Source organism: Zophobas morio, unplaced genomic scaffold (assembly GCF_036711695.1).
Source record: "Zophobas morio isolate AGI-343-1 ecotype UQ-CSIRO unplaced genomic scaffold, CSIRO_AGI_Zmor_V1 ptg000008l, whole genome shotgun sequence".
NCBI classification, from domain to species: Eukaryota; Metazoa; Arthropoda; class Insecta; order Coleoptera; family Tenebrionidae; genus Zophobas; species Zophobas morio.
The window spans coordinates 15,258,247-15,543,220 of NW_026972113.1; the positions used below are offsets into that span (position 1 = coordinate 15,258,247).

Sequence of the window (284,974 nt, forward strand, 5' to 3'; positions counted from 1 at the left end):
TCGTCGCGTCGTTTTGCCGTAAAAGTGGGGCGTTTTAGCGAATTTCTACTTTATTATTACTAAATATAGCGGAAAATATGTTGTGTTAGTGCTGTGAACGCGAACGAAAATGGATATTTTTCCGAAAACGACCGAAAACAGGGTAAGTTGCATTTCAGTTTTAATTTATCGGATTCCGCGATTCGTTCACTCGACAATGTTTACAATTTGGGAAAATTTTCGAAACGATTGAAATCTGTTGATCAAGACTATACATTTTCACTATAAAAAAATAAATAAATTTTAAACATAATTAATATCATTTATAATGTTTAAATATGATCAGCATCAATATATGATAATTAAACCGAAACTCGTTTTCCTACAAACCCGAAATTATTAAAAACAAATCAATTTGTTTAAACAATGTTAAATTATCCCCGAAAATGTGCATTTTCCCGGCCAAAATATGAAAAATAATTTTTGCAGTCTCATCGTGACGTACATACGGTGACATCAATTTCACGTATGCTACCTGTATAAAGGTCACGTTTTGCGGTCCCTTGTGTTCAGTATTAACTTCTGTTTGATGGCGGCAAGACCGTCGCTTCATTTTGGCGTAAAAGTGGAGGGTTTTAGTGAATTTCTAGTTTATTATTAATACATATTACGGAAAATATGTTGTGTTAGTGCTGTGAACACGAACGAAAATGGATATTTTTCCGAAAAGGACCGAAAACAAGGTAAGTACGACTTCAGTTTTAATTTATCGGATTCCGTGATTCGTTTATTCGACAATGTTTAAATTTTGGAAAAATTTTCGAAACGATTGAAGTTGGTGGGTCAAAGCTATACATTTTCGCGATATAATTAAATAAAATTTAAACATAATTAATATAATTCATAATGTTTAAATATGATAACTATTAATATATGATAATTAAACCGAAAACCATTTTCCTAAGAAAACGAGGTTAGCAAAAAATTAGTTTGTTTAAACATTGTTAAATTAACCCCGAAAATGTTAAATTTCTGAGCTAAAATATAAAAAATAATTTTTGCAATCTCATCGTGACGTACGATGACGTCACTGTCACGTGAGCTACCTGATAAAAAGGTCAATTTTTCCGTCCTCTGTGTTTAGTTTTGATTCCGGTCTGGTAGCAACAACACTGGAGCTCCGTTTTGGGTTAAAAGTAGCACGTGTTCGCGAATTTCTAATTTATTGTGAATAAATATTAGCGAAAATGTTTTGTGTTAAGTGCTGTGAACACGAAGGATAGTGGATATTTTTCCGAAAAGGCCTAAAATCATGGTAAGTACGATTTGAGTTTTAATTTATTGGGTTCCGTGAATTGTTTACTCCACAATGTTTAACTTTTGGGAAGATTTTCGAAACGATTGAAGTTGGTTGATCAAAGCTATACATTTTCGCGACATAAATAAATAAATTTTAAACATAATTAATATCATTTATAACGTTTAAATATAATAAGCATCAATATATGATAATCAAACCGAAACTCGTTTTCCTACAAACCAGAAATTATTAAAAACAAATCAATTTGTTTAAACAATGTTAAGTTATCCCCGAAAATGTGCATTTTCCCGGCCAAAATATGAAAAATAATTTTGGCAGTCTCATCGTGACGTACGGTGACGTCAATGTCACGTGAGCTACCTGTATAAAGGTCACGTTTTGCGGTCCTTTGTGTTCAGTATTAATTTCTGTTTGATGGCGGCAAAATCGTCGCTTCATTTTGGCGTAAAAGTGGAGCGTTAATTAGCGAATTTCTAGTTTATTATTAATACATATTACGGAAAATATGTTGTGTTAGTGCTGTGAACACGAACGAAAATGGATATTTTTCCGAAAAGGACCGAAAACAGCGTAAGTACGACTTCAGTTTTAATTTATCGGATTCCGTGATTCGTTTATTCGACAATGTTTAAATTTTGGAAAAATTTTCGAATCGATAGAAGTTGGTGGGTCAAAGCTATACATTTTCGCGATATAATTAAATACAATTTAAACATAATTAATACAATTAATAATGTTCAAATATGATAACTATCAATATATGATAGAGATGTACCGACTGTAGGTCTGACCGACTAACCGACTAGCCGATTGTTCGGCCAGTAAAAGCCGACTAGTCGGCCGACTGTTCGGCTTTGCTAAAACCGGTTTATAAATGCGACAGACAGTATGTTTTTTTTTCTATTTCTCTGACTACCTTAAAAATTTGTTTTATTTTGTGGGTATTGTTGGTGATTTAAAAGCGACGGTACGGTTTTCAGATTTTATTTCGTTCTTTACTGTTCGAGAGTGCCAGGGAGAAGAAGGAAGGGTGTTTAAAATGGTACACAGGTAAGCTCGGTTTCGAAGAGGTGGAAGTAGGTAAAGAAGAAGTTTAGAAAATTCTAGCAGGGAAAAGAGAAAGTATGTAGGAGCGTAGGGCAGGTAGACGAAAGATAGGAAGTATTTACATTTATACAATTATTATGAATGCGCTCAGGTTGAACACCTGATTTTGTGGGAACTGTTGTTCCTACAATTTTAATAAAAGGAATAACTAAAGTTCCTTTGTTTTCCAAAAAATGTATTAAATTTGTTTCGATAATTTTAACATTTAATTTTTTTTAGTAACTCAGTATAAAAATAAAGAATAACACAATTTAGGGCCAGTTTATACAATATTTTAACTGCGATTAAGTTGATCGCGCATTTAAGGCCATTAGCGACGTCTGATTGGCGTAGAGTCGGTCACATGGTACTTTAAAGCGGGGTTAAAAATTAAATCGCAATTAAATATTCAATTGAGGTTCTGTAAACCTGGTTTAATTGTTTTATATACTATTTTAATGTTAATAAAAAAAGCCGATCGATCGGCTGTTTAGCCGACCAGTCGCCGACTGTAGCCGACGATGAAAAATGGCCGAATAGTCGGCTTATCCGACCGGTCGGCCACTAGTCGGTACATCCCTAATATATGATAATTAAACCGAAATCCATTTTCCTAAGAACACGAGGTTAGCAAAAACAAATTAGTTTATTTAAACATTGTTAAATTAACCCCGAAAATGTACAATTTCTGATCTAAAATATGAAAATTAATTTTTGCAATCTCATCGTGACGTACGATGATGTCACTGTCACGTGAGCTACCTGATAAAAGGTCACATTTTCGATCCTTTCTGTTCAGTTTTGATTCCGGTCTGGTAGCAGCAACACTGGGCTCCGTTTTGGGTTAAAAGTAGCACGTGTTCGCGAATTTCTAATTTATTGTTAATAAATATTAGCGAAAATGTTTTGTGTTAAGTGTTGTGAACACGAAGGAAAGTGGATATTTTTCCAAAAATGCCCGATTTTTTTTTTGAAATATGTTAATAACATGCATTCATGGCTGATAAAGTACGGCTTTAGAGTATACAAAGTACAGCGTTCATAATTCACAAAATACCGTATGCAACATTTTTAAATTACGGCGTCCAAATTTACAAAATACGGTGTCCTTCACCCATGCTATCAAACCTTAGTCCTCTCTTTTAATGGCAAGACGCACTCCAGACCTCCTCGTATTGTTTGGTTCTTGCTGGGCAACAGCAACGAGCGAGCAAAGTCATCGCTCTTTGTTGGCAAACGTGGAGAAATTTGTATATTGTAACTTTTGTAATTGAAGCATTTTGTACTGTATATTGTATGTGTTACTAACTTAACGTGGGTCTTGCAAATTTAGCTCCAGTGGTGCAAATGCTTTGTTTTCACGGTGCACTCGCTTGCGTTTTAATTTTGCACAGTGCATTCTTTGGTTCCGAAACTGAATTCTTCATGTCGTCAGACGCTCTGGCCTGGGGGGGGGGTTCTGTTGGCCCTTAGACGCTGGGTCATCATCCTAAACGGATGAGGTTCATCATCCTAAATGGATGAGGTCAGTCGGCCCTGTATCTATGCGGCTGCATTCTCCCTTGGGCGTGTGAGTGCTGCGACCTATAGATTTCGTTCCGAGTTCCATCGGTGTGCTTGTTTGGGTATTCATTTTGCAACAGTGCATTCTTTGGTTCAGAGTCTGAATTCTCCATGTCGTCAGACGCTTTGGCCTGGGGGGGTTCTGTTGGCCCTTAGACGCTGGGTCGCATCATCCTATAAGGATGAGGTCAGTCGGCCTTGGATTTATGTGGCTGCATTCTCCTTTGGGCGTGTGAGCGCTGCGACCAATAGATTTCGTTCCGAGTTCCATCGGTGTGCTTGCTTGAGTTTTCATTTTGCAACACTCTCAATTTTTGGTGCAATTTCTTCCGGTGGTGTATTGGGTACTAACTTTGCATTTGTATTGTATCTGAACTTTATCTGTATCTGTAGTGTATTGTGTATTGTAGCTAGATTGTAGGTACCTGTATTGTATTTCCATTGTATTGTACTGTATAACGTTTTATCCCTCATTAACAAATCCTAGTCCTCTCCTTTCCTAGCGAGATCTGCTCCAGACCTTCCCGTGGTTCTTACTGAGCATCAACTATCGAGGACAGAAAACTCAAATTCAAATACCAGCAAAGTTTCACGAAAATCTTGAAAATCGCTCGTTGGTGGCCAACGTGGAGCAAAAGAGACTTTTGTAACTCAACTAACTTTGTTAACTTTGTATTCTTAAGAAAACACAAATTATTTTCCATTTTAGATTTCTCAGTTTTTCAATTATTCCTTATTTTAATTTTTTGACTATGTAATCTTTACAGTTTTGGATTTTCCGGTATTTAAGTTTTGATCTTTAAATTTTTCGATTAATACTTATTTAGCAATTTAATTTTTGTTTTTTAAATTATTACTGATTTTCCATTTTAGATTTTTCCGTTTCCGTTTTTTTACCTTTTCAATAAAAATAGGTTCAATTGAGTGACAACTGGTGTCAAATTGTCGATAATCTTCCGCCAATTACAAATCTGAAATCGCCTTCATGACATCAACTGACATAAAAGTAAAATATGATTCCAAAATTTTCAAAAATTTTCCAAAAAAAAAATTGTTAAATGGTTCAATTAACCGAAAATTGGTGTCAAAATTCAGCTAATCTTCTGCAAGTTATAATTCTGAAATTGTCACGATATCTGTTCCAATAAACACGAAAACTGAACTCAAAATTTCCCAAAAAATTGCTGAAATGGGTTCAATCGACTGAGAATTGGTGTCAAATTGTACATAATCTTCCGCCAGTTACAAATTTGAAGTCGCCGTTACGATCGATATCTATCCAATAAACACGAAAAGTGAATTCAAAATTTCCAAAAAAATGGCCAAAATTAGTTCAATTGACCGAAAATTGGTGTCGAATTGTAGATAATCTGGTTTTGAGAAAAATGTGGAATTTTTTTCCTTATAAACATATTTTTGTCCGTTATTTGAAAAGATATTGCCAAAAGGACAGATTCGTGATACTGAGAAAATTTCTGAAGAGAATGATAACATTGTGAGCTCATTTCGTCAACTTTAAATTTTTTTGATAAAAATGGTGGAGGCGCCGGGGTTAAAATTTATTTTAAAATTATTTATTACAAAAATCTGTAGGAACTCCTTTCAGAAATAGTGTATATTAAAAGAAATGATGATTTTCTTTGGATGTTTTGATATCTAAATTAAATAGCGGGACTACCACAGACTTGAAGGAAAATTAATGAACGGTTTTGAGAAACATTTGGATTTTTTTCCTTATAAACATATTTTTATCCGTTATTTGAAAAGACATTGCGAAAAGAAGGACAGATTCGTGATCCTGAGAAAATTTCTGAAGAGAATGATAACATTGTGAACTCATTTCGTCAACTTTAAATTTTTGATAAAAATGGTGGAGGCGCCGGGATTAAAATTTATTTTAAAATTATTTATTCAAAAAAATCTGTAGGAACTCCTTCCAGAAATAGTGTATACTAAAAGAAATGATGATTTTCTTTATATGTTTTGATATCTAAATTAAATAGCGGGGAAAACACAGACTTGAAGGAAAATTAATGAACGGTTTTGAGAAAAATACGGATTTTTTTTCCTTATAAACATATTTTACTCCGTTATTTGAAAGGACATTTCATCAACTTTAAATTTTGGAAAAAATGGTGGAGGCGCCGGGATTAAAATTTATTTTAAAATTATTTATTACAAAAATCTGTAGGAACTCCTTTCAGAAATAGTGTATATTAAAAGAAATGATGATTTTCTTTAGATGTTTTGATATCTAAATTAAATAGCGGGGCAAACACAGACTTGAAGGAAAATTAATGAACGGTTTTGAGAAAAATATGGAATTTTTTTCCTTATAAACACATTTTTCTTCGTTATTTGAAAAGACATTGTGAAAAGGACAGATTCGTGATCCTGAGAAAATTTCTGAAAAGAATGATAACATTGTGACCTCATCATTTTGTCAAGTTTAAATTTTTGGTAAAAATGTTGGAGGCACCGGGATTAAAACTTATTTTAAAACTATGTATTAGAAAAATCTGTAGGAACTCCTTTCAGAAATGGTGTATACTAAAAAAAATGATTTTTTTTTAGAAGTTTTGATATCTAAATTAAATAGCGGGACAAACACAGACTTGAAAGAAAATTAATGAATGATTTTGAGAAAAATATGGAATTTTTTTCCTTATAAACATATTTTTCTCCGTTAATCGAAAAGATATTGCGAAAAGAAGGACAGATTCGTGATCCTGAGAAAATTTCTGAAGAGAATGATAACATTGTGAGCTCATTTCGTCAACTTTAAATTTTTTTGATAAAAATGGTGGAGGCGGCGGGCTTAAAATTTATTTCAAAATTATTTATTACAAAAATCTGTAGGAACTCCTTTCAGAAATAGTGTATACTAAAAGAAATGATGATTTTCTTTGGATGTTTTGATATCTGAATTAAATAGCGGGACTAACACAGGCTTGAAGGAAAATTAATGAACGGTTTTGAGAAATATGTGGCATTTTTTTCCTTATAAACATATTTTTCTCCGTTATTTGAAAAGGCATTGCGAAAAGAAGGACAGATTCGTGAAAATTTCTGAAAAGAATGATAACATTGTGACCTAATTTTGTCAAGTTTAAATTTTTGGTAAAAATGGTGGAGGCGCCGAGATTAAAATTTATTTTAAAATTATTTATTACAAAAATCTGTAGGAACTCCTTTCAGAAATAGTGTATATTACAAGAAATTTAGATATTTTGATATTTAAGATAGATAACGGAAGAACAGACTTGAAATAATTTTTTTTTCTATTATTTAATTTTTACAATTTTCAATTTTTTCATTTTTCCGTTTTTAGTCTTTTCAAATTTTAATTTTTGAATTTTTTGGATGCTGAGTCTTTCAGTTACTCCTTACTTTAGTTTTTTAATTCTTCAAGTTTTGGATTTTTCAGTTTTTACGATTTTGAAATTTTCATTTTTCAATTGTTCGATTTTTTAATGTTTTTTATTTTAATCTTTCATTTCCTAATTAATTTTCGAAATTTTCAATGCTTGGATTTTTATGTATATTGTAGTGACTTTTGCATTTTTCAATTTTTTTTTTTTCATTAATTTTTCCATTATTTAATTTGTACAAATTTCACTTTTTCAATTCTTCAATTTTTGATTTTTCGGGTAGTTATTTTCCATTTTAGATTTCTCAGTTTTTCAAATTATTCCTTATTTTCATTTTTTGACTATTTAATTTTTACAGTTTTGGATTTTCCGGTATTTAATTTTTGATCTTTCAATTTTTCCATTAATTACTTATTTTACAATTTAGACTTTTGGGATTTTCGATTATTCCTTATTTTACAATTTTGTGGTTTTTTATTTTTCTTCTTAATCTTTCGGTTTTTAATTTTTGTTTTTTAAATTATTACTGATTTTCCGTTTTAGACTTTTCCATTTCCGTTTTTTTTTACATTTTCAATAGAAATAGGTTCAATCGAGCGACAACTGGTGCCAAATTGTCGATAATCTTCCGCCAATTACAAATCCGAAATCGCCTTCAAGACATCTACTGACATAAAAGTAAAATATGATTCCAATATTTTCAAAAATTTTTCAAAAAAACATGTTAAATGGTTCAATCGACTGAAAATTGGTGTCAAATTCTAGATCATCTATCTCTAATTACAACTCAGAAATCGCCGTCACGATATCTGTTCCAATAAACTCGAAAAGTGAATTTAAAAAATTCCAAAAATGTTCCAAAAAATGTCTAAAATTGGTTAAATTAACCGTAAATTGGGGTCAAATTGTAAATGATCTTCTGTTAATTACAAATCCTAAATCGCCTTCACGATATCTATTGAAAAAAAAAGTAAAACTTTTGGAAAATTTCCAAAAATTAAAAAAAAAAATTACCAAAATGGGTTTAATTGACCGAAAATTGCTGTCAAAATTCAGTAAGTTATAATTCTGAAATTGTCGTAACGATATCTGTTCCAATAAACACGAAAACTGAATTCAAAGTTTCCCAAAAAATTGCTGAAATGGGTTCAATCGACTGAGAATTGGTGTCAAATTGTACAAAATCTTCCGCAAGGTACAAATTTGAAGTCGCCGTTACGATCGATATCTATCCAAGAAACACGAAAAGTGAATTCAAAATTTTCAAAGTTTCCAAAAAAATGGCCAAAATTAGTTCAATTGATCGAAAATTGGTGTCGAATTGTAGATAATCTGGTTTTGAGAAAAATGTGGACTTTTTTCCTTATAAACATATTTTTGTCCGTTATTTGAAAAGACATTGCGAAAAGAAGGACAGATTCGTGATCCTGAGAAAATTTCTGAAGAGAATGATGACAATGTGAGCTCATTTCGTCAACTTTAAATTTTTTGATAAAAAAGGTGGAGGCGCCGGGATTAAAATTTATTTTAAAATTATTTATTACAAAAATCTGTAAAAACTCCTTTCAGAAATAGTGTATACTAAAAGAAATGATGATTTTCTTTAGATGTTTTGATATCTAAATTAAATAGCGGGACAAACACAGACTTGAAGGAAAATTAATTAACGGTTTTGAGAAAAATACGGATTTTTTTCCTTATAAACATATTTTTCTCCGTTATTTGAAAGGACATTTCATCAACTTTAAATTTTGGAAAAAATGGTGGAGGCGCCGGGATTAAAATTTATTTTAAAATTATTTATTACAAAAATCTGTAGGAACTCCTTTCAGAAATAGTGTATATTAAAAGAAATGATGATTTTCTTTAGATGTTTTGATATCTAAATTAAATAGCGGGGCAAACACAGACTTGAAGGAAAATTAATGAACGGTTTTGAGAAAAATATGGAATTTTTTCCTTATAAACATATTTTTTTCCGTTATTTGAAGACATTGCGAAAAGAAGCACAGATTCGTGATCCTGAGAAAATTTCTGAAGAGTTGATAACATTGTAAGCTCATTTCATAAACTTTAAATTTTGGAAAACATGGTGGAGGCGCCGGGATTAAAATTTATTTTAAAATTATTTATTACAAAAATCTGTAGGAACTTCTTTAAGAAAAAGTGTATATTAAAAGAAATTATAATTTTCTTTAGATATTTTGATATTTAAAATACATAACGGAACAAACACAGACTTGAAAGACATTTTTTTTCTATTATTTAATTTTTACAATTTTCAATTTTTTCATTTTTCCGTTTTTAGTCTTCAAATTTTAATTTTTGAATTTTTCGGATGTTGAGTCTTTCAATTACTCCTTACTTTAGTTTTTTGATTCTTCAAGTTTTGGATTTTTCAGTTTTACGTTTTTGTAATTTTCATTTTTTAATTAATTTTCGACATTTTCAATGCTTGGATTTTCATGTATACTGTAGTGATTTTCCACTTTTTTGAAATTTTGATTTTTTAATTTTTCAAATTTTTTTTTTAATTTAATTTTTCCATTATTTAATCTGTATAAATTCACTTTTTCAATTAAATTTTTTATTTTTCGGGTAATTATTTTCCATTTTAGATCTCTCAGTTTTTTGTTTTTTAAATTATTACTGATTTTCCATTTTAGACTTTTCCGTTTCCGTTTTTTTACCTTTTCAATAAAAATAGGTTCAATCGAGTGACAACTGGTGTCAAATTGTCGATAATCTTCCGCCAATTACAACTCCTAAATCGCCTTCATGACATCTGCTGACATAAAAGTAAAATATGATTCCAAAATTTTCAAAAATTTTCCAAAAAAAAATTGTTAAATGGTTCAATCGACTGAAAATTGGTGTCAAATTGTAGATCATCTATTTCTAACTACAACTCAAAAATGGCCATCACGATATCTGTTCCAATAAACACGAAAAGTGAATTAAAAAATGTCCAAAAAATGTCTAAAATTGGTTAATTTAACCGAAAATTGGTGTCAAATTGTAAATGATCTTCTATTAATTACCAATCCTAAATCGCCTTCACGACATCTATTGAAAAAAAAATGTAAAATTTTTGGAAAATTTCCAAAAAATTAAAAAAAAAATACTAAAATGGGTTCAATTGAAAATTGGTGTCAAAATTCAGCTAATCTTCTGCAAGTTATAATTCTGAAATTGTCACGATATTGGGTTCAATCGACTGAGAATTGGTGCCAAATTGTAGTCAATCTGGTTTTGAAAAAAATGTGGAATTTTTTTCCTTATAAACATATTTTTTCCGTTATTTGAACATTATTGACATCGCGAAACGGACAGATTCGTGTCTTGACAAAAATTACAACATTATGATCCTAATTTCGTCAAGTTTTCAATGTTTAAAATTTTCCATTTTTAAACTTTCGTTTAAGCTAATTTGTTTTCCGATCTCTTCACATTTCGATTTCTCAACATCTCGGTTTTCCAGCTTTAAAATTTGTCGATTTTGCCGTCTCGATTTTTCTATTTCTTAAATTTTACATTTTTCGATTACCCACCATTACAATATTTCAGTTTTCGGAATTTTTCGATTTCTGGATTTTTAAAATTTTTCCATTTTTTGATGTTTCAATTGCTCGATCTTTGGTTTTTTTTTGGTTTATTAATTTTTAAAATGTTGGAAATTTCTCCATATTTTGAAAACATTAAATATTTTTTTCGTTGGTTATTTGCTTTAAATGCCCGTATTAACTACGCCACTGGTCTTCACTTTATAAGGGCCATTACAAAACAAAAATTAAAATTTTTCAAAGAAGCAATTTATACCAATTTTTGTCTAGTAATCATAAGTAGGTGCAAAATTTCTATAGTTATTGAAATGCGTAATTTTAATAAAATTTCATTATTTCTTCTTGGAATTGCTAATTTTGCTACCTTTGACACGTTTGTAAACCAAACTTTTTTCTTCCACCAATCACAATTCTTCAAAATGCGTTGGCCATGTCACCACAGTCAAACACATAAACAATACTCATTTATTAAACATACATTTAAGATAACAAATTATCTCCATTTAATATTTCTAGAATAAAATATACTTTTCCTTTTAACAACAGATACTCTAAAACGGGGAGTAGTAACTGTCAATTCGTTGATTTTGTGACGGACAGAAAAGTGTACAGAGAGCGTTTCACAGTAAAATTGCGTGATAGATCCATCGGCCAATCAGGCGCTAGCTCCTCCCCACCGGAATGCGCGTGCGCTGAGTTTGACACATCATAATACTAGACAATCGCAGGATTGATACAAAATGGCACAAATACACTTGCCATACATCCATAAACACTTAAAAAAGTAACACTGGCAAGTAATGCACGACTCGGGCACCCGACTACTGCGCGAAATGCCGACTAGTGTTGAACCGGGCCTCCCCCTCCACCCGCACGAACACGCTCGGGAAAAAGCCGCTCTGGAGGTGCTCGTTGCGCCCCTTCCACCACCCCTCCCGGTACCCCTCTTTGCCGATGACGTACACCGTCTGACCCTCCTTGAGTGGCAAGTGGCAGTGGTCGGTGGGGTCGAAGCTCCGGATCGCGGTGGCGAGAAGCTGTCGATAAGGCCACAGCAATTTCGTGTTCTCTTCCAGTCTAAAACATCGTTTTACAGTGCGGACTAGACCGAACCCAAACACCTACTTTTCGAAGTTTTCCCGTAGACTGTTGATTTGGTAGTTGAGCACTAGTTCCTCTATGTTACTAAAGAATTTCGATAAGGATAGATAGTACTTGCGTTCTTGTTCGTCTGTGTTGCAGATTTTCATGTGTTTGACGGTGTCGTTGGTTCTGAAAGATCAATATGCGGCAGGTGTTTTAAGAAGTGTCGAGCTTACTTGAGCGTGAGCGCGTACTTGTCCTTTTCTTCACTCTGGGGTCTTATCCTCACTAGAAAAGTCCCGTTTTCTCTGGTTTCTAGCTCGTTTTGGGCTCGGGCTCTATCCATTTCGCCTACGAACCATAACTTGTCTCGAAGTCCGGCGTCCACTCCGTTCGTCACCGACTCCACTGACGACGTTGAGTGGTGGTGACTGTGAGTCCCGCACCGACCCGACTGTGCTATACACTGCTTATGCACCCCTATGTTACACACCGAACATCTATACCCTTGATAGATCAACCCTTTTAAATACTTTGAGCAATGGAAACACTGAACGGGTTCGTCGAACGTCGTCAGTTCGAACGAGTGGTTCGTGCGCTTGATGGCCTGAGGATGGATGTTGTCCCTATCGAAACACCTTGACTCACTATATCGAACCAAGCAAACACTTACAGTGCGTCTTTGATCGCTTTGATCATCTGCTGCTTCAACTCTATAGACCGGACGAAGACGGTATACACCATCACGTTGTCGTTCTTCACCAAGTGGAAACTGTACCCGAATCGGGCGTCCCGACCCAGGATGGCCCTATTATGGGTCTCGTCCACGTGATATTCACTTATGTTGATTATGTTACGGAAAGCGAACTGTTGACCCTTGAGCTGTTTACAAATTAAAATACATTTATCAAAGATGAACACGTATCGGTTTCTGATTTTTTGATCGTCGTGAGCTTTGATTTTGAGTTCGCCGTCTTTGATCAGTCTACCGTAGTTGGTTAAGCGGTGATAGGGCGACCTATCCCATTCACCGATGTTTTCTTGGAGGTTATGTATGACTTCCAAGTGCTCGCTATCGCGAGCGGCTTCGTTTATAAATCCGGCCACGTCCAACATGGCTTCTCGGGCCCGCGTCAGGTCATTATACTCATCATGGTTCTACACAACACATACAGAAATCCGAAATGTAAAACAACGTCAGCGACGAATCGACTACTTACATGGTCAGTATTTTCGATAAGCTTCTGTAGAAGAAGATGATACTTTAAAATTCTTTGCATAGGGACTGATAAGACGTCCCTGAGTTTAAACCTCCCATTATTGTCCTCTTTTTCATAAGCCTAGGTTTTTATTATCATTTTAGACCCTTCAAGACTAAGAACAACTTACCACCACGGTTGCATTAAAATTCTCATCGTTATCACACAACTCTTGTAACAAATTTGTCGCCCGAGTCAAATTAGCACAATAGCCTCCATAAACCAAAAACCTCTCCCTCCACCTCATAAAAATCAAACTCAGCTTATTCATCGGATCCCTAAACCTTTTAAGCTCCCGATGAAACTCGGAATGAATTTCGTGCAGTTCCTAAAACCCTCCACGTCACTCTAGCCACCAAAAAAAACAAACCCACACACATTTATTTTATAAAAAACCCTCTCATGATCTTGTTGCTTCATCTGATTACTCAACGGCTGCATAAAATTCCTCTTCAACTTAGCCAACACCTCCACGTAATTCTTCTCCGTGTCCAACAACTCCTTAATCACGAAATCCCTCTTTTCGAACGTGGGTTGCAGCTAAAAACCACCCTCCTTAGTCACCACAATTCACACCCCCAACACACCAAAAAAGCTAAAAGTGTGCAACTCAAAAAAAAAAAAAATATGGTACCTCGAACGGTATGCGCACGACGCACAAATCCTGATAAATCTCCTCGCTCGCGGTGTCATAAATCGGGTCACTCATTCCTCTATCATTGGATGGTGGTTCGCTACAGAAATAAAAAAACAAAGCCATGCATAAGTGATTCTACTAACTCAAAGAAATCAAAAACGGGTGAGAAAAGTCTACGCCTGGAGTTGGATTTTATGCGAACCTCTGGCAGGCAGGTCGAGAAGGTGACGTAACACAGATCGTCGTAAATCTCCTCTTCGTGGTCCTCGGGTCTTGGACAGGGGATCGTGAATTGCAACCAGCTGGGTTCGCAAACGCTGGAGCGGACGTCTCTGTTTTGGGGTAGGTGGTTATTTACAGGGATAGAGGGGGATTGGTGGTAGTCGGACCTTTCTCGGGTGCCTACTTTGGTCGTTATGTATTTGTGGATTGAAATCCGAAATGTAAAAAAATGTAACGAGCTCAACTGTGTATTATACAGTTATATGATGTAGAATTTGACTGGTTTAATACCATATGATCGAAAACATTCCTCAAAAAATAATAATTAATAAGAATGTATACTACTTTTCTTTTTTTTTGAAATTTTGATTTTTGAATTTTTCGATTTCTTAGTTTTTCAAAGATTTCTTATTTCAATTTTTCGCTTTTTTAATTTTTGCAAGTTTCAATTTTACCGGTTTTTAATTTTTCGATGATTTAAATTGTACAAATTTGGCTTTTTCAACTTTTTAGCTTTTGATTTTTCGGTTAATTGCTTTTTTCCGGTTTAGATTTTCAGTTTTTCGTTTTTTCAAACTGTGTTTTTTGAATGTCTCAGTTTCTTAGTTTTATAATTATTATTTATTTCAATTTGTCGATTATTTAATTTTTAAGTTTTACATTTTCCGATTTTTCGGTTTTTAATCTTTTGATTATTACTGATTTTCCATTTTGGATTTTTCAGTTTTACGTTTTTCAAATTTTTATTTTTCAATTTTTCGACTTTTTTCTAAATTTTCAATGCTTGGATTTTTAAATACATTAGTGATTTTCTGATTTTCCATTTTTTGGTTTATATCGTTTTTTTGAAATTTTGAAATTTTTTTTTAATTCAATTTTTCCATGATTTAATCTGTACAAATTTCACTTTTTCAACTCTTCAATTTTTGATTTTTCGGGTAATTATTTTCCATTTTAGATTTCTAAGTTGTTCAATTATTCCTTATTTCAACTGTTTGATTATTTAATTTTTACAGTTTTCGATTTTTCGGTATTTAATTTTTGAGGTTTCAATTATTTTTTAATGATCCGATTTTTTTATTTCAATGTCTACAAATTTCAATTTTTGGATTAATTGCTTATTTTGCAATTTAGATTTTTTTGTTTTTCGATTATTCCTTATTTTACATTTTTTCGGTTTTTTATTTCTCTTCTTATGTTTCGGCTTTTAATTTTTGTTTTTTAAACTATTACTGATTTTCCATTTTATATTTTTCCGTTTCCCTTTTTTTACCTTTTCAAAAAAAATATTGACATAAAAGTAAAATATGATTCCAAAATTTTTCCAAAAAAAAATGTTAAAATGATTTAATCGACTAAAAATTGGTGTCAAATTGTAGATCATCTATCCCTAATTACAACTCACAAATCGCCGTCACGACATCTGTTCCAATAAACACGAATTAAAAAATTTCCAAAAAATGTCTAAAATTGGTTCAATTAACCGAAAATTGGTGTCAAATTGAAAATGATCTTCTGTTAATTACAAATCCTAAATCCTAAAAATATCCAAAAATGTTCAAAAAAAAAAAATGGCTAAAATGGGTTCAATTGACCGAAAATTGGTATCAAAATATAAATCTGAAATCGTCTGTTCCAATAAACACGAAAACTGAATTCCAAATTTCCAAAAATTTTCCAAAAAAATTGCTAAAATGGGTTCAATCGACTGAAAATTTGTATCAAAATGTACATAATCTTCCCCCAGTTACAAATTTAAAGTCGCGGTCACGATATCTGTTCTAGAAAACACATAAAGTGAGTTCAAAATTTTCAAAAATTTTCCAAAAAAATTGGTACAATTGGTTCAATCGACTGACAATTGGTGTCAATTGTAGATAAACTTCCGTCAGTTACAAATCTGAAATCGTAACGATATCTTTTCCAATAACCACGAAAGGTGATTTCAAAATTTTCAAATTTTTTTTTTTTATTTCAATTTTCTGAATACTTAATTTTCAGAATTTTCAATTCTTGGATTATTAAAAATCTGTTTTTTCAGTAAATTACTGATTTTCTATTTTTGATTTTTCAGTATTTCATTTGACTTTTGAATTTTTGTTTTTTAAATTATTACTGATTTTCCATTTTAAACTTTCCAGTTTCCGTTTGCGCTTTTTAAATTTTTCAATTTTTTCTAATTTCAATTTTTCCATTTTATTTAATTTTTAGAATTTTCATTCCTAAATTATTAAATTTTTTATTCTTCAGTTAATTATTGAAAAATTTTATTTTGGATTTTTCGATTATATTTAATTTTTAGAAATTTCAGTTTTTCAATTTTCAATTAGTCGATTTTTCAATTATCAAAATTTTTGGATTTTCGGTTAATTATTTTCCATTTAAAATTCTTCAGTTTTTCGTTTTTTCAAACTTTGATTTCCGAGTTTTTCAATTATTCCTCATTTTAATTGTTTGATTATTTAATTTTTACATTTTTGGATTTTTCGGTTTTTAATTTTTACAAATTTCAATTTTTCAATTTTTGATTTTTCGATTCCAATTTAGATTTTTTAGTTTTTGATTCTTTAAATTTTGCTATTAGAACTTTATTTCTTAGTTTTTCAATTATTTTACAATTTTTCGTTTTTTTAATTTTTTGATTTTCAATTTAGACTTGTCAGTTTTTCAATTATTTAATTTTTGAGTTTTCAAATTTTCGATTTTTCAATTTCTCAAATTCTCAATCTCTTAATTTCTGTTTTTTTTTATTAAAAATATTTCACTGCTCTCCTTGAGAGACTAAATTATTAACAAAAAAAAATATATTTATACTCTACAAAAAAAAAAAAAAAAGAAACTTGAACGTGCTCGCTGCGCTCGTATTGTAGGGGTGTTTTTTCTAACCTACACTTTCGTTCCGTTTTTATTAAAAAAACTGGCCTAAAGCAATAAAATTTACTTTTGTTGACGCAGACGACAGACGGAAACGGGGGACCTATTTTGTCAACCTCTAGAGGCCGTGACACGTCCAGGAAACACGAAAGTAGTAAAAACAAATTCCATGGCCTACTAGAGGCTTTTTTTCGATCATATGGTACATATTTATAGTAAAAAATTACTTAAATCAAATGTTATCAAAAAAAGACTTACATTAGATCAACTGATTACTAGTACAAAAGCAGCACATTTTCACAATTTTTTTCACGTTATGTTTGAGGAATTTACGTTATTTCTCCCGTTATTGCGCGCGTTTTAAAGACACTTAAAAATTTATTGAGTTAACCTTGAATAAACCCAAATAAACCCATTTATGTTAGTTTGAAAAAATCAAAACTAAAAATGAAAATTTACTTACACTGATTTGAGGCTCTGGTAGATGAGGTCATCTGCTTGAGTTTTAACCTTGTGAGCTTGAAACCCCCTGAGATAACACATGAAAACAAAACGCTTAAATATAAACGTAAATATTTACATTATGCCCCCTTGTTGTGCTTTGGTACAAAGGGAGAACCTTGAGAGTGTACATAATACTTTGTGGAAATTGGTTAACTCAAAAAGCACCAAAGGATCGAAAAGTTCGTGCTCCTTCAGCCCGAATGAAATCACGCAGGCTTTTAAAAACAGCTGGATGTTGTGAAGGCTCAAGAACTGGAAAGATTAATTTAGAATGATGGGTTATGTGGTGATTGACCGTACTTGAGCCATTGTTGGCTTTAAGTTGACATCCTTCATGTCGATGCATCCTGGATCCACTTTATTGAGCAATTTGCACAGGAGCACCCCATCTCTGAGTATGTTTGCTAGGTCTGCGATACACGCGTCCGGCCAGTTGGCCCGGTGGTCGCTCCGCAGCATCCCCCACCTCGTGAGCCACTTGGCGCACTCCTTCCATAGCTCGTCTGAGGTGTCTTTATCATTGTACAGAGCTGTGGCCATCTACAACAGGAAAACACACACTTGAGGAAAACCCGAATCCGGGCACCCACCTCGCTGGAGGGAATCGTTGGGGTCCTGGCACATCGAAAATTGGCACTCGCTAATCAGGCGTTCTCTTTTAACAAATTAAGCGATAAATACAATCAGCAAATAAAACAAATTTACTTTGTGTCAAAATGACATCTCACTAGTTCCGTTGCTATGGCGGAGTTGTAAATAACGCCGGTGTCGCCATCTGCGTGTCCGACGTCGGCGCGAATGACAGTCCGCGCTGATTTTCGGCGTCTCAGGTAGGATTTTCCCTGCCTGGAAAATCGGCTTCGCTTTCCCGGTGTGAAAATTCTCGTTTTGCGGCGAATTTCGGGTTTTCCAGCCGGCGCGCTGCCAACCGCCGCTGTCTCGAACGCGAAATGTCCCCAAAATCCACTTGTCATTGCTCAGTGAATTACAAATGGCAGACACAATGGCCGCTAGCAGTGGCGGAGTGGAGTGGTCTTCGGTGTTAAAACCATTTTTATCTTTGCATTATGAGACTTCAAACCGCACGGAAATAATCGAACTGTGCTCTACAATTATCAAATGGTGAGTCCGGCGGAGTTTGATTGCGAGGGGGTGAGCGGCGGGTGCTAGTGATAATACGCAATTTTGTCTATGACCCAGCGACATGAAGGAGATAATGGAATTGGGCCGTTTTATGTTTATACGGGTTTTTGTTGCAGCGAGGCTGAAATACTACGCCACAAAGAGAATAACAAGAAGTTCTATGACAACTTTGTTGTCTTGTCAGCGGATTATATCAGTTCTTGTACTAGCAAATGTGAGTAAAGGGGTCCATTTTTTCTTCTTGGTTAGGTCCAACTCCGGTCTAATTGCGTTTTTGCGCCGCGGTGATAAAAACAAGGGCTGAAGCGGCCACGGTGAGGGTTCATTGTGGAACGAATTTCCGCCACGGGTTATATAAAACACCATTCCCATCTAAGGTGGTAATTATTTTCACATTGAACCCACATTTAGAAGAGTGGAGAAAGTCACTCTTGAGTTTTTTACGCATTTGCGATTGTTTGTTGTATTAATATTTATGGCTCTTGTTTTTTTCCTCTTGTATAACCTTTCTGTATTTATAGAAAAAGGAGCAGACTAGAAGTGTTTCTAATTTTTTTTTTGTCCAGTGCCTGTGAGCCAGATAGACACTGTGAGTGCGGCATGCCGGGTGTTGCTCAAGTATTTAATCAATTGCCTTCAGTCCCATGCTAGTGATTCAAACCAGAACAGTGCTCAAATCGAGATTTACTTAAATGCAGTGAAAGTGTTGTGTATAGGAACTAGTCCGTTATCGACAGCCGAAGTCTCAGTTCTGGTCAACACTATGAAAGGAGAAAATCTACCTCAGCACACCAACACGACACCTCCAGGTGAGTGGCAAGACGGTACAGAGGCGTGCACAAGAATTTTTTTATTCACATTTTAAATCATTTTCTAAACGTCCATCACCTGTGCATGAAGTATTATAAAACAATAACAAGTCTTATTTGACATTCATACCGTCACTGAACAAATTTATTTACTCTTCCGCTCTAGAAAGTTGATGACGTCACCTCAAAGTTATTGAATTGTTTATTGTCCCAAAATAGAACGGACAAATCGGTTATTTCAGAAAAAGTTCGTCGTACTTCCTGGAATCCTGTATATAGGGTGCCAATAAGCGCGCAGTTGCCACGTTATTCCAAATTTTAATAGAGACGTAAGCGAATCTACACACTTTGTCTTAATATAATGTTAAAAAACACGCTGTATATTAGGATTCTAATTTATTGTTACTGCAACAAAGCACGTGCCTCTGTGTATCTTTCCATAAGATATTGTAACTCTGGTGTCAAAAATAACACTATTGTGATTTTTTGTGAATACTTGTCTTGCTAAAAATTGTCAAGAAAATTGGAATAACGTGGCAACATCGCATCGGAATTTATGGTTTCAAACCAATAGAGTATCTAAAAATATTTAGGGCGTTTCTTAAAAAAAACTAAGCAACGTTGCCAAGTTATTCCAATTTTCGCAGCAAGGTTATTTTTAAAATCTGCATTACAATCTCCATAAAATATTGTAACACAGGTGTTAAAAATAACACTATTGTGATTTTTTCTTTGTGAATCTTTGAAAATTGTCAAGAAAATTGGAACGTGGCAACATCGCATCGGAATTAAAAACAATTGTTCTAATCCCAAGGAAGACCAATCGAATAATCTAAAAGTATATATGGAGTTTTATGCAAAAGAAACTGAACGACGTTGCCAAATTATTCCAATGTTCTTGACATTTTTTTGGCATTTTAATGGGTCACAAAAAAAATCGCAGCAGGGTTATTTTTAAAATCTGGATTACAATATTTTGTAGGAAGATAAATAAAGATCCGCACTTTACTACGGTATAAATAAAATTAGCTCTTAATATACAATACAGTGTTTATAAAAATAAAAATTTAGTATTAGTTTTTTCACACCGAATCATGCGGCTTTTTATTATTTCTGAATCTTTGAAAAATGTCAAGAAAATTGAAGCAACGTCGCAACATTGCAAGGGAATACAAAAAAATCCTTTTAAGCCCAAGGAAGCCCAATAGAGTATCAAAAATGTATAGTTTGTTTCATAAAAAAAAAAACTAAGCGACTTGGCAAGTTATTACAATTTTCTTGTATTATAATAGCTCACAAAAAAAATCGCCCTTTTTTTGTTTCTTTTTGTGAATGAAATACAGGCTGTTCTGTTTGAAAAAATTGAAATATGGACATTGGATTTTTCGAATTTTCGATTTGACCTTTACGATATTTTTTTGGCGTTTCTAAATTTTACATATTTAGATTTCTCGATTAATCGATTTTTCTGTTTTACAAGTTTTCGATTTTTTGATTTTAGTAATTTCTCGATTCCTCGATTTTTCAGTTTTTCAATTCTTCAATTTTTCGATTTTTAAGATTTTTGATTTTCAAATTCTTAAAATTTCGTTTTTTCGATTTGTCAGTTTTTCGATTTTTCGGTTTTTCAAATTTCCAATTTTTAGATTTCTCGATTTTTCTGCTTTGATTTTCGGATTTTTGAATTCCTCCATTTCTGGATTTTTCGACTTCTTGATTTCTCGATTTTGCAGTTTTTCAATTTTTCGATTTTTCAGTTTTGGAAATTTTCGGTTTTCCGATTTGTCAATTTTTGGATTTTTAGATGTTGCGATTTCTCATTTTTCAATTTTTTGATTTTTTAAATTCTCAATTTTTAGATCTCGATTTTCCCGCTTAGATTTTCCGATTTTTTAATTTTTCAATTTCTGGATTTTTCCACTTCTTAATTTATTGATTTGTCAGTTTTTCAATGCTTCAAATTCCGATTTTTCAGGTTTTTGTTTTTCAAATTTTTCAATTTTCGGGTTTTCGATTTTTTGATGTTTTGATTTCTCGATTTTTCAGTTTTTGAAATTTTCGATTTTTTAATATTTCCAATTATTGGTTTTTCAATTTTTCCAATTCTCGGTTTTTCGACTTCTGGATTTCTCGATTTTTCAATTTTTCAGTTTTTTAAATTTTTGGTGTTTCAAAATTTTTTATTTGTAGATTTTTCGATTATTAATTTATTTATTAATTTAATCATTTAAAATAAAAAAATTGATTAATTGATTTTTCGATTTTTGATATATTTGATTTTTCTATTTTTTGGCTTTTAGATTTTCGGATTTTGCGACGTTTTGAATTCTCGATTTTTCAATTTTTCAATTTAAAATTTTCGGTTTTTCGATTTTTCGCCTTGACGATTTTTCAATTTCTAGATTTTTTGATTTTTCCGATGACTCCATTTTTCGATTCCTCGATTTTTTAGTTTTTCAATTCCCTCCCTTTTTCAGTTCTTCAATTTTTCTATTTTTGGATTTTTGGCACTTCTATATTAATTTCGATTTCTCGATCAATCAATTTTTCGATTTCTCGATTTGTTTTTCAGTTTTTACAATTTTTCGATTTTCAGGTTTCTATTTTTTCATTTTTCAATTTTTCGGTTTTCGATTTTTCGGCAGTTGGATTTCTAGGTTTTCTAATTTTCCGATATTTCAGTTTTACGATTTTTCGAATCTTCAATTTTTCAACTTTTCGATTTTTTACTTTTCCAATTTTCAAATTCTTAAATTTTCGGTTTTTCGAATTGTCAGTTTTTCGATTTTTCGGTTTTTCAAATTTCCAATTTTTAGATTTCTCGATTTTTCTGCTTTTAGATTTTCCGATTTTTGAATTCTTCCATTTCTGGATTTTTCGACTTCTTGATTTCTCGATTTTTCAGTTTTGGAAATTTTCGGTTTTCCGATTTGTCAATTTTTGGATTTTTAGATGTTGCGATTTCTCATTTTTTCAATTTTTTGATTTTTTAAATTCCCAATTTTTAGATCTCTCGATTTTCCGGCTTAGATTTTCCGATTTTTTAATTTTTCAATTTCTGGATTTTTCCACTTCTTAATTTATTGATTTGTCAGTTTTTCAATTATTCAATTCTCCGATTTTTCAGGTTTTTGTTTTTCAAATTTTTCAATTTTCGGGTTTTCGATTTTTTGATGTTTTGATTTCTCGATATTTCGGTTTTTAGATTTTCCCCTTTTTAAATGTTTCCTTTTTCTGGATTTTTAGACTTCTTGATTTCTCGATCTTTCAGTTTTTCTATTTTTGGTTTTTGAAATTTTCGATTTTTCAATTTTTCCAATTATTGGTTTTTCCACTTCTGGATTTCTCGATTTTTCAATTCTTCAATTTTTCGATTTTTCAGTTTTTAAAAGTTTTTTATGTTTTTAAAATCGGTTTTTCGATTTTTCAATTTTTCAATTCTTGGATTGTTCTGTTTTTCAATTTTTGGTATTTCTAAATTTTACAATTTATTTATAAACACTCTGTATATGAAGATCATTTGTTGATATTGCAAAATATTCTAACACGGGTGTTTAAAAATTGCGATTTTTTCTTTGTGAATTTTTGAAAATTGTCAAGAAAATTGAAACAACGTGGCAATATTGCAAGGGATTAAAAAAAAATGTTTCTAAGCCTAAGGAAGCCCAATAGAGTATCAAAAATATATAGGGTGTTTCATAAAAAAAAAAACTAAACGACTTGGCAAGTTATTCCATTTTTCTTGAAATTTTGTAGCATTATAAAGGTTCACAAAAAAATCGTAGATTATTTTAAAAATTGGACTACAATATTTTGTGGGAACATAAATAAAGATTCGCACTTGATTGTTGTATAAATATGTATAAAAAAAATCAAATTTTTTCCCCATCTAGAAGAGCCTGTATTTTACTAGAATCGTCCTGTTGTTTTATTCTTTTTGTGAATGAAATTCACAATTCTGTGTGACAAAATAATATCGACATTTGAAAATGATATTATTGTCCTTTTTTATGAACACTCTGTATATGTAGTTCAAATTTATTGATACCAGAACATATAATTTTTCCAAAAAATTCTAAATTACAGATGTTAAAAATAATACTATTGGGTATTTTTGTGGTCTTTTGCATTCCAAGAAATTGACAAGAAAATTTCGAAAATTTCAATACTATGGCAATATGGTTTTAAGTCCAAGGGAGGCCAATAGAGAGTCTAAAAATATAGAGTGCGTTTCATTAAAAAAAAAACAAATTTGTGTATTGTTTCTCAAAATTAGAACACCCTATATAACGTTACACTTTTTTTATCTCTAGCTCTACTGATTAATGAAATGTCATAATTAATATGTAAATAAAATTAAGTTTTGAAAATTGGCAAGAAAATTGGAAAAACGTGGCAACATCGCTTCGGAATTTCAAAAATAAAATATGGTTCTAAGTCCAAGAAGAGCCAACAGAATGTCTAAAAATATATAGGGCGTTTCATTAAATAAAAAACGAGTGTTATGCCTCAAAAGCAGAATACTCTGTATAACTTTGATCTATCTCTAGTAGTTAATGAGATGTCAAGGACTGTGTGCTTACTTTAGTTATTTTTTTAATTTTAAGTAATATTTTTCAAATATTATAGCGAAATTCACATAAAATGACACGAAATATACAGGGTGAGTCACTAAGAGCGGGTCTCTATATGTCAATTATTATTAAAAATAGAAAAAAAAGTCCAAGACAAACGTTGTACAATTCTTTGAGGACCCGACGTCAAAAATAAAAATTCTAATAGATTACGGACTCTCGATTCAGGCTTAGCAGTCGCCAAACGCCGAGCAGACCCGTATTCGGGCGTTTAATAAAACATTTTGTTTTAGGTGCTGAAAAAGATGCACCAAATAAGCAAGAATCCCCAAAGACGCGGACCGATCTCTCGATGGACATCTTCGAGCAACTAACTCTACCGCTACGCGATGGTCACACCACAACGTCGGACCACAGCGTGTCTGCTGTATCGACCGCGACTGAAGTCCCTTCCGGCAGCGATCCCACTTCTGAAATAAACGTAAACCGTCTTTTTTTAATTTTTTTTCCATACACAGCTATCTTCTTTGTAGAAACTCTTTTTAAAAACAAACACCGAAAGCTTGCAAGCTTTACGAGCCGGCGACACCCTCGTCGAGCTGTGCCTGAGTTTGCAATCGATAAAGAAAGCGCGTACCAAAGTAGAAGAGGCTCTAGCGGGGAAACCGTTCAGCATCCCCACTAACCAATCAGAAGCTGCGGTTTTAAAGAACAGGTAGGTAATCGGAAAACGACTTATAGTGTAAACGTGCACGATCGTTTCCATAGTGTTTCGACTAACATCTCCGAAATCAAGTTGGCCCTCTCCGCCATCAATCTGCCCGTTCTTGAACCGCTCACACCCAGCAAACTAGATAAGTTATCCACGTTGAGTATGGCTGTGTTACACTGCGCTGTGAGTCAAGCCGCCGCCAGCGCCATCTTGGCGGCGGCGGCTGTCATTTCTCCGAAATGTTCAGCCCAGCAGTCGCAAACCGGGATCAAAGAAGACGATTTTGAGACCCAAGCTGTGACTCTCGTAGAAGAAGCTTTAAACATGTATTGTTATATAGGGGGCGTTATTAGAAATTCGACGCGAGCGGGGGGTTACGTAAGTATACAATTTTTTTGTTGGGCACCCTGTATAGCGATCGTTGTAGGTGTATCAAAACCACCTGCTGGCCGGTGCCTGGGTACTCGTGTCCGGCTTACAAGCACACTTAACTGTGAGCACTGCGGCCGAAAAAAGTACTCACATTAGGGATAGGGAAGACAAGGGGAGGAGTCCGTGCAAGTCACGTGACTGCAGTTCGGCTCGATCGGGACTGCAGAAATTCCAGCAGTCGTTCGGGGTTTTGTCGGTCGCCATAGCAACCAAAGCACTCTCGTTGTTGACCGAGCTTTTCGAAGATCTCCATCTGGAGGCCTGTGCAGGCTCGGGAAGCATCGGACAGGTGACTGTTTTTCGTTTAAGTGGGTGGCTCGTGGTGATTGGTGTTTTCTAGATTGAACCCGCCCCGTTGGCCATAATGGGCCAATTCACGGCTTTGCAACGAGCGGCGCGCGTTTTAGGCGCCGCCCCTTTGAACAACTTCCTTTTTTATCTTGCCATCGTCAGTTACGGGAAGGCGTGTGCCTTGAAGCGGTTGGACCCGCCCGAGGGGGACACGTTCAGCCAATCGGATTCGACTACGTATTACGAGGACATGATTTTGGTATCGGATGAGAGCTCGATCGATGACGGTAGGTTGTTAATAATAGCATTGTTCAAGTGTCTTATAGTCGGACAACCTGTTTTTGAGAAAAAATTCAAAATTATAGGTATAGTAACATTTCGCAGTTTAAATAAAAAAATCTTGCAAACGTTTTAAGTTATTAGATACATATTAAATCGTTAATAAAATTTACCCGTGCCATTTTTCAGATTTTTGAGTTTTCAGTTTTTCGATTTTTTCGATTTGACCATTTTGTTTTATTTTTCGAAATTCAGGTTTTATGATTTTTATTATTTTTGGCGTTTCTAAATTTTACATGTTTAGAGTTCTTGATCAATCGTTTTTTCGATTACTCCATTTTTCAACTTCTCGATTCCTCGATTTTTCAGTTTTTTAATTCTTCAATTTTCCTATTTTTAGATTTTTGGTTTTCATATTCTTAAAGTTTCGGTTTTTCGATTCGTCAGTTTTTCGATTTTTTGATGTTATTTTTCGGTTTTTCTAATTTCCAATTTTTAGATTTTTCGGCTTTTAGATTTTCCGATTTTTGAATTCTTCCATTTCTGGATTTTTCGATTTCTTGATTTCTCGATTTTATAGTTTTTTCAATTCTTTAATTTTTCGATTTGTCAATTTTTGGATTTTTAGATGTTTCAATTTCTCGATTTTTCTATTTTTTGATGTTATTTTATGGTTTTTTAAATTTCCAATTTTTAGATCTCTCGATTTTGCGGCTTAGGTTTTCCGATTTTTTAATTTTTCAATTTCTGGATTTTTCCACTTTTTAATTTCTCGATTTGTCAGTTTTTCAATGCTTCATTTTTTCGATATTTCGGTTTTTAGATTTTCCCCTTTTTTAATGTTTCCGTTTTCTGGATTTTTAGACGTCTTGATTTCTCGATTTTTCAGTTTTTGAAATTTTCGATTTTACAATTTTTCCAATTATTGGTTTTTCAATTTTTCCAATTCTCGGTTTTTCGACTTCTGGATTTCTCGATTTTTCAATTTTTCAGTTTTTAAAATTTTCGGTTTTTCGATTTGTCAATTTTTCTATTTTTCGATTACTCAAGTTTTGAATTTATCGATTTTTCAAATTTTTATCTTATTTTTCGGTTATTTCAATGATAGATTTATTAGTTTTTGATTTTTCAATTTTTAACGTTTCAAAATTTTTTATTTTTAGATTTCTCGATTTTTCAGTTTTTCAATTCTTCGATTGAAAATTTTAAAATTTTTGGCACATCAATATTTTAGATTTCTCGATTTTACGGCTTTTAGACTTTCTGATTTTTTAATTTTTCCATTTCTGGATTTTTCGACTCCTTGATTTCTCGATTTTTCAGTGTTTCAATCTTTCGATTTTTCAACTTTTCCAATTCTCGGTTTTTCGACTTTTAGATTTTTCCATTTTTTGACTTCTCGATTTCTCAATTTTCCAGTTCTACAATTCTTCAGTGTTTGATTTTTCAGCTTTCTGATTTTTCAATTTTTAAAATTTTCGGTTTTTCGATTTGTCAGTTTTTCTATTTTTCGATTACTCGTGTTTTCAATTTATGGTTGTTTAATTTTTTTATGTTATTTTTCGGTTTTTTAATTTATATTTATTCAATTTTTCAATTTTTGGCGTTTCAAAATTTTTTATTGGTAGATTTTTCGATTATTGATTTACTTATTTATTAATTTAATCATAATTTAAAATAAAAAAAACGATTAATTGGTTTTTCGATTTTTTAGATTTTCGATTTCTCTATTTTTTGTCTTTTAGATTTTCGGATTTTGCCACGTTTTGAGTTCTCGATTTTTAAATTTTCGGTTTGACGATTTTTCAATTTCCTCATTTTTTGATTTTCCGATTACTCCATTTTTCGATTCCTCAGTTTTTCAGTTTTTTCAATTCCCTCCCTTTTTCAATTTTTCTATTTTTGAATTTTTGGCACTTCTATATTTCGATTTCTCGACCAATCGATTTTTCAGGTTTCTATTTTTTGATTTTTCAAATTTTTCGGCAGTTCGATTTCTAGGTGTTGTAATTTTCCGATATTCCAGTTTTCCGATTTTTCGATATTTCGAATCTTCAATTTTTCAACTTTTCGATTTTGTATTTTTTGTGATTTTTTAAATTTTAGATTTTGATTCCTCAGATTTTTCAGTTTTTCAATGTTTCTATTTTTCAGTTTTTGGCGTTCCTAAAGTTTTAATTTTAAAATTTCTCGATTAATTGGTTTTTCTATTTTTCGACTTCGATTTCTCGATTTTTCGGCTTTTAGATTTTTCGATTTTTTGATCCTTCTATTTTTCCATTTCTTGATTTCTCGATTTTTCAGTTTTTCAATTTTTAAATTTTGTAAATTTTCGATTTTTCGATTTGACGATTTTTCAACTTCCATTTCCCTCTTTTTCAATTCTTTGATTTTCTATTTTTCAATTTCTCTGTTTTTCGACTTTTAGATTTTTCGATTTTTAGTTTTCTATTTTTTCAGTTTTTCAGTATTTCGATTCTTCAATTTTTACTTTTTCAGTTTTCTAAATTTTAGATTTTTCTCTTTTTTGATGTTTCGGTTTATCGATTTTCTAAGTATTTAATTTTTCGAAATTTTGATTTTTCGGGTTTTTAAATTTTGAGATTTTTCAATTTCTCAGTTTTTCAGTTCCCCGATTTTTCTTTTATGTAATCTTCCGAATTTTTAAATTTTCAATGTGTTTTGATATTTTGATTTTTCTATATTTCGGTTTTTAGATTGTTCGATTTTTCATTTTTTTTTAATTATTCAGAAATTTTTCAATTTTTGGCGTTTCAAAATTTTTTATTTGTAGATTTTTCGATTATTTAGTTATTTATTAATTTAATAATTTAAAATAAAAAAAAATCGACTAATTGATTTTTCGATTTTTTAGATTTTCAATTTCTCTATTTTTTGTCTTTTAGATTTTCGGATTTTGCCACGTTTTGAGTTCTCGATTTTTCAATTTTTCAGTTTTAAATTTTCGGTTTGACGATTTTTCAATTTCCAGATTTTTTGATTTTCCGATGACTCCATTTTTCGATTCCTCGGTTTTTCAGTTTTTCAATTCCCTCCCTTTTTCAATTCTTCAATTTTCCTATTTTTAGATTTTTGGTTTTTCAAATTTCCAATTTTTAGATTTCTCGATTTTTCGGCCTTTAGATTTTCCGATTTTTGAATTCTTCCATTTCTGGATTTTTCGACTTCTTGATTTCTCGATTTTATAGTTTTTTCAATTCTTCAATTTTCCGATTTGTCAATTTTTGGATTTTTAGATGTTTCAATTTCTCGATTTTTCAATTTTTTGATGTTATTTTATGGTTTTTTAAATTCCCAATTTTTAGATCTCTCGATTTCCGGCTTAGGTTTTCCGATTTTTTAGATGTTTCAATTTCTCGATTTTTCAATTTTTTGATGTTATTGTATGGTTTTTTAAATTCCCAATTTTTAGATCTCTCGATTTCCGGCTTAGGTTTTCCGATTTTTTAATTTTTCAATTTCTCGATTTGTCAAGTTTTTCAATGCTTCAATTTTTCGATTTTTCAGGTTTTTGATTTTTTGATGTTTTGATTTCTCGATATTTCGGTTTTTAGATTTTCCCCCTTTTTAATGTTTCCTTTTTCTAGATTTTTAGACGTCTTGATTTCTCGATTTTTCAGTTTCTCTATTTTTCAGTTTTTGAAATTTTCGATTTTTCAATTTTTCCGATTCTCGGTTTTTCGACTTCTGGATTTCTCGATTTTTCAATTTTTCAGTTTTTTAAATTTTCGGTTTTTCGATTTTTCGCCTTGACGATTTTTCAATTTCTAGATTTTTTGATTTTTCCGATGACTCCATTTTTCGATTCCTCGATTTTTTAGTTTTTCAATTCTTCAATTTTTGAATTTTTGGCACTTCTATATTAATTTCGATTTCTCGATCAATAAATTTTTCGATTTCTCGATTTCTGTTTTCAGTTTTTACAATTTTTCGATTTTCAGGTTTCTATTTTTTCATTTTTCAAATTTTCGGTTTTCGATTTTTCGGCAGTTCGATTTCTAGGTTTTCTAATTTTCCGATATTTCAGTTTTCTCATTTTTCGATATTTCGAATCTTCAATTTTTCAACTTTTCGATTTTTTGCTTTTTCAATTTTTTAAATTTAGATTTTTAGATTCCTCAGTTTTTTCTATTTTTCCGTTTTTGGCGTTCCTAAAGTTTAAATTTTTAGATTTCTCAATTAATTGATTTTCCGATTTTTATGTTTTTTAAATTTTCAATTTTTCAATATGCGAATTTTTCAATTTTTCTATTTTTGTCGTTACTAAAGTTCTAATTTTAAAATTTCTCGAGCAATTGGTTTTTCTATTTTTCCACTCCCTGATTTCTCGATTTTTCAATTTTTAAATTTTGTAAGTTTTCGATTTGACGATTTTTCGACTTCCATTTCTCTTTTTTTCAATTCTTTGATTCTTCTCTTTTTCAATTTCTCTGTTTTTCGACTTTTAGATTTTTAGTTTTTGCGATTCTTCAATTTTTCGGTTTTTAGTTTTCTATTTTTTCAATATTTCCATTCTTCAATTTTTTACTTTTTCAATTTTCTAAATTTTAGATTTTTCTCTTTTTTGATGTTTCAGTTTATTGATTTTCTAAGTTTTCAATTTTTCGAAATTTTGATTTTTCGGGTTTTTAAATTTTTGTGATTTTTCGATTTCTCACTTTTTCAATTCCCAGATTTTTCTTTTTTGTAATCTTCCGAATTTTTAAATTTTCAATGTGTTTTGATATTTTGATTTCTCTATCGTTCGGTTTTTTTTTATTATTCAGAAATGAATAAAAAATTTAAGCAAAGTAAAATTTGTATTAGGTTGTCCAACACTTAAACAATGATAATAATAATAATAATGATAGTAATAAAATAATAATTGTGTGTACAGACGACGACAGCGAGCCCATCCTCGGCCAGTGGTTCGAAGAAACCCTCGCCCCTCCGGAAACCACCGAATCAAAAACCCCCTCGACTTCGGAGAACGTCGAATCTAAGTCGGCCCCGGCCGAAGGTTCGTCGATCGTCCCTGAAAAGGGGGAAGCCCACGGCTACATCACCCTAGCCACCAACATCTTCATCTTCCTTAACAAGCACTTCCTGTGCACGAAAAGCGCCTACGTCGCGCGTTACGTCAAGAACGGCTTGACGGAACAACAGATGATCATCCTGGCGGCGATCATCCGCGATCTCGATCGGGAGACCTCGCGGACCGAGGTGGGGGCGATCTCGGCTTACTTCGGCGCCACCTTGGGCCAATTGTATTGTGATTTTTCGGGGGCGTTGACCAAATTCACGCACAATCTGGTCACTAATAACAACCTGAATTCGTTGCAAGCGTGTTTGTTAAACCATCTCGGGGTTTCCCCGTGGAATACGGACGTCCCGCACGGGTGGCCTCTGCAGGTTTACCCTAGAACGTTGAGTGTGTTGGCTCAGGTGTTGTTGTTAAGGCCCCAGAATGAGAAAGAGGCGTCTGTGATCAGTATTTGGCATAGGTTGGTTAATACGTTGATTGAAAACGTGTTGAATACGTCGCAAGGACCGACGGATGAAGGTAAGAGTGGTTTGGTTGAGGTTAGTTGTAACGGTCGTCGGTTGTAGATTTAAATGTGGAGCATGCGCAGGTGTTGTTGTATTTGTTCCATTCCTTGAACTTGATGCAGAAAAAATCGGTACTTTTGTTGTTGGCTGGGGGGCTGCTGAGGTGCTCGGAAGTAGCAAGAGGGTCTTTAAAAGACTCACAGTTGTTGCATCTGTCGCGTCTACTTCTATTGTTCGACTACATCATGAAACACCTATATGACGCCCCGTCGTCCCTTTTAGAGCAAGTACGTATTTAAATAAATCGTTTGATTTGTGTGTTTTGATTTTTTATTTCGGGCTAGATCCAGTGGAATTTATTCTACTCCACCAATCTTAACACAGACAAAGAAAAAGAAAACGTTAATCGAAAATACACAGCGTGGCAAGATATAGAAGATAATTATCGGAAAGTGTCTACCATGAGCGAATTTTCCATGAAACCACGCTTCTACGTCCTCACTTCGCTCGAAATCAACAACCAAGACGCCCCAAAGCTGGACGGTTTAGCGTGCAATTTCATACTAGGGACACCCGATAAACTGCGGTATCCACTCCTGCTAGACGCTCTAATCGAGATCCTCAATGTCACTCACATCACGTCGGGCCCCACCGCCTCCAAAATGAGTTTTCTCGGACTTTGCTCCACCCAATACTGTTTCACAATTTGCTGGAGACTACTCCAGCTCCTCCCACCGTCGGTGTCCTACATGGAGAGGTTGGCGTCCGTCGAGAGTCTGACCCCGGGCCCGCTCATGCTCCATTCGCTGATTTGGGGGCCGCGGACCGCCCATAAGAACTTCAGTCGCTGGCTGAAGGATTGTCTAGTCAAGCAAGGGTTGTATACTCAGAATACCGATAAACTGTTGAAGGCTGTGTCCGATAGCATTAATAATTTGAAGAATGATGTGAATAATGCGAAGAGTTGTATTATTGCGTTGACGCCGGAGGTGAAGAAGGAGGTGGTGCTTAAGGAGCATTTGCCGCCGTTGTGGCATTTGTGTCTGTTGGATTGTTTGCTGGCGAAGGTGGGGGTGGGGCTGGAGGAGGCGGAAGGGTCGGAGGGCGGGGCGGAGCCGACGTCGACGTATGTTCAGGATTTGTTCCCGCATGTTTTGAAGCTGACGCAGGCGATTCTGCATTGCGCGAGGTGAGTGGGTAAATTTTGTCTGTCTGTCGTCTGTGTCGATTTTTATTATAAAGCCGTGTTGAGTTTTTACCCAAAATTTTGTCGAATAAATATTATTAAATGTTAAAATTAGTCATATTTTGGTTTATGAATCCGTGTTGAATTTTTGGAAAAAAAATTTATAATTATTCGATTTTTCGATTTTTTTTTTCTCTCGATTTTTCAAGTTTTCGTGTTTCAGTTTTGAAATTTTTTGATTTGTTGAATTTTAGATTTTTCGATTTCCCATTTTTTAATTTTTCGGTTTTTTGATTGATTTCTTGATTTTTCAATATTTCGGTTTTTAAATTTTTTCGACTTTCATTTTTTCGCTTTTACAATTTTTCAGTTTTTCGATTTCCCAGTTTATTGAAATATCGTAGTTCCGTTTTTTCAATTTTTTTAATTAACGTTTTGTATTAGGTTTAAATTTTTCAATTTTGAATTTTTCGATTTTCGACTTCTTGACGGTTTTCCAATTTCTCGATTTTTCGGTTTATCAGTTTTTCGATTTTTCAATTTGTGGATATTTCAATTTTGGAATTTTTCAGATTCCTCAATTTTTAGATTTTCGGCGTTTTTAAATTGTCGATTTTTCCTATTTTCGTCTTTCTGATTTTCCGATTTTTTTATTTTTGATTCTTCGGTTTTTTGTTGTTTTGATTTCTCGTTCAATCAATTTGAAATCTTTTCAACACTTCATTCTTGAGGTTTTTCGATTTCTCCAATTTTCCATGTTTCAGTGTTGGGACTTTTCAGTTTTAAGATTTTTTGTTTATTCGATTTTACGATTTTTTTAATTATTACACATTTGGTTTTTTTTTAATTTCCCCGTTTTAAAAATTTTAGATTTTTCAGTTTTTCAATATTTTAATTTTTTTATGTTTTGATTTCTCGATTTTTCAGCTTTTCGTTTTTCCCGATTTTTCAAAATTTTGCGATTTAACAAATTTTTGCGCGATTTTTAAATTTTTTGTCATTTCATTTTTGTTTTTTTTTTTCAGTTTCTCGATTTTTCATTTTCTCAATTTTTCGATTTTTGGGGTTTCTAAATTTTCGATTTTTCGATTTCTCAATTCCTCTATTAATCGATTTTTTAATTTTTCGGTTTTTCGATTAATCAGTATTTTCATTTTTCGACTTTTCCAGTTTTCGTCTTTCCGATTTTTTTTTGTTTTAAATTTTTCGGTTTTTTGTTGTTTTCATTTCTCAATTTTTCAGTTTTTCGAATCATCGGTTCTTTAGGTTTAAATTTTTTCAACTTTGAATTTTAGGATTTTTCGATTTCTCGAGTTATCGATTTCTCAATCTTGTTTCCATTTCTCGGTTTTCTGATTTTTCGATTTTCCAATTTTACAATTTTTCATTTTTTGGACATTTAATTTTTGAGATTTTTCGATTTTTCCAATTTTCGATCTGTCCGTTTTGGGATTTTTTGATTCGATTTTTTGAGTTATTACATGTGTGGTTCTTTTAAATTTTGCCGTCTCTAAACTGTTAAATTTTTCAAGTTTTCAAATTTTCGATGTCTTGATTTCTCGACTTTTCAGTTTCTCGATTTCCAAATTTGGGATTTTTAAAATATGTCTCGATCATTCGATTTTTCACCTTCTCGCTTCTAAATTCGTCGGTTTTTCAATTTTTCGACTTTTACAATTTTTGATTTTTCGATTATTCATTTTTTTGGTTTTTAAATTTTTCGATTTATTGATGTTTCCTTTTTTCAATTTTGCGGTTTCCTGATCCTTTGATGTTTCAATTTCGCGATTTTTTTCATTTTTCGTCATTTTAGTGTTGGGATTTTATAGTTTCTTGGTTTTTCGATTTTCCAATTACTCAGTTTTTCGATATTTCAAATTTGGGATTTTTCAGATTCCACAATTTTTCTTTTTTTGCCGTTTCTAAATTTTCGGATTTCTCAATTTCTCGATTAATCGATTTTTTGATTTCTTGGCCTTTCGATTTTTTGTTTTTCCGAATTCTCAATTTTTCAATTTATTCTGTTTCTTAAGTTTTCGATGTATTAGTTAAGGATCTTTAAATTTTGGGATTTTTCAAGATTCAATTTTTCGACTTTTTCATTTTTTGCTTTTTCGATTTTCCAAAATTTTGCGATTTTTTAAATTTAAAATATGTCAATGTTTTCTTGTCTCGATTTCCTCCATTTTCAATTTTTCGATTTCTCAATTTTTCGAAGTTTGGATTTTTTTATTATTCGATTTCTCATTTCCCGTACATTTCAGTTTTACTATTTTGTAATTTTTCTATTGTTCAATTTTTCAATTTTTGACTTTTTTTTTCGATTAATCGATTTTTTGTCTTTCTAATTTCTCGATTTCTCAATTTATTCTATTTCTCATGTTTTCGATGTTTCCGTTTAGGGATTTTTAAATTTGTGATTTTTCAAGATTTAAATTTTTCGACTTTTCGATTTTTTACCTTTTCAGTTTTCTAAAATTTTGGGATTTTTAAAATTTTTCAATATTTTGATGTTTTCATCTCTCGATTGTTTAATTATTTACTTTTTCGATTTTTCCAAAATTTTCTGTTTTTTTAAATTTAAATTCTAAATATTCCGATTTCTCGCTTTTTCAGTTCTTCGATTTTCGAATTTTTAAATTTAGATTTTTAATTTTTTGGTTTTTCAATTTTATGATTTTTTAAAATTTTAATGTTTCGATTTGTCGACTCTTCAATTGCTCGATTTTTAGAATTTTCCAATTCTCAAGTTTTTTATTTTTCCATTTCTCAATTTTTCGATTTGTGACTTTTTTAATTTTCGATTAATCGATTTTTTTTACGATTTGTCGGTTTTTCGTCTTCGATTTCCCAATTTTTCGATCTCTCAAGTTTTTCATGTTTCGTTTCGAGTTTTTACTTTTTCGATTTTTCAAAATTGTGCGATTTTTAAAACTTGGATTTTTCTGATTCAATATCTTAATTTTTCGTTTTTTGTTGCTTCCTTGCTTTGGGATTTTTCGATTTCTAAAATTTTTTTTTTGATTTTTCGATTTCTAAAATTTTTTTTGATTTTTCAATTTCAAAAAAGTCAAAATTTTTCAGTTTTGATTTTTTCGATTTCGGACCATTTCGATTTGTCAATTTTTCGACTTCTCCAGTTCTCAATTTCTCGATCTTTCAATTTTAAATTTTTCTATTTTTAAATTTATTAATTTTTCCATTTATCGGGAGATTTCGATGTTTCGATTTTTTTCAATTTTCCGAATTTTCGATTTTTCGACTCCTTCACTTCTCGTTTACTTGATATTTTGATGTTTTGATTTCTAGATCTTTGGATTTTTTATCTTATTGGTTTTAGATTTTTCAATTTTTTAGTTTTTTATTTTTTCGAATTTTCGATTTCTCCATTTTTTTTTTCAATTTTTCGATTTCTATTTTTCCTATATTTCGTGCGATTTTTAAAACTTGGATTTTTGTTTCAATATCTTGATTTTTAGTTTTTTTTGTTGCTTCCTTGCTTTGGGATTTTTCGATTTCTTGAAAAAAAATTTCTGATTTTTCGATTTCTAAAATTTTTTTTGATTTTTCAATTTCAAAAAAGTCAAAATTTCTCAGTTTTGATTTTTTCGATTTCGGGCCATTTCGATTTCTCAATTTTTCGACTTTTCCACTTCTCAATTTCTCGATCTTTCAATTTTAAATTTTTCTATTTTTAAATTTTTTAATTTTTCCATTTATCGGGAGATTTCGATATTTCAATTTTTTTCAATTTTGAATTTTTGGATTTTGGGCCATTTTAATTTTTCAATTTTTCGATTTCTCCATTTTTTTTTTTTCAATTTTTCGATTTCTATTTTTCCTATATTTCAGTTTTACTATCTTGCAATTTTTCCATTCTTCAATTTTTCAATTTTTGGTGTTTTTTTTTATTTTTCGCCTTTTCGGTTTTTCGTCTCTTCGAGTTCCTAATTTTTCGATCTCTCAAGTGTTCCATGTTTCAGTTTTGAGATTTTCCAATTCTGGCAATTCTGATATTTCAATTTTTTGACTTTTCGAAGTTTTGAGTTTTTACTTTTCCGATTTTTCAAAATTGTGCGATTTTTATAACTTGGATTTTTATTTTTTTCAATTTTTTTAATTTTTCTTTTTTTTGATTATTCGGTTTTTCAATTTTTCGATTTTCAAAATTTTTGATTTTTAATTTTTCGACTTCTTCACTAGTTTTCTCAGTTCAATTTTAGTATTTCTCGATTTTACATTCTTCAGTTTCCCGATTTTTCGAAAAGGACTTTTTCCCATTGGTTATCTAGTTTAAATATATTATATATTGACTGTACTTGTACGAACCGCGTCCCCCTGGAATTAGAGGTAGGCGAAAAATATTTATAATTTTTCAAAGAAACACTTTATGCACGAGGGAAGTTCTGTCAAAATTCTAGGAAATGGGTTAATTAAAACACAATTGTCCTTAAAGTGCGTGTATTAAAAATGCGATCCGTTCGTTTTAAAAGCTTATTACGAACTAACTTTTAAGATCACAAATACGCATATATAAAATATAAACTGAAGTACTCAGCGTTTCTCGGGCGCCTTACATTTATCGCCCTTTATAAACAAATACTTAACAGTAAGCTAAACAGAGAATGTATGGGATATAGTCGTAATAATTTTTGCCTTAATTAATATATTGAATTACAACACTCCCACTCAAAAATTGAAACGACGAAGTAAATACAGGTATCTTGATTTTGTTACCAAGTATATAGCTGAAGATAATTATTCTTAACTACAAAAGCGTCCCTATTGTAAGCCAATGTTATTTCTCATTGCTTTAAATTTTGCAACAGGTACCGCTTTGGTGAAGATGTCAGCTTGTTGTTCACCTGTGGAGACATATTTAATGGTTATGTTGCCTTTTTCAAGTTGCTCTCTCGTAAAATGATATTTAATATTTATATGTTTTGACCTTTTGTGATTTGTGGGGTTATTTGCAATGTTTATGCACCCGATGTTGTCTTCAAAAATGACAACTGGATTTAGAGCCCTTATACCGATACTAGTTAACAAAGACTTAAGCCACATAGCTTCTTTTACACTTTCAAATAATGCTATGTATTCAGCTTCAGTTGATGAAACTGCAACTGTTTGTTGTTTTCTAGTATTCCAGGTTATAGTACAAGTAGTGAATAATTTGTAAAGATAGCCACTTGTACTTTTCCGGTCAATGTCATTGCTTCCCCAATCTGAATCCACATAGCCAATTAAAATATTATTAATGTCACCTTTTGTATATATTAATTCTAAATCAAGAGTTCCTTTGACATATCGTAATACCCTCTTTAAATATTGCCATAAAGTTTGATTATTTTGTTTGATATCGACTTAAGATGTTTACTACATATGACAAATCAGGACGTGTGCAAACCATTGCGTACATTAAACACCCAATCAGATTTTACAAGGTGCATTGTAACCTTCCTCTGAATTTAAGCCCACATAATCAATTTTTTCCGGCAAGGGCGTTTTAGTAGACTTGCAGTCACTCATATTAAATTTTTGTGACACAGCGTTCTAGTAGGACTTTTGGTTTAAAGACATTCTAGTGTTTTCCCTTTTAATTTCTATTCCTTAAAAAGAATCGAACCTCATTTAGATCTCTCATTTCAAAACATGTCATGAGATATTTTTTACAGGCGAACATTGTGTATTTATCCTGTGTGGCAATTATTAAATCATCTACATATAATACAATATAAATATTTTTACTAACGTGTCCTTTATTTGAGTAGTAAAGGCAATGATCGACTGCTGAATTTTGAAAACCTTTTGCTTTAATTATGGAGTCAAAATGTTCAAACCACCGTCTTGACGCCTGTTTTAGACCATATAACGCTTTATTTAATTTGCACACCTGATTGTTTGCAGTTTTAACACCGTCCGGAACTTGCATATAAATTTCTTCATTTAATGTTCCGTTTAAGAAAGCCGTTTTTACGTCCATGTGATGGACTAACAAATTAAACTGATTGGCAATTGCTAACAGTAGCCTGAAAGTGGAAATCCTTGCAACTGGTGCAAAAGTCTCTGTATAATCAGCTGGATAAGTTTGACCGAAACCCCGTGCTACCAGTCGCGCTTTGTACCTTTGTGGATTTCCCTGAACATCTGTTTTAATAGTAAAAATCCTTTTACAGCTAACTATGTTTTTATTTAGAGGTTTAGGTACGATTGTCCAGGTATTATTTGCTCGAAGTGAACCCAATTCGTCTTTAATAGCAAGCTCCCACTGCTTCTTATCTGGCCTTGTTTTAATGTCGTCATATGTTAAGGGTAACGACCCTACTTCAGCTTGAGCTGATGCAGCGTAATTTAGGAGTTCATTATGATGACTTTCATCATATGATAGTGGTGGACGAATTTTTAACCGTTCACTTCTGCGTAATGAAATCTCTTGTTTTGGTTCCTCAGTTGATTTTATGACTTTTGGTGACTCACCTTTATTGATGGGAAGTTCATTGTGATTAGGAGATTTAAAACTTTCAAGATCTCCTTCTAGTTCTCTTGGTCTTAAGACTTTAAAATTTATTTCGTCCGCGACCACATCGCGAGCAATTATAAATTTTTTACCATGAACATCCCATATTTATTTTATGGTTCATAGCCTACAAGAATTCCTTTTATTGATTTATTATCAAATTTATGTTTTCTTGTTTTTAAATGCTTATTTGCTGTTGAACCAAACACCTTTAAATGATTTAATTGTGGCTTTCGATTGTGCCACATTTCATATGGCGTTTTATTTGTGTTGAGCGCTTTTGTCGGGGTTCTGTTGATAAGATATGTAGCAGTTGGAACTGCTTCACCCCAAAATGACTTATCAAGATCTGCAGAACTTAACATTGATCGTACTTTTTCGGTTATTGTACGATTCATACGTTCTGCTACGCCATTTTGTTGTGGTGTATGAGGAACCGTTAAATGGAATGCTATTCCTTTTTCTAAACAAAATTCCTTTACTTCATTAGATAAATATTCACCTCCATTGTCACAGTAGAGGTTTTCTAATTTGAGAGAGAAATGTGTCTCACTTTTAGCTACAAAGTCTTTAAAAACTTTACATAATTCTGATTTGTACGTTAATAAATATGTAACTGTATAGTGAGTGTAATCATCAATAAAGGAAGCAAAATAATTTTGACAACTTAATGTTGATGGTGTAATTGGGCCGCATATATCCGTATGGACAATATATAGGGGCCTTTTCACATGACTTTTATTTTTGTTTTTGTTAAATGGAAGTCTTGCTTGTTTTCCATATAGACAAGCTTCACAAAGGTCATTAATGGGCATGATTTTATTTAAATCAGACATATTATCAGCCATTTGACAACGTTTTAATTGTTGAAATTTGCCGTTGCTAATATGGCCTAAACGTTCATGCCATAAACGAAAATTGTCGCTATTTCTGACCATTAATGTACTTCCACTCTCGGTCATGTTTTTACTAATTCTAAACTTCACACCAAATAAACCATTATATGTCTTACCTTTTAATATTGTTTTACCCGTCTTATCCTGTACTTGAACACCCTGATCAAATACCACTTTCATACCACTCTCTTGAATTCGACGAATGGATAGTAAGTTGGTTGTAGCCTGGGGTGTAAATAACACGTCTTGCAAGGTTCCAGTAAAACCTAACGTGGTGGTAACCTGGATTAGACCACGCTTTGTCGCCGTCATGAATTCGCCGGTTTTCTCAACAGCAACCTGTAGTGGCGGTGACAAAACAGACCAGGAGGTAAAAACGTCATCTCTGTTGACTATATGGTCCGTGGCTCCCGAATCGAGAATGAAAACGACGCTGGTAGGGGTGTCGTTTTGTAGATTTTCATCACAGCCAGTCATCATGAAGGCAAAGTGGTCGGTGTTCGCAAGCTTTGATTGTGGTGGTTGTTTATCACCTGGATTTTGTTCTTGCTTTGTCAACACCTGTTTATAATAATAACAGTCACCCTTTTGATGATTGCGTCGGCCACAGTGTTCACATTTCATATGTGATAATTTATAGTAAGATTTCGAAGAGGATGTTTGTCAAAATTTTTGTGCCCTTCTTTTGAAAAATTTCTTCGTATTTCGTACGCTTTTGAAGTTATTTTGACTCCCACTGGGTCTCTGCGATGAATAAGAACTGCTCGTTCTTAAGGCCAGGCTTAAATTGTTCGCTCCCAGGGTTTCTAATGCAGTTATTACTCCGTCGTAAGAGGACGGTAACGTCAAGAGTAGATAGGGCACTTTGTCCATCTCTTCTAACACGGCTCCGACTGCAACTAAATCTGCAATGATGACATCGAAGCGGGTGAAGTGTTGGAATAAGGTGTTATCGCCTTGGAGTTTTAGGCTTAATAGTTGTTTTCTTAACGCCAACTGAGTTGCCAAACTTCTTCTTGCGTAGATATTGTCTAGTTTGGATAGTATCTCTCGTGCTTGTTCATTCTCTTTCGCAAAATCAAGAAACGAGTCGTGGAGATATTCTACGATGACATTTTTCGCTGTTAAATCTTGTTTCTTCCACTCATTTGCAATCACTGGTGGTACGGCACTGTCTATGACATGTAGCACTTCCAACTCAGCCAACAATGCCCGAATTCTAAATTTCCACACACTATACTTTTCACCCTTAAACGATTGTTTATTTCGCTTTACACGTGTGTTATCCATTTTCAGTTTATTTCGTTTGTCGCGCCGGCACGTAACACGATATACACACACTTTACGCGTAGACTGGGCCCATAACCTCTAGGAAATGGGTTAATTAAAACACAATTGTCCTTAAAGTGCGTGTATTAAAAATGCGATCCGTTCGTTTTAAAAGCTTATTACGAACTAACTTTTAAGATCACAAATACGCATATATAAAATATAAACTGAAGTACTCAGCGTTTCTCGGGCGCCTTACATTTATCGCCCTTTATAAACAAATACTTAACAGTAAGCTAAACAGAGAATGTATGGGATATAGTCGTAATAATTTTTGCCTTAATTAATATATTGAATTACAACAAAAATAACCTTCAACCAATACCATTTTCCTCAAAGTTAAATATGTCACATTCAAACCTCAAAAAATTAGTTAGAACGTCGTTGTTTAGGTGGTCCCTGCTGCATACAATCGTCGAACAAGGCGAAGGCGGAGTCACCAAAAGCACCGAACACAACTACGACAGCTTACAGGACGTACTATCAATAGCATCAAACCGCAACCCTTTAACCAACACCCTCTCATCCGAACTCATCTCGCTCCTACCACCGACTGTAACCACCGTCCAACAACAATGGAACAACTCAACCCTAGAAGACTTCTCATCGGTGAGTAGTTCCCCCATTTACACACTTTTCCAACCAACAAAACGCGTTTCATTTGCAGTCCGCCTACCAAAACGACATAATCCCTTCAGAAAGCTACATCCTAAAAATCGTCGACACTCACATCTCCACACTATCAATGAACAGCCCTTTCACCATCAACCTATCTCTGCGTCGCTTCCTTCAAAGCTATGTCAAATTCATCTGTGACCACGCCCCGAAAATAGAGAACACCGACACGAAAAACAAAGCGATAGAGATGTTGGTGAGCATCACGCTGGATTTGAGGACCGAATACTTGCACGATGCTGTGTCGAAGACGCTCGACAAGATGATCGGGGATACGGAAACCGACGAACACCAGAAACGAGTCTACTTGCAAGTGCTACATCATACGTATCGTTTGATTATTAATCACACCGCTGACACCGATTCGAGTTTGAACGAACAAGTCCTCCACAATTGTCTCAAGTTTTACGAGAAGATTATAGAAAAGTCGTCGGGGAGACAAGCTTTGGAGAGCTTCTTCACGAGCGATAAAGACTTGGTGAAGGTTTTGATGAGTGTGTCGAGTCCGCAAATGTCGCAACAGTACAGCACTAGAGTGTTGCAATTTTTCAACAAACTATTTCAAGCGGCGGAGAAGAGCTCGACCGACCCGAGTTTGAACTATCTTTGTAGTAGTATGAATAAGTTGGCTAATGTTGAGTTAAGTAAGCTCCAGACGTGGCTGAGGCAAATTATCATCGGTTCGAGTAAGCCGCCGGCGGCTACTACGGTCACGATCACCAAAGGCCAGAGTTCGAAGGACAGCAAGTGGAAGATAACGCAAGTGAGTGAGGCGCCGTCCGAAGAACAGAGGTCGCTGATCCAAGAAAACAGTCAACTACTACAAGCTTTGACTTCGTTCATTGTTAAACAGAATAGTAATGTGTGTGAGGACGTCGCTTTGACTATTTTAAAAGCGCTGATTCCTTTGGGGTCGCATATTTTGACACCCACGATCGAAGGTGTGGGGTTCACCGACTTGATGGTGGTCATGACGATGTTGGCGGACGCCGGCAGCGGCAAAGGTCACACTTGTCTGTTCCCGGCCACCTCCGACTGGGTGGAGTTGTGCAACAAGTACGTATCCCAGAAAGAAATCCAGGTGGAAAGTGTGAAAACTAGTGTCATGTTGGACGCGGCTTGCTGTATCTTGGACTATATTAGTGACGTGGTCAACGGAATCGTCAACCAGAACGCGGGTACCAGTTTTCGTCCGCTGAGTCCACCATGGGAAGGGGAAACCCCGCTCGACTTAGACTCGGAGTGGCAAGAAGACAACAACGACGAGGAAGATAGTGGCGAGGACTCAGACGAAGACTCACTCAGTAACAAGTTGTGTACTTTCACGATAACTCAGAAGGAGTTCATGAACCAGCACTGGTACCACTGTCACACGTGTCGCATGCTGGATGGAGTCGGAGTCTGTTCGGTCTGCGCAAGGGTATGTCATAAAGGTCACGATTTGAGCTACGCCAAATACGGGAACTTTTTTTGCGATTGTGGTGCGAAGGAGGATAGTTCGTGTCAAGCGCTCGTGAAGAGGTCCCAAACCACCGACAGTCAAGTACCACCTCAGACGGAATCCACCACGAACTTCTCCTCGGACCAACTAACAAGTTCGTTGCGCAGACGCGCCTCAAGTCCAGTCCTCGACAAACTCAAGTACCGCGAACGCAAACACGTGAACGTCAAGCAACTCCAAGGGAGCAAAGACTGGATTGTCACCTACTTGAGTAGTAGTACCGTCACGCGAAACTTGATTGACTTGGTTAACTCGTTGATGGGTTCAGTGGAAGTGACGTGCGGGCAGAACTCGCCTGTTGGTTGTTACTCGCGGGCGATGCAGGCGCTACAGGCGTTACACTCAGGTGAAAAGAAGTACCTCCACACTGACCAACTCATGTTAGGGACGGTGGGTTCGCAAGAGGGCGCTTTTGAAAACGTGAGAATGAGCTACGCGGGTGAACAGGGTCAGACCATCAGACAACTACTGTCAGCCCATATAATCAGACGCGTCGCCATGTGTTGCATGACGTCGACTCACGGGCGTCGCCAACACCTCGCCGTGTCACACGAGAAAGGCAAAATCACGGTACTTCAACTCAGCGCATTGCTCAAGCAAAACGATTCGTCCACCCGAAAACTAACCCTGTCAAAATTGGGGTCAGCACCGATCCCGTTCACTGTATTATCACTATCGAGCAACTTGTGTAACGAAGATTTTCTCGCAGTGTGTGGACTAAAAGACTGCCACGTATTGACGTTTACATCCAGCGGGTCGGTCTCCGATCACTTAGTTTTACACCCGCAGTTGGAAACGGGGAATTTTATCATCAAAGCGGTATGGTTACCCGGCTCACAAACCCAATTGGCTTTAGTGACCGCCGACTTCGTCAAAATCTACGACCTAGGTAAAGATGCGCTAAGTCCCCAGTACTACTTTTTAGTACCCAGTGGCAAAATCCGCGACTGTACTTTCATGTACGAGGACGGGACTTACCACATTTTGTTAATGTCGTCGCCGGGTCACATCTACACCGAGGTCCTCAATGAGGACAGTTCCGCCAAACATGGGTCCTTTTACGTCACGAACACCCTCGAAGTGTTCCATTTGGACGTCACCGATGTTAACGGCCAAGTGGCCGGTGGGGGTGTCAGTATCTACTATTCACACACACTAGGGCTACTATTCTACAGTTACGTCCAAGGTAGAAGCTTCATTTCACCCATAACCCCCAAGAATAATTGTCTGACCATGGTATTCCCCATCACTTTACCCACCACCACGTCGAGTACTAAAAGTAACGGATCACGTAACGCCACCGCCCAGCCTTTATGTCAATGGACCGAAATCCCGAATCACCCGGGTCTCGTCTGCTGCGCTATGCAATCCAGCAACAACCCGGTGATCCTCATGATCAAACCCGACGCGATTCTCATCCAAGAAGTGAAGACGGTACCACCCAAAACCAAGATCATGGACATGGTAGCTATAAGACACTACTCGGGTAACGAACTGCGGACTACCTTGATGCTCCTATGTGAAGACGGCAGTCTTAAAATGAGCATCGCGAACATGGACCAAACCGGGTTCTGGATGTCGCCGACGATCCAGCCCACCATTACCAGTACCACTTTAAAACCGAAGAAGAAAAAGGTGGTCAAGTCGGGGAAAAGTACCGGCTCGGTGACCTTCCCGGTGGACTTTTTTGAGCATTGTTCAGCCATGAACGACGTCGAAATCGGGGGGAATGATCTTCTCCAAATCTATAACGTAGCGCAGCTCAAGCATCGTCTGAACGCCACTGGGTTGTACGTCGCGTGTAATAAGCCACTAGGGTTCACGGTTGAAGTGTCCAACCCGGACTCGAACCTGGTGATGGTAGGAATTCGGGTGTTAGTCGGGAGTCAGGATGTCCAAAAAGCGCCGTCTTTCGTGGAGGTGTTCGGGAGGATTATTACCTTGACTGTGACCAGAGGGCGCTGGTACGATATCCCGTTTTCAAGAGAGGAAAGTCTGCAAGCCGACAAGAAGCTCACCATCATGTTCGGGCCTTCTCAAGACCCAGAGACCCTCACCATGGTGGATAGTATTAAAGTGTAAGTCACTAAAATGTGGCGAGTAGCGTTGAAATTGACGGTTGGGTTGTGTCTAGGTACGGCAAAACCAAGGACGCTTTCGGATGGCCTGAAGAAACTGAAGAAGCGGTTAATACGGGGAGTGGTCCTAATACCCAGGCGTTGAATACGGTGACCACTGACCAGGAGACGCAACAGACGAACGTCACCCCGCTTACTAAACTCGAAAAGTGAGTAATGAACACGGTTTATAATAACTTAGGTGCTACGACGGAAATTAAAATTTATAGAAAAATTATCAAAATTGTACCTAGTAAATCCTCTCTGAATTATAATGAAATGTTAATAAACTTTTCAATTTTTCGTTTATTAAATTTTCCAATTTTGCAATTTTTGGATTTCCAGTTGTCCGATTTTCTGGTTTCTTTAGTCCTCATTATTTGTTTTTTTTTTATTTTTAAGTTTCACAATTTTTCAGGTTATTGAAAATTCGGTTGATTTTCCATTTTTTTTAATAGAAAAGTCGAAAAATCGAAGAATTGGAAGATCGAGAAACTAAAAAATCGGAAAAAATTGAAAACTCGAAAAATTTCAAAAAATTGAAACGTTGAAAAACTAAAAATCCAAAATCTTAAAAAACTAAAAACTTAGTGAATGGAAAAATTGGCAAGAAGAAAAAACGAATCGAATCGAAAAATTCTAAAATCGTAAAACTAGAAAAATTGCAAATCAAAAATTGAAAAACTAAAAATTGAAAACCCGTGGAAGTGCGAATCGAAAATTTGAAGAAACGAAAAGTTGAAAAATTTGAAATTTAAAAAATTAAAAAAGCACAAAATCGGGACATTCAAAAATCAAAAAATCGTAAAAATTGAGAAAATAAAAGCGAAAAAAAAATGCAAATCGAAAATTTGAAGAAATGAAAAAAATTTAACGTTACATTTTTTTTAAATTATAATTATAAGATGTATTAAACGAAAACTAAAAAAATTGCTTCTAAAATTGAAGAAACCAAAAATTGAAGAAACGAAAAATTTCACCTTGAAAAAAAAAAGAAAAATCATAAAATTAGAACACTGAAAAAATAAAGATAATTAAAAACCGAAAAGAAACATTGCAAATCGAGAAATTGAAAAAACGAAAAATTGAAGAAATCGAAAACTGAAAAATAAAAAAATTAAGAAATAAACTCAAAATTCGAAAAATGAAAAATTGAAAACTCGTGAAATTGTAAATCGAAAAACTGAAAAATTATAAAATGAAGACTCGGAAGAGTTGCATCTAGTAAAATCGGAAAAAATTATAGAAATGAAAAATTGAAGAAACGAAAACGAAAAACCAACAAATTATAAAATCGGAATATTGGAAAATCGAAAAATTGTGAAAATAAAGAAAATAAAAAACCGAAACGAAAAATTGCAAATCGAAAATTTGAAGAAATGAAAAATTGAGGGAATGAATAATTGGAGAATCGGAAAATTGAAAAAATCTAAATCGAAAAATTAGAAAACAGAAAAGTTAAAAAATCGAAAAAAACCGAAAAATATGAAAATTTCGTGAGTTGCATATCGTCAAATTGAAGAAACAGAAAACACTGCAAATTGAAAAAATAAAAATCGAAAAATTGAAACATACAAAAGTTGAAAAATCGGAAATACTGAAAAACGTAAAAATGCAAATTCCAAGAATTGCATATTGTAAAATGAAAAATCGAAAAATTGGAAAATCCAAAAATCGAAAAGACGAATGAATGAAAAAATTTTAAAATCCAATAATTGAAAAGTGAAATATTTTTAAAATTATTATTACATACTTTAAATGGAAACTCGAAAAATGGCAAATTTGAAATTGAAGAAACGAAAATTTGAAAAATCATGAAACTGAAAAATCGAAAAATTAACAAATCTAAAAGCAGAAAAATTGAAAAATTCCAAAATTGAAAAATTTCAACTTGAAAAATAAAAGAAAAATTATATAAATATGTAGTACCTTGAAAAAATAAAGATAATTAAAAGCCTAAAAGAAACATTGCAAATGGAGAAATTGGAAAAACGAAAAATTGAACAAATGGTAAACTGAAAAATAAAAAAAAATGAAGAAATAAACTGAAAATTCGAAAAATTAAAAATTGAAAACTCGTGAAATTGTAAATCGAAAAACTGAAAAATTATAAAATGAAAACTCGAAGAGTTGCATCTAGTAAAATCGGAAAAAATTATAGAAATGAAAAATTGAAGAAACGAAAATCGAAAGATTGTGAAAATGAAGAAAATAAAAAACCGAAACGAAAAATTGCAAATCGAAAATTTGAAGAAATGAAAAATTGAGGAAGTGAATAATTGGAGAATCGGAAAATTGAAAAAATCTGAATCGAAAAATTAAAAAATTAAAAAATCAAAACTCGTGAAAAATCGAAAAATATGAAAATTTCGAGAGTTGCATATCGTCAAATTGAAGAAACAAAAAAATTAAAAATTGAAGAAACGAGAAATTGAAAAAATACAGAAAACACTGCAAATTGAAAAAATAAAAATCGAAAAATTGAAACATACAAAAGTTGAAAAATCGGAAATACTGAAAAACGTAAAAATGCAAATTCGAAGAATTGCATATTGTAAAATGAAAAATCGAAAAATTGGAAAATCCAAAAATCGAAAAAAAAAGGAACTGAAAAATGGAAAAGTCGCAAATTGAAAAATTGAAGAAAATATTGCAAATCGAAAAACTAAAAATTGAAACCTTAAGAAACTCAAATCTAAAAATTGCAAAAATTACAAAAAATGTAGCATTCAGAATTTGAAAAATTAAAAACTGAAAAATTTAAACTTAAAAATTCGAAAAATTGAAAAGAAAAGCGGCAACATTTTTATAATTTTTCAAAGAAGCGAGATTTATCGAAACACAGCTCATTAGACACCGCGATAACCTATCAACAAACTTACCTTTTTCTACCTCATTTTCAGGGTCGTCGTTGGCATTTTGGAAGCTCTAGACGGCGCCTTCTCCCTCTACTCAGTCGAAGACAAATACAAACAACCCACCTTAAAAATCGCCACACAACTCCTAACCCTACCCACTCCCCCCCTCATCCAAATCCACTCAAAAGCCCTGCTATCCTCCCTCCACTCCTCTCGCCAACTCTACCACAACTACAAAGACCAAGCCCTCCTCCAACACGTCTTAACCAGCCTGCACGCCATGACCGACTCCGACACCAAAGAAATCGACGCCGAAAGCTTCTACCGCCTCATACTCATCGTCCGCGGAATCGCGGTGTCCCGTCCCCAGAACCTGGTAAAATTCTCCGACTCGCACACCAGCATTCAAGACATAGTCCTCGACGACCCTCTCGACCCGAAACCCACCACCTCCAAGCCCCAAAAATCCCAACACCTCCTGTTAAAACTCATGGACGTGCTGTGGATTTTGCACGCGTTGAACCCCGAAAACCCGAACTTGGCACCGGTGGTGGTCCCCGGACTCAAACACACCGAGCAGGTCATCCACGCGCTCGTGGAAATCGTGCACGCTTTTAACAGCTGTGATACCTACAGTAACATCACTATGGCCGTCTACCTCCAGTTGTTGTTGTGTAAGGATCCGGCCATTGCGTTTAGTGCGAAGCAGGCGCTCAGTAAAGTATTGAAGCCGAAGGTGAGACGTAGGAGGGTGTTCATCCCGAGTCCGCCTCATTGCTCGACCCCACCGGCTAGCTCCAAGAGTGATAGTGTGGATAAGCCCCCGGAGGACTCTGGAAGACCGTTTGAAGTGGGGGCTGCCGAAGCCATCGCGTTGTTGCAGCAACCCATCCAAGGTAGCGACAACCATAATGTGAATGCGTTGGAAGCGCTACTAGGGGGGGCGGGCGGGTACCAACCCTTGTTGGACATACCGCCGGATGCAGACGATGAGACCATGGTCGAGTTGGCGATTGCGTTGAGTTTGCAGGAGCACGACATCGGCGCAGGAGGCTTACAAGTGCTTAGCAACGAAGAACTGGCGCAAGTGGCTCAAGTGGGGCAAGCGGCGCAGGCGCAGGAAGGCGGACACTTCAGTGACACGACGGCGAGTGCGGCGGGATCGGACGATGAAGGAAGTACGGCGGCGACGGACGGGTCGACCCTTAGAACGTCACCGGCGGAGCAAGGGGGGAGTGCCGCGGGTTCCGAGAGTGGGGGCAGTGGTGTGGAGAGTATCACGGGTGAACATAACGTGTCTGGTAGAAGTTCGGCGTACGGTGACAATATCCCGGAGTCGTTACCAATCGTGTCGCGCTCGGATACGAGTTCCGTAGCCAACCCCAATTTCCAAGGTACCGAAAGTGATAATTTACCACCCGAGGTGGACACAGAAACGGACTCCGAGAATAGTAGCAGGTTGCATGTGTTGAGGCTACAGTTGTTGGAAAGACTGACCGAGTATTTACCTAAATTGAGAAACGTGGATGGGGTGAGGGCTATACCTTTTTTGCAAGTCGTGCTTCAGTTGACCAGTGATCTTGATGGTCACTCGGAGAGGGATAGGGCGTGTTTTAATTCGCTCCTAGCGGCTATCATTATCGAGCTGCAGTTGAACAAACCAAACGTCAAGGAGATTTGTACCAGGTCAAACCAGAAGGAGGTACAGTTAGTGTTGATGAAGCTCTTGAGTGTGTTTATGGGCCGCTGCAAAACCTCGAGTAGCGGTAGTACCGCTCCGTCAACCAGTAAGACTGTCGCGGTAGACAACTCGACCTTCGTCTCGCGCACCACAGCTACGGTACTCCACAAAGCTAACATCATCAGTTATTGTAATAGTTTGCTCGAGTCGCTTTTGTCGTACTGGACTTCCACCTCCCCTGAAGACACTAAGAGTACCGTTAGTGGTAATTTACTCAAGGAACACTCGACCCGGTCACCCCCAGACATGACCCCGTTCTTCATGAAGCAATTCGTCAAGGAAAACGGACCCGACTTTTTCAGTACTTATCCAGAAATCCTTACCGAAATGGCCTTGCGCTTACCCTACCAAGTCCACAAGTATTCGGAGATCACCGAGCCTATTAATACCGCGTTCGACGACTCGTGGTACCAATATCTATGCGAGTACATGATGACGTCGCAGGTGCCTTCGGTCCGACGCCAAGTCCGCAAACTGCTCCTCTTCATTTGTGGCAACAAGGAGAAGTACCGGTACCACCGTGACCTCCACGCCTTGAACAAGCACCTAAAAGGCGTGATCGACTGTTGTGTCCGCGGTGGGTACGAGTCCGTCCAGGAGGTCCACCACTCCTTATCCCTCCCGTACGACATTCTCGTCGACCTAGTTGAACACTTGAAGAGTTGTGTGGAGATCGCGGTCAACCGTACCGGGAACTGGCAGCGGTTTTGCATGCAACAAGACACGATTTTGCCATTCTTGATCCAAATGAGTTGTTTGTTAGACGAAGGAGTCGCCCCGACTATTCTACATTTGTTGCAATGCGCGATCGCCGGTAACAAGAAACCGAGCGAAAGTACCAAACAGAGTACCTCGAGGAAGGAGCGGGAGAAATCGGACGACAGTGCCGCCGAGGCGCTCTTCGAAGAAGCGAATTGTGTGGCGTTGGTAGACCAAATCAACAAACAAGTATCCAAAGAGGTATTCGCGAGATTCATCAAAACGTTCATGTTGGAGACGAACACGACGAGTGTGCGCTGGCAAGCGCACACCTTGATTTTAGCGATTTATAAAAACTCGAAGCCCGGTGAGCAAGAGTCACTGCTCGAGTTGCTGTGGCAACTCTGGCCCTTGATTCCTAATTTCGGGCGAAAAGCGTCACAGTTCGTGGACTTGCTGGGCTACTTTTCGTTGAAGTTCTTCCAGACGAACTTCGTGGTACCGCAAGTGACCGAGTATGTAGAGAAGGCCGTCAGTATTCTTACGGCGCAGAACGAGCTGATCGCGCACCACCCCAACGCGAATCTGTACGCCCACATGAGTCAGTTCGTGGAGTTGGATGGGTACTACCTCGAGTCGGAGCCGTGCCTAGTTTGTAACAACCCAGAAGTGTCCTTTTCCACCATCAAACTAAGTTCGTTGAAAGTCGACTCTAAATTTACTACTACGACTCAAATCGTGAAACTGCTGAGCAGTCACACGATTAGCAAGATAACGGTGAGGATCGGTGACTTGAAACGGAGCAAAATGGTGCGCACTATTAACATTTATTACAATAATAGGAGTGTGCAGGCTGTGGTCGAGCTCAAGAACAAACCCGCACTGTGGCACAAAGCCAAAAAGGTGGCGGTGCAGTCGGGTCAGACCGAAGTCAAAATCGAGTTCCCGCTACCCATCGTCGCGTGTAATTTGATGATCGAGTACGCCGATTTTTACGAGAACATTCAGGCGTCGAGCGAGACTTTGCAGTGTCCGAGGTGCAGCGCCGCGGTCCCTGCGAACCCTGGCGTGTGCGCGAACTGCGGCGAGAACGTGTTCCAGTGTCACAAGTGCCGGGCCATCAACTACGACGAGAAGGACCCGTTCTTGTGCCACGCGTGCGGTTTCTGCAAGTATGCGAAGTTCGACTTCACGCTTCTAGCTAAACCCTGCTGCGCCATCGAGTCGATCGAAAACGACGACGATAGAAAAAAGACCGTGAGCAACATCAACTCGTTGTTGGAGAAAGCTGACCGTGTGTACAAACAACTGATTGCGAATAAACCCAACCTGGAGACGCTAGTTTTGAAAATCACGGAACATCGGTCTGATCGCAAACAAGACGAAACTAGTGGTACCACGAGTAGTACTAGTGCACCGACTGTAACGACTGGGGTTCAGGTTAAAGTTAACAAGACGATTCAGATGTTGGCCCAGCAGTATTGCAACGAATGCAAGACGTCGTTCGAAGAGTTGAGTAAGATCATCCAGAGGGTGTTGGTATCGAGGAAGGAGTTAGTGGCTTATGATCGCAAACATCGTGATATCGTGTGTCCGAAGAGTACCCCGTTGCCCAAGCAAGGTGAACCCAGTCATTGTGTGAATACCCGTTGTTACGGCTGCTCGACGGCCGCCACCGAGCATTGCTTGACCCTACTGAGAGCCCTGGCTTCCAATCCCACGACTCGCGAAATCCTGTGTTCGAAGGGTTTGATCCAAGAACTCGTCTGGAATAACCTGCGCAAAGGGAGCATCCAAATCCAGGAAGAAGTCAAACAGCTCTTGTGTGTTCTAACCCGTGATAATTTACAAGCTACCGAAGAACTTTGCAACTTGTTGATGGATAGAATCACGTTGAGTTTGAACGAGCACGTGAACAGTAGTGACCTGGGTACCAGTGTTAGGCACGAAGTCTCTCTACTCGCGGCGATGGTCCAAAAGGAAGACGAATGTTGGGAGCTGAAGCTCCGCTGCATGATGAAACTATTCCTGAAGGCTTGCCAGAACTCCAAGAGTCCCTTGGTCATGGAATCCATAATCCTACCCTGTCTCAAGATCTTGCAAGGGTTAATGGTCAAAGTACCCGAAGGTGGTGGCAAAAAAACTAAAGACAAAAACAATACCTTCAAAGAACTGTCGGGTACCACCGTGGATGTCTACAAATTCCTGGATAAAAAACCCGGGCACACGTTCGCCGATTGGAAGGCCCGGTTTCCGCAGAAGTCCGACTCCGTCAAGGAACTACCGAGCGGGAAGAAAGAGATTCGTGGCTACTATTTGACCGAAAAGTACGTCAAGAGGTGGCGACGCAACATGAAGAAAAACCGCGGTTTGCACCAACTCGACTTAGACGACTCAACCTGGCTTAAGTCGGTTCTTTTTAACACGAGTTCGCGCCTGGCACGCCAGGTGGCGTGCAGTATAGTCGAACTTATGTGTAATAGTCCCGAACGCAAAAAAGAAATTCTGATACTTCTAACCTGCTTCCTGGAGGAGTTGGGCAATGCGGGTGAGAACTCCGCCGAGTTCCTCAATTTGTACCAAAGTTTGATCCAGGAGGCACCGTGGAAGCAGTTTTTAACCATCCAAGGAGTATTAGTAGTTCTCGCCGACTTGATCACGATGGAAATCGAACAACTGCACTACCTAGAAGCTACGACTTTGACTTCGGATTTGGCACAAGGCTACGCCTTGAATCAACTAACCGAACTCTTGGCGTCGTTCCTCGACGACACCGCCATCCGAAGACAGTACAAAGGTCGACTAGTGGGTGCCGTACTCAACGGGTACTTATCTCTACGTCGCTTGGTGGTCCAGCGTACCCGTCTCATCGACGATACTCAAGAAAAACTCCTAGAACTGTTGGAAGAAATGACCACGGGGACTGAAGAAGAAACCAAATCTTTCATGGCTGTGTGTATCGAGACTGTTGAGAAGCACAACGTTCAGGATATGTTGACTCCGGTCTTCATTTTTGAGAGGTTGTGTTCGATTATTTATCCCGAGGAGAACGATGTGGATGAATTTTTTTTGACGTTGGAGAAGGATCCGCAGCAGGAGGATTTCTTGCAAGGGAGGATGTTGGGGAATCCCTATTCGAGTTCGGAGCCGGGATTGGGGCCCCTGATGCGGGATGTCAAGAACAAGATTTGTCAAGATTGCGAGCTCGTTGCCTTATTGGAGGATGATAACGGGATGGAGTTGCTGGTTAATAACAAGATTATTAGCTTGGATCTTCCGGTTAAGGATGTTTTCAAAAAGGTAGGTGGTTTATCTTGACTTGTTTTTTAAACACTCGCTTCGCTAGTGGTTCGTGACTAAATGAAACACACTTGGTGTTATAAACAAGGCATCGTTTTAGCATTGTTTAAGTACATATATTATAGTTGGACAACCTATACGGAGAATCACTTTCCCATGTAGAAAAGAATGAACATATATTTACATCTCACTCGCTTCACTGTGAAGTGGTGGTACCTTACGGAAAAATTCAAATGTGGGAAAATTGTAAAATCGAGAAATCGAAGCATAAAAAAATCAAAAAAACAAAAATTGGAAAGTCTAAAATTTAAAAATCGAGAAATTGAACAATCGGTTAATTCAAAAATCGAAACATCGAACAACTGGAAAATCAAAAAATAAAAAAAAAATGGAAAATCGAAAAAAACTAATTATTTAAAAATTGAAAAGTTAAAATTGAGAAATCGAAAAACTGAAAAATCACAAAATTGAACGAAATATCCAAAAATTAGGAAATTAAAAAATTGAGAAACTGAAAAGTCAAAAAAGTAGAGTCGAAAAATCGCAAACTTAAAAAATCGAAAAATTGAAAAATCAAAAACCTGAATAATCGAAAAATTGAAGAACTGAAGAACTGAAAAATCGAGAAACCGAAAAATCTAGAAATTTAAAAATTAAAATATGGAAAAGTTGAAAAATTGAAATATAAAACAATCGAAAAATTGAAAAATTTAATGTATAAAAAAAAACTGAAAATCCAAAAATAAAAAATCGAAAAATCTAGAGATCGAAAAATCAAAGAATCTCGAAGTATTGAAAAATATCAAAACTGAAAGAAATATCCAAAAATCGAGAAATCGAAAAACCAATAAAGCGAAGTCGAAAAATTGAAAAATTGAAGAACTGAAAAATCGAAACTTTAAGAAGTGGGAAAATCAAAAATAGATTATTTGAGAAATCAGAAAACTGAAAATTTAACGTCAAAATTTTTCCATTGAAAAATTTAAATACTGAAGAACTGAGAAGTCAAAAAATCGAGAAATCGATAAATCTAAAATTTAAAACATTGAACAATTAAAATATCGCAAAATTTAAGAATCGAGAAATCCAATTCAATTTAAAAAATTGAAAAATCGGAACATTAAAAAATTGGAAAATCCAGAAATTGAGAAGCTCTACAGAAAAAAATCGAGAAACCGAGGAATCCAAAAATCGAAACATCGAAAAATTCAAAAACTGAGACATCGAGAAATCGAAAAATCGAACGATCGAGAAATTGAGGAGTCGTAAGTCGAAAAGGAAAGTTAAAAATTGAAAAATTGATAAATTGAGAAACTGAACAATCAAAACAACGAAACATCTGAATTCAATAAATTGAGAAATAAAAAAATTGAATAATCGAAAAATTTTAGAAAAAGAAAAACTGAAAAATCGAAAATTAAAATTAAAAAATTTGAAAAATTGAAATATAGAAGTATTGAAAACTCGAGATATCGAAAAACCTAGAATTTTAAAAAATGAAATATTAAAACATCGAAAAAAAAAATCGAAGTATAAAACAGTCGAAGAATTGAAAAATCTAAAGTTTAACAATAAATTGAAAATCCAAAAAGTAAAAACCGAGAAATGGAAAATTTGAAGAATGGAAGAATTGGAAAAGCCCAAAATTGAAATATTGAAAAATTGAGACATTTAAAGTTGAAAAATCGAGAAATCGAAAAGCCGAAAAGTCTCAGTAGGGTATTTATAAATCACAAGATCAGGACTATGCTATTTTTTAAAATTTAAATAACATTATAAGTTGGAAAATGTTCATTTTTTTTTTTCAAAAGTCATGACGTTCAAGGTGAAAACTCAACACGGATGCATAAACCGTAAACGGAGGATATTGTATTGTAAAATTTGGAGATTGCGTCATTTCATTGTTGGTGACAAATTTTGGTGAGTGTTTTACCATTTGATAATACAATTTGAAATGTAAATTTTGTCATTCGGAAACATTATGCATTAAATCGTTAAGATGTTCAAGAACTTTGTTCGGTTATTCGTTGTAAAGTCCAATGGTCGAAACGGGTTAGTTCTTCGTAGTGGATGTGTATCAGATCAACTCTAACGAATGTCGACTTATAAATAAATCGCTTAAAGCCGATATTGGCCTGAGTGTGGTTTGGTCTGTAGATCAAACAAGTTCTCAGGCGACGAAAAATTGCATGTGGAGGGAGACTTCGGATTACAAATTGTGCCAAGAAAGTAATAAATTTATATCGGTGTAAAATATTTGGGAGATGGATTTTCATTCAGATGGATTAAAATTATCATAATCACTATTGATATTAATTAACACAAAATGGCGCGCAAGTTGTCAGTTGATTTCATTAATAAATTCATAGAAACCTATATGGGATTTTTTCATGCCTTAGAAAATTAAAAAGTAAAAAATACAATAACAAAAATTTTAAAATGCGATTTACGAAAAATTAGTTGACCTGTGCAAAGAGGAAAATTTTGGAAACGCTGACAAATATGACATCTTAAAAAAATTAACACTTGAAGAAGTGCTTTCGGCGTAGTATTTTTGATGCTGCCGTGAAGAAAATACTCTGTGTCTGTGTCAGTGTGCAGTGCGCAAAGAGTTAACTGTGCAGATCTAGTCGAAAATCCGAAAACCAGATCACTGTGTAGGGCTAGCATAACGGAAGTAATAAATCATCCCATCGGTTGAAGAACGTTGGGTCGGTGCACTGATGTCGGTGTTATATCCCCAGAGGGGCCCAGTACAGTGTACACCCAATAACATGGAACAGACAAAATAAAGCTTCAAACATGATTATTTTTATAATAAATTTTTAAAGTTTATAAACTGCACATTTTATTTATTTATTTATCTTGTTTTCGAAATATAGTAAACATTTCAAACAACGTCTGTAACTTATTTTAATGTAAATTATATTCATGTGGTTGACAAAATCAGATGTAATGTAATGTAATGTGTGATTTTGACCTTATTCTAGATTTTATTACAGCAGAATGGCGTATCCTTTTTAAATTTTAAAAGTTACGGAAACTAGTTCAAGAAACAATTAGTTATCTCGTATTTTTGGAACAAAATCTACCAAAACGTCGGATTTCATCAATTGTTTTTCATAGAAACAAACTGTCTTCAAAGTAGCCTTTAACAACCCGATATTACAAACATGCGTGTTTTTTTTCTGTCTTGTAATTATTTGTAATGTCAACGCCGAAAGTTTATGTCATTCTATTATTTACTTTGAATATATATTTTCATTTTGTGTTAATATTTTTCTAACATCACGAATCAAAATTTTACTAAATCCTATAAAACTAAACAATTATACCAGTTTAAAAACCCTTGGAAAGTTTCTGTCAGTCTTCAGATATAGTCAAATAAAAATAGGCGTCAAATTCATTTAAATACAATTCTTTCGTATCACGTTACAACGCGTTGCTTCATATTTTTTATGTCAAGTATATTTTCATATTTTGTACATATATGTCTATACACATTACTCCTTACGGAACAATGTTAATTATGGATTTATGGATAACTCCTCGTATAAGAGCAGAGTGAAGGGTGTTTGCCTTTGCTAATGTTTGATGGCGCCATCTGAAGTAGAGTAAAATAAACCTAATACGTTCGCTCACTGTAGTGAAAATGCGCGTTGACGAAAAATTTGTCCCACGCCCCCTGGATTCCTTGTCCTAAAGCTCACTATTTAGGCGAAGTAAAATTTGTATTAAGTTGTCCAACTATAATATACTTAAACAATGGTTTTAGAGTCAAATGTTGGCAAAATCCACGACTCATTTTTTAACCACTCGCTCCGCCACTAAAACCTCACTGTCCCCAGATCTGGGTGGCTGAAGGCGGCGACCACGACGCCATGCGCGTCGTCTACCGAATGCGCGGCCTCCTCGGCGACGCCACCGAAGAATTCATCGAAACCCTCAACAACAAGTCCCAGAGCACCGTCGACAACGAAGAGGTCTACAAAATGGCGAACGTCTTAGCCGACTGCGGCGGTCTAGAAGTAATGGTGAAGCGCTTAGGCGCGATCCAGAACGTCTGGCGGGCCAAACCCCTCCTCCAGGTCATCCTCAAGCTCTTCCGCCTAAGCATCAAGGTGGTAAAGTGCCAGGAGGTCCTAATCCAGCCGAAACTAGGAGCCATGGAGGTGTTCCTGCGGACGCTTCAGTTGTGCCTTGATAGCGAGCCCGACGCCAGCCAGGCGGCGGTGACCGAACAACTTTTAGATGTAATATGATGCGTATGCGAGTAGGGCGGGGCTGACTTTAGTTAAAATTTCTAGATTATGGAGGCCGTGCTTTCCAAGGCCACTAGCGAGTCGCTGGAGAAGTTCACCAAGTTCAGTCAGACTTTCGGCGGGCCGGAGTACGTCCGGTCGCTGTTGACGTGCACCACGCACCCGAGCGTCAGGAACAATCAGGCGGTTTTGGTTCATTTAACGCGAGTTTTGGCGGCGCTGGTGTACGGAAACAAAGCCAAGATGCAGATTTTGATGGACTACTTCAAACCGGTTCTGGATTTGAATAAGTACGATTACGAACATACGACTGAGGATCAGCAGAAGTTGGAGATGTTGTGCGTTTTGACCAACGGGATTGAGCGAAACGCCATTGGGAATACGCTGAAGGATCACATTATTTCGTTGGGGATAGTTAAAGACTACTTGGAGTATATTACGATGCACGCGCCTTGCGTTAAGCCGACTTTACTCAGGACGGACAGCGACGAATTGAAGGACTTTATTTCGAAACCGGCGCTCAAGTATTGTTTGAGGTTCCTTACTGGTCTGGCGCATAGCCACGAGAACACTCAGGTGAGTAGTTTAGTTTGAGGGTGACCCTTTGACTGAATAGTGTGTAGTTGGGGGTAGCTGCGGCCGAAACTATTCCGATCATCCACCGACTGGAACAAGTATCGTCGGACGAGCACGTGGGGTCTTTAGCAGAGAATCTCCTCGAAGCTCTGTGTACCAACCCTAGTGTGGCTAAACAGATCGAGGAAGTCCGGGAGTTCACCCGTAGCGAGAAAAAACGGCTCGCGATGGCTATGCGCGAGAAGCAACTGGGCCAACTGGGCATGCGCACCAATGACAAAGGTCAGGTGACTGCTAAGTCCGCCATCTTGCAACAAATCGAGGAACTGGGTGAAGAAACAGGTCTTGTGTGTTGTATATGTCGGGAAGGGTACAAGTACCAACCGACCAAGGTACTAGGGATTTATACTTTCACTAAGCGGTGTAACGTCGACGACTTCGAAGCCAAGTCGCGTCGCACCGCCGGCTACACCACCGTCAGTCACTTCAACATAGTCCACATCGACTGCCACATGAGTGCCGTTCGTTTAGCCCGAGCCCGAGACGAGTGGGAATCCGCCGCCCTCCAAAACGCCAACACCAAATGCAACGGCTTGCTACCCTTATGGGGCCCCCAGGTTCCCGAATCCGCCTTCGCCAGCTGCCTAGCCAGACACAACACCTATCTACAAGAAAGCACCAACCATAGAGACATCGGTCACAACTCCACCATCCACGATCTAAAGCTACTTCTCTGGCGATTCGCCCAGGAGAAGTCGTTCCACGAGGACACGGGCGGCGGCGGACCCCAGAGCAACATGCACATGGTCCCCTACATCGTGCACATCGCCCTCTATGTGATAAATACGTAAGTCGGCACACTTCGCTGTGACTCTTGGCTAAATGATGGTTTCAGCACCCGCGTGAGCAAGCGGGAGGAAGGTAGCCTTATGTCGTATCTCAAGTGCTCCAACGAGGAAAGGTGGGTCGAGTCGGCGTACGAAGCCGAAGGGCCGCTGTTCTGGGCCACGATGTCGATACTTCTGCATTCGTTGCAGCAGTGGAATGCGCATAAGTTGGGGCATCTGAAGCGGCTCGTGCTTTTGGCGCAGGCGAGGCACTGTCATCCGTCCGGGCCGAATAAACTTTTGGCTGATAGAGGGCTGAAGGAGTACGCGGTGTATAAGCCGTATTTGGTCTTCTTCGGATTGGTTGATGGGATTTATAGCTATTTCTTTAAGGTAAGGGTGAGTGAGAGTGGTTGAGTGAGATCTGGTGCTGCGCTCCCGTGACAAACGGATACATATTTCGAAAATTCGTCGGATTTGTAAACATAAACACTCGAAGTTAAGTATGTTAGTATTGACTACAGAGTAGTGGCTTCTGAATTTGAATGTGATTTATGTTGTGCTTGGTATTTTTCTATTTTGAGTTTTAGAATTTTCTGACTGTGTTGATGAGTTTGGCGATGTACCTGAGAGTACTTCGGCTAATAGTTCAAAATTTGTTCGAGTCGGTTCGCGCTAAATTAAAAGGAAGTGAAAAATTCCCAAAATTGAAAAATTGTAAAACTGAGAAATCGAAAACTTGGAAAATCGAAATTTCGACAAATCGATAAAATGAAATACATATTAAAAAATTAAAATCGGGAAATCGAAACATCAAAAAATCGTAAAATTGAAAACTGGAAAATGTAGGAATAAAAAAATTGAAATACTAAAATTTCAAAAAAGAAATTGAAAAATCGAAAAATGGCAAAATGTAAAATTTCAAAAATCTAAAAATCTAAAAATCAACAAATAGAGAGTGAAAAATCTAAAATCAAAATCCAAAAATTGAAACGTTAAAAATTAAGAAATCGCAAAATGGAAAAATGTAGAACTTACTAACAAATCAAAAAAACTAGAAGTTAAGAAATCGAAAAATTCAAAAACCGTAATTTCGAGAGTTGAAATCGAAAACTTGAAAAATCAAGAAAACGAAAAGTCGAAAAATCGTAATATTTGCGTATATTTAAAAATTTGATATCGGAAAATCGAAACAAAGAATTTTAAAATCAAAAACTAACAAATCAAAAAAACTATAAATTGAGAAATTGTAAAATTGAAAAATTGAAATACTAAAATATCTCGAAACTGGAATTTCGAGAGTTGAAATCGAAAAATTGGAAAATGGAAAAACCGTGAAATCGAAATATTGGAAAATCTCAAAAAACAAAATGTCAAAAAATTGAAAAATCGAAGTCTAAAAACCGAAAGATCACGGAAAAATAAAAAAATCCATTGATTAGTTAAGAAATCGAAAACTTGAAAAATCAAGAAAGCGAAAAATTTAAATACATATTCAAAAATTTTAAATTGGGAAATCAAAAAATCGAAAATTTGAAGAAACGAAAAACAAAGAAATCTAGAAATTTAAAGTCTATATACTGATATGTCGAAAAATCGAAAATTTAGAAATCGAAGTAATCCAAATTCGAAAATTAAGGCGGAAAATTGAAAAGTCGTTGAAGTAAAAAATTGAAATATTGAAAAATCGCAAAACTAAGCATCAACAACTCGAGAAATCCGAACAATGGAAAATATAAAAATTCGGAAAATTGAAAATTAAACATCGCAAAATCGAAAATTGAAACATGAAAAAATCGTGAAATTGAAAACCGGAAAATGTAGGAATAAAAAAATTGAAATACTAAAATTTCAAAAAAGAAATTGAAAAATCGAAAAAACTTAAAAAGCAACAAATAGAGATCGAAAAATCGAAAATTAAAAATCCCAAACTTGAGAAATTCCAATAATTGAAATGTAAAAAATTAAGAAATCGAAAGATCAAAAAATCGTTCAATCGCAAAATGAAAAAATGTAGAATTTACTAACAAATCAAAAAAACTAGAAGTTAAGAAATCGAAAAATTCAAAAACTGAAATGTCGAGAGCTGAAATCGAAAAATGGAAAAACCGAGAAATCGAAATAATAAAATCACTCAAAAAATTGAAAAATCGAAAAATCTTAAGTCTAAAAATCGAAAGGTCACAGAAAAAATAAAAAATCCATTGATAAGTTTGTTAAGAAATCGAAAACTTGAAAAATCTAGAAAACGAAAAGTTGAGAAATCGTAAAATTTGCGTATATTTAAAAATTTGATGTCGGGAAATCTAAACATCAAAAAATCGGAAATTTGACAAATGTAGAATTTAAAAATCAAAAACTAACAAATCAAAAAAATTATAAATTGAGAAATTGTAAAATTGAAAAATTGAAAAACTAAAAAATCGCGAAACTGGAATTTCGAGAGTTGAAATCGAAAAATTGGAAAATGGAAAAACCGTGAATTCAAAATATTGGAAAATATCAAAAAATTGAAAAATCGAAAAATCGAGGTCTAAAAACCGAAAGATCAAGAAAAATAAAAAAATCCATTGATTAGTTAAGAAATCGAAAACTTGAAAAATCAAGAAAGGGAAAAAATTTAAATACATATTCAAAAATTTTAAATTGGGAAATCAAAAAATCGAAAATCTGAGGAAACGAAAAACAAAAAAAATCTAGAAATTAAAAGTAAATACTGATATGTCGAAAAGTTATAATACAAATTTGGAAATTTTCACTTTAAATTTTTCGATTCAAAAAAAAATTGAAATATTGAAAAATCGCAAAACTAAGCATCAAAAACTTGAGAAATCCGAACAATGGAAAATATAAAAATTCGGAAAATTGAAAATTAAACATCGCAAAATCGAAAATTTAAAAATAGAGAAATCAAAATAGCCCAAAATCGAAAAATTTCAACTTAAAAAAACAATAGAACGGAAAATTAAAAAATATAACATTGAAATCTCGATAAATAGCGAAATCGAAAAATCAAAAATTTTAAAAATAAAAACCCAAAAATCCTAAGGCGAAAAATCGAAACATCGGGAAATCGGAAGATCAAGAAAGGGAAAATCTAAAATTTTTGTAATTTTAGTTTCTTTAATTTTTCTATATCATAATTTCTCGATTATTCAGTTTTTTATTTCTTTATTCTTGGAATTTTGAACTGTTTGATGCTTTATTTTTTCGTTTTTTTTTTCAGTTCATTTTTTAGTTCCTATACATATTTTTAATGTTCGATATACAATTTTTCGTTTCTTCAATTTTTTTAACTTCTGTATGTTTTCCAACATTTGAATTTTTCCGTTTTTCTGTTCTTTATTTTCGAATTTTCAATTTTTAGAGATTTTATTTTTTTGATTTTACAGTTCGATTTTTGTGTGCCTCAATTTAAAAATTTTCGGTTTTTCGACTTGTTTGTACAATTTGAATTTTTCAATGTTTTAATTCTTCGTTTCTTCGGTGGTTCGAGCTTTTAAAGTACATTTAAATAGAATCCGTTGAAGGTTTTTTTAGAATTTTTTTTTTAATTTTGAAGTATTGCGTTCTTTGGTTTTTTGATTTTTCAATTTTTCGATTTTTTTGCTTTTGAATTTATCATGTTTTAATTATTTAATTTTTGGATTTAGAACTTTTCTATTTTCTATTCTTTTGTTTTTAATTTTCTACATTTTTAAATTTTACAATGTTTCGGTTTTTTAGAAATAAATTTTGATTTACCGCTTTCGACTGCCTTAAAACATTTGCAAGATTTTAAAATTGACACATCGAGACTTGCATTCAAAATGCATGTAAAGGTGTCGCTAGTTACCCAACAAATTTTTGAGGTTAGAATCAATTTCAACAAGAAATTCAGCTCCGGGAGCGTAGCGCACTCCAGATCTTAGCTGGCCATGGTGTGAATTTCGTACGAGACATCTAGTTTTCGTTTTCAGAACGTAACCGGGTCAGAGGAGCAGTGGTCTACGAATTTGGCCGACTATATACGGCACAACGACGAGGCGTTGATGAAGGCGTCGGAGAAGTTGTTGGCGGCGTATACCGAGGAGTTACTACCTTGCACTTCCTTTTCAGAATTCTGTGATGTAACAGGTGGGTGGGTGGTCGTAGTGGACGTCGCACTTGATTATTATTTTTGTTTTGTTTCAGGTTTATTGGATGTTATAACGAATCCTGACACCTATATAAGTGATCTTCTAAAGGAATTATCTTAATAATTTAAAATAATAAATAACGAGTTTAAAATATGAAAAGGCTGTATTTATTTTGAGCTGTATGCTTACACCTAGTGTTAATTTTCGTGAGTCATTTAATTATTGCTTATGAATGGAACTTTAGACTAACTAAATTATTGTACCTATTTCATTTAAAATTATAATAAAATAAATAGTAAATAGGGGTGTGTTTTATTACTGCTAGGACGAAAACAGGAAGTCGGGCACCAGTTTTTTTTTACTTATCAACGTATCGATTAATGTAATTGCACTTTACTGCCGGTAATAAATCAATTACGGCGCATTGCATTGGCATTATCAGCTTTGTACTCTAGCGTGGAAGGAAGATGCGATAATTGTGTTATAGCTCATGTAATAATACAGTACCGAGCAACTGTCATTTTTTAACCTTGAAATATTCCCGTGGGAATTTCCATCTGCACCAGTTTGTGTATAAATTCAAATGTATCGACCATTAACCAAATGGGATTTGGTGAATATCCGCGTTTGTAACTTTATACACACTGTTGAGAAGATTGCGTCCTCAGAGAGAGATTTTATTCATTTATGTGTTTCACTGTCGAAAGGATGAGATGTGAGCGAAAGAAGGAAGAGACTAAGTTGTTATGACTGCTACAAATTGACAATTAAGGATGTATTCAAAGCCATAACTTCGGTAATAAATTTTCGCTTTAAGTTTATCAGTGCGTGAGCTAAACGGAAAAAGTTGGGCTCGATGGGATAAGATGTAATAATGTGGAGTTTGCAGGGAAATGTCGTTAGGTTGAAGCTCTAATGGTTCGTTTAGCCACAGAACTGTGTTATGTGCTGGTTGTGGCAAATGCGTGACGTATGTTCAGGGATTTTACGATTTTACACTTGCAGAAACAGGATTTAATCCAATTCCCGGTCATAAAGTGACTTCCAAATGTAAATGTAAAATGACACTTGACAAAAGTTTTAAAATTAGTTTCAAGTAACGACAAATGGCACTTTTAGAAGTGCGTTTTACGCTTAAAACGGTTTCACAATTTTACACTTCTAAAGCTTGGCTTTGAATTTAAGTCAAAATTATAACCGACACACTGATGCTTCCATTTGAAACTGTGTGCTCTTGAAAAATAAAAAAATATTAAGAAAGCCACAACGTCCGACTCTGGAGTGACATTTGACAAAAGTGTCAAAGTAGTATCAAATTAATCTGAAAGGTTCGAACTTCCAAACAAAAAGTTCAAATATGTCAAGATCTGGAAAGTGCAATAACGTTTTCAAAAATTAATTCTATGTTTGAAATCCATGTAGATTTAAGTACAAGGAATTTTACTATTTTAAACTTCTAGAAACAGTGTTTATTCTAAGTCGAAGTCATAAATCAACTTCCAAATGTAAATGTAAATTGACACTCGACAAAAGTTTTAAAATTGTGGAAAATTAATTTCAAAAAATGACAAATGGCACTTTGAGAAGTGAGTTTTACGCTTAAAACGGTTTCACAATTTTACACTTCCAAAACTTGGGTTTGAATTTAACTCAAAATTATAACCGACACACTGATACTTCCATTTGGAACTGTGTGATCTGGAAACTCCAACAACGTTTTTAAAAGTTTATTCTATGTTTGAAATCTATATAGATCTAAGTACAAGGAATTTTACACTTCTAGAAACAGTATTTATTCTAAGTTGAAGTCCTGAATCGTCTTCCGAATGTAACTGTAAAATGACACTCGTCAAAAGTTTTAAAATTGTGGAAAATTAATTTCAAAAAATGACAAATGGCACTTTTAGAAGTGAGTTTTACGTTCAAAACGGTTCCACAATTTTACACTTCCAAAGCTTGGGTTTGAATTTAACTCAAAATTATAACTGACACACTGACGTTTCCATTTGAAACTGTGTACTCTTGAGGAATAAAAAATTATAAAGAAATGCACAACAAGCGACTCTGGGGTGACATTTGAACAAAAGTGTCAAATTAATTTGAAAGGTTCAAACATATTGTTCAAATATATCAAAATCTGAAGTTAATTATATGTTTGAAATCCATGTAGATCTAAGTACAAAGAATTTTACAATTTTAAACTTCTAGAAACAGTGTTTATTCTAAGTCGAAGTCACAAAACGTCTTCCAAATGTAAATGTAAAATGACACTCGACAAAAGTTTTAAAATTGTGGAAAAGTAACTTTAAATGACAAATGGCACTTTGAGAAGTGAGTTTTGCGTTTAAAACGGTTCCACAATTTTACACTTCCAAAACTTGTGTTTGAATTTAACTCAAAATTATAACTGACACACTGACGCTTCCATTTGAAACTGTGTACTCTTGAGGAATAAATAATTATAAAGAAATGCACAACAAGCCACTCTGGAGTGGCATTTGAACAAAAGTGTCAAAGTAGTGTCAAATTAGTTTGAAAGGTTCAAACATCTTGTTCAAATATATCAAAATCTGGAAACTGTAATAACGTTTTTAAAAGTTAATTCTATGTTTGAAATCCATGTAGATCTAAGAACAAGCAATTTTACAATTTTACACTTCTAGAAACAGTATTTATTCTAAGTCGAAGTCATAAATCGTCTTCCAAAAATGTAAATGTAAATTAACACTCGACAAAAGTTTTAAAATTGTGGAAAATTAACTTTAAATAATGACAAATGGCACTTTTAGAAGTGAGTTTTGCGCTTAAAACCGTTCCACAATTTTACACTTCCAAAACTTGTGTTTGAATTTAACTCAAAATTATAACTAACACATTGACGCTTCCATTTGAAACTGTAATTTTGAGGAATAAAAAATTATAAAGAAATGCACAACAAGCGGCTCTGGAATGACATTTGAATAAAAGTGTCAAAGTAGTGTAAAATTAATTTGAAAGGTTCAAACATTGTTCAAATATATCAAAATCTGGAAACTGTAATAACGTTTTTAAAAGTTAATTCTACGTTTGAAATCCATGTAGATCTAAGTACAAAGAATTTTACAATTTTAAACTTCTAGAAACAGTGGTTATTCTAAGTCGAAGTCATAAATCGGCTTCGAAATGTAGATGTAAAATGACACTCGACACAAGTTTTAAAATTGTGGAAAATTAACTTTAAATAATGACAAATGGCACTTTTAGAAGTGAATTTTGCGCTTAAAACGGTTCCACAATTTTCCACTTCCACAACTTTGGTTTGAATTTAACTCAAAATTATAACCGACACACTGACACTTCCATTTGAAACTGTGTTATCTGGAAACTCCAACAACGTTTTTAAAAGTTTATTCTATGTTTGAAATCTATGTAGATCTAAGTACAAGGAATTTTACACTTCTAGAAACAGTATTTATTCTAAGTTGAAGTCATAAATCGGCTTCCAAATGTAAATGTAAAATGACACTCGTCAAAAGTTTTAGAATTGTGGAAAATTAATTTCAAAAAATGACAAATGGCACTTTTAGAAGTGAGTTTTCCGCTTAAAACGGTTTCACAATTTTACACTTCCAAAACTTGGGTTTGGATTTAACTTAAAATTGTAACAGACACTGACGCTTCCATTTGAAAATGTCTACTCTTGAAGAATAAAACATTGTAAAGAAATCCACAACATGCAACTCTGGTGTGACATTTGACAAAAGACAAATTAATTTGAAGGTTTCGAAGTTCCAAACACAATGTTCAAATAGTCAAGTTCTGGAAAGTGCAATAACGTTTTTAAAAGTTTATTCAATGTTTGAAATCTATGTAGATCTAATAAGTACAAGGAATTTTACAATTTTACACTTCTAGAAACAGTGGTTATTCTAAGTCGAAGTCATAAAGCGGCTTCCAAATGTAAATGTAAAATGACACTCGACAACAGTTTTAAAATTGTGGAAAATTAATTTCAAAAAATGACAAATGGCACTTTTAGAAGTGAGTTTTACGCTTAAAACGGTTTCACAATTTTACACTTCCAAAACTTGGGTTTGAATTTAACTCAGAATTATAACCGACACACTGATACTTCCATTTGAAACTGTGTGATCTGGAAACTCCAACAACGTTTTTAAAAGTTTATTCTATATTTGAAATCGATGTAGATCTAAGTACAAGGAATTTTACACTTCTAGAAACAGTATTTATTCTAGGTTGAAGTCATAAATCGGCTTCCAAATGTAAATGTAAAATGACACTCGACAAAAGTTTTAAAATTGTGGAAAATTAACTTCAAATAATGACAAATGGCACTTTTAGAAGTGAATTTTCCGCTTAAAACGCTTTCACAATTTTACACTTCCAAAACTTGGGTTTGAATTTAACTCAAAATTATAGCCGACACACTGACACTTCCATTTGAAACTGTGTGATCTGGAAACTCCAACAACGTTTTTAAAAGTTTATTCTATGTTTGAAATCTATGTAGATCTAAGTACAAGGAATTTTACACTTCTAGAAGCAGTATTTATTCTAAGTTGAAGTCGTAAATCAGCTTGCAAATGTAAATGTAAAATGACACTCGACAAAAGTGTTAAAATTGTGGAAAATTAATTTCAAAAAATGACAAATGGCAGTTTTAGAAGTGAGTTTTACGCTTAAAACGGTTTCACAATTTTACACTTCCAAAACTTGGGTTTGAATTTAAATTAAAATTATAACTGAGACACTGAAGCTTCCATTTGAAAATGTCCACTCTTGAAGAATAAAACATTGTAAAGAAATCCACAACATGCAACTCTGGTGTGACATTTGACAAAAGTGTCAAAGTAGTGCCAAATTAATTTGAAGGTTTCGCAGTCCCAAACACAATGTTTAAATATGTCAAGTTCTGGAAAGTGCAATAACGTTTTAAAAAATTAATTCTATGTTTGAAATCCATGTAGATTTAAGTACAAGGAATTTTACAATTTTAAACTTCTAGTAACAATGTTTATTCTAAGTAGAAGTCATAAATCGGCTTCCAAATGTAAATGTAAAATGATACTCGACAAAAGTTTTAAAATTGTGGAAAATTAATTTCAAACAATGACAAATGGCACTTTTAGAAGTGAGTTTTACGCTTAAAACGGTTCAACAATTTTACACTTCCAAAATTTAGGTTTGAATTTAACTCAAAATTATAACCGACACACTGACACTTCCATTTGAAACTGTGTGATCTGGAAACTCCAACAACGTTTTTAAAAGTTTATTCTATGTTTGAAATCTATGTAGATCTAAGTACAAGGAATTTCACATTTCTAGAAACAGTATTTATTCTAAGTTGAAGTCATAAATCGGCTTCCAAATGTAAATGTAAAATGACACTAGACAAAAGTTTTAAAATTGTGGAAAATTAACCTTAAATAACGACAAATGGCACTTTTAGAACTGAGTTTTTACGCTTAAAACGGTTCCACAATTTTACACTGCCAAAACTTGAGTTTGAATTTAACTCAAAATTATAACCAACACACTGACACTTCCATTTGAAACTGTGTGCTCTTGAAGAATATAAAAATATTAAGAAAGCCACAACGTGCGACTTTGGAGTGACATTTGAACTAAAGTGTCAACGTAGTCTCCAATTAATTTCAAGCTTTCGAAGTTTCAAACACAATTTTCAAATATGTTAAGATATCGAAACTGCAGTAAGGAATTTTACAATTTTACAAGATTGTCCAAATATTGTGAAACAATATATTGTTGTAGTTGTGGTTTATGAATCCACATCGTTTTTGGAAACTTGACAGCTGAACTTAATTAAAATTCTCGTCAGAAATGCCAGTGAAGAAGCTCGTGTTAGCGCTAATCCCGAGCTAAGAAAACCCAAAGCCATTACCCCAACCGTTTAAATGTTGAAAGCAAGCAAACAACCCGTCCAGAATCCCCGGCCAATTCCCAATATAACAGTTTTCATAGGTTTTTATATTTGTTTGTTATATCAACGCCGCTTTCGCCCATTTCGCCCTCCTTTATTATTCTACAATTATTTCCCCCTCTTATGACAACAAAAGCAATTTGTGGAATGGAGCCAAATAAAATTTAATTGAAATTGACGTATCCCCTTGGCTTCGATGAAATTTCACCATAATTACTTGAAAAATTTGATTGCGATGACGCAAGCCCACGTAACAGATTTGTTTACGTAAACCCTCCATCCATTAAACACTTTTTCCATCAAGTAACTGCCCTTAAATTTATGTAAATTCCCCAACTTCGATTCACTTATTTATATTAAAATTTAGATAACACAGTGAAAAGCCTTTTCCAGATCAATGCGACATGCTGGTGGGGGTGGATTTTCAGAATCCTAACAGGTTACATATTCAGAGTTTCAGTCAGTGAAGTTCGGGCGCTGAAGCGAGGCGCTTCACAGTTGCGCGAAAAACCGATTTCCGCGAGCTTTTCACCACACTCAATCTGGAAAAGTCGGCGCGATTTATTTCCATCGACTTTTTTTTCCAGCGCTTTTTTTTTAACTCGACCACCACCAATAATTGACACTTATTTATCCTGCTGAGATGTTTAAGGACTCAGGAAGGTTCGTATTTGCACAAACTCATGAAAAATGCATCGCTTTCTTCAGCAAAGCTCGCTTTTCTTGTAACCGATATGAATAAAAAATAATGGCGTGCTCTTAATAAGCTCCGATGTTTAATGACATTATAATTTCCAATTAAAAAAGGCTCTTTTGCTTTTTTTCGCGCGATGAAAGTCGATTAATTTAGAAAAATGTCGACGGAATAACGCCCGAGGGAATGAATTCGGTTTTTGTTCGACTACATTCAAATGAGGGTAAAAAATTGCCCCGGGCTTTTTATTGTGTTTATCTACAAGAAAGTTTCGATAAAACAGGGTTACATTCATTTGGGGCGATTTTACGAGTCGTGGCCTTTAAAATATGGATGCAAAAGAGAAACCAGGAGACACTTGGGGAGTAAATTCGGGCTGAATAATTAAATCGGATAAAACGCAACGTTAGCATAAATGTTTGTGGGTGGAAATCGGTCTGAGGTTTCGACACATACAAGTCTGAAAAATTAAAAATGTGTTCGGGTGCTACTCTTCAAATAATTAATTTTATTTAAATATCTTAACGTGGTTAATTCTCGATCTAAACAACATTCCAGGTGTTTATTCTGTTTTGATTCCCTCCATGAAAAATTTGATGACGTCATTTAGGTGAACTTTTAGTCCGTCTATTCGAATGCGATTTGCTTTGAGTTTTAAACGCGAATTTGTATAAATGTGTGTGTTCAGAGTGCGTAAAGTGTGGTCATTTCAAACGAGTTAACTGCTTTGTGCGTAATTAATGTTTCCGTGATGCTCATTGGTGTAGAAAATGTGGCACTAGAATATAAAGTTTGTAAAGTGTTCAATATCAATATTGATTTTAATCGAGTCATCCTTGACTTTTAATGTGCATGTCGGTGATAGACTGGTACTGACTAGTCAAAATTTGCCTGATTTTTTAGTAAATTTTACTGTATAAAAAAATTGTGAACGATGACCTGATACTATTTGTCAGGTTAGATTTTTCTCAGAATAAAGTATTCTCACATTATTTAAAAAAATATAGCACGTTTAAGTGTCATTAAAATTACTCGTCAGTGTCCTTGAGAAGCTAAATTATTATCAATGAGAGAATTTTTTAGTGATCTAGAGATTCACGTGAACTTTAAAAAACTATTTATTGGTGTCCTTGAGAAGCTAAATTACTAAGAACAATTTTTGTTATTTAAAAATGTGAGTTTAAATATTGTGATCACCAAAGTCTGTGGGACTGAAATATCCTGAATTGATTTGAGATTGATTTTTTCAAAGTAATTTACCTTGACAGTGAGTGAAAGGTAGTGTTACATTTGCCAATATAAGTCTTATCTTATCAGGTACTAGCCCCGCCCACCCACCCTCTCTTTTCTTAGAGGATATTCCATTTGCCATTTGTCTTATCTTGGCAGGTATTAGTCCTGTCCACCCGCCCTCTCTTTGTTTGGAAGGTACGTCATTTGCCAAAATGACGTTTTATGAGATATTCCAAAATTTTCGTTTTCAAACCAAATATTTCAGAAAATTTTGGTCCGGGACAATCAACACCTTCATTTAAATCTGCCGCCCAGAATTGTGGATTTTTAGACATTCAATTTTTTCAACAACTCAACTCAAATCAAATTTTGACAGTTCTCCCAACAATTTTTAAAAATTATCTAAAGGTGTTGATTTCTACCTGTGTAAATTATTTACGTTATTTTTTTTAATATCAGCTTGTCGAGATCTATATCTTAGAATTTTTTTGTCGATTTTTAGACCACGTTTCAAAAATCTCAATTTTTCAATGATTTAGATGAGATCAAATCTTTGACCGTTTTGCCGGCATCTTTAAAAATGAGCTGATGACATTTTTTTGTAGATTTTGTTGTGTAAGAATTATTTTCGGCTTCGGTTTTTCGAAAATTCTAATGACGTTTTTTGAGATATTCCAAAATTTTCGTTTTCAAACCAAATATTTCAAATTGTTAACAACATTTTTTTTGTTTTTTAAAAATATGACTTTAAACATCCTGAGGTTGACTTTTTTCAGAGTAATTTACCTAATGAATTCGTCGGGATTTATTATTCCTCCAAAACTTAGACGAGACAGCTTTGCTGAAATTCTCTTTTAATTACTTCAATGAGACTAAACTGCAAAAAAAGAGCGTCTAGATTGCGAGCGTAGCGAGCACGTTCAGGTTTTATTAAAAAAAAAATTTATTGGTGTCCTTTAGAAGCCAAATTACTAAGAACAATTTTTTGTCATTTAAAAGTGTGAATTTAAATATTGTAATTACCAATGACTGAAATATCTTGAACGTGCTCGCTTATTGAGAACTATATTTTTGTTTAATTTATTTAATACGTGAGTTTAAAGATTATTATATTAAATATCTTGAACGTGCTCGCTACGCTCGCATTTTAGGGTTTGGTTTTTTCACAATATCTTGACAGGAAGATCTCGAGAGTAATTGTAATAAAAACAAGAAAAGAATATTCAGAGTGCGAGTGCAGCGAGCACATTTAGGTGTTACTAAATTATTTATTGGTGTCCTTCAGAAGCTAAATTACTAAGAATTTAAAAATGTGAGTTTAAATATTGTGATCACCAAAGTCTGTGGGACTGAAATATCCTGAACGTGCTCGCTACGCTCGCCTTTCTGAGATTGATTTTTTCAAAGTAATTTACCTTGACAGTGAGTGAAGGGTAGTGTTACATTTGCCAATATAAGTCTTATCTTATCAGGTGCTAGCCCACCCACCGACCCTCTCTTTTCTTAGAGGATATGTCATTTGCGAAAATCAGTTTTATCTTAGCAAGTACTAGCCCCGCCCACCCGCCCTCTCGTTTCTTAGAGAATATCCCATTTGCCAAAATTAGTCTTATTAGGTATTAGTCCTGTCCACCCGTCTTCTCTTTGTTTGGAAGGTACGTCATTTGCCAAAATGACGTCTTATGAGATATTCCAAAATTTTCGTTTTCAAACCAAATATTTCAGAAAATTTTGGTTCGGGACAATCAACACCTTCATTTAAATCTGCCGCCCAGAATTGTGGATATTTAGACATTAAATTTTTTCAACAACTCAACTCAAATCAAATTTTGACCGTTCTACCAACACTTTTCAAAAATTATCTAAAGGTGTTGATTTCTACCTGTGTAAATTATTTCGACTTCAGTTTTCGGAAAATATCAAGAATTTTTCCAGAATCGACAATTAAAGTATGTAATATAGATAATGTTTTTGAGATAACTCAGAAATTCATTTTCAAATTGAATTTTCAGAAAGCCTTGCCCCAGAGCAATCAACACCTTAATTTTTTTTAATATCAGCTCGTCCAGAATTTTTTTGTCGATTTTTAGACCACTTTTCAAAAATCTCAATTTTTCAGTGATTCAGATCAGATCAAATCTTTGATCGTTTTGCCAGCACCTTTCAAATGCGCTGAAGACATTTTTTGTAAATTTTGTTGTGTAAAAATTATTTTCGGTTTCGGTTTTTCGAAAATTCCAACAATTTTTCCAGAATCGATAAATGACGTTTTTTGAGATATCCCAAAATTTTCGTTTTCAAACCAAATATTTCAGAAAATTTTGGTCCGAGACAATCAACACCTTTATTTAAATCTGCCGCCCAGAATTGTGGATTTTTAGACATTCAATTTTTTCAACTACTCAACTCAAATCAAATTTTGACCGTTCCACCAACACTTTTCAAAAATTATCTAAAGGTGTTGATTTCTACCTGTGTAAATTATTTCGATTTCAGTTTTTCGAAAATATCAAGAATTTTTCCAGAATCGATAATAATTAAAGTATGTAATATAGATAATGTTTTTGAGATAACTCAGAAATTCATTTTCAAATTGAATATTTCAGAAAACCTTGCCCCAGGACAATCAACACGTTATTTTTTTGAACATCAGCTCGTCGAGATCTATATCTTAGAATTTTTTTGTCGTTTTTTAGACCACTTTTCAAAAATCTCAATTTTTCAATGATTCAGATCAGATCAAATCTTTGACTGTTTTGCCAGCATCTTTAAAAATGAGCTGATGACATTTTTTTGTAGATTTTGTTGTGTAAAAATTATTTTCGGCTTCGGTTTATTTATATTTCAAATTGTTGACAACAATTTTTTTTGTTTTTTAAAAATATGACTTTAAACATTCTGAGCTTGACTTTTTTTCAGAGTAATTTACCTTGACAAGGAATTCATCGGGATTTATTATTCCTCCAAAACTTAGACGAGATAGCTTTGCTGAAATTCTCTTTTAATTACTTTAATGAGACTAAACTGTAAAAAAAGAGCGTCTCGAATGTGAGCGTAGCGAGCACGTTCAGGTTTTATAAAAAAAAAGTTTATTGGTGTCTTTGAGAAGCTAAATTACTAAGAACAATTTTTTGCCATTTAAAAGTGTGAATTTAAATATTGTAATTACCAATGACTGAAATATCTTAAACGTGCTCGCTTATTGAGAACTATTTTTTTGTTTAATTTATTTAATATGTGAGTTTAAAGATTATTATATTAAACATCCTGAACGTGCTCGCTACGCTCGCATTTTAGGGTTTGATTTTTTCACAATATCTTGACAGGAAGATTTCGAGAGTAATTGTAATAAAAACAAGAAAAGAATATTCGTAGTGCGAGTGCAGCGAGCACATTTAGGTGTTACTAAATTATTTATTGGTGTCCTTGAGAAGCTAAATTACTAAGAACAATTTTTGTTATTTAAAAATGTGGGTTTAAATATTGTGATCACCAAAGTCTGTGGGACTGAAATATCCTGAATGTGCTCGCTACGCTCACCTTTTTAAGATTGATTTTTTCAAAGTAAATTACCTTGACAGTAAGTGAAGGGTAGTGTTACATTTGCCAATATAAGTCTTATCTTGTCAGGTGCTAGAACACCCACCCACCCTGTCTTTTCTTAGAGAATATGTCAATTGCGAACATCAGTTTTATCTTAGCAAGTACTAGCCCCGCCCACTCACCCTCTCGTTTCTTAGAGGATATCCCATTTGCCAAAATTAGTCTTATCTTGACATGTATTAGTCCTGTCCACCCGCCCTCTCTTTGTATGGAAGGTACGTCATTTGCCAAATGCGTTTTATGAGATATTCCAAAATTTTCGTTTTCAAATCAAATATTTCAGAAAATTTTGGTCCGGGACAATCAACACCTTCATTTAAATCTGTCGCCCAGAATTTTTAGACATTCAATTTTTTCAACAATTCAACTCGAATCAAATTTTGACAGTTCTACCAACACTTTTCAAAAATTATCTAAAGGTGTTGATTTCTACCTGTGTAAATTATTTCGACTTCAGTTTTTCGAAAATATGAAGAATTTTTTCAAAATCGATAATTAAAGTAAGTATGTAATATAGATAATGTTTTTGAGATAACTCAGAAATTCATTTTCAAATCGAATATTTCAGAAAACCTTGCCCCAGGACAATCAACACGTTATTTTTTTGAACATCAGCTCGTCGAGATCTGATGTTCAAAATTAGAATTTTTTTGTCGATTTTTAGACCACTTTTCAACAATCTCAATTTTTCAATGATTCAGATCAGATCAAATCTTTGACCGTTTTGCCAGCATCTTTAAAAATGAGCTGATGACATTTTGTTGTAGATTTTGTTGTGTAAAAAATATTTTCGGCTTCGAAAATTCCAATGACGTTCTTTGAGATATTCCAAAATTTTCGTTTTCAAACCAAATATTTCAAATTGTTAACAACATTTTTTTTGTTGACTTTTTTTCAGAGTAATTTACCTTGACAAGGAATTCGTGGGGATTTATTATTCCTCCAAAACTTAGACGAGATAGCTTTGCTGAAATTCTCTTTTAATTACTTCAATGAGACTAAACTGCAAAAAAAGAAAGTCTAGAATGCGAGCGTAGCGAGCACGTTCAGGTTTTATTAAAAAAAAAAGTTTATTGGTGACCTTGAGAAGCTAAATTACTTAGAACAATTTTTTGTCATTTAAAAGTGTGAATTTAAATATTGTAATTACCAATGATTGAAATATCTTGAACGTGTTCGCTACGCTCGTTTTTTTATATTAATTTTTTCAGAGACAGAAGATTTCGAGGGTTATTATATGAAAAACTACGCTGATCGTTAATTCGTAAATGCTTTTGGGACACTAAATTAATTCAAAAGAGTATGCGAGTGCAGCGAGTGTTTTTCAGTATTATTCATCATCGCAAGCTAAATTATTATTAATGAGATAATTTTTTAGTGTCCAAAAAGTAAATCTTGAAAATATGTCTGAACACAAAGGTCAGAGGGACCTCAACAACCTGAGCGTGCTCGCTGCGCTCGCATTCTAATCGTTTGTTTTTGCGAGTAGTCGGTCTAGAGATTTTTTGTTACATACTATAAGAAAACTTAGATAACTTCTCTGCGATTCTTTCTTAATCACTTCTACGAGACGAAACTGCAAAAAAAGAACGATTAGAATGCGAGCGCAGCGAGCACGTTTAGGTATAATTTAAAAAAATAACCGTTGGTGTCCTCGAGAAGCTAAATTATTTAGAACAATGTTAGTGTATTTTAAAAGTGTAAGTTTACATATCCTGAACGTGCTCGCTACGCGCGCGTTTTAGTCATTGGTGTTTTTCAGAGCTATTTTCTTGATAGGGACATTTCGAGAATTATTTTAGTAGATACTATGTAAGCTTGCTGACGTAAATGTTTTAATGACACAAAATTGATTAAAAAAATAAATAAATAATAAGAACGCGAGTGCAGCGAGCACATTTAGGTGTTCCTCAAAATTATTCATAGATATCTCTTGAATTGAAAGAATTTTTTAGAGTCTAAAAAAGTGAATCTTGATGTTTGTGATTAATAAAGTTAAAAAATTATAGGATCGTCAAAGTTGTAGATTAGAATAACTGCAACATTGAAAAATCGAAAAATTAAAAAACTGAATATCGTGAAATTGGAAAATTAAAAATCGAAAAGTTGCAAAATCGAATAAATGATGTTTTAAAATCCAATAATTGAAAAATGGAAAAATTAATTTGATACTTTTGGATTGCTATCGAAGCTGGGGCCAACAGCAATTGTTGTAAATTTAATTAAATCTATTAGCCCCGCCCACCCACCCTCTCTTTTCTTAGAGGATATGTCATTTGCCAAAATCAATTTTATGTTAACAGGTGCTAGCCCCGCCCACCCACACTCTCTTTTCTTAGAGGATATCTCATTTGCCAAAATCAGTCTTATCTTAACAGCTACTTTTCCTTTTTTCGCAACCCTTGGACATTCCAAAACAGTACCTTCACCCCTTTTTCTTCTAATTTGGACCAGCTTCTTTTTTTCCGATTTCCCTATCTGCATCCTTTATTTCTTTTCCTTTGCCTTGTTTCCTTCCAATTTTCCTTTTCTTTTGGCTCTTTATTAAAAATTTTCTACCTTCTTGAGTCTGCCCTTCTTCACTCCATTCAAAATTTCTGCCATCTACAGTTAACTTTTTATATCCCATTCTAACCATTTTTCCCTTATTTCTTGCTTTCTTTTTTCACACTGTAATCAATCAATATCTTTTTATTTCTGTACACCTAGGTACAAACAATTAAAAGTGAAAGTTTTTCGACAAAACCTCACTAAACTAAAAAATACCCGTCACAAATATTTAATTCCACTCCTGCGTCCAATGAAAACGTACACCCCATATGACATCATTTCTACCTCGAAAGCATCAAAGAAGATTTATTTAGAATTGCCCCAAAGGGCCAATCTTGAATGAAACTCCAAAAACAAAAGCTCCCCGGTCAAACATCTCCCCTTTATTAGTCCAGAATTTTAAGTGGTTTGTATTCATAACCGCCCTCCGTCAGTCAGTCTTTAATATTCGTAGTTAAACTTTGTCGTCCCGAACAAGCAAATTATCCTGTGTGCTCCCAAATGGACCGCTTTCATTTTCGCCGTGTTTTCGTCCTCATCCGCCCCCGTCAATCCCCGAAGGTCACATCCATCCTTTTACTGTTCATTTGCCCTTCGAAACCGTTCATGCAACTTTCCCATTTCTATTTATTTATTTATTTATCGGGGAAAAAGAGTGTTGACCTTTTGTTGCTCCTGCAGAAAGAGGGTTAGGAGAAAGCTCAAGGGCTTTAGGAAGGTGATTCATTTCCACGAGGTGTGTTGGCAGACTGTTAATTGTTTGCAGAAAAAGTTCTTTGTTGTGTGGAGATGTGGGATTTTTTAATGACGAGGCAAGAAGTTGCGCAGATTTCGGGGATTTATAAATACGAAGTAATTTTCTTGGTGGATTTTCAACAGTCGAATAAATTCGGGGAGCGCTTCGGTGGGTTTAATTAAAATTGACAGGTATTTACGGACTTGTTAAATTTAGCGTGGCGGTTGTGTATTTCTTGACGTATTAAAATTAACTAATGTTAATTAAAGTGCTAAAGGAAATTGTAAGGCAAGAATTTTGTGTTTACGGAGTAATTAACAACTCCAAAATCGACTAATTATGAACGAGGAAGAATATTTTTTATGCGAGCAGTTGGTTGATGAAAATTAAATTTAGTCATAAATATGATATACAAATTTAACCTCCGCTGGAGGCTGTGGCCATAATTTATGCATGCAATTGTAACGGGGCCAAATTACTGCATTAATGTCAGTTCAGTGGTAAAGTTTTAAAAAATACGGTCGGACACACTGAAAATAAAGCTTTATCAAACGAGATTTATATGTGTACACTAAATTCTGTGCAGAAATAAATTGTGCTCAGTTGGAGTAAAAAAATCAACTTAAAAGCCATCTTGTCAATATTTAAGAACATCGTTTTCCCGTTGCCTTAACACTTCCAATTTTCTTGAAAAATCCTAAAAGTTGCCATATTTCAATTGGCCATTCTTTAAAAATGATAGAAGTTGTCGAAGAAATGGGGCCAAAAGTAACTTCGGGAGGTCGAAATTTACAAGAAAATGTTTGTTTATGAAAAGGTTGCTGAAAAAATACCAAAAAATTCAGCGACTGCGAATTCCAAAAATATAGGGGATTTAAGGTGCAAGATTCCAATAATATTAATAACAATAATAATATTTATGGATTTCAACAGGAAGAGATTCCAATTACAGAAACCAAATGAACTAAAAATAAACTCCTACACTGACTCTAACTGCCCTTAAAATGCACCCTGGGCTGAGATATGTGTCTTAAGTAGAGGTTAATAATTAAAACTGATTGGTTTTGTCGCCTTTAAAACCTTCACTAAAAATCGGCTTACATTTGAATTATTTTCTTTTGATTCAATCAATTGTTGGACTTCTTGGATTTTCGATCTTTCTACTTTTCGTTTTTTCGAGTTTTGGATTTTTTGATTTCTGAATTTTCGATTTTTTGACTTCGATTTTCCGACATGATTTTTCAATTTCCCGATTCTTCAATTTTTGGATTTTTCCACTTTTTGTTTTCTTGTTTTTGGGATTTTTAGACCTTCCTATTTTTGGTTTTTCTGATTCGATTTTTGATTTTTGGATTATTCGACTTTACGTTTCTTCGATATTTGTATTTTACGACTCCTTGATTTTTTCTGATTTTCCGAATTTTGGATTTTTGCATTCTTCAATTTCTAGATTTTTGGATTTTTTATCTTTCCACTTTACGATTTGTTTTTTGTATTTTTTGGCTTTTCTGATTTATCAAATTTTTGGCGTTTTGGATTTTTGATTTTTCGCCTTTTTCATTTTTGATTTTTGAATTTTTCGACTTTTCTTTCTTCGATTTTTTAATTTTTAGATATTTTTAGACTTCGAATTCACAATTTTTGGATTTTTCGACTTTTTAGGTTTTTTGGAACTTTCGATTTTTCTATTTTTCGAGTTTTTGATTTCTTGATTTTGAAAAAGTTGACAAAAACTTTCCAAAAAATATAAGGATATAGATTTAGACGCTCTGATTCCAAAAATATAGCATGTTTAAGGGCTCAGTACAAAATTGTCATATTTGAGTTATCGAAGAAATGAGCCCGAAAGTAATTTTGGATTTTTCATTTTTCGACTTTCCCATTTTTTGATGATTCGACTTTTCGATTTTTCGAAGTTTGAATTTTTTATTTATCAATTTTTGGACTTTTCTACCTTTCAACTTCGCAAATTTTCGATTTTTCCATTTTTTGATTTTTTGATTTCTCTATTTTTCATCTTTTCAATTTTTGGACTTCGTTTCTCTACATTTCGACTTTTCGATTTTCCAGTTTTTGGATTTTTAGACTTTTCTTCATTTTTGTATTATTCTACTTTTCGATTTTCCCATTTTTGTTTTTTTTTTTAATTTTTTGACTTTCTGATTTTTCGATTCTCCGGTTTTTAGGCTTTTCGATTTTTGGATTTTCCGATTTTTGACATCGATTTTATAATTTTTACATTTTTTGGCTATCCCATTTTTGGATTTGTCGATCTTTCGATTTCTGGACTCGATTTTTGGATTTTTCGTCGTTCTGATTTCTCTATTTAAATTTTTCATTTTTCAATTAATGGATTTTTCGACTTTTTCGGTTTCTCGGTTTTAGATTTTTAAATTTTTCGAAAATATTTTACTTTCTCGATTTCTGGACTTTCTAATTTTTTAATTTTTGGATTTTTCTACCTTTCGACTTTTCAATTAATCGATTTTTCGATTTTTTAATTTTTTGATTTCGCTATTTTTCATCTTTTCAATTTTTCGACTTCGTTTCTCAATTTTTCGACTTCGATTTTCCAATGTTTGGATTTTTAGATTTTTCTTCATTTTTGTTTTATTCTACTTTTCGATTTTCCCATTTTTGGTTTTTTTGATTATATGACTTTCTGATTTTTCGATTCTCCGGTTTTTAATCTTTTCGATTTTTGGATTTTCCGATTTTTGACTCATCCATTTTCTAATTTTTACATTTTTTGGCTTTCCCACTTTTGGATTTGTCGATCTTTTGATTTCTGAACTCGATTTTTGGATTTTTCGACTTTCTGATTTCTCTGTGTAAATTTTTCATTTTTCAATTAATGGATTTTTCGACTTTTTCGGTTTCTCGGTTTTAGATTTTTAAATATTTCGAAAATTTTCGCTTTCTCGATTTCTGGACTTCCCGATTTTTAAATTTTTGGATTTTTCTACCTTTCGACTTCTCAATTTTTTGATTTTTGGATTGTAGACTTGATTTTTCGATTCTCGGATTTTTCAATTTTTTCATTTCTCTGTTTCAGCTTTTTGATTTTTCTACGTAATTTTTCAATTTTTCGATTTTTAGACTTTTCAATTTTTCTATTTTTAGACTTTTCTTCATTTTTGTATTTCTCTACTTTTCGACTTTCCCATTTTTGGATATTTCGGTTTTTTGACTTTTTTTTTGGCCGAAATTTTCATTGGGGGGTTTTTTGATTTTGAAAAAGTTGCCGCAAAATTACAAAAAAATGCAAGGGAAATGAGCCCAAAAGTAATTTTGGATTTTTCATTTTTCGACATTCCCATTTTTTGATGATTCGACTTTTCGCTTTTTCGAATTTTGGATTTTTCATTTATTGATTTTTGGATTTTTCTACCTTTCAACTTCTCAATTTTCTGGTTTTTGGATCGTAAACTCGATTTTTTGATTTTCGGATTTTCCGATTTTTCGATTTTTTGATTTTTTGATTTCTCTGTTTTTCATCTTTTCGATTTTTCGACTTCGTTACTCAATTTTTCGGTTTTTCGATTTTTGAATTTTTGATTTTTCCACTTTACGATTTGTATTTTGTAGTTCTTGGCTTCGTTTTTCTTGTTTATCAAATTTTTGGACTTTTGGGCTTTTAATTTTTCGCCTTTTTTATTTTTAATTTTTTGATTTTCGACTTTTCTTTCTTCGATTTTTTAAGTTTTAGATATTTTTAGACTTCGAATTTACGAGTTTTGGATTTTTCGACTTTTCAGGTTTTTTGGAATTTTCGATTTTTCTATTTTTCGAGTTTTTGATTTCTTGGTTTTGAAAAAGTTGCCAAGAAATTTCCAAAAAATGCAGGGATATAGATTTTGACGCTCTAATTCCAAAAATATAGCATGTTTAAAGCCTCGGTACAAAATTGTCCTATTTCATTTGGCAATTCTGGAAAAATGGTAGGAGTTGTCGAAGAAATGAGCCCAAAAGTAACTCTGGATTTTTCATTTTTCGACTTTCCCATTTTTTGATGATTCGACTTTTCGCTTTTTCGATTTTTGGATTTTTCATTTATCGATTTTTGGATTTTTCTACCTTTCAACTTCTTATTTTGCTTGTTTTTGGATCGTAAACTCGATTTTTTGATTTTCGGATTTTCCGATTTTTCGATTTTTCGGTTTTTCGACTTTCCAATTTTCCAATTTTTGGATTTTTAGACTTTTCTTCATTTTTGTATTATTCCATTTTTCGATTTTCCTATTTTTGGTTTTTTTGATTTTTTGACTTTCTGATTTTTCGATTCACCAGTTTTTTGACTTTTCGATTTTTGGATTTTCCGATTTTTGACATCGATTTTCTAATTTTTACAGTTTTTGTCTTTCCCATTTTTGGATTTGTCGATCTTTGGATTTCTGGACTCGATTTTTGGATTTTTCGACTTTCTGATTTCTCTATTTAAATTTTTCATTTTTCAATTTATGTATTTTTCGACTTTTTCGGTTTCTCGGTTTTAGATTTTTAAATTTTTCGAAAATATTTTACTTTCTCGATTTCTGGACTTTCCGATTTTTTAATTTTTGGATTTTTCTACCTTTCGACTTCTCAATTTTTTGATTTTTGGATTGTGGACTCGATTTTTTTATTCTCGTATTTTTCAATTTTTCCATTTCTCTATGTTTCAGCTTTTTGATTTTTCTACGTAATTTATCAATTTTTCGATTTTTAGACTTTTCAATTTTTCAATTTTTAAACTTTTCTTCATTTTTGTATTTCTCTACTTTTCAACTTTCCCATTTTTGGATTTTTCGGTTTTTTGGCCGAAATTTTTATAAGGGGGTTTTTGATTTTGAAAGAGTTGCTGCAAAATTACAAAGAAATGAAAGGATATAGATTTAGTCGTTCTGATTCCAAAAATAGCATGTTTAAGGCCTCGGTGCAAAATTGTCATATTTCAATTGGCAATTCTGGAAAAATAGTAGGAGTTTTCGAAGAAATGAGCCCAAAAGTAACTTTGGATTTTTTATTTTTCGACTTTCCCATTTTTTGATGATTCGACTTTTCGAATTTTGGATTTTTCATTTATCGATTTTTGTATTTCTACCTTTCAACTTCTCAATTTTCTGGTTTTTCGATCGTAAACTCGATTTTTTGATTTTCGGATTTTTCGATTTTTCGATTTTTTGATTTTTTGAGATCTCTATTTCTCATTTTTTCGATTTTTCGACTTCGTTTCTCAATTTTTCGATTTTTCGACTTTTCAATTTTCCAATTTTTGGATTTTTAGACTTTTCTTCATTTTTGTATTATTCTACTTTTCGATTTTTCCATTTTTGGTTTTTTAAATTTTTTGCCTTTCTGACTTTTCGATTCTCCGGTTTTTAGACTTTTCGATTTTTGGATTTTCCGATTTTTGACTATTTGACTAATTTTCTAATTTTTATATTTTTTGGCTTTCCCATTTTTGGATTTGGCGATCTTTCGATTTCTGGACTCGTTTTTTGGATTTTTCGAATTTTTGATTTCTCTATTTAAATTTTTTATTTTTCAATTAATGGATTTTTTGACTTTTTCGTATTCTCGGTTTTAGATTTTTAAATGTTTCGAAAATATTTCACTTTCTCGATTTCTGCACTTTCCAATTTTTTAATTTTTGGATTTTTCTACCTTTTGACTTCTCAATTTTTCGATTTTTTGATTCTCGGATTTTTCAGTTTTTCCATTTCTTTGTTTCAGCTTTTTGATTTTTCTACGTAATTTTTCAATTTTCCGATTTTTAGACGTTTCAATTTTTCAATTTTTCGATTTTTCCACTTTTTGTTTTCTTGATTTTGAGATTTTTAGACCTTCCTATTTTCGGTTTTTTTGATTTTTCGGCTTTACGTTTCTTCGATATTTGTATTTTTCGACTCTTTGATTTTTGACTTTCTGATATTTAGAGTTTTCGATTTTCCGAATTTTGGATTTTTATATTTTTCGATTTTTCGGTTTTTGAATTTTTGATTTTTCCACTTTACAATTTGTTTTTTGTAGTTTTTGGCTTCATTTTTCTGGTTTATCAAATTTTTGGACTTTTGAACTTTTAATTTTTCGCCTTTTTTATTTCTGATTTTTTGATTTTCGACTTTTCTTTCTTCGATTTTTTAATTTTTAGATATTTTTAGACTTCGAATTTACGATTTTTGGATTTTTCGACTTTTCAGGTTTTTTGGAATTTTCGATTTTTCTATTTTTCGAGTTTTTGATTTCTTGGTTTTGAAAAAGTTGCCAAGAAATTTCCAAAAAATGCAGGGATATAGATTTTGACGCTCTCATTCCAAAAATATAGCATGTTTAAAGCCTCGGTATAAAATTGTCCTATTTCATTTGGCAATTCTGGAAAAATGGTAGGAGTTTTCGAAGAAATGAGCCCAAAAGTAACTTTGGATTTTTCATTTTTCGACTTTCCCATTTTTTGATGATCCGAATTTTCGCTTTTTCGAATTTTGGATTTTTCATTTATCGATTTTTGGATTTTTCTACCTTTCAACTTCTCAATTTTCTGGTTTTTGGATCGTAAACTCGATTTTTGGATTTTCGGATTTTTCGATTTTTTGAATTTTTGATTTCTCTATTTTTCATCTTTTCGATTTTTCGAGTTCGTTTCTCAATTTTTCGATTTCTCGACTTTTCAATTTTCCAATTTTTGGATTTTTAGACTTTTCTTCATTTTTGTATTATTCTACTTTTCGATTTTCCCATTTTTGGTTTTTTAAATTTTTTGCCTTTCTGACTTTTCGATTCTCCGGTTTTTAGACTTTTCGATTTTTGGATTTTCCGATTTTTGACTCATCGATTTTCTAATTTTTACAGTTTTTGGCTTTCCCATTTTTGGAATTGTCGATCTTTAGATTTCTGGACTCGATTTTTGGATTTTTCGACTTTCTGATTTCTCTATTTAAAATTTTCATTTTTCAATTAATGGATTTTTAAACTTTTTCGGTTTCTCGGTTTTAGATTTTTAAATTTTTCGAAAATATTTCACTTTCTCGATTTCTGGACTTTCCGATTTTGTAATTTTTGGATTTTTCTACCTTTCAACTTCTCAATTTTTTGATTTTTGGATTGTGGACTCGATTTTTTGATTCTCGGTTTTTTCAATTTTTCCATTTTTCTATGTTTCAGCTTTTTGATTTTTCTACGTAATTTTTCAATATTTTGGTTTTTAGACTTTTCAATTTTTCAATTTTTAGACTTTACTTCATTTTTGTATTTCTCTACTTTTCGACTTTCCCATTTTTGGATTTTTCGGTTTTTTGACATTTTTTTGGCCGAAATTTTCATAGGGTTTTTTTTTATTTTAAAAAAGTTGCTGAAAAATTACAAAAAAATTCAAGGATAGAGATTTCGACGCGTTGATTCCAAAAACATACAATTTTTTGGAAAATCGTAAAAATTGCCATATTTCAAATGGCGATTCTGGTCAAATGGCAGGAGTTATCACAGAAATGGGTCCGAAAGTAGCTTCTAGAGGTCGAAATCTTCAAGAAAATGTCTGGTTGAATTTCGAAAATGGTCGAAATTTCCAAAAATATAGCATGTTTAAAGTTCCGAATCAACATTTTGGAAAAATTTTATTTGAAATCCAAATTTTTTAAAAAATGAACAAGATTTTAGCAATGTTCGCTAGAAAATCAATTAAAATAATAGAAATAGTAGTGCATTGTTGTATTTTATTTTCTACGTTATTTATATATCTCAAAGCTCGAAAATACATCCCACGTAAACTATGACGCAAAACGTTTGTCTGTTCTATTAATTTCGACAACATTTCAACATCATTTTAATTAGACGACACTCACAACAGTTTGTGTTTTCGTTCTATGAGCAGCCCCCAAGATAGATTTGCAAGTTTACATTACCCATGTTATTTCGATCAGTGCAGTTAGTGCTTCTTGCCACCAACTTCACTTTAACTTGTGTTTGTTGAACAAGAAAATCAAATGCTCGTGCACTCGCCACATTTACTAATTATGAGTTTAGGTGATAAACGATAACGTACATGTATCACTTGATTAAGCTCTAAGCTCTCGACATGGAAGTGGTAATTGCATCGTAAACACAATTAGCCTCCGAAACTACCAGGATTACAATCGCGCACGTTTCGGATCACTTATAAAGTTTCAAGGAAGATTTTTTTCCGCTTCACTTAAAGTATTAATCACTGGAAACAACCGTTTTCATGCTGGGAGCAAAATATCGATAAAAAACAAATTAAACTGTCGTAACTTTTTTACAGTTCTCTTATATTTCCCTGTTTTATTGTCATTAATTTTTTATTGTCGAATTTACCGTCCACATTCCGACAACACGTGAATTCATGGCGACATTCTCCATTTCGAGATTTCGGCGACGTCCGATCGGCTTTAACGAGACGAGGGAAAGTCGGCGATGACAACTAAATTAAATAATAAATGAGGAGAAAAATAAGGAAATTTTGGGCTTGATGAAAGAGAAACAATGAATTTACCGCAGGCGAGTTGAATAGGAAATTACATTTATAAGAGCGGCTCTGCACTCAAAGATTTAGTTTTTGTAAATAAATGATTCAATTACGTCTTTAAAATACACAAAGGTTTATGTAGGGACTGGGATTAATGGCATTTTTGGAAAAAAAACTGGGGAAAGGCGGGTGTTGGGGGTTTTGGGGTCGTTATGTTTACAGTCTGGATAATTGATGTAAAATAAAAAAAGTTCAATTTTAAATTTTTCAATTTTTCGATTCTTCAAATTTCATTTTTACAATTTTCGTTTTGCAATTTTTCGTTTCGGTTTGTTTCGAATGTTTCGATTTTCAATTTTTAATTTTATAATTATTTGTTTTTTCAAATTTTTGTTTATGCAGTTTTTCGTTGTTTTAATTTTTCCGATCAGTTTTCCGATTTTTCACTTTTTCGGTTATTCAATTTTTGATTTGTAATTTGTTTACTTTTTATCTTAAATATGTAATAACAATTATAACTTTTAAAATTTTTTACTTTTCACTGTCAAAGTTTTTTCGTTTACAATTTTGACGATTTTTCGATTTTGCATTTTTGGGTTTAGATTTTTTTTTCCATGTTTCAATATTTCGGTTCTTCAGTTCGTCGATTTGCAATTTTTCTATTTTTTATTTTTACGATTTTGCAATTTTTCGTTTCTTCAGTTTTTGGATTTGTCAGTTTTTTCGATTTTTGAATTATTTTCGAATTTTTAGTGTTTAGATTTTTAATTTTTCGATTTTCAACTTTTCGAATAAAAAAAAATGTAAAAACTGCAGAATTGTATGAAATCAAGAACTTCAAAAAAATAGGACACAAACTGAAAATTCGAAAAATTAAAAAAAAATGAGTTACTTTAAAATTGAAAAATGAAAACTAGAAGAAATGACAAATTAAAAATATCGGAAATTTGAAAAATCCAAAAATCGAAAAGTCGAAAAACAGAAATCTAAAAATTGCAAAATCAAAAAATGCAAAAATCCAAAAATAGAGTAATCGAAAAGTCGGAAAATCGAATAAAATCTAAAAATCAGAAAGGCGAAAAGTCGAAAAATACAAAAATTGAAAATTTAAAATTTCCAAAAAGTAAAAATCCAAAAATTCGAGAAATCAATATGTCGTAGAGCGGAAAATCGAGAAATCGAAAATTCGAAAGTTCTAAATATTCGAAATTCCAAAAATTGAGAAATCGAATTCTCGAAGAAAGAAAAGTCAAAAACTCGAAAAGTAAAAAAATTTCGAAGTGGGATTTTCGAAAAATCTAAAAATCGAGAAATCGGTATGTCGAAAAAACAATGAATCGAAAACTCGAAGTCAAAAATTGAACAACCAAAAATGGAAAAGACGAAATATCCAAAAATTGAAAAATCGGTCTCTGAAAATCGAAAAATGGAAAATAAAAGAAACCGAAAAGTCGAAAAATCCAAAACTTGAAAAGTCGGAAAGTTTAAAAATCGAGAAATTGAAATATTGAAAAGTCGAGAATTTGAAAAATCTATAAATTGAAAAGTCAAAAAATCCGAAGATTGAGAAGTTGAAGCCTAAAAACCGAGAAATTGAAAAGCCGAAAATTACAAATATTCAAAAATCCAAAAATTGCAACGTCGAAATGTCGAAGAACGAAAAATCAAAAATTCAAAAAGTCGAGGAAATTCGAAAAATCCAAAAATCGAGAAAGCTAAAAATTCGGAAGTAGACAAATGGAAAAATCTCGTGTTCAGATATCGAAAAACAGAAAAACAAAAAAATTGGAAGGTCGAAAAGTCCAAAAATGGGAAAAACAACGAGTCCAAAAATTTTAAAAATCAAAATTTTTTAACTGTTTGTGTTTTCAAACATTGAAAATTCGAAAAGTCAAAATACCGAGAAATTGATAAATGGAAAAGTTGGAAAGTTGAAAAATCTAAAATTGAGAAACCGGAAAGTCAAAAATCGAATAAAATCGAAAAATCGGAAAGGTGAAAAATCGGAAAATACAAAAACTGGAAAGTCTACAAATCCAAAAATCGAAAATCGAAAATTTGAAAAATGTAAAAATCCAAAAACTGAGAAATCGAAATGTCATAGAACGGAAAATCGAGAAATCGAAAACCGAAAATTCCAAATATCCAAAAATCTAAAAATTGAAAAATCAAAATTTCGAAGAACGAAAAGTCTAAAAATCGAAAGTTAAAAAATTCCAAAATAAGAAATTCGAAAAATCTAAAAATCGAGAAATCGAATGTCGAAAAAACAATAAATCGAATTAAAAAATCGAACAAACCAAAAATGGAAACGACAAATTTTGAATATTTATTCAAAAAATCGATATCTAAAAATCGAAAAATTGAAAAGTCGAAAAGTTTAAAAGTCGAGAAATTGAAATATGGGAAAGTCGAAAATTTGAAAAGTTTAGAAATCGAAAAGCCAAAAAGTCGAAAATTTGAAAAATGTAAAAATCCCAAAGAGGAAATTCGAAAAATCTAAAAATCGAGAAATCGAAAAGTTGAAAATCCGAAGATTGAAATATCGAAGCCTACAAATCGAGAAATTGAAAACCGAAAATTCCTAATATTCAAAAATCTAAAAATTGAAAAACGAAAATTTCGAAGAACGAAAAGCCAAAAATTCGAAAAGTTAAAAAATTCCAAAATAAGAAATTCGAAAAATCTAAAAATCGAGAAATCGAAAAGTTGAAAATCCGAAGATTGAAAAGTCGAAGCCTACAAATCGAGAAATTGAAAAACCGAAAATCCCAAATATTCAAAAATCCAAAAATTTAAAAATCAAAATGTCGAAGAACGCAAACAAAAATAAGAAGGCCGAAAAATAAGAAAATCTAATGTCTAGAAATCGAAAAGCAGAAAAATAGAAAAATCGGAAGGTTGAAAAATTCGGGAAGTTAAAGTACCGAGAAATTGAAAAATAGAAAATTCCAAATATTCAAAAATCCAAAAATTGAAAAATCGAGTTGTCGAAGAACGAAAAGTGAAAAAATTCCAAAATGGGAAGTTCGAAAAATCTAAAAATCGAAGAATTGATATTTCGAAAAAACAATGAATCGAAAATTCGAAGTCGAAAATCGAACAAACCAAAAATAGATAAGACGAAATATTCAAAATTTGAAAAATCGGTATCTAAAAATCGAAAAATGGAAAATTAAAGAAATCTAAAAGTCGAAAAATTCAAACATGGAAAATTCTAAAAGTTTAAAATTCGAGAAATTGAAATATCAGAAAGTCGAAATTTTAAAAAATCTATAATCGAAAAGTCAAAAAATCCGAAGATTGAAAAGTTGAAGCCTAAAAACTCAGAAATTGAAGAGCCGAAAATTCCAAATATTCAAAAATCCAAAAATTGCAAAGTCGAAATGTCGAAGAACGAAAGATCAAAAATTCAAAAAGTCGAAAAATCCCAAATGGGAAATTCGAAAAATCCAAAAATCGAGAAAGCTAAAAATTCGGAAGTCGGAAATTAGAAAAATCTCATGTCCAGAAATCGAACAGCAGAAAAACAAAAAAAAATTGGAAGGTCGAAAAGTCCAAAAATGGGAAAAACAAAGAATCTAAAAATTTATAAAATCAAAATTTTTTAACTTTTTGTGTTTTCAAAAATTAAAAATTCGAAAAGTCTAAATACCGAGAAATTAATAAATGGAAAAGTTGGAAAGTTGAAAAATCTAAAATTGAGAAACCGGGAAGTCAAAAATCGAATATAATCGAAAAATCGGAAAGGCGAAAAATCGAAAAATAAAAAAACTGGAAAGTCTACAAATCCAAAAATCGAAAATCGAAAATTTGAAAAATGTAAAAATCCAAAAACCGAGAAATCGAAATGTCGTAAAACGAAAAATCGAGAAATTGAAAAAATGAAACTTCCAAATTTTCAAAAATCCAAAAATTGAAAAATCGAATTCTCGAACAACGAAAAGTCAAAAATTCGAAAACTCAAAAAATTACAAAATGGGAAGTTCGAAGAATCTAAAATCGAGAAATCGATATGTCGAAAAAATAATAAATCGAAAAATCCAAGTCAAAAGTTGAACAAACCAAAAATGGAAAAGACGAAATATCCAAAATTTGAAAAATTGGTCTCTAAAAATCGAAAAATGGAAAATCAAAGAAATCGAAAAGTTGAAAAATCCAAAAATTGAAAAGTCGAAAAGTTTCAAAGTCGAAAAATTTAAATACGGAAAAGTCGAAAATTTGAAAAATCTAAAGTCGAAAACTCAAAAACAGAGAAATCGAAAAATCGAAAAATCAAATAATGAAAAAATTCAAAAATTGAGAAATCGGAAAGTCGGAAAATTGAATATGATCAAAAAAATTGGAAAGTCGAAATGTGGAATCAAAAAATTGGAAAATTGGAAATTTGGAAAGTCTAAAATCGAAAACGCGGAAAACAAAGAAACCGAAAACACGAAACATCAAAAAATGCAAAACTCCAAAAATACAGAAATCGAAATTTTTGAAAATTTGAAAATTAAAGATTTGTAAGTTCAAAAACTGATAAATCGAAATATCCAAAAATCGATTTGTCGAAAAATCGGAAACTAGCCAGCTCGAAATGTCGAAAATTTCAAATAGTCGAAAAATAGTGAAATCGAAAAACCAAAAAGACAAAAAATCAAAATATTCAAAAGACAAAAGATCCAAAAATGGACACACCGAAAAGTCTAAAAATCGAGAAATCTAAAATCGAAATGTGAAAAAAACTAAAATCCAAAAATTGAAAATTCGAAAAACGAAAAATCGAAGAATCGAAAAATTCAAAAATTACCAAATCGAGAGACTGAAAAATCAAATTGAAATTCTAAAAGTCAAAAAATCGAAGATTCGAAAAATCAAAAAATCGAGGAATCGAAAAGTCCAAAAAATTCAAAAATAGAAAAATCGAGAGATCGTAAAATAAAAGTAGAGAAATGTAAAAATCGAGAAATCAGCCAATCGAAGAACCGGAAAGTGAAAAAATCGAAAAATCCAATAATAGGAAAGCCGAGAAATCGAAAATTTTAAAAACGAAAAAGAAAAACAAGTGAAAACATCGGAATGTCGAAAAATCCAAAAACATAGAAATTAGGAATTCGAAATGGTCGAAAAATCAAAAAGTCGAAAAGTGAAGAAATCGAAAAATCGAGATGTCAAATAATGAAACAATTCAAAAATTGAGAAATCGAAAAGTCGGAAAATCGAATATGATCAAAAAAATTGGAAAGACGAAATGTGGAAGAACGAAAAATCAAAAAATTGGAAAATCGGAAATTTGAAAAATCTAAAATCGGAAACTCAAAAACAGAGAAATCGAAAAATCGAAAAGTCAAATAATGAAACAATTCAAAAATTGAGAAATCGAGAAGTCGGAAAATCGAATATGATCTAAAAAATTGGAAAGACGAAATGTGGAAGAACGAAAAATCAAAAAATTGGATAATCGGAAATTTGAAAAATCTAAAATCGAATACTCGAAAAACAAAGAAACCGAAAAATCGAAACATCAAAAAATGCAAAACCCCAAAAATAAATTTGTAAATCGAAATTTTTGAAAATTCGAAAATTAAATTAAAACTTTCGATCAAAAACTGATAAATCGGAAAAAACAAAATCGTAATATCCAAAAATCGATTTGTCGAAAAATCGAAAACTGGCCAACTCGAAATGTGGAAAAATTTCAAATAGTTGAAAAATAGAGAAATCGAAAAACCGAAAAGTCAAAAAGTCAAAACATTCAAATGTCAAGAAATTAAAAAGACAAAAGATGCAAAAATTGACAAATTGAAAAGTTTAAAAATCGAGAAATCTAAAATTGAAATGTGAAAAAATTTAAATCCAAAAATTGAAAATTCGAAAAGCGAAAAATCGAAGAATCAAAAAATTCAAAAATTACCAAATCGAGAGTGAAAATCAATTTGGAATTCTAAAAGTAAAAAATCGAAGATTCGAAAAATCAAAAAATCGAGGAATCGAAAATCCAAAAAATCCAAAAATAGAAAAATCGAGAAATCTAAGAATAGAAGAACTGAAAAATCGAAAAGTAGAGAAATGTAAAAATCGAGAAATCGGAAAGTTGAGAAATAGAGAAATCGAAAAATCGGAAAGTCCAAAAACAGGCTAATCGAAAAATCGAAAAGTCCAAAAATAGGAAAGCCGAGAAATCGAAAATTCTGAAAACAAAAAAAACAAGTAAAAATATCGGAATGTCGAAAAATCCAAGAACATAGAAATTAGGAATTCGAAATAGTCGAAAAATTAAGAAATCAAAAAAGCGAAAAATCGAACAACCGAAAAATCTAAAAATTCAAAAGTCGAGAAATAAAAAAGTCAAAAAATTCAAAAGTTGACAAATCGAAAAGTCTAAAAATCGAAAAATTGAAAAGTCGAAAAATCGAAGTTAAAAATCGAAAAATTAAAAAAATCCAAAAGTCTAAAAATCGAGCAATTGAAACATCGAAAAGTCGAAAAACTGAAACATCAAAAATCAGCCTCGTAAAATATTCTTTTATGATGATCCTTATAAGTTAAAATAAAGTCTGAATGACTAGCGTGAAAACTCAATACGGATTCATGGATCACAAGTGCAGGAGTATCTTATTTTATATAATTAAAGAATATATATTATTGTAAATTTGGGGATGACGTCATTCTATTGATGGTGAGAGTGATTATTTAAATTTTGGTTTTTGTTTTACCAACACACAAAATTTGACAGCAATCAGTCCACAGACAGACCAACCGCGAAATTAAATTCAACTCTAACTAGTTAGCGAAAGTGGCGCAGTCGTTAGGATTGATTTCAGTTCGATGCCGCCACCTCGTCCCCCGAAACCCAGCAGGTGTATGCACCCACCAGCCGCCGTTTTTGTTTTAGAATCACCCAGTCTCCGATATTAAAAAGCTTGCTTCATCATCTCGCAATAAATCACCCGAAATTGACACGGCGTAACGTTTTAAACCCGCTTTATGTCAAGAGAGTCGTTTTCCCCGCAAATAATAAAAAATAAAGTGATTAAGCCCAAGAGCCGCTAAGAAAATATGAATTTTCCTCCAAGCACAAGTGGCAAATTCTCCACATAAAATTTAATTTCATTTTACAGGTTTGCTGGTCCCCGCCAAGAAATTCCATCATCCTGAAAGCAATTTCAATTATTTATAAAGTGAAGAAAAATTCGCTTTTTCGAGCTTTATTAAAGTATTTCGAGTGGTCGCTTTCAAATGCCTTCTGAGGACTCGGCCCCGGAAACCGCCGCTCCGGAAAGGTAAGGACTAGTTTCTATCACAGAAGACGATTGATTTTGATCTGTTATAATTTGACTTTTTCGGGGACTCGATTCGGATTAAGCGGTTAACAGCACGTCAAAAATTTAATTAAATGCTGTAATTTTCGTTTACCCGCTGCGCTCAAACCGGAAATTTAATTTGAAAACTTGGTGTTTGCGGTTTCATGGTGGCGGTGTCAAATTTACAGGCATTTTCTCGGTTTATTGATTTTTCATTAACGTGTTAATTATACGGTAATTGACAGAAGTGGCGTTTGTTTATCGGGAGTTTTTATTTTTGAGAAAAATCGATGCAACGTTGGGTTTTCATGGGGAATTCGATTAATGTCCGTCAAAGAGTGCAAGTTGTTGTTTTCGGAGCAGTATTTTATCCATAGTGACGAAAATGTCGGGTGATTAATGTTGGTAGTAATCGAGGCATTCTTGATGATTTGGCGTCACAAAATATGCGGATTTGGAAACATGTTTACCGCGAAGTAACACTGTGTGGACAGGTCAGGTCGGGTTAGATCGGGTCAAGTTTTTTTTAATTTAGTTATTCAAATTTTTTTTTGGATTTTGCGATTTATGAATTTATGTACTTTCCGATTTTAGGATAATTTGATTTTCGGTTTTTGCATTTTTTGATTTCCCTATTTTTGGGTTTGTTCAATTCTCGATTTCTAGACTCTTCGAGTATTCGATTCCTCTATTTTTCGATTTTTTATTTATTTTCTTATTTTCATTGTTATTTTTTAATTTTCGACTTTTTGTTTTTCAATTCTTGGATTTTTGGATTTTTTGAGTTCCTTTTTATTATATCCATATAATATATAAATTGTTACACGTTTAAATTTCCGACTTTTTGGCTTTTGCGATTTTTGATTTTCGAATTTTTCGACTTTCCGTTTTTTCGTGGTTTTGATTTTTTTATTTTGGAATTTTCGATTTTTTGACTTCGCAATCTCTAAATTCTAGATTTTTGGGCTTTTTTGCATAGATTTTGGCGTTTTTCCATTTTTGGTTTTTACGTCTATTTGATTACTAGAGTTCTCACTTTTTGAATTTTGGATTTTTGGTTTTTTTGAATTATTGAATTTTCGAATTTCCAATTTCGGTTTTTTGGATATTTTGACTTCGTTTTTCTGATTTACCAATTGTTGTTTTTGGATTTTCGATTTTTCGACTTTTTGACTGTTTGATTTTTGGATTCTTCGACATTTCTTTCTGGCGAGTTTTGGACTTTTTGATTTTTTGACTTGGCAATTTCCAAATTCTCGATTGTTTGGTTTTTCGACTTTGATTTTTGGACACGATTTTTCAATTCCTCGATTTTTAGGCATTCCGATTTTTTTTAGACTTTTTTGTTTTTGGTGTTTTCGGTTTTTCGAATTTAGATTTTTCGACTAATTGATTTTTCAATTTCCTGACATCTAAGGTTTTTCGTTTTTCGAATTTTATGTTTTTGAATTTTTCAATTTTTGGATTTTTTGACTATCATTTTTATTGAATTTTTGACTTCGTGTTTTGATTTATCAAATTTTTGGACATTTAATTTTTCGAATTATATTTTTTCGATTTTTAAACATTTACGATTTTTTGATTTTCCGGTTTCCCACATTTTGGATTTGCCTTTTTTTCGACTTAACGAGTTTTGAATTCTTCGATTTCCCTACTTTTCTACTTTCCAATGTTTCAATTTTTTGATTTTTCAGCTTCGACTTTTCAATTTTTTAGTTTTCGAGTTTTTGATTTTTTGATTTTAGAATTTTCAATATTTCGACTTTACGTTCAGTTTTTTTTCGACTATCGAATTTTGGATTTTTGAATTTTTAGATTTTTGGGTTTTTGATTTTTCGACTTTACGATTTGTTTGGATATTTTGACTTGGTCCTTTTTGTTTTATCAATTTTTGGGCTTTTGGATTTTGAGTTTTTCACCTTTTTGATTTTTGATTTTCGGATTTTGCGACTTTATAGGTTTTCCATTTGCATTTTTCCGAATTTTCGATTTTTTGATTACTCGATTCTTCGAATTTTCTACTGTTCGATTTCCCAATTTTTGATATTTCCGATTTTTCGACTTTTCCATTTTTCGTCTTTTCGAATTTTCGATTATTCGATTTAGATTTCGCAAATTTTGAATTTTTGTATTTTTCGAATTCCCCATTTTTGAATTTTTCAATTTTTCGACTGTTTGATTTCTCTATTTTTTGGATTTTTGCGTTTTGTGAATTTGTGATTTTTTCCGCTTTTCGATTCATCGCTTTTAGATTTTTCAATTTCTTCCATTTTTCGACTTTTCGATATTTAAACTTCGATTTTTCTATTTTTGGATTTTTTAGTTTTCGAATTTTAGATTTTTGGATTTTTCAATTTTTCGATTTCTCTTTTTTGACTTTTCGTTTTCTTAATATTAAATTTTTCAATTAATTTTTTCGACTTTTCGATTCTTCAATTTTTGGAAATTCCCACTTTCCCAGTTTTAAATTTTTTGATTTTTCGATTTCTAAATTTTTGTACTTGTCGACTTTCTCATTTTTTTAATTTTCGATTTTTTGTTTTATGACATTTCTATTTTTCCATTTTTGGATTTTTGAAATTTTCGTCTTTTTGATTTCTCTAATTTTGGATTTTTTTCAGATTCTCGGTTTTCAGAGTTTCCAATTTTAAAATTATTGGGTTTTTCAACCCTTGGATTTCTAGATTTTTGGATTTTACGGTTTTCCCATTTTTGGATTTTTTGATTATCAACTTTGTGATTTTTCGATTTTTCGGTTCTTCGATTTTTCTACTGTTCGATTTCCCAATTTTTGATATTTCGGACTTTTCGACTTTTCCATTTGTCGTCTTTTCGAATTTTCGATTTAGATTTAGCAAATTTTGAATTTTTGGATTTTTCGAATTCCCCATTTTTGAATTTTTCGATTTTTTGAATTTTCGACTTTATGATTTCTCTAATTTTTAATTTTCTTTTGACTTTTCGATTTTTCGATTTCTCTGTTTATCGACTTCTTTGATTGTCGATTTTTAATTTTCCAATTTTTCGTCTTTTCGAATTTTCGGATTTTCGACAGTTACATTTCGCAATTTTTGAATTTTTAGACTTTTCAAACTCCCCATTTTTGGTTTTTTCAATTTTTCGACTGTTTGATTTTGCTATTTTTTGGATTTTTGCATTTTGTGAATTTTTGAATTTTCCGCTTTTCGAATTATCGCTGTTGGATCTTTCAATTTCTTCCATTTTTCGACTTTTCGATATTTAAACTTTGATTTTTCTGTTTTTGGATTTTTTAGTTTTCGAATTTTAGATTTTTGTTTTTTTCAATTTTTCGATTTCTCTTTTTTGACTTTTTGTTTTCTTATTATTAAATTTTTCAATTTAGTTTTTCGACTTTTCGATTCTTCAATTTTTGGTAATTCTCACTTTCCCAGTTTTCAATTTTTTAATTTTTCGATTTCTAAATTTTTGTACTTTTCGGCTTTCTCATTTTTTTAATTTTCGAGTTTTTGTTTTATGATATTTCTATTTTTCCATTTTTGGATTTTTGAGTTTTTCGTGTTTTTGATTTCTCTGATTTTGGATTTTTTTTCAGATTCTTGATTTTTAGAGTTTCCAATTTTTAAATTTTTGGGTTTTTCAACCCTTGGATTTCTAGATTTTTGGATTTTGCGGTTTTTCCATTTTTGGATTTTTTGATTATCGACTTTGTGATTTTTCAATTTTTCGATTCTTCGATTTTTCTACTCTTCGATTTCCCAAATTTTGATGTTTCAGATTTTTCGACTTTTCCATTTTTCGTCTTTTCGAATTTTTGATTATCGGCATTTAGATTTCGCAAATTTTGAATTTTTGGATTTTTCGAATTCCGCATTTTTGAATTTTTTTGATTTTTCAACTTTTTGATTTCTCTAATTTTGGATTTTCTCTTTCGATTTTTCGATTTCTCTATTTATCGACTTCTTTGATTGTCGATTTTTAATTTTCCAATTTTTCGAATTTTCGGGTTTTCGACATTTAGATTTCACAATTTTTGAATTTTTGGACTTTTCAAACTCTCCATTTTTGGTTTTTTCAGTTTTTCGACTGTTTGATTTTTCTATTTTTTGGATTTTTGCATTTTGTGAATTTTTGAATTTTTCCGCTTTTCGAATTATCGCTTTTAGATTTTTCAATTTCTTCGATTTTTCGACTTTTCGGTATTTAAACTCAATTTTTCTATTTTTGGATTTTTCAATTTCTCTTTTTTGATTTTTCGTTTTCTTAATATTAGACTTTTCAATTTATGTTTTGGACTTTTCGATTCTTCAATTTTTGGATATTCCCGACTTTCTCATTTTTATAATTTTCGATTTTTTGTTTTACATTTCTATTTCTCAATTTTTTGATTTTTGAATTTTTCGACTTTTTGATTACTCTTCGATTTCTCAAATTTTGGATTTTTGGAGTTTTCATTTTTGGAATTTGGATTTTTGAGTTTTCAACTTAGCCACTTTTGTTTTTTGGATTTTATGACTTCGGTTTTTAATTGATCAATTTTTGGACTTTTGGGTTTTTGATTTTTCGACTCTTCGATTTTTGAATTCTGGATTTTTCGACTTTTCTTTTTTCAATTTTTAGACTTTTCCTATTTTAGATTTTTGGATTTTTCGACTTTTTTTCGAATTTTCAGCTTTTCGATTTTTCGATAATGGATTTTCCTGATTTTGACTTTTCGATTTTTCGATTTTTGATTTTTCAATTTTTAGAACTTTCGACTTTTCGATTTTCCCACCTTCCCAGTTTACGATTTTTCCATTTCTCAATTTTTGAATTTCCATGTTTCAATTTTTGGATTTTTCGATGTTTCGATTTCTAAATTTTTGTATTTTTCGACTTTCTCATTTTTAAATTTTTGAGTTTTTCAATTCTTGGATTTCTAGATTTTTGGATTTTGGGGTTTTCCCCTTTTTTGGATTTTTTGATTTTCGACTTTGTGATTTTTCAATTTTTCGGTTCTTCGATTTTTCCACTGTTCGATTTCCCAATTTGATATTTCGGATTTTTCGACTTTTCCATTTTTCGTCTTTTCGAATTTTCGATTATTCAATTTAGATTTCGCAAATTTTGAATTTTTGGATTTTTCGAATTCCCCGTTTTTGAATTTTTCTATTTTTTGATTTTTCGACTCTTTGATTTCTCTAATTTTGGATTTTCTTTTGACTTTTCGATTTTTCGATTTCTCCATTTATCGACTTTTTTGATTGTCGATTTTAAATTTTCCAATTTTTCGGGTTTTCGACATTTACATTTCGCAATTTTTGAATTTTTGGACTTCAAATTCTTTATTTTTGGATTTTTCAATTTTTCAACTGTTTTTGTTTTCTCTATGTAGATTTTTCAATGTATTTTTTGGACTTTTCGATTATTCAATTTCTTGATATTTTGATTTTTCGATTTTTTTACTTTTTTTGTAGTTTTTACTTTTAAAACTTTTTTGAATAAAAAATCTTACTTTTAAAAACAATTTTGTTATTACTGAAGCTGCGGAGACTGGCAACTTGAACATGCTCGTTGCGCTCGCATTCTAAGTGTGTGTTTTCTTTTTTAAAATAAATTTCTTTAATTACATACAAACTCGAAAAGCTGAAAATAAATAAAAACAAGTTAATAAACAACAAAAAAATTAACTCAGACATTTATTTCCTCCCAGGCGACCGAAAAAGTTCGCTTTGTGGATCATTAATGAAGTTTCCAACTGTCGTCACTAGCCTTATCCCCGACTTCATCCACCATCCTTAATTTTACGACAGATTTTTTTTACTACTTCCCGGCGCCTCCACCATTCATGCACCTAATCGATTTTCCGCACCGAAACTCCGGTGCATCGTCCAACGTGCTCCAAATCCGCCCCGACGCCCCAGCACCTGCCAGAAATGAACGCAAACTCTAATTCCGGCTCGAAATTTAAAATAAGTTGATTTAGTCCCGGCGAATTTAGGTCGTCCCAAATTGCCTTCCTCCGGCAACGCAAATACGCTTGATGCCGCTGTTCTTTTATTGCGATATCTGGTCGTAAAGAACCCTTACCCGATTCATTGAATGTTCCCCGGCACTATGATCGATTCTAGTGCCTTCTGCTTCAGAATATGTGTGTTTACTACATGACCTTCCCCGTTTATACACCCCCATTCTGCGATATTGACATCTCGCAGCAAAGTTCGGACCGATATTGGGGGAAATTGAATTTTTCCCAAGAATTTAAAGCGTTTGTGATGTGCGTTTTGTTCGCGTGACGTTTAACTTATTTCTGTTTTCGTGTTTCAGCGGGAATAAAGCGGAACCGAGTGGAGACTCCCTCAGCTCGCAGAGGTAAGTGGTGGCTCTTTTTCGCGGGGTTGGAGGTGAGGAATTCGGAGGGATGGCTGGGGAGACAGTCGTGACGAGTTGAGAGAAGTCGGAATTTCACTTTCTGGATGAATAAAATATGGATTGTGTTTGATTTTGTCTTGGGGGTTCGTCGAGGACTAATTTAAAACGGTCGATTTAATAATGGCTTAAATTTTGCCGAGTCGCTCTATTTTCCTGGAAATTTGTTGTCATTTTTTCATATCACAATTTTCCGATTTTCAGTTTTTCAAGTTTGCAATTTTTCGACACTGCAATTTCTCATTTTTCGATTTTTCAGTTTCTTAGTTTTTAATTTTTCGGTTTTTCAATTTTTTGTTTCCCGATTTTTAATTCTCATTTTCTCCAATTTACATCACAATTTTCCGTTTTTTCATTTGCTTGATTTCTTCAGCGTTCTTTCGATTTTGTAATTTCGTGTCGTAAAATTTTCAAATTTTTAAACTTTGATTTTTCCATACCTCGATTTTCCAATTTTGAAAATTTTCAAGTTTGCAATTTTTGCAGTTCTTAATTATACAATTTTCCGATTTCCCCGATTTTCAATATTTCGATTTTTCCATTTTTAATTTCTCAAGTTTTAGTTTTTCGATTTATCAATTTCGGTCAATTTTTCGTTTTTCTTTTTTCTTCGATATCGATTTCTTCCATTGTTCAATTTCTCCATTTTTCAATGTTTCGCTTTCATAAGTTTCCGTTACTTCAATTTTTCAATTTGCTATGTTACAATTTTCATTTTTCAGTTTTTCAGTATCAATTTTTCAATATTTAAATTTTTGTAACTTTTCAATTTCTGGTTATTTAAGTTTTTCAATTTTTTTATGCTTCAATTTCTCGATTTTTCAATTTTGCAATTTTTGAAGTTTCTCAATTTTTAGTCATTTTGATTTTTCAATTTTTCGATTTCTCAGTTTTGCAAGTTTTTGATTTTAAATTTTTACGTTTTTTCATTTATGATTTTTCAGTTTTAAAATTTTGCAGTTGTTCCATTTTTTTGATTCGAAAAGTTAAAAATCGAAAAAAACTGAAGAAGATGAGAAATCGGTAATTTTAAATGTGAAAAAATCGAAAAGTTAAAAAATCCAAAGATTAAAAAATGAGAAAGTCGATAAGTTCAAAAATTGAAAAGTCTAAAATCGAGGAATTGAAAAATGAAGTCGAAAAATCGAAAAGTCGAAAAACCCAAGAATCCAGAAATTAGGAAGTCGAAAAATCGAGAAATCTAGAAGTCGGAAACTTGAAAAATCGACTCCGAATTTATTTCCTTTCGACAATTGTTTTTTATCACAATTTTTCGTTTTTTCATTTTCTTCCATTTCTCAATGTTTTTCAAATTTTCAGTCTTCAATTGTCCGATTTATTTACTTTCCAATACTTCTATTTCACAATATTTCGGTTTTCCGATTTTGCACTTTTTTTAAATTTCTCATATTTTAATCATTCAATTAAATGCTTCTTCAACTTGTCAAGTTTTTGATTTTCAATTTTCAGATTTTTGAAAGTTTTCCTTTTATACTTTTTAATTTTTTCATTTTTGATTTTTCAATTAAACAGTTTTGTAATTTTTTTCATTCGTTTGTTTCGAAAAATTAAAAATAAAAAAACTGAAAAAACGAAAAATTAAAAAATCACATCAAAAAATCCAAAAATCTAGAAATTACATAAGAAATTGAAAAATCAATTAACAGAAAAGTCGAAAAATGGAAAAATTTAGAACTCGGAAATCGAAAACACGAAATCTTATAATTTTTCTGAAAATCTGAATTTATTTATCCACGACCAATTTTTTGATATTACAATTTTTCGTTTCTTTATTTGCTTTGATCTTGCAATTTTTCCGTTTTTCCTCTTTAATTTTTAATTTTTTCGATTTTTAATTTTTCAGTTATGCAATTTTCGATTTTCAGTTTCTCATTTTTTTTTTATTTTTCCATTTTGTCGATTTTATATCACAAGTTTTCGTTTTTTCATTTGCTTTATTTCTTCAATGTTCTTTCGATTTTGGTAATTTCGTGTGGTAAAATTTTCAAATTTTCAAACTTTGATTTTTCAGTCCCTCGATTTTCCAATTTTGAAATTTTTCAAGTTTGCAATTTTTGGAGTTCTTAATTATACAATTTTCCGATTTCCCCGATTTTTAGTATTTCGATTTTTCCATTTTTAATTTCTTAAGTTTTAATTTTTCGATTTTTCAATTTCGGTTAATTTTTTTACACCACAATTTTTCGGTTTTTTTTTTCATCGATATCGATTTCTTCCATTGTTCAATTTCTCCATTTTTCAATGTTTCGCTTTCATAAGTTTCCGTTTGTTCAATTTTTCGATTTGCAATTTTTCAATATTACAATTTTCATTTTCCAGTTTTTCGTTTCCTCTTGACTTTTGCTTTTCATTTTCTCGATTTTGAATTTTCATTTTTCTGGTTTTATATCAGAGTTTTCGCTTTTCCATTTCTTTTATTTTTTTAATGTATCAATTTTTCAATATTTCAATTTTTGTAACGTTTCAATTTCTGGTTATTTAAGTTTTTCCATTTTTTTATGCTTCGATTTCTCGATTTTTCAATTTTGCAATTGTTGGATTTCTCAATTATCCCATTTTCAGATTTCTTTAATTTTCAAAATTTTTGCATTTTTCGATTTTGAAGTTTCTCAGCTTTTAATCATTTTGATTTTTCAATTTTTCGATTGCTCAATTTGGCAAGTTTTTGATTTTCAATTTTTACGTTTTTTCATTTTTGATTTTTCAGTTTTAAAATTTTGCAGTTCCATTTTTTTGATTCGAAAAGTTAAAAATCGAAAAATTGCAAATCGAAGAACTGAAGAAGTTGAAAAATCGGTAATTTTAAATCTGAAAAAATCGAAAAGTCAAAAATCGACGAATTCTTTCATTTTTTAAGCTTCGAATTTATTTCCCTTCGACAATTTTTTTATCAAATTATTTTTCTTTTTTCTTTTATTTTACAATATTTGGATGAAATCACAATTTTCCGTTTTTTTATTTTCTTCCATTTCTCAATGCTTTTGAAATTGTCAGTCTTCGATTTTCCGATTTCTTTAATTTTCAATACTTCGATTTCACAATATTTCGGTTTTCCGATTTTGCAGTTTTTTTAAGTTTTCCTTTTATACTTTTTCATTTTTGATTTTTCGATTATACAGTTTTGCAATTTTTTTCATTCGTTTGGTTCGAAAAGTAAAAAAGTCGAAAAATGGAAAAATTCAAAACTCGGAAATCGAAGAAACGAAATCTTATAATTTTTCGGAAAATCTGAATTTATTTATTAAGATCAATTTTTCAATTTCGTGATTTTCAAAATGTTCAATGTTTTGATTTTTCACTTTTTCGACTTTTAATTTTTCAATTTTGCAATTTTTCGAAATTACAATTTCGCAATTTTCGATTTTCAGTTTTCCATTTTTTTTTATTCTTCCATTTTGTCGATTTTATATCACAAGTTTTCGTTTTTTCATTTTTGAATTTCTATTTTTACGATATTGCTATTTTTTTCATTTTTTTGATTAGAAAAGTTGAAAAATCGAAAAACTAGAATAACAAAAAATTAAAAAATCGAAAAATAAAAAAAAGTCGAAAAATTGAAAAATCTAAATATCTAAAATACGGGAAATTGAAAAATCAGGTCGAAATATCTAAGAATCTAGTCAATCGAAAAATCTAAAACTGAGAACTTGAGAAGGCAAAAAATCGAAGAATGGAAAAACCAAAAATTCAAATTTCGAGAAATCAAAAAGTCAAAAAATTCAGAAATTGAAAAATCGAAAGGTCTAAAAATCGAGAGATTGAAAAATGGAGTCGCAAATTCGAAGAGTCAAAAAACCGAAGAATCGAAAAACTGAAAAGGTGAAAAATCGGAAAATCCAAAAATCCCAAAATCGAGCAGTTGAAAAATCAGTAAACTCAAAAATTGAAGAAACCAAAAGTCTAAAAACCCAAAAATCGAAGATTCTAAAAACTGGGAAGCCAAGAAATCAAAAAGTCGAAAAGTCGGAAAATCTAAAACTCTAAAAATCGAGAAAATAAAAAATAAAAAAAATTCAAAATTGAAAAGCCGAAAAATCCAAAAATCGAAACGTCTCTCTTGGAGTTTTCATTTTTAGAATTTGGATTTTTGAGTTTTCGACTTACTCACTTTTGTTTTTTGAATTTTTTGACTTCGGTATTTAATCTATCAATTTTTGGACTTTTGGGTTTTTGATTTTTCGACCTTTCGATTTTTCAATTCTGGATTTTTCGACTTTTTTTTCAATTTTTAGAGTTTTCCGATTTTCAATTTTTGGATTTTTCGACTTTCCTGGTTTTGAATTTTTCGATATTTAAACTTCGATTTTTCTAATTTTGGATTTCTTAATTTTCGAATTTAGATCTTTAGATTTTTCGATTCTTCGAGTTCTACTTTTTTACTTTTCGTTTTCTTGATATTAGATATTTCAATTTATTTATATTTATTTTCGATATTGCGATTTTTGGACTTTCGCCGTTGCCATTTTTGAATTTTTCAATTTTTTGTATTTTTGGCTTTTCGATTTCTCGATAATGGATTTTCCTATTTTTGACTTTTCGATTTTTGATTTTTCAATTTCTCGAACTTTCGACTTTTCGATTTTTCCACTTTCCCAGTTTTCGATTTTTCCATTTCTCAATTTTTGAATTTCCATTTTTCAATTTTTGGAGTTTTCGATGTTTCGATTTCTAAATTTTTGTATTTTTCGACTTTCTCATTTTTATAATTTTCAATTTTTTGTTTTACATTTCTATTTCTCAATTTTTGGATTTTTGAATTTTTCGACTTTTTGATTACTCTTCGATTTCTCGAATTTTGGATTTTTGGAGTTTTCATTTTTGGAATTTCGATTTTTGAGTTTTCGACTTACCCACTTTTGTTTTAGAAGAGTTAAAAAAACCGAAGAATCGAAAAATCGAAAAGGTGAAAAATCGGAAAATCCAAAAATCCCAAAATCGAGCAATTGAAAAATCAGTAAACTCAAAAATCGAAGAAACCAAAAGTTTAAAACCCAAAAATCGAAGATTCTGAAAATTGGGAAGCCAAGAAATCAAAAAGTCGAAAAATCGGAAAATCTAAAACTGTAAAAATCGAGGAAAGAAAAAATTAAAAAATTTCAAAATTGAAAAGCCGAAAAACCCAAAAATTTTAACGTCTCTCAAATATTAATTTTTGGATTTTTCAATTTTTTTGATTTACTGTTTCTAGGTTTTTAAGTTTTCATGTTATTCTTCTTCGTGTTTTCATTTTCGATTTTTCGAACTTACAGTTTTGCAATTTTTTCCATTTTTTGGTTCGAAAAGTTGAAAAATCAAAAAATAAGAAATGGAAAGAAACTGGAAAAACGGAAAATTGCAAAATCGAAAAAGTGGAAAATCTAAAATTTGCAAATTGAAAAACTGAAAAAATTGAAATCGAAAAAATAAAAAATTATAAATTTGGAATCTGAAAAATCGAAATTTATAAAAATTAGAAAAATGAAAAAGGGGAAAAATTATAAATTATAAAATCCTTAAATTTTAAATCGAAAAACTGTAAAACAAAAAATTGAAGAAATAAAAAAAATGAAAAATTGAAAAACCGTAATCCCAAAAATTGTAGAAACGAAAAACTAAATATGTTAAAATTGAAAAAACAAAAATTATAAAAACGAAACATTGAAAAATCGAATAATTGAAAAAATAAATAAAATAAACCGAATCCAAAAATTGAAAAATTCAGAATTTGGAAAAATGAAAAACTGAGAAATTTAAAAACGAAAACACGAAGAGTAAAATTGAAGAAAAAAAAATTCAAAAATCGAGAAATCAAAATGTGTAAAAATTCAAAAATTGAAATATCGAAAGTCCAAAATCGAGAGATAGAAAAAAACAAAAATTCAAAAAATTAAAAAATTCAAAGATGGAAAAGTGGAAAAATTCAAAAATTGAAAATTCGGGAAATCAACAAATCGAAATATGGAAAAATTCAAAAATACAGAAATTATGAAATGAAAAAATTCAAAAACTGACAAATCGAAATAAAAAAATCGAGAAAATGAAAAATCGAAAAATCCAAAAAAATCGAGAAACTGACTTTTCAAAAAAAATTCAAAAGTTGAAAAATCTAAAAATCGAGAAATTGAAAATCGAAAAACTTCAAAATAAAAAAAATTGAAGAAATAAGAAAAATGAAAAATTGAAAAACCGCAAATCCAAAAATTGTAGAAACGGAAACTAAAAATATTAAAATTGAAAAAACAAAAAATTATTAAAACAAAACATTAAAAAATCGAATAATTGAAAAATAAAGTAAATAAAAAACCGAATCGAAAAATTAAGAAATTCAGAATTTGGAAAATTGAAAATCAGATAAATTTTAAAATGAAAAGTCGTAGGGTGAAATTGAAGAAACAAAAAAAATAAAAAATTGTAAATTGAAAAATTGAAGAGACAAAAAATTCAAAAATCGAGAAATCAAAAAGTCAAAAAATTCAAAAATTAATATATCGAACTCAGACAATCGAAAAGTAAAAAAATCGAGGAATCGAAAAATCGGGAAATCGATAAATTGAAAAATTGAAAAATCTAATATTGAAAACCGAAAATGCGAAAAATCGAAGAATCGAAAAATCGAGAAGTCTAAATATTAAAAAATCGGGAAATCGTTAATACAAAAATTCAAAAATTGAAAAATCGAAAACTGAAAATTCGAAAAACACAAAAATTGGAATGGCAAAACATCTAAAAATCCAAAAGTCGGGAATTCGAAAAAGCAAAAAATCAAGGAATCGAAAATTCCAAAAATTCAAATTCGAAAATCGGGAAAACAAAAAGTCAAAAAAATCAATAATTGACATATCGAAATCTAAAGTCGAGAGATTGAAAAATCAAGTCGAAAAATCGAGAAATCAAGAAATCGAAAAAATTGAAGAAATGAAAAAATGGAAAATTGAATAATCGCAAATCTAAAAATTGTAGAAACGAAAAACTAAAAATATTAAAATTGAAAAAACAAAAAAATTATAAAAACGAAACGTTGAAAAATCGAATAATTGAAAAAATAAAGTAATTAAAAAACAGAATCGAAAAACTAAAACATTGGAGAATTTGGAAAATTGAAGAACTGAAAAATTTAAAAATGAAAACTCAGAGTAAAATTGAAGAAACCAAAAAAAAAAAATGAAAAATTGAGTACACAAAAAAAACAAAAATTGAAAAATCGTAAATCCAAAAGCGAAGAAACGAAACATTAAAAAAAAATAAAAAATGTAACCAAAAAACCTCGAAAAACAAGTAGAATTGTTATTTACGCCACTAGTTTTTACTTTATAAGGTGATCAAAATCGCAAAAAATTATAATTTTTCAAAAAAACTGCGTTTTTTGACCCGCCCTTCAGGCTCGACAGAATTTCAGTCGAAACAACCTCCAACCAATTTTCATTATAAGCACTTACGCGACCCATTTTCCCTTAATTCAGAACAAAAAGCTCCCAAGTTAGTCGAACTAACAACATTTTCCACCCCCAGCAAACATTTAACTTGTGGTCTTGCTTAATGTAGGAGATTGGCAAAGCAAATAGGAAATGCGTTAGACACGAAGTCTGGAGCGTCGCCACTTCCAGCGAAAGTTATAGCCGTAATGAATAAGCTCCATGTAATCCGAACCTCCTTTCTTCGTCACTTTGGCGTAAGCTCTGAGCTCGTGATCGGGTTATCAACGACCAGTTTTCCAAAGTATGAAGTCACAGCCGAAAATTGTTGAGTGTCTCATCTCTTTATTGAGACCGACACGCCCCTGGAGGTTCAAGCTGAGCAAAGCAAATGTAATATAATATAAAATAAAATTATTTTCATTTCTCTGCAGATCCATTCGAACCCGTCCATTACTTACGAGGCAAAAAAGGGTGTTACTGAGAGGGCTAATAATTTTTGCAACAAAGGGTATAAAAAGATGCTGTTAATTAAATATGCTCTTTGGCTTTTCCCGGGGGGAACTTTACGAAACATGACCCGGTTAGGCCCTAAAATGAAAGTTATAAGACAAAGGGTGTTTTTTATAAAAAAGCTGCCTCGGTTATGTAAATTAAATGAAAAGTAGCCCGACAAAGCCATTTAGTGCAAACAGGTTTACTAATACTTTAATTAATTTAAAGTCATTTTTATACTCAAAGGTGGCTTTATCGTACTTTCTAATTTAAGCAATCTTTCGTTTAAATCTTATATATTTTACAGCGTTCGGAGGGTTAATCGTTCCAAAAATAGCCTCAAGAATGAATATTTTATCATGATCGATATGCCCTTTGTGAGTTAACTTCTGTGGAGTTCTTGCTTTGAAACCTTTATCAATTTCGTCGATTTGTCTCTTTTTCGTGCTTTTAAAATATTTTAAATAATAATAAATCATTGTTGTTTCGCGGAACGACGAAATTCTTTGAAATTATTTCAAAAACAATACACAGAAAAATCCAGGGGATTCTGCCAAACTAGCGTCTTGTGACTTCAGTTGGCAGTCCTGGATTTTTAGTTGAGTTGGGTACTTTGATGTTTTTTGTAATTCTCGCTTGTCAGTTGTCAATTGTTGACATTTTTTAATTTGTAAGATGTGTCCAAAACATAACCTAAATTTAATGTACTCGTATGTCACAATTGACATATCTGTCACGGTTATTTCCGCTGTACCAACATAAACGCAAGAAAGTTCACATTTTTAGTGTAAAAGTACTACCAAACACAATCAGTCATTCCTGATCACGTGGTATTTCAAAAAGTGAAACTGAAACTGAAAAATCGAAAATTGAAAAATCAAGTCGAAAAATCCAAAAATTGAAAATTCGACAAATAGAAATGTCGCAAAATTCAAATAGTCGAAAAACTAAGAAATTTTAAATTCGAGAAATGAATTGAAATGTGGAAAAACCCAAAAATCGAGAAATAAAAAGTCAAAAATTTAAAAATTGACAAATTGAAGTCAAAAATTCGAAAAGAAAATTAAAAAAATTGAGAAATCTAAGAATCGATAAATCGAGAAGTCGAAATATCCAAAAATCTAAAAATCGAGAAATCGAAAGGTCAAAAAATTCAAAAATCGAAAAATCTGAAAATCAAAAAAACAAGAAATCGAGAATTGGAAAGTCAAAAAATTGAAAATCAAAGTTGAAAAATCCAAGAATCTAGAGATTAGGAATTCGCAAAATCGAGAAGTTGAAAAGTCGAAAAATCTAACACTCGAAAAATCGAAAAATCGAAAAATCAAAAAATCGAGCACTCAAAAAATCAATAAATTTAAAAATTGACAAATAGAAGTCAAAAATTCGAAAAGTCAAAACACCGAGGAATCGAAAAATCGAAAAATCAAAAATTCAGAAATCTAAGAATCGAAAAATCGAGAAATTGAAAAATCAAGTCGGAAAATTGGAGACTCAAAAAATCGGGTAATCGAAGAATCGAAAAATGAAAAAAATCAAGAAATCGAAAAATTGGAAAGTCGAAAAATTGAAAAGCAAAACTAAAAAACCGAAAACTAAAAAAATCTAAACAAAAAATTGAAAGATCGAAAAACGAAAAATCCAAAATTGGGAAAGTCGAAAAATTAAAAAATTGCATAATCGGAAGGTCTAAAAATGAAAAATTGGAACACGAATTCAAAAAATAGAAAATTAAAAAAATTTAAAGGTCGAAAAATCGAGAAATTCAAAAATTGAAAAATCGGGAAACCAAAATATCGAAAAATTTGGAAATTAGTAAATCGAAGCCTAATCGGGAAATTGAAAAATCAAGCCGGAAAATTGGAAACTCAAAAAATCGGGGAATCGAAGAATCGAAAAATGAAAAAAATCAAGAAATCGAAAAATTCAAATAGTCGAAAATTGAGAATTTTACATTCGAGAAATCGAAAAATCCAAAAATTTAAAGATCCAAAAATGTCTAAAAATAAAAAAATTTAAAATTCGAGAAATCCAAAAATTGACATCGAAAAATCCAAAATCGAAATTTAAAAAGTCGGAAAATCAAAGATTCAAAATTCCAAAAATTGATAAGTCTAAAAACGAAATCGAAAAATTCAAAATTCAAAAGTAGAAAAATCCGAAATCCGAGAAATTAAAACTTCGGAAAATTGTAAAATCGAATGGTCAAAAATCAAAATATCAGAAGATTGAAAATTCAAAGTCGAAAAATCAAAAAGTTGATAAATTGAGAAATCTAACAATCCAAAAATGAAAAGGTCGAAATATTCAAAAATTTAAAAACCGAAACGTCGAAAAATCGAAGAAACGAAAAGTTGAAAAATCAAAAAATTTAAAGATCGAAAAGTCTAAAAACCCAAAAAGTAAAAATGCGAGAAATTAAAAAATCGAAATGTCGAAAAATCCAAAAATCAAAAATTAAAAATTCGGGAAATCAAAAATCCAAAAGTAGAAAAATCTGCAATTCGAAAAATCGAAAACGCGACAAATTGAAAACGCGACAAATCGAAATGTAGTAAAATCGAAAGGCCAAAAATCGAAACATCACGAAATTTTAGATTCAAATAGTCGAAAAATCGAAAAAACCCAAAAATTTGAAATTCGAGAAATCCAAAAATCGAAATGACGGAAAATTCAAAAATCGAAAATTAAAAAATTGGAAAATTAAAGATTCAAAAGTCTAAAAATTGTAAATCGGAAAATCCAAAATTCCAAAAGTCGAAAGAAATCGAAATTTGAAGGATAGAAAACGTGACAAATCGAAATCTCGAAAAATGTAAGTGTAAAAGTAGTTAAAAAATTACAAAGTCGGAGAATAGAGACATCGAAAAAACGAAAAGTCGGAAAATTGAAAAGCCCAAAAAGCCAAAATATTGAAAAATTAAAAAATCGTAAACTCAAAAAGTCAAAAAATTCAAAAATTGAAATATCGAAAGCCTAAAAATCGTGGAATTGAAAAATCGAAAAGGCAAAGAATTGAAAAATTCAAAAATTCAAAAATCGAGAAATTGAAAAGTCAATAAATCCAAAAATTGAAAAAATGGAGTCTAAAAATCCAAAAACCCAAGATTCTAAAAATTTGGAAGCCGAGAAATCGAAAAATCTAAAACTCTAAAAATTGAAAAAATGAAAAATCAAAAAATTTAAAAATCGTCAAGTCGAAAAATCTACACCTAGAAAAATACTAGAAAAATAAAAATGTAGAGCAGTCGAAAACCCGAAAAGTGAAAAAATCCAAAAGTCAAAATTTCAAAACCCCAATGATCTAAAATTCGAAAAATGAAAACTCGAAAAATTTCGAAAAATTGAATGGTAACAAAATCGAGAAATCAAGAAATTGAAAGTTCCAATATTAGAAAAATGATAAGCTCCGCCCGCCCGCCCAGTCTCAGTTGTGACGATTTTTCTTAGTTCGTCGTGAGCAAGAGGGGGGCGGAGCTTAATTGCAAACTCCTTATTTTTCTACGAAAAATTACTATGTGAAACGTATTCTTAAGTAATCTTGTTGTTCAAACAAAACTACATGCATTAAGTAAAAAAGAAAGCCAAAAAATAAGCCCCACCCATCCTTCTTCATCTCAATCGTGATGAATTTTTCATTCGTTGTCAGACCGAGGGGCGGAGCGCAATTGCTAAATCCCTACTTTCCTGCAAAAAGTTACAATTTTAAACATATTTTAAGTATCTTGTTGTGAAAGGAGGACTACGTATAATAAGAAAAAAGCCCCGCCCACCCACCCTATCTCAACTGTTACGAGCTTAATTGCAAAATCCTTATTTTTTACAAAAAATAAGCTCTTTGGTCTGACAACGAATGAACAGTTCATTACAATTGAGGTTGGGGTGGGTGGGTGGGGCTAATTTTATGTATTTTATATACTTTTCTTTCAACAACCATGACACTTAAAAACATGTTCGATATGGTAGTTTCTTGTAGAGAAATAAGATTTTAATAAAAAAAATCACAACTGAGATGAGGGCGGGTGGGCGGGGTTTGTATTTTGCCTTTTTTTCTTAATATAAATGCGTAGTTTACTATTCACGACAAGAAACTAAAACGATGTCCAAAATGCTAAATTTGTAGAGAAGTGTGCCGGGAAAAATACCATTTTAAACATGTTTTTATGTCTTGTTTTGAAAAGTATGTATATTAAGAAGAAAAAAAAGATAAATCATAAGCAAAATTCATATTACCCTACAAAAATTTACCATTTTAAACATGTTTCCAATTTTTCGTTGTGGAAAGAAGACTACGTGTATTAAGAAAAAAAAAAGGAAAAATGTAAGCCCCGCCCACCCGCCCTGTCTCTATTGTGATGTTTTCTTATTTGTCGTGAGCTAAAGGGGCAGAGCTTAATTGCAAAATCTGTATTTCTCTACAAGAAATTGCCATGTACAACATGTTTTTGAATATCGTGTTGTTCAAAGAATGCTATGTATAATAAGTAAAAAATAAAACCAAAGATTAAGCTCCAGCCATACCCGTCCCCATCTCAATTGTGACAAATTTTTCATTCGTTGTCAGACTGAGAGGCGGAGCGTAATTGCAAACATTTACAACTTTAAACATGTTTTAAGTATCTTGTTGAGAAAGGAAGACTACGTATAATAATAAAAAAGCAAAATATAGCAATAAATATTATATCCCAACTTAATTCATGTAACATGTTTGGCTCACGCCTTGAGTTTAGTAGCTGAACTTATTCGAAATCAATATGAAGATGTCAATGGTTTAATTTCCAGCCTCAAGAAAGCATTTTTTAAAGCACAGTTGACGATCGAAGCCTTCCGGAAAGCCTTACCGGATCGGATATTGCCTTCAGAACCTGTTGAAGCGCCAATATATTATTGCGATCATTTTGACGATATAAAAAAGGTTCGTTTATTGCTAAATGAAACATTTTAGGTTATTATGGAATTTTATTTCCAACAAAAGCATTTCAAACCTAATTTAGCTTGCATAAAAATCCATTTCACCAGTCTTACAAACAAGTATAAATAGATTAGAGACCAATGGGCTGATCTTAAGTCAGTAAAAATGTGCAAGATATGTACTTTACAATAAAATACCAACTACCAAGAGCTTACATTTGTCAGGAAAGTATTACAAGGCGAAATATAGAAAAAGATTCAAAAATGAAACCCACTGAAAGTTCCAATTTTAAATACTCTCCTTTACCATATCTAATACTACCGATAACTAATCAAAAATCCCCGGCATAGACCCACCATTAGCAAATTAATCCATCCGACCCTGCCTACATTGTTCTGGATACAATACCCAACATTACCAAAGCAAATTTAAGGCTTCTGTCTGCATTGCCTGTCTTGACCCAGATATCATTTTCAGCGTCGGCTCCCACATTTAATCTTCCGAATGTGGCAGGTGGCATGACGTACGGATAAAGGCTTCAGACGTCTCACTTTTACGTTTAAGTGCATAATACTAAAGTTTGTCATCGCGGTGTTCAGGTTAGAGCCAATTCTGAAGCTAAGTGCCTCCGCCAGCCCGAAATAAAAATAAAGAGGACGCCGGTCTGGGATTGTTGTGTGGGGTTTTGGATGATTTAGAGTGCAGGTTTCATTAAATTTTCATCTGGTTTGTGATGTTGAACAATATGAGATTTCAAAACGAGGAAAAAAATTAATATAGAAGTTGGGAGAGGGTGAGAGCAAGGCGCTTTTAAGGAGATTGCGCTCGGGTTTTGGTTTTATTTTGAAACGGACTGTGCAGATTTTTTGGTTTGGGTTTTTATTTAAAATAACTTAGAACGACCTTCTAGTTTTATCGTGAGTTCGTGTATTTTTGCTCCACCATTTACCTCTACTCGTCAAAAATTTAATAACTTAAATTCTAAATCGTTTTTTTAACAGGTCGGTATGACGAAATAAGAAAAAATTTAATATAGTCGTACTGCTCAATATCTGCACCCCCTTTTTTGACGACCCCGATCCTTCACTGAAATTCCCCTTCGTTATTCCTACATAAACCCAAATATAGCATGTCAGGGAGATTGTGATTAGATTAGATCCAGTCATCCCTGCTTTGTTCCTCTTTAATAAGACTGTGTAATCCGGGACGAAAGAATAAAGATTAACAAATTTATAGAAGTAAAGTGAGCTTAATCAGATAAAGTGGCGCTCACGCAATGGAACCCAGCGAAAACGGGATTATTTGCTTATTTCGAGTGCCTGGAATATGAGTACTGAACCCATTTAAGTCAAATACGTCGAAAATTTTTAGTTCTTACGTGTTAAAATCACAATACATTACAGTTGTGTCTACTCTTTTAAGTACCGGTGTAAAACGAGTGAACGGTGAGGAATAAACACAAACTATTTTGTCGCAAATTGAAGCTCTTTGCTCGTTACAGTCTAGTAATGATACCATAAATAGAAGTTGTTTTATTTCCAGAGCGTCAAGTGCGGGGAAATCGTTCTGACGACGTCTGATTTCATGTTTTCTCGACGTTTCAGTCTCGGTTTATATAAATTCATGGATCCGGAAACCATTCAAAACTTTCAAGATAATAATTTTCACAGGCGTTTTCTATCACGGCCATAAATCTAGGTAATGTTGTGTCAATGTTATTTTTCTTTGTGCATATTTCGATATTTCGATTTTTCGAATTTTGAATTTTTCGATTTTTGGATTGCTGTTTTTTTGGTTTTACTACTTCTCAAAAGTTCCAAAGATTTTTCGCCATTTCAATTTTTGGATATCTCGATTTCCCGAATTTTCGCATTCTCAATTTTTCGATTCTTCGATTTTTTGATTGTAGATTTCTGCATTTTCTAACCTTTCGTTTTATCTATTTTTGGATTTTTTAATAATCGATTTTTCACTTTTTTTTTATATACATATAATATACTTCTTTTTGACAGCAAGAAACTTAAAAAGTGTTTAAAATGGTAAATTTTTCTAGACAAATAAGGATTTTGCAATTAAGCTCCGCCCCGTGATCTGACAACGAATGAAAAATTCATCATAGTACGCACGATTAAAAAGAAGAAAAGAATCGACTGTATTTTCAAAATTTCGAGAAAATAGGGTGAACTTTTTTGATTTGATCAAAACGTTTTCTTAAAATGTAACATCACTGTTAACCTAGAATTTTTTGTTTCATTTGTTTTAACATGTAGTCTTGGATTACACATTTTATTGTAATTGAAAATCTAATCAACGTCATGCTTAGTTTATGTATATTATGTTGCATAATTTAGTTCACGCCCTTAAAAAAATGAACGAAGGTATATGCAACATGTTTCCATTCAACAGTTCCATAAAATGTTTCTTCCACTGTATTATAGGTATGTCTTCACTAATCGTGATTTTGTTCTTCCGTTCTTTATTTATATACTGCCATGCCTCTTGCTCAGTTCTTATGGCTTTAATTTTTTCTTCTTCTTCTTCCTGTATCTCTTCTTTCTTTTCTTTGCATCGTTTTGTATAATTATTTTTTGCCTGCCAGTACTCTTCTTTTACACCTTTCCCCTTTTTCCAACTTCGTAAACATTTCCTTGCTTCTATTTTTAAATCTCTGCATCTGCTATCCCACCATCTGTTTCTGTTTCCTAAATTTCTCGTTACAATTTCTTTTCTTATGGCTGCTTTTTCAATTTCTCTTTTTAATTCTTCCATTTTCTTTTCAGTTCCTTTTTCTTTAAATTCCACTTCCAACATTTTTTTTTATAATGCTCAATTCCTTTTTCATTCCATACCCATATCTTCTTCTCTTTTCCTACTTCATTACTTAAGCATCCGCTCCTTCTACTTATGCCCCTCAATTTTACTTCTAGTGGCATGTGATCGGAGTCCACTCTTTCTCCTATTTTGAATGTTTCTACCTCTTCTTCTGCTAATCCGTTTACTATTCCGTAGTCTATTACCGATTCCCCCTCCTCGTCCCCTTCCTTCACCCCATTCAAGACTTCCCAACCTCTTTCTTCAATTAATTCCCATAGCAATTTTCTGTCTTTGTTTTCTACTTTATCTTTCGATTTTCGTGTGTTTTCCCCGTCTTCTTTCCTGCTTTTGTTCCCTATTCTGGCATTAAAGTCCCCTCCTAACAGTAGAAATTCTTCTTCGGACGCTTCGATTTTTTCTTGTATTTCTTGTTCCGAGTTTCTCATTTCTCTACTATATATAGTGCAGATTCTCCATCTTTTTTTATTTATAGTCAGTTTTCTTTCAACCATGCCTTCCATTTCTATCGCCCCCTCTTCTATTTCTTTTATATCTTTCTTCACTCCTGTTATGATTCCACCTTTTGCTCTACCCTTGCGTTTTTCTTTTTTTGCAATTTCCACTTAAATTCCTTTGGCAACCCGTCTTTCAGTTTGTTTCAGTCTCTCTCTAGTATCCATGTTTCTGTTAGTCCCACAAAATCAAAACTTTTCACGTAGTCCCAAAATAAATTATCTTTCTTTTTCAGACCAGCAATATTCCAAAAGAGTAATTTTAAACCACGTTTATCTTCCCCATTCTTCTTTCCCATTCCCCTATTATGTACAAAATCTACATTCTTAAACCTAAAGTCTTTATTTGTCCTATCATTACTACCCCTCCCCTTTGTGTTTCTTTCTTCGGTTAGTGCTGACTTGATTTGTGAAATTTTTCTTCCAATTTTCCTTTATTGTCATTCCATGTATACATTTTGTCCCCTACTTGCAGTTTCATATATCCCACCCTTGTTGTGTATCCTTTTTTTCTTTCCTCTTTAGCTACCTCCCTAATTCCTTTTTGAATTTTTTGCTCTTGTACTGTCCAATCATTATCAATATATATTATTTTTCCTCTCAGTTTATTTTTATTCTTCATCACCTCTTGTTTTTTCTCCCAAAGCGTCTTAACCAGTATTTTCTTGCTTTCCTCTTTCCCTATAATTATTGTTTCCAACACTTTTACTTCTACCTCAATTTCTTTTTTCAAAAATTCCTCTACTTCATTTGCATCTGTTTTTTTCCTTATTTCCATACCCGTAATTATGAAATTGTTTCTTCTTTCTTACCTTTCTTTTTTTTCCAACTTCTTCTCTAAATTATTGATTCTTTCTTCGAAGCTTCTCTCCTTTTCTTTCCATTCCTCTCTTTCTCTTTCCAGTATCCGGAAACCATTCAAAACTTTCAAGATAATAATTTTCACAGGCACTTTGTATCACGGCCATAAATCTGGGTTATGTTATGTCAATGTTATTTTTCTTTGTGCATATTTCGATTTTTCGATTTGTATTTGTCGAGTTCTCTATTTTTCGAATTTTGAATTTTTCGATTTTCGGATTGCTGTTTTTTTGATTTTTCAACTTTTCAAAAGTTCCAAAGATTTCTCGCCATTTCGATTTTTGGATATCTCGATTTCCCGAATTTTCGAATTCTCAATTTTTCGATGCTTCGATTTTTTGACTTTTCGTTATTCAATTTTTATATTTTTGGATTTTTCGATTTTCCGATTTCTTAATTGTAGATTTTTGCATTTTCTAACAACAAGTTATGCATACAAAGTTACTTGTTTCGAAAATTTGAATACATAAGGTAAAAACTCAAGGCGGATTCATAAACCAGAAGTATTTTACATTGAACTTTTGTAGGTGATTAATAGAGTTAGAACAGAAACAAATATCATAAAACTTTTATTTAAAAAATGTCGAAAATATCAAAACCTCTACAAAATAAAAACATATGACAGTTAAAGATTTTCAAACATGGAATACATCAAGAAGTGTCAAAACCGTTAAAATGTCAAAAATGGTAAAAACGTGAATTATCTCAACTAAAGACGTCAAAATGTCAAAAATAATGTAGAAACGTAAAGAATATCGACAACGTGTCAAAGTTTAAGGTTACAGCTGACAACCATTCGTAAAAAAAGTCGGAAAAAGTGATACGTCAAATATATGTAGAAATGTCAGACACGTCAAAGGCATCAAATATTTCAAAACTGTCAAAAATAACAAGACGTCAACCTTCTTCAATTTGACAAAAAAAGTCAGGGTTAAAAATCTCACAAACAAAATATGTTAAGCTTTTTATTTATAAAAGTTAAAAATTCTAAATTACTCGAGAATGTTAAATTAATATGAAAATGGCCAAAATGGTAAAAATGTGAACAATGTCAACTGCTCTAAACATTAAAATGCCAGAAATAGAATGTGTAGAAAAAATAAAAACTATCAAGTGTTCAAAACATCAATCATAAATTTCCCGTTTTTATTTTTTTTAGCCTAAAATCCGCTCTTTATTGATTTCCAGTTACCGTATGGAGGCGATTCTTGTGTTGTCACCGGATTTACTAATTGGCATCGCGAGCTCTTCAGAATTTGGCCATTTCCATTCAAGAGGTTTTGACTACCTTTACTAATTAATTACGCCGAGAAATAACTGGTGAAGAAAACAAAGAGGTTTTAATAATCTCAATTAAAATTAATTTGGGAGTTGACGTAGAATTTCGTAGGGCGCGTTTTATTGGCAGCTCGTAATTAATGTCCTGCAAAATTAAAAATTTATTTATCGGGCAGGAAAAAACCAATTTCAACTTTGCGCCTGCAGATTCAGCTGCACGGTGTCTAACTTTTCCGGAGCAGGTAATTACACGTTTGTTTCCTCGAGAGATTCCGTTGTGCTTGTAATTAGGAGGAGAAATTATTGTCTGGCGGTTGTGTATTACTTCCTGACCTAATTATTTATGTATGAGTGCCATTACGACTCGGGAGAACAAAATTATTGATTCAAATTCTATTTAAATTAGTTGGGGTTCGTTGGGTAATTATAAATCTTCAAATATAGCTCCATAACAATTAACGTGGTCAATGTCCCTTCGGGTAAAAATTTCTCTCCGCAAGACATCAGACACGATTATCCTGTATTACGCATAATATTAATGTTCCCATTCCCAGTCACCCCATCGTGAAACTAAATTACACGTCTAATCATCTCGTGGTTGTTGCAGGGTCTTCAAGAAATCATCCCCTAATAACAAGCTGACGATGTACTTAAGTTCCCGTGATTTGGTGGTGTCTGCAGGTAGGATCGATAGACTCCAAGGAGTCCTGCTAGTTGACCCCGAGTTTGTGGAGAACCGAAAAGTTTACGGACAGATCACGTTAACGTTCAGGTAAGACAGGGATTGTTGGTATTGATTCTCGGTAAAACGCTATTGATGCCTCTACGTGGAAAATTATCACCGACCCCTCTATTTTTAATGAAGGCATGAAAACTGCGTCAAATATTGACCCGTGTCGATGAAAATTTTGTGTGTGATGTTGACATTGTTGGAATTTAAACATGCCGGTGATGCTGTGTCAACATGTTAAATCCGTTATTCGATAATAACCATTTGCAAGCGTAATAAATTAATGGTTGTGTAATACAAGATTATTGAGTAATCAATATTGTGGAAGCGTGTGTTGTGACATGAACAGTGGTTAAGTTTATCGTTAAGTTAAGTTTAACAGCTACCACAAAAATTGGTCGAAACAAGTAGATTGAGAATAAATGGAAAAAAGTTTTTCCATGTGAAGTTGATTTTTTAAACTTAGCACATTTTTAGATAACGTCATCAAAATTTTAGGTACATAATTCGTCGCACTAAATCTAACCATTTTTTTGCGAAAAAACTCCACCCCTTCGACTTCTAGACAAAAACCCCGTATTAAGTTACCCTTGTGGTGGCGTTTTGAAAATCCTGCCGCGTCCCAACTAATGGATCCTGTTATTATTAGAAGGGTCTGCTTGAACAAGAAGCTGTCTCTGGCTCTTTATACGGCCGACGAGAACAATTTTCGCCCCACAATGGAACTTATGACGTTCCGCATAAATAAAATCCGATTCGGGAAACACTTTCAGAGTAATCTCGTTACAGCCGCGCGGAAACTCAATTAAAAGTCAGTATGTGTGGAAACCGACGTACGATTTTAAATTACGTAAGCTGGTTTCAGTCATGCCGGCTTTAGTTTCAAAGAGGGTGAATAGAAACTTGGAATTATGTCCGGAGTTTGCTTTGTTGCATCTCGGGGTAAAATATCATGATTGATTACGGAGCTGTTTGATAATTTATCTTTGAGTGTCAGTAGCTTTGTTGCTTTCGTTGGCACTTAGGCAGGTGTTGTGTGAAAATTTAGGGTTTTTTACTTCTCGAGCGTAAGCGAACAACTTACAAAGTCTCGACGTCTTCTAGTGTTTTTTTTTTTTTTTAAAGAAGCTGAAAGAATGTACGGTGTTTTCTAAAATGCGACAAAATCTCGGGTTCAGTCAGGTCAGGTCAAGTCTTCTAGTGCATTTTTCTAAAGAAACTGAAAGGATTTCGGGGGGCCCCTTTTTTTATTAATGCGAGTTCGGTCAAGCCAAGTCAGGTCAGAGCTTGTCAGATCAGGTCAGGTCTTCTAGTGACTTTTTAAAGGAGCTGAAAGATACAAAAGATTCTTTAATGACTCTTCTTTAGTGAAGCTGAAAGAATGTCGGGAACTCCTGGTGTTATTTCTTTTTTTCGAAAAGCTAAAGGATTGCGTTTTTTGAAGAATTAAAAAGCGAAAAGCCTTTTTTTAGAAGCTGAAAGAATCTTAAGGGGTCCAAGTTTTATTTGTTTTTAAATGAAAAATTTTGGGAACTTCCAGTGTTATTTTTCTAAATAGGTGAAAAAATCTCGGTGGCTCTTAATATTATTTTTTTCTAAAAGGTGAAAGAACTTTGTGGTCCTTCTGTGTTTTTATTTATAGTTTTGGAAATTTCATTATACCCCATAAAATTTTATTGACGATAACGAGACGGACAGTAGTACAGTGGTAAGAAATATTTATGGCTCACACCAGTTCACTCGAATTTGTCTGAGAACATTTAGCAGGTAGTTGTACTCATAAAATAATGGTCATTTCCGTTCATGAGTAACGATGGTCCGGACCTGGATTATTCTGCTTTCTAACATCTGGAGATTACCGGCACGCGACAACTTAAGTTGTAAATATCTCTTGCTATTGTACTACTGTCCGTCTCGTTATTGCCAATAAAATTTTATAGGGTAGAACGATATTTCCAAAAGTAGTTTAGTCTATACAAGTTTGGACTTAACACTTGGAGGTCCCAAGGGTTAATTTTTCTATAAAGCGGAAGCATCTCAGGGACTTCAAGTGCTATTTTTTTCTAAAAGGCGAAATAATCTCGGAGTTTCGTAGTGTTTTATTTTAACAAGCTTAAAATGTTGGGGCTCCATATGTTATTTTTTTAAAAGGCGAAAGAATCTCGGGGCTCCAAGTGTTATTTTTTCCAAAATGCGCAGAAATCTCAATTTTTTCTAGTGTTACTTTTTTCTAAAACTGAAAGAATGTCGAGGTCTCCTAGTGATTTTTTTTGAGAAGCTGACGGAATCTCGGAGGGTGCAAGTGTTATTTTTTTCTAAAAGGCGAATAAATGTGTCTTCTAACGCCTTTTTGTGTTTGTGGTTGGGAGGGGGGGGGGGGGGGAATGTGAACCAATTTCAGGGACTGCTAGTGTTATTTTTTTTCTGAAAGTTGAAAGAATTTTGGGGTCCACTTGTATTTTTTTTGTGAAACTAAAAGAATCTCGTGGGCTCCAAGTTTACTTTTTTTTCTAAAAAGCGAAAGAATCTTGAGGACTACTAGTGGTATTTTTTTATAAAATGCACAAGAATATCGGGGTTTCCTAATTTTTTTTTTTGAGAAAGTGAAAAAATCTCGAGAGTCCCTAGTGTTATTTTTTTCTAAAAGGCGAAAGAGTCTTGAGGATTCCATTTTTTTTAAAGGCGAAAATATCTCGGTGCTCCTAGTGTTATTTTTTCTAAAAGGCGAAAGAAATTCGAGGTCCCCTAGTGTTATTTTTTCTAAAAAGCGAAAGATTCTCGAGGGCCCCTAGTATTATCTTCTTCTAAAAGGGGAAAGAATCTTGAAGTCCATTCCAGTTTTTTTTTCAAGGTTTAAAAATACTGAGGGTTCCAGGTGTTATAAGGAGGAAGAATTTCGAGGGCTCCAAGTTTTTTTTTAAAGGCAAAAAATCTCTGGGCTCATAGTGTTATTTTTTTTTTAAAGGCGAAAGAATCTCGGGACGTCTTGTGTTTTTTTCTTCTAAAAGGCGAAAGAATCTCGGGGGCTCCGAGTTTTTTTTCATCTCTAACGAGAAAGAATGTCCAGGACTACTAGTGTTATTTTCTTCTAAAAGACGAAAGAAACTCGGGGACCCCAAGTGTTATCTTTTTCTAAAAGGGAAAATAATCTTGAAGTCTCTTCCTGCTTTTTTTTTCAAGATTAAAGAATACTAGGAGTTCCAGGCGTTATAAGGAGAAAGAATCTCGAGGGCTCCAAGTTTTTTTTTTAAAGGCAAAAGATTCTCGAGGGCTCCTAGTGTAATTTTCTTCTAAAAGGCGAAAGAATCTCGGAGTCTCTTAGTATTATTTCCTCTAAAAGGCGAAAGAATCCCCCAGTGTTATTTTTCTAAAAGGCGAAAAATTCACGGGGTCTGCAAGTGTTATTTTTTCTAAAATATGCAAGAATCTCGGGGTCTTCCAGTTTTTTTTTTTTTTGAGAACGTGAAAGAATTTCGAGGGCCCCAAGTGTTATCTTTCTCTAAAAGGGGAAATAATCTTCAGGTCAATTCCTGTTTTTTTTTCAAGGTTATAGAATACTGGGGATTCCAGGTGTTATAAGGAGAAAGATTCTCGAGGGCTCCAAGTATTTTTTAAAGGCAAAAAAATCTCGGGACGTCTTGTTTTATTTTCTTCTAAAAGACGAAAGAATCTCGGGGTATCCTAGTGATAATTTTTCTAAAAGGCGAAAGAATCTCGGTGTTCCTAGTGTATTTTTCTTCTAACAGGCGAAATAATCTTGGGGGCTCCTAGTGTTATTTTCTTAAGACAAAAGAATCTCGGGGTCTCTTGGTGTTATTTCCTCTAAAAGGCGAAATAATCTCCTAGTGTTATTTTTTCTAAAAAGCGAAAGATTCTCGAGGGCCCCTAGTGTTATCTTCTTCTAAAAGGGGAAAGAATCTTGAAGTCCATTCCAGTTTTTTTTTCAAGGTTTAAAAATACTGAGGGTTCCAGGTGTTATAAGGAGGAAGAATTTCGAGGGCTCCAAGTTTTTTTTTAAAGGCAAAAAATCTCTGGGCTCATAGTGTTATTTTTTTTTTTAAAGGCGAAAGAATCTCGGGACGTCTTGTGTTTTTTTCTTCTAAAAGGCGAAAGAATCTCGGGGGCTCCGAGTTTTTTTTCATCTCTAACGCGAAAGAATGTCGAGGACTACTAGTGTTATTTTCTTCTAAAAGACGAAAGAAACTCGGGGACTCCAAGTGTTATCTTTTTCTAAAAGGGAAAATAATCTTGAAGTCTCTTCCTGCTTTTTTTTCAAGATTAAAGAACACTAGGGGTTCCAAGCGTTATAAGGAGAACGAATCTCGAGGGCTCCAAGTTTTTTTTAAAGGCAAAAGAATCTCGGGACGTCTTGTGTTATTTTCTTCAAAAAGACGAAAGAATCTCGGGGTATCCTAGTGTTATTTTTTCTAAAAGGCGAAAGAATCTCGGGGTTCCTAGAGTATTTTTCTTCTAAAAGGCGAAAGAATCTTGGGGGCTCCTAGTGTTATTTTCTTCTGAAAGACAAAAGAATCTTGGGGTCTCTTGGTCTTATTTCCTTTAAAAGGCGAAATAATCTCGTAGTGTTACTTTTTTCTAAAAAGCGAAAGATTCTCGAGGGCCCCTAGTGTTATCTTCTTCTAAAAGGGGAAAGAATCTTGAAGTCCATTCCTGCTTCTTTTTCAAGGTTAAAAAATACTGGGGGTTCCAGGTGTTATAAGGAGAAAGAATTTCGAGGGCTCCAAGTTTTTTTTTTTAAGGCAAAAAATCTCATAGTGTTATTTTTTTTAAAGGCGAAAGAATCTCGGCACGTCTTGTGTTTTTTTCTTTTAAAAGGCGAAAGAATCTCGGGGGCTCTGAGTTTTTTTTTCATCTCTAACGCGAAAGAATGTCGAGGATTACTAGTGTTATTTTCTTCTAAAAGACGAAAGAAACTCGGGGACCCCAAGTGTTATCTTCTTCTAAAAGGGAAAATAATCTTGAAGTCTCTTCCTGCTTTTTTTTCAAGGTTAAAGAATACTAGGGGTTCCAGGCGTTATAAGGAGAAAGAATCTCGAGGGCTCCAAGTTTTTTTTTAAAGGCAAAAGAATCTCTGGGCTCATAGTGTTATTTTTTTTTAAAGTTGAAAGAATCTCGGGAGCTCCGAGTTTTTTTTTCTTCTCTAACGCGAAAGAATGTCGGGGACTACTAGTGTTATTTTCTTATAAAAGACGAAAGAATCTTGGGGACCCCAAGTGTTATCTTTTTCTAAAAGGGGAAATAATCTTGAAGTCCCTTCCTGCTTGTTTTGAAGGTTAAAGAATACTGGAGGTTCCAGGTGTTATTAAGAGAAAGAATCTCGAGGGTTCCAAGTTTTTTTTTTAAAGGCAAAAAATCTCTGGGCTCATAGTGTTATTTTTTCTAAAAGGTGAAAGAATCTCGGGGGCTTCAAGTGTTATTTTTTTCTAAATGGTCAAAGAATCTCGAGGTCTGCTAGTGTTATTTTTTCCTAAAAGGGCAAAGAATCTTGAGGTCTTTCCCTGTTTTTTTTTTCAAAGATAAAGAATACTGGGGGTTCCAGTCCAGGTGTTATAAGGAGAAAGAATCTCGAGGAGTCCAAATTTTTTTTATTGGCAAAAGGATCTCGGGTCTCTTAGTGTTATTTTTTTCTAAAAGGCGAAAGAATCTCGGGGCTCCTAGTGTAATTTTTTTCTAAAAGGTGAAAGAATCTCGGGGTCTCTTAGTGTTATTTTTTCTGAAAGGCGAAAGATTCTGGGGAGTCCCAAGTGTATTTTTTTTCTAAAAGGCGAAAGAATCTCGGGGTCTCCTAGTGTTATTTTTTCTTAAAGGCGAAAGAATCTCGAGGGCTCCTAATGTTATTTTCTCTAAAAAGTAGAAAGAATCTCTGGGGTTCCAAGTGTTATTTTTGCTAAAAGGCGAAAGAATCTCGGGGGCTCCAAGTATTATTATTTTCTACAAGGTGAAAAATCTCAGGGCTTCCTAGTGTTATTTTCTTCTAAAAGGCGAAAGAATCTCGAGGGCTCTTAATGTTATTTTCTTATAAAAGTCGAAAGAATCTCTGGGATTCCAAGTGTTATTTTTTCTAAAAGGCGAAAGAATCTCGGGGGCTCCAAGTGTTATTTTTGCTACAAGGTGAAAAATCTCAGGGCTTCCTAGTGTTATTTTCTTCTAAAAGGCGAAAGAATCTCTGTGACTCCAAGTGTTATTTTTTTCTAAAATGCGCAAGAATAACGGGGTCCCCTAACATTTTTTTTGAGAAAGTGAATGAATCTCGTAGGATCCTAGTGTTATTTTCTTCTAAAAGGTGAAAGAATCTCCCAATTATTTTTTTTGAGAACGTGAAAGAATTTCGAGGGTCCCTAGTGTTATCTTTTTCTCAAAGACGAAGGAATTTTGGTGTCTCCAAGTGTTATTTTTTCTAAAAGGCGAAAGATGCTCGGGGGCCCCAAGTGCTACTTTTTTCTAGAAGGCGAAAGAATGTCGAGGACTCCTGGTGTTTTTTTGTTCTAAAAGTCGAAAGAATCTCGGGGTCTCCTAGTGTTATTTTCTTATAAAAGTCGGAAGAATCTTTGGGATTCCAAGTGTTATTTTTTCTGAAAGGCGAAAGAATCTCGGGGGCTCCAAGTGTTATTTTTTTCTACAAGGTGAAAAATCTCAGGGCTTCCTAGTGTTGTTTTCTTCTAAAAGGCGAAAGTATTTCGAGATCTGCTAGTGTTAATTTTGTTCCAAAATGCGAAAGAATATCTGGGGCCCCTAGTGTTATTTTTTTCTAAAATGCGCAAGAATATCCTCTAATATTTTTTTTGAGGAAGTGAATGAATCTCGTAAGGTCCTAGTGTTATTTTCTTCTAAAAGGTGAAAGAATTTGGGAGTATCCTAGTGTTGTTTTCTTCCAAAGTGCAAAAGAATCTTGAGGGCTTCAAGGGCTATTTTTTTAAAGGCGCAAAATCTTGGGGCTCCCAATTATTTTTTTTGAGAACGCGAAAGAATCTCGGGGGCCCAAGTGCTATTTTTTTCTAAAAGGCGAAAGAATCTCGAGGGCTCCAAGTGTTATTTTCTTATAAAAGTCGAAAGAATCTCGGGGGCTCTAGTGTTTTTTTTTCTTAAAAGGGGTTACTTAGTGGCTTACAAAAATTATCGCCTCCGAAGCACCACAAAAACCAAAAGAGTCGAAGCAAATCACTGTGGAGTATTACTTTTTCTAGGGATTTTTTTTGTTATGTTTACTAGAATTTCATATTTGTTCCTCGATTTTCACTAAATTAACGATGCCCATTCTATAATTATATACAAATATTAATGGTGACTTTGTTTCATCTATAATTAGAGACGTAAATAAAGTTGTCGTAGCTCGTCGAACTTTATTTATATTATTTCATAAACCAAAAAATTTGTTTTGCAATATTAAATTATACAGAAATAATAAATTGTTGTGGGAATCAGCGACGTGTGCAGAAAGTTTGTATTTCTTAGTTTTTTTATTTTTTTGTGTCTCAGTTAAATGGGAATTTTTTATTGGACATGCAATCTTACTTAACTAAAGTAGTTGCATTGTCTCCAACACTGTCGGCATCTGCTTCTAATTCAGTACCACAGTTATTGCTAAATCATCAATTATTACTAAATTACATTACAGTTCCAAACTGGGGCACGGGATTATATTCAGAATTAAAATTTACCAACATCTGTTACTCCAATTATTGTGTGCTAATGCACGTCGCTCGTTTTTAAAAACACCCCTTTCCACTAGCGCACCGAATGGAATAGTGGTGTAATATTTCACGACATGCCTCAACATAATTGAAGTACTTTATTTTAATTGGCTGATTTAGTTACACACACTTTACCCGCGAACTAGACCAAATAGATAAATCCAAGAAATAATTCTCCCTCTGCAATAAAACCGCACCACAACACCGTTGTAAAAACGATCACTTTCTCGTCTAGTGACTCTATTGTGTGAAGCTTCGGACGTTGCACACACGTTCTAACAAAATTATCTTCGGTGAGACGATTCGAGGGTGAACTTTCCATCCTCTTTCGGTGAAATCAATGCGGAATTTCCGGTTGACGTTTCAATTTTTCTACCATCGGGGTCGCGTCAATCCGTCTTCAAGTGTTATTTTACTGACGTTAAGAACTATACATCATGGTAATCTAAACATGGAACGAACGACTGACCTGTGTCAAGCTAATACGATACAAACGCGACTATAAAGGAAATTGCTTTATTGTTGCTTGTTACAGCGCACTGCGAGTTTAAACACTCGCTTTAATTCATCGTAAAACTATTTATGGTTGGAGTGTTATTCGAGCTTGCGGACAAAGTTTGTTTTTGAATTTTTTTCGCTTGAGGGGACTCGAATTCCTGCTCGGCTCTAGTTACGATTTTTATTAATAAAAAAAAATGTGTTAATTATCATATTCGTACCAGATACGGCCGAGAGGACGAGGAAGTGATGGGCTTGAAGTTCTGCAACGAGGCCATCATGTGTCTCGCCCAGCTTTACCCGCCCCACCCCACCGCCCTTCCGCCCGAAGGTAACACGCCATTACAGGTAAATTTTTCAAGCCTCGATGTTTTCACAAGCCCGCAAACGACATTATTGCAAATCGGGCGAAATTAGCGTTTCTTTGGAATGGGATGAAATTGGACGTAAAAGGGGATGATGGGTCGGCGCCGGTAGCGTCGTTTTAATGGGTTTCAGCGGCAGGGCGGGAGCCATATTTTTCAATAAACCAACAGAATTAATTGTAATTCATAACGGTTTTTATCGGGATAAGCCGTTTATGGAGGTGTAAACTGTTTCGTGCTGAATATAAGTTTAATTTTATTTGGGGGGCGGAAGTCGTAAAGGGGGATGAAGGCGAATGGCGCTAATTAATCAAAGTGTTTAATTGGTTTTTTATTTATTTTTTTGGGGGATTTATTGCGATGACGGGGAGGTTTTTAAAGAAATGACGAGAATATTCAGATCGAGGGTTTTATTTTTAGGGTTTATTTACATTTCTTTCTCCCCTGTGTCCGTCTGTCCGATTGTTGTAAAATTTTATTTGACGTTTAGGAATATCGTGTAGAGGGTGAAACGCTAAGCAAAATTTGTCTAGACATCCCCACTAACACTGTGATGACGTCACCTCAAATTTTTCGCATAAACATCATTTAAATTTCTGATTAATAATATAAATTTTTGTCATGTTTTGTTTTCTTTTTTAGACATTCACCGACGTTTTTTAACTTTGAAGCTTTGATATTTAAAACGCACAGCTTCCTCATTATATATATTAAAACCAAAATTGTAAAGTTTCAATTTGAAAACCTTCTAATTTTTAACTACGAACGATCAGGTCAGGTCAAGACACAGGATTCCAAGTGTTGTTTTTTTCCATAAAGTCGAAAGAATCTCGAGGGCTCCTAGTGTTATTTTTTTTCTTAATTTTCCTTGAGCTTATTAAAAAAACACTAGGGAACTCTGACATTGTTTCATGTTTAAGAAAAAAAAAAACACTTGAAGCCCCCGAGATTCATTAGCCTTAGAAAAAAAATAACACCAGGTGCCCCCGACATTTCTTCAGCTTTTAGAAATAAATAACACTAGGAACCCCCGAGATTTTTCCAGCTTCTCAAAAAAAAAAAACACTTGAAGCCCTCGAAATTTTTTCGCATTTTGGAAAAAATAACACTTGGACAGATGTTATTATATTGGTGTTATATTTTTCTAAAAGGTGAAAAATCACAGAATCCCCTAGTGTTTTTTGTGGGGAAGCTATTAAAGAACCTGGGGGCTCCAAGTGTTATTTCTTTTCTAAAAGACGAAAGAATCTGGGGTTTCTTTGAGTCTTTTCATTTTTTTGGGAAAAGCTGAAAAAAAGTCGGGAACCCTTAGTGTTATTTTTTTTAAAGCAAAAAGTTCTCGAAGCCCTGCAGTGTTATTTTTTTAAGTCTAATGAATCTCGGGCCACAAGTGTTTTCTTTGAGAAGTTGAAAGAATCTTGGGAGCTCCAAGTGTTATTTATTTCTAAAAGGCCAAAGAATCTCTTGGTTCGTTTCTGTTTTTATTTATGTGGAGAAGTTGAAAAATGTGAGGAAACCCTAATGTTATATTTTTCTAAAAGCTGAAAATATCACAAGATTCCCTAGTGTTTTTTTGGGAAGCAAAAAGAATCTTGAGGGCTTCTAGTGTTATTTTTTCTATTAAAGATGAAAAACTCTGGGAGTCCCTTGTTTTTGTAATAATCTGAAGGAATCTCGGGAGATCCAAGTGTACTATTTTTGAGAAGTTGAAAGGACGTTGGGGGCTCTAAGTGTTATTTATTTTCTTAAAAGTGAAGAAATCTCGGAAACTTCTAGTTTTTTTGAAAACATTTGGAGTTGTCTTAGTGTTATTTATTTCTCAAAAGCCAACGAATCATGTTTTTTATGTGAGAATCTCAAGGAATCTCGGGTGCTCCAAGTGTTATTTATTTCTAAAAACAGAAAAAGTATCTAGGTTTTCTTTTGATTTTCTTTTTGAGAAGCTAAAAGAATGTCGGGTATACCTAGTGTTATATTTTTCTAAAAAATGAAAAAATCACAGAGTGCCCTAGCGTTTTTTAGAAAGCTAAAAAACCTCAGGGGTTCCTAGTGTTATTTTTTTTAAGGTGATGAAATCTCTGGAGCTTCTAATTTTTTGCTAGGCGAAAGTATCTTACGGTCTCTGAGTGTTATTTATTTCCAAAAAGCCAAAGAATCATGTTTTTTGTGTGAGAATCTCAAGGAATCTCAGGGGCTCCAAGTGTTATTTATTTCTAAAAGGCCAAAGAATCTCGGAGTTCTGTTTTTTTTTTTGAGAAGCTGAAAGAATGTCGGGGGTCTTTAGAGTTATATTTTTCTAAAAGGTGAAAAATTCACGGGGTCCCTTTTCGTATTTTGGGAAGCTAAAAAACCTCAGGAGCTCTTAGTGTTACTTTTTTTCTTAAAAGTGAAGAAACCTCGGTAGCTACTAGTTTTTGGTAAGGCGAAAGTATCTTGCGGGCTCTTAGTGTTATTTATTTCTAAAAAGCCAAACAATTGTGTTTTTGTGTGAGAATTTCAAGGAACCTCTTGGGCTGAAAGTGTTATTTATTTCTAAAAGCCCAAAGAATATCGGAGTTCTGTTTTTTTTTTTCAGAAACTGAAAGAATGTCTGTAGCACTTAGTGTTATATTTTTCTAAAAGGTGAAAAAATCACAGGGTCCCCTAGTGTTTTTTGGGAAGCTAAAAATCTCAGGCGTTCTTAGTGTTATTGTTTTTCTTAAAGGTGAAGAAATCTCGGTAGCTTCTAGTTTTTTTGTAAGGCGAAATTATCTTACGGGCTCTTAGTGTTATTTATTTCTAAAAAGCCAAAGTATCTTGTTTTTTATGTGAGAATCTCGGAGCTACAAGTGTTATTTATTTCTAAACGGAAAAAACATCTCCGAGTTCTTTTGTTTTTCTTTCTTACAAGCTAAAAGAATGTCGGGGGCTTCTAGTGTTATATTTTTCTAAACAACAATAGCCCTTTTTGAGAAGCTAAAAAAACCTCAGGGATTCCTAGTATCATTTTTTGTTTCTTAAAAGTGAAGAAATCTCGGAAACATCTAGTTCTTTTTTAAGGTGAAAACATCTGGAGTTGTCTTAGTGTCCTTTATTTCTCAAAAGCCAAAGAATCATGTTTTTATGTGAGAATCTCAAGGAATCTCGGGTGCTCCAAGTGTTATTTATTTCTAAACAGAAAACGGATCTAGGATTTCTTTTGTTTTTCTTTTTGAGAAGCTGAAAGAAAGTCGGGTGCACCTAGTGTTATATTTTTCTAATAAATGAAAAAATCACATAGTCCCCTAGCGTTTTTTGAAATGCTAAAAAACCTCAGGGGCTCCTAGTGTTATTTTTTTTTTAAGATGAAGAAATCTCGGAAGCTTCTAGTTTTTTGTAAGGCGAAAGTATCTTACGAGCTCTTGGTGTTATTTACTTCCAAAAAGCCAAAGAATCTTGTTTTTTTTGTGAGAATCCCAAGGAATCTCAGGGGCTCCAAGTGTTATTTAATTCTAAAAGGCCAAAGAATCTCGGAGTTCTGTTTTCTTTTTGAGAAGCTGAAAAAGTGACAGGGGCTCCTAGTGTTATATTTTTCTAAAAGGCGAAAAAATCACAGGGTACACTAGCGTTTTTGGGAAGTTAAAAAAGCTTCCGGGACTCCTAGTGTTATTTTTTTCTTAAAAGTGAAGAAATCTCGGGAGTTTCTAGTTTTTTTAAAGTGAAAGCATCTCGAAGGCTTTGGTGTTATTTACTTCTCAAAAACCAACGAATCTTGTTTTTTGTGTGAGAATCTCAAGGAATCTCGTGGGTTGCAAGTGTTATTTATTTCTAAAAGGCCAAAGAATATCGGAGTTCTGTTTTATTTTTCAGAAGCTGAAAGAATGTCGGGGGCACTTAGTGTTATATTTTTCTAAAAAGTGAAAAAATCACAAGGTCCCCTAGCGTTTTTTGGGAAGCTAAGGCGTTCCTAGTGTTATTTTTTTTCTTAAAGGTGAATAAATCTCGGTAGCTTCTAGTTTTTTGTAAGGCGAAAGTATCTTGCGGGCTCTTAGTGTTATTTATGTCTAAAAAGCCAAAGAATTTTGTTTTTTGTGTGAGAATCTCAACGGGTCTCGGGGGCTCAAAGTGTTATGTATAGAATCTCGGAGTTCATGTTTTTTTTTTTTGAGAAGCTGAAAGAATGTCGGTGTTATATTTTTCTAAAAGGTGAAAAATCACAGGGTCCACTAGCGTTTTTTGGAAAGTTAAAAGAACCTAGTGTTATTTTTTAAAGGTGAAAAAACCTGGGGAATTTGTAGTTTTTTTTAAGGAGAAAGAATCTTGGGGGCTCTAAGTTTTATATTTTTTTACAAGATTATAGAAATTATGGGTCGACTACTGGTTCTCTGAAAACTAAATTCGGTTGCTTTAAAAACACCTCTGGCATGGCATCGAAGGTTGACAGAATTCTGAAAAAAAATTATCAGTGTTTAATTTAATTTTTAAAAACTCCCGCCTATGTCAATGCCTATCCAGAAACAACGATAATCGTTACGTCGTGACCTTGAAACGGAATCGCCCCCGAAATCACACCTTCAAAGTGCGGTCTAATTCCGCAAACCCCTTTAGAAAACAGATTAGGTTCATTTTCTCTTGTACGTCTTCATCTCTGCTGACACTTATTGGTTTTCTGGATTTTATCGCGGGGCGGCGATATTGAGACATTATTGGCATAAAATGTGTGCATTCGGGGCAACATTTTCAAACCGCCCAAATTCCTCATGCACTCCATCAGCTACAAAGATAAATTATTATTAAACACACCGTCGGGGCGAAAGTTTCAAGCCTCGAATATTAAATTTTGCGTTGTTCTAACTAGCTACAACTTGAAACTCTTGTGTTTAACACATGCTAGTTCTCATTCCCCAGTTCTGTTGATTTAGCCAACCAAAAAATAAAGCTAGTTCCCAGACGTGCCAGTTTTATAAAAATAAAAAAGTTTTAATTAAGAGATTTTCGCATTTATCTCCAACTGTCACCGAGAAAAGAACGACATTCATTTAATCCGCCCATTTAAAAGTTGCGATGTTTCATTATCTTTTTAATTAGTTGAAAATTCTTAACAATTTTCCATTCACAATTTCAGATTTATCACCGAAGTGACGGAAAGTTGCTGGAGCAAGGAAAAGAGTTTCCGGCTTGTGCCGGTCGTAAATTGCGCCATAATACCGCGATTCAACAGTTTGACGTGCAGAATTCGCGGAATTATCTTCAGATTTAGCGGGCAGTTGTTAAGCGACGGACTTATGGAAATTTGTCCCAGAAATCGCGCATCGGAAAACTAGTCTGCGAAAGTGGCGCAGTCAGTGGGATGAAAAATAAAAACCGTTGTTTCGTTGCCTGAGTAATTAAATGTTTACTTTACTGTTTAGTTGTCAAAGCCGGATGCAGATTAACGGCTCGTGCAAACAGGGAGTAGTTACATTTAAGTACGAGGTAGTTATTTTCTGTATTAAAGAGCGATGATCCGGTTTTGGCGCAGTCGGTAAGATAACAAAGCGACTTCCTTGTGTTTTGTATTTTCCTTTGAGCGTTTTTACTTGTAAACGGATATTCATTTCCATAACGAGATATTCTACGGATCGATACAAGCTACACAGGTCACATTTTCGATTGGTGATTATCGGAGATTGGCGCAGTTGGCAGGATAATAAGATCCTTAAAAAGCCTCTTTAATGTATTTTTTATGAAGCACGTAATGCTTAATAACCGCTCCTCTCGACTCGGTAAACACACTCTCAGATTTCGCCGGTTTGTTTGCACATCAGCGAGTTAGAGCCGTAACAAGCTGTCGTTTTATTGTGATCGTTTTAATTCTTTGCTGGAAGCTGGTCATAAGTGTTTGTTGTGTTGTATGTTCGCAAAGGTGACTCTTGTGACAACGATAACGGGTAGATCAAGATCGTTAGTTCAAGTATAGCGTTAGAAAATTGGTTGAAGGTTGATTCGATAGAACTTAGTCCTGAAGTGTCAACAAATCACGCTTCTTTGAAAATTTAAAAACTGCGATTTTTGTTTTCTGGTAATCTCTATGACACTCTTGAATCGGTTTTTCAATTTTCTAATTTTTGAATTGTTTTAATTTTGCGATAATTATGTAACTCTGAGTTTTTATTTTTAAATTTTTCTATTTTCCGACTTTTGCATGTTTCAATTTTTCAGATTTTGCAATTTCACAAGTTTTGAAATGTTTGATTTGCAATTTTTCGTTTCGGTTTATATTTGATTCGTTTTTCCAATTTGTCAATGTTCCGATTTTTTGGGTTTCTATTTTAGATTTTTCAGTTCCTCAATTTCTCATATGTAATAATGGCACTAATTTTTAAAATTTTCACTTTTCAGTTCCATGATTATAGAATTTTTCCATTTTTCAATTATTGGTTTTTAAAATTTTTCATTTCTTCAAATATTCGACTTGCAATTTTTCGTTTGGATTTTTAATTTTCTTCATTTTGACAGTTTTTTGTTTTTTCAATTTCAATTCTAAATTTTTCGTTTATCCAATTTTGCGATTTGCAATTTCACGAGTTTTGAATTCTTAATTGTTCAAATTTTCGTTGCAGTTTTTACTTTCTACATTTTTTCAATTTTTCAACGTTCTAATTTTATAATTTGTCTTTTTTCAGTGTACAATTATTGAATTTTTGGATTTTTCAATTCTCCGATTTGCAATTTTTCGATTTTCAACTTTCAGATTTTTTAATTTTTCGGTCTTTCCATTTTAGATTTTTCAGTTTTTCAATTTTTCACTATTCCGATTCTTCAATTTTTCAGTTCTTCAAATTTTTCAAATGCAACATTTCTAGTTTTTATTTAAAATATGTAATAATGGCACTAATTTTTAAAATTTTCACTTTTTCAGTTCTATGATTATAGAATTTTTCCATTTTTCAATTATTGGTTTTTAAAACTTCCGTTTGTCGATCCTTCAATTTTTCATTTCTTCAAATTTTCGACTTGCAATTTTTCGTTTGGGTTTTTAATTTTCTTCATTTTGACAATTTTTGTTTTTTTCAACTTCAATTCTAAATTTTTTGTTTATTCAATTTTGCGATTTGCAATTTCACGAGTTTTGAATTCTTAATTTTTCAAATTTTCGTTGCAGTTTTTACTTTCTACATTTTTTCAATTTTTCGATGTTCCAATTTTTTAATTTTTCTTTTTTCAGTGTGCAATTATGCAATTTTTGGATTTTTCATTTCTCCGATTTGCAATTTTTCGATTTTCAACTTTCAGATTTTTTAGTTCTCCGGTCTTTCCATTTTAGATTTTTCAGTTTTTCAATTTTTCAGTTTAGCGATTCTTCAATTTTTCATTTCTTCAAATTTTCGACTTGCAATTTTTCGCTTGGATTTTTAATTTTTCAAATTTTCGATTTTTCTATTTTTCATGTATTCAATTTTTCATTTTGCAATTTTTCGTTGCGGTTTTTTATTTTGTAATGTGAAATTTTTAATTTTTGAATTCGTCAATTTTTCGATTTGCAATTTTTCGCTTTTCCAATTTTTCCATTCGATAGGTATTTTTTTCAATCTATTTTTTTTTTATTTTTAAATTTCCATTTTGCAATTTTCCGTTTTTTGTTTTTCGGCTTTTTAATTTTTTCCGACCTTTTAGTTTTTCGATTTTTAATATTTCCATTTTTCAATTTTTTCGATTTTTTCACTTTTCGAAACAAAAAATTGAAAAATGAAGAATGAAAAAACAAAAAAGCATAGAATGAAAACTTTGAAAAAGCTAAAAATTGTAAATCAAGAATTAGGATAACTGAAGAAATGAAAAATTGAAAAATCGAAAGTTTAAAATCGAAAAAATGAAGTATTGAAAAATCCAAATATTGGAAATTAAGGAAAACGGAAAATCGGATAATTGCGAAGTCCAAAAATTGCAAAATTGAAAAATTAAAAAAGTGGAAAATCGAAAAGTGAGTAAACGAAAAATTGAAAAATAGATGTATTGAAGAATAATTTAAAAATCGAACAATAAAAAATTTTAAAAATAGCAAAACCCATAGAAACATCAAAAAATGGTAAAATTGAAAAATCGAAGAATGGAAAATTTAAATAATCTGAAAAATCAAGAATTTTAAAATTCCAGAAACTGAAAAATTGAAAAATCAGAAAATTGGAAATCAAGAACTTGAAAATTTAAATAAACGAAAATCACAAATCGAAAAAACGAAATATTGTAAAATCGAAAAATTGAAAATGAAAGAAACGGGAAAATCGAATAATCGAGAAATCCAAAAATTCCAAATTGAAAAGTTACAAAAGAAAGAAAATTTTAAAAAATAAAGGAAATGAAAAATAGAAATATTGAAGAATAATAATTGGAAAATTGAAAAAACTAAAACTTTAAAAATTAATCACAAATCGAAAAGTGGGAATATTTTAAAAATTGAAAAACAGGGATTTCAAGAAATCGAAACATCAAAAAATCGTAAAATTGTAAAAACGAAAACTGTGATACTCGAAAAATTAAAAAATTAAGAATATGAAAAATCAAAAATATTCGACAAATTGAAAAATCGAGAAAGCTCAAAACGAATAATTGAAATATTGAAAATTAAAGAAATTGGAAGATCGAAAATTGAATAAATGAAAGATAATAAAATCGAAAGAAACATTAAAAAAATATAGTAAATGAAAAAACGAAAAATTGAAGGATATATAATTGAAAAATCTAAAATTTTCAAGATTGACAAATTAAAACATCGAAAAATTGAATAGAAGAAATGGAAAACCGATAGAAACATCAAAAATGATAAAATCGAAAAATGTAAAATTTAAATAATGGATAAATTAAAAAATTAAAAATCTAAAAAATCAAAAATTTTAAAATTCGACAAATTGAAAAATTGGAAATCAAGGACTTGAAAATTTAAGAAACGAAAAATTGAAAAATCCAAAGTTAAATATTGAAAAAAGTCAAAATCGATAAAACGAAATATTGTTAAAAATGGAAAAAAATTAAGAAATTGGAAAATCGAAACTTGAGTAAAGGAAAGATTATAAAATCGAAAAAACGTTGAAAAAACAAAGGAAATAAAAAAACAAAAAATTGAAAAATAGAAATATTGAAGAATAATAACCGAGAAATCGAAACATAAAAAATGGAAAAATTTAAATAATCAGAAATTGAAATATTCCTAAAATTAAAATATTGAAAATTTGAGAAATGAACCTAGAAATCTAAAAATCGAATATTCGAGAAATATAAAAATCGAAAAGAAGAAAAATTTTAAAAATCGAAAAACCGAAAATTCAAGAAATCGAAACATCGAAAAATCCCAGAATAGAAAAATTGAAAAATCGAAAAATGTAAAATTTAAATATTTGAAAAATTGAAAAGTCAGAAATGAAAAAACAAACAACATTAATCTTAAAATGAAAACTTAAAAAAAAACTATAAACTGGAAATCAAAATCTTGAAAAATTGAAGAATCAAAAAAAAATCAAAAGCGAAAAAATTACAAAAAATTGGAAAATGGAAAAAAGATTAAACGAAAAATCATAAAATCGAAAGAAACATTGAAAAAATAAAGGAAATGAAAAAACTAAATTGAAAAATAAAAAATTAAAATATCGAAGAAATGAAGAATCGTAAAATTGAGAAATCGAGAAATCGAAACATAAAAAATTTAAAAATTGAAATAAGCAGAAATTGGAAAGTTCCTAACGTTCAATTTTTGAACAATTGGGACATGTATAAGTTGACAAATATAGAAATCTAAAAATTCAAAAATCGAGAAATCTAAAAGCTGATAAATATAAAAATTTTAAAAATCGAAAACTGGAATTTCAAAAAATCTTACAATTGAAAAATAGAGAGATTAAAAAACTAAATAATCATAAATGAAAAAACAAAACATCATACAATGAAAATTTTGAAAAAACTAAAAGTTGGAAATGAAGAACTTGAAAAATTGATAAAACGAAAAATCGTAAAACCAAAATATTGAAAATCGGATAATTGAGATTCCAAAAATTGCAGAATTGAAAAATTAAAAATTGGAAAATCGGGGAATTGAAAATTTGAAAACTTACAAAAATATATAAAACCGAAAAAACATTGAAAAATAAAGGAAATGAATAAACCAAATATTATGATATAAAATCTTAACAATGAAAATTAAATAAATCTGAAAAATGAAAAATAAAAATCAAAATTGACAAACTGAAAAATTGAAAAATAAAGAATTTGTTATATCAAAAAATTGCAAAATGAAATACTGCAAATCGAAAAATTGAAGAAACGAGAAATTGAGAAATTTAAATAATAATAAATAATAATAATAAAAAGCGTTTATTGTTCTACAAAAGAGACAATGTGAGAACAAAAGGTTCGGCTACAGCTCAACGCTGATACATTTCTAAGAACCAAACCCGTAAATACAAACAAGAGTATCAGAAATTGAAATATTCCTAAAATTAAAATATTGAAAATTTGAGAAATGAACCTAGAAATTGAAAAATCGAATATTCGAAACATATAAAAATCGAAAAGAAGAAAAATTTTAAAAATCGAAAAACCGAAAATTCAAGCAATCGAAACATCGAAAAATCGCAGAATAGAAAAATTGAAAAATCGAAAAATGTAAAATTTAAATATTTGAAAAATTGAAAAGTCAAAAATGAAAAAACAAATAATCTTAAAATGAAAACTTTCAAAAAAAACTATAAACTGTAAATCAAGATCTTGAAAAATTGAAAAATCGAAAAAGCTCACAAAGAAAGCGAAATATTGTAAAATCGAAATATTGAAAATGAAAGAAACGGGAAAATCGAATAATCGAGAAATCCAAAAATTCCAAATTGAAAAGTTACAAAAGAAAGAAAATTTTAAAAAATAAAGGAAATGAAAAATAGAAATATTGAAGAATAATAATTGGAAAATTGACAAAACTAAAACTTTAAAAATTAGCCAGGAATTGATATATGTATTCCTAAAATTGAGATTTCAAGAAATCGAAACATCAAAAAATCGTAAATTTGAAAAAACGGAAAATGTGAAATTCAGATACTCGAAAAATTAAAAAATTAAGAATATGAAAAATCAAAAATATTCGACAAATTGAAAAATCGGGACAGCTCAAAACGAATAATCGAAATATTGAAAATTAAAGAAATTGGAAGATCGAAAATTGAATAAACGAAAGATTATAAAATCGAAAGAAACATTGAAAAAATATAGGAAATAAAAAAACGAAAAATTGAAGGATATTATATGATTGAAAAATTGAAAAATCTAAAATTTTAGAGATTGCAAAATTAAAACATCGAAAAATTGAAAAATCAGGAAATAGAAACCGAAAAAATGGAAAAACCCATAAAAACATCAAAAATGATAAAATCGAAAAATGGAAAATTTCAATAATCGAGAAAATAAAAAATCAAAAATCTGAACAATCAAAGATTTTAAAATTTGACAAATTGAAAAATTGGAAATCAAGGACTTGAAAAATTTAAGAAACGAAAAATTGAAAAATTCAAAGTTAAATATTGAAAAAAGTCAAAATCGATAAAACGAAATATTGTTACAAATGGAAAAAAAAGAAATTGGAAAATCGAAACTTGAGTAAAGGAAAGATTATAAAATCGAAAAAACGTTGAAAAAACAAAGGTAATGAAAAAACGAAAAATTGAAAAATAGAAATATTGAAGAATAATAATCGAGAAATCGAGACATAAGAAATGGAAAAATTTAAATAATCAGAAATTGAAATATTCCTAAAATTGAAATATTGAAAATTTGAGAAATGAACCTAGAAATCTAAAAATCGAATATTCGAGAAATATAAAAATCGAAAAGAAGAAAAATTTTAAAAATCGAAAAACCGAAAATTCAAGAAATCGAAACATCGAAAAATCGCAGAATAGAAAAATTGAAAAATCGAAAAATGTAAAATTTAAATATTTGAAAAATTGAATAGTCAAAAATGAAAAAACACAATCTTAAAGTGAAAACTGTCAAAAAAAAAACATAAACTGGAAATCAAGATTTTGAAAAATTGAAGAATCAAAAAAAGTCAAAATCGAATCACGAAAAATTGAAAAAAAATGGTAAAAATTAAGAAATTGGTAAATCGAAAGTTGAGTAAAGGAAAGATTATAAAATCGAAAAAACGTTGAAAAAACAAAGGAAATGAAAAAACGAAAAATTGAAAAATAGAGATATTGAAGAATAATAATTGAGAAATTGAAAAATCTCAAACAAAATATTTATTGAAAAATTATTGAAAAACTGATGAATCGAAAAACTAGAAAATCGAGAAATCGAAACATAAAAAATAGGAAAATTTAAATAATCAGGAATTGAAATATTGCTAAAATTGAAATATTGAAAGTTTGAGAAATGAACCTAGAAATCTAAAAATCGAATATTCGATAAATATAAAAAATCGAAAAGAAGAAAAATTTTAAAAATCGAAAAACGGAAAATTCAAGAAATCAAAACATCGAAAAATCGCAGAATAGAAAAATCGAAAAATGTAAAATTTAAATATTTGAAAAATTGAAAAGTCAAAAATGAAAAAACAATCTTAAAATGAAAACTGTCAAAAAAAACATAAACCAGAAATCAAGATCTTGAAAAATTGAAGAACAAAAAAAATCAAAAGCGGAAAAATTACAAAAAATTGGAAAATTGAAAGAGGATTAAACGAAAAATCATAAAATCGAAAGAAACATTGGAAAAATAAAGGAAATGAAAAAACTAAATTGAAAAATCAAAAATTTTTAAAATTGAAAAATTAAAATATACAAAAAATGAAGAATCGAAAAATTGAAAAATCGAGAAATCGAAACAAAAAAAAATGTAAAAATTGAAATAAGCAAAAATTGGAAAATTCCTAGCGTTAAATTTTTGAACAATTGGGAAATGTATAAGTTGGAAAATATAGAAATCTAAAAATTCAAAAATCGAGAAATCTGAAAGCCGAAAAATAGAAAAATTTTAAAAATCGAAAACCGAAATTTCAAAAAATAGAGAAATTGAAAAATTAAATAATCATAAATGAAAAACGAAAAATCGTAAAACCAAAATATTGAAAATCGGAAAATTGAGAAATCCAAAAATTTGCAAAATTGAAAAATTAAAAATTGGAAAATCGGGGAACTGAAAATTTGAAAACTTACAAAAATATATAAAACCGAAAAAACATTGAAAAAATGAAGGAAATGAATAAACCAAATATTGTGATATAAAATCTTAACAATGAAAATTAAAAAATCTGAAAAATGAAAAATAAAAATCAAAATTGACAAACCGAAAAATTGAAAAATAAAGAATTTGTAATATCAAAAAATTGCAAAATTGAAATACTGCAAATGGAAATACGAAGAAACCAGAAATTGAGAAATTAAAAGAACGAAAATGAAATAACAAGAATTGTGTTACCCAAAAATTGGTCAAAGGTGCTAAGTAAATCCAGATTTTTAGAACAATTATAAGAATTGATTTTGCAAAAAAAAAACAGTTATTGTAAAATTTGGTGTCATCCCATTTTTTACCCTCTACATAATAGCAAAAACTTTAAACGAAAAATCTTTAAATATAACAACCTCTAAATGATGAAAAATTATATTCCTAGTTCACCTGACAATTCTGGCCGGAATTCCACCACGTATGACAACGCCAACAATAACATTGTTCCAAATGTAACCACTCTCTGTTTACATCATTCATGAACCGAACTGTAAGTCCACAATTAAACGCCAACACTCCTAGACGCAATAAATAAACCACGGCTTCGTTTTTGGCGCAGTCGGTGGGATGCATTTTATCAAAACTCCTGCATTTTTAATTCTTCTATTGCGATATCTCGCGGCGTCGTTTTAATTTGCAACGTCGACGTCACCGCGTCGTCTAGTCTAATAACCTTTTTTTTCGACCCTGCGAACTCACTTTCGGTTTCTGTGGCTGTGTTTGTATTCCATTAAATCCGGGTGGTAATAATCTGTCGTTCCATTGTGTTTCCTCCGTTCGTTCGTTAGTGAGCTGGCCATAATTGAGTTGTTGGCGTTCTCTTGAACAGTTATGTTCGTATTCATGACGTCGGGACCATCGACTAAGAACTGGAAACTTTCTCAATTATATTTTATTCAAACAGCGACAAGAAAGTCACCAGATGGTGCATCCTATAAGTCACCTCGACAAATTTATGGAGAGGGGGGGTCCATGATGGATGCTGCGTCTGGAAAAGCCGGGATCATTGTACGGGATTCGCCCGTGCATTTTCCGCGTTTTTACGCAATTACCGCCCCTTGGGGGAGCCGAGGCACGTCTGTGTCGTGTTTGCTGCGATTAATTCATAGTAAGCTTATGTCATGCACGTAATTCCGGAGCTTTGAACGATCGATATGTGCGGAAGATACCGGAAAGCCGTTTTAAGCGTGGTTGGTCGTTTTGGGGGTTTTGTAAAGGGGATACGTTTAGGTTGTTGATAAGGGAAGTGCGATGTCCGACTGTGTTTTACTTCAAGAGGGTAAGCTAATGAACAGAGATGTCCAGATTTTTGAAAAAAAAATTAACCTTGAAATTAACCCGACAAAAAGCCTCGTCAAAATGTCCCGTATGAAGTTTTTGTAGATAATAAACGATTTTTTTTTTCACAAAATACCTACAACGTTTATTTGGGACAACACGGAGGTCTGCCTAGATCTAGGTCAAGTCAGGCAGGTGTGTATGAAATTTTGAGAATTAAAAAATTTTTAAAAAACGGAAAATTGGAAAACCGAAAAATCAAAATCCTAATAATTTCGACTAATAGTCGAAAAATCCAAAGAAATTGAAAAATTCACAGAATTAAAATCTTGAAAAATCGAAATACCGAGATGTCAAGAAATCAAATAAAAAAAGTGTAAAAACGAAAATTTGAAAAATCAAAAAACTGCAAATTAAAAATTTGAAAAATTAAAAAATAGAAATACAGAACTGAAAAACCAAAAAATCTAAGACTTAAAAACCCGAAAAACTAAAGTATTGAAAAACCGGAAAATCGAAACGTCAAAAAAACGAAAATTGAAACATCTAAAATTTAAAAATAGAAAACCAAAACATCGAAACGTCGAAAATTCTAAAAACTGAGAAATCGAAAAATTGAGAAATTGGAAAACCGAGAAATCGAAAATCGAAAAACTGAAACATCGAAAGTTGGAGAAAACACGAAATCGAAAAGTCGAGAAACCGAAAAATTGAACAATCTAAAAATGCAAACATAAACCGAGATGTCAAGAAACCGAGTCATCAAAAAATCGTAAAATCGAAAATTTGAAAAATTAAAAAAAAAATCGATAACTAGAACAGTAAAAATTGAAAAATTGGAAAATCGGGAAATTGAACAACTGACAAATGGAAACATCGAAATTGCGATAAATTGAGAAATCTAAAAAATGAAAAATCGAAACACTTTCAAAACCGAAAATTTAAAAAAATTTTTTTGGCGATAAATTGAGAAAATGAAAAATGTAAAATTTAAAAATTTAAACAAATGAAAAATAGAAATATCGAAGAATAAGTTAAGAAATCGAAAAATTGAAAAATCTAAAATTTTAAAAATTGAAAAAGTAAAATATCGAAAATTTGAACAATTTCAAAAATCAAGAAATCGAAACAAAAATGTCGAAAATTTTAAATAAGCAGAAATTGAAAAATTCCTAAAATTGAAGTGTTGAAAATTTGGGAGATCTAAAACCTGAAGAATGTCAAGAAATAAACATTAAAAAATCGTAAAATCGAAAAAAAAAAACTTCGAAAAATTGAAAAATAGAAATATGGAAGAACTGAAAAAAAATTAAAAAATCGAGAAATTGAACAATCGAGAAATGGAAACATCACAAATCAAAAAACTTTATAAACCGAAAATTAAAGAAATCTTAAAATTGATAAATTGAAAAACTGAAAAATCTAAAATTTAAAAATTTCGCAAATTGAAACACAGAAATATCAAATAATTAATTGTGAAATCGAAAAATTGAAAAATAAAAAATTTTAAAAATTGAAAAATTAAAATATCGAAAGTTTGAACAATCGAAAGATTGAAAAGGTCTAGAGATAAAGATCAAAAAATCGTAAAATCGAAAAATTGAACAGTCGGAAAAATAAAAAATCAAAAATTTAAAAATTTGAAAAATTAAAAAATAGAAATACCGAAAAACTGAAAATCCAAAAAATCTAAGACTTAAAAACTCGAAAAATGAAAATATTGAAAAATCGGAAAATCGAAACGTCAAAAAACCGAAAAATTGAAACATCTAAAATTAAAAAATAGAAAACCCGAAAATTCTATTAACCGAGAAATCGAAAAATTGAGAAATTGGAAAACCGAGAAATCGAAAATCGAAAAACTGAAAGATCCAAAGTTGGAGAAAACACGAAATCGAAAAGTCGTGAAATCGAAAAATTGCAAAAATGAAAAATCAAAAAACTGAAAAATAAATAATTGAAGGATTCGAAAAATTGAAAAATTGAAATACCAAAAAATTAAAAAATCGTTAAATAGAACAGTAAAAATTGAAAAATCGACAAATAAAAACGAAAAATTGGAAAATCGAGAAATTGAGCAATTGAAAAATGGAAACATCGAAATTGCGATAAATTGAGAAATCTAAAACATGAAAAATCGAAAAACTTTCAAAACCGAAAATTTAACATTTTTTTGGCGATAAATTGAGAAACTGAAAAATGTAAAATTTAAAAATTTCAAAAATTGAAAAATAGAAATATCGACAAATAAGTGGAGAAATCGAAAAATTGAAAAATCTAATATTTTAAAAATTGAAAAATTGAAATATCGAAAATTTGAACAATTTCAAAAATCAAGAAATCGAAAAATTTAAATAAGCAGAAATTGAAAAATTCCTAAAATTGAAATGTTGAAAATTTGGGAGATCTAAAACCTGAAGAATGTCAAGAAATAAACATTAAAAAATCGTAAAATCGAAAAAAAATAAACTTGGAAAAATTGAAAAATAGAAATATGGAAGAACTGAAAACTCGAAACATCGAGAAATCGAAAAATCTAAAATTTAAAAAAATTTAAAAATAAAACTATCAAAACATTGAAAATCGAAAAATCGGAACATCAAAAATGGAAAAACTGAAATAACTAGAAATTGAAAAATTTTTGAAATCGATAAACCATAAAATCGAAAATTTAAAAAATAAAAAAAAAAGAAAAATGAAAATTTAAATATACATACGAAAAATTGAAATATCGAAGAACTGAACAATTAAAAAAATGGACTAATCGAAAAATCAAAAAACTGATGAATTAAACTATCGAAAAATTAAAAAATCGAGAAATAGAAAAGTTAAAAACTGAAAAATCGAAAAACCCACAAATCGAAAAACTTTATAAACCGAAAATTAAAGAAATCTTAAAATTGATAAAATAAAAAACTGAAACATCTAAAATTTAAAAAAAATCGCAAATTGAAAAACAGAAATATCAAATAATTAATTGTGAAATCGCAGAATTGAAAAATATAAAATTTTAAAAATTGAAAAATTAAAATATCGAAAGTTTAAACAATCGAAAGATTGAAAAATTAAGAAATCGAAAAATTTAAATAAGCAGAAATTGAAAATACCCTAAAATTGAAATTTTGAAAATTTTTTGAAAAGGTCAAGAGATAAACCTCAAAAAATCGTAAAATCGAAAAATTGAACAGTCGGAAAAATAAAAAATCAAAAATTTAAAAATTCGAAAAATTAAAAAAATAGAAATACCGAAGAACTGAAAAATCAAAAAATCTAAGACTTAAAAACTCGAAAAATGAAAATATTGAAAAATCGGAAAATCGAAACGTCAAAAAACCGAAAAATTGGAACATCTAAAATTTAAAAATAGAAAACCAAAACATCGAAACGTCGAAAATTCTAAAAACCGAGAAATCGAAAAATTGAGAAATTGGAAAACCGAGAAATCGAAAATCGAAAAACTGAAATATCGAAAGTTGGAGAAAACACGAAATCGAAAAGTCGAGAAACCAAAAAAACTGAACAATCTAAAAATGGAAACATAAACCGAGATGTCAAGAAACCGAATCATCAAAAAATCGTAAAATAGAAAATTTGAAAAATGAAAAAAAAATCGATAACTAGAACAGTAAAAATTGAAAAATTGGAAAATCGGGAAATTGAACAATTGACAAATGGAAACATCGAAATTGCGATAAATTGAGAAATCTAAAAAGTGAAAAATCGAAAAACTTTCAAAACCGAAAATTAAAAAAATTTTTTTGCCGATAAACTGAGAAACTGAAAAATGTAAAATTTAAAAATTTCAAAAATTGAAAAATAGAAATATCGAAGAATAAGTTGAGAAATCGAAAAATTGAAAAATTTAAAATTTTAAAAATGGAAAAATTAAAATATCGAAAATTTTAAAAATTTCAAAAATCAAGAAATCGAAACAAAAATATCGAAAAATTTAAATAAGCAGAAATTGAAAAATACCTATACTTGAAATGTTGAAAATTTGGGAAATCTAAAATCTGAAAAATCGAAAAGCCGAGCGTCAAGAAGTAAACATGAAAAAATAGTAAAATCGAAAAAAAAATTAAACTTCGAAAAATTGAAAAACAGAAATATGGAAGAACTGAAAAATCTAAACTTCGAGAAATAGAAAAATCTAAAATTTAAAAAAATTGAAAATCGAAAAATCGGAACATCAAAAATGAAAAAAATGAAATAACCAGAAATTGAAAATTTTCTAAAGTTGCAATGTTGAAAAATAGATAAAACCTGAAATGTCGAAAACATTTTAAAATCGATAGACGGTAAAATCGAAAATTTGAAAAATCAAAAAACTGAAAAAAAAATTAATTTTCGAAAAATTGAAATATCGAAGAACTGAACAATTCAAAAAATCGAGTAATCGAAAAATCAAAAAACTGATGAATTAAACTACCGAAAAATTAAACAATCGGGAAGTAGAAAAGTTAAAAATTGAAAATTCGAAAAATTTTGTTTTAAAAACAATCGAAAAATTAAAAATTCGAGAAATGGAAACATCGAAAAATTGGGGAATCTAAAAAATGAAAAATCGAAAAACCCACAAATCGAAAAACTTTATAAACCGAAAATTAAAAAAATCTTAAAATTGATAAATTGAAAAACTGAAAAATCTAAAATTTAAAAATTTCACAAATTGAAAAATAGAAATATCGAAAAATTAATTGAGAAACCGAAAAATTGAAAAATCAAGAAATCGAAACAAAAAACCGAAAAATTTAAATAAGCAGAAATTGGAAATTCCCTAAAATTGAAAATTTGCAAATTTTTGAAAATGTCAATAGATAAACATCAAAAAATCGTAAAATCGAAAAATTTAAAAATTCGAAAAATTAAAAAATAGAAATACATATCGAAGAATTGAAAAATCGAAACAACGGAAATTTAAAAAAATTGAAAAATTGACAAAAAAATTTTAAAATCTCAAATTCGAAAAATCGCGCGACCGAGAAATCGAAAAGTTGAGATATTGAAATAGCTACATTTGAAAAATTGAAAAATTAAAAGTTGAAAAATCTAAAAATTTGAAATTTTAAAAATTGGAACATCAAAAAATCTAAAAATTGAAAAATTCCTAAAAGTGAAATGTTGAAAATTTGGGAATTCTAAAACCTGAAAATTCCAGACATTCTAAAATCGAAAAGCCCAATGTAATCGAAACATCAAACAAAAACCGAAAAAATGAAAAATAGGAATATCGAAGAACTGAAAATCTAAAATTTAAAAATAAAGGTTAAAAAAATTGAAAAATCTCAAAATCGAAAAACCGAGAAACCGAGCGATCCAGAAAGAAATCGACAAGTTGAGAAGTTGAAAAATCTAAAAATTGAGATACCGAAATTGAGAAATTAAAAAATTGGAAAATTTTAAATTAAAAAAAATGAAAACTCAAAAAAATCGAAAAATTTATAACCAGAGATTGAAAAATACCTACAATTGAAATAGTAGAATATTCAGGAATGTAAAACCCGAAATATCGAAAAATTCAAAATAATCTTAAAACAAAAAATTGAAAAACTCTTAAATGTAAAAAATCGAAAATTTGAAAACTGAAAATACTGAAAAATCAAAACAGGAAAATTGAAAAATCGAACCATGAACAAACAAGAAACTAAAAAATTTAAAATTTAAAAATAGGTGATCAAAACATCCAAAATCCTAAAGTTGAAAAATCGAAAAACCAAGAAACTCAGAAATTAGAAAATTGAAAAATATTGAAAAATAAAAAACCAAAAATTTAAAAAAAAACCGAAAAATCAGATATTTTAAAAATCGAAAAATTGTAAAACCAAAAAATCTAAAACCGAAACGAAAATTTGAACGATCGAAAAATTGAAAAATCGAAACATCAAAAAATTGAAACATCTAACATTTAATAATAGAAAAATTAACATGTCGAAAACCGAAAAATTTTAAAATCGATAAATCCAAAATTTAAAATATCGGTTAATTAAAATATTTAAATTTAAATACCTAATGTTTAAAAATAGAAAAATTTAAACATTGAAAAGCGAAAAAGTCTAAAAATCGAAAAACTGAGACATTGAAGAATAAGAAATCGAAAAATCCAAAATTTAAATTAAGAATCTGAAAATTGAAAAATCTAAAACTGAAAAAGGAGGAATTAGAAAATTCCAAAATTGAAATGACGTAAAATTGGAAAATCGAAACATTGAGAAATCTAAAACCGATTTAGATCGAAAACTCGAAAAATTGAAATATAGCATAAGAAAAAAAACGGAAAACTGAAAAATCGAAAAATTTAAAAACCAAAAATATAAAAATAGTTTTAACGTCCCTAGCTAAATTATTCTGGCAGAAATCTGACCTGACCGAACCTGACCTAACTCACCATGACCTGACAAGTAATATCAGGTCATCGTTCAGAGTGTAAGGAAAGTACTATATAAATTCTTACGTGCATTCGTAAATTTTGGGATTAAAAGATATAACTTGGTTTTCCTTCCTCAACCTACCAATAATTTAACAAGTGAGATTCCCTTTGTACGATACGGTGTCCTTCCATAATTCATTGAAAACTTACATAATTCATCGTGTTTATTTGGACTGTTTGTTTTCAAAGCTTTCAGGCGTTCCTTAATTATTTGTACATATTTCTCTAGTTACTTGTTTGCAGTGGGAAAAAAATTAAATTTAGATAATTTATATAAAAGCCGACGCCCGAGCAACCGCTCCCGCAGAAGGCGCCAACCCCTGAAAAGCAAATGTGATTCAGGTTAGGTTATAATCTTAAAATTGAACCCTTCATTGTCTTGAACGTCACTCTTCATTACGACTATGTGTACAACTTCTCCGTCGGCGTCGTATGAATGCTCAGTTTGAATCAAAGTTGACACAAACTAATGAAAACCGATCGACGCAACACCCTGATCCTCCTTCGCTTTGCTCTCGCATGCGGAGTATCAATTCAAATGGAGAATCTACTGCCAATTCAGATAAGAACGTATTTTCCGTATTTGTGTGCTTGAGTGATTTCCATGTATCGTGTGCTTAACTGGCGTCTGAGTATCTGTGTTTGTTTGTGTTTTAATGGCTGGGAGAACACGGACAAAAAACTTGTCATCGATCTTTTGTTGCGTTCGGGGCGGACGGAAAATTCGAACAAGAGATTTTCTCCAGAATAGAGCCGGGGGGTCTGGCTAAAAATAAATTGTGACGAGCTTTTATATGACATTCAATTATTAAGTGAAAAGTGTAGCATTTTAGATTGTTGGGTATTGGACATTCGCCGTAACGAGGTGTAGTTTGTAGTTGGGTGTGTTGACTAAGCTTTATAATATTTGTCGGAAAGCTGGGGATTAAGCACGTACTCGCTATTTATAGGTGTTTTCTACGTGGAGAGGTGTCGAAAAAAACTGACATTAAATTATAAAGGAGTATGGTGGAGTGTGTGTATTGGAACGTGTAATTTAGGTACGGAATATGCATATTTTACGACTTGTCGAGTCCTTACTATGTCCGTGTTTTCTGCTATTTAACTATTTAATTCATCAAAGTGAGTTCTAAAGCTTCAGTTTCTTTTGCACAAATCTTGTGTGTTTATTTGTTTAGGTTATTTTGTGCAAAGCATCGAGTTTGTGTTGTTGTTTTGTATGCGTTAATATTCAAAAGTCAACAAAAACTCATGCTGATGTTTAAATCTAAAAATAAAAATCTATTCATGTTTGAGAGCTTTAGTTGATTCTATAAATTTAAAAAAATCCACCTACTCAATTCAGTCTCTCACAATGAGCTGAGAGACGCTGGAAAAATGCAATTTCCTTAGAGACGGTACGAACAAGCGAATCTAAATATCAAAGGTTGCATTTATTAAAGAACTTAATTCTCATTTTTAAGTCACGATTTTAATTATAATTTTTTTTGTTTTATTTTCAAACTTCATTCTTCTACGAAGCCTCAGAAAACAGTCTTTGTCTATAGAAAATAAATCGCTTTTTATTTGTTGTTATTTATGTTCTTCTTTAAACTACAGATTCTTTAAATTCATGATTTTAATCCAGTGCAAGCATATTTTCAAATTTCAAAGTTTAAATTTTTAGGAGACCCATGGAGATTTTTTTTTGTAAATTACATAGTTGAAACCTATTTTTTAGTCAATTTTGAGACCCCCCCCTTTTTTTTTGAAATTTAAAACAATCTTGAGGTTCTAGGTACTCCTGTTTGGAAAAAAATTGAAAGTGTTTTGGAGCCTCTAGTGTTATTTCTTAGAATAATTTAATTAAATTTCTTAGAAGATACGTCATTTGCTAAAATCTGTCTTATTTTTCCTTAGTCCTGTCCACCAGCTCTCTCTTTTCTTAAAGGGTATCTTATTTGCCAAAATAACTCTTATCTTTGCAGGTACTAGCCCCGCCCACCCGCCCTCTATTCTCTTAGAGTATCTCATTTGCCAAGATCAGTCTTATCTTGACAGCTACTAGTACACGCTGAGATAAAACTAATTTTAGTAAATCACATACCCTCTAAAACAGTAGAGGGTCGGTGGGCGGGGCTAGTGTTTGCTTGTAAAACTCTTTAGAAAAACCTAAACTCAGCTCCGCCCACTTCTTGTCTTATTTCACTGACCTTGGCTTATTCAATTTTTATATTTTGCAATTTTTCGGTTTTTTTTATTTTCGTTATTTTTTCACTTATTCGATTTTTCAGTTTCTCGTTTCTTCCATTCTCAATCTGCAATTTTTCAACTTTTCATTTTTTTTTTGTTTTTTCATTTTCGAGATATGCGACTCTTCGAGTGTTAATTTTTTAATTTTTTAGTTTTTCGATTTTCCTATTTTTGGATTTTTCAGTTTTCAGATTTTGCAATTTTCTATTTGGAATTTCTCAATTCAATTTTTAATTTCTGACTTTTTGGATTTTTCAATTTTTCGATTTGCAATTTTTCAATTTTTAAGTTTTTTGTTAGTACTTGCTAAGATAAGACTGATTTTAGCAAATCACATACCGTCTAAGAAAATATAGGGTGGGTGGGCGGGGCCTAGTACATGCTAAGATAAAACTAAACTTGGCAAATCACATACCCTCTAAGAAAATAGAGGTTGTGGGTGGTCGGGGCTAGTACTTGCCAAGATAAGATTGAATAATATTAAGAGTAGTCATTGGAATGAAGAGGGGGTCGGTGGGCGGGGCTACTGTTTACTTATAAAATTCTGTAGAAAACTGAAATAAATCGAAATACCAAAAAAGCAAAATGGAAAAATCGAACGATTGAAGAACTGAAAAATTCGAAACTTTGTGAAGTCAAGAAATGGGAAAATCAAAAATAGATTAATTGAGAAAACGGAAAACTGAAAATTTAGCAACGTCAAAAATTGAAAAATTGAACAATAGAAATACTGAAGAACTGAAAAATCAAAAAATCTGGAAATCGAAAAATCTAAAATTTAAAACATTAACAATTAAAATATTGTAAAATTGAAAAGTCCAAAAATCAAAAAATTAAAATTCGAAAATCGAAATTTTAAAAATCGAGGAGTTCATAATTTCAAAATTTTATTCTTCTTATCCTTACGTCATTTTCCATTTTTCAGAAATTCACCAACAAAATTTCTTTAGTCTTTCAACAAAAATCAAATCGAAATGTGAAAGTTCCCGACTTAACATTGAAATCTTTCGAACATACAACTTTCTTAATTACATTTAAAACCAAAATTGTAAAGTTCCAATTTCAAACCGTCTAATTTTGGACTTCCGAACTTCCTAGAATGTTTTTTATGATAAAAGTTCGTATGGACTTTCAAACCGTTTATGTTGAAAATTTGAAATTTAACTTTTGAAGTTTCGACAGCGCTTTTAATTTTCGATTGTTTTTAATTTTCGCAGTCGTGTAATATTCAATTTTATGGTAAAAATTTGAAAAATTGTAGATCTCAGGATTCTATTGTATTTATTGGCTTAATTTTTACAATTCAAAGCTTCGAATTTTGATGAAGAACTTTTAATTGTAAAAATGCACCGATGAATCCACAGAAGCAGAAAAAGCACACCTGAATTTTTCAACAAAAAAAAAACGATTTGACTTTCTAAACTCAGTTTTACTCCTCAAAGTTTCTAGTTTTATATTTTAAATTGTGACAAATTTTAAAAGGAGGAGATAACTAGAAATTTTTACTGCGGGTGTTATGGTATTGTAAAAGCAAATATATGGCAGTAAAATTTAAAGTTTTTAGAGGTACTAATAGTAAGATTTACATTAATTTAACAATTTTCAAATGTGCTGGGGTTCACATTTTCGTGGAATTTCCCATTTCTAAATCCAAAAAATAAAGACATAACAACATAAATTTCGAAATTTTGCTCCCGGAATATAGGTAAAGATGTTATATTTTTCGAATCAGCACAATTTTAATATCTCAGATTTTTTGTGGATTTTTAGGAAACTTTCTTAAAATCACAATTTTTCAATATGAAAATTTCGACTTTTTTTGACTATATTCGAAAATTAGGTAAAAATGTTTCTTTGTAGATTTCGACCTACAGAAGTTATTTTCAGCTTCATTTCTTGGAAAATTCCTTCAATTTTTTCACAATCATCAACTGAATTATGTAAAATTTTAGGATTAAAAAAAAGGAATTTTTAAAATGAATATTTGGAAAATTTTGGTCCGAGATTATAACACGCTATATTTTTCGAATCAGCATGTCGAGATCTATATCTCAGATTTTTTGTGGATTTTTAAGAAACTTTTTTAAGATCACAATTTTTCAAAAATCCACCCTAACGAAAATTTCGACTTTTATTCGACCCCTTCGAAAATTAGCTAAAGGCACTTTTTTGTAGACTTCAATCTTAAGAAGTCATTTTCGGCTTCATTTTCTCAAAATCGTCAATATAAAATTGGCCAATTTGAAAAACAAACCTCTACGAATAGGTTAAAAAATGAAAGTGTAAAAGTACTTATGAGGAAGGTCTAAAACAAAAAACTTTGCAAAGTCCCGTACGATTTTAGCCTAAGTAACGGTGGAATTGCCCAAATGTGAAAATTTTGACATCTCTTTAATCGTTCAACTTTCGTCAGCGCAATGCGAATGGTAATTAAACTTTGAATTCGAAAGTTTCATGTTCTATTCCTCCTATTCTTATGTCATTTTCTAATTTTCAGAAATTCACCAACAAAATTTATTTAGTCTTTCAACAAAAATCAAATCAAAATGTGAAAGCCACCGACTTAACATTAAAGGTTAAATATTTAGAACATACAGCTTTCTCAATTACATTTTTAATTTCCGCAGTCGCTTAATATTAAATTGTATGCTAAAAATCTGAAGCTTTTACAAGATTATCGAAGTTAAGGCTTGTAGATCTTAAGATTCTATTGTACATATTGGCTTAATTTTTACAATTCAAAGCTTCGAATTTTGATTTAATTTTTTTTTATGTAAAAATGCACCGATGAATCGACAGAAGCAGAGAAAGCACACCTGATTTTTTCAAAAAAAAAAACGTTAATTTGACTTTCCAAACTCAGTTTTACTCCTCGAAACTTCTAGTTTTATATTTTAAATTTTGACAAATTTTAAAAGGAGATGAAGTTTTAAAAATTCAGAGCTTCCTTTTTGTTAAGTTTGATGATTATAAATTAGAACAGCGGACAGTCGTTTTATAAGTTTTATTAAACAATAACAAGTGTGTTCTAGAATAAGAATAGAATTTGACCCTTAGGTCCAGAATAAGAATAGAATATGACCGTTACGCCCACAAATAAAAATAGAGTCGGATGATGAATAATGCTACCCTGTGTTCCAAGGTGGGGGTGGCTCTGGCTCCTACGCTTACGGGTTAAGAGGGGTGAAACATTTTCCTCCAGAGGCAATAACACTTTTTTTATTTTGCAGTCAGTAATAAAAGTTGAAATTTTCGATTTTAAGTTACGAAGATTTGACATTAATCGTATCTAAAAATTTGAAGCTTTGGTGTTTAAACCCAAAAACTTCGATTTACAACTAGAAGCAGGTTTTTTATAGACATTAAAGCTTAAATTATAAATTGCGAAATTCCAATTTCAACTGCGGGTCTGTTTAATATTAAAATTCGATTATAAGATTTGTCAGAAACTTTGAATTTGACTTTTTTTACAAAATATTTTTTGTTTTGACGCTAGCTTTAAGCTTTGAGTCACAATAACCAGCTTTATGTTGGTATATCTTTACTCTTTGAATTTAGAAATAATATAATAATTTTCCTTGAAACCTCGAAAAATATACGTTCACAGTCGCAAGTTTTTCCAACAAATAAAAAGGTGTGCAAAAAGTTATCGACTATCTCTGGTACTAGTGGAAATAGCCACACTATTAGTATTGATGAAACACAAATTTTCTTGACAAATAAAATAAAATCAAATCTAATTAATTTGTTTTTGTTCTTAGCTGAGGAAGATTTTTACAAAGATTGTCTCTATGATAATAAGTATTTCGAGGTAATAGATGTAATTTTTCTAAACTGTTCATTCGAAATGTATGGGTTTTTGTAAGATAATTATAAATACATGCTCGAGAGGGAGAAATCTTGTATTCTTCGAATGGATCTTTTAAAGAAAGTAACTGAGTTATCTTTAGAATGATTACTGTCAATGTGCAAGTAAGAACAGCAAAATTTGTTAATTTTTACGATGACCATATTTTGCAGCGAAAACTAAGATTAACAGAACCGACATTTTTATGTTTGAACACGTGTTACATTCTAGAAAAATTGGAACGAACATATATACTTTAATGGGAGTAATTGCTAATAAAAAGTTGGATGTTCATTTCATAGGGGTATAAATCCATAATTAGATAAATAGATAGAGATATATTTTTAGATAAATCAAACCATATGGAATGTTGTGTGAAGAAGTTACTAATATACAAAGCTCCAGCTGAGGAAGTTGTCGAAAAATATTCAACTACAGAAAAGTGTTTTGTTGCTAAAAATTTTGTTTGTAAGTGAATTTTGTTTATTTTTGTAAATTTTAATGCTCTCAGACTAATTTGCCTTTTTACTATGTAACTTAATTATTATTTGCTTAGTACTGTATTACGTTCAATTTTCGTTAAATCAAGATATTTACTTTGCTTCTAGCAATGTTAAAGAAGATATAATATCTGTTTCTTTGAACAATTTTATTATTCTTCAATAACAAGAAATTTTTACTCCGGGTGTTATGGTATTGTAAAAGCAAATATATGCCAGTAAAATTTAAAGTTTTTAGAAGTACTAATAGTAACATTTAGATTAATTTGACAATTCTCAAAAAAATGTGCTTAACTTGACATTTTCGTGGAATTTTCCATTTCTAAATCCAAAAGGTAAAGATATAATAACATAAATTTCGAAATTTTGCTCGCGAATTATATGTAAAGATGTTGTATTTTTCGAATCAGCACGATTTTTATATCACAGAATTTTTGTGGATTTTTAGGAAACTTTCTTAAAATCACAATTTTTCAATATGAAAATTTCGACCTTTTTTGACTATATTCGAAAATTAGGTAAAAATGTTTCTTTGTAGATTTCGACCTACAGAAGTTATTTTCAATTCCTTCAATTCTTTCTCAATCGTCAAATGAATTATGTAAAATTTTAGGATTAAAAAAATGAATATTTGGAAAATTTTGGTCCGAGACTACAACACGCTATATTTTTCGAATCAGCATATCGAGATCTATATCTCAGATTTTTTGTGGATTTTTAAGAAACTTTTTTAAGATCACAATTTTTCAAAAATCCACCCTAACGAAAATTTCGACCTTTGTTCGACCCCTTCGAAAATTAGCTAAAGGCACTTTTTTGTAGACTTCAATCTTAAAAAGTTATTTTCGGCTTCAAGTCCCGTACGATTTTAGCCTAAGTAACGGTGGAATTGCCCAAATGTAAAAATTGTGACATCTCTTTAATCGTTCAACTTTCTTCAGCGAAATGCGAATGTTAATTAAACTTTGAATTTGAAAGTTTCACGTTCTATTCTTCTTATTCTTATGTCATTTTCGATTTTTCAGAAATTCACCAACAAAATGTATTTAGTCTTTCAACAAAAATCAAATCAAATTGTGAAAGCCCCGACTTAACATTAAAAGTTGAATATTTAGAACATAGAGCTTTATCAATTACATTTAAAACCAAAATTGTAAAGTTCTAATTTCAAAACTTCTAATTTCTAACTTGCGAACTTTCTAGCATGTATTTGATGTTAAAAGCTCGTATGGAAATTCAAATCATTTATCTTGAAAATTTTGGAAATTTAACTTTTGAATTTTCGAGAGCGCTATTAAAATCTCATCGATTGTTTTTAATTTCCGCAGTCAAAACTTCTAGTTCTATATTTTAAATTTTGACAGATTTTAAAAGGAGATGAAGTTTTAAAAATTCGAAGCTTTCTTTGTTTATTTTGCAGTCAATAATAAAAGTTGAAAGTTTCGATTTTAAATTACGAAGATTTGACATTAATCGTGTCTAAAAATTTGAAGCTTTGGTGTTTAAACCCAAAAGCTTCGATTTACAACTAGAAGCAGTTTTTTTATAGACATCAAAGCCTAAATTATAGATTGCGAATTTCCAATTTCAACTGCGGTTTGTTTAATATTAAAATTCGATTATAGGATTTGTCAGAAACTTTGAATTTGACTTTTTTTACAAAATATTTTTTGTTTTGACGCTAACTTTAAGTTTTGAGTCACGATAACGAGCTTTATGTTGTTATATCTTTACTCTTTGGATTTAGAAATAATATAATAATTTTCCTTGAAACCTCGAAAAATATACGTTCACAGTCGCAAATTTTTCCAACAAATAAAAAGGTGTGCAAAAAGTTATCAACTATCTCTGGTACTACTGAAATAGTAGTATTATTAGTAGTATTATTAGTATTATTATTAGTATTCTAGTAGTATTCATCAACAAAATTTATTTAGTCTTTCAACAAAAATCAAATCAAAATGTGAACGCCCCCGACTTAACATTAAAAGTTAAATATTTAGAACATACAGCTTTCTCAATTACATTTAAAACCAAAATTGTAAAGTTCCAATTTCAAAACTTCCAATTTTTAACTTGCGAACTTTCTAGCATGCATTTTATGTTAAAAGCTCGTATGGAATTTCAACTCGTTTATCTTGAAAATTTTGTAAATTTAACTTTTGAAGTTTCGAAAGCAATTTTGTGGTAAAAATTTGAAAAATTGTAGATCTCAGGATTGTAAATATTGGCTTAATTTTTACATTTCTAAGCGTCGAATTTTTAAGAACTTTTAATACTAAAACTGCACCCATGGATGTGCAGAAGCAGACCTGATTTTGTCAACAAAGTTGAAGCGTTGATTTGACTTTCTAAACTCAGTTTTACTCCTCAAAGCTTCTAGTTTTATATTTTAAATTTTGACAAATTTTAAAAGGAGATGAAGTTTTAAAAATTCGAAATTTTGGTGTTTAAACCCAAAGCACAAAATGTTTTTATTTTTGACTTTAGCTTTAATTCCCGCCAACGAGCTCTACGTTCTTTGGATTATGAAATGTGACGTCGTTAATCGCTCATAACTTTGACCTGAACTTTTAAAGTTGGAAGCTTTTGAATCTAAACTTCGCTATCCGAAGAGATAGAAACGTAGAGTTTAGATGAAGCGGAAAGAACACATTAGAAAAAGTTTAAAAGTGCAATTCGATTCATTTTCCCTCCTCTGTATTTCCAGTCTTTTAATTCAACACTCCCTACCAAAAACAAAAACAAACACATCCGGAATAGTTTGATTATTTTAGTCGTTGCAATAACCTCTCCACCAATAAAACAACCCACCTCGAAAGCACTCATAACCGCCCTACTAAAAGCCCTCCACTAAGCTCAAGATAATCCGCAGAAATAAATTATACCTACAAATCACAACTCCGAGACGAACAGCAGAAATGAGCATAGCGACCATGTCCAAGATTCCGCATAAAAATAACTGGAACTTTTCCAGTTCATCTCCGAGCTTTGCAGAATGTCTCATATTGAAATTTTTTAAATAAACATGACCACTTCCAGCTTTCCGCCCTCTTATGCGCTTTTCTCTAAACTTTTTTCTTATTCCAATCATCTGCGTCTCCCGAGGTTTGCAAACAAGTAAACTGCGCCCCAGAAATAAATTACCGGCCGTTTCCTTGAATATTGAAAAAGCTACAAATCCCAAGCCAATTTAAACCGGGGTGGAAGCTCCCGTTGAGCCCAATAATCGACTTCGCGCCTTGTAATGCAAAGTGGAAACAATCCGCGACCGATTCGTCTAAGGTGTGTCAGTGCAACGAGTGCAAAAGTGGCGTTTATCGCACTCGTAATTATTTCGTTCGAACGTTACCAGAGAAAAAAGCTCACTTCGGTGCATTAGTCGAAGAGTGCGGCAGCTTTAGTCTGTAGTATATGGCGCCTTTAAAACTTTAAACGTAGATATATTTATTCGAGACGGTGCGCTGGAACGCCTGGAATGAGTCCATTAATTTGCATAAAATATGGCTTTTTCTAGTCGAAAACATACGAACACATGAATGTGAAATGTTTTGTTTTATTTAGACTGTTCGAGGACTGGGTTGAATAATTTTTGTGTAAAGTGATTTGAAACTGGGACAACAGATTCGGTTCGGTTGAATTATCGCTGACCCAATTAAAAGTATTAGATTGATGATGGGGACTATAAACATATTTGTTTGTGTTTACCTGGATTTTTTTTGAAATGTAGGTCGCATGTGTTTAATTGTGTAGTTTACGCAACTATTGACACCCTTCGAGCTTTGTGAGTCGTTTCATTTTCTTTTATTCGGGTATCGATTTTAGGCTTTGTTCGACGCAGGAAGCGTCAGTGTTTTTCTTGTTTTATTTAGTACAGTTTAGGGTCCAAAAATACAATAAGTAAATAATGAACAAAACATTTAATGTAATAGGATTGATTTTCGGCTGCAAAAACTCGCACTCGTTTGACATTAAAAGTTTCACATCACTCAAATTGGACAGTTTCTGTTTTTTGGTGTAGTTTTTTCCGAGTTCCTGTTTTTTTCTTAATAATTATTTCTCAGTGTTTTCTCTTTTCATTTTCATTTCGAAGAAATGAACCCGAAAATGGCTTGTTCAGATCAAAATCTACAACAAAATCCCTAGGGGTAATTTTCAAAAGGTGGTTGGAAAAGGGTTGAAAATAATCGAGAAAAAAATTTTGAAAAATTGAGGTTTCGGAAAAGTTTTTTAAAAATTCATAAAAATTGTGAGATATTGATTTCGACAGGGTGATTCGGAAAATAACGTGTAGATGGTCCCAAAGCAATATTTTCGAAATATTCACTTTGAAAATTAAATTTTTGCAGATTCCTCAAATTTGCCAATTTTATATTGACAATTCTGGGAAAATAATGAAGAAATGAGGCCGAAATAACTTCTGGAGGTCGAAATCTACAAAAAATGTCTTTGGTTCAGTTTCGAATCTGGTCAAAAAAAATTCGAAATTTTCATATTCAAAAATTAAAACTGCCTAAAAATCCACAAAAAAGTCTGGTATATAGAGCTCAACGTCTTCATTCGAAAAATATACCGTACATATTTTTGGAAATATTCGGTATGAAAATCAAATTTCTGAACATTTCCAAAATTGACAAATTTCATATAGACAGTTCTGGAAAAACGGAATGAATTTTTGAAAAAATTAAGCCAAAGTTGCCTTTCGAAGTTGAAGTCTACGAAAAAATCCTTTTGGATAATTTTCGGAGGTGATCGGAAAAAGGTCAAAAATTTGATAATAGGCAAGAAAAATTGAGGTTTTAGCAAACGTTTCTTAAAAATTCACAAAAAATTGTGAAATATGGATTTCGACAGGGCGATTCGAAAAATATAACGTGATTTTAAAAAAGTTTTCTAAAAATCTACAAAAAATTCTGTGATATAGCTGCTGATTCAAAAAAGTAACACGTTGATAGTTCAGGACCAATTTTGTGAAATATTCGGTTTGAAAATGAAATTTTTTAAAAATCCTAAATTTGACATAATTCAACTAGCGATTGCGGAAGAATGGTAGGAATTTTCGAAGAGATAAGGCCGAAGTAACTTTTGGAGGCTAGAATCTAAAAAGAAAGATCTTTGGCTTTTTTTCAAATGTGGTCAAAGAAAAGTCTAAATTTTCATATTGAAAAATTGTCATTTTAAAAGAGTTCACAAAAAAAGTTCACAAAAATGTCTGTGATATATAGCTTGACGTGTTGATTCAAAAAATATAACGATTGTGGGAAACTGATGGCAATTTTTGAAAAAATGAAGCCGAAAATGACTTCTTGAGATTGAAGTCAAAAAAAGTCGAAATTTTCATGTATATCGAATATTATGTTGTTGCACCAAATTTTTGGATATATTCGGTTTCCAAATCAAATTTTTTCTGGAAATTTTCGAAAAAATTAAGCCAAAATTGCCATTCGAAGTTGAAGTTTACAAAAAAAATCCCTTTGTGTAATTTTCGGAGATGGTTGGAAAAGGGTCAAATAAATATTATCAAATGATAATGGGGAAAAATTTTGAAAAATTGACGTTTTTGGAAATGGTTGTTAAAAATCACAAAAAATTGTGAGATATGGATTTCGACAGGGTGATTCGAAAAATATGACGTGTTGATGGTCCCAGACCAAGATTTTCAAAAGGCTTTTTAAAAATCCAAAAAGTCGCTAATTTCAATTGACGATTTTGGAAATTTCGGATGTGGTCAAAAAATGTAACAATTTTCATACTGAAAAACTGTGATTTTAAAAATATTCCCTAAAAATTCACAAAATATTTTTGATGTACAGAGCTCTACTTGCTGATTCAAAAAATATAGCGTGTTATATTCCAGGACCGACATTTTCGACATATTCGGTATGAAAATCAAGTTTTTTAAAAATCCAGAAAATGGCTAATTTCGATTGGCGATTTTGGAAATTTTGGATGTGGTCAAAAAAATTTACAATTTTCATACTGAAAAACTGTGATTTTAAAAATGTAGCACGTTTATGGTTGCGAAATAGTCGGTTTTAAAACCAAATTTTTTAAAATGATACGAATTTTCGAAAAAATGAGGCCGAAAATAACTTCTGGAAGCCAAAATCTACAAAAATATGTCTAACTAATGTTCGAATGTGGCCATATTGGATACTCGATTCGCATAGTGGGGAGAAATCAAAATATAGCAATTATTATTATTCCTGAGTAAAAAAAATACGAAAATGAAATCAACTGTGTCCAAAGAATAAGAATTATAATAAAAATGAACAAAATCCAAGCGGAATCATAAACTACAAGTATGTTATTTTATAGTGACAAAGCAAAATTATTTGAAAGCTTAATCTAACACGGATAATAAAAAATTATGCGGATTTACGAATTGAAAACAAACAAGCTGAGGATTTTTAATTAATAAATGGAAAAACCGGCAACCTGTATTTTTTTTATCCGAATTTAAGCGCTCCACTCAAACATGGGTTTGCATTTTCACTTTTTCCTCCTCTTTTTATCTAATTACAACGGTAAACACTTCCGGAGACAAACAAAGTCAATCTTCCCATCAATCTTGACAAGTTGGCTTTTATACCCTCTATTAATCATTAAAAGTCTAGATTCTAATCAGTGCGTTAACTATGACGAGCCAATAGGCGTCAATTATAGCTTATTGATTACCCTCTGGGTGTTGAATTGTCCTTTGTTGAACAAGTTTGTAGGTCACTTCGAAAGTTGGGGAACCCATTGCACATTCACGCTAATTCCATACTATAATCTGTCTGGCGATAAAGAAACAAGTTCTGAGTAAGTTTCGAGCCAAATTGAACAATGAATGTGCATTTATAGGTCAGAGTTGAACAGACTCGATTATTTTTCTAGCAGTAATTTGTGGCTTCGGCTTCCTACTTAACACAAAACCTAGTTTAACTTTTAATGTAATGTTCAGAAAAAAGTACGTAAGTTGTATCCCGCAAACTCGGTTGAATTGGAAAGTTAGTACAAAGTGCTATTTCTCTTCCGAGCAATAATTCAGCACCGCTTGCGACATGATCCTCGACTAATATCTTAAATTAACAAGAAAATCTCATTACTTCCACCCCTTCCTCTCGAAACGTCACCAATACGTTCCACCCCTCCATTAAATCTTTCCCTCAATCCTACAGATGGATTCCAACAACCGCAGGATAAACGTTCAGACTTTCGCCCTTACAACTCTATCCCAACTATTTTTATTGGGGTATAAAAGTTGAGAAAACAGGGGTGGAAAAAACAAACGCAAGAACTTACGTTACACCTTCAAAAGGGTTAACGGACTGTGTGCGAACGAAACGATTTAATTAGACTGATGCGCTACTTTGATTAGCGGCGCGTTCTAACGATTAATTGATGTCTAAGGGTAGAAAACGGAGTGACTTGAACTTTATTGTCGGGGTTGAAGTGGACTTTAATTATAGGGCTGAGGCTGATTAGGGGGTGGGATGATGGCGTGTAAGGAGCTTGTAGCAACAAGTCGATTGGGACTTTTTCAGGGTAAATCGAATTTTTTACTTGATGGGGCGACTGTGTTGTTAGTTTCGACAGTTTTCTCGAAGGGAGAGATTAAATGAGCTTTACGGGAGAAAAATTGAATTGGTGGCCATAAAAAGTGACGCGAGGTTGTGTTTTAGCGGAGGAAATGTGGAATAAACGGAAAATGTTGGCTAAAAAGTGGGTGATACACACGTCGGGACGGTGTAAAGAGAGCAATGAATGATTTTTATTTGTTGGAATGAATGTGAAATCGGGAATTAAAAAAACGTGAACATTAATAAACATTACACGTGTTTTAAAAATCTCTACTTTTCACTATCTATTTTTTTTTTCATTTTTCGAGAATCGCCAACTGAAATATGACAAATTTTTGGGTTTTTTTTAATTCGACTTTCAAACCGAATATTTCGGAAATTTTATTCCGGGAATATAACACTAGGAACTTTCGAGATTCTTTCAGATTTTTTGAAAAGCAAAACACCAAAGGCTCCCAAAATTCTTCTTTCAAAAACAAGACTCCAGCAAGATTTTTCGAATTTTTAAAAAATAAAATACCTTGGACTGTCGAGGTTCTTTAAATTCTTTAAAAATAAAACATCACAGCTCCTCAAGATTTTTTCGAATTCTTTTAAAAATTCAACACCATAGACTCCAGAGATTCTTTCAAATTCTTTCAAAATTCATCAAGGGTCTTTCGAATTAATTGAGAAAAAAAATCAAAGGCTCCCAAGACTTTTCGAATTTTTTTCAAAAATAAAATACCAACGATGCCCCAGATTTTTTCAAAATTAAACCACTACGGGGTTTCCCAGTTCTTCCAAATTCACTCAGAAAAAAGATTAAGGTTTCCCAAGATACTTTCGATTTATTTTTAATACCACTCCAAAGGTCCCGAAAATTTTCAAATTCTTTGAAAAATAAAACACAAAATTTGTTTCGAATTTTTTCAAAAATAAAACACTATGGAAAGCCGAGATTCTTCTAAATTCCTTCAAAATTAAACACTCTTCAAGATTCTTTCGAATTGTTTTAAAAATATAACACCATGGAGTCCAGAGATTCTTACAGATTCTATCAAAATTCACTAGGGGTCTCCCAATTTTTTCGAATGAATTCATTAAAAACATTAAACCATTAAGGATCTCCAAGTTCTTTCGAACTCATTAAGAAAAAACATCTACGGCCCCCAATATTTTTCCATTCTTTTTGAATAAAACTTCAAGATCCCTCAAGATTCTTTCAAAAATATAATACCATGGACTCCAGAGATTCTTTCAAGACAAAACACTAGAAGCTCTTAAGATTCTTTCAAGTTCTCAGTTCTTTCGAATGCATTGAGAAAAAAGACTCTTTCGAATTCTTTCAAAAATATAACACCATGGACTCCAGAGGTTCTTTCAGATTCTTTCAAAATTCACTAGGGGTCGCCCAGTTTTTTCGAATTATTATTTGAGAAAAAAGAAACATGAAAAGCTCCCAAGATTTTTGTGATTTTTTTTGTTAAGTACCACTCCATGTCCCCCAAGGTTCTTTCGAATTCTTTCAAAAATAAAAGACCGAAGTCCCCAAAATTTTTTCGAATTTTTTCAAAAATTAAACGCCATCGACGCCCCAGATTCTTTCAAATTCTTTCAGAATTATAGCACTAGGAGGTCTCCAAGTACTTTCGAATTCACTGAATAAAAAATCAAGGGTTTGCAAGATTCTTTCAATTTTTTTAATACAATTCCAAAGGCCCCGAATTTGTTTTTAAATTCTTTGAAAATAAAACACGAGGGCTCCCCGAGATTCTTTCAGAAGTAAAACCTAACATTTTTTTCGAATTTTTTCAAAAATAAAACACCATAGACTGCCGATATTCTTTTAAATTCTTTCAAAATTAAACACCACAGCTTCTCAGGATTCTTTCGAATTCTTTTAAAAATATGCTAGGTATCCGCAAGGTTCCTTGGAATTCTCTAAGACAAAAACCAAGACCCACACAAAAGATGATTTCAAATTCTTTTAAAAATGTAACACAATGGACTTCAGAGATTCTTTCTCCCAGTTCTTTCAAATTAATTGAAATAAAAACATCAAAGGCTCCCAAGATTCTTATGATTTTTTGTTGAATACAACTCCAAGACCCCCAAGGTTCTTTCAAATGCTTTGAAAAATTAAACACTAAAAGTTCCAAACAATCCATTTTTTGTTTTTTTTTTTTTCAAAAATAAAACACCATCGACGACCCAGATTCTCTCAGGTTCTTTCAAAATTAAAGCACTAGGGGGTCTAAAAGTTCTTTCAAATTCACTAAGAAAAATAACAAGAGTTCCCAAAATTCTTACGATTTTTTTTTAATACAACTTCAAAAGCCCCGAAGATTCAAATTCTTTGAAAAATAAACCGCGATTGGTCTACAAGATTCTTTTAAAAATAAAGCCCAACCGTTTTTTTGAATTTTTTCAAAAATAAAACACCATGGACTGCCGAGATTCTTCTAAATTCTTTCAAAATTAAACACTCCTCAACATTCTTTCGAATTCTTTTAAAAATGCGTTAGGAATCCGCAAGGTTCTTTGGAATTTTCTAAGACAAAAAAAACCAAGACCCTTCGAAGATTCTTTCGAATTCTTTCAAAAATATGATACCATGAACTCCAGAGATTCTTGCAGATTCTTTCAAAATTCACTAGGGATCTCCCAGATTAATATACACATTACTTCTTGAGACAAAAGCTGCAAAAACCCGCATCTTTTCGTCCCAAAAAACCTAATTACATTGAAATTCTCGTCTGCTCTCTAATGCAACGACCGGTATTTCTTGAGTATTTCAAAGTCGCTTAACTTCGTCGTATAACTGAATTCGCTCGAATGCGAACTTGTGGCAAACAGCTGAAACGTCATTTGCAGCAAGTACTCGTAAGCTTAACAAGTTATTACAATAACGAACATAATATTCATGTTCGTAACAACGGAACATGTTTGAAATAATTCTGTTTTATATCTCGTAACGTTGCATTTTCGTGCTTTGCGAAAACTAACGAACATGTGGTTAAAATAATAATGAGTCATTAAGCGGAACATTTTAATTAAAGTTCTTCTGCTTCGTGGGGCAAACTGCTGCACTTTAACTTTAATGAATAAAAAATTGCTAAAATCACTTTGAGTGGCAATTTCAGTAAAATCGTCGTTCAGTTTGCTGTTTTGGGGTGTGTTAATTAAGCGTCGATTATTAGCGACTAAATATGATAGGGTTTCACTATTTGGATGTCGACGAACCCGCGTTATAATTAGTACTGAACTAGTTAATTTTTTGTATGTAACACAATCGATTTTACAAAAAATTCAAGTCTAATGGAGATCCTAATTAAATTTAACAAGCAGTCAGCTATTTTGAGAATAACTGATATTGATTACAGTTTTCGGATAAAAAAATTAATTAACGCTATCCGAGTGATGGATGACTTTAATAACTTAACTTCTTAGTATATTTGATACTTTCTGACGCTTTCTAGCGTGTACAGTCAACAAATTCCGGTCCCCCGTTTGAAAAGTCTCCACGTGTGTCTCCCCTGCCTGCACTCCAGTTATGCGCCCCTTGCTTTTGTGAAACTTGAGTAACGAATTCGCAGAATCTACAATCAATAACTCGAGAAAAATGGGAGACCCTCCCCCCTTGATTCACTGAATGGATCTAAATTTAAACAACGCCAACTCAGCTAATGCTCCCTAAGCAAATTAGCCACTTTTTCGCTCTAAAACGCACCTAGATAATCGCAGTTCCATTCAAATTCCGACGACAATAAAACTCTAATCAGCACGATTTTGCTTCCATTAACCACTTCGTATTGTAGTAGTTGCAATTAAAATATGCATACGGGCGTACAGCAAAGAACAAATTTTCATTCATGCGACAAACTGTTTTCGCAGGCTGCAATTTAATGAATTTCAGGCTCGTCGACTCTTAATTACTGTAGAGTTTTTCGTGTTTCAGGACGCATTACTGAAACGTCTAGGCAGCAACGCGTATGCTTTTAGTATGGAGATCACGCCGCTGGCACCACCGAGTGTTCAGCTGGTACCGGCGAAGGAGTATAACGGTGCGCCCATTGGGACCAGCTATGACGTCAGGGCTTATGTGGGTAAGTGAGTGTGAAAGAGGTTTTCCGGAATGGGTTTCTCTGTAATTTTCGGCGTAATTTAAAAACGGGTTGACGGTGTTGGTGGTAATCGGGTCTTTGATAGACATGTCAAAATAGAGCCTTTTCAGGACAACGAAATAAACACGTGTTATTTGAATATATTTATTTTGCTAGTATCTTATAATGAATGTTGAAAATGTTTCAATTTGGGGCGAAGATCAACTGATAATAGCATCCATGTATTTACCACAAGGAACCCATGACCCATCTCCAGCTCAGGAGATGGTAAGCTTACCGTGGAGGAACAGATCCGTTAGTATAAACATAAAGAGATGAAGACTCAGGTCAGGTCAGGTCAGGTCAGGTCATCTCATCTCAGGTCAGGTCATCACAAGGCCATCTAGAAAAAAATAACACTTGTAACATCCGAGATTCTTTCGCCTTTTAGAAAAAAATAACATTTGAGGCCCTCAACATTTTTCAGCTTTCTAAAAAAAAAAAGAAAGAAACGCTAAGAGAGCCCGTGATTCTTTCATTTTCTCCAAAAGAAAAAATCACAAAGGGACCCTGAGATTCTTTCGCCTTCTAGAAAAAAAATAACACTTGTATCCTCCTTCAAAAATAATCTTAAAGGGACTCCAAGGTTCATTCGCATTTTAGATTCTCTCAAAAAATCCCAAAAGGACCCTGAAATTCTTTCGGTTTCTAGAAAAAAAAAATACACATGTAGCCTCCGAGATTCTTTCAGTTTCTCCAAAAAAATTTACAAGAGAACCCCGAAATTGTTTCGCCTTTTAGAAAAAAAAAAAACACTTGTACGCATCAACATTCGTTTGCCTTTTAGAAAAAAAATTACACTTATAGCCCCCAGATTCTTTCACCTTCTCGAAAAGACAAAAACAAAGGCACACCACGATTCTATCATCTTCTCCAAAAAGGAAATCCTGAGATTCTTTCGCCTTCTAGAAAAAAATAACACTTGTAGCCCCCCAGATCCTTGTATCTTGTCAAAAAAAAAAAAAACACACGGAGACCTCAAGATTCTTGAGCCTTTCACAAAAAATTAACACTTATAGCTCCTTAGATTCTTTCGTATTCTCCACAAAAAAAATCACAAGGAAACCTCGAGATTCATTCGGCTTTTAGAAAAAGTAACACTTTTAGCCACGAGATTCTTTCAAATTCCTAAAACAGACTCTAGAGAACTCCGAAATTCTTATGCCCTCTAGAAAAAAAGTAACACTTGTAGCCCCCGAGATTCTTGCAACTTCTCAAAAAATAAAAAAATCACAAGGGAACCTCGAGATTAACACTTGTAGCCCCGAGATTCTTTTCTGCTTCTCAAAAAAAAAATCACAAGGGTTCCTGAGATTTTTTAGCTTTCCAGAAAAAAATAACACTTATGGCCCCCGTGATTTTTTCATCTTCTCCAAAAAATCACAAGGGGCCCCGAGATTTTTAGCCTTTCAGAAAGAAATAATACTTATAGCTCCCGAGATTCTTTCATCTTATTAAAAAGCGCAACAAGGGGACTCCGAGATTCGTTCGCCTTTTAAGAAAAAATAACATTTGAAGCCCCGAAATTCGTTCAACTGACTAAAAAAAACTTTAGGGAACTCCGAAAGTCTTATGCATTTTAGAAAAATGTAACACCTGCAGCCCCCGAGATTCTTGCATTTTCTTCAAAAAAAATCACAAGAAGACCCCAAAATTCTTTGGCCTTTAATAAAAAAATAACACTTATAGCCCCCGAGATACTTTCACCTTCTCCAAAAAAAAAATCGCAAGACTTCGAGATTGGTTCGCGTTTTAGAAAAAAATAACACTTGTAGCCTCGAGATTCTTTTCTGCTTCTCAAAAAAAAATCACAAGTAGACCCCGAGATTCTTTAACCATTCAGAAAAAAATAACACTTATAGCCCCCGTGATTTTTTCATCTTCTCCAAAAAATCACAAGGGAGCCCCGAGATTTTTTAGCCTTTCAGAAAGAAATAACACTTATAGCTCCTGAGATTCTTTCATCTTATTGAAAAACGCAACAAGGCGACTCCGAGATTCGTTTGCCTTTTAGGAAAAAATAACACTTGAAACCTCGAAATTCGTTCAACTGCCTAAAAAAAACTTTAGGGAACTCCGAAATTCTTATGCCTTTTAAAAAAATGTAACATCTGTAGCCCCCGAGATTCTTGCATCTTCTTCAAAAAAAAATCGCAAGGAGACCCCAAAAGAAAAAATAACACTTATAGCCCCTTAGATTCTTTCGTATTCTCCCCCAAAAAAATTACAAGGGAACCTTGAGATTCGTTCGCCTTTTAGAAAAAATAACAGTAGAAGACCCCGAGATTCTTTCAACTTCCTAAAAAAAACCCTAGGGAACTCCGAAATTCTTATGCCTTCTAGAAAAAATAACACTTATAGCCCGCGAGATATTTTCATTTTCTTCAAAAAAAATCAGAAGAAGACTCCGAGATTCGTCGGTTAAAAAAAAATATATCACTTATAGCCACGAGTTTCTTTCAGTTTATCTAAAAAACAGAGCGAACCCCGTGATTTTTTCGACTTAAAAAAAATAACACTTGTAGCTCCCGAGTATATTTCATCTTATCATAAAAAGCAATAAGGGAAATCCGAGATTCGTTTGCCTTTTAGGAAAAAATAACACTTGTAGCCCCCGACATTCTCTCAGCTTTCTAGAAAAACCCCTAGAGGAACCCGACATTTTTCCACCTTAAAAAAAATAGCACTTAGAGCCCCCGAAATTATCTCGTCTGCTCAAAAAAAAACGCAAGGAAACCTCAAGATTCGTTCTCCTTTTTAGAAAAAAATGAACACCTGTAGCCCCCGAGATTTGTGCATCTTCTCCAGAAAAAGTCACACAGAGATCCTGAGAAACTTTAACCTTTCAGAAAAAAAAACATTTGTAGCCCCGTAGATTAGAGAACCTCGAGATTGGTTCGCCTTTTAGAAAAAATAACACTTGTAGCCCCTGAGATTATTTCAACTTCGTAAAAAAAACCGTAGGGAATACGAAATTTTTAATGTCTTCTAGAAAAAAATAACACTTGTAGCCCCGAGATTCTTTCATCTTCTTCTTCTTCAAAAAAAATCTTAAAGGACTTCAAGGTTCGTTCCCATTTTAGAAAAAAAAATATGCTTGGACCCACTAAGCTTGTCAAAAAAAACTAAACATTAGGGGAGCCCGAGATTCTTTCACCTTTTAGAAAAAAAATATCACTTTTATCCCCCGAGATTCTTTCATCTTCTTCTTCAAAAAAAAATCACAAAGGACCCTGAGATTCTTTCGGTTTCTAGAAAAAAAAATTACACATGTAGTCTCCGAGATTTCGAAACGAAAAATTGAAATATTGAAAACTCGAGTAAAATAGCAGTCTAAAAATAGGAAAATTCAGAAGTTGAAAAATTGAAACAAAAAATATGAAAAATTGAACAATTTAGAAATGACAACCTTCGAACATTTTTTTTAAGTAATTTCGCTTATTGAAAAATTCTTACCAATTTCTGTTCACTTTTTCATTTCTGGCGATTCTCGACACGATATTCGAAACTATAACCTTCAAACACCGGAAAATATTTTATAAAGAAAATTGTACTTCGAGCTTGAAATGCCCGTCTGCCTCGCTTCAATCGCATAGATTTCCCTAGAACCTAATACTCCGAAGTCGATGTTATGAATAAGAAACACAATTTTCCTCGAGAGATAAATGAATGACGGCGTTCCGAATCTCGCTATAAGTTGCAATAAAATTTTTCCTCACGTTTTGTGCTCATCTTGTTACCAATATTAACGTGTTAATTGCTTCCGAGATTGCAATAAACGAAGCAATTTTCGATAATGGAACTATCGCGACTACGCCGTTACAATTTAGTTGTTTGTTTTTCATTTCGAGTAAATTTGTTTTAATTTACATTTTCATTGCGAGGGCGTCGTTTTTTCCTGTAACAAAACACAATCACGAACCATTTTGAACGGCAAAATTAATTTATTCTCTTTTTCTTTGATCGTAGACGGGGAAATTAATTAAAAGGAAGTGTTAAGATTCACGATTTTATTAAAAAATAACGTTTATTTTTGGGTTTCGTGCTTTGTAGTGCCTGTTAAAGCGACACTTGACACTGTTGTAAATTCAGCGAATATATTGTACAGAGGATAAAGGTGAAACAAAGGAAATCCAGACAATTCCCGTGCAACAGTTGTCCTGAAATTTTCATTACGCAGACACGACCCGGAGTCCAGAGTCCAGAATCCGGTCTATTTTTAGCAGGAGTGTGTAGATATGTGCTTTAGCTGTCATGGATTAACACAAGTGGTTAGCACGAATCACCCGAGCCGGCTCAAGTTCAACAGCTACTAGTGTGTTAAATCCGAGCAAACATTAGCGAGGTGGTAAAGTTTGCGAGATGAGACTGTTAAATTATTGTAGTAATTAAAACACACAGGCGTTAATTAAAAGTTGATGGAGGATTTATCACGGGTCGATATATCAAAAACGCGGACGGAGTAAGCAGGGACTTTGGCAGGTGGTTTGTAAGCGAGAGATAATTTGTAAGTTTATGAGATGAAGCTGGAAATTAGTATTTTCGAGTAATTGCAGCTTACCATTTAACAGATGCAGGTTTTGGAAAATTCGTGTGGAATTGTTTTACTGTAAAACACCTTAGAGATCATTTTAATAGAGAATCAGTCAACCTATGTATCAGTTCGGAAACAGTTGGTTAAGTTTTGAGCCAGAAAACGACTTCATAACATACCGATTTCACTGCGAAGGGTAATAATCTCTTCATAGAAATGCTGGGTTTGAGCTCCTTTCTCAATCAGACCTCGATTCAAACAGACATGTTAGACTCTCGTCAACAAATATCTTTAATGAAGAACAGATTTCTCCAAAATTAAAAAAAAAATTAGTGTCATCTCTCAATCAAAGCAACACGCGCCCGTTAATAACCCTATACAATGCTAAATCGGGCCTTCTTGCTGGTAACAAATTACTATGTCAAAGCTCAGCGCCGCCCCCGAATCATGACAAAATGAAATTTCTTAATTAATGCAAATTTAGTAAACCTAATGAATAATTTTCTTGTAAGAACCGTAGCAAACGAGGCTCGCTCTTCATTTCGAAGTAATAAATGAGCCAAAATCGGCTCTCTAAAGCGAATTTGCTAAATAGCTTCATCAGCGAGAAAAGTAAAATGCTGTGACCTAAATCCGAAATCGACCCGGACTTTTCAAGGTGCATCGTTATTGACCGTGCGGATTGAAAGAAAACGGTCAACGGGTGTTTTGTCACGCTATAAGTAAATATTGTGGAACGTCTTGCAGGTGACGAAGGGAGGTTTAGCGGGATTGGGGAAGACAATGCTTATTGGGAGGGTTGTTCTGTACGCGGGTCGTGTCGGGCAAGATGTAATTATTATCGATTGAGGAAGGCACAATGGGTAGCCAGGCGGGAGATTATTGGGCTAATTATTTATTCCATTAATAGTAAAAAGGGTGGTTGTGGAAACGGGAATGATACTATAATTAAATTATATTATTGTGTTTTTTCTATTTGCGTTGACCAATTTCTGCATTGCACTAACCTATTTAACTCGTTATTTGGAACATATGTACGGTTCGTTGGGTCAATTATGAATATTGACCTCGTGGAGAGTACTCAGAGATTCTCTTTGGTCACATAAAACATATATAATAATAGTCACACCGAGTTTTTCCAATCTCCAAACTTTACCAATTAAAAAGTCAAAATTTTGACGTTTTGACTTTTTTCATAAGATAAAGCTCCGTTTTTTTTTTCTTTAATTTATCATTGCACTAATATTTTTTATATTTTCTTACACAGGATGACTCTTCTATACCTAAATGTTTTTAATTCCAAATTTTTCAATTTTTGAGTTCTGGAATTTTTTGATTTCTCGATTCTTGATGATTCTTTTACGGATGATTCAGTTTTGGAATTTTTCAATTTCTCAAGTTTTTAGTTTTTCGATTTTTCGACTTTTCGGCTTTTCGATTTTGCGATTTTTTGATTCCATTCTTGACATCTCGGTTTTTCGATTTTTTAAATTTTTCGACATTTTTCAATATTTTTTCAGTTCTGGGAGTTTTTTCAATCTCTGGATTTCTCGGTTGCTTGATTTTTCAATTTTTCAATTTTAAAAATTTTTGATTTTTTTAATTTTCAATTCATCGATTTTTTACATTTTTGAGTTCTCACTTTCTCGATTTAACGATTTTCTGTTGTTCGATTCTTCAATTTTTCCAAAAGCATTTTTTTGAAATTCTAGAAACCGAAACAAGTGAAAAATGTGTAATTTTTAATACCAGAAAAGATTTGACTTGTTATAAATATTGTAAAAAAATGGTAACTGCATCAAAATTAGCATAATTTACCTAAAGTTGTTAAAAACATTATCAATCTATTGAAAAATAAATGCGAAAATTTCTAGAAAAAATACACCCACTGAAAAAATTGTTCATATACCTCATTACCAAAACTAAAGCAGTGTGGCTTCCAATGTTCAAAAATTTTCCAAAAAATTGCTTCAAATTGTTTCAATCGACTGAAAATTGGTGCCAAATTCTAGACAATCGTTCGTCAATTACGAATCCGAAATTGCCATCACAACATCAAATTTTGAAAATTTTTCAAAAAAAATTGCTAAAAAGGGTTCAATGGACTGAGAATTCGTGTCACGTTTCATGAATTTGAGAAAATCTGAAAGGATCTGGGAGAATTTGAAGGAACTTGGGGAATGTCGAAATCTATGATTCTGGAAAAATGTGAATTCATTCATGACAAGCTGAATGAACCTGAGAAAACCTGATAGCAAAGAAATTGAAATAATCTGGGTGAATTTGGAATATTCTACAAAAATCTAGAAAAAAGGGAACGTGAAAAAATCTGTAGGAGTCTGAGCGAACCTGAAGGAATCTGAGGGAATCTGAGAGAATCTGAGAGAATTTGAATAAAGAATCGGTAAGAACAATTTGAAAGGATCTGGAAGGATTTGGAAAGACCTGAGACCATCTGAACGAAGATAATAATTATGAGGGAGTCTGGAAGAATCTGAGGGAATCCGAGAGAAGCTGGATGAATATAGGAGATCTTGAGAAATTCGAAAAAAATCAGAAGGAATTTGAAGGGATTCAGAATAAAATCTGAGAATATCTGAAAGAATGTGAAAGAACCTGGATGAGTCTGATGGAATCTGAGGGAACCTGAGAGCATATAAAAGTCTGAGACGATCTGAGAAAATCTGAATAAAAAATCCGAAAGAACTGGTTAGAATCGGAAAAAACCGAAAATAATCAGAAGAAATCTGAGAAAATCTTGAATTATCTACATGAATCTAAAAAAAACTTGAATAATCTGTGAATATCTGGTGGATTCTGATTGACTCTAACAGAATCTGGGGAATGGCGAACGGAATCTGAGAATCTAGAATAATCGAGATGAATCAGATCATCTGAGAATCTCTGGAAGAATCTGAGGAACTTTATGATAGTCTAAAGAATTTTAGAGAAATTCGAAAAAAATCAGAAGGAATTTGAAGGGATTCAGAATAAAATCTAAGAATATCTGAAAAAATGGGAAAGAATCTGAATGAGTCTGATGCAATCTGAGGGAACCTGAGAGCATCTACGAGTCTGGGAGGATCTGAGAAAATCTGAATAAAAAATCCAAAAAACTGGTTAGAATCGAAAAAAAGCGAAAAAAATCAGAAGAAATCTGAGAAAATCTTGAATTATCTAGATGAATCTAGAAAAAACTGGAATAATCTGTGAATATCTGGAAAGACCTGTGAGAATCTAAAATAATCTAGAAGAATTTGGTGTAAACTGAACGAATCTAAAAGAGTCTGCAGGGATCTGAAAGGAACTAAAGAGATTTGTATTTTTTTAAGGATCTGAAACAATCTGAACGGCGAATCTGTGCTAATGGGAAAAAATCTTAAGGAATCTGAGAGCATTGATAAAATTTGAGAGTATCTGAAAGATAGAATTGAAAAAATCGTAAAAACGTGAAAGTATCTGGAAGGATTTGGACAAACCTGAAACGATCTGAAAGGAGACAAAAATTGTGAGGGTTACTGAAAGAACCTGAGGGAATCTGAGTAAAGGTGGAGGAATCTGGGAAAATTTGAATCAATCTGAGAGAATCTGACAGAACCTGAGAGAAATTCGGAGAGAATCCGGAGACATTTAAAGGACTCTTGAGAGAATTTGAGGAAACCTGGTGGATTCTGATTGACTCTAACAGAATATGAGGAATGGCGAAGAATCTCGACAATGTAGACGAATCTAGAAAAATCTGGAAGAATCTACAAAATTCTTGAAGAATCTATGAAAATCGGGAAAAGTTTGCAGATATTTTAAAGGATCTAAATCGGTCTGGAAAATTTTTATCAAGAGTCTAGAAGGAACTGGAAGGATCTGAAACGATCTAGAAAGAGATAAAAATTATGAGGGATTGTGGAAGAATGTGAGGAAATCCGTAATAAGCTGAGGGGACTTGGGAAAACTTGATAGATTCGAGAAGAATCTGAAGGAATCTGAAAGAATCTACTCTAGAAAAAACTGGAAGAAACTGAGAGAATCCGAAAGAATCTGGAAAAGTTTAGAACAAACTGGAAGAGTCTGGAACAGTTTGCAGGAATTTTTAAGGATCTAAAGTGGTGTGGATTTTTTTTAAATCTGGAAGGATCTGGAAGGATAGGAAATGATCTGAAAGAGCGCAGACGTCTGAGAGAATCGGAAAAAAATTCTGAAGAAATCTGACAGAATCTGAGGGAATCTAAGAGAATGGGAGAAACAGAAAGAATCGGAAAAATTTGGAAGGATCTGGAAAGATTTAGAAATACCTGGAACGATTTGAAAGCAAAAAATAATTATGAGGGATTCTGGAAGAATCTAGGGAAATCCGAGGGAAGCTGAAGTAATCTGAAAAGATGTGAAAGAATCTGGATGATTCTGATGGAATCTGAGGGAATCTGGGAGCATCTGAGAGAATATGAGGAATCTGAGAGAATAAAAAAAAATCTAAATAAAAAATCGGAAAGAACCTGTAACATTCTAATAAAATCGGAAATAATAGAAACGAATCAGACGGAATCTGAGAATCTCTGAAAGAATCTGAGAAACTTTATGATAATCTAAAGAATTTTAGAGAAATTTGAAAAAAATCAGAAGGAATTTGAAGGGATTCAGAATAAAATCTCAGAATATCTGAAAAAATGTGAAAGAATCTGAATGAGTCTGATGGAATCTGAGGAGACCAGAGAGCATCTACGAGTCTGAGAGGATCTGAGAAAATCTGAATAAAAAATCCGAAAGAACTGGTTAGAATCGGAAAAAAGCGAAAATAATCAGAAGAAATCTGAGAAAATCTTGAATTATCTAGATGAATCTAGAAAAAACTGGAATAATCTGTGAATATCTGGAAAAACCTGTGAGAATCTGAGAAAATCTAAAAGAATTTAGAGTAAACTGAACGAATCTAAAAGAGTTTGCAGGGATCTGAAAGGAACTAAAGCGATTTGTATTTTTTTAAGGATCTGAAACAATTTAAACGGCGAATCTGTGCTAATCGGAAAAAATCTTAAGGAATCTGAGAGAATCTTATAAAATGTGAGAGTATCTGAAAGACAGAATAGAAAAAATCGTAAAAATGTGAAAGTATCTCGAAGGATTTGAAAAAACCTGAAACAATCTGAAAGAAGACAAAAATTGTGAGGGTTACTGAAAGAACGTGAGGGAATCTGATAGAAATTGAAGGAATCTGTGAGAATTTGAAAAATTCGAAAAGAATCTGAAGGAATACGAGACAATCTTAGGGAATCCGAGGGAACTTGACTAATTTGAGAGAATGTAAAAGAAACTGAGAAATTCTGAAAGAATCTGATTCTGTAGACGAATCTAGAAAAATCTGGAAGAATCTAGAAGGATCTACAAAATTCTTGAAAAATCTATAAAAATCGGGAAAAGTTTGCAGATATTTTAAAGGATCTAAATCGGTCTGGAAAATTTTTGTCAAGAGTCTGGAAGGAACTGAAAGGATCTGAAACGATCTGGAAGGAGATAAAAATGATGAGAGATTGTGAAAGAATGTGAGGAAATCCGTATTAAGCTGAGGGGACTTGGGAAAACTTGATAGATTCGAGAAGAATCTGAAGGAATTTGAAATAATCTACAAGAATCTAATCTAGAAAAAACTGGAAGAATCTGAGAGAATCCGAAAGAATTTGGAAAAGTTTAGTACAAACTGGAAGAATGTGGGACAGTTTGCAGAATCTAAAGTGGTCTGGATTTTTTTTTAAGTCTGGAAGGATCTGGAAGGATGGGAAATGATCTGAAAGAGCGCAGACGTCTGAGAGAATCGGAAAAAAATTCTGAAGAAATCTGACATCTGAGGGAATCTAAGAGAATGGGAGAAACAGAAAGAATCAGAAAAATTTGGAAGGATCTGGAAGGATTTGGAAATACCTGGAACGATTTAATAATAATAATAATAATAAGTTTATTAGTGCATAAAAACTACAGCGGTTTTTGCATAAGTCAAGATACAAAATTAAAATTAAATACATTTAAATTGAAAAGTACAACACATCATTGAGAAACTCTTCAAAGGTGTAGAAAGCCTTTGAGAGCAAATACTGTTTCAAAGTAATTTTGAATTTACGCATGGACAGAGTTTGCACGTCATGGGACAACTTGTTAAAAAACTTTATGCCATAGTATTCGGTACCATTTTGAGACTTTGAAAGCAAAAAATAATTATGAGGAATTCTGGAAGAATCTAGGGAAATCCGAGGGAAGCTGAAGTAATCTGAAAAGATGTGAAAGAATCTGGATGATTCTGATGGAATCTGAGGGAATCTGGGAGCATCTGAGAGAATCTGAGTGAATATGAGGAATCTGAGAGAATAAAAAAAAATCTAAATAAAAAATCGGAAAGAACCAGTAAACATCTAATAAAATCGGAAATAATAGAAACGAATCAGACGGAATCTGAGAATCTAGAATAATCTATGAATCAGATCATCTGAGAATCTCTGGAAGAATCTGAGAAAATTTATGATAATCTAGACAATTTTAAAACAAACTGGAAGAAGCTTAAAGGGTTTGCAGGGATCTGACAGGATCTAAAGAGACCTATTAATTTACCTAAAGTTGTTAAAAACATTATCAATCTATTGAAAAATAAATGCGAAAATTAAAAAAAAAATACACACAGACAAAAATTGCTCGTATACCTAATTAGCAAAACCAAAACAGTGTGACTTCCAGTATTCAAAATTTTTCCAAAAAATTGTTAAAAATGGTTACAATCGACTGAGAATTGGTGTCAAATTGTAGATACCCTTCCACTACTTACAAATCTAAAATCACCGTCACGGTATCTGTTCCAATAAGCACGAAAAGTGAATTCAAAATTTTCAAAAAATTTACAAAAAAATGCTTCAAATTGATTCAATCGACTGAAAATTGGTGTCAAATCATGGATAATCGTTCGCCAATTACGAATCCGAAGTTGCCGTCACGACATCTATTCAAATAAACATGAAAAATTAATTTGAAATTTTCAAAATTTTTCCAAGAAAGTGGGAAAGAACTTTCGTTGCGTTACTATTGAAAAATGGCTTTTTCGTTGAAAGTTGAAGTCTTTATGGTTGAGAAGTACTTTCACAATGGTCATAAAGCGGACGGTGTTCAGGACGCTTGGAATAAATTTTGGCGCCTTCTACGGGAGGCGGTTGGTCGGGCGCCAGTACCCTCTATGAGAATAAAAGTTTATCAAACCGCGCGCACAGCGAGCATGTTCAGATTGCTATAGTTTCCTTAAATTCAGAAGATAATCAGCAATAATTTTTAAATATAGAATTGTTAATACAGAGTGTTTAAAAAAATATATGAATTGATCTGACCTTAACTAACGTAACCTGAGCGTTTTTTGTTTGTGAACATAACAACAAAAATGTGCTCACATGTGTTTTACGCTCCCTCTAGTTCGAAAACGTATCGAGCAAACTTCTAATTGTGTCCAGACAAAAGTAGACTTCCAGGTCAAGGTGTCGCATTCCAGTCAATACCAAAAACTCTATCAGAACACTATCACCCCCTAATCGATTTCGAACCAGTTCCCAATTTTCCCTAGTCAGCAGAAATTAGGCAAAATTCAATTAAATTGCCAAAAGTGTAGTCCCCGGAGGCAGACCTCTCTCACAATAAAGACGGGTTGCCTCAATTAATATAAATCGTGATATGTTAAGTGAAAGGCCAAAGTAATCGATCGCCCCCAGGCCTAAATATAGCGAGTGCAAGGCGCAAAATGGATTCGCTCTATGATTTTATTCGAATACCAACACAGTATCGAGTTCATGTGCAAGACGCTTTTAAGCTTAAGTGGTTTACACTCGCACAAAAGATAGAGATAAATCCATCCGTGCTGTCAATTTTTAAAAGACAGACGGAGTCTAGTGGGTGCGGCTATTATTTCTGGAAGTTCCAGAAACCGGTCTATGAAATGCAGACGTTCCAGAAATCACAACTCGTCTTTTAATACTCTAGTGATTGATTTATTTGGTGTCGCCTTCAAAGCAAGTAATGGAAAATTCGTTCTCGGCATGATATAAAAGGATATTTATGAAAAGCAGCCTGAATGGGAAAACTTTCATATTATAAAATGTTGCCATGAATAAACGACGAGAACGGGAGATACTGGAAGAATAACCGATTTACCTACCATTGGAGTCGCATTTTCACGCAGTGACTGTGATTAAAAACAACAATCGTAACACACCTAATTCCGATTATAGAAAAAATCCCGAATCTCTGAACACCCTAAGAAGATTAATTTCCTCGTTTGTACTCTAATCCTCTAAAAAATCATCCCACGACTCTAAATATAGCAATCGGCCGATTAAATATTAACACTTCGCTAAAATTCGTTTTGAAACTTTTCACGTACAGCATTAAATTTATAATAATGTGGAGCTTTGTCGCTGAAAGCATTTCCGCAAGGATGGCAACAGTTGTAAGGAACAAAAAATTGGTAAAGAGAGACGCGTTTGTGACGTTATTAATTTTTGCGGTTATAGCAGCTTCCGATGAAGCTTTGACAGATTTTTTCAGCAGGGTTTGGATTGTAGAACAAAGTTTTGAATTGTGTCGATTATTAAATTTGTTCAAGCGTGGCAATCCACTACTGTATGACGCTCGATCTGGTTCAATTGTAATAGTTTTGTTAGAGATCTGGCGTACTTTTGATCTTGATATTAGTTCTGTAAATGTAAATGACAGCTCTTTGAGCTAACTCCAGAGGCAGGATCTTGGAGTTGTTTGTCTGTTGTGAGATCCGAAACTACTGGGTACGTTTATAAAATAATGTAGTCTTGTAGTTGTGGCTTATGAATCTGCCTTGGTTTTGTTCTTTGTTATTTTTTTACCTAACATTTTACTATCTCTAGGTTGTGAGAGCATTTTTTCTGACGTCATTTCTATATTTTACAACATAAATGTTATTTGTGGTTTATAAATCCGTGTTGCATTTTTCTTGAACATCGAAATTTTTAGAAAAAAATCAAAATTTCAGACACAAAACAATTTTTCGATTTTTCAATTTTTCACACTTCTCAATTTTCGATCTTTCAATTTCTTAGTTTATTGAATACTCGATTTTTTGGTTTTCGTTTTCAATTTCTCGACCTCTTGGTTTTTCTATTCCTTTGATTTCTCAGTTTTTCAATGTTTCGATTTTCGATTTTCAAATTTTAATTTTTAAAATTTCATATTTTTCAGTCTTTTAATGTTTCGCTATCTCCGATTTTTCGACTTCACGCTTTTAGATTTTTCAGCTTTTTAATTTTATCGATGTTTAAATTTCTCAATTTCTCCAATAATCAATTTTCTGGTTTTTCGACTTTTCGATTTCTGGACTTCTCCATTTCTCGATTTTTCAGTTTTTTAATTCTTTAGGTTTTCGATTTATTAAAGTTATAAATTTCCAATATTTTTTTTTAATTTTCGATTTTACGACTTTGATCGTTTCACTTTTCGATTTATTGAATAATCAATTTCTCAATTTTTCAATGTCGCAATTTTGGGATTTTCCGATTTTTCAATTTATCGATTTTTTGTTTTTTTAATTTTTGATTTTTCAATTGTAGATTTTATAATTTTCCAATTTTTCGATTCTTACATTTTTGTTCGATTTTTCAATTTTTCGTTATTTCAGTTTTGGGATTTTTCAATATTTCGATTCTTCATTCTCTTGGCTTTTCAATTTTTCGGTTTTCAAATTTTCAGTTTTTAATTTTTAAAATTTCATATTTTTCAGTTTTTTAATGTCTCGCTATCTCCGATTTTTCGACTTCACGGTTTTATATTTTTCAGTTTATTAATTTTATCCATGTTTAAATTTCTCAATTTCTCGAATAATCAATTTTCTGGTTTTCCGACTTTTCGATTTCTGGACTTCTCCATTTCTCGATTTTTAGTTTTTTAATTCTTCAGGTTTTCGATTTTTCAAAGTTATAAATTTCCAATTTTTTTTTCGATTTTTCGACTTTGATCATTCGACTTTTCGATTTATTGAATTTCTCAATTTTTCAATGTTTCAGTTTTGGGATTTTCCGACTTTTCAATATCTCAATTTTTTGCTTTTTTAATTTTTGATTTTTCAATTGTAGATTTTATAATTTTCCAATTTTTCGGTTCTTAAATTTTTGTTAGATTTTTCAATTTTTCATTATTTCAGTTTTTGGGATTTTTCAATATTTCGATTCTACAATCTATTGGCTTTTCAATTTTTCGGTTTTCAAATGTTCAGTCTTTAATTTTTAAAATTTCATATTTTTCAGTTTTTTAATGTCTCGCTATCTCCCATTTTTCGACTTCACGGTTTTAGATTTTTCAGTTTTTTAATTTCATCCATGTTTAAATTTCTCAATTTCTCGAATAATCAATTTTCTGGTTTTTCGACTTTTCCATTTCTGGACTTCTCCATTTCTCGATTTTTCATTTTTTTAATTCTTCAGGTTTTCGATTTTTCAAAGTTATAAATTTCCAATATTATTTTTTAATTTTCGATTTTTCGACTTTGATCATTCGACTTTTCGATTTATTGAATTTCTCAATTTTTCGATGTTTCAGTTTTGGGATTTTCCGATTTTTCAATTTCTCGATTTTTGGCTTTTTTAATTTTTGATTTTTCAATTGTAGATTTTATAATTTTCCAATTTTTCGGTTCTTAAATTTTTGTTCAATTTTTCTTTATTTCAGTTTTGGGATTTTTCAATATTTCGATTCTACAATCTCTTGGTTCTTCAATTTTTCGGTTTTCAAATTTTCAGTTTTTAATTTTTAAAATTTCATATTTATCAGTTTTTTAATGTCTCGCTATCTCCGATTTTTCGACTTCACGGTTTTAGGTTTTTCAGTTTTTTAAGTTTATCGATGTTTACATTTCTCAATTTCTCGAATAATCAATTTTCTGGTTTTTCGACTTTTCGATTTCTGGACTTCTCCAATTCTCGATTTTTCAGTTTTTTAATTCTTCAGGTTTTCGGTTTTTCAAAGTTATAAATTTCCAATATATTTTTTTTTAATTTTCGATTTTTCGACTTTAATCATTCGACTTTTCGATTTATTGAATAATCCAATTTCTAAATTTTTCAATGTTTCAGTTTTGGGATTTTCCGATTTTTCAATTTCTCGATTTTTTGTTTTTTTAATTTTTGATTTTTCAATTGTAGATTTTATAATTTTCCAATTTTTCGGTTCTTAAATTTTTGTTCGATTTTTCAATTTTTCGTTGTTTCAGTTTTGGGATTTTTCAATATTTCGATTCTACAATCTCTTGGCTTTTCAATTTTTCGATTTTCAAATTTTCAGTTTTTAAAATTCCAGATTTTTTGATTTCCTGATTTTTTGCTTTTTCGATTTTTCAATTTTTGGAATTTTAAATTTTAGATTCTTCAGTTCTTTGATGTACCGATTCCTCCGATTTTTCGACATCTCGGTTTTAGATTTTTCGGTTTTATAATTTTACGATTTTTTAAATTTTTGAATTTTCGATTTGTCGATTTCTCAATTTTTCAATTTTTAAATTGTTCTATTTTTCAATTTTTAACGTTTTTAAAGTTAAGATTTTTTGATTTCTCAATTTTTTCAATAATCAACCTTCTGGTTTTTCGACTTTTCGATTTCTCCATTTCTCGATTTTTCAGTTTTTTAATTCTTCAACTTTTCGATTTATTGAATAATCGATTTCTTAATTTTTCAATGTTTCAATTTTGCGATTTTTGAATATTTCGATTCTTCAATCTTTTGACTTTTCGATTTTTGGTTTTTTATTTATAAATTTTCAGTTTTCAGAATTTCAGATTTTTCGATTTCTCAATTTTTACTTTTTCGATTTTCCAATTCTAGGAATTTTCGATTTTTCGATTTCTCGATTTATCGACGTTTCGGTTTTTTTTTTCGATTTTACAATTTTTCAATTTATCGATTTTTTTTATTTTAAATTTTTGAGTTTTCAATTTTTAACTCGATTTTTGATTCTGGTCTATTTCAACTTCTCAATTTTTCGATTGTTAAATTGTTGTAAGTATTTTTCAATTTATGACGTTCCTAAATTCCGGATTTTTCGATTTCTCAATTTCTGGAATAAGCAATTTTTCAGTTTTTCAATTTTTCCATTCTTCAGTTTTTTTTTTTTTTAATTTCAGACTTTTCGAATTTCCGATTTATTGAATAATCGATTTCTCAATTTTTTAATGTTTCAGTTTTGGGATTTTTCAATTTTTCGATTATTCAATTTTTCTTCGACTTCAATTTTTCGATTTCTTAGTTTATTGAATAATCGATTTTTTGGTTTTTCGTTTTCAATTTCTCGACTTCTTGGTTTCTCTATTCCTTCGATTTCTCAGTTTTATAATGTTTCGATTTTTGATTTTCAAATTTTCGATTTTTAAAATTTCATATTTTTCAGTTTTTTAATGTCTCGATATCTCCGATTTTTCAACTTCTAGGTTTTAGATTTTTCGGTTTTTTGATTTTTCGATTTTTAGATTGTTCTATTTTTTGACGTTTCTAATTTCGGATTTTTTCATTTCTCAATTTGTTGAATAATCAATTTCTCAGTTTTTCTTCTTTCGAATTTTTCGGTTCTTAAATTTTTGTTCGATTTTTCAATTTTTCGATATTTCAGTTTTGGGATTTTTCGATATTTCGATTCTTCAATCTTTTGACTTTTCAATTTTTCGATTTTTGGATTTTTACTTTTTCGATTTTTTCAGTTCTTTGATGTATCGATTCCTCCGATTTTTCGACATCTCAGTTTTAGATTTTTCGGTTTTATAATTATTCGATTTTTCGATTTATCCACATTTCGATAGCACGATTTTTTTTTTCAATTTTGCAATTTTTCAAATTATCGATTTTGTTATTTTTAAGTCTTTAATTTTTAATTTTCGATTTGTCGATTTTGGGCTATTTCGATTTCTCAATTTTTCGATTTTTAAATTGTTCTATTTTTCTATTTTTAACATTTTTAAAGTTAGGATTTTTTGATTTCTCAATTTTTTCAATAATCGATTTTCTGGTTTTTCGACTTTTCGATTTCTCCATTTCTCAATTTTTCAGTTTTTTAATTCTTCAACTTTTCGATTTATTGAATAATCGATTTCTCAATTTTTCAATGTTTCAGTTTTGAGATTTTTGAATATTTCGATTCTTCAATCTTTTGACTCTTCGATTTTGGGTGTTTTATTTGTAAATTTTCAGTTTTCAGAATTTCAGATTTTTCTATTTCTGGATTTTTTACTCTTTCGGTTTTCAATTTTTGGAATTTTCCATTTTTCAATTTCTCGATTTATCGACGTTTCGGTTTTTTTCGATTTTGCAATTTTTCGATTGTTAAATTGTTCTAAGTATTTTTCAATTTTTGAAGTTCCTAAATTCCGGGTTTTTCGATTTCTCAATTTCTGGAATAACCAATTTTTAAGTTTTTCAATTTTTCAATTTTTCCATTCTTCAGTTTTTCTTTTTTTTAAATTTTAGATTTTTCGAATTTCCGATTTATTAAATAATCGATTTCTCAATTTTCCAATGTTCCAGTTTTGGGATTTTTCAATTTTTCGATTATTCAATTTTTCTTCAAGTTCGATTTTTCGATTTCCCGATTATTTATTTTCGATTTCTTCATTTTTCAGTTTTTCCATATTTCTATTTTTCAATTATTCCCAAATTTTAAATTATAGTTTTTATTTTTCGATTTTTTAATCTTTCGATATTTCGACTTCTGGATTTCTCGACATTTTGATTTTTCTTTTCTCGATGTTCCAGTTTTGGAATTTTTTAATTTCTCTATTTTTCAGTTTCTCAGTTTTTCAATTGTTCGCTTTTTTAAATTTTAGATTTTTCAATTTTTATCTTTTTTGACTCTTCAACTTTTCGGATTTTCGATTTTCTGATGCTTCGATTTCTCGATTTTTCGATTTCTCGATTATTTATTTTTGCAATTTTTAATTTTTCAATATTTGAATTTTTCGATTTTTTGATGTTTCTGTTCCTGTTTTTCAGTTTTTCCATATTTCTTATTTTTCAATTTTTCTCAAATTTTAAATTATAATTTTTATTTTTCGAATTTTCAATTTTTCGATCTCGACTTCTCCATTTCTCGACATTTTGATTTTTTACTTCTCGATGTTCCAGTTTTGGAATTTTTTAATATCTCTGATTAATATCTCTATTTTTCAGTTTCTCAGTTTTTCAATTGTCCGCTTTTTTAAATTTTAGATTTTTTAATTTTTATCTTTTTTGATTTTTCGACTTTTCGGATTTTCGATTTTCTGATGCTTCGATTTCTCGATTTTTCGATTTCTCGATTATTTATTTTTGCAATTTTTAATTTTTCAATATTTGAATTTTTCGATTTTTTGATGTTTCTATTTCTTTGTTTTTCAGTTTTTCCATATTTCTTATTTTTCAATTTTTCTCAAATTTTAAATTATAATTTTTATTTTTCGAATTTTCAATTTTTCGATATTTCGACTTCTCGATTTCTCGACATTTTGATTTTTTATTTCTCGATGTTCCAGTTTTGGAATTTTTTAATATCTCTGATTAATATCTCTATTTTTCAGTTTCTCAGTTTTTCAATTGTCCGCTTTTTTAAATTTTAGATTTTTTAATTTTTATCTTTTTTGATTTTTCGACTTTTCGGATTTTCGATTTTCTGATGCTTCGATTTCTCGATTTTTCGATTTCTCCATTATTTATTTTTGCAATTTTTAATTTTTCAATATTTGAATTTTTCGATTTTTTGATGTTTCTATTTCTTTGTTTTTCAGTTTTTCCATATTTCTTATTTTTCAATTTTTCTCAAATTTTAAATTATAATTTTGATTTTTCATTTCTCGATGTTCCAGTTTTGGAATTTTTTAATATCTCTATTTTTCAGTTTCTCAGTTTTTCAATTGTCCGCTTTTTTAAATTTTAGATTTTTTAATTATTATCTTTTTTGATTTTTCGACTTTTCGGATTTTCGATTTTCTAATGCTTCGATTTCTCGATTTTTTGGTTTTTCAGTTCTTCGATATTTCTATTTTTATTTTTTCGAACTTCTGATTCTTTGGCGTATTGATTTTTCAATATTTCGATTTTTTTAAATTGTACATTTTCCAATTTTACGATTTTTTGATTCGATTTTTGACTTTTCGATTTTTTAACTTTCAACGTTTCGATTTTTCGATTTTGGGCCATTTCAATTTCACAGTTTTTCAATGTTTTAACTTCTCAATTTTTTTATTACTCGATCTTTTTATATTTCTTTTCTCGATGTTTCATTTTTGGAATGTTTTAATTTCTCAAATTTTCAGTTTTTAGATGCTTCAGTTTTCGGATTTTTCAATTTTTCAATTTTTCGATGTTGTAATTTCTCGATTTTCAGTTTTTGATTCTTCATTTTTTTGTTTTTAAGTTCTTCTATTTTTTTATTCAATTTCTTTGTATTTCGATTTTGCGACTTTTAACATTTTTCAAGTTTTCGATTTCTCAATTTTTCAACATTTTAATTTTGTGAATTTTTCCAATTCTTCGATTTTTACTATTGTTTTATTTCTTAGTTTCTAGATTTATCAACGTTTCGATGTTTCAATTTTTCAATTGTTCGATTTTTCAGTTTTTCGAAGAGCATTTTTTGCAATTCTGGAAATTTGCATAATTTACCTAAAGTTGTTAAAAACAGTATCAATCTGTTGAACAATAAATCCGAAAATTTCTAGAAAAAATACACCCGCTTAAATAGACAAAAATTACCGACTTGACCCACGTAAAAGTAGAAGCGTTTAATGCAAAAAAGTTTTAGCGACATTTTGAATAAACGACGCACCGCGGAGTTACCGCAAAACATTCAACGACCTCAATTTTAGCAACCGGTTATGGATCCAGTACACTACAATGAAAAAATTCGGGCGCACTGTTTAATCAAATACCCAGTCTCCACCTCTAAAAATAGCTCCATTGTTGAAACACCTTCCCTCAAATCTACACAAACTGCAAGTAAATCCGCCAAGTTATTTAAAGCAGTGTTTACTTAACAAAACGCCTAGTAATTAAACCATCTCGGCCCTCATTTCCCCACTTTTTTATTTTCACACTCCGTTTCAACCCACCGTCTCGGAACTTCATCTAAGTTTTTCCCAATCTCTTGCGAAATAAGTTGATATAAACAAGCTCGAAACTTGTTATAAATTAATTCCACACCGACGGCCCGTAAACTGTTGACATCTTAACGATCAGCAATTATAAATTTTCTCGGGCCATAAAGTCACCAGTCGGTCACACGAACACATTCCAGATTAGATTGCAACCACAACCCATCTCCCACTCAATCGAACTGACATAGTCTGATTTCCTATCTGTTAATTGAATCGAACAGAGAAATTCGCAAGACAGGAGCTTGATTAACGGAAGCGGAAATTCATTTCTCTATATATAGTATACGTAACCTATACGTATACACGCAGACATATTGAATACAGGATCATTTTAATAGAATGCCGCCCTAATGCATTATTCATAAAAGGGAAATAGATTTTGTTCCGTGCCGAGGCAGCCGCAGATTTAACCTTATTATTCCATTCTGGAAAATCAGACGGATTTTTATTTCAAATACATATAGTTGTTTTTCTGGACGGCTCGCTCGCTCCGCGTCACGTCTCGCTCACTACTAAATTAACAATACCGTAGATCGTCTTTCATCCTAGATTCGATTCCAGCTGATCGCGCCGACGAGAAGTTCCATCGCAAGACGACGGTCCGCATGGGAATAAGGGTGGTGCAGCGGGCGTACGCGCCCCCCTCGCCCCACCTCTACAACCCGCGGAATCTATCAAAGGGAAAGAAAACGCTGTTTGGATGCAAGAGTGCGCCGCTGGAGGTCAAGTTTCCGAAGGAGCAGCAGAACAAAGCGAGGTCGATGGAAATAGGGCTGGAGCAGAAAACTGACGAAACCCCGACACACGCTCCTACGAAGAATCGGCTCCTGGCGGTGGCTGGGGACGAGGAAAGGGATGACTCGCTGAGTAAGAATTGGGGCATTTTTGACGTGTTGAATGAAGTATTGATTGTAGTCGAGTCATTGTTGATTTTAATGCATGTTTGTGATTGAGTAGTTCCGACGCATCAAATGCTTCAAATTCGTATGTTTTTTGGTGATTTACAAAAAAATCGAAAAATTCGGTATTAATTTTTGTACACGTTAATCTACTGCCATAAGATAACTTCATTTTCTGCGTCAAATCTTATAGATGTATTTAAATGTAAATCTGATCAATTCAAGTCAAGTCAATTCAGATCAGGTCAGTCCTAACATTCTAGTGATCACAATTTTTAAACTCACATTCTTTTTAACATAAAAATGTTTCTTAATAATTTAGCTTGTCAGGGACACAATGAAAAATTTTTTAAGCCATACCTGATTTAGTATCATAAAAATATTTACGAATGAATGGTCAATCAACATTCTTAAAGTTTTTTCCATATATTAATTTTTCGATATTTTGTATTTTATATTTTTCGGTTTCATCAATTTTCATTACTTTGATTGTTCAATTTTGCAGTTTTTTGGATTTTTAAAATCTTCAATTTTTGGATTTTTCCATTTTTCGGTTTCTCGATTGATAGAGATTTCGATGTTTCGATTGCTAAATTTGCCGATTTTTCCATTGTTATATCTTTCAATTTTTCGATCTTTTTTGCAATTTTTAATTTTTTAATGTTTAATTTTTCGTTTGGGCTATTTCGATTTTTCAATGTTTCAAGTTTTCAGTCACTCTATTTTTCGATTTTTCAATTTTTCGAGTTCCCACATTTTACATTTTACAATTTTGCTATTTTTTAATATTACCATGTCCAAATTTTTAAATTTTTTAATCCAATTTTTCGCTTTTCTAATTTTTGGATTTCTCGACTTTCCAACATTTCAATTTTGGGAATCTTCCAATTCCTGGATTTTTCAATTTTTCAAAAAATCAAAAATTCAAACAAATCAAATATTTCCAAATTGTCAAAAATAACAAGACGTCTACATTCTTAAAGTTTTTTTTCGATATATTAATTGTTCGATATTTTGTATTTTATATTTTTCGGTTTCATCAATTTGCAGTACTTTGATTGTTCAATTTTTCAGTTTTTCAGATTTTTAAAATGTTCAATTATTAGAATTTTCCATTTTTCGGTTTCTCGATTGATAGGGATTTCGATGTTTCGATTTTTCGATTGCTAAATTTGCCGATTTTTTCCATTGTTATATCTTCCAATTTTTCGATCTTCCAAAAGAGGGAGTACGTCGAAAAATTCTAGAACCGTTAAAATGACAAAATATTAAGCAAAAAAGGAACAAGTTTTTTTTTGAGACTAAATAATTCTCTCGTAAATAATTTAGCTTTCTCAGTACACAGACGAATAATTAAAAAAAAAAAATTTTTAAATAACAAAAAATTTATCATAATAATATAGCTTCTCAGGGACACCAAGAGAATTTTTTTTAAATTATACCTGAAGGTGCTCGCTGTGCTCACATTTTAAAGTTTTTTTTAAGTTTAGTCTTAAAAAAATCCATAAAGACTCTTACAGAAGTTGTTTAGTTGTAATAATAAATCACTAGTTTTTAAAAAATACACATTTTGAATGCGGGCGCAGCGAGCACGCTCAGGTAGCTAGAATTTCTCCAATTTCAATAGTCATAAAGGTTGTCAAGATTTTTTTTTGAGACTAAATAATTCTTTCGTAAATAATTTAACTTCCTCAGTACACAGACGAATAATTAAAAAAAAAAACAATTTTTTAATAACAAAAAATTTTTCATAATAATATAGCTTCTCGGGGACAACTAGGGACATTTTTTTAAATTATACCTGAACGTGCTCGCTGCGCTCGCGTTCTGAACGTTCTTTTTTTCAGATTGTCTTAGAAATATCCCAGAAAGAGTCTAATTAGAGTTATTGTTTGGGTTCAATTGTAAAAATAAATCTCAAAATACACATTTAAAATGCGAGCGCAGCGAGCACGTTCAGGTGTAATTTAAAAAAATACTCATTTGCGCCCTTGAGAAGCTAAATTATTTAAGAGAATTTTTTAGTGTCTAAAAAAAAGTAAATCTTGAAAATGTTTGTAAATATTAAAGTTGGAGAAACCCCAGCTGCCGGAACGTGCTCGCTGAGCTCGCATTCCAATTGAACCCAAATAGACTCTCTAATTAGACTTTTTCTTGAATATTTCTGAGACTAAATTTCAAAATAAGAACGCTTAGAATGCGAGCGCAGCGAGCACGTTCAGGTATAATTTAAACAATTTTTCCATGATGTCCCTGAGAAGCTAAATTATGAAGAAACATTTTTTTGTTATTAGAATTTTAAAAATGTGAGGCTGAAACAACCAGAACAACAAAAATTAAGTAACTTTGTGATCTTTCTTTCGTAAGTGTTTTTCTAACACGAAATAATTAAATAAAAAAAAAATACTCAGAATGCCAGTCCAGGGAGCACGTTCAGGTAGGTATCTGCTAAAGTAAAGCTTACTTTGGCAAATCACATACCTTCTAAGAAAACAGAGGGAGGGTGGGTGGGGCTAGTACCTTCTAAGATACAACTGATTTTGGCAAATGAGATTCGTTCTAAAAGAGAGAAGGGGTGGAAGGGTGGGTGGGGCTAGTACCTGCTAAAATATGACTGATTTTAGCAAATGACGTATCCTCTAAGAAATTTAATTATAAATTAATATTAAAAAAGACACTAGAGGCTCCAAAACATTTCCAAATTCTTCCCAAACAGGAATACCTAGAACCTCAAAATTATGTATAATGGTTTCCTTACAAATTATGTGCTAAATTCGCTTTAGATTTTAATTCCCTACTGGGTTAAATAAAATTCGCTTTGTAAGAAGAACCAGATATAATAATTCCAACAGGTCAGGTAAACGATTCGTACAGAAAAAAAACAATGCTTTTTTCCTAAAAATTTTTCAAACTCTTTCAAACACAAAACACTATGAGAAGAAAGGTATTAGCAGCTAGTGGCCCCACCCACCCGCCCTCTCTTTTCTTAGAGGGTATGTGATTTGCCAAAATCAGTTTTTTCTTACCAGCTACTAGCCCCCCCACCCACCTTGTCGTTCTTAAGTTTGAGTTTAAGACCGATTTTAGCACATGACATACCCTTTAAGAATAGGGGGGTGGGTGGGCGGGGCTAGTATTTGTTAATATAAAACTGATTTTGGCAAAAAAAAAAACATAAGGAATCCCAAGATTCTTCCAAACTCTATTAAAAGCAAAACACCAGGGTCCGTCAAGATCTTTTCAAATGCTTTCAAAAACCAAGCATCGGGGATTCCCGAGGTTATTTCAAGTTCTTTAAAAAATAAAATCAAGTACCTTCAAGGATCCTTGACATAAAAAAACACCATATGATCTCAAGATTTTTTCATATTCTTAAAAAAATTGCAAAAAGTGTCCTCAAGATTCTCTCACATTAAAAAACAAAAAATCAAGGACCTTTCACTCTTTCAAAAAGAAAATATCAATTTGAAATAAAATTGCCGCAGCCCACAAGATCCTTTCATATTCTTAAAACAAAGATTCTTTCAAATTCTCTAAAAACAAAAAAAAAAAAGCCTTCAAGATAGTTCGAAATTCCTTCAAAAATAAGATACAAGAAGCTTAAAAATCACAATCTTAAAAAATAGCTTAGGGGCCTCTAAAATTCTTTCACACTCTTTCAAAAACAAAACACCAGGAGCCCTCAAGATCATTTTTCAATTTTTTTCAAAAATAAAGCAAGATTCCCGAAAATTGTTTCACATAAAAAAACACTACGGGATCCCAAGATTCTTTCAAACTCTTTCAAAAGCAAAACATTAGGAGGCCTCACGATCTTTCCAAACTCTTTCAGAAACAAAACATCAAGGACCACCGAGATTATTTCAATTTCTTTCAAAAATAGAACCATCAAGAAGATCGTCGGGTCCTTGACGTAAAAAAACATTATGTGACCCCAAGATCCTTTCACATTCTTAGAAAAAAACTCTTTAGAAAACAAAGCACCTGAAGTCCTAAAAAAACATTAAGAAACCTCAAGATTCCTTCAAACTCTTCCAAAAAGAATTAAATACAAAGAGCTCATAAGACATTCAAATTCTTGTAAAAATAGAATCCCCAAGATTTTTCACATTCTGAAAGAAAAAAGAAGCAAAAGGAGACTCCAAGGTCTTTTTAAATTTTTTTCAAAAACAAAACACAAGGAGTCTCGAAGATTGTTTCATATTAAAAAAATATATATAGGAATCCCAAGATTCTTACAAACTCTTTCAAAAGCAAAACATCTAGTGGTCTCAACATCTTTTCAAATAATTTCACAAAGAAAACACCAGAGACCCCCGAGATTATTTCTTCTCTTTTTTTAAAGGGTATTTCATTTCATCAGTTTTAACTTAGCAGGTATTAGCCCCACCCACCCACCCTCTTTTTTCTTAGAGGGTATATGATTTACGAAAATCAGTTTTATCTTAGCAAGTACTAGCCCCGCCCACCCACCCTCTCTTTTTTAAGGGGATATGTTATTTGCCAAAATCAGTCTTAAACTCAAACTCACAAAGAGAGGGGGTGGGTGAGTGGGGCTAGTACCTGGTAAGACAAGACTGATTGTGGCAAAGACATACCCTCTAAGAAAATAGAGGGCGGGTGGGTGGGGCTAGTACTTGTTAAGGTAAGATTAATTTTAGTAAATGACATATCCTCGAAGAAAAAAAAGGGTGAGTGGGCGGGCATAAAACTTGCTAAGATCGGACTGTACAATATTAAGGGTGCCGTCTGGAGGCAAAATATCTGCCTGGTCAAAGTGAGAATAAAACGACCCGGGAGATGCTGCCTCCTGTTAGTGAATTGCTAAAATGTGAATAAATGCAGCACCGATCCGTAGAATTCTACATTTTACTGTACGGAAATAAGTTTTAGTACACAAGCCGCAGTGCCTGTCTAGCCATAATAGTTGCAAACAAAACCCGGGTACCTGAATTTACCCTTGACCGTTCAAAACCGGAAAGATGTAAAACTCACTGATTCATTTTCCTATTTTGGCTACAGTTAATTCTTTCCAGTTATTTATTTTGTTTCCGTACTTAAATTGTTTTCGGTAAATATATTAAATATATGTAAATATTAAAGTACCTCCTACTGTCGGGGAATTATCTGTAGATATGTGATTTATTCCTATCAAGGATGTGTTGTTTGTCTGAATTAGAGGAACATCATGTAAAGCAAAAATTGGTCGCGCCAAGGTACTATTTACGAACGGGAGGGATTTTCCACATTTGTAGGCCAAACTTGAAATAAGAGAATTAACAATATTTCCGGTATAAGTAAATATTTTTATTATTTTCCTACTATCTGCACTGTCGGACATGCCCATTCATTCCAAATAGAATATTTTTGGCGGAAAATTTTTCTTAAACTTAATAATGTATAAGAGTTTGGTTTTGTTATTTACTTTATCGTTTGCAACAAAACAATAGTAATAAAAATAAAAATATATTTACCAAGTAAATAACAATAAATTGTTAAAATTATTAGCCGCAATCGTTTGAAAATGAATAATAACGTGTCCTTGAAGCTATTAGCCACATAGCAAAATTTTTTACTTTCTTCAACGTAAATCATTAGTACGTTGTGTGCAAGTAATTCTAAGCATTCAACGGTGGTTTTTTATGTAAGTACTAAAATATTCATGTTAATTATTTTGGCGGCTAACTGCATGGCAGAAGGCAGTTTGTTTAAAAATTTGACTTTGCTTAAACTGTTTGTTAGTATATCGTTTTGTAAGGATTTAAATAATTAATTTTAAATTTTTAATAGAAGCAGCTGCTATTTTTTATGCATATTAACTTTGACTTGCACTTTTAATTTTACGTATATCATATGCTTGCGCATCGTAAACCTCATTTTTTTGTATAAGGTGTAAATATTTTTTGTTCACTACATATTTGTCATACTGTTTCGGAAAGATTTAATTTTAAATTTTAGGCTTGAACAACAGCTTGAACGTAATTTTAAATTCGGAAAAAAATTGTTACTCAAATGGAGTCGAAAGCGTGTACAAGGGATAATTTCAGTCCGCAATACCAGTCCCACTTCCGGTGACAAACAAAAGTTGTTAAATTTATTGTAGGTGGTTGTTTACATCTGGCTGGTAGAAATGGTAGAGTCCTATGAATGTAATTGTTTGAAATGCACGTAAAGTACCTTTTTTCGGCAAAACTCAGTTTTGGAACAGTTGCCAATGTTACTACCACTTTGTCAGTGTCTGCCTAAAACATAATTTCGGTCGTCCACTTACAAATTATTTGCACTATATTTTTGTTGTTACACCTTATTTTATAATAATGGCTCGTGACAAATTTTATCTACGCAAAAAAAAAACAAAACGTGCAATTAGTACAAAAAATTGTACAAACAGTAAAAAAACACATAAGTTTATTGAATCCATAATTTCTGAAATTGTAGAAAATGTTGAAAAAAATAAACAATCAACTAAAGATTCAATATCATAGACTCAATAAACTCGGGTTTTAGCGACAGGCACCGGCGGTCGAAAATGCAGCAGCATCTGTTTGTAATAAACCTGTCGCAGTGTCGCAATCCCATTGTAGCAAATCTAACACCCCATGTAGTAAATTACCAATCTTTATCCGACAAAAGTATGACTAATTTATGATGCAAGACAACAAAATACTTAAATTTTGTCCTCAGTTCTACAGTGAAACTTCATGCTGTAATAAAACGTGAAAAAAAAATCAGTTTCAGTTGTGTTTTATGAAAATTTTCGTATTTTCAAAACTATTTTAATTTTGTACTTGTGGTGCTTTTTTGGAATAATAAAATATATCTGACGTATGTTACAACTAATTTTTTAAGTAGAAAAAAAACTGGACTGGGAAATTATTATAGAATGAAAAAATATCGGAAAACGGGAAAATTATTCGTCCTTTGACAGCTTCCGTTGCTTACGCTGCGTATTAAACGGTTAAAGTTACATAAAAATCATGTATGATGGAATTGTTCCCTTCTAAAAGTTCTAAAAAAAGTCCGCGACAGCATACGTCAATCTTTTAAGGTCGACTCAGTATAACCTTTTTTATGGTAAAGAATTTTTTTCTAAAATAATCTAATATAAAATTCTGGTGTCACAGTGTTTGTAACCAATCTCCTCCGAAACGCCTTGACCGATTTTTATGAATTTTTTTGTGTATATTCGGTAGGTCTAGTAAACTATTTTTTAAACCCCTAAGTGATAAGGGTGACCCACCAAACTTTTTTTATTTTTTAGACATTTTTTATTTTTATTTTTTTAAGATTTGCCATCAAAAAATACATATAACCCTAAATTTTGACCCTTCTACCACCAACCCCCATTTTTTAATAACGATATGAGTATCTTTGCTTTCATCCACAGATGCGCAATAGGGTTGCAAGATGACCATTGAATATAATCATTGTCGTACGATAAATTTTTATGTATTTATTTTAATTTAATTTTTTATTTAACTGTGTACCAAAATGTTCACTAGAAATGCCAAAACAACGTTTGGCGGGTCGGCTAGTTTCTAATATTGTATATATTTTAATTGTATTTCTTCAGGTAATTATTGTATTTTATTTTTTTAATTCAATGTTTCAGGTAGAATGATTTTAATAAAACGTTAGCGCTAATTGCAATCTACTCATTCTTTACTCATTATACTCGTATTGTTAAATATTTTTATTTCGCTGTTCATTAGGGGTCCCACAGTGTTGTAGAACACAGGCCCGCAGTTTGATTGTTACGCCACTGGATGGATACGTTATTTTGTCACTTCTAAAAACCGAAATGGTATTGTAAAATCGGAAATGCGATATCAAAATTTTATTCCGATAAATCGCTGAGTAAAAACAGCTCCCCCTGGTGGACAAGGTCCACATTAAATTAAGTCTGCAACCAAACCAGAATCTAAGTAAACCTGTATTCTGCTACGGCATCATAGCGCGTTTAATGGCGATTTCTCGTTTCAACAGATTCTGTCTTTTCGAGAGTTATTTACCTCAGTCGTGAATTTTTTAGGATTATAAATGGTATCAAAAGAAAGCTGACACTTTTCCCCAGGGGACCTCCTATCTCAGAATGCAAATCACTTCAGCACTTCTTCAAAAAATGCATCAATGTACCGGTTAAATCTGGTGTAAAAATTGGTCAACTTTATAATTTTTTTTTGTAAAAACTGCGGACTAGATATGAATATAAATATGGAGGTCCCCTGGACTCAAGTTTGTTAATTCGAAATATAATTTTTTTAAAGCGATATATCCCGTATTTTTAAAATGCAACTCCGGAAACCACGACGATGTTTTCAATGTATTTAGTATAGGGCGAAACCGATCCAGACGCGAGCCTTAAGAGTAGTCACTGGAACGAAGAAGGGGTCGGTGGGCATGGCTACTGCTTACTCGGAAAACTAGAACTGACTTATTTTATTTAGTATAAAATGGAAATTGAAAAATAACAGTATTGTATTCCCAACATTTTCTAGGAAAATGGAGTGAGCCGTTCCTGTTTTAATCGATAAAATAAATTGACTCATTTATTAATTTTTTTGAGCTACCAGTTTAAGCAAATCTGAAAAATATGAATGCAATAATAAATCACAAGTAAAAACTCATCATATTTTGCACATTTTTTCAGATGACGTTATCAATTTTTTGGGCGGAATAAACAGATACATTTTGATTAACAATTTATCATGGTTACGATAACTTTAAAACGTCTGCAAGATTTCAAAGTATGCAGTTTTGCAATTCTTGATTTATTCAGTAAAATAAATTGACGGATCCATTAATTTTTTTGAGTGAACCTGAATAAGCAAAACTAAAAAATGAGGTTCTTAATTTGATTAATAAAAAACTGATAGAAAGCCATTAAGTAGAATCTGACAAATTCACCTAGGTCTCTCCAATTTTAATAGTCAAGATTTATTTTTTAGGCACTAAAACATTCTCTCGTTATTTCAGTTCCACATTGTCAAAATTTTAGTCACAAAAAAATTTTTCGTAGTAATTTAGCTTCTCAGGGACACCAATGAAAAATTGTTTAAATTATACCTAAACGTACTCGCTGCGCTCGCATTCTAAACGTTCTTTTTTTGAAATATAGTTTCAGAAATATTCAAGACAGAGTCTTGGAGAAGTTATTTGGGTTCAATTAATCACAATAACTCTGTAGATTTAAAAAACACGCTCTTAGAATAAGAGCGCAGACATTGTTCTGTAAGACTTCACCTGACCTGACCTGACCTGTTCAGACCCGACTTTACCTGACTAGACCTGACCTGACCTGACCTGGCCCGCCTGACCTGAACCGCCATTACTTGACAATCATCAGGTCACCGCTCTCAACATTGAAAGGACCCCTTTATGGATGACTAGTTGCCATTAGGCCCCTACCTTCTACCCAGAGACCTTTCTTCACACCAATCACCCCATTTTCAACCCCAACACCACAAATTTCAACACGTCGATCGAACGGACTGGACTCACTTTTTGTTATCTCCACCAACAATCCCGAATTTTCCCCATTGTGAAAAATTACCTAATGCGATTTGCTTTAGGTGAGCCGCGAGAACCGACACATGTTTCGTTCGGTGAGACGGTCACAAACGGCATGGAAGTAGAATGCGAGAAAGAGGATAAGCCCACTGACGATAACATGGATGAAGGGGATGAAAACTCGCCTAAATTACAGGATTCACCAGCAGGGAAACAGCAGACCAACGGCTCGACGGAGGCCGATAATGAGGTAAACTTTAAGCTCGGTTTCATTATTTTTGTGTGGGAAATTAGGGTGGGCGATCCTCTAATTGGGGCAGCAATTAGAGAACAGGAATTAGGATCGATGGTGGAAAAATTAATGGATCGCGTCGGTTTACAACTGTACATTGAAAGACCAATAAAAAAGCGAAAACGGTGTCCGAGTTATTAATTAAATTAATTATTCAATCGGATTAGCCCCTGTAATGGTTGTATAATAATAAATAATAGACCTTACCCCCAACGTAAGGGTGAATGTACGTCTAGCCGCCGACGTTCATTCGTTAAACATGGCCGCACCGAAACCGTCTTAATAAATTTAACACTTCCCAGACCCACCCCTTTTATAACCTTTAATCCGATAAGAACCCACTTTCTTTATCACTGGGAATTTTTTCGAGCGCTACACGAAAAACACCCCTCCAATAAAATAAATTCACTCACGTGACAGTCGACTTAATTCCGAGATATGATAAACAGAACAGTAAAAGGAAAATGTGGCACATAAGTCACGTGACGACAAAGACGCTCCAAAGCGATGTTAAACCTTCATAAAAATTTTTTGCTTTCGACCCTCCTGAAGCAATACTAATATAAAATATGGTCTTATCTAGGGTTTTATTCCCCCTTTCGTCAATTCCATTTTAGTCGAGGGCATAAAAAGACGCCCGAAAAGGCTGTAACAGCGAATTATTGACTGTATAGAAAAAAGTGTGTAATAAGTGGAAATATTGGCCGGAGACGAGGCGATGGGTTGTTGATAAGACGCGAATTAATCTTAAAAGTGAGCTCTTGATTGATGATTAAATCAGTCAACGCCGTTTCAGGCCTGTAATAACAATAAACGAAGGGGAAACGTTGTAAAGGAGAAAACGAGGCTGTAAAATCGCCTTATGAAGTTTATATCGAAGAGCACACCCAGGCGAATGTGGGTCACACTTTTCAATAAATTGGGGCCGGATATTAATTTTTCTTAACGCGTTTTTAACACAAAATGAAATTAGTTTTGAGGAAGCGCGAAAACTAAATTTTAGAATAGGCAACCAACATTACACGCACCTGTCAGTCACGACCTCCGACTAAAATAAAAGTGAAAACTCCCTCCATTCTCGCTAATTCCCCCATTACGAGGACAATCCTGCAGCTAATGACCCTCTCCGGCCCTCCGGAAGTATTTTTCCACTTTTCCTGCGAAAGAAGAATTAAAAATTAATTTAATCGCCTTTATAGTTCGACTCAGGGAAAGTTTGCTCCCTAAACGTGAACAGTGTCAAGTCCTGTTCAAATAATCGTTTTAAATTTTCCGTTTTACGTTTTCACCTCTCCTTTGCTGTTTAAAGAGGATTAAATCGGATCGTCGTTTTAAGGACCTGATCTTGTGCTCCGTGACCAGCTTAGAAACGTTTTAAGTATGACTTGGGTGAAGGTAGAGTTTAATTAATTTTAAAATTGCACGGCTTGAGCCAGGGGTTTAATCTGCGCTGCGCGCACTAAGATCTGATCGTGTATTCAGACTGATGCAACTTATAATGAAAAATGTAAAATAAACGTCGGGAGAAATTAATTATTTTAAGGCTGGCGTCTGGTCTGGAATACAGGCGTAACATCGTCGTGGTTTCCGCGGTGTAGTGTGCAGTTTAAATTGTGGAATCGTTATTTAAAATTTGCATAACAAATTAGATATTTTTCTAAATCATCGGCAGAAAAAATAAACCCCACCCACCCGCCCCAACCTCAATTGTGATCAACTGTTCATTCGTTGTCCGACCAAAAGGGTTATTTCTTGTAGAGAAGTAAGGATTTTGTAATTAAGCATTAATTTCTGCCCCTTTGACTCACGACGAATCAAAAAATCATCACAAGTGAGATAGGATGGGTGGATGGGCGGGGCTTATATTTTGCTTTTTTAGACAAATATGGATTTAGCAATTAAATTCCACCCCTTGATCTGACAACCAATGAAAATTTCATCACGATTGAGATAGAGATAGATGGATGGGGCTTATTTTTTGGCTTTCTTTTTTACTTAATACATGTAATTTTCTTTGAACAAAGGATAAGATAAGAACTCGTTCCACATAGTAATTTCTCGTAGAAAAATAAGGATTTTACAATTAAGCTCCGCCTCCCGGCTTACGACGAATAAAAAAATCATCACGATTAAGATGGGGCGGGTGGGCGGGGCTTATATGTTCCCTTTTTTTTTTAATATACATAATTTTGTCATTTTAACGGTTCTGGAATTTTTCGACGTACTCCCTCTTTTGGAAGTTTTTGGTCAAAAAAACGCTATTTTTGCAATAAAATATCGAAAAATTGGAAGATATAACAATGGAAAGTCGAAACATCGAAATCTCTATCAATCGAGAAACAGAAAAATGGAAAATTCTAAAAATTAAAATATTGAACAATCATAGTACTACAAATTGATGAAAAATACACAATATCGAAAAATTAATATATCGAAAAAAACTTTGAGAATGTTGACATCTTGTTATTTTTGACAATTTGGAAATATTTGATTTGTTTGAATTTTTGATTTTTTGAAAAATTGAAAAATCCAGAAATTGGAAGATTCCCAAAGTTGAAATGTTGCAAAGTCGAGAAATCCAAAAATTAGAAAATCGAAAAATTGGACGAAAAAATTTAAAAATTTGGAGATGGTAATATTAAAAAATAGAAAAATAGAAAAATATAAAATGTGGGAACTCGAAAAATTGAAAAATCGAAAAATAGAGTTATTGAAAACTTGAAACATTGAAAAATCGAAATAGCCCAAACGAAAAATTAAACATTAAAAAATTAAAATTTGCAAAAAAAGATCGAAAAATTGAATGGAAAATCGGCAAATTTAGCAATCGAAACTTCGAAATCTCTGTCAATCGAGACCCCGAAAAATGGAAAAATCCAAAAATTTAAAAATTTAAAAATCCGAAAAACCGCAAAATTGAACAATCAAAGTAATGAAAATTGATGAAACCGAAAAATGTAAAACACAAAATATCGAAAAATTAATATAACGAAAAAAACTTTAAGAATGTTGACGTCTTGTTATTTTTGATATTTTTGAAATATTTGATTTGTTTGAATTTTTGATTTTTTGAAAAATTAAAAAAATCCAGAAATTGGAAAATTCACAAAATTGAAATGTTGGAAGTCGAGAAATCGAAAAATTAGAAAATCGAAAAATTGGATTAAAAATTTAAAAATTTGGACATGGTAATATTAAAAAATAGCAAAATTGAAAAATATAAAATGTGGGAACTCGAAAAATTGAAAAATCGAAAAATAGAGTGATTGAAAACTTGAAACATTGAAAAATCGAAATAGCCCAAACGAAAAATTAAACATTAAAAAATTGCAAAAAAAATCGAAAAATTGAAAGATATAACAATAGAAAAATCAGCAAATTTAGCAATCGAAACATCGACATCTCTATCAATCGAGAAACAGAAAAATGGAAAAATCCAAAAATTGAAAATTTTAAAAATCCGAAAAACTGCAAAATTGAACAATCAAAGTAATGAAAATTGATGAAACCGAAAAATATAAAATACAAAATATCGAAAAATTTTATATATCAAAACAAACTTTAAGAATGTTGACGTCTTGTTATTTTTGACAATTTGGAAATATTTGATTTGTTTGAATATTAGATTTTTTGAAAAATTGAAAAATCCGGAAATTGGAAGATTCCCAAAATTGAAATGTTGGAAAGTCGAGAAATCCAAAAATTAGAAAATCGAACTGGATTAAAAAAATCTAAAAGTTTGGACATGGTAATATTAAAAAATAGAAAAATTGAAAAATATAAAATGCGGGAACTCGAAAAATTGAAAAATCGAAAAATAGAGTGATTGAAAACTTGAAATATTGAAAAATCGAAATAGCCCAAACGAAAAATTAAACATTAAAAAATTAAAAATTGCTAAGAAAGATCGAAAAATTGAAAGATATAACAATGGAAAAATCGGAAAATTTAGCAATCGAAACATCGAAATCTCTATCAATCGAGAAACCGAAAAATGGAAAAATCCAAAAATTGAAAATTTTTTAAAATCGGAAAAACTGCAAAATTGAACAATCAAAGTAATGAAAATTGATGAAACCGAAAAATAGAAAATACAAAGTATCGAAAAATTAATATATCGAAAAAAACTTTAAGAATGTTGACGTCTTGTTATTTTTGACAATTTGGAAATATTTGATTTGTTTGAATTTTTGATTTTTTGAAAAATTGAAAAATCCAGAAATTGGAAGATTCCCAAAATTGAAATGTTGGAAAGTCGAGAAATCCAAAAATTAGAAAATCGAAAAATTGGACTAAAAAATTTAAAAATTTGGACATGGTAACATTAAAATATAGAAAAATTGAAAAATATAAAATGTAGGAACTCGAAAAATTGAAAAGTCGAAAAATAGAGTGATTGAAAACTTGAAACATTGAAAAATCGAAATAGCCCAAACGAAAAATTAAACATTAAAAATTTAAAAATTGCAAAAAAAGATCGAAAAATTGAAAGATATAACAATGGAAAAATCGGCAAATTTAGCAATCGAGACATCGAAATCTCTATCAGTCGTGAAACCGAAAAATGGAAAAATCCAAAAATTGAAAATTTTAAAAATCCGAAAAACTGCAAAATTGAACAATCAAAGTAATGAAAATTGATGAAACCGAAAAATATAAAATACAAAATCGCGAAAAATGAATATATCGAAAAAAACTTTAAGAATGTTGACGTCTGGTTATTTTTGATAATTTGGAAATATTTGATTTGTTTGAATTTTTGATTTTTTGAAAAATTGAAAAATCCAGAAATTGGAAGATTCCCAAAGTTGAAATGTTGGAAAGTCGAGAAATCCAAAAATTAGAAAATCCAAAAATTGGATTAAAAAATTTAAAAATTTGAACATGGTAATATTAAAAAATAGAAAAATTGAAAAATATTAAATGTGGGAACTCGAAAAATTGAAAAATCGAAAAATAGAGTGATTGAAAACTTGAAACATTGAAAAATCGAAATAGCCCAAACGAAAAATTAAACATTAAAAATTTAAAAATTGCGAAAAAAGATCGAAAAATTGAAAGATATAACAATGGAAAAATCGGCAAATTTAGCAATCGAAACATCGAAATCTCTATCAATCGAGAAACCGAAAAATGGAAAAATTCAAAAATTGAAAATTTTAAAAATCCGAAAAATGCTAAATTGAACAATCAAAATAAAATTGAATCAAATGAAAATTGATGAAACCGAAAAATATAAAATACAAAATATCGAAAAATTAATATATCGAAAAAAACTTTGAGAATGTTGACGTCTTGTTATTTTTGACAGTTTGGAAATATTTGATTTGTTTGAATTTTTGATTTTTTGAAAAATCGAAAAATCCAGATATTGGAAGATTCCCAAAATTGAAATGTGGGAAAATAGAGAAATCGAAAACTTAGGAAATCGAAAAATTGGATTAAAAGATTTAAAAATTTGCATATAAAAATATCAAAAAACGAAAAATTGAAAAATATAAAATGCAGGAACTCGAAAAATAGAAAGACGAAAAGATCGAGAAATCGAAAAATCGAGATAGTCCAAACTAGAAATTGAACATCTAAGGACTGGAAAATTCAGCAAAGATCGAAAAGTTGAAAGATATAATAATCGAAAAATCGACAAATTTAGCAATCGAAAAATCGAAACATCGAAATCTCGATAAATCGAGAAACTGAAAAATTGAAAATTTTAACAATTCGAAAAAATGAAAAATTGAACAATCAAAGTAGATACTGAGAATTGAAAAAAACCGCAAAATAGAAAATAAAATATCGAAAAATTAATATTTCGAAAAAACTTTAAGAATGTTGACGTTTTGTTATTTTTGAGAATTTGGAAATTTTGATTTGTTTAAATTCTTTGATTTTTTGAAAATTGAAAAATCCAAAAATCGGAAGATTCCCAAAATTGAAAAATCGAAAAATGAAAAGATCGACAAATCGAAAAATCGAAATAGCCCAAACGAAAATTTGAATATTAAAAAATTGAAAAATTTAAAAAAGATTGAAAATTTTAAAAATTCGAAAAACATAAAAATTGAACAATCAATGAAATGAAAAATCAAAAACCCAAAAATATAAAATACCTAAAAAATGAAAAATCAAAACTTGAAATCTACATCGAAAGTGGAAAATTTAAAAATTCAATAAAATAAAAAATTCAAAAGTCGAAAAAAAATTGAACCAAAATATTGAAAAATTCCAAACCTTAAATATCGAAAAATTTATAAATATAAAAATCGAGATTAAGCATGTACTGATAATAATTGACCAGTACTTTTTAACACCTCACAGATTCTTCACAGACTTTCCCAAAGTGATAAAATTGGGATTGACCACATTCAAACCAAATTTTTACACACACAATCTGAGTCTCGACATTTTCCCGATTAGAAACTGTGACCCGACCGCCTAAACCCCGATTTCCACCTAAATAAAAAAACGTGACTTCCATCGAAAGCAATCATTGATCAATCGTAAAAATTGGAATTTCAGCGTTTCGAGCCTCCGCTTAATCAAGCGATCCATCTCGCCATATAAGAAAATTAAGTTAAACGCATGGAAAATTCGCCCTCTTGTTAATCATCTTCCCGTCGACGTTATTTTTTCCTCGTTGGTCTTTGTGTGGCCTGGAATTTGACGCATGTTTCACGCACATTTAGCGCCGAAAAAAATCACCGGCTTGGGGTTTTCATAGCAGCTGTCGAGTTATTCTAGACGCACGTCCATTCCATTCTCACTTTAGCGCATTTTCTTAATTTTATTTGCTACTTGGAGGAACGCGGGATTTTCCGAAATGGCTGAATGGATTAACTAATTGTCTTGACGTGATCGCCGGAATTTGGCTAAAGTTGATTATTTTTTTGTTGCGTTGCTGGAGTTGGTGCAGGGTTTCAATTTTAACGGGGTGCTGGAAAGTGATTTCCCTCGGGTTGGCAGCAGTGCGCGAGTTCGAAAAGTGGCGGCGTGGTCTTGACGCGGGTTTTTGTTTGAAGGGTAATGCGGGGATGGCAAAAGTGTGTTCTAGATTTGAAAAATTAATTCAGTGAAGCTAGGCTCGAAGTTAGGTTATGTAGTATCAAATTTTTAATCATTAATTAAATGTTTTTAAAGAGTAATTAAGTCGAAAATTTAAAAATTCCATAAATTGAAAAATCGAGAAATTGGGAAATCGAAAAGTTCAAAAGTCGAAAAAATTAAAGAATTAAAATTTTGGAAAATCCCAAAACTTAAATATCGAAAAATTTTAAATTCGAGAAATCAAAAAACCGGAAAGTCGAGAAATCGAAAAGTCTAAAAATCGGGCAATCGAAAACTTAGGAATGCTAAAGTGAAAACTGGAAAATTGTCAACCGAAAAATCGAAAAATTTAAACCTCAAAAAATTGAAAAATCTAATAAAGAACTCGAAAAATTGAAAAATTGAAGAACTGAAAAATTTAAAAATTAGATGAATTGGGAAATCGAAAAATTCAAAAGTTGAAAAATTGAATCAAAATATTGAAAAATCCCAAAACTGAAATATCGCAAAATCGAATATTCTGGAAAATAAAAAAAAATGAAAAGTCGAAAAATCGAGAAATCGGAAACTTTGGCTTGCCAAAAACTGAAAATTTGGAAAACGGAAAAATTTTAAAATCGAAAAATTGAAGAATCGAAAATTTAAACAAGCAAAAATTCTAAAAATTGAAAAATCGCATAAATAGAAAAATCTAAAATTAAAACTTTCCAAAAATTTAAAAAATAGAAAAATCCAAGAATTGATTAAAAAAATTGAAAAATCAAGAAATGGAAAATTTGTAGGATAGAAATACTGAAAATCCCAAAACTTGAATGTCGAAAATTTAAAAATTCGAAAAATCGGGAAATTGACAAATTAAGAAATCGAAACATCAAAAAATCGAAAAATTGAAAAATTGTGAAATTGGGAAATCGAACAAATAAATGGTCGAAAAATGAACGAATCATAACATTAAAAAATTCGGGAAATCAAAAAAATGGAAAGTCGAAAAACCGAACAATTGAAAAATAGAAAAATCCAAAAATTGCAGAATCCAGAAACCGGGAAACCGAAAAATCGAAGTTTATTGAAAATACCAAAACTTTTAAGTTTTTGGTGTTTTCAATAAACTTTAACACAATATTTATATTGAAATGAAAAATAAAAAAATTGAAATCTCGATAAATCGAAAAATCGAAAAATTGACTGATAAACTGAAACACAAAAAGAAAAATTTATATTCAAAAAATTAAAAAAACGAAAAATCGAAAGTCGTAAATTTGAAAATTCGATAACCTGGGAAATCGATAAATTTAAAAGTTGAAAAATTAAATAAAAATATTGAAAAATCCCAAAACTCAAATATCGAAAAATTGAAAATTCGGGAAATCAAAAAAATTGACAGTCGAAAAATGGAACAATCGAAAAATAGAAAAATTAAAAAACCGAGAAATCAAAATATCGAAAAGAAATCGAGAAATTGAAAAAATAACAAAATCGAACAAATGGAAAATCCAAAAATCGGGAAATTGAAAACTTAGGAACGCCAAAAAGTGAAAATTTGAAAAATAGTAAAATTAAAATTGAATCAAAATATTGAAACAAACTGAAATATCAAAAACTTGAAAAATCGAAAAATTGATTGATATATTGAAACACAAAAAGAAAAAACTCTTAAAACTGAAAAATTTATAGTCAAAAAATTGAAAAAACAAAAAATCGAAATTGAAGAATTGAAAAACCGAGAAATCAAAATGTCGAAAAGAAATCGAGGAATTGAAAAAATAACAAAATCGAACAAATGAAAAGTCCAAAAATCGGGAAATCGAAAACTTAGGAACGCCAAAAAGTGAAAATTTGAAAAATGGAAAAATTAAAATTGAATCAAAATATTGAAACATCCCCAACTGAAATATTAAAAACTTGAAAATTCGGGAAATCGAAAACTCGAACAGCCGAAAAATAGAAGAACTGAAAAACTGAAAAACCAGGCAGTCGAAATATTGAAAACTCCAGGAATTGAGAAATTGGAAAATGAAAAAAATCTAAAAACGGAAAATCGAAAAAAAAATGGAAAATTGAAAATTCGAAAATCCGAACAATCGAAAAGTCGTAAAGTCGTAAAATCGATCAATAGAAAATTTAAAAAACTGAAAAACTGAAAAATAGAAGAAATATTGAAACGCTAGGAATCAAGAAATTGGAAAAAGAAAAAATCGAGAAAACGAAAAGTCAAAAAAAAATGGGAAATGGAAAATTTGAAAACTTGAAGAATCGAAAATTTGAAAAATTGACGAATCGGGAAACTGAAAAATCAAATAAACTGAAAAATCTAAAATAAAAAATAGAAAAAAAGGGAAATCGACAAACTGACAAATTGAGGAATCGAAATATTGAAAATCCCAAAACTAAAGTATCCAAAACTTGAAAATGTGAAAAGTAGCAGTCATAAAATCGGATATTTGAAAAATAAAAAAATTAAAAATAATTAAAATTGGGAAATCGAACAATTAAAAAGTCGAAAAATTGAATCAAAATATTGAAAAATCTCAAAACTGAAATATGGAAAAATTGAAAATTCGGGAAATCGGAAAGTCGAAAAATCAAAAAATAGGAGAATAGAACTGAAAAGATAAAAAACGAGAAATCGAAATATTGAAAAGTCCGGGAATCTAGAAATCGAAAAATGAAAATATCGGGAAAACAAAAAGTCAAAAAATCGGGAAATCGAAACCTTAGGAGCGTCAAAAAGTAAAAATTTGGAAAATGAAAAAATTGAAAAGTCGGAAAATAGAAAAATGGAGAAATCGGGAAACCGAAAATTTGAAGCATAGAGATATTGAAAATCCCAATACTTAAATATCGAAAAGTTGAAAAAAATTGAGCAATCGAAAATTTTAAAAATTAAAAATTTGAAAAGTCAAAAAATTGAAAACTGCAAAAGTTTTTAAACCGAAAATTAAAATAATTGAAAGATTAAAAAACTAATAAATCTAATAAAAAATACGAAAAATTGAAAAATATAAAAATCGAAGACTTGAAAAATCAAGAAATCAAAATATATAAAACTTAAATTATCGAAAAATTAATACATACATACATATATCCAAAAACAAACTGAAAAATCGAAAAATTGAAAAATTGAAAAATGGAAGAATCGAAAGTCGAAAATTTAAAAATTGGGAAATCGAAAAATTAAAAAGTTGAAAAATTGAAAAATCGGGAAACTGAAAAATCAAATAAATTGAAAAATCTAAAATAAAAAATAGAAAAATCGAGAAATCGGCAAACTGAGGAATTGAAATATTGAAAATCCCGAAACTTAAGTATCCAAAAATTGAAAATGCGAAAAGTCGCAGTCGTAAAATCGGATATTCAAAAAAAAAAAAACGAAAGATCAGAACCTGGAAAATCGAAAAATCGAAACATCGAAATCTCGATGAATTCAGACACCGAAAAGCTGACAAATAGAAAAGTCGAAAAAGCCAAAAATCAAAAACTTGAAAAATTAAAACATTTTGAAATCGAACAATTAAAAAGTCGAAAAATTGAATCAAAATATTGAAAAATCTCAAACTTGAAATATGGAAAAATTAAAAATTCGGGAAATCGAAAAATCGGAAAATCGAAAAATCAAAAAATAGAAGAATAGAACTGAAAAGATAAAAAACCGAGAAATCGAAATATTGAAAAGTCCGGAAATCTAGAAATCGAAAAATGAAAATATTGGGAAAACGAAAAGCCAAAAAATCGGAAAATCGAAACCTTTGGAGCGTCAAAAATAAAAATTTGGAAAATGAAAAAATTTTAAAATCGAAACAACCAAAAACTAAGAAAATTGAAAAATCGAGAAGTCGAAAAATAGAAAAATGGAGAAATCGGGAAACCGAAAATTTGAAGCCTAGAAATATTGAAAAACCCAAAAGTTAAATATCGAAAAATTGAAAATACGAAAAGTTGAAAAAAATCGAGCAATGGAAAATTTTAAAAATTAAAAATTTGAAAAGTCAAAAAATTGGAAACTGCAAAAATTTTTAAACCGAAAATTAAAAAAATTCAAAATCAAGAAATCAAAATATATAAAATTTAAATTATCGAAAAATTAATACATACATATATCCAAAAACTGAAAAATCGAAAAACAGAAAAATCGTAGAATCGAAAGTCGAAAATTTAAAAATTTGATAACCTGGGAAATCGATAAATTTAAAAATTGAAAAATTAAATAAAAATATTGAAAAATCCCAAAACTCAAATATCGTAAAATTGAAAATTCGGGAAATCAAAAAAATTGACAGTCGGAAAATGGAACAATCGAAAAATAGAAGAACTGAAACACCGAGAAATCAAAATATCGAAAAGAAATCGAGGAATTGATAAAATAACAAAATCGAACAAATGAAAAGTCCAAAAATCGGGAAATCGAAAACTTAGGAACCCCAAAAAGTGAAAATTTGAAATATGGAAAAATTAAAATGGAATCAAAATATTGAAACATCCCCAAACTGAAATAACAAAAACTTGAAAATTCGGGAAATCGAAAATTCGAACAACCGAAAAATATAAGAACTGAAAAACTTAAAAACCAGAAAATCGAAATATTGAAAACTCCAGGAATTGAGAAATTGGAAAATGAAAAAATCTAAAAAAACGAAAAATCGAAAAAAATGGAAAATTGAAAATTCGAAAAGCCGAACAATCGAAAAGTGGGAAAGTCGTAAAATCGAACAATAGAAAATTTAAAAACTAAAGAACTGAAAAATCAAAACCTGAAAAATCAAAAAACTGAAAAACTGGAAAATAAAAGAAATATTGAAACCCCAGGAATCAAGAAATTGGAAAATGAAAAAATCGAGAAAACGAAAAGTCAAAAAAAAATGGGAAATGGAAAATTTGAAAAATTGAAGAATCGGGAAACTGAAAAATCAAATAAATTGAAAAATCTGAAATAAAAAATAGAAAAATAAGTATCCACAAATTTTAAATGCGAAAAGTCGCAAAGTCGTAAAATCGAATATTTCAAAAATAAAAAAATGAAAAATCAGAACCAGGACAATTGAAAAATCGAAACATCGAAATTTCGATGAATCCAGACACCGAAAAACTGACAAATAGAGAAGTCGAAAAAGCCAAAAATCAAAAACTTGAAAAATTAAAAAAATTTGAAATCGAACAATTAAAAAGTCGAAAAATTGAATGAAAATATTGAAAAATCGGAAAGTCGAAAAATCAAAAAATTGAAGAATAGAACTAAAAAGATAAAAAACCGAGAAATCAAAATATCGAAAAGAAATCGAGGAATTGAAAAAATAACAAAATCGAACAAATGAAAATTCCAAAAATCGGGAAATCAAAAACTTAGGAACGCCAAAAAGTGAAAATTTGAAAAATGGTAAAATTAAAATTGAAACAAAATATTGAAACAAACTGAAATATCAAAAACTTGAAAATTCGGGAAATCGAAAACTCGAACAACCGACAAATAGAAGAACTGAAAAACTGAAAAACCAGGAAATCGAAATATTGAAAACTCCAGGAATTGAGAAATTGGAAAAAGAAAAAAATATAAAAACGAAAAATCGAAAAAAATGGAAAATTGAAAATTCGAAAGTCGTAAATTTGACAATTCGATAACCTGGGAAATCGATAAATTTAAAAGTTGAAAAATTAAATAAAAATATTGAAACATCGCAAAACTCAAATATAGAAAAATTGAAAATTCGGGAAATCAAAAAAATTGACAGTCGAAAAATGGAACAATCGAAAATAGAAGCATTGAAAAACCGAGAAATCAAAATATCGAAAAAAAATCGAGAAACTGAAAAAATAACAAAATCGAACAAATGAAAACTCCAAAAATCGGAAAATGGCAAACTTAGGAACGCCAAAAAGTGAAAATTTGAAAAATGGAAAAATTAAAATTGAATCAAAATATTGAAACATCTCCAAACTGAAATATCAAAAACTTGAAAATTCGGGAAATCGAAAACTCGAACAACCTAAAAATAGAAGAAATATTGAAAACTCCAAGAATTGAGAAATTGGAAAATGAAAAAAATCTAAAAAACGAAAAATCGAAAAAAGTGGAAAATTGAAAATTTGAAAAAGTCGTAAAATCGAACAGTAGAAAATTAAAAAAACTAAAGAACTGAAAAATCAAAGCCTGAAAAATCAAAAAACTGAAAAACTGAAAAATAAAAGAAATATTGAAACCTCAGGAACCAAGAAATTGGAAATGAAAAAATCGAGAAAACGAAAAGTGAAAATTGAGAAATGGAAAATTTGAAAAATGGAAGAATCGAACATTTGAAAAATTGAAGAATCGGGAAACTGAAAAATCAAATAAAATGAAAAATCTAAAATAAAAAATAGAAAAATCGGGAAATCGGCAAACTGACAAATTGAGGAATCGAAATATATAAAATTTAAATTCTGGAAAAATTAATACATATGTATATCCGAAAACTGAAAAATCGAAAAATTGAAAAATCGATTGATAAATTGAAACTCAAAAAACTCTTAAAATGGAAAAATTTGAAGTCGAAAAATTGAAAAATGGAAGAATCGAAAGTCGAAAATTTAAAAATTCGATAACCTATGGAATCGAAAAATTAAAAAGCTGAAAAATTGAATCAAAATATTGAAAAATCTCAAAACTGAAATATCAAAAAGTTGAAAATTCGGGAAATCAAAAAAATTCGAAAAGTCCAGGATTCGAGAAACTAGAAAATAAAAAATCGAAAAACCGAAAAATCGAAAACTTAGGAATGCTAAAAAGTGAAAAGTTGGAAAATGGAAAAATTAGAAAATTGAAAATTTGGAGAATTAAAAAATGGAGAAATCGAAAAATCGAATAATTTGAAAAATCTAATATTAAAAAATTCGAAAAAAACATCCAGAAATCGGAAAACCGAAAAATTGAAGATTAGAAATATTGAAAATTCGAAAATTCAAAACTTAAGAATCGAACAATCGAAAATTTTTTAAATAAAAAAAATTCAAAAATCCAATAATCGGCAAATTGAACAATCGAAACATCAAAAAATAGAAAAATTGAAAATTCGGGAATTCGAAAAATCGAACCACCGAGAATTAAAAAATCAAAACGTCCTAAATCGAAAACATGAAAAATCATAAAATAGGAGAACTGTAAAACTGAAAAATCGAAAAGTCGAAAGATCGAAAAATCGCAAACTTAGAAACGCCAAAAATTGAAAATTTGGAAAATAAAAAAATTTTAAATCGAAAAATGGAAGAATCGAAAATTTGAACAATCCCAACACTGAAATAACGAAAATTTGAAAAATCGACAACTCTAAAATTTAAAATATCGAAAAATTACTATATCGAAGAAATGAAAAATCGAAAAATTGCTTTAAATATATTCACCCTTCTGACCTGACCTGGCCTGGGGTGCGATTTCGTTTCTGCCTATACGATACGAAGCGATAAATGAGAAAGACGAAAATATAAATTTCAGATGCGAAAGAAAAAGACGACCACATTTTATCGGTACCGATATTTTATCGTTATAGAAATAAAATCCCACCCCTGACCTGACCTGAACTAACCTGACCTGACCTGGCCTGTTTTTAAATAACATCGAAATTGTTATCAAGAACATAATTTAGCTTCTCAGGGACACAAAACCAAAACAAAGCGAAAAAGCAAATGTGATAATTTGAGGTTAGGAGGCGTACGTCTACACTTTCAAGGATCACTCGATTACAAAAAATATTCATCACTCAATATCAAAAAACCAGATACATATTTCACTTCATTTTCTACACATATCAATTTGTATGGGGAGATATACTTAAATAAAAACATTAATGAATTAGAGAGAAATTCAAGTACTTCAATAAACTACCATAATTCATCGGGTGATGAATTAAATTAAAGTAAATTCATTTCAAGAAAGTTTCCTCCTATTCTCTAAGGATTCCAGATTAAAACGGTTACATAAAGCACGTCTGTCAGAGATTTCAGAGGATATGATTCACCTCCAGCAAAACAAACATTTATTAAAAGGCGTAAGATCCGTTAAGGAGTAATGTATTAAACTAATTCAAAGATTTTTGCAAAGATCTGCACGTAAATCCAGTCATTACCAGTGGCGGCTCGTCCGTAGGGTCAATTGATCAATTAACACCATACGTCAAAACACAACTGATTTTTTTTTTATATAAAACACTGCACTGACGACAGAAACACTCATAAAACCGACTCTTATTTTTTGAAAGTCTCCCTTTTTGTTATAAGTTCCGCATCACTGTCACTACTGATTTATAGCCCTTATCGGTCCATTATCATCGGCGTCCCTTAATGCAATTTATCTGAATAATCTCGCCATTTTTCTTTACAGCAACACATCCAGGACAACTTCCGCTCCCTATGCGGCGGCAAGCGCCCCAGTTTGGCGGCGTATCTAGCCGGCGTCCCGCCGCCAAGCGCCGAAGTCGAGAAGCCCTTCCTCCTGAGCGAAGGCAAAGTGCATTTGCTTGCATCGCTCGATAAGGCCATTTACTCCCACGGCGAGGAGATGCACGTTTTCGTCCAAATAAAGAACCAGAGCAACAAGACTGTGAAGAGGATTAAGGTCCGATGAGTTCCGGCCAAACCTGCGTTTTCGTGTCTGACGCATTGCGAAATTTCAACTTGTTCGATATTTATCTCGAGCGACTGAGTTTTTCGTGGGGTTTACAGGGGCTGGAGGTGTGTTAAGTGCAATGTATAAAGGCGAAGACACGAAAATGCTATTGGTAATGTAATTTTAATCGCTCGGTTAATAGCTCTAGGCTATGAGATGGGTTAATTGGCACGTCTGGAGCTTGGATTGTTTGGGTTTTACACTTCGAGTCATTAATTTAGAAGTGTTTAAAGAGAAAATGGTGGGTTTTTAAAGAGGTATCGATTTTACATTAATGCTGGATGTTTTATGGTTGGCGGTGACATTTCTGGTGTCTTTGTTCTGTAAACATTGGGAGAGCTGGGTAATAAATTAGCTTTCGGCAGTTTTCCTTTTTGAGTGAAAGTTTCCAGGATTGGGTCTTATTAGTCTGACGAGGTTCGGCTTTATTTCACTCATTAATTAGTTCCAAAAACACTGTGATAACCGGAACATTCCGCCAAAATTTGTCTAGTCAAAAGGTCAAAATTAACTTCAAACTTTGAATTTTTCAGTTTTTCGATCTGCGATTTTTCAATTTAAAATTTCTAGAATTTTTGGAAATTTTGGTTTTTTTAATATTCCGACTTTATAATTTTTATTTTTATTTTTCAACTTTTCGAATTTTTCAATTTTCGACTTTCGATTTTTCAGTTATTCGATTTCCCAATTTTTCAATTTTCTTATTTTTTAACTTTTTTATTTTTCACTTTAATTTTTTTTTTTATTTCTCGACTTTTTGATGTTTCAAATTATGGATTCGATTTCCTGAACCTTTCGATTTTTCAATTTTTCTATTCTTAGATTTTTCGATTTTTAGATTTTTAAATTTTGCATTTTCGACATTTCAGTTGTCGGATTTTTCAATTTATCTATTTTTCTTCAATATATCGATTTTTCTATTTCTCGATTTTTCAGTTCTTCAATTTTTCTAATTTTCAACTTTTCGCATTTTTAAAATTTCGACTTTCGATTTTTCTTTTCTCGATTTTTTTTATTTTTAATTTTTCCTTTTTTCTTGTTTTTGTCTTTCAATTTATCAATTTTCCAAATTTTCTACTCTTGAGTTTTTCGATGTTTTAAAGTTTATTCGATTTTTCAATTTTTCACGTTTTCGCTTTTTCAATTTTTCACAGTTTCGTTCCTCGAGGTTTCAATGTTTTCTTTTTCGAATTTCGGGTTTTCCGATTTTTTTATTTTCTCATTTCTCAATTCCTCGATGATTTCTCGCTTTTTCAATTTTTTGATTTTTCTATTTTTTTATTTTTTAAATTTTCGATGGTTCGATCTTTCGATATTTTTACGTTTCGAATTTCGATTTGTTAATTCTTCATTTTTTTGTTCATTGAAACATTTGATTTCATTTTTAAGTTTTTGGATTCTTCAATTTTTCGATTTTTAAATCTTTCCTTGATTCAAATTGGATTTTTGGCGTTTTTAAGTTTCCATTTTGTCCATTTTTGGAATTTTGGATTTCTGGCTTAATCGATTTCTCTATTTATAGATGTTTGGACTTCTCGTATTTTCAATTATTCAGTTCTTCGATTTTTCAATTTTTACATTTCTCAGGTTTGGTTTTACAATTTTTATTTTTTTTTTAAATTTCGATTTTTCGACATTATTCAATTTTCCAATTTTTTTAACTTTTTGGTTTTCGCTTTTAAGTTTTTTAATCTTTTGACTTTTTGGTGTTTCAAATTATGGATTCGATTTCCTCAACCTTTCGATTTTTCAGTTTTTCTATTCTTAGATTTTTCGATTTTTAGATTTGTGAATCTTGCATTTTCGACATTTCAGTCTTGGGATATTTCAATTTCTCTATTTTTCTTCAATATATCGATTTTTCGATTTCTCGATTTGTTCAATTTCAGTTTTTTTAATTTTTTGTATCTTCAGTTTTTCGATTTGCGAATTTTCAGTTTTTTTTTTTGTTTTTTCAGGTTTTCCGCTTAAACTTTCTCGAACTTTCAATTTTTAATTTTTGAATTTTTCAACTATAATTTTTCACTAGTTCGAATTTTCGTTTCGGTTATTTTTTGTTTTTTCACTTTCAATTTTCTTTTTCGTTTCTTCAGTGTCTTCAATTTTTAAATTTCAGATTTTTCAATTTCTCGATTTTTCAATTCTTCAATTTTTCAAATTTTCAACTTTTCGAATTTTTAAATTTTTGACTTTCGATTTTTCTTTTCTGGATTATTTTTCTTGTTTTTGTTTTTCAATTTATTGATTTTCCAAATTTTCTACTCTTCGGTTTTTCGATATTTTAAAGTTTAGGTTTTTTGATTTCCCAATGTTTCAATTCTTCGATTTTTGTGTTTTTCAGTTTTTCGAATTTTTTAATCTTAGATTTTTCAGTTTATTCAATTTTTCAATTTTTCACGTTTTCGCTTTTTCAGTTTTTCACAGTTTTGTTTCTTGAGGTTTCATTGTTTTCTTTTTAGAATTTCGGGTTTCCGATTTTTTTATTTTCTCATTTCTCAATTCCTCGATGATTTCTCGATTTTTCAATTTTATGATTTTTCGATTTTTCAGGTTTTAATTTCTCAATTTTTTTATTTTTTAAATTTTCGATGGTTCGATCTTTCGATTTTTTTACGTTTCGAATTTCGATTTGTTAATTCTTCAGTTTTTTGTTCATTGAAACATTTGATTTTTTCATTTTTAAATTTTTGGATTCTTCAATTTTTCGATTTTTAAATTTTTTCTTGTTTCAAATTGAATTTTTGGCGTCTTTAAGTTTCTATTTTTGTCCATTTTTGAAATTTTCGATTTCTTGCTTAATCGATTTCTCTATTTTTCGATGTTTCGACTTCTCGTATTTTCAATTTTCCAGTTTTTCAATGTTTACGTTTTTCAGGTTTGGTTTTTCATTTTTTTATTTTTTTTAAATTTCGATTTTTCGACATTATTCAATTTTCCAATTGTTTTAACTTTTTGATTTTTGCTTTTAAATTTTTTAATTTTTTGACTTTTTGGTGTTTCAAGTTATTGATTTTTCAATTTTTTAACTTTTGAAAATTTCGATCGTTTGATTTTCGACATTTCGAATTTTTAAATTTTCGACTTTCGATTTCTCGATTTTTAAAGTTTATTATTTTTCGCATTTAATTTATTAATTTTACGAATTTTTGATATTCCAAATTATGGATTTTTTCGTATCTTCAGCTTTTCGATTTGCGATTTTTCGATTTACAATTTCTCGAATTTTTGGATTTTTTTTTAATTCCAATTTTTTTTTTCGTTTCTTCAGTTTTTCGATATGCAATTTTTCAATTTTTCGGTTTCTTAAAATTCAAATTTTTCAGTTTGTCGACTTTTGAATACTTGGATATTTTTATTTTTCAACTTTTCGAATTTTTTAATTTTCGATTTTCAATTTTTCAATTACTCGATTTCCAAATTTTTCAATTTTCTTATTTTTTAACTTTTTGATTTTTCGCTTTTAAATTTTTTTATTTCTCGATTTTTTGGTGTTTCAAATAATGGATTCGATTTCCTCCACCTTCCGATTTTTCAATTTTTAGATTTTTGAATCTTGCATTTTCGACATTTCAGTTTTGGGATTTTTCAATTTCTCTATTTTTCTTCAATATATCGATTTTTCGATTTCTCGATTTGTTCAATTTCAATTTTTTGTATCTTCAGTTTTTCGATTTGCGAATTTTCAGTTTTTTTTTTTGTTAGGTTTTCCGTTTAAACTTTCTCGAACTTTCAATTTTTAATTTTTTAATTTTTCGACTCTAATTTTTCACTAGTTCGAATTTTCGTGCGGGTATAATTTTTTGTTTTTTCAATTTCAGTTTTCTTCTTCGTTTCTTCAGTGTCTTCAATTTTAAAAATTCAGATTTTTCAGTTCTTCAATTTTTCTAATTTTCAACTTTTCGAATTTTTAAATTGTCGACTTTCTTTTCTCGATTTTTTTGATTTTTAATTTTTCCTTTTTTCTTGTTTTTGTCTTTCAATTTATCGATTTTTCAAATTTTCTACTCTTGAGTTTTTCGATATTTTAAAGTTTAGGTTTTTTGACTTCCTAATTTTTCAATTCTTCGATTTTTGTGTTTTTCAGTTTTTCGAATTTTTTAATCTTAGATTTTTCAGTTTATTCGATTTTTCAATTTTTCAGTTTCGTTTCTCGAGGTTTCAATGTTTTCTTTATAGAATTTCGGGTTTTCCGATTTTTTTATTTTCTCATTTCTCAATTCCTCGATGATTACTCGATTTTTAAATTTTTTGATTTTTCGATTTTTCAGGTTTTGATTCTTCAATTTTTTTATTTTTTAAATTTTTGATGGTTCGATCTTTCGATTTTTTTACGTTTCGAATTTCGATTTGTTAATTCTTCATTTTTTTGTTCATTGAAACATTTGATTTCATTTTTAAATTTTTGGATTCTTCAATATTTCGATTTTTAAATCTTTTCTTGTTTCAAATTGAATTTTTGGCGTTTTTAAGTTTCCATTTTGTCCACTTTTGGGAATTTTCGATTTCTCGCTTAATCGATTTCTCTATTTTTCGATGTTTCGACTTCTCGTATTTTCAATTTTTCAGTTTTTCAATTATTCAGTTCTTCGATTTTTCAATTTTTCAATTTTTCAGGTTTGGTTTTTCAATTTTTTATTTTTTTTTTTTAATTTCGATTTTTCGACATTATCCAATTTTCCAATTTTTTTAACTTTTTGATTTTCACTTTTAAATTTTTTAATTTTTTGACTTTTTGGTGTTTCAAGTTATTGATTTTTCAATTTTTCGATTTTTCAATTTTTTAACTTTTTAAATTTCGATTGTTCGATTTTCGACATTTCGAATTTTTAAATTTTCGATTTCGATTTCTCGATTTTTAAAGTTTATGATTTTTCGCATTTAATTTATTAATTTTTCGAATTTTTGATGTTCCAAATTATGGATTTTTTCGTATCTTCAGTTTTTCGATTTGCGATTTTTCGATTTACAATTTCTCGAATTTTTGGAATTTTTTGTTAATTCCAATTTTTTTTTTCGTTGCTTCAGTTTTTCGATTTGCAATTTTTCAATTTTTCGGTTTCTTAAAATTCAAATTTTTCAGTTTCTCGATTTTTCAATACTTGGATATTTTTATTTTTCAAGTTTTCGAATTTTTCAATTTTCGAATTTCAATTTTTCAATTACTGGATTTCTCAATTTTTCAATTTTCTTAATTTTTAACTTTTTGATTTTTCGCTTTTAAATTTTTTTATTTCTCGACTTTTTGGTGTTTCAAATCAGGGATGTTGCGGATGCAGATTTTTCAACATCCGCGGATGCGGATGCGGATGCGGATTTTTGGGAGCTCACATCCGCGGATGCGAATGCGGATGCGGATCTCAAGTTTTTTTTTTAAGAAACTTAGTATATGTACAGAAATCAGTTAAAAAAATGGGGGTTTTTAATATTTTTATTTAATAAACAAATTTTTAGTACGAAAATTTAAAAATTGTTGAATTATATTTAATAAAAAGTAATATTGCGGCCTTTTCAGATTCGAGTCTATTTCTCAGAGGTTCATAAATTAATCCTGCACTACTAAATAACTGTTCACTGGGAACACTAGCTGGTGGAGGCTATAAAAATCTGCGTGCTATTCCAGATAAAATTTTTAATTCGGTACGATTAATCAGATGATTTTTCAAAGACGAAGTGGTACGACCCTTGCGAGAATATGTTTTATTACATATTATACACTGAGTTTTATTTCGATCATCATCTGGTTTAAAATAAGTCCAAATCTCACTTTGCATCGTTGGTGCCATTGTAGATTCACTTGTCCAATAACTAGACAGCGGATTTCTGTCGGGCTTGGCAAGGCCAAACTCGGTACGGCTCGTGCGGGATGGGAATTCAGTGCAGTTACTAGCTGCACTTCGTCTATTTTCGAATAAAATAACGGTGCTTCGTTGTACTTTGCTGTTAATTCCCGTTCTCATTTACCTAGCTGTTTTACGAATTAAGGTTTCGTGAATTGTATTTATGGAATAAGTGAAAATTAAATGCACTGATTATTACCCGCTACTGATTCACAGCGATTCACGCGTCCCCACCTAATAATCGTGACGTAGCCCGACAGAAATCCGCTCTCTACCAATAACACAAAAACAAAACGTTCACAATTCGCGCAACCCCGACTAAACACGTTCTGATGTGCGAAACGGAACACCGAAAGTAGAATTCTTGTCTTCCTATTGGTCAATGCATCACGAGTGCACGCTATGCGTCACTCGTCGGCTCCAACTAATTTCTTTCTTGTCGCGACTTGCGCCACATTTACATCCGCATCCGCATGAGTTCCGCATTGATTATTGCGGATGCGGATGCGGATGCGGATGTCCAAATCAATGCGGAAGCTCCGCATTTGCGGATGCGGATGCGAATATTCGCAACATCCCTGTTTCAAATTATGGATTCGATTTCCTCAACCTTTCGATTTTTCAATTTTTCTATTCTTAGATTTTTCGATTTTTAGATTTTTGAATCTTGCATTTTCGACATTTGAGTTTTAGGATTTTTCAATTTCTCTATTTTTCTTCAATATATCGATTTTTCGATTTCTCGATTTGTTCAATTTCAGTTTTTTCAATTTTTTTATCTTCAGTTTTTCGATTTGCGAATTTTCAGTTGTTTTTTTTTGGTTTTTCAGGTTTTCCGTTTAAACTTTCTCGAACTTTCAATTTTTAATTTTTGAATTTCTCGACTCTAATTTTGTCGACTTTCGATTTTTCTTTTCTCGTTTTTTTTTTATTTTTAATTTTTCCTTTTTTCTTGTTTTTGTCTTTCGATTTATCGATTTTCCAAATTTTCTACTCTTCAGTTTTTCGATATTTTAAAGTTTAGGTTTTTTGATTCCCCAATTTTTCAATTCTTCGTTTTTGTGTTTTTCAGTTTTTAGAATTTTTTAATCTTACATTTTTCAGTTTATTCGATTTTTCAATTTTTCACGTTTTCGCTTTTTCAAGTTTTCAGTTTCGTTCCTCGAGGTTTCAGTGTTTTCTTTTTCGAATTTCCGGTTTTCCGATTTTTTTATTTTCTCATTTCTCAATTCCTCGATGCTTTCTTGATTTTTCAATTTTTTGATTTTTCGATTTTTCAGGTTTTCATTACATATTCGAATTGCAATTTTTCGGTTTTCAGTCTTTCGTTTTTTAATTTTAGACTTTTCAGTGAATTTTTCGAATTTTCGTTTCTTCAATTTTTAATTTGCAATTTTTCATTTCGGTTTTTCATTTTCTTTATTTTTAAAATTTTTCGTTGTTTCAATGTTCTGATTTGATCATTTTTCTTTTATCAATGCGAATTTTTTCAATTTTCAGATTTTCCAATTTTTTGATTTGTAATTTTTCTGTTTTTAATTTTTGGTTTTTTAAATTTTAGATTTTTTAGTTTCTGGATTTTTCGAATTTTCGTTTCTTCAATTTTTCTATTTTCGTTTTTTAAATATGTAATAATAATAATTTAAAAAAAAATAACTTTCTTAATTTTACGATTTAAGAATTGTTCCATTCAGTTGCAAAGCTTTGACTTTTCAAGCAGTAAATTTTGGAAATTAGTTTGAAAATTTTAGCTTTTTAGATCTCAAATATCAATTTTCAACTTGATTTTAAATTTTTGACATTTGAAATTTTGAAGATCGACTTTTAGACGTTAGTAAGTAAGTAAGTAAGTAAGTAAGTAAGTAAGTAAGTAAGTAAGTAAGTAAGTAAGTAAGTAAGTAAGTAAGTAATTTTATTGTGCTAAAAACATAAAGTTTATACACTCGTCCAAAGTTTACAAGAATGTAATAGTAAAAATAAACATAAAAACCATGCAATACAATACTTATGTAGATTATGAGCTAGCTACATGATAAACAAGAAATTACTCAAAATTATATTGAAAATATTCATTGATGATACAACTGTCAAATTCGAAGCTCTGACTTTTAAAATAATAAAAGTTTGATATAAATTGTGATGTTTTCGTTTTAAAATTTGACAGTTGTTTGCAATAAAATAAAATTCAGAGTTGAACCTAACCAGACCTAACTGACAGTTTGTACACGTGGTTGCCTATACTGTTCAACATTTTTTTTTCAAGCGCGAAATTTGAATTCAAAATGGGACACCACAACACTTACATAACCTCAACTTCTTCCTCTTGTAGGTCTTCGTCGTCCAGCACGTGGACGTCTGCATGTTCTCCAACGGCAAATTCAAAAACGTCGTCGCCATGATCAACTCCAAGGACAACTGCCCGGTCACCTCCAACACCATCTACGAGCACACCTTCACCCTCCTCCCCATCAAGAGCTCCACCAAGAACTGGATCGCCCTCGAGGACTCCTACACCAAACAGGGCACCAGCCTGGCCTCAACCGTCACCCCCGTGACCGACAGCCCCGAGGAGCGCAACGTCTTCGCCATCTACGTCTCCTACTACGTCAAGATCAAGCTCCTCGTGAGCGTGATGGGCGGCAAAGTGTCCTTGAAGCTGCCCTTCACCCTCATGCACACCTGCACCGACTTCGAGCACGCCGAGACCCTGCCCCGCATCTGCAAGCCGCCACCGCTCGACTTGAAGAAAAGTGAAAGTGCGGAGCCGGTGAAAGAAGGGACGTGAGATCAAGCCGAGGTCGTGGTGGAGATCAACAAGGACAGCGAGGTGAAGGCGGCGGCGAAGGAGAGTGAAGTGGTGTTGAGGAAGACGTCGAGTGTGCGGAACCCGATCGATTATGATAAGATTGTGGCGGTGAAAAGTGAAAGTGAGGGGGACGAAATGAAGGCGGAGATTGTCAAAGTGATGGAGGAGAAGTGCAAGGAGAAGGGGTTTAGTCTGCATAGGGCGTTGTGTTGTCTGAGAACTAGAAGAACGTCTTAAGTCGGTGTTTGTCGTTTAGGTTTGGACTGGTGTATGTGTAACTGTATGGGGTCCTATAGGGTAGCAGCACTGTGGCTATGTATATATGTAAACAGATGTTTAGTTTTGACACTTTTTCGAGTGGGTTTGGGTTGACTTTGAACGAATGTTTTGTACTGTCTTCTGTAGGTATGAATGTAGCGGTTTCCATTCCTATATAACTTTATGTACAATGAATTAAACAGAACGCACTATATGATAAAGTCGTGGAACTAATGCACATATTGTGGACTTATTTCATATACCTACCCCCTTTTTGCTGACTAAACGGACTTCAAAAATTTTGTCCAGTGTAATTTGGGGTCAGTAGTGACAGTGTTGAACTTGTTTGTTAATATTTGATTTTATGGTGTCAATATATCAACCGAAGTATTGAAAGTCACCACTAATCTTCTATCTTCTATCTTCTATATGATGAATCGCCGAAATGTATGTACGCGCATAACTTCAGAACGGCTGCACCAAATTGGATGATTCTTTTTTTTTATGTGTTCCTTATTGTCAGGACAAGGTTTGTATTTAAAAAAAATACAAAAAATAAGACAGCTAAAAAATCAAAAAATTCTAAAAATTTTGTATGGGAATCGCCACTTCGAACGAATTTCAATAGTTGGCGTTCCTGACGGACTGTCGTCTAATTGACGTGTCATACAAAACTATTTCTTCCGTGCGATTGTGAAAAGTATATTGCATTTCAAATCGTTCTTTGTTTTTTCGTAAAAAAAACGTCGTTTATTTTAAGAAAAGTCTTGGTTAAAGTGAATTTAGTTACACATTGCGAAAGTTTCTTATTAATTTTGATCTGCCATTCTATTTACCTATATTCACTTTGTTGGTTTCGACAAAACCTCAACCTTTACCGTTATTCGAGGATTTAATTTGAAGTTTTCAATATTTTAAAATTCTCAAGACAAAATTTACAGATTTGATTGACTGTGAAAATAAATCTGTATCATTTTATGAAGTTCATTACAATGCCAAGAAGACGACAAGCTGATATAGGTCCTCGAAGTCAACGCGCAATGATTTATTTCATGGGTAATTCGAATATGGAAGTTGATCAGCGTTGTGCTCATAATCAACATAATCAAACATTGAAGCGAGACATTGGGTGATATAAATAAAACTGAGTAGATACTCATATTCGAAGTACGAAGTACCTACTTCATTATTACTGTTATATACCTGAGCATCTACTCTATGTACTGTGAACCTACTTGCAAACATTGTATCTCCCCGGACACAAATTGAACATCTACGCGTTTTGTGAGCATTTAGTCTAAAAATGAGCACCGGCGTGGCAAATGACTATTTGTCCTTATAAATAATAAATTAAATGTAATATATTTTTGTTTCTTTAAGAATATAAAGTTAACAAAGTTAGTTGAGTTACAAAAGTCTATTTTGCTCCACGTTGGCCACCAACGAGCGATTTTCATGATTTTTGTGAAACTTTGCTGGTTTTGAATTTGAATTTTCTGTCCTCGATAGTTGATGCTCAGCAAGAACCACGGGAAGGTCTGGAGCAGATCTCGCTAGGAAAGGAGAGGACTAGGATTTGTTAATGAGGGATAGAACGTTATACAGTACAATACAACAGAAATACAATACAGGTACCTACAATCTAACTACAATACAGAATACACTACAGATACAGATAAAATTCAGATACAATACAAATGCAAAGTTAGTACCCAATACACCACCGGAAGAAATTGCACCAAAAATTGAGAATGTTGCAAAATGAAAACCCAAGCAAGCACACCGATGGAACTCGGAACGAAATCTATTGGTCGCAGCGCTCACACGCCCAAGGGAGAACGCAGCCGCATAAATCCAAGGCCAACTGACCTCATCCTTATAGGATGATGCGACCCAGCGTCTAAGGGCCAACAGAACCCCCCCCCCCCCCCAGGCCAGAGCGTCTGACGACATGGAGAATTCAGACTGGGAACCAAAGAATGCACTGTTGCAAAATTAATACCCAAGCAAGTGCACCGTGAAAACAAAGCATTTGCACTACTGAAGTTAAATTGTAATTGTAAAACCCATACAATATACAGTACAGTGAAAGACACCGTATTTTGTAAATTTGGACGCCGTACTTTAAAAATGATGCATACAGTATTTTGTAAATTATAAACGCAGTACTTTGTATATTCTAAAGCCGCACTTTATCAGTGCTGACTTCATGTTATTAACAACAAATTTCAAAAAAACTCGGCCATTTTCGGACAAATTTCCACTTTCCTTCGTGTTCACAGCACTTAACACAAAGCATTTTTGCTAATATTTATTAACAATAAATTAGAAATTCGTGAACACGTGCTACTTTTAACCCAAAATGAGCTCCAGTGTTGCTGCTACCAGACCGGAATCAAAACGGGTCTTTTTTTTGGATTATTTTGAATTTATTCGATTCTTTGACAAGTTTAATTTTTTTGTTTTTTATTTTCCGACTTTTGGGTTTTTCTTTATTTTTACCATATTTTCGATTTTTGGATTATTGGAGTTCTTTTGTAAAGTGAGAATAGAGCGTAGACTGTTACAAAAAGCGTTAACCGTAATTTTTTACTATTGAACTGGTGTAACATTTATTTCTTATTTCTGAAGAAAAAAAATGAGAAAACGGGTGGGTGGGCGGGGCTAAGTTCAACTTTTTCATACAGAATTTTCGATTTTTTGGATTATTGGATATCTTGAATTTCTTGGATTTCTTGGATTTCTTAGATGGTTTGGTTTCTTTTGAATTTTTTTGAAATCTTATGCTTTTTGGGATATTTGGATGTTTTTTGGATTTTTTTGGATTTCCCGATTTTTCGGATTTTTTGGATTTTTCGGATTTCTTTGGTTTTGTGAAATTTTGAGATTTTTTGGGAGGGGTTTTGTTTTTTTTTTTAAGTTTATTGATGTATTCAATTTTTCGATTTATTAGATAATTTAATTTTTCGGATTTTTAGGATTTTTCAGGTGTCTTAGGTTTTTGATTTTTTTAGATATTTTGGGGTTTTCTATTTTTTTGGATTTTTTCGATGCACATATTCACTTTTCGAATTTTTTCTATCTTTTTCGAGTTTTAGATACATTTAATTTCTTTTATTTACTATTTTTTTGGATTTTTAAAATTATGTATTGGATTTCTGGAGTTTTTTTAAATTTCTTGAGTTTCTTGTTTTGTTAGATTGATTGGATTTTTACATTTTTTCGGATGTTTTGTTTTGTTTTTATTTTTTGGATGTATTAAATTTTTCGATTTTTTAGATTATTTTATTTTATTATGTCCTACTTTTAATGGATTTTGGAAATTATGTATTGGATTTTTTGTTTTTCAAAGTTTTTTGAGTATCTTGCATTTTTAGATTAATTGTTTTTTTAAATTCTTGAATTTTTTATTTTTTTTAATTTTTTGGAAATTTTTGATTTTTTGGATTATTGGATATCTTGAATTTCTTATATTTCTTGCATTTCTTGGATTGTTTGTTTTTTCTGGGAATTTTTTGGAATATTATGCGTTTTGCAATGTTTGGATTTTTTTGTGTTTTCGAATTTATCGGATTTTTTGGATTTCTTTAGTTTTTTGTATTTTTGAGATTGTTTTGGGTTTTTTTTTTTAATTTCTTTTGATGTATTCAATTTTTCGATTTATTGGATTTTTTTTCTTTTCTAATTTTTTTGAATTTTTGAAATTAGAGATAAATATAGGATTTCTTGCAGTGGCGGTTCGTGACATTTTGTTTAGGGGAGGCTAATTGAAAAAAAAATCGGATTTAAAATACAATGCAACTGCTTCAAAAGGTAGAAAAAACGCAAAACGTCCGTTCAGCATGCATTTAAAAATCCATGAATCTAACTAAAGTCGTATTTACTCATATTGAATTAACTCTACTTTGCCAATAAAAAATATTATTACGGTCTAAAGAATAGAAAGCAAATAATAATGTAATTTACTGCCCAGCAAGAACCATCGAGGAGATGTAGACTGTAGAGTTATCTCTTACCAAAAATTATGTCGCCCCAAACCATTGAGCAACAATAAAATAAAAATCAAATTTCTTCATAACGAAAACTAAACATAAATAAATTGTAACTAACAACATAAAAATATTATCTGCATATAAACAAAAAAAAAACACGTAAATTCCAAGATAAGTTTCTTTGCTTAAAACTACTCAGAAAAATTAAAATAAAATTCTTTTTTTAACAAAAAATAAACTATAATATTTTGTGGGCGCACTCTGTGCAAGAGAACACGTGACTTTAACGTGTAGCTAGTTTTTTACAATGAGGTTTTTACATTAGCAAGAACAAAAAGTGAGAAAAAACTTATCACTTTAAGCACGAAGGAACAACAAATTCACAGGAAATATTGGAAGCCGTCTGACGAATGCAAACCCCACAGGACAAATGCAACAAAATTCACAATTATCCATATTTGTGCTAGCCAAAATTGTTAATTGCCACCCAAAAACGGTTTCCATTTTCAGCGGGAATTTCTTTTGACGTAAGCATCAGTGTTGCCAGATTGGGGGATATTTATTCAGTCGAAAAAAGATTCATCAATCAATGGTTCACCAAATTTTAGTAGGAGCTTATATTTGTTATTTACAGAAATATATTGTATCAATAAAATCTAAAAATTAAAATTGATTATATTTATTTAAAACTGCATTTGACATTTTAATAAAGTTTGGTTTGGCACCCCTGCCAAGCATCCAAAATGGCCAACAACCGAGAATGTTAGGTTACGTTTTTATTTTGTTTAAAACAACTTTATCAACAACATTAGTTTATTACTTTTTATATTTTACCTCTCGTTGTTAAGCATAAAGTGCACACTCTACAACAATGAAGTTCAGCAAGGCCCAAATCGCCGCTTTAGTTTTAGGTAAGCCGCGCTTGGCGGGATAATTGTTTACCTACTAGAACTTTTCCCCCCAGGTTATTTGCGTCGCGAAAAACTCTCTGACGCCGTCGACGCCTTCCTCAACTCCTGCTCGTACCTCCACGAAAGCGACGAAAAAATCAAAATGGGGAAATACTTCGTGACGCGAGTCGGGGGCTTGACTCTGGTCGACTATCTCGAGGAGTACAGCGAGATCTACGCCATCGGTATGCCCCCAAAGTGGCTTTCCCGTAATTAAAATATCGGTTTTAGTGCAAGCCCGGATTGAAGAAACCGACTGCTACGAGCGCTACGATAGACCCACTCTAGTCCAGCAGCTTTTATTTTTACTAGATCAGGAGCAACCCAACTTGGCTACGTCAACACCGGTCATGAGTGCCCCCTGCGAACTGGAAGCCACCCCAGCGCACGAACTACCCGGGAATAGTTCAATCGACAGTGACGGCTCACTACCAAAGACCCCAAAAAAACGCAACCCCAAAAACAAGTGCAAAGAAAAAGAAGACGTGGTGGAGTTGGAAGTGCTGACGCAATCGTTATTGGAAAAGCACGAGTTGCATGAAAAAATCGCCGAAACTATTAACACCGTGATGAACACCCCCGAAGTCGCCAAACCCGTAACGGACGAGCACATCAGCGCAGGCGCCTCCAAGGAGCTAGATGCCGTTATTAAAACCGTGATACAGAGGACGGAGGAGGACCCCCTTTACAACAAACTGATCGACGAAATTATCGGCCAGAATTTTTGTAAGTGGAGCCCTTTTAGTGTGAGTAAGTGTGATAGAGACCAGTTTTGCAGGTCCAACGAATTGCGAGAATCAAAAGAAGTCTGTACCATGCAGGTAATTTTTTTTTTTTCACCTTGGTTGGTCTAGCAAGCCATGATTACCGTAATTTGACGCTACTTTTGACATTTACTTGTCAACTGATTACTGAAACCAGGACGCGTTGCCAACTTAATTTGTTTAACGTTAATAAATTTCAATTTTTAGTTTTATTTAATTAAAATGATTATTGTTAATTGAATTTGAAAAAGTCAGTGATTTGTGTGAGCATGATTAGCACCCCCACCACGAGCCTCACCGTGGACGACCCTCCCGCCCCCACCCCTCCGAGCGACCCAATGGACGACCACAACAACGACGCCATTCGCTCCATAATCGAGGCGGCCCAAAACACAGACCCGCCTCCCGCGCCGCCTCAGCCCGAAAGCGCCGCCCCTTCCAAAACCGAATCTCAGCCCAACGGCGAGGTGTACGTGTTCGACGGGAACCTCGACACGTACTTGAAAACGTCGGGGGTGACCAACACGATCAACTCCAATCCTGTGTTTTTCAACCCCGGGGGGCTGATCGTGGTGCCGCCCCCGGACCCCACCAAACAGTTCTACATCGTTAATAATCAACCGTTGATAAAAATGAACGTGCCGACGGTGGTCACTGAGAAAGAACTCATGTCGATGCCTACGGTGATCGTGAGCGACGAGAATCCGTCGTGCGCGAAGCGCACGAAAAGCAAAACGAAGGGGGAAGATGGGGCGGCGAAGAGTAAGGTGACGGAAGGGTTACTGGTGCCGTCCCCGCGCGATAACGTCGTGGTTACCAGGCAGGCGTCGCACGTGCGGAATCTCGACTTTTCCACACCGAGTTCCAGGAACGAGGGGGCGAAGCCGAAGAAGAAGCAGTCGTGGGACGAGGATCTGCGGATGTTGGTTGGTGTGTAATGTACTGTGTACAGTTTTCTCAGTTTGGTAGCTTGTAGTTGGAAAGTTCACACAAATGTTGAACTGGAACCAACTACAAAGTATCAATTTATAATCAATTTGTGTGTACTATATGAATGCAAAATTACGATGTAACAGGTGGTTGTAAGGATAAGAGCCCCTTGAAAAAAAAGCGCCCCACAACCGCCAAAAAGAAGCCGAAAAAGCCGGACGACAAACCCCCTCTGGACGAAAAAGTCGATGATCCCGAAAACCTGTCTTTACTAACTCCGGTTAAAGACGCCGTTCCTAAGACTCCGGGTGCTCCGGATGCTGCCGCGGACACGTCTAACCTCCACTGCACCCCGTTTACGGCAGTCCTCGAGGAGCAGCTGCAAGGTGTTGATATAAACTCGCTCCCCACCCCTAATATCCCGATCACTCCTGGCTTCACCCTGACTCCGGGGGAGGTGTTAGGACCCAACCAGAGATTGACCGACTACTCCACCTCCAGTTCCTACTACCAACCCTCCGACTCTGAGCAAAAAACGATGACCGACCTCATCGAGGAAAGCAAACAACTCGACACCCTCTCCCCCACCAAACCCAACATAAGCATTCTCAGTAACGTGGTCATAGAAAAAAGCAAAAACAACGGGATCGGAAAGAAGAATTTGAGTTTGATTAAGCGGACGTTGTCGTCGAGTTCGAGCGAGTCCGAGTCGGATTTGGAGACGACGGCTGAAAGCACGAACAAGACGGTGATTTGTAAGAAAAACCACACGACGGCGATTAAAGATATTATTAGCAATGTGGAGGTTAAGAGTACTCTGGACGAGGAAACGCGCAAGAAAAATCTTCTCTCTCAATTGGAAGAAAAGAGGCAGAGGACGATACAGAAAATCAAGAACCCGGAAGAGCCGAAGAAGGCGGCGAGAGGGCGAAAGAAGACTGAGAAGACTCCGAAAACGCCGAAAGCGACGAAGAGGAAAGCGAAGAAGAAGGTGGTGAGTACGGAGGAGAACACGGATGAGGAAGCGCAGAAGTTGGTGACGAATTTGGCGGAAAGAGGGATTCATTTGGTGCATAACAAGACGCCGAAGAAGACGGAGGTGAAGGAAAGCGAGACACAGGAGAACGAAAGTGAGGAGACTTTTGACACGAGAACTTACGAGGATGAGGAAATCGTGGAACATAATAGTAAATGGAAAAAGAGGAGCTTTAAAAGCTACGATTTCACGCTTTCAACGAAGAGCATGTCTGCGAATGTGTTCATAGAAGAGTTGAATACGGAAATGACGAGGACTATGAAATGGGGCGATATCGAGTGCGTTTTTGATTCCACGAGAGTGCCGTCTCCAGTTAAGGACACTTCAGCGGAAATGGACGAACTGATGGACTACTGCATAGTTGGTAGTGTTAGGGAAGAATCTCCAGATATGAGCGAAGCGAAAGGGTAAGGTGGACACTATTTGGTGTGAGCAAGGGGTGATGATGATGTTTTAGGGGGAAGAAACGGAAGTCGAAGTTCGATGACGACGACAGGAATAAGGATAAGAGGAACAAAACGTTCGAAAATCTTCTCAAAAATATTGACGTGGACGATTTTCTTAATAAAGTACACGGAGAATAGAGTTTAAATTGTGTAAATAGCATTGTAAATTTTTAATTTTTTTCTGTTTCTGTTGTAAATAAAGATATTTTTATTTATTGTGGGGTTTTTAGTTTCAAGCGGTTTGAAAATGCCGCCAAGCACTTCACGACCAATGAGGATCGGCTACGTGGAAATGGCGGATTATATAAAGTTTTAGATTTAATTATATAAATCAAAAAACTCGACACTCAAAAAAGGGGGAATGAAACACTGAAAATTTCAAAAGCTGAAAATTTGGAAAAACGAAACGAAAGTCGGAAAATTTAAAAGAGAAAAATCAAAATAATAAAAAAAGAAATTAAACATTGAAAAAAAGACGACAAATTGAGGAAACGAAAAATCTAAAATCAAGAAATGAAAAATTGAAACATTCAAGGGAAGAAATTCAAAAATGGAGTCGAAAAATGAGAAATGAAAATTTGGAAAATCAAAAAAATATTTAATTAAAAATTGGGACATTCAAAAGACTTCAAAATTAGAAATCGACAATTTATAAAATTGAAAAATCAAAAAAGAAGAAATGAAACATTGAAATATTCAAAAGACGGGAAATTGAGGAAGCGAAAAATCGAAAAATTAAAGAAAATAACGAAAAATTGAAAAACTCAAAAGATGAAAAACTGAAAAATCCGAAAAAAGAAGAAATTAAATTTTGCAAAATCGAAAAAATATGTGATTAAAAATGAAAAATTCAAAAGAGATGAAAAATCGAGAATCTGAAAAAATTGAAAAATCGACAAATTCAAGAAGAAAAGTTGAAGAAATGGAAAATCGAAAAAAGAAGAAATGAAAATTTCAAATGACGAGAAATTGAAGAAATGAAAAATCGAAATATTGTAAAGATGAGAAATCAAAATATTAAAAATCGAAAACTGGAAACTCGAGAAAAAGACAAAATGAAACACTGAAAAATTAAAAAGACGAAAAATTGGGAAAATGAAACGAGAATAGGAAAGTTCGAAACAATAAATTGAAGAAACGAAAAATTCCAAACTGAAAAGATGAATAATCAATATATTAAAAATCAAAATTAAAACATTCAAATGACGTGAAATTGAAGAAACGAAAAATCGAAAAACTGGAAATTTTTCGAGAAGACAAAAAAATTTAACTTCAAAACATGAAAAATTGAAAAATCCGAAGGATAAAAAATTGAAGAAACGATAAATCTAAAAACAAAAGATTAAAAATCGACAAGCTGGAAAATTGAAACATTCAAAGAATGAGAAATTGCGAAACGAAAATTTGAAAAATTGAAAAAATATTTAATCAAGACGAAAAATCTAAAAACTACAAATCTCGAAAATTTGAAAAATTGAAATATTAAAAAAGAAGAAATGAAACATTGAAATATTCAAAAGACGAGAAATTGAGGAAACGAAAAATCGAAAACTCAATAAATGAAAAATTGAGAAATCGGAAAAAAGAATAAATGAAAATTTGAAAAATCAAAAAAAAAATTAAATGAAAAAATTCAAAATTCAAAACACATCAAAAAACAAGAATCTGGAAATTTAAAAAAACCGAAAAAAGGAAAAGTGAAAAATTGAAAAATATAAATGACGAGAAAGTGAAGAAACGGAAAATCGGAAGACTCAAAACATGAAAAATAAAAAACAATCGAAAAATTGGAAACTCGAAAAAAAGAAGAAATGGCAGATTGAAACCCCGGAAATAAGAAATGAAAAACGAAAAAATCGGAAAAAGAAGAAATGAAACGAGAATCCGAAAAATCTAAAAAATCAAAAATTGAAGAAACGATAAATTCAAAAACTCAAAAAATGAAAATCGACAACCCGGAAAAGTGAACAATTGAAAAAAGAAGAAATGAAATATTGAAAAATTCAAGATGAAAAATTGAAAAGTTCAGAAGATGGAAATCGAGAATCCCAAACATAAAAGAAAAGAAATGAAGATCAAAATATTGGATTAAACGGAAAATCGAAAAAGTCGATGATCCCGAAAACCTGTCTTTACTACCTCCGGTTAAAGACGCCGTTCCTAAGACTCCGGGTGCTCCGGATGCTGCCGCGGACACGTCTAACCTCCACTGCACCTCGTTTACGGCAGTCCTGGAGGAGCAGCTGCAAGGTGTTGATATAAACTCACCCTCTCCCCCACCAAACCCAACATAAGCATTCTAAGTAACGTGGTCATAGAAAAAAGCAAGAACAACGGGATTGGAAAGAAGAATTTGAGTTTGATTAAGCGGACGTTGTCGTCGAGTTCGAGCGAGTCCGAGTCGGATTTGGAGACGACGGCTGAAAGCACGAACAAGACGGTGATTTGTAAGAAAAACCACACGACGGCGATTAAAGATATTATTAGTAATGTGGAGGTTAAGAGTATTCTGGACGAGCAAACGCGCAAGAAGAATATTCTCTCTCAGTTGGAAGAAAAGAGGCAGAGGACGATACAGAAAATCAAGAACCCGGAAGAGCCGAAGAAGGCGGCGAGAGGGCGAAAGAAGACTGAGAAGACTCCGAAAACGCCGAAAGCGACGAAGAGGAAAGCGAAGAAGAAGGTGGTGAGTACGGACGAGGAAGCGCAGAAGTTGGTGACGAATTTGGCGGAAGGAGGGATTCATTTGGTGCATAACAAGACGCCGAAGAAGACGGAGGTGAAGGAAAGCGAGACACAGGAGAACGAAAGTGAGGAGACTTTTGACACGAGAACTTACGAGGATGAGGAAATCGTGGAACATAATAGTAAATGGAAAGAGAGGAGCTTTAAAAGCTACGATTTTACGCTTTCAACGAAGAGCATGTCTGCGAATGTGTTCATAGAAGAGTTGAATACGGAAATGACGAGGACTATGAAATGGGGCGACATCGAGTGCGTTTTTGATTCCACAAGGGTGCCGTCTCCAGTTAAGGACACTTCAGCGGAAATGGACGAACTGATGGACTACTGCATAGTTGGTAGTGTTAGGGAAGAATCTCCAGATATGAGCGAAGCGAAAGGGTAAGGTGGACACTATTTGGTGTGAGCAAGGGATGATGATGCTGATGTTTTAGGGGGAAGAAACGGAAGTCGAAGTTCGATGACGACGACAGGAATAAGGATAAGAGGAACAAAACGTTCGAAAATCTTCTCAAAAATATTGACGTGGACGATTTTCTTAATAAAGTACACGGAGAATAGAGTTTAAATTGTGTAAATAGCATTGTAAATTTTTAATTTTTTTCTGTTTCTGTTGTAAATAAAGATATTTTTATTTATTGTGGGGTTTTTGGTTTCAAGCGGTTTGAAAATGCCGCCAAGCACGTCACGACCAATGAGAATCGGCTACGTGGAAGTGGCGGATTATATAAAGTTTTAGATTTTTACTTTTTTCGATTTTTCACTTTTTAAGTTTGTAAACTTTCGATATTTGCACATAATGGTACCATTTTTCGGTTTTTCGAAAAAAAGAAAAATTAAAAGATCGAAATAAGAAGAAATAGAATATTAAAAAATTGAAAAAATGAAAAATTAAAACATTCAAAGGACGAGAAATTGAGGAAACGAAAAACTCAAAAGTTGAAAAATCGAGAATCTGGAAAATTGAAAATTCCAAAAATTGGAAGGGGGAATGAAACACTGAAAATTTCGAAAAAGGAAAAATTAGAAAAACGAAACGAGAATCGAAAAATTTAAAAACTCATAAGCAGAAAAATTAACAATTTAAAAATCGAAGTTAAAAAAACTTCAAATGACGACAAATTGAAGAAATGAAAAATCGAAAAACTGGAAATTCGAAAAAAGATATAAAAAAAAAAGAAATTAACATTCAAAAGAATCGAAAAAAAAATGAAAAGTAAAAGGACGAGAAATCGAACAATTGAAAAATAAAAAAAGTCGAAACCCAAAAACGGGGGAATAAAACACTGAAAATTTCGAAAGAGGAAAGATTGGAAAAACGAAACGAGAATTGGAAAATGCAAAACTCAAAAGATGAAAAATTGACATACTAAAAATCGAAAACAAAAAGTTAAAAAATTCAAATGACGAGAAATTTACGAAATAAAAATCGAGAAACTGGAAATTCGAAAAAAGCAGAAATTAAAAACTGAAGAATCGGAAAAGAAAAAATGAAACATTCAAAAGACGAAAAAATGAGGAAATGGATAATCGAAAAAAAAAATAGAAATGAAAATTTGAAACATCTAAAGATTAGAAATCGAAAATTAAAAAAGAAAAAATCAAACATTGAAAAATACGACGAAAAATTGAAGAAACGAAAAATCTAAAAACAAGATGGAAAATTGAAAAATTGAAAAAAGAAGAAATGAAAAATTGAAACATTCGAGGGATTAGAAAATGAAACTCAAAAGATGGAAATTCGAAAAAAGAAGAAATGAACATTAGGAAAGTCGAAAAAATATTTAATTAAAAATCGAGAACCTCGAAAGACTAATAAAAATTAGAAATCAAAAATTTGGAAAATTAAAAAATCAAAAAGGAAGAAACGAAACATTGAAATATTCAAAATGCGAAAATTTGGAGAAATGAAACAAAAAATGGACAAAAGACGAAATGAAAATTTCAAAAGAAGAAAATTTCAATTTGAAGAAATGAAAAATCGAAAAATTCTAAAGATGTAAAATGAAAGTATTAAAAATCGAAAGCTGGAAACTAGAGAAAGAGAAAAAATTAAACACTTGGAAAATTCAAAAGACGAGAAATTGGTGAAATGAAACGAGAAACGAAAAATTCGAAAACTCAAAAAAATATCAAAATATTAAAAATCCAAAAAAGAAATGGAAATTGGAACATTCCGAGAAATTGAAGAAACGAAAATATTGAGGAAATGAAAAACTCAAAAAAGAAAAATCAAAATATTAAAAATCGAAAAAAGAAGAAATTAAAAACTGAAACATTCAAAGAATGAGAAATTGAAGAAACGGAAAATCGAAAAACTGGGAACTTAACAAAAGAATTGAAAAATTGGAAAGTTAAAATCTTCAAATGACGACAAACTGAAGAAATGAAAAATCGAAAAACTGGAAATTCGAAAAAAGAAATCAAAAATTGAAGATCGGAAAAGAAGTTTAATTTCTTCTTTTCCGATTCTTCAAAAGAATCGAAAAGAAAGAGAAATGAAAAGTTAAAAGAACGAGAATTCGAACAATTGAAAAATAAAAAAAGTCGAAACCCAAAAAGGGGGAATAAAACACTGAAAATTTCGAAAAAGGAAAGATTGGAAAAACGAAACGAGAATCGGAAAATTCAAAAACTCAAAAGATGAAAAATTAACATGTTAAAAATCGAAAAAAGGAGAAATCAGGAAAAGAAGAAATAAAACATTCACAATTCAAAAGACGAAAAATCAAAGAAATGGAAAATTGAATAAAAAGAAATGAAAAATTGAAAGGACGAGAAATTGAATAAATTAAAAATCGAAAAAGTCAAATGATGAAAAATAAAAAAGTCGAAACTCAAAAAAAGGGGAATGAAACACTGAAAATTTCAAAAGACGAAAAATTGGAGGAATGGAAAACAGACGAAATGAAAATTTCAAAAGACGAGTAATTGAAGAAATGAAAAATTGAAAAATTCAAAAGATGTGAAATGAAAATATTAAAAATCGAAAGCTGGAAACTAGAGAAAGAGGAAAAATTAAACACTTGGAAAATTCAAACGACGAGAAACTGGTGAAATGAAACGAGAATAGGAAAATTCGAAAAAATAATAGATTGAAGAAACCAAAAATTCGAAAACTCAAAAAATGAAAAATCAAAATATTAAACATCCAAAAAAGAAATGAAAAATTAAAACATTCGAAGAAATTGAAGAAACGAAAAATCGAGAAACAAAAAATGGAAAATGAAAATATGTACTAAAAATCGAAAACTGGAAACTTGACAAAAGGAGAAATGAAAAATTCAAAGGACAAAAAACAAAACGAAAAATCGAAAATTTCAGAAGTTGACAAATTGAAAAGTCAAAAAAAATGAAAAATTCAAAAGACATGAACAATCGAGAATCTGGAAAATTGAAAAACGAAAAATTCGAGAAAAAAATTGGAGAAATGGAAAATTGGAAAAAGATGAAATGATAATTTTAAAGGACGAGAAATTAAAAATTGAAATATTCAAAGAATGAAAAATTGAAGAAACGGAAAATCGAAACACTCAAAAGATGGAAAATAAAAATAGTAAAAATCGAAAAACTGGGAACTTGACAAAAGAATTGAAAAATTGAAACATTCAAGGGAAGAGAAATTGAAAGATGAAAAACTGAAAAATCGGAAAAAAGAAGAAATGAAAATCTAAAAAATCAAAAAAAGTTTAATGAAAAATTCAAGACATGAAAAATCGAGAATCTGAAAAATTGAAAAATCCAAAAATTTTAGAAGAAAAATTGAAGAAATGGAAAATCGAAACACTCAAAAGATTAAAAATCAAAAAACTCGACACTCAAAAAAGGGGGAATGAAACACTGAAAATTTCAAAAGCTGAAAATTGGGAAAAACGAAACGAGATTCGGAAAATTTAAAAGAGAAAAATCAAAATAATAAAAAAAGAAATTAAACATTTAAAAAAGACGACAAATTGAGGAAACGAAAAATCTAAAAACAAGAAATGAAAAATTGAAACATTCAAGGGAAGAAACTCAAAAATGGAAAGCCGAAAAAAGAAGAAATGAAAATTTGGAAAATCAAAAAATTATTTAATCAAAAATTGAGAAGTTCAAACGACTTCAAAATTAGAAATCGAAAATTTGTAAAATTGAAAAAATCAAAAAAGATGAAATGAAATATTCGAAAGACCAGAAATTCAGGAAGCGAAAAATCGAAAAATTAAAGAAAATGAAGAAAAATCGAAAAACTCAAAGATGAAAAACTGAAAAATCCGAAAAAAGAAGAAATGAAAATTTGCAAAATCTAAACAATATGTAATTAAAAATGAAAAATTCAAAAGAGATGAAAAATCGAGAATCTGAAAAATTGAAAAATCGACACATTGAAGAACAAAAATTGAAGAAATAAAAAATCAAAAAAAGAAGAAATGAAAATTTCAAAGAACGAGAAATTGAAGAAATGAAAAATCGAAAATTTCAAAAGATGAGAAATCAAAATATTAAAAATCGAAAACTGGAAACTCGAGAAAAAGGCAAAATGGAACACTGAAAAATTAAAAAAACGAAAAATTGGGAAAATGAAACGAAAATAGGAAAATTCGAAACAATAATAAATTGAAGAAACGAAAAATTCCAAACTGAAAAGATGAAAAATCAAAATATTAAAAATCAAAAGAAGGAGAAATCAAAATTAAAACATTCAAATGACGAGAAATTGCAGAAATGAAAAATCGAAAAACTGAAAATTCGAAAAATAGAAGAAAAATTCAAGAAGACAAAAAATTTTAAATTCAAAAAATGAAAAATTGAAAAATCCGAAGGATAAAAAATTGAAGAAACGATAAATCTAAAAACAAAAGATTAAAAATCGACAAGCTGGAAAATTGAAAAATTGAAACATTCAAAGAATGAGAAATTGAAGAAGCGAAAATTTGAAAAATTGAAAAATCTAAAAACTACAAATATCGAAAATTTGGAAAATTGAAATATCAAAAAAGAAGAAATGAAACATTGAAATATTCAAAAGACGAGAAATTGAGGAAACGAAAGATCGAAAACTCAGTAGATCAAAAATTGAGAAATTGGAAAAAAGAATAAATGAAAATTTGAAAAATCAAAAAAAAATTAAATGAAAAAATTCAAAATTCGAAACACATGAGAAAACGAGAATCTGGAAATTTAAAAAAATCGAAAAAAGGAGAAATGAAAAATTGAAAAATATAAATGACGAGAAAGTGAAGAAACGGAAAATCGGAAGACTCAAAACATGAGAAATAAAAAACAATCGAAAACTTGGAAACTCGAAAAAAAGAAGAAATGGCAGATTGAAACCCCGGAAATAAGAAATGAAAAACGAAAGAATCGGAAAAAGAAGAAATGAAACAAGAGTCTGAAAAATCTAAAAAATCAATAATTGAAGAAACTATAAATCCAAAAACTCAAAAAATGAAAATCGACAATCCGGAAAAGTGAAAAATTTAAAAAAGAAGAAATGAAATATTGGAAAATTCAAGAGGAAAAATTGAAAAGTTCAGATGGAAATCGAGAATCCCAATCATAAAAGAAAAGAAATGAAGATCAAAATATTGAATTAAACGGAAAATCGAAAAAAACAAAACTGCAAAGATCGTAAAATTTATTCAGAAAAATCGAAACCAATTAACCAACTATGTATTACAATTAAGATGAGTGACAGTCAAATTAGTTTCTAAATCTGCAACAATAACATCTTCTTCAGCCAGAAACGTAACACTTTTCACAGCACTCACTTGCAAAAACCCATTTTCGCTAAATCTCCCTCGAACTTTATGCGAATCCAACCACACGAAAAGACTGACTCCACTAGCCCACACTCTCACTTCAAAATTCCTCCCCCCACCATCAGCCTCCTTAATTTCCAAAATTTCAACCCGCGTTTGCTCGAGGGCCGAAAACCGCAAAGAAGTCGGCAAAATGAAGTTGTGCGGTGCTACGACTTCACGTCCTCTTCGAAGCGTGAGGTACAAAAAGCAGTCCGTCCTTGAGCAACCGAGAGACTTGTCGAGGCCACCTTCAAGGACACACACCGGGTTTCCGTACGCCTGTCGTGAATTATTACTATTATTATTATTATTATTAACTAAATGTGAAGCACTAACCAAGGACACGTTTATCGTCGTAGACGAAACAGGAACGAATGAAGTCCATCGGAAGACCGAGATCTCGGCGGCTGCCGCCCCAGTTTCGTTCAACCACTGGACATCTTCAGTCACCACGTATACGTATACTTTGTCGTTATCCACATATCCCGTTATTATGGTAGAAGCAAAAAAGTCTTTAGCGTAGTAGTGCAACATTTTCCACTTGCCCGTGAAATCTGGTCAAATAGTAATAATAATAATAATAATAATAAATGATCAATGGGGCTCACCTATGGACGACCATGTGGGTGCCACCCATACGTCGTTCAGTGACCAGAAGATCACCCCCATGGTGTTACCCAACCCTTGGGCGTTGACCCTCTTCATGTAAGTACGATAGTACTCCACCGCACACTTGATCGACACCGCTTGATTAATCTGAGAACAGAAAATAAATCGTTCGAAGTAATCTCCACCCCAGGTTTTAAGATCGAAATGATAATTTAGCAGTTGTTTGATTAGTAACGTTCCGAACACTTGGTGCTGCCTGTAATATACCAAAAAACTGTCAGGATGTAACTCTGTTACGGAGTCAGTGACAGTTCGCCAAGCGTCCATATCGGGAAAGGACTGATACCCAAGTTCTAGCAGGAACCGCGACAGAGGGTAGCTCCCAGTTTGAAAACTGTTCGAACCATAGTAATTATAGAAGTGGACTGAAACTCTCATGAAGACACTTTTTTCATCATTAATTTTAAAATTAAATTTACTTGTACCAAAAGCTGGATCTAGTGGGTCAAGAGAAAAGTCAGACTCGCCACCGTTGGTAGGACTGGTTGTCACATACAACGTATTTTTAGCCAACTTAAATAACTCGGAACGTATGGTGTTAATAAAGAGCCGAACGTAGTCTTTCTTGTATCTATCTTCATTCTTCTTCGTCCCCCACCAGTTTTTGGCAAAGGCTAGCTCATTTTCGCTATTGCCGGCCCAAATGACCACACTAGCGTGACCATGTAGACGTTTAACTTGATGACGGACTTCGTTCCTCACGTTACTTCAAACAACGGTAAAAAGAGTCAAAATTTTTGGGTGGTACTTACTCCAGGTACTCCGGATGAGTAGGGTATGTGGAGAAGGCAAACATGAAGTCTTGCCAGATTAATATCCCTAGTTCGTCTGCCCGTTCGTAGAAGTAGTCAGGTTGGTAGAACCCAGTTCCACTGACTCGTAGCATGTTCATGTTGCAAATGTGAGAGCTTTCTAGTAATTTTGAGAGAACGGTAGGATCGTTGATTTTTTCCGGGAGGATGTGAGCAGGGACTAGATTAGCGCCCTTTGCGAATATTGGGAGGTTGTTCACTTTGAAGTAGAAGCTAAGACCGGAACCTAGGGTTTTGTGAGGTTAGATGAAAAATTGAGAAAATGAGTAATCTCAAAATTAAACAAATGAAAAATTGAAACAAAAAAAAGAAACGAAAAATTGGAGAAACGAAAAGTGTGACTTATGCTAACTTGTCTGATGTGCATTAATAAATTGTTATTACTATTGAATTGAAACATTGAAAAAAAGAAATGAAAAATCGAAAAATTGACTACTTCAAAACATGAATGACAAAAAAATGAAAACTGAGACGAAAAATTGATCGAAAAATTATTTTTCGATCAATTTTTCGAAAAATCGAGGATTTCAGTTTTCCGTTTTTTTTTTTAGAAAATCGAAAAATCGAGGATTTCAGTTTTCCGTTTTCCCAATTTTTCGAGTTTCAGATTCCCCAATTTTTCGATTTTTGATTTTCGAATCTGATTTTTCTTGGATTTTTTGAATCGAGAATCTAAAAATTCGAAACAAGAAAAATATTTGAAACAACGAAAAACTGAAAAATTCTAAAAATGAAAAATTGAAAAATTGGAGAATGAAAAAACGAGAAAAGAAGAAATAAAAAACTAAAAATTCAGAAGATGAAAAATCGAAAAATTGATTGATGGAACGAAAAACTGGAAATTCATAAGATGAAAAATCTAAAATTTAAAAAACACTGATGAAAAACTAAAATTTCACTAGATAAATAACGAAAAATTGAAAATCGAGAATTTAAAAAATCGAAAAAACGAGAAATGAAGAATTCAAACGGTGAAAATAGAAAAATTCGAGAAAAAAAATGAAAAATGCAAAAGGAGATCAAAAAATTAATTCTGAAAAATCGAACAATTCAAAAAATGAAAATTGAAAAATTGCAAATAGAGAATCTGACAAATCAAAGAGTTGAAGACAAAAAAAGCGAACTTTTCGAATTTTGGATTTTTCGAATTAATCGTCCAAAACTTAAAAAATCGAAAAATTCAAAAGAAGAAATCGAATAGTTGAAGAAAGGAAAAAACGAAGAAGAGGAGAAAATTTCGACTTTTCCACTATTCGATTTTGATTTTTGGATCTTTCGATTTATCAATTTTTGGATTTTTTGATTTTTCAGTTTCTCGATTTTGACTTTGCGATTTCTCGATGTTTCGACTCGACTTTTTGACTTTTTCATGGTTTTGGATTGTTTTAATTGATCATTGAGAACCTGAAAAATCGCAAAATTCAAAAAGTGAGAAATCAAATAGTTGAAACGAAAAATTGAAAAATACGAAGAGTGAAAATGGTTAATCTGAAAAATCGAAAAATTGAAGAAATGACAAAAGTGAAAAAAAGAAGAAATGAAAAACTGGATTATTCAATAGACGAAAAATCCAAAAATTAATTGAAAAATGAAAAATTGAAATATCTAAAGGATGAAAAACCGAAGAATTGAAAATCGAGGATCTGAAAAATCGACAAAAGAAGAAATGAAAAGTTGAAAAAATCAAAATACGAAAAATCGAAAAATTATGGATTGAACGAAAAATTAGCAATTTTGATTTCTCGATTTTTACACGTTTCCATTATTCGATTTTTGAATCTTTCGATTTATCAGTTTTAAGATTTTTGGACTTGATTTTTCCATTTCTCGGTTTTGTGGCATTACGATATCTCGACTTTTCGACTTTTTTATGGTTCCGGATTTTAATTAATCATTGCGAATTTGAAAAATTGAAAAATTCAAAAGTTGAAGAAAAGTCAAACAGTTGAAACGAAGAATCGAAAAATTCAAAGGGTGAAAAATGGAAAAATTGAAGAAATGACAAAGCGGGAAAAAGAAGAAATGAAGAACTGAAAAATTCAATAGATAAATAACGAAAAATTGAAAATCGAGAATTTAAAAAATTGAAAAAACAAGAAATAAAAAATGCAAACGGAGAAAAATAGAAAATTCAAGGAAAGAAAAAATTGAAAAATGCAAAAGATGAAAAATCAAAAAATGAATCATCGAAAATGAAGAACAATTTCAAAAATTCAAAAAAAATCGAACAGTTGAAGAAACGAAAAATTGAGGAAATGAAAAAGCGAAGAAGAGAATAATTGAAAAACTGAATGAAAACGGAAAACCCAAAAATTAATAGAAGAAAAGGAACGCAGAATTGAAAAATTCAAAAGCCGAAAAATCAAAAAATTAATTGAAGATTAAAAACTAAAACAATCAAAAGATGAAAAATCCAAGAATTGAAACTCGAGAACCCGAAAAAAGAAGAAATGAAAAGTTTTTTTGATTTTCCGACTGTTCGATTTTTGGATTTTTCGATTTTGACTACGATTTTTCGACTTTTCGACTTTTTCTGAAAAAGAGAATCTGAAAACTGAAAAAATTGAACCAAAGCGAAAAAAGAAGAAATGAAAAACTGCAAAATTCAAAAGACGAAAAATCGAAGAATTATTGAAAGAACGAAAAATTACAAAATTTGAAAGATGAAAAATTGGAGAAAATAATAAACTAAAGAAATAAAAAATTTAAAAGTTCGGACGAAAAAATTGAAGAAACAACGGATTCATAAACCACAAATATAGGAATGTGTTATTTCATAAAATTTAAGCAACGTGTAACATTCTAAGGTGACGTCATCACATTGTTGGTGGGGACGAGGGACATACACTACAAATTTAATAAGAATCGGTCCGGTACTAACAAATACTTTGTTAATAACGTTCTGAAAATATTTCGACAACCCCATAATGCACATTTACTCACCCACCGGTTCCTGAATTAACTTCACCGTCCTAAACCCAACTCTCACACTTTTAGAACTTATTTCGGCACCACTGTGGAAGGAAACTGACAGATTGTACAATTTTTGCTCGCCATAGCCACGTGGCCACCATTTCCGAACAACACCCTTAAGTTAATTAAGAATTAAATCGAAATCTTAAATATTTAGATAACTTTCCTACTTTTGGAAGTGCGAACGTAAAATCAATTCTAACTTCGTCACTTTCCGCCCTTGTGTCGACTACTACTACTTTGGTAATCGACGATGTGTCCAGATTAAGCTTGTACTTAAGTTTACCCGAAACGTTCTGTCTTTTCTTCGCACTTAAGTAGGTAGAGACTTGTAAAATCCACCCATTGGTTGTTTCTTCGTTGTCGACCACGAGATAACGTACCACGGATGAATTGAACGCTTCTAAGTACACGTCTTGCCTTAAAGTGTTGTGATTGGGTGCTTTAGCCACGCCCTTTATACAAAACTCCGCCTTTCAATACGTACCATATACCCATCGAGGGAAAAGCCGGCGCGTAATCCCAAGTAAACGATGCTTGCATTTTCCGCATCTGATTGACGTTGCACTCTCCATGGTACTTTACACTGGGTGGACACCCAAAAGGTAGAGGATAAGTTTGTCGCTCGGCCAAAATATTTCCAATTTTAACAGGGGACGCAAATCTAACCTCGACTTCATTGTAGCCAACCTGAAAAATAAAATTCCCAATTATTTATACACACACAAAATAATAGCACAATTGCCACCTGTAACAGCTGTTTTACGTCAAAGATATAACGCACGAACATATTTTCGCTCCTGCCGACTTCCATATCGTTGATAAGCACCCTGGCAAACGTATCCAAGCCCTCAAACACTATATTCGTGACAGCGTAGCTGCGTAAATTCTCGTCGACTGAAATAATGAAAAATATGAATGAAACGCGCATGAGGATGACTTGACTAACCCAAGAAGTTTCTTTTGTAGGTCCAGTCGGTTTTGGCGACCCATCTAGTTGCGGTGTCGTTTTTTCCATACAATATGTCGCCGATGATCCGGTTGTTCATTAGGTCGGTGTAAATGCCGCCCGGGACGGTTGCTGTAAGATTTACCAGACCTAAAATCGATTTAGTCGTTTGGTTGTTTTCGTTGAGGAGCCACTGGCCGCCTAAATTTTGGATTAGGGCTCCATCAACGGTGAAAATTTTCAACGATTTAAACACAATCCACCAAATAAGCATGATGGTTTAGTTGTTGGTTACTCTATACCTACTGTGGTGGTAACTAAAAAGCTAGACTTTAAATATTAATGGAGGCCAAACGTATACATTAACGTTTTTTATCAGAATTGTGTGGTCGTAAAATTAGATTTTTTCGTTCACGTTTGTGTTGTTTATTTCCTGTTTTCGTTTTTGCGGACGGAAGCAGGCAACCAACGATACGTTCATCGAATTGAAATTACTAAATGGAAACTTCAATTTTAACCGATTTTTGACTTTTCAATTTTTAATTGGAATTTTCAACATCTCGTTTCTTCGATTTTTCGAGCTTTACATTTTTTATGTTTCGATTTCTCGACTTTCGACTTTTCCACTTTTCCAACTGATTTTTGAATTTATCGAATCTTCGAATTTTCGTTTCTTCTATTTGTCGATTTTTCGAATTCTCAATTTTTGGACTTTTTTTTTGTTTTTAATATTTGAATTTTTCGATTTTTCGACTTTCGGTGTCCCAATTTTTCAACTTTTCGATGTATACATTTTTTGAGTACTTGGATTTTTCCATTTCCCGATTTTTCAACTTTTCGTTTTATATATTTTTCGATTTTTGGATTTTTTAATTTTTGAGTTTCTCGATTTTTCCAATTTTGGATTTTTGGATCTTTCGTGTTTTTTTTACTTTTCGATTTCTAGATTTCTCAATTTAGACTTTTCAATTTCTCGATGTTTCGGCTTGTAAGATTTCACGATTTTCCGACTTCCCGGTTTTTGACTTTTCCACTATTCGTTTTCTAAATTTTTCGATATTTGGATTTCTTTTATTTTTCAAGATTTTCGGATTTTTCCATATTTTTGGTTTTCATTTTTCGATGTTTGGATTGTTCGACTTTTCGATTTTTGGATTTCTCTTTTTTACTTCGTTTTTTCTATATTTGAATTTTTCGATTTTTCGTCTTTCCAGTTTACCAATTTTTCATCTTTTCGATATTTAGATGTTTTGATTACTCGAATTTTTTATTTTTCGGTTTTTCGATTTTTCGATTTTGTATTTTTGGACCTTTCATCTTCTTTTTTTTTATTTTTCAATTTTTGGATTTTTCGACTTTTCAGTTTCTAGATTTCCGAATTTCGACATTTCAATTTCTTGATGTTTCGTCTTTCAGATTTCTACGATTTTTTGATTTGTCGATTTTTGTATTTCTCTTTTTTTCCGATTTTTTGATTTGTCGATTGTTTAATGTTTCGATTTTTCAATTTTTGGATTATTCGATTTCCCGATTTTTCGAATTTGGATTTTTCTGTTCGTCGAATTTTCGAGTTTTGAATTTTCTGCTTTATCGATTTTTTGATTTTTCAAATGTTCAATTGTTTTTTTTTTTGACTGTAATTTCTCGGATTTTCGAGTTCCCGATTTTTAGATTTTAATTTTTCAAATTTTGGTCTTTTCGAATTTTCGAGTTTCGACTTTTCGTTCTTTCTATTTCTATTCTATTTATTTGTCTACTGCGATTTTTCGTTTACTTTCCATGTTTTCGATTTTTCGAGTTTTGGAATTTTCGAAATTTAAATTTTTGAAATTTTCGACTTTCTAATATTTCTCTTTTTTACGACCTTGATTGTAAGATTTTCCGATTTTTTTATTGTTCAATTTTTAGCTGATTTTTCGAACAATTCTTTTAATTTTCGACTTTCATTCTGGTTTTTTGATTTTTCGATTTTTGAATTTTTCGAGCCTCCAAATTTTCGATTTTTAAATTTTTTGATTTGGATTTTTGAGTTTTACGATTTTTGGATTGTACGTTTTTGTTTTTTTTTTTCGTTTTTTCGATTTTTCCTGTTTTCGATTTTTGATTTTTGGTTTTTTGGACATTTCGAATTTTCGAATGTTCGATTTTTAGATTTTTCTACGTTGTTTTTTCTATTTGTCGATTTTTTGACTAATCGATTTTTTAATTTTTGTGATTTTACGGTTTTTGAATTTTTGCATTCGAACGTTCGATTTCCCCATTTTCGACTTTTCGATTTTTCAGAGTTTCAAAGATTTTTCCATTTTTCAATTTTTGTTTTTTTTTCAAATTGTCAAATTTTCGATTTCCCGGTTTTTTAATTTTTGGATTTCTCGAGATATCGAGCAATGCTGCAATTTTTCGATTTTTAAATTTTTTGATATTTCCGACTTTTTGATTTGGATTTTTGAGTTTTTGTTTTTTCCGTTTTCGTTTTTTTGATTTTTGAATTTTTTGGGGGGCTTTTTCGGCTTAGTTTCAAAGATTTTTCCATTTTTCAATTTTTCGTTTTTTTTTTTCAAATTGTCAAATTTTCGATTTCCCGGTTTTTTAATTTGTGGATTTCTCGAGATATCGAGCAATGCTGCAATTTTTCGATTTTTAAATTTTTTGAGATTTCCGACTTTTTGAATTGGATTTTTGAGTTTTTGTTTTTTCCGTTTTCGTTTTTTTGATTTTTGAATTTTTCGGGGGCTTTTTCGGCTTATCGATTTTTGGACTTGGATTTTTCGATTTTTGGATTTTTGTATTCTTCCATTGTTACATTATTCCAACTTCTCGATTTTTTCGTTTCTCGATTTTTTTGATCATCCGACTTTTCGTGTTCTCAAGTTCTAGATTTTTCAATTTCTCAATTTTTGGGTTTTTCGCTTTGGATTTTCTAATTTTTTGATTTTTTAATTTTTCGATTTTTCGATCTGTCGAATGTTCGATTTTTCCGATTTTGATTTTTCATTTTCATCTTTCATTTTCGAATTTTGGATTTTCTGCTTTATCGATTTTGGATTTTTCACATTTTCGATTTTTTGATTTTTTTACTTCGATTTCTCAGATTTTCGAAATACCGCTTTTTGACTTTTTCATTTTTCGATTTTTGGTTTTTTCGATTTTTTCAGTTTCGACTTTTGGTTTTTTCGATTTGTCTACTGGGATTTTTCTATTTTTATTACATTTCTTTTCCAATTTTCGATTTTTCGATTGATAGGATTTTTCGACTTTTTGATTTTGGATTTTTTGACTTTTTGACTTTCCATTTTTTCGATTTTTCGAGTTTTGTATTTTTAGACTTATTTAGACTTTTTAATTTCTGGATGTGTTCAGAATTTCAGATTTCTCGATATTTCGACTTTGATTTCTCGATTTTTGGATATCTCTTTTTTACGACTTTGATTTTAGGATTTCTCGATTTTTCTAGTGTTCAATTGTTCGACTTTGATTTTTGAATTTTTCGACATAAATGGAAATCTCGATTTTTCAATTTTTGGATTTTGCCACTTCAACATTTCGAATTTTCGAGTTCTCGAATTTTTGATCTGTGGTTTCTTAGGTTTTTGAAAATTTCGATTTCTCCATTTTTTCTTTTTTTGACTTTTCGACTTCCGTTTATGAATTTCTCGATTTTTCGGCATTACGATTTCTCAATTTTCCGATTTCCTTATTTTTAGACTTTGTTATTTTTCGTTTTTGGTTTTTTCGACTTTCGAGTTCCGACTCTTCATTTTTTCGATTTTTGGACTTCTTTTCCACTTTTCTCGATTTTTAGATTTTTCAAATGTTCGACTTTTTGACTTATCGATTTCTCGAATTTTCGACTTGGATTTTTTCGATTTTCCAAAGTTTCGTTTTTTCGATTCCTCAATTTTTGTTTTTTTTTATTTTTCCATTATTGAATTCTTCGATTTTTCGACTGTTCGACTTATCAGTTTTTTAATTTTTGGATTTCTCGAGAGATATCGAGCAATTCTGCAAATTTTCGATTTTTAAATTTTTTGATATTTCGACTTTTTGATTTGGATTTTTGAGTTTTTGTTTTTTCCGTTTTCGTTTTTTTGATTTTTGCCATTTTCGATGTTTTGAATTTTTCAAGGGCTTTTTCGGCTTATCGATTTTTCAACTTGGATTTTTCGATTTTTTTGACATTTTTGATTTCTAGATTTTTCGATTTTTCCATTTTTAGAGTTTTCAATTTTCCATTTCCAGCTTCTTTAATTTAGCGATTTTACCACCCCCTTTGTTTTTCAAATTTTAGATTTTCTGCTTTATCGGTTTTTGATTTTTTAAATTTTTGATTTTTGTTTTTTCAAATTTTTGAGTATCAACTTTTGGTTTTTTCGATTTGTCTATTGCGATTTTTCTATTTTTACATTTCTTTTCTAATTTGCGATCTTTTGACTTTAAAAAGGAGAAAGATCGAAAGATTTCTTCTAAAAATGCTAGTAAAAAGTGAAAGATTCATGACAAAAAATTGCATCCGAAAATCTTTAGTAACAAGCGAAAGATTTATTCTGGAAATCTTGTGAAAACAAGGGGTAAGATTCCATCTGAAAAGGTTTAGTAAAAGGTAAAAGATTTTATCCGGAAATCTTTAGTAAAAAGCGAAAGATTTAGTCTGGAAATCTTTAGTAAAAGAGGTAAGATTCCATCTGAAAATCTTTAGTAAAAAGCGAGATTCCTTTCGAAAATATTCAGAAAAAGGCGAAAAATTAATTTCGAAAATCTGTAGTCAAAGGCGACATTTTCATTGTGAAATTTTTTACTGCAAGACGAAAAATTCAGTTCGAAAACTTAGTAAAAGACGAAAAACTCTTTAGTAAAACGCGAAAAATCGAAAGAATCAACCCTAAAATCTTTAGTAACAGGCGAAAGGAGCGATTCATTCCAAAAATCTTTAATAAAAAGCGAAAAATTGATTCCGAAATCTTCAGTAAAACGAAAAATTTCATCAGGAAGTTTTTGATTGAAGGAGAAAGATTAAATACAAGATTTTATTACAAATATTAAATTATTAATGTTTGAAAATATTAAAGTATAATATATCAAATATGAATTAAAAAAATCTCTACATGAATTTCTAAAGTAAAGTGTCATTAATAAAAAAGTTGAATGAATAATTATAGTGCTATAATTACTTAATTATTTTTGGAGATAAAGTAGGCAACTCAATATGTACACTAGAGCACAATCTTATATTTTTTTATTTATTATTAGTTTATTATTTCACTTTTCGCTTTGTTAGCATGATAAAAATCATTTTTTTCAGAACTAACGTGTGAATTATGATGTTTACCGACATTTTTACTAAGAATGGCTTTCAGGATAACACAAAGTATTCATTCCAAATATGTACAAAAAACCACGTAAATCAGTTATAGTTGCCAAGAAAAAGCAAAAAAACATGGTCTACTAAATTCTAAAAAGTCGTGAATATCTATGACATAAATGTTTACGCGTTATCGAAACAAAAATTGCATTTTTTTTGCCGAATTTCTGATAACTCGGAATTAATTAAGAATGATAACATTTGTTGTTGCATAACAACTGCGTCATGTATCAGCTATGATATATTTCTTACTTAAGTTCCAGTCAAAGTAAACACTGTTGCAGTTCAACATGTTGGCACGAAGTTCGCTTATTATTTTCCTTGCCACATTTGTTCTTCGTGTGTTATCCGAGAACACAACTTCGAAAATTAAAATCCGTTATTATGTAACCGAAAACAACCAAGGTGCCATTGTTGAAATAAATTCCGTAAATAAACTCGAGACTGAATCTAACGCTTCTCAGATTGTCGTAATCCACGTACTTGAAGGTTCGCTTCCTATTATTTACGCAAATGACTTCAAAGGTTTCCCACTTTTGAGGAATCTAGAGTTGCCGGGATGTGAAATCGAAGAAATTCAGCCTGGCGCATTTGGTGACAATGCTCTAGTGAGTATAGGACTTCCAAGAAACAAGATAACAACGATCGAAGACGGAGTTTTCTCAAACTTGACAGTCCAATACCTTGATTTGGGCCGTAATCTTATCGAAACAATCTCTCCACATGCTTTTGACAACATGCCACAATTAAAGTCTTTGGATTTGAACAACAACAAAATCCAAATTGTGCACCGAGAGTGGTTCAAATGGAATCCACAGCTTAGTATCAATTTAGCGTATAATCAGATCGAACATTTACCCAATGAGGTTTTCTACATTCAGAATGTGTCACGAATTGATAACGATCTGATTTTCGAACACTTGGTCCTGGCTGGTAACAAAATAGAAGAATGGAAGGCAGATTTTCTGAAGGGTGCGAGGGTTAGAAGTCTTGATATGTCAACGAATAAATTGCAGTGTTTGGAAGGAAACTACGCGAATTTATTTACTGCTCTCTTAACTGATATTGATGATAACCCATGGGACTGTGAATGTTTGTTGAAAATTGCTAAATGGGCCGTTGAGAATCAGAGAGATTCTAGAATACGCATGACGAACTCTGTCGAAATATGCAATTCCACTGGTCAGTTTCCTACTATGAGAACGTTGCCTTAATTTTACACAACATAAAATCATACCTGTAATTCATAATAAAGATTCTGGAGCAAAAATTTTGTATCATTTTGTACTTCTGCACGCAAAAGTATTGTAGGTATCCATCGAGGTTATTAGACTTCTCCGCCTCCTCTCTGCGGGTTTTCATCATCTCAAAACTAGATTGAATTTTTTGACAAAAAAATTAGATTCATCTCCATCAGCTTCCATTTATATTTTTGTTACTGTTACAAGGCGATAAGCACTTTTTTTATTCAAATAAATAATAATAATAATTATTTATTAATAAGCATGTTTTGATAAATCCAAACACAAAAAACTGATAACTTTTGTTTTTACTACACGGAGAAATTTACTGAACCCTCGTTCTTGTTACATTTGTTTTTATTGTAATCAATTTTTGCCTGCACTCAAAAGCCAACGTTTTTTTTCCCAGTGGATTTCAGTTACGTAAGACTTTACACAGAATCAGTGATAACTTGGAATTAATTAAAAATGATAACACTTATTTTTGCATAACAACTAATCATATGATGTATCATTATATATACCTCATCTAAACTCCATCTACGAAAAAAGACTTCATGTGATTAGTTCAACTTAATTAAAATATGGTTTTAACTTTCTTGTTGTGAAAACAAGTCTATACGTAATTCTAACAAAAAGGCAAAATGTAAGCCCGCCCACCCGCCCTATATCATTTGTGATGATTTTTTTTATTTGCCATAAACCAAGGGGACAGAGCTTAACTGAAAGATACTTATTTCTTGACAGGAAATTAAAAACATATTTTTGAGTATCGTGTTGTTCAAAGAATCCTATCTATATTAAGAAAAAAAACACAAAATATATACCCCGCCCACCCACCCCACCGCAATTGTGATGATCTTTTTTTTATTCTTAAAAACTTAAAACACGTTTACAATGGTAAATTTTTGTAAAGAAATTCGGATTAGACTCCGCCCCTAGGTCTACCAACAAATGAAAACTTCATTACTATTTAGATCAGGGTAGGTGTGGGTGGGGCTTCATATTTCGCTTTAATTTTTTCCTAATATATGTACATAGTATTTTTTGAATAACACGATACTCAAAAACATGTCTTACATGGTAATTTCTAGTAGAGAAATAAGGATTTTACAGTTAAGCTCCGCCCCTCGGCTTACGACGAATAAAAAAGAATCATCAGAATAGAGATAGGGCGGGCGGGCGGGGCTTATATTTGGTCTTTTTTCCTTAATATACATAGCCATCTTTTCATTTCAAACTTATGACATGGTTAAAATGTTCGATATTTCCTTATACAAATTTTGCATTTTGAACATATTTTAAGTTTCATGTTGTTAAAAGAAAAAAAATCCAAAAATCGAAAAGTCAAAGTCTAAATATCGAGAAATTGAGAAGTCTAAATTGAGAAATCTACAAATCGAAATACTAAAAAATCGAAAAATCCGAAAATCGAAATTTAGAAAAATCCAAAACTCGAAAAATCGAAAAAATGGAAAGTTAAAAAATAAAAAATTCCATCAATCGAAAAATAGAAAAGTGGAGAAGAAATCCAAAAATCGAAAAAATTAAAGTCGGAACTCGAAATTCGAAAAAAACAAAAAACGAAACATGAAAAGATCGAAAAATCGAAGTCTAAAAATCGAGAAATCAGAATATCGAGAAATCGTAATGTCGAAAAATCGAGAAATTCAAAAACGGAGTCGATTTCAGATCGATTTATAAACTTGTCGCTGACGTTGCCGTAGGAAAGTTCAAAAATCGCAAAGTCGAAAAATTCAAAAAACAATTCATCGAAAAATCGAGAAACTGAAAAATGGAAGTCGAAAAATCTGAAATTAAAAAGTCAAAAAATCAAAAAATGAAAAAATCGAAATTTTGAAAAATCCTAAAATTAAACCACAAATCGGAAAGTCGAAAAATCGAAAACTCGAAAGAATTGAAAAATCGAAAAGTGGAAAAATTGATCAATCCAAAAATCGAAAATCCGAAAGTGAAAAAGTCGAAAAATCAAAGTGTAAAAACAGGTAAATCGGAAAATAGAGAATTCGAAATTTTGAAAAATCCAAAAATCGATAATCAAAAAACCAAAACTCGAAAACCGAAATTTAAAAAAATTCAAAAATTAACAAATCACAAATCGGAAAGTCGAGAAATCCAAAAATCGGAAACTCAAAAGAATTGAGAAATTTAAAAATCGAAAAGTCAAAGAATTGATTAATACAAAAATCGAAAAATCGTAGAATCGAAGTCGTAAAAAGAGAAATCCAAAACTGAATAATCAAAAAACCAAAACTCGACAAATCGAAAAGTCGAAGTCGGAAATTCGAAAAATCTGAAAGTCGAAGCATCGAGAAATTGAAAAATCTAAATTGAGAAAACTAGAAAATGAAATTTCGAACAATCTAAAACTCGAAAACTCGAAAAAATGTAAGTCGAAAATTCGAGAAATCGGATAAGTCAAAAAATCGAAAATATGAAAAGTCTAAAAATTAACTAATCACAAATAGGAAAGTCGAAAAATTGAAAACTCGAAAGAATTGGGAAATCTGAGAATTGAAAAATCGAATAGTCGAAGAATTGATCAATTCAAAAATCGAAAAATCGTCGAATCGAAGTCCTAAAAAGAAAAATCCAAATATGGATAATCGAAAAATCCAAATATCGATAAATCAAAAAACCAAAACTCGAAAATTCGAAATTCTAAAAACTTAAAAAATTGACAAATCATAAATCGGAGAGTCGGAAAATCCAAAAATCGAAAATTCAAAAGAATCGAGAAATTAACTCGTAAAAGAGAAATCCAAAACTGAATAATCGAAAAACCAAAACTCGACAAATCGAAAAGTCGAAATCGTAAAATGGAAAAATCTGAAATTCGAGAAATCGATATCAAAAAACCGAATATTTGAAAAATCTAAAAATCGATAAATCAAAAACTCCAAAACTCGACAATTCGAAATTTCGAAAAATCGAGATTTTGAAATATCGAAAAATTCAAAAATCATAAATCGAAAAGTCGAATAATTGAACTATCCAAAAATCGAAAACTCCTATAATCAAACTCATAAAATGAGGAAATCCAAAAATCAAAAAGTCTAAATTGAAAAATCTACAAATCGAAATACTGAAAAATCGAAAAATCCGAAAATCGAAATTTAGAAAAATCCAAAACTCGAAAAAATGAAAAGTCGGAACTCGAAATTCGAAAAAACCAAAAAACCAAACATGAAATGGTAAAAAAATCGAAGTCTAAAAATCGGGAAATCAGAATATCGAGAAATTTGGAAAAGAAATGTAAAAATAGAAGAATCGCAGTAGACAATTTAAAAAAACCGAAAGTCGAAACTCAAAAATTCGAAAAATGAAAAGTCAAAAATCCGTAATTCGAAAATCTGAGAGATCGAAGTCAAAAAATTAAAAAATCGAAAATTGAAAAATCAAAAATCGATAAAGCAGAAAATCCAAACTTCGCAAAAACAGAGGGAGTGGTAAAATCGCTAAATTAAAGAAGCTGGAAATGAAAAATCGAAAATTTGAAGAATCGATCGAAAAATCGAACATTCGACAAATACAAAAGTCGCAAAATTAAAAATCAAAAATTCAGAAAATCGAAAGCGAAAAATTCAAAAACTGAGAAATTGAAAAATCTAGAAATCGAGAACACGAAAAGTCGGATTATCAAATAAATCGAGAAGTCAGAATAATACAAAAATGGAAGAATCAAGCATTTGAAGAATACACAAATCCAAAAATCGAAAAGTCAAAAAAATCGAAAAATCCAAGTCGAAAAAACGAAAAGTCGAAAATGGGGAAATCGAGAAAACAAACATTCGAAAAATCCAAAAATCGATAAATCAAAAAACCAAACTCGAAAATTCGAAATTTTAAAAAGTCAAAAAATTGACAAATCATAAATCGGAGAGTCGAAAAATCCAAAAATCGAAAACTCAAATGAATTGAGAAATTTAAAAATCGAAAAGTCGAAGAATTGATTAATACAAAAATCGAAAAATCATAGAATCGATGTCGTAAAAAATGTCAAATCCAAAACTGAATAATCGAAAAACTAAAACTCGACAAATTGAAAAGTCGAAGTCGGAAAATCGAAAAATCTGAAAGTCGAAACATCGAGAAATTGAAAAATCTAAATTGAGAAAACTAGAAATTGAAATTTCAAACAATCTAAAACTCAAAATCTCGAAAAAATGTAAGTCGAAAATTCGAGAAATCGATAAGTCAAAAAACCGAATATTTGAAAAATCTAAAAATCGATAAATCAAAAAATCCAAAACTCGACAATTCGAAATTTCGGAAAGTCGAAAAATCGAGATTTTGAAATATCGAAAAATTCAAAAATCATAAATCGAAAAGTCGAAAAATTGAACTATGCAAAAATCAAAAAAATCCTAGAATCAAATTCGTAAAAAGAGGAAATCCAAAAATTAAAAAGTGTAAGTTGAGAATTCTAAAAATCGAAAAATCCAAAAATCGAAATTTAGAAAAATCCAAAACTGTTAAACTCGAAAAATCGAAAACATCAAAACTCGAAATTCGAAAAAACCAAAAAACGAAACATGAAAATCAAAGTCTACAAATCGGGAAATCGGAAAATCGAGACACGAAATGTCGAAAACGGAAGTCGAAAAATCGGGAAATCGAAAAGTCAAAAAATCAAAAAAGGAGAAATCGAAATTTTCAAAAATCTACGATTCTACAAATCAAAAAATCCAGAACACGAAAATTCGAAATGACGTGGCGAAATCCAAAAATTGAAAAATCGAGATTTCCATCTACATATATCGAAAAATTAAAAAAATCACAAACCGAAAAGTCCAAAAAACCACAGATGAATGGAAAAATTCAAAAATCAAAGTTGAAATATCGAAAAATCTGAAGTTCTGAAAACATCCAGAAATTAAAAGGTCTAAGTCTGAAAATACAAAACTCGAAAAATCGAAAAAATGGAAAGTCTAAAAGTCAAAAATCCAAAATCAAAAAGTCGTTTAGTCCCATCAATCGAAAAATCGAAATTTGGAAAAGAAATGTAAAAATAGAAGAATCGCAGTAGACAATCCGACAGTCGAAACACAAAAATTCGAAAAATAAAAAGTCAAAAATCGGTAATTCGAAAACCTGAGAAATCGATGTCAAAAAATTAAAAATCGAAAATTTAAAAAATCAAAAATCGGCAAAGCAGAAAATCCAAAATTCGCAAAAACAGAGGGAGTGGTAAAATCGCTAAATTAAGAAGCTGGAAATGAAAAATTGGTCTAAAGAGTTTAGACAGTACTTCCCTCGCTGTCGGAAACTTGACGACTGCATGCCTATTGTGTTTTTTTTCTCATTACATTTTTGTAGTGGGAATTTAAAAAAAAATTGGGATGACGTCATCAACATTTTTGCAAGGACACGTATATCAGTTGGGATAGATGTAGTGTAATACTAAGAATAAAATTATTATATTCTCAAATTTTCGGGAAAATGAATTGGGTCGTTTGAATATTGATTTGTAATAATCAATAAAATAACGAAACAATTTACTCACGTATACCTACGTATCAGAGGCAACTGAAAATCGTGTATGTATAAACATTCTTAATTTAAGATGACAGGCGTAACAGCATACGCGAGAGCCAAACAGAGAAACTGTAAACAAAACGACCGTCGGTTTTATTGCTTCGACTTCCGCTTATTATATAAAACATTGGGTTTTATTTTAATTCTTGACGGTGAAATTCACAATTGGTTGGTTATAAACATGTCTATTTCACATTCGCGGAATCAAGTGAACGCATAAAACAAATGCAGGTCTGTAATGTTAAAGTCGATGTAAATAAGCGTGCTACCCTTATGTTTCAACCGAGTTTTTCCTTTAACAAATTTTGTGTCTACCAAATTGGGTTGGTTGGGGTGTAATACTAATAATAAGTGTTGCCTTTAATTTAATCAATAAAATAAATTGACTTCATTAATTTTTTTGAACCACCTCTTAAGAAAATCTAAAAAATATGAATGGAATGATAAATCACAAGTACAAACTCATCATATTTTTTGCATTTTAGATAGGATTTATTCAGCAAAATTTAAGGGTGACGTCATCAATTTTTTTAGGAGGGATGAACAAATACATTTTGAACAAAAGTTTACCATGCTTATAATAACTTTAAAATATTCCCAAGATTTCAAAGCATTCGGTTTTGTAATTCCTGATTAAATCGATAAAATAAATTCACGCCTTCATTATTTTTTTTGAGTCACCCTGCATATGCAAATCCAAAAATATGAATGGAATGATAAATAACAAGTACAGACTCATCATATTTTGTACATTGTAGATACGATTTATTCGGAAAACTTTTGAGCTGACCTCATCAGTTTTTTGTAGAAGATAACCAAATATATTTTGACTAAAAATTTATTATGCTCTTTATAACCTTAAAACATCTGCAAGATTTCAAAGCATTCGGTTTTGTAGTTCCTGATTAAATCAATAAAATAAATTTACGCATTCATTAATTTTTTTGAGTCACCCTGTATATGCAAATCGAAAAAATTTGAATGGAATGATAAATCACAAGAAGAGACTCACCATATTTTGTACATTTTAGATAGGATTTTTTCAGCAAAATTTTGTGGTGACATCATAATTTTTTTAGGGGGGACGACCAAATACGTTTTGATCAAAAATTTACCATGCTTCTGGATTCTGGATTCTTAATTTATGGGGGCTGACCGTAGCCAGCCGGCACTTAGGCCTCGCCTTTGGGCCCATTGTACCTTCCCCAAGTCCATATCAGGGTGTTTTCCCGCTCCTCTACTCGTCAAGCCACCCAACTGCTTGAATGTACTTGAGTAATGCAGAGGGTGGAAACTCCCTGATATTTGCCATACTAGGCCAGATGTCCCCTAGTATGGATTCCCTGTAGGAGGCTAGGGCTGGACACTCACGAAGAATGTGCTCAGCTGTTTCCTCTTCTTCATTGCATCCACGACAGATTGGGTCTGTTACCACCCCTATCGTATATAGATGTTTGTTAAACTGGTAATGTCCCGTAAGGAATCCTACCAGTTTACGCAGTTTGTCCCTTGAAAGTGAGAGATAAAATTTCGTCAACTTACGGTCTGGTGTCGCCATACAAGCTCTACTATGCCGACAGCTGCTCAACTTCACCCATATCTGCTCATGGCGTCTCTGGGTATATTGCTTTACGAGTTCGTTCGAGGGGGCGACCGAAGGCGTGATTGCCGGTTCGGGTCCCCAGAAGGGCATGCGCGCAGCTCGCTTCGCCATCTCATCTGCCCTCTCGTTTCCTTCGTTGCCACTGTGTCCTTTGATCCAACAAAGTTCCACACTATTCCTCTGCGTTACATACTTTAGCGTTTGTCTGCACTCCCAAACCAGCCCGGATCGAACCATACAGCTGTCCAGGGCTAGTAGTGCAGACTTGCTGTCAGTAAGTATGCGTATTGATTTGTTGCCGATTTCACGTTCAGCAATGATTCTAGCTCCCAGCATTATTCCCATCAGTTCTGTTTGTAAGACAGACGTGTGGGTGCCGAGAGGTACACTGATTTGTGCGTTCAGTTGTTCGGAGTAGATGCCGGCTCCTGAACCACTATCTGTTTTGGCACCATCGACATAGATATCTATGTCGGCTCGTCCTTCTGAATTATCATTCATTGATATTCTATATGTCTTCTCATATATTAATTTTGTGCCCATTCGGTCACAACCCATCCTTAACAAGGGTATTCTGTTGAACGCCTCCGTTAAGATCCGAGTGTGCTTCGTTGTGCGGCCTTGTTTGTTCCATACTCCCAGAGAGTGAAGTCTTAGAGACGTCGTCATTGCCGCTTCCTCTATGTAAAGGTTAAGAGGTGCTAAGCAAAGAAGAGTCTCCAGAGCCGCTGTGGGAGTCGTCCTCATTGCTCCTGTAACACTGAGACACGCCATTCTCTGAACGTGTTCAAGTTGCAGGGCTGTTGTTTTTTGTCTGGCTCTGGGCCACCAAACTAAAGCTCCATAGCACAGCATCGGTCTGACTATTGCCGTGTAGATCCAGAGGGCGATCTTGGGATTTAAACCCCACGACCTTCCCACCACCCTACGACATTGCCAAAGAGCCGAGCGTGCCTTTTCTACTTTATCATCTACATGCTTCTTCCAATTCAGTCGCCAGTCCAATACAACTCCCAGGTATTTGACTTCGTCCAAAAGTTGAAGCGTTGTGTTAAATATTTTTGGCATCTGTAGTGTGCCAATTTTCCTTTTCCTGGTGAACAGGATTAGTTTCGTCTTTTCTCCATTAACGGAGAGGGTATGTCTGCTGCACCATTCCTCGACTATTTTTACTGCAGCTTGCATTATCTCACATAATGTATCTGCGTTTTTTCCTGTTAGCAGAATGACTAGATCGTCCGCGTATCCAATTGTGTGGTAGCCAAGATCATTGAGGCGTCGTATCAGGCTGTCAACGACAGTATCCCACAGTACAGGAGAGAGAACTCCTCCCTGAGGACATCCCCTGTCTACAACAGCCTCGATCTCAGTGCCACCTACATTAATCATTACTTCCCTGTTCCTCAGCATACCGGCCACCCACCTACTTAGGGTGGGGTCCACGTCGTGCTCTCGTAGGGCTAGCTCTATTCTTTTGAAAGTCGTTTTATCAAACGCTCCTTCAATATCCAAAAACATTCCTAAGGTGAAGAGTTTGTTCTCCATCGCCCACTCTATACGGTTTACAACTGTGTGTAGGGCCGTATCGGTGGATCTTCCTTGGATGTAGGCATGTTGGTTCGGATGTAGAGGTTGCTTGCTCAAAGCAGTCTCCCGAATATCTTTTTCGCTTAGTCTTTCTAGCGTTTTCAGCAAGAATGATGTTAAGCTAATTGGTCTGTAGGATTTAGCCAAAGTGTAATCTTGTCGTCCTGGCTTAGGTATAAAGATAACCTTTACTTTTCGCCATGCATTCGGTATGTAGCTGAAAGCCAGACACGCCCGAAGCATTGGCAACAAAATAGGGCGTAGTCTGCTCATTCCCCTCTGCAGGAGGGCGGGATAAATACCGTCAACTCCTGGAGATTTGTATGGGGAAAAGCTGTCCACTGCCCACTCCAGTCTTGCCTCCGTGACTACCTTTGCAGCCAGCGCCCAGTCCTTCGGGGAAGGTTGAGTACCGACTACATCCCTTTTGGAATGGGAGGTAGTCCGTGTGCTGCCTGGAAACATGGTCTGCAGCAAAAGTTCTGCGGACTCTTCTAAGGTGGCTGTAAAGGTGCCATCTTCTTTCTTTAGGAAACCTAGTTGATGTGTGTGGTCCTTCGAAAGAACTCTCTTCAGCCTTGCGGCCGAAGCAGTCGACGTTATGTCGCTGCAGAAGGATCTCCACGTTTCCCGTTTCCTCTTTCTTAATTCTTTCTTAAACTCTTTCCGGTGCTCTTTATAGGCTTCCCAGTCTTCAGTTTTCTTAGTGTTTTTTGCTCTATTGAAAAGTTTTCTTAGCCCCGATTGAAGTAGGCTGAGCCTTCGGTTCCACCATGGTGTACCTTTGCCCAGACCTTCCTTCTTTAGGGGGCAACTTTTCTCATACGCTGACATTAGAGAGTCGTTGATAATGGTCAAGGTTTTCTCTATGTCTTCTGTCGAACTGTATTCTGTTGGTATAGACTGCACGGAGGTCCCCAGTCTGTCGTCCAGTTCTTCGTTGTATAAAGCCCAGTTCGTCAGCCTAGGGTTCCTGTACGTCTTTATCTCCATGTCTATACATTTTGATGTATACATGATCCATCTATGGTCTGACACTTTCGCCTCTTTAGAGACGTGCCATCCCATTATATATTGTGAGATATCCCATGTAGCCAGTGTAATATCTATTACTGACTGACTACGTGATGTTACGAAAGTTGGTTCGCAGCCTCGGTTGAGAATCTCTAGATTTGTTGATAAAAGATATTCAGCTAGTGTTCTTCCTCTATCATTAGTGTCTTTGCTCCCCCACAACAGACAGTGGGCATTCGCATCGGCACCGATGATGAGGTTTATATTTCCGGTATCACAGTATTCCACCAAGTTCGCCATTTCCCATGTTGGACATGGTTCCTGTGCTCCCTGTGGTAAGTACACGGATGCTATTACCAGTTGCTCTTCGCCTCTTCCTATGTTACACTTAACATTTACCGCAGTCACATCCCTGGAGCTGACCTGAGGTAGGAGGACGGCTTTAATTTTCCTCGGAATATAGACGCATGTCCTTGGAGATTCTATTGTGGTACCTGAAACAACAGTGCCATTTAAATTGCTCAACCCTGCGATCCTGGATTTTACAATCCATGGTTCTTGGATTATTGCTATAGTGTTCTGCATCTTGTCTAGACGACGACACAAAACAGTCGTCGCCATGCGACAATGCTGCAGGTTAATCTGAATGAAATTTATCTGCTGCAGCGCCATCTCTGCAACCAAAAATCCCATAATTGTCCTAGGAGACACGAGGCACATGTCTCAGGCGGGCCCGCCCCCACTGGTAGAGGCTTCATCCCCTGGGGTTTCTACCTCTTCCATAGGGGTCCGCCCTTCCTTAGCCGACGCCTCGTTCTCCTTGAGTTTCAGGTTGAAAGAGGACAGCATATAATTGATTCTGCCCTCTCTCTCCCTGATTATCTTGGCCTCTTCCATCCCAAGACCAAACACAAAGAGGTTGCCTGGAGAGGCAGCCTCGGGTTTGGCCTCGCGATGGAAAAGAAGCCATTTTTTGACGTTGGCCCATTGGTTCTGACCCTCCAGGCGGCGAAGTACGACTCCTGCGTCCACCGGTGGCCCCGGTATCCACAGGGTCGCCCTCACCAGCCTTGGTAGGTCAGCCAAGGGGACCACGTTAAGTTGTGCGCCCTCCCACAAGGGTGTTAGGGAGCGCACTGTTTGTTGTAGCCATTTCAGGGACAACTCGTCTTCACAGGTTATCCTTAGTATTTCCCCTGTGTACTTCATGCCCCTGAAAGTGGCTGCTTGTCTACCCGATGCCAAGCACTGGTCAAGTTGCTTGTCCAGCGCTCCCATCAGGCCCTTTTGTACTATCTCCACTTGGTCAGCAGTCAGCTTACCAAGTGGATGCTGCACATCAATCACAGCTACACGGAGATGACTTGCAGCCGCCTCCCTGTAGCTCTGTTCTCTAGAGGTAGTCTCCTGCCTCCTCATCCTCTTTTGCTTTTCAGCTGCCGGAGGTGTGGAGGTTGAAGACCTCACTCTCTTCTTTGACCCTGAGGTCTTTTTCCCCGCGGGTTGTTTAGGGTTGGCTATCGTAGCCTGCCCTTTACCCTTGGGGTTTATCCCGGAGGAGGATGGATGGTTTCGGCGGGTCGGTATTCGCCGCCTCCGCCTGCAAACGAGCCTTCCTCCGCCTTTTTACCTCAGCCCCGCAGATTCGCTTCCTCCTAGGAGGCTGCGACCCCACATTGGCCGGGTTTTCTGTTTGAGGTGCACCCGAAGGCACTTCCTCAGTGGTTTTTTTATTATTATTATTTTCCATGATCTGGATTTTGATTTCGTCCTCCTGCGTCCCCACCCACCACGGAGTCCAACAAGGGGACGTCGAACTTCGACGTCAGGGCTAGCAGAAGGATATAGCCCCCAGGGAAGCTCATCCTGCAGTACGCAACCTCAACTAGTGAGGTTACTCGTGCTCAGACTACACTTCCCCCAAGGACTCACCCTGTCGGCGGTCTGACCCGACGACACAGCCGATTGATCTGAGATGGGTTAGTCTCGACCTCCCGTTTTGGTGGAAATCCAGGCCAAAGAGGCGTGTTGCCCAGCCTTGGTGACACACTGCACCAAGGGGGGCTCAACCTCCAGGATTCCTTCATCCCACCTTACGGACCTCCACGCACGGCACAAACACGCGGGAGCTTGTCCGCGGGGCTGTTTTGACGACCCCACACCAGGGGTTTAATCCCGGGGGGGCACGTTTATTTCCAGCCCTCCTCTACTGAACCGCCTTCGCGGCCGTCTAAGCCGACAACCACCAAGGCATGTCCAGGCAAGACGAGCCTCAGCCCTAACCTACATATCTGGAGAAGGGAAAAAATCCAGGTCGGACTTCCACCACCCCCAGGAGTGTTTAGTTCCGGGGGGCATATCCGCCCTTCCCAGACCTCCCTTCCCCAGACAATGCCGGTCTCCCCCTATCCGCAACCCTGGGGACGCGCCTGATAGGTAGCTCAACCCACAGGATTTACCATGCTTATGATAATTTTAAAATGTCTTCAAGATTTCGAAGCATTCGGTTTTCTAGTTCCTGAGTAAATCAGTAAAATAAATTTACGCTTTCATTTATTTTCTTGAATCACCCTGTATATGCAAATCCAAAAAATATGAATGGAGTGATAGATCAGATCACAAGTACAGACTGATCATATTTTGTACATTTTAGATATGATTTATTCGGCAAATTTTCGAGCTGACGTCATCAAGTTTTTGGAGGGGATAAGCAAATATATTTTGACTAAACATTTATTATGCCCTTTATAACCTTAAAACATCTGCAAGATGTCAGAGCATTCCGTTTTGTAGTTCCTGATTAAATCAATAAAATATATTTACGCATTCATTAATTTTTTTGAGTCACCCTGTATATGCAAATCCAAAAAATATGAATGGAGTGATAAATTACAAGTACAGACTCATCATATTTTTACAGTTTGGATAGGATTTATTCGGCAAACTTTCGAGCTGACGTCATCAATTTTTTGGAGGGGATAAGCAAATATATTTTGACTAAACATTTATTATGCTCTTTATAACCTTAAAACATCTGCAAGATTTCAAAGCATTCGGTTTTGTAGTTTCTGAGTAAATCAGTAAAATAAATTTACGCATTCATTAATTTTTTTGAGTCACCCTGCATATGCAAATCCAAAAAATATGAATGGAGTGATAGATCACAAGTACAGGCTCATCATATTTTGTACATTTTAGATATGATTTATTCCACAAACTTTTGAGCTGACGTCATCAAGTTTTTGGAGGGGATAAGCAAATATTTTTTGACTAAAGATTTATGATGCTCTTTATAGCCTTAAAACATCTGCAACATTTCAAAGCATTCTGGTTAGCAGATTAAAAATTAAATTTCAAAATGTTGTTTTATAATTTTGATTTTTTTTCCAAAAATCTGGACGTTTCAGGTGAAAAGTCGATTCGGAGTTGTAAACTACATGTGTAGGACTATGTTATTTTATACAATTGTAAACCCATTTACTATGTACAATTTTGAAGTGACGTCATCGCATTAGTGGTGGGGATGATTAGACAAATTTTGGTTAGCGTTTTACCATCTACATGATATTCTTAATATAAGTACAAAATTTCACAACAATCGGTCGAGTACTTTCGGAGATTATCTGTCTAATAAAAATCCGGGACGGCAGACGGACAGACGGACAGACGGACAGACGGACAGACGGACGGACAGACGGACGGACAGACGGACAGACGGACAGACGGACAGACAGACGGAAATGGGAGACCTATTTCTTCGTCTTCTAGGGGTCATGAAAGATCGAGAAAACGTAAAAGTAGAGAGTCGGCCGACGGACTCGATTACAATACTTCCTTTGCTTACGCTCGGGAAGTAAAAATCGAAAATTTGAAGAATCGATCGAAAAATGAAAAACAGAAAAATCGAACATTCAACAAATAGAAAAGTCGAAAAATTAAAAAATCAAAAATTCAGAAAATCGAAAGCGAAAAATTCAAAAATCGAGAAATTGAAAAATAGAAATCGAGAACACGAAAAGTCGGATTATCAAAAAAATCGAGAAGGCAGAATAATACAAAAATGGAAGCAGCAAGCATTTGAAGAATACACAAATCCGAAAATCGAAAAATCAAAAAATCCAAGTCGAAAAAACGAAAAGTCGAAAATGGGGAAATCAGGAAAAGGAACACTCGAAAAATCCAAAAATCCAAAAAATAGAAAACAGGAAAAATCGAAAAAACAAAAACAGAAAAAACCAAAAACGTACAATCCAAAGATCGCAAAACTCAAAAATCCAAATCAAAAAACTTCGAAAATGTGAAGAAACGATAAATTGAAAAATCGATAAATCAAAAAATCCAGAACTCGAAAATTCGAAGTTTCGAGAAAAGTCGAAAAATTAAAAAATCGAAAAGTCGAAAATTTAAACATTCCAAAAATATAAAAATCGTAGATTCAAAGTCGTAAAAAAGAAAAGTAAAACATGTCACAATTGAGATAGGGTGGGTGGGCGGGGCTACATTTTGCCTTTTTTTCTTGATACTTATTTCGACAACAAGAAATTTAAACCTTGTCTAAAATAGTAAATTTTTGTAGTAATCAACTTAAATCCTCCACTTTTCTTCTACAACAGCAACTCCTACGGGAACTTTAACGTCAACACCAAGTTTATAAATCCCACTTTAACTAAATACATTTTCTTGTATATTTCTGGTTCTAGAACTCACTTCCGACCTCGTTTCTTTGATAACTCCAACCGTTTTTCCAGAATCGGAATTTTCGAAATTTTAAATAAAACACAAAATTAAAATATTCCTCATCAGCTGCCTAGAAAACATGAAATGAATTCGTATAATTGACCACATTGCTATACCTTACGCCCGAGAAGTATAACAAGAGTCATAGAAAAAAAAGAGTGCTTCGACCCAGGGAGTACTCTGCGATATCAATTTATATAAATTAAACATGTATACGCGGCGAAGTCATTAATTTTAAAATATAGTTTTTTTATTTATTTATCATATTTAATTATTATAATAATAAAGGTCGTTGTGGTATAGATACTCTTTGAATTATGGCAGTGGGTGTAGGTTGTGGGGGTCCTAAGAGACGGAATCAGCACCACTCTCTAAGTGTTTCATGTACATATTGTTCATGACTCAGTTCAAACTGGTTTCGCTGACCTCGACACCGACACCGAGCTCGACTCCAATATAAACCAAAAAAAAAGTTAAAAATATTTATTTACATTCAATAATGTACATATCTTTATTAAATCTGCGGAGGAGCCAACGACTGATACAACTTTGTAACTGCAGTTTCAACAATTTGTTTAAACGTTTCGTCTTCAGGACAAGTAACCTCCTGTAACAAAGTCAACATTTTCTTTCATCGAGACCTATTAAAACTTACCAAGTTTGATAAATCTATATCCGCTTTTTTATCATTCACGGTAACGTACAACCTTTCGCCTTTGAACATTTTTGGAACGGAATCTTCACCAAACATGTCCTGAAGCATTTCAATCAGGCACTCCTAGAACGACACATTAAAAAAAATCAGTAAGAACCGTCCTACACACTTTAAAATGCATCCGATCGACTTTTACGCTTGTCGATAGATGTTTTATAGGTGTATCCAGTAAGTCGGCTTGAAGTATCGCTGCGACGATTGCGTCAGCGTACATGTCATTTACGGGATTTGCGATCCACTAAAAACTCATTTAAGATAAAATGCATAACAAATGAGTAGACGTTACCTCGAGAGTAATAATTTTATTTTCTATGGTAATATCGATCGCCTTAAATGCTCTAACTTTCTTGTCACCTGCGATAGGCTCCAGCAAGCCAGCAACCTGTGTGATAAAGTGGCGCAGCACTCCCATGTTTCCGGAGTAGTGGATACTTTGTCTTTGCATGATTTGGCTCATACTCATGTCGGTGTATTCTTCAAAAAAAAAAAAAAAATAGATTGCACTTTTTTTACTCTTATTAAACTCACTTGGTAGATCGTTAGCCGCCAGCAAATGATAATTGAAATTTCTCTTTACTAAAACGCCTGACAACGTGTTCCCTGCCTTTGGTTCTTCCACCGCTAAACTACCCATAACTTTGGCGGTTTTTTCACCACGAAAATACAGTTCAACACAGTGTGTATTTCGCGGATTGTGAAAGTAAATCGTCGTGTTTGGATCGTCTTCGTATTCTCTCTGAAGCGCTGCCTTCAAACGACTCATTTCGTTTTGTTCGCTATGCACTAAAACCTTGTCTCTCATTACGAACAGTACGACACAGCTTGGACACTTACGACATGAGGCGGTTTTAGGATGCGTATCAATTCGCTGGTTTTTTGATAATTGTAAGGCTTATCGGAGTTGTCAAGTGTGATCGTTACCTATTGAAACTGAAAATAATTGAGTTTGGTTAACAGTGAAATCATGCCTACGTGTGTTGTTTTTAGTAAAAATGTTAAAGATAATGAGCTTATCACGTGTGATATATGTAAAAACCCAGCACATGCGATTTGTGATGGATTGTCGCGGCAGGAGATGGATTGTCTTCGCTCTAAGAACAGGAAAATTCGATATTTTTGTACGGATTGCAACATCGTGGTAGTTATTGGTGATCTAAAGAACGAAGTTGAAGAATTAAAAGAAAAAATTTCCAGCATGCACTCTATGATCCAAGGTTCAACTGCGTCCTCTACAAACGGAAAAACGTTATCTGAAGACGACATTATTAAAGAAGTTGAGGATCGTCTGCGCCGAACAAATAACATTGTTGTATCTAACTTACCTGAATCTGAGGGACCTGATAACATAGATGAACATATTTCCAAATTTTTAAATTTATTGCCAATTAAAGATGAAATTAAGAATGAAATTATTCCTGAAAAATGTTATCGTATCGGTAAAGTCAAAAGTGATGATAAACATCATCTCTTTTTGGTTAAATGTAGGTCTCCATCAGCTGTAGTCGATGTTTTATGAAATTATAAACTCACTAAAAGTATATATATGAGTCGAGACTTGACAGCACAGCAGAGGAATGTTTCTTACTTGGTACGTACAGAATTTCGGTCTAGGAGAGAAAATGGTGAGGATAATATAAAATTGAAATATGTGAATGACAGGGGCGGCTGGTCAGGGGCGGCAGGGTCGGCCACGCCGTACCAGTCATTTTAAAATAAGCGTTGAAATTAGAAAATAAAAAAAGAAATAAAGTTTGAATGTACGTTAGGATAGATCATATATATTAAAAATATATTTTATTATATTGTAGGTACAAAATAAAGCATTTGTTGCTAATTTTAAATGCTGATAAACACGCTTTGCCGGCGAGATTTCGGCAAGCCGTACCCAGGAATGCATTATACTCGATGTTTCGACTTCGTAGCAGCTTACGGTTTCATCGTTCTCTTTGTCTAGTACACTGTAGTAGACAAAGACCTGGCGGAACGTATGTTGTGCCAGGTCCGGCGAAATCCTCCTTCGCCGTACCCAGCAACGCGAATTTAGTTTTTAAAACGCTTAATATTTAAGATAGCTAACCAAATTACAAAACAATAACGGCTTCGATGTTCTTCAGTGCATACTATTTTTTTTTAATAATAATTGTCGATTTAATACATTTTTCTGTGTATGAATAATAAACGAAAAAAATTACATTAAATTATCTAAAATTTTATTTTTCGTACATAACTTAGCTACAACATAAATGCGCTTTTTCTGTATTTTTAGCATCTAAGCGTTTTCACATATTTCAGAAACGAATTTAAAGTTTTAAATCATTTTAATTTTTCAATTATTCAATTAATTTATTTGACAATTTGTCATATACATTAAAAAAAAATAAATGTAAATGAAGATAGTTAACAGTTGGTACTTTTATTATTACTTTTTTTATATTTTTTAACTGCATGTCATTATTTAATTATTATTATTTAATTGTGGATGTCCGGGGTCGGCAAGCCGTATAGCCGCCGGTCGACGCGGAACTCAGTAAAAATAATGTTTTCGGTGGTTCTCAATTAATGATAAAGCAGAACAAGTAGAATTAAGGATTAATAGTATTTGGAATCAAACTGACATTGTCAATTTCCTATAAAAAATTATTTTAACAGGTCGAAACATTTGAGATGTTTTGTACATCCTGGCACGTAAAATGTCAGTGGTTAATAAGTAGCAGCCATACATTACGAAAATATATAACACCAAGGTGTAGACTCAAAATATTTGGCCGACCCGAAATTTTGACCCACCAGCCGCCACTGGTGAATGATGTTCCAAAAATAATTTCTGCAAAAAATGTTTAACTATCCAACGAACACATACTGTCCAAAACCTCAACATTGCTTATCAAAACGTCAGAGGTCTTAACACCAAAGTCAGTACGTTTTACCCTAATATTGTTGACTGTGACTTCGATGTTATTTTATTACTCGAAACTTGACTTAGAGATGATGTCTTGTCGTCTGAATATTTTTCTCCTAATTATAGTGTGCACAGATCCTATAACGGAAGAAGAGGTCGTGGTTTAGCAACAGCAGTCTTAATTCAATACTCATCGGAAATGATTGTTAACAAATCGCCTATAGATGATATCGACCTCCTAATAGTTAGAGTGAAGGTAAAAGAACAATGGCTCAATTTTATCATCATTTACTTTTCCCCAGAAACTAACATAACTTGCTATGAAACTGTTTTAGATTATATTGAAAACACTATTGACTTGTCACAATATACACTTGTTATGGGTGATTTTAACATCCCATACTTTTATGAGGTATTTTATAGCGAAACGCTATGTTGCAGTGTTAAACCGATCAGTAATCTTCTGTCCAATTTTATGAATTTTAATGCTCTAAAACAAGAGAATCGAGTAAGAAACCACTACGGCAAGCTTCTGGATCTAGTCATGTCAACTAAAGATTGTCATTGTATAGTTTCAAACAATGAGTTTCCTTTTGTAGTGGAGGATAAACATCATCCAGCCTTATGTATCAAGCTCTCTTTCTCCACAAAAACCACTCCCTCATTTATAGCATCTGGAAATGACATTTCTAATTTTCGGTATAATTTTCGAAAGGCTGATTTACAAATTTTATATGGATGTATTGGCGAATTGAGCTGGGATGAATTTATGAAATTTGATGATGTGGAGTTAGCTACTATAGTTATTTCTATGAAAAACTCTATGAGTTATTTGATAATTGTGTTCCAAAATATAAAGTTAGTGGAAGACTTTCATTTCCATCCCGGTTTACTTATGATATAATACACAGTGCCGAAACCAAAGAATATTTAGGTATAGGCGAAACTTGCGTTAGGCGCCCCTTCTCTACACATAAAAATGCAATTTTACCGAACAGTTTTATTTATATTTTTTAATAACTACGCAAAACAGATACTATGATAAAATATAAAAAAGAAAAAAAATCGAGATTATACATATAGATATATAATATGTATAAATTTTATACATATAAGTTCAAAATACAATTAACATTAAAAAACCTGCCGCACCGGTTACACGTTTCTGAGTTTCCGTTCAAAATAAAAAAAGAATAATATAACATAACTCTTGGTATAGTTTTGGAAATTTCATTCCACCCTATAAAATTTTATTGACGATAACGAGACGGACAGTAGTACAATGGTAAAGAATATTTATGGCTCACACCAGTTCACTCGAATTTGTCTGAGAACATTTGCCAGGTAGTTGTACTCATAAAATAATGGTCATTTCTGTTCATGAGTAACGAATAACGATGGTCCCTGCCCGGACTTGGATTATTCTGGTTTCTAACATCTGGGGATTATCGGCTCGCGACAACTTAAGTTGTAAATATCTCTTGCTATTGTACTACTGTCCATCTCGTTATTTCCAATAAAAGTTTATAAGGTACAATGAAATTTTCAAAATTATACAACATAATTTTTGGACGAATTTGGCGCCCCTTTTCGTTGGCGCCCCTAGGCAAGGGCCTACTCGGCCTATAGCTAGTTTCGGCACTGATAATACAGAACGTCACACTAAGAAATAAATATAGAAAACTATACAAGAAAAATCGACTGGAGATTTATGCTGAAAAAGCTAAAATTCTCAGTAAAAATATTAAAAGTAATGTACGCAGAGAATATAATAGATTCAAAGCCACAGCCGAAAATAGAATCAAAATAACCCTAAGTTCTTATGGTCGTATATTAATACTAAAACGCAAGTCACAAGAATGAAACTTGATGATCGAGAACTAACAACCTCGTCTGAAATTGTTGAAGGCTTTGCAGCATACTTTAGTAAGGCGTATGACAAATGTGATGATCACTGTGATGGTAACATTCGAGTGTGTGCTAATAATTCTCAGGCAACATGATGTCGTCTTTTTCACGTGAATAAATGGTCATCATTTACGTCATAGTGACCATAGATTTCACGTGATATTGACGTACCAATGACGGTCAAATGTCTCGTCCAGATGACGTCATTTTCTAACGAACTATTGACGTGATGTACTGACGTCTTAGAGTCGTCATTTTGTAACGAACTATTGACGTGATTTACTGACGTCCTAGAGACGGAATCTATTGTCCATTTTAAGACGTTTTTTATATTTTGATTTTTAGAAAAAAATATTCAATAAATAAAACGCTGAAATAATTTTATTTTTTTATATTGTTTACCTTAAATAAAATATTATAATTCGTTATAATCACCAGGTAAAACCCAAAACAAAATATATATTAATTAAAGTTAAAACAAATAAGTGTAAAATTAAATTTACTACAATTCTGTACAACCAACAATGAACTTCAATTAAACAAATTAAAGATAAACCACTCCTAAGAAGACAAACAAATCTGCATATAGGTAATTACGAGTATAATTAGTATAAACAAAAAAAAGGATAATGTACAATATATAATCAAAAATAAACGTTGCAATAAAATGTGCTATTTAAAGAAAAACCAGTTTTAAAAACACAAAGAAATCTATTTAGTTGCAAAGAATATTAAAAGAAAACTATAATCAACTATAGATCAGTCTTAAAAACACAAACAAATCTATTTACAAAAAATGTTTAAAAAAAAAACTAGAATAAAGGGAAAAGACAATTGAATCGCATTGTTGAAGTTACTTGATTGAAAATGCACTGTAAAACCACAGTATATGTAAAACTATTATCTAATTCACAACGACTTGACTGTCCCCAACACACAAAAAAGTAACGTTAAGAATTAATTCTGTTTTAACAATCATAGGTACATTTTTTCGAGTTTTCGAGTTTTTGATTGTTCGAAATTTCATTTTCTAGTTTTCTCAATTTAGATTTTTCAATTTCTCGATGCTTCGACTTTCAGATTTTTCGATTTTCCGACTTCGACTTTTCGATTTGTCGAGTTTTGGTTTTTGATTATTCAGTTTTGGATTTCTCTTTTTACGACTTCGATTCTACGATTTTTCGATTTTTAAATTTCTCAATTCTTTTGAGTTTTCGATTTTTGGATTTTTCGACTTTCCGATTGGTGATTTGTTAATTTTTGAACTTTTTAAAATTTCGGTTTTCAAGTTTTGGTTTTTTTGGTTTATCGATTTTTGGATTTTTTAAAATTTGGAATTCTCTATTTTTCGATTTACCTGTTTTTCACTTTTGGATTTTTCGATTTTTGGATTGATCAATTTTTCCACTTTTCGATTTTTCAATTATTTCGAGTTTTCCGATTTGTGGTTTGTTAATTTTTGGATTTTTCAAAATTTCGCTTTCCCCATTTTTTGATTTTTTGACTTTTTAATTTCAGATTTTTCGACTTACATTTTTCAGTTTCTCGATTTTTCGATGAATTGTTTTTTGAATTTTTGGACTTTGCGATTTTTGAGCTTTCCGACGGCAACGTCAGCGACAAGTTTATAAATCGATCTGAAATCGACTTCCGTTTTTGAATTTCTAGATTTTTCGACATTACGATTTCTCGATATTCTGATTTCCCGATTTTTAGACTTGGATTTTTCGACCTTTTCATGTTTCGTTTTTTGGTTTTTTCGAATTTCGAGTTCCGACTTTAATATTTTCGATTTTTGGATTTCTTCTCCACTTTTCTATTTTTCGATTGATGGAATTTTTTATTTTTTAACTTTCCATTTTTTCGGTTTTTCGAGTTTTGGATTTTTCTAAATTTCGATTTTCGGATTTTTCGATTTTTTAGTATTTCGATTTGTAGATTTCTCAATTTAGACTTCTCACAATTTCTCGATATTTAGATTTTGACTTTTCGATTTTTGGATTTGTATAAGGAAACGTCGATTTTGCAATTAGGCTCCGCCCCATAAGTGCAAAATCCGTATTTCCTTGCAAAAAACATTTTAACCATGTCATAAGTTTGAAATGAAAAGATGGCTATGTACATTAAGGAAAAAAAGGCCAAATATAAGCTCCGCCCGCCCGCCCTATCTCTATTCTGATGATTCTTTTTTATTCGTAGTAAGCCGAGGGGTGGAGCTTAACTGTAAAATCCTTATTCCTCTACTAGAAATTACCATGTAAGACATGTTTTGAGTATCGTGTTATTCAAAAAATACTATGTACATATATTAGGAAAAAATTAAAGCCAAATATGAAGCCCCACCCACACCTGCCCTGATCTAAATAGTAATGAAGTTTTCATTTGTTGGTAGACCTAGGGGCGGAGTCTAATCCGAATTTCTTTACAAAAATTTACCATTTTAAACGTGTTTTAAGCTTTTAAGAATTAAAAACGATCATCACAATTGCGATTTACCAATTTAGTTCACGATATTGTAAACCGAAGTGGTCGTTCTTTGATTCCCGTTTTTGCGTTGGGACGAGCCCAGGAATTACTTTTGATTCTGGATGAATACTGGAGTCAACATCCAGATTTACACGATATTCCCATTTATTACGCGTCGTCTTTGGCAAAAAAGTGTATGGCTGTGTATCAGACGTACATCAACGCTATGAATGATAAAATTCGACGACAGATCGCCATCAATAATCCGTTTGTCTTCAAACACATATCAAACTTGAAGGTATTTTATTTTTTCGAAATTTTATTGTATAAATAAAACCCATGGAATCTCCAGGGTATCGACCACTTCGAAGACATCGGCTATTGTGTAATAATGGCATCTCCCGGTATGTTGTAAAGCGGCCTTTCCAGGGAATTGTTCGAATCGTGGTGTACGGATACGAAAAACGGCGTCATCATAGTAGGGTATTGCGTGGAAGGCACTCTGGCGAAGACGATTCTGTCCGAACCGGAAGAAATTACAACGATGATCGGCTAAAAACTGCCGCTTAAAATGTCAGTGGATTACATTTCCTTCTCGGCTCACACGGATTATAATATAATATTTTATATATAATATAATATATTTAACTATCCAACGGACAAAAACTGTCCTTTTAGAATAAATACAAAAATACAAATTTAATCACACACTCAACTCTATACTAATAATTTACAATTAAAGAGAAAGACAATTATAAACAATTATAAAACATTTACAGGTAGAAACAAATATTTCTTACATCGATTAGTGAAAAATCTGAAAATATTGATAAAAATGTCAACTTCATGTTGAATCCTATTATAGGTAGAACATATATAATTAATCGCACAGTGCATGTGATAATTCGTTCTCGCAAATGGTACATTAAAAGTCAACGAATTTCTCGAATTTAAGCGAGGAACGTTAAAATAAAGTCTACTTAACAACTGTGGACAATGAACGAAACCATGAACTAGCTTAAACAAAAATACAAGAGCTATATAATGACGCCTATTATACAATGTTGTTAATTCAAACTCTGTAAGCAGTTCGCTGTTAGGGTAACCCTGTGGTGGATATTGTCTGTGCTTAATGTAATAAAGATATTTGCAGAATTTTCTCTGAACTTTCTCTAAGGTATTTATATGAATTGAGTAATAAGGTTTCCATACCAGACAACAATACTCTAATTTACATCTAATATATGCGTTATAAAGTGCCATCAGGCAACTGATGTTTTGAAAGTCATTCTTGTTACGCACTATGAAACCTAAAAGCTTAATTGATTGATCACAGATAAAATTTATATGCGGAATAAATGATAATTCTGAATCCACTAAAACACCAAGGTCCTTAACTACAGCTTTTCTTAATAGAATAATGTTATTTATCTGGTATTCGTATTGTATATTAGATAATTTTCGAAAAAAAGAAATAATACAACATTTACTAATATTTAGAACTAACTTACCTATCAATAACCTAAGTTTTTTAAGTTTGCCTCAATTTATTACACTGAAAAGAAAAACCGGTTAGAGTGCATGGATTAATGGAAATGCAATCCTTTTTTCGTCTATGGGCAATAGCAAGCATTTGCCTATTATTAAATTTAAGGGATTACAGCTTAAAGCAGAAGACAAATTCTGCATTTTAAAAATGCTAAATTTACTTGAACCTAACGGATAATCGTAAAATGGTTGCATTGACAAAAACGTACAGCCTATCAGGAAAATCTCGTTGTCAATACTTTTTACAATGAAGCGAAATGTGTATGTGTAAATAGTAAGTTACCAAAAAGTATCGTAGTATTACAGGTATCTACCTGTATAGAATATCCAATATTATGTTACATATGTACATATGAATTCATTGTATTTTTTTAACTTACAAAGAAATCTGCTTGTTCTAATATGCAAACATAATCTTGTAATTCGTCAAAATTTGTTTAGGTGTGGTCTTGGCGGCATGACTTCTATTTTTGTTTTCTTTTTCAGTTGTCAGATTTGATGACGTTTCTATGTTGGAGATTTTTTCACTCGTTTCCTTTAGCATTTCTTTCGTTTCGCACATATGTTTTGTATTTGTTTCAAATCTAAAATAAAATTATGTTCATTAGCATTAGTTCATAAAAAATTGCAGTAACATACCTTTGCAATATTTTATAGCGCCTCATTTTCAAAAACAATCACCGTAAGTTCTTCATAATCAGTGGGAGTATCTTCAGTGATTAATGGTGGTCTTTCCAGCTTATCTGAAAAAACTGCTTTTGTTATCTACGTACAGTTATCAAAAACAGAAACACGTAAAAATTAAAATGATTACTTTATTAGATATTAACTTATCTAGTATAACTAAGTACAACATACACTGAATGGCATAAATTTTCACAAAACTGCGTTAAAAATGAAGTGAGTAACGGATACACGAGAAAGTTTCGATGATTGAGAACCAACTGGAAATATTGGAATGCTTCTCTGTGAAGTGCAATAAACATAAATACCGAAAAATGGAAAAGTCCGAATGCACACCCCAAACATCTGATGTATTGTATAGTAAATACGGATAAGAATAAATTTAATAAAACTGAATTAATCACTCTCGAATTCTTTTGGTAACCGTCATCGTCTTTATAAAATCAAAATTCGACGAAGGAATTCTTCAAAACCTTGTCCCGTTCATTGATTAAATACATATGTATTTAATCAATGTCCCGTTTTAGGGACAATAATGGACAAAGAATTTTTATGACTTTGTGTCGTTGGGTCTTTTCGCTCAACCCCAGATGTTGTATTTATAATTTGCCAAGCAGGTACTTACAAAATTACACTTCCAGAGTAAACAAGTTTTCAGAAATAAATATTTTATTAGAAATTATTAGAATGAAAAAACTGGTCGTTGGTGTATTTCTAATTAAGCCGTTATATTTTTTGCTCTAAATATAATTAAGCATTATGAAGGCCACTTTTTAAAGAATACGACGACCCACATCTAATTGATCATATAATCTATAAAAAATGACGAAGAAAGGACGGCCTTTTGACGTCATTAATTGACGTCAAAAGTAAGTCATAAAAATCTCGTCATTTTCACGTGATTTTTTGGGCGAATGACGTCGCCGACGAGTTATGACCAAAAATTGACGTGAATTAGACGACAGTCTGCTGCTTGGGTTGTGATGGTTTCATTAAAATCTGTGAAAATAACTTTGAGTCTGCGAGTGTCCTACATAAATTTGTCATCTCTGAAGATCTCATAATGAAGTTTGCTCGTACACTAAAACTTAATTTAACTATGGGTAATGATAATGTGCCAGCGTTTGTGGTGCGTGATTGTATCAGTTGTTTTGTTTCACCTTTGCTCCACTTATTTAACCTTATTTTGAAAACAGCAATCTTTCCCAAATCATGGAAAATTTCAAGGGTTTGTCCGATACATAAAGTTGTAGATAAATCAGATATCTTAAACTACAGACCAATATCTATAATTAGTAACTTTGCCAAATTGTTTGAAATGATCTTATCGGACCAAATTTATAATCATGTTCTACCTATGATTAATAGTTATCAGCATGGTTTTCTTAAGGGGAGATCAACTTCCACGAACTTGCGCGAATTCACTCAAATAGTGTCTGAAGCATTTGACAAGAACCTTCAGGTAGATGTGGCGTATACTGACTTGTCAAAGGCATTTGACAAAGTAAACCATTGTATTATGTTTAGTAAACTTCAAACGTATGGTCTCTGTGATCAATTAATTAAGTTGCTGTGGTCTGTTCTAGTAGGAAGAGAACAGTATGTAGAATACAAAGGTGTTACATCTGATATATTTAAGTGTTTCAGCGGTGTCGCGCAAAGTTCGAATCTTGGGCCGTTGATATTTTTTATTTTCATTAATGATATTGTAGAGATTTGTAGCTTTAGTACTTCTAGTCATATATCTTTATATGCGGATGACTTGAAAATTATGCAAATAATATCAGAGCCTAAGGACTGTCTTCTGCTACAAGAGATACTAGACAGATTATATAGGTGGTGTCTGAATAATAAGTTAGTTCTAAATATTAGTAAATGTTGTATTATTTCTTTTTTTCGAAAATTATCTAATATACAATACGAATACCAGATAAATAACATTATTCTATTAAGAAAAACTGTAGTTAAGGACCTTGGTGTTTTAGTGGATTCAGAATTATCATTTATTCCGCATATAAATTTTATCTGTGATCAATCAATTAAGCTTTTAGGTTTCATAGTGCGTAACAAGAATGACTTTCAAAACATCAGTTGCCTGATGGCACTTTATAACGCATATATTAGATGTAAATTAGAGTATTGTTGTCTGGTATGGAAACCTTATTACTCAATTCATATAAATACCTTAGAGAAAGTTCAGAGAAAATTCTGCAAATATCTTTATTACATTAAGCACAGACAATATCCACCACAGGGTTACCCTAACAGCGAACTGCTTACAGAGTTTGAATTAACAACATTGTATAATAGGCGTCATTATATAGCTCTTGTGTTTTTGTTTAAGCTAGTTCATGGTTTCGTTCATTGTCCACAGTTGTTAAGTAGACTTTATTTTAACGTTCCTCGCTTAAATTCGAGAAATTCGTTGACTTTTAATGTACCATTTGCGAGAACGAATTATCACATGCACTGTGCGATTAATTATATATGTTCTACCTATAATAGGATTCAACATGAAGTTGACATTTTTATCAATATTTTCAGATTTTTCACTAATCGATGTAAGAAATATTTGTTTCTACCTGTAAATGTTTTATAATTGTTTATAATTGTCTTTCTCTTTAATTGTAAATTATTAGTATAGAGTTGAGTGTGTGATTAAATTTGTATTTTTGTATTTATTCTAAAAGGACAGTTTTTGTCCGTTGGATAGTTAAATATATTATATTATATATAAAATATTATATTATAATCCGTGTGAGCCGAGAAGGAAATGTAATCCACTGACATTTTAAGCGGCAGTTTTTAGCCGATCATCGTTGTAATTTCTTCCGGTTCGGACAGAATCGTCTTCGCCAGAGTGCCTTCCACGCAATACCCTACTATGATGACGCCGTTTTTCGTATCCGTACACCACAATTCGAACAATTCCCTGGAAAGGCCGCTTTACAACATACCGGGAGATGCCATTATTACACAAGAGCCGATGTCTTCGAAATGGTCGATACCCTGGAGATTCCATGGGGTTTATTTACATAACAAAATTTCGAAAAAATAAAATACCTTCAAGTTTGATATGTGTTTGAAGACAAACGGATTATTGATGGCGATCTGTCGTCGAATTTTATCATTCATAGCGTTGATGTACGTCTGATATACAGCCATGCACTTTTTTGCCAAAGACGACGCGTAATAAATGGGAATATCGTGTAAATCTGGATGTTGACTCCAGTATTCATCCAGAATCAAAAGTAACTCCTGGGCTCGTCCCAACGCAAAAACGGGAATCAAAGAACGACCACTTCGGTTTACAATATCGTGAACTAAATTGGTAAATCGCAATTGTGATGATCGTTTTTAATTCTTAAAAACTTAAAACACAAGAAATTCGGATTAGACTCCGCCCCTAGGTCTACCAACAAATGAAAACTTCATTACTATTTAGATCAGGGCAGGTGTGGGTGGAGCTTCATATTTGGCTTTAATTTTTTCCTAATATACCTATGTACATAGTATTTTTTGAATAACACGATACTCAAAACATGTCTTACATGGTAATTTCTAGTAGAGGAATAAGGATTTTACAGTTAAGCTCCACCCCTCGGCTTACTACGAATAAAAAAGAATCATCAGAATAGAGATAGGGCGGGCGGGCGGAGCTTATATTTGGCCTTTTTTTCCTTAATATACATAGCCATCTTTTCATTTCAAACTTATGACATGGTTAAAATGTTTTTTGCAAGGAAATACGGATTTTGCACTTATGGGGCGGAGCCTAATTGCAAAATCGATGTTTCCTTATACAAATCCAAAAATCGAAAAGTCAAATTCTAAATATCGAGAAATTGTGAGAAGTCTAAATTGAGAAATCTACAAATCGAAATACTAAAAAATCGAAAAATCCGAAAATCGAAATTTAGAAAAATCCAAAACTCGAAAAACCGAAAAAATGGAAAGTTAAAAAATAAAAAATTCCATCAATCGAAAAATAGAAAAATAGAGAAGAAATCCAAAAATCGAAAATATTAAAGTCGGAACTCGAAATTCGAAAAAACCAAAAAACGAAACATGAAAAGGTCGAAAAATCCAAGTCTAAAAATCGGGAAATCAGAATATCGAGAAATCGTAATGTCGAAAAATCGAGAAATTCAAAAACGGAAGTCGATTTCAGATCGATTTATAAACTTGTCGCTGACGTTGCCGTCGGAAAGCTCAAAAATCGCAAAGTCCAAAAATTCAAAAAACAATTCATCGAAAAATCGAGAAACTGAAAAATGGAAGTCGAAAAATCTGAAATTAAAAAGTCAAAAAATCAAAAAATGGGGAAAGCGAAATTTTGAAAAATCCAAAAATTAACAAACCACAAATCGGAAAACTCGAAATAATTGAAAAATCGAAAAGTGGAAAAATTGATCAATCCAAAAATCGAAAAATCCAAAAGTGAAAAACAGGTAAATCGAAAAATAGAGAATTCCAAATTTTAAAAAATCCAAAAATCGATAAACCAAAAAAACCAAAACTTGAAAACCGAAATTTTAAAAAGTTCAAAAATTAACAAATCACCAATCGGAAAGTCGAAAAATCCAAAAATCGAAAACTCAAAAGAATTGAGAAATTTAAAAATCGAAAAATCGTAGAATCGAAGTCGTAAAAAGAGAAATCCAAAACTGAATAATCAAAAAACCAAAACTCGACAAATCGAAAAGTCGAAGTCGGAAAATCGAAAAATCTGAAAGTCGAAGCATCGAGAAATTGAAAAATCTAAATTGAAAAAACTAGCAAATGAAATTTCGAACAATCAAAAACTCGAAAACTCGAAAAAATGTAAGTCGAAAATTCGAGAAATCGGATAAGTTAAAAAATCGAAAATTTGAAAAGTCTATTCAAAAATCGAAAAATCGTCGAATCGAAGTCCTAAAAAGAAAAATCGAAATATGGATAATCGAAAAATCCAAAAATCGATAAATCAAAAACCAAAACTCGAAAATTCGAAATTCTAAAAAGTCAAAAAATTGACAAATCACAAATCGGAGAGTCGAAAATTCCAAAAATCGAAAACTCAAAAGAGTCGAGAAATTTAAAAATCGAAAAGTCGAAGAATTGAAGTCGTAAAAGAGAAATCCAAAACTGAATAATCGAAAATCCAAAACTCCACAAATCGAAAAGTCGAAGTCGGAAAATGGAAAAATCTGAAAATCGAAAATTCGAGAAATCGATAAGTCAAAAACCGAATATTTGAAAAATCTAAAAGTCGATAAATCAAAAAATCCAAAACTCGACAATTCGAAATTTCGAAAAATCGAGATTTTGAAATATCGTAAAATTCAAAAATCATAAATCGAAAAGTCGAATAATTGAACTATCCAAAAATCGAAAACTCCTATAATCAAACTCGTAAAAAGAGGAAATCCAAAAATCAAAAAGTCTGAATTGAAAAATCTACAACTCGAAATACTGAAAAATCGAAAAATCCGAAAATCGAAATTTAGAAAAATCCAAAACTCGAAAAAATGAAGTCGGAACTCGGAATTCGAAAAAACCAAAAAACGAAACATGAAAAGGTCGAAAAATCGAAGTCTAAAAATCGAGAAATCAGAATATCGAGAAATCGTAAAAAGTCGAAAAATTCAAAAATCAAAGTCGAAAAATTGAACAATAGAAAAATCGAAAAATCCTAGAATCAAAGTCGTAAAAAAGAGAAATCCAAAAATCGAAAAGTCAAAGTCGAAATATGGAGAAATCTGAAATTCTGAAAACATCCAGAAATTAAAAAATTAATTAAGTCTAAAAATACAAAACCCGAAAAATCGAAAAAACGGAAAGTCAAAAAATCAAAAAATCTAAGATCAAAAAGTCGAAAAATCCCATCCATCGAAAAATCGAAAATTGGAAAAGAAATGTAAAAATAGAAGAATAGGAGTAGACAAATCGAAAAAACCGAAAGTCGAAACTCAAAAATTCTAAAAAACCAAAAATCAAAAACTAAAAAGTCAAAAATCGGTAAATTGAAAATCTGAGAAATCGAAGTCAAAAAATAAAAAAATCGATAATTTGAAAAATCAAAAATCGATAAAGCAGAAAATCCAAAATTCGCAAAGACAGGAATTGATAAAATCGATAAATTAAACAAGCTAAAAATGAAAAATCGAAAAAATGAAAAGTCGGAACTCGAAATTCGAGAAAACCAAAAAGCGAAACATGGAAAGGTCGAAAAATCAAAGTCTAAAAATCGAGAAATCGGAATGGCGAAAAATCAAGATATTCAAAAACGGAAGTCGAAAAATCGGGAAATCGAAAAGTCAAAAAATCAAAAAAAGGAGAAATCGAGATTTTCAAAAATCTACGAATCTACAAATCAAAAAATCCAGAACTCGAAAATTCAAAATGTTCAAGACGTAAAATCCAAAAATTGGAAAAACGAGATTTCCATATTATATCGAAAATTTCAAAAAATCATAAACCGGAAAGTCGAAAAATTCAAAAATCAAAGTCGAAAAATTGAGTAATAGAAAAATCGAAAAATCCTAGAATCAAAGTCGTAAAAAAGAGAAATCCAAAAATCGAAAAGTCAAAGTCGATATATCGAGAAATCTGAAATTCTGAAAACATCCAGAAATTAAAAAGTCTAATTAAGTCTAAAAATACAAAACTCGAAAAATCGAAAAAATGGAAAGTCAAAAAGTAAAAAAATCCAAAATCAAAAAGTCGAAAAATCCGATCAATCGAAAATTGAAAAATAAATGTAAAAATAGAAAAATCGCAGTAGCAAATCGAAAAAACCAAAAATCGAAAAATGAAAAAGTCAAAAATCGATAAAGCAAAAAATCCAAAATTCGAAAAAGGAGAAAAATCGAAAATTTGAAGAATCGATCGAAAAATCAAACACAGAAAAATCGAACATTCGACAAATCGAAAAGTCGAAAAATTAAAAAATCAGAAGGGAAAAATCCAAAAATTGAGAATTCGAAAAATCTAGGAGTCGAGAACACGAAAAGTCGGATGATCAAAAAATCGAGAAGTCAGAATAATACAAAAATGGAAGAATCAAGCATTTGAAGAATACAAAAATCCAAAAGTCGAAAAGTCAAAAAAATCGAAAAATCGATAAGCCGAAAAATCCCTCGAACAATTCAAAAATCGAAAATAGGAAAAATCGAAAACGGAAAAACAATAACATAAAATCCAAAAATTGAAAAACTCAAAAATCCAATTCAAAAAGTTGAAATATCAAAAATTTAAGAATCGAAAATTTGCACAATTGCTCGATATTTCCAGAAATCCAAAAATTGAAAAACCAAGAAGTCGAACATTTGGCAGTTCGAAAAGTCAAAAAATCGAAAAAACGAAAAGTCGAAAATTGGGAAATCGAGAAAACAAACATTCGAAAAATCCAAAAATCCAAAAAAAGTAAAATCAGAAAAATTAAAAAATCGATAAGTCAAACAATCGACAAATCGAAAAAACGAAGTAGAAAAATCCAAAAATCGAAAATTCCAAAAATCAAAAAATAGAAAACAGGAAAAATCGAAAAAACGAAAACAGAAAAAACAAAAACTTACAATCAAAAATCCAAATCAAAAAATTTAAAAATCCAAAATTTGAAGAAACGACAAATTGAAAAATCGAAAAATCAAAAAACTCAAAATCGATAAACCGAAAAATCGAATTTTCGAAAAATCTGAAGATCCAAAAATTGATAAGTAGAAAATTCAAGAAATCGATAAGGCAAAAAACCAAAACATCGAAAAATCGAAAATCTGAAAAATCTAAAAACCGATAAATCAAAAAATCCAGAACTCGAAAATTCGAAAAATTAAAAAATCGAAAAGTCGAAAATTTAAACATTCCAAAAATCTAAAATTCGTAGATTTAAAGTCGTAAAAAAGAAAAGTAAAACATGTTGTCACAATTGAGATAGGGTGGGTGGGCGGGGCTACATTTTGCCTTTTTTTTTCTTGATATGTCTGGACAACACCAAGTTTATAAATCCCACTTTAACTAAATACATTTTCTTGTATATTCCTCTCACTCACGGCATCGTTTCTTTGATAACTCCAACCGTTTTTCCAGAATCGGAGTTTTCGAAATTTTAAATAAAACACAAAATTCAAATTTTC

General features: G+C 32.2%; 8 protein-coding genes across 10 annotated transcripts; 5 read left to right on the forward strand and 3 right to left on the reverse strand.

Moving 5' to 3' along the window:
- Positions 1-11,334: 11,334 nt before the first annotated feature.
- Positions 11,335-18,259, reverse strand: LOC135125451 (protein vav). 2 transcript variants are annotated; one of them, XM_064051087.1, is made up of 13 exons: positions 18,168-18,259; positions 18,053-18,117; positions 17,763-18,002; positions 17,539-17,714; positions 17,422-17,487; positions 14,065-14,194; positions 13,604-13,765; positions 13,356-13,553; positions 13,187-13,306; positions 12,640-13,124; positions 12,203-12,592; positions 12,009-12,155; positions 11,335-11,960 (listed from the first exon to the last, which is right to left on the reverse strand). In XM_064051087.1, the coding sequence occupies exons 3-13, from the start codon at positions 18,000-18,002 to the stop codon at positions 11,705-11,707; spliced, it is 2,370 nt and encodes a 789-aa protein (XP_063907157.1). In that variant the 5' UTR covers positions 18,053-18,117; positions 18,168-18,259; the 3' UTR covers positions 11,335-11,704. The 2 variants fall into 2 exon arrangements, with proteins under 2 accessions (XP_063907157.1, XP_063907158.1); XM_064051088.1 differs by lacking the exon at positions 14,065-14,194 and adding an exon at positions 13,860-13,959 and having other exon boundaries at positions 18,053-18,259.
- Positions 18,260-18,271: 12 nt separating this feature from the next.
- LOC135125449 (E3 ubiquitin-protein ligase UBR4) lies at positions 18,272-64,156 on the forward strand. The gene is made up of 21 exons (XM_064051085.1): positions 18,272-18,584; positions 18,722-18,819; positions 19,172-19,414; positions 24,282-24,469; positions 24,522-24,703; positions 24,757-25,078; positions 25,128-25,421; positions 25,473-25,710; positions 30,600-31,265; positions 31,313-31,539; positions 31,597-32,441; positions 41,573-41,789; positions 41,848-45,434; positions 45,491-45,643; positions 48,377-54,071; positions 57,920-58,324; positions 58,379-58,909; positions 58,957-59,756; positions 59,805-60,129; positions 63,696-63,852; positions 63,910-64,156. Exons 1-21 carry the CDS (start codon positions 18,454-18,456, stop codon positions 63,972-63,974), a joined length of 15,369 nt encoding a protein of 5,122 aa, XP_063907155.1. The 5' UTR covers positions 18,272-18,453; the 3' UTR covers positions 63,975-64,156.
- A 6,156-nt stretch (positions 64,157-70,312) lies between these two features.
- LOC135125453 (phosrestin-2-like) lies at positions 70,313-223,731 on the forward strand. The gene is made up of 10 exons (XM_064051091.1): positions 70,313-70,461; positions 94,182-94,343; positions 100,650-100,694; positions 119,643-119,807; positions 128,197-128,320; positions 167,330-167,477; positions 188,778-189,083; positions 198,688-198,875; positions 214,306-214,539; positions 222,757-223,731. Exons 2-10 carry the CDS (start codon positions 94,300-94,302, stop codon positions 223,210-223,212), a joined length of 1,710 nt encoding a protein of 569 aa, XP_063907161.1. The 5' UTR covers positions 70,313-70,461; positions 94,182-94,299; the 3' UTR covers positions 223,213-223,731.
- Positions 223,732-228,222: 4,491 nt separating this feature from the next.
- Positions 228,223-231,824, forward strand: LOC135125450 (proteoglycan 4-like). Its single transcript, XM_064051086.1, has 7 exons — positions 228,223-228,394; positions 228,448-228,618; positions 228,665-229,159; positions 229,212-229,254; positions 229,475-230,127; positions 230,274-231,570; positions 231,621-231,824. Exons 1-7 carry the CDS (start codon positions 228,355-228,357, stop codon positions 231,745-231,747), a joined length of 2,826 nt encoding a protein of 941 aa, XP_063907156.1. The 5' UTR covers positions 228,223-228,354; the 3' UTR covers positions 231,748-231,824.
- Positions 231,825-231,856: 32 nt separating this feature from the next.
- On the forward strand, positions 231,857-234,912 carry LOC135124862 (uncharacterized protein DDB_G0286299-like). The gene is made up of 4 exons (XM_064050085.1): positions 231,857-231,918; positions 233,684-233,859; positions 233,928-234,732; positions 234,786-234,912. The coding sequence occupies exons 1-4, from the start codon at positions 231,857-231,859 to the stop codon at positions 234,910-234,912; spliced, it is 1,170 nt and encodes a 389-aa protein (XP_063906155.1).
- Positions 234,913-239,958: 5,046 nt separating this feature from the next.
- LOC135124898 (beta-mannosidase-like) lies at positions 239,959-245,834 on the reverse strand. The gene is made up of 10 exons (XM_064050116.1): positions 245,538-245,834; positions 245,337-245,485; positions 245,076-245,278; positions 244,759-245,008; positions 244,559-244,703; positions 241,556-241,841; positions 241,223-241,509; positions 240,743-241,168; positions 240,471-240,688; positions 239,959-240,413 (listed from the first exon to the last, which is right to left on the reverse strand). Exons 1-10 carry the CDS (start codon positions 245,809-245,811, stop codon positions 240,000-240,002), a joined length of 2,652 nt encoding a protein of 883 aa, XP_063906186.1. The 5' UTR covers positions 245,812-245,834; the 3' UTR covers positions 239,959-239,999.
- A 5,309-nt stretch (positions 245,835-251,143) lies between these two features.
- LOC135124899 (SLIT and NTRK-like protein 6) lies at positions 251,144-252,166 on the forward strand. Its single transcript, XM_064050117.1, has one exon. It carries the CDS (start codon positions 251,187-251,189, stop codon positions 252,108-252,110), a length of 924 nt encoding a protein of 307 aa, XP_063906187.1. The 5' UTR covers positions 251,144-251,186; the 3' UTR covers positions 252,111-252,166.
- A 14,963-nt stretch (positions 252,167-267,129) lies between these two features.
- LOC135125475 (cleavage and polyadenylation specificity factor 73-like) lies at positions 267,130-268,287 on the reverse strand. Of its 2 annotated transcripts, none has more exons than XM_064051129.1 (6): positions 268,187-268,287; positions 267,881-268,142; positions 267,639-267,826; positions 267,462-267,590; positions 267,293-267,415; positions 267,130-267,244 (listed from the first exon to the last, which is right to left on the reverse strand). In XM_064051129.1, the coding sequence occupies exons 2-6, from the start codon at positions 268,113-268,115 to the stop codon at positions 267,152-267,154; spliced, it is 768 nt and encodes a 255-aa protein (XP_063907199.1). In that variant the 5' UTR covers positions 268,116-268,142; positions 268,187-268,287; the 3' UTR covers positions 267,130-267,151. The 2 variants fall into 2 exon arrangements, with proteins under 2 accessions (XP_063907199.1, XP_063907200.1); XM_064051130.1 differs by having other exon boundaries at positions 267,881-268,135; positions 268,187-268,272.
- Between the last annotated feature and the right edge of the window lie 16,687 nt (positions 268,288-284,974).

Coding starts and splice junctions, on each gene's coding strand:
- LOC135124862 (XM_064050085.1), top strand. CDS start 231,857: ATGCCGCCAAGCACTTCACGACCAATGAGGATCGGCTACGTGGAAATG. Junction 231,919..233,683: donor GAAATGGCGGATTATATAAA/GTTTTAGATTTA, acceptor AAAGAAATGAAG/ATCAAAATATTGGATTAAAC. Junction 234,733..234,785: donor GATATGAGCGAAGCGAAAGG/GTAAGGTGGACA, acceptor CTGATGTTTTAG/GGGGAAGAAACGGAAGTCGA.
- LOC135125451 (XM_064051087.1), bottom strand. CDS start 18,002: ATGGCCACAGCTCTGTACAATGATAAAGACACCTCAGACGAGCTATGG. Junction 17,715..17,762: donor TAAAGCCAACAATGGCTCAA/GTACGGTCAATC, acceptor TAATCTTTCCAG/TTCTTGAGCCTTCACAACAT. Junction 11,961..12,008: donor CTACGGGAAAACTTCGAAAA/GTAGGTGTTTGG, acceptor ACGATGTTTTAG/ACTGGAAGAGAACACGAAAT.
- LOC135125475 (XM_064051129.1), bottom strand. CDS start 268,115: ATGAGTCGTTTGAAGGCAGCGCTTCAGAGAGAATACGAAGACGATCCA. Junction 267,827..267,880: donor GGCGGCTAACGATCTACCAA/GTGAGTTTAATA, acceptor TTTTTTTTGAAG/AATACACCGACATGAGTATG. Junction 267,416..267,461: donor TCGATCGGATGCATTTTAAA/GTGTGTAGGACG, acceptor GTGTCGTTCTAG/GAGTGCCTGATTGAAATGCT.
- LOC135124898 (XM_064050116.1), bottom strand. CDS start 245,811: ATGCTTATTTGGTGGATTGTGTTTAAATCGTTGAAAATTTTCACCGTT. Junction 241,510..241,555: donor ACTCATCCGGAGTACCTGGA/GTAAGTACCACC, acceptor CGTTGTTTGAAG/TAACGTGAGGAACGAAGTCC. Junction 240,689..240,742: donor ACCCACATGGTCGTCCATAG/GTGAGCCCCATT, acceptor CTATTTGACCAG/ATTTCACGGGCAAGTGGAAA.
- LOC135125453 (XM_064051091.1), top strand. CDS start 94,300: ATGCCTTCTGAGGACTCGGCCCCGGAAACCGCCGCTCCGGAAAG. Junction 128,321..167,329: donor AAGGTAACACGCCATTACAG/GTAAATTTTTCA, acceptor TTCGTGTTTCAG/GACGCATTACTGAAACGTCT. Junction 214,540..222,756: donor AGACTGTGAAGAGGATTAAG/GTCCGATGAGTT, acceptor TTCCTCTTGTAG/GTCTTCGTCGTCCAGCACGT.
- LOC135124899 (XM_064050117.1), top strand. CDS start 251,187: ATGTTGGCACGAAGTTCGCTTATTATTTTCCTTGCCACATTTGTTCTT.
- LOC135125449 (XM_064051085.1), top strand. CDS start 18,454: ATGGCAGACACAATGGCCGCTAGCAGTGGCGGAGTGGAGTGGTCTTCG. Junction 25,711..30,599: donor TGAGAGCTCGATCGATGACG/GTAGGTTGTTAA, acceptor TTGTGTGTACAG/ACGACGACAGCGAGCCCATC. Junction 54,072..57,919: donor TTAAGGATGTTTTCAAAAAG/GTAGGTGGTTTA, acceptor CACTGTCCCCAG/ATCTGGGTGGCTGAAGGCGG.
- LOC135125450 (XM_064051086.1), top strand. CDS start 228,355: ATGAAGTTCAGCAAGGCCCAAATCGCCGCTTTAGTTTTAG. Junction 228,395..228,447: donor AATCGCCGCTTTAGTTTTAG/GTAAGCCGCGCT, acceptor TTTTCCCCCCAG/GTTATTTGCGTCGCGAAAAA. Junction 228,619..228,664: donor CAGCGAGATCTACGCCATCG/GTATGCCCCCAA, acceptor TATCGGTTTTAG/TGCAAGCCCGGATTGAAGAA.